The sequence below is a fragment of the Girardinichthys multiradiatus genome, chromosome 4 (assembly GCF_021462225.1).
Source record: "Girardinichthys multiradiatus isolate DD_20200921_A chromosome 4, DD_fGirMul_XY1, whole genome shotgun sequence".
Classification (NCBI taxonomy): Eukaryota; Metazoa; Chordata; class Actinopteri; order Cyprinodontiformes; family Goodeidae; genus Girardinichthys; species Girardinichthys multiradiatus.
This window is the reverse complement of record NC_061797.1, coordinates 23475119-23758998: the sequence shown is the minus strand read 5'-3', so window position 1 is coordinate 23758998 and position 283880 is coordinate 23475119. Positions and strand designations below refer to the sequence as shown.

The 283880-nt window shown below is 39.7% G+C and overlaps 7 protein-coding genes across 11 annotated transcripts; 2 read left to right on the top strand and 5 right to left on the bottom strand.

Annotated features, from left to right (window-relative positions):
* Nucleotides 1-3079: 3079 nt before the first annotated feature.
* On the bottom strand, nt 3080-27341 carry LOC124867449 (adenosine receptor A3-like). Its single transcript, XM_047363904.1, has 4 exons — nt 27159-27341; nt 24969-25034; nt 4888-5250; nt 3080-4633 (listed from the first exon to the last, which is right to left on the bottom strand). The coding sequence occupies exons 3-4, from the start codon at nt 5168-5170 to the stop codon at nt 3765-3767; spliced, it is 1152 nt and encodes a 383-aa protein (XP_047219860.1). The 5' UTR covers nt 5171-5250; nt 24969-25034; nt 27159-27341; the 3' UTR covers nt 3080-3764.
* Nucleotides 27342-47315: 19974 nt separating this feature from the next.
* Nucleotides 47316-55356, bottom strand: sult5a1 (sulfotransferase family 5A, member 1). 4 transcript variants are annotated; one of them, XM_047363739.1, is made up of 7 exons: nt 54845-54974; nt 52314-52540; nt 51024-51235; nt 49004-49130; nt 48826-48920; nt 48330-48510; nt 47316-47982 (listed from the first exon to the last, which is right to left on the bottom strand). In XM_047363739.1, exons 2-7 carry the CDS (start codon nt 52450-52452, stop codon nt 47837-47839), a joined length of 900 nt encoding a protein of 299 aa, XP_047219695.1. In that variant the 5' UTR covers nt 52453-52540; nt 54845-54974; the 3' UTR covers nt 47316-47836. The 4 variants fall into 4 exon arrangements, with proteins under 4 accessions (XP_047219695.1, XP_047219698.1, XP_047219696.1 ...); XM_047363742.1 differs by lacking the exons at nt 52314-52540; nt 54845-54974 and adding an exon at nt 54975-55356; XM_047363740.1 differs by lacking the exon at nt 52314-52540 and having other exon boundaries at nt 54845-55352.
* Nucleotides 55357-59675: 4319 nt separating this feature from the next.
* dpep1 (dipeptidase 1) lies at nt 59676-78382 on the top strand. Its single transcript, XM_047363302.1, has 10 exons — nt 59676-59960; nt 60177-60303; nt 61013-61145; nt 61223-61373; nt 63252-63321; nt 64045-64221; nt 71741-71825; nt 71924-71999; nt 72264-72399; nt 76740-78382. The coding sequence occupies exons 1-10, from the start codon at nt 59830-59832 to the stop codon at nt 76914-76916; spliced, it is 1263 nt and encodes a 420-aa protein (XP_047219258.1). The 5' UTR covers nt 59676-59829; the 3' UTR covers nt 76917-78382.
* Nucleotides 78383-78714: 332 nt separating this feature from the next.
* slc22a31 (solute carrier family 22 member 31) lies at nt 78715-92182 on the bottom strand. The gene is made up of 9 exons (XM_047363301.1): nt 90512-92182; nt 88505-88608; nt 88270-88424; nt 83151-83319; nt 82443-82588; nt 81268-81376; nt 80455-80669; nt 80066-80177; nt 78715-79904 (listed from the first exon to the last, which is right to left on the bottom strand). The coding sequence occupies exons 1-9, from the start codon at nt 90896-90898 to the stop codon at nt 79460-79462; spliced, it is 1842 nt and encodes a 613-aa protein (XP_047219257.1). The 5' UTR covers nt 90899-92182; the 3' UTR covers nt 78715-79459.
* Nucleotides 92183-99384: 7202 nt separating this feature from the next.
* ankrd11 (ankyrin repeat domain 11) lies at nt 99385-214949 on the bottom strand. Its single transcript, XM_047363147.1, is given in 14 exon segments — nt 99385-99570; nt 102389-102481; nt 102581-102724; nt 103324-103422; nt 103818-106467; nt 106568-110975; nt 111080-111227; nt 111830-111972; nt 112098-112298; nt 113327-113497; nt 125027-125159; nt 129467-129612; nt 180759-180843; nt 214534-214949. Coding segments are annotated over 12 exon segments (8463 nt in total). The 5' UTR covers nt 129554-129612; nt 180759-180843; nt 214534-214949.
* Nucleotides 214950-215097: 148 nt separating this feature from the next.
* On the top strand, nt 215098-224671 carry spg7 (SPG7 matrix AAA peptidase subunit, paraplegin). Of its 2 annotated transcripts, XM_047363146.1 has the most exons (19): nt 215098-215228; nt 217523-217787; nt 217878-217959; nt 218978-219080; nt 219183-219272; nt 219379-219620; nt 219716-219855; nt 220034-220136; nt 220231-220356; nt 220517-220679; nt 221050-221223; nt 221306-221430; nt 221764-221866; nt 222141-222251; nt 222347-222462; nt 223628-223784; nt 223934-224097; nt 224195-224272; nt 224371-224671. In XM_047363146.1, exons 2-19 carry the CDS (start codon nt 217735-217737, stop codon nt 224575-224577), a joined length of 2337 nt encoding a protein of 778 aa, XP_047219102.1. In that variant the 5' UTR covers nt 215098-215228; nt 217523-217734; the 3' UTR covers nt 224578-224671. The 2 variants fall into 2 exon arrangements, with proteins under 2 accessions (XP_047219102.1, XP_047219101.1); XM_047363145.1 differs by having other exon boundaries at nt 217523-217959.
* A 2008-nt stretch (nt 224672-226679) lies between these two features.
* Nucleotides 226680-255765, bottom strand: cdh15 (cadherin 15, type 1, M-cadherin (myotubule)). Its single transcript, XM_047362361.1, has 14 exons — nt 255522-255765; nt 239382-239549; nt 236720-236875; nt 236213-236357; nt 234687-234868; nt 233290-233418; nt 232999-233181; nt 231958-232202; nt 231738-231874; nt 230384-230614; nt 230041-230280; nt 229066-229214; nt 228732-228926; nt 226680-227267 (listed from the first exon to the last, which is right to left on the bottom strand). The coding sequence occupies exons 1-14, from the start codon at nt 255570-255572 to the stop codon at nt 227067-227069; spliced, it is 2412 nt and encodes an 803-aa protein (XP_047218317.1). The 5' UTR covers nt 255573-255765; the 3' UTR covers nt 226680-227066.
* Nucleotides 255766-283880: the final 28115 nt, after the last annotated feature.

Sequence of the window (283880 nt, the reverse complement as noted above, 5' to 3'; positions counted from 1 at the left end):
CACTCTAAGTTGGTTTCAAAGAAAGAAAATAAAGCCGCCCTGTCAATCACCAGACTTGAATCTATTTGAAAATACATAATATGTCAAAAAAGTTCTTTTGATTTCTTTGTATGTGATGACTCATGTTGATACTAATACTTGGTCTATTTTATGTTAATATACCCATTAGAAAATTTATTTACTAAGTGAAGATGTTCACATGTTCAATACTTATTTCCCCTGCTGTAGTAATGAAAAAAGTGTTTACAGTCCAAAACTGAAATTCATATGGCTGGCCTGTTGTGTTAATTGGGCGTCTCTTTACGGTTACTTTTACATAAAATGTCTTTATAACATGACAGGACATGAAATGCAAATGCTTTATTGTGGTGAAATAGGACAATTTTATTCTTCAAAATGTTCATTACTCTCATTTATATCTTTTGTCCTGTGGTCAGATTGTGCAGTACAACAACACACGACTCATACACATTGCTTTATGTTACAGATACATTATATGCTGAAGAAACAGAGTGCACAGTCCAAGGGTATGCTCTGATTATAATCTCTCACGCTGCACTTCAGTGGCTGGTTTCCATTCATTTAGTCATAAATGTACAAATCATTTTTATTATGCTGACGAAAACAATGACTGATGTCTACTCATGTCTCAATGCAAATTGCTGACATAGGTACTAATAAATCTGCTTCTCATACTTGAGGCAGAATATTGTAAAAGTAAATAAAATCATAGTTAAAATCAATAAATGTTAATAAACAATCAAAGGAATGTTTCTAAACATGAAGTTGCTAATGAAGAGGCAGTTCACAATCAAGCAAAAAAAAATTGGTCAATTTCTGAAATCAGTGAAAGATCTGTAGTTTAAAGATTTAAATAAAAACAACAAGAACCAAGAGCATGTGTTTTGCAGCGGTAGAGCTGCTGTAAATACATGTATTTTATTCAGGAGATGGGCCTTTTTCTTTGTTATCTACACTATTTGTGTTTCGCATAAACCTTTTAGCTGTTTACTTATGCTTAAAATGAACTGGTCAAATATACATAAATTGATTTTGCTGTGCATTTTAGTTTCTGAAAAACTTTAGAAAATAGCATTTTGCAGAGGGTTTGATGGGATGTATAAAACATGTTTTGACTGTAAACATGAATGTAAACCTAGGAAATGGTTCGTTAAACATGAAGATAGACAATAGGTGGAAACAGATTTTCATTTAGTTGTCCATTTTTGCAGCATAGTGTCAGTTTGCCCCTTTGCCATTTGGTACACCCATTTCATACACTTAATCATATATCATCCATCCATCCATCCATCCATCCGTCCATCCATCCGTCCCTCCGTCCGTCCGTCCGTCCGTCCGTCCGTCCATTCATTCATTCATTCATTCATTCATTCATTCTCTATACAACGCTAATCTGTCACAGGAAGGCTGCTGTTTGTCCCCAGCGACCAGTGGGTGTGGTTCACTCAAAGTCGTAGAAAGAGCCAGATTGACTTCACAAATTTGTCATTGAGCTATCATGATTACAATTTAAAGGTTGACAGTCTTGGAACCTTTTCAAATTATTGGAAATCATTCAGCAGTTACAGCAAGCAGTTGTCCCTCTGATTATTATTTAACAGATCACATTAAGTTTTAGATTAATTGAAATATTTAAGGTGTACTATAACTAACCCCAGTCAAGTTGTTTTCACTAAAGAGCTTGGGTACAGTCCTTGGATAAGTATGTATTCCAGCCTGAACCCTTTCACAATTTTTTATGTTAAAACTACAAATTTTGATGCTTTAAATTTGGTTTGTTGGTGATGGATCAAAACAAAGTAGGACAAATAAAAATCTGAAAAGTGTGAGATGCATTTGTATTTAGTCCCCCTGAGTCAATGCTGTGTCGAACAACTGTTTACTTACTGTGAGTTGTTTGGGATATGTCTCTTCCAGCTTTGCACATCTAAAAAAACGCAAAATTTTTGCATATTCTTCTTTGTAAAACACATTATGCTTAATCAAATTGACAAATTATGCCTGTGAACCAAGGTTTTCACAGATTCTTAATTGAATTTACCTTTGAACTTTAACTGAGTAATTCTAACTCATAATTTGCTGTGATCTAATCCATTTCATTGTAGCTCTGGCTGTTTGTGAAGAGTTCATATCCTGCTGGACAATGGACCTTGAACCCATTCTAAGGTCTTTTGCAGGCTCTGGGTTTTCTTCCAGGACTTCCCTGCACTTAACGTTATCTTTTTTCTTATCAACTATCCCCTGACCCTGCTGAAGAAATACTTCCCCACAGCATGATAATGCCATCACCTTGTATCATGGTGGAGATGATGTATTCAGGTGGATGTGCAGGGGAACTCTATTTACTGATTAGGTAACTTTTCAACTAGTTTTCAGTTTTGGTTGTACTGGATCTTACTTAAGAGTTTCATAATAAAGAGCACGAAATATAAGTGCACACCACACCATTTACATTTTTATTTGTCAGAAAATGTTGACAAGCCCTTAAGAAATATGTGCAACCTTGTACTGGTCTATCTCATAAAACGTTGTGGGTGTACAGTGACAAAACATAAAAAACTTTAAGGTGTTTTAATACCTTTTGGGACTCAAAAGCAAGTGTCAACAAATGCCCCTTCTGCTTTTAAAGCTGACATCAAGTGGTCATTCAGTAAGCTGCAGTTATTTAGATCACTCAGGAATTCACGCTTAATTTTGAATGGACTTAGATCACAATCAGAGCAACATGTACATCAGCTCTTCTGACTTTGGAAATTTTTTTATTTAATAATAATAATAATAATAATTTCCAATGATACATTTTGCCAAGGGGTGCACGGTGACGCAGTTGGTAGCACTTCTTGCAGCAAAAGGTCCTGGGTTCGATTCCCGGCCGGGGGTCTTTCTGAATGGAGTTTGCATATTCTCCTCATTCATGCGTGTGTTCTCACCAGGTACTCCGGCTTCCTCCCACAGTCCAAACACATGCCTGTTAGGTTAATTGATCTCTCTAAATTGCCCTTAGGTGTATGAATGCATGTGTGCATGGTTGTTTGTGTGTTGCCCTGCGATGGACTGGCAACATGTCCAGGGTGTACCCCGCCTCTCACCAATAGACTGCTGGAGATAGGCACCTGCTTCCCGCAACCCACTATGGAAGAAGCAGTATAGAAAAGGACTGACTGACTGACTTATTTAATTTTGCCAATGTACTCAAATGAAAAACCAACATTGTCTCCATATGACAAAACTAGGAACGCCATTCTTACACTGTTTAAATGTATATGAAAGTTAAAGTCATGGCATCTTCTAATCTGACTTGTAACCAAAAATCATTCTTTCTCTTTAGATTCTGTGTTTTACTTAACTACATTCTCCAAATGTTTTTTTCTTAAAGAATGATAATGGTTGATTAGGTGTTAATCCAGCTTGACACATTCATGCAAGTCTGAAAACTTTGCCCTGTGTTCTTAGATGTTTATTCACTATGTGTCCTGCGTTTGTTCACAACTGTACTTGAAACTGTCTCTTTGTAGTTTAACTCCCAACTACATGATAGCACAACATTTGAACAGGACCTTTAATAGATCTGGAGAAAGCATTGATTTTTTCTACATTTCGTCCCCTTCTGCAAGGCGTTGACACTGTGCAAACATGAGTAGGGCATTGATCCTCATTTGAATAAAATAATTGCAAGCAATATATATTTTGGACCATAATCACAAAACACGAGCTTGTTACAGCAAATGAAATTATCATGGCCCTCAGGTTTTCTCACCATGGGGGGGGGGTTGCTCTCTTTGAAAAAGAAGGGTCACACCCTTCCTGAAGCGGTGGTCCCTCACACTGTAGATAATGACATTACAGCAGCTGTTTCCTGTCAGAATCCAGAACGCCAGAAAAGAAAAGTTGCACCACGTGTATCCCACCACGTTTCCAAGCACAAACACTGCAATGGGAGAGAAGGATGCTGTGAAGGCAAATGTCAGTATGCCGATTGTCTTTGCAGCCTTAATGTCTGAAAAGGATGGTCTGTGGGAGCATCCTCCCCCACCTTCACTCAGACTCCCTCCTGAGAGCAGTTTGCGTTTTCGGGTGTACCGGCGAATGCTTGTGAAGGACACAATATTAATTGCTAATGTCCCCCCAAGAAGTGTGAAGTCAAATGCTGGGAACAGCAGCAAAATGTTGGCATCAGGTGGTAGCTGACCTCCAAACAACAGTGGGGTGTAGTTACACATACGACTGCACTCATTGTACTCCAAATTAAAGTTGCTGCTGAAGATGAGAGGGGCAACAGCCAGCAAGAAGCTGGCTGCCCAGGACAGCAAGATGAGGAGCAGCGTTCGTCTTCTGGTCACCAATGCGTCCTTGTGGAGCGGCCACAGAATGGCCACACTGCGCTCCAGGGTCATCAGGAAGATGGTGCTGATGGAGACAAAGGTGCATCCTGCAAACACGGGACCAATCAGCATGCAGGGCTGCCAGGGGCTCCCCAGGTCACTGAAGAATGAAGATGTACCACCCTGATACCACATGGGAAGAGGGCTGGTCACCATGAGAGACATTTCGGTGTAGACAGAGAAAGGAACCACGACAACACCCACCATCATGTCTGCTATGGCCAGAGACACTGTGGAAAAGATTTAAAAAGAAAAGAGGCAGTCACTCTTTATATATTTGTTTATGGATCTGTTATTTTGTAAAATGTACCAATGAATGTAAAGCAACATTATTTTATTCAAGGGAAATAATATTTGTTATATTTAGATTTGTATTTATTGCTTTTAGCAAAAAGTATTTCAGAACATAGAAAATGGTTGACAATCAGGTTTTAATCTGGTCAATCTTAACTAGTAGAAAAAAAGAAGAGCCCAATAAATTTACCTTTCAAGTACCCTTGCGGTGTTCTCGACTGCCTAGTTTGCACAAAGACTGTTAGAGTGACCACATTTCCAACCACAACAGCAAATGCCAGGCTGACCATAAACGCCACAGCCAGGGTGCGGTTGAGCACCCCGCAGCAGCAGGGGGTGCAGAGCGGTGGAAGTGACTGGTCTGAGCCATGTCCCGCTTGCACAGCCGCAGTCAGGTTAAACAGACAGTCAGAGGTCACCAGCAGAGCTTCTGTGCTCTCGGGAATGCTGGTGTTGGGAAGCAGCGAAGTCATGGCCCAGAATGGTAAGGATCTTTGTGATGTGTTGGCAGTAAAGCTGCTCAGGAAACCATGATCTGACGTGGTAGGCCCTCCTAGTAAAAACAGCAAAAACAAACAAACAAAAAGGAATTTTTAGTCACACATTTTTGTTTAGCTTTTGATCATATGGCGAATAGGAGCTTCATATCATTTGTTTTTTCCAGATCCAGAAAATTTTCATTCATTCATTCATCTTCTATACCGCTTATTCAATAGTGGGTGACGGGGGAGCTGGTGCCTTTCTCCAGCAGTCTACAGGTAAGAGGTACGGTATATCCTGGACAGGTCACCAGTCCATCGCAGGGAAACACAGAGACATACAGGACAAATAACCATGCACACACTCATTCACATCCAAGGGTAATTTAGAGAGACCAATTAACCTAACAATGATGTTTTGGGCAGAAAGCCAGAGTACCCGGTGAGAACCCATACATGCACAGGGAGAACATGCACACTCCATGCAGAAAGACCCCCGGCTGAGAGCCGAACCCAGGACCTTCTTGCTGCAAGGCAACAGTGCAACCAACAGCGCCACCATGCAGCCCAGAAATTTGTCATAATTTGCTAAATGTATTTTTGCAAAACCTAATCTGGCTGAACTAATCTCCCACAAGTCTCTTCTTCAAAACTAAAGTTGTGATGCAGAAAATTCACACTTATTATGAAGTATACAGAGTCTTCTGTCCCCTCTTTTTCCAACACTGTACCTTGTCTTTTGCAATATGTTTACACATACAGTATGTAATTTATATTTATACATTTTAGATGACAAAGTACTGTCAACCTCTCAAAAAGCTTTGAGGGCAAAAACTGAAACTATTCAGGCTAGAATTTTATTTGAAGGTAATGTTTTAATAAGTTTCCTATTTGTTTTATTCATTAAAGCATTAGTGTATTAAATCATTTGTTGTGGTTGACAGATTAACTAAATAGAAGCCTCACACAAGCAGGAGCAGCAAAAATAAGAGGATGACAAAATGTTAGAGCAAAAGAAAGGAATAATAAGAAACAGCATTTGTTTTCCTGTTCACATAAAAAGCTAGTTTTAGACTGCAGCACATCTAGCTGCTACAGAAAGTTAGAAAAGCAGCAGATAAGAACAACAGTCTTTATGTCAAAAGTAAGCAAATAATCATGATTGTGCTCCTTACGTTTGGCTCTTCAACATGTTCCTTTTGTAAATTTAATGATAGCACATTCACATCAAGGCAGGTAAACATTTATTCTCTATGTTATGTCTGGTCATAGACCTGTCTCAAATTGAAAGCTGCTGTTACAGCTTCCAATCTGGCTATGGTGTATGGAAAACATCTGTTACAAGGATCTGAATGAGAGAAAATGAAGGGAATTTTGGCAAATATCATGTCCTGTCACATCTTTAACGTAGCTGGCTTCTTTTGAAGGTGTCTTCTGCTAATGCACACATGCACGGAGTGCATAAGCAAGTTTATTGAGATCAGTTGTTTGGGATTCAAAGTGTTCGGCTGCTTGAGCACTGCTGCCATGAAGTTTCCTGCCAGGAAGTTTCAATGCTCTGTGAATTTATATATTTTCAGCAACAAGGCACTCAAGGCACTGTACATAAGGAAAAACATTACAATGATACAGAAAATCAAACAATAGAGGTAATTAAAAAAAAAGAAAATAGAATGATGGATAAGAAAGAAAACTAGAAAATTTCGGAAGAAATTTAGACGGGGCCTGCCTCTTGGTGCGTTTTGCTCCGACCAGAGCTTGCTATTTTTATTGAAATTCATTGTCTATGCTATTTTCTATGCTATTATCAGCTTAAAATATTACTAGTAACTCTGGAGGACTCAGGCTTTTATTTTGAAATTTTCAATAAGCCTTATTTTAAATGGGCAACACTTGGTGAGCTCCAACATTAGTGTGAAGCCCAGTCCTGAAATGATCTATTGTTTAAAATGTAAAGGCTTTTATTTTGTAGAGCATGTTTTGACTTATTCTGAAAGTCCAGTATAGTTGTCCTTTCAGGTCTGGGTTAGTTCCATTAGTTAAATAGAACCCGCTTGCTATTTAAAAATCATTTTCTATGCACTTGTCAGCTCACAAAATCCATAGTAACTATGGAAGGTGTGGGCTTTTATTTTGGAAGTTTCAATAAGCCTGTTTCAAAGGACCAGCATAGTCCCATTCCCATCACTGGGGGGGAGCTCCAACAGTAGTGTGAAGCCCACTCCTGCAATCATCTATTGTTTAAAGGCTTTTATTTTGCAGAGCATTTTTGTCTTATTTTGAAAGTCCAGTATAGTTGTCCTTTCAGGTCTGGGTTATTTCTATTAGTTATATAGAACATGCTTGCTATTCTAAAACCATTGTGTATGTTATTATAAGCTTTAAATAATCATTAGTAAGCATGGAGGGGTGATGAAAGAAATTGCCCTTTAGGGTCAATCACTGTTGTCTGGGTGTTGGAACAGCAGTACATGCTGTTTAAGTACCCCACACAACATGGCCGCCATGTAGTTGCCTCCTATGAAGATGGTCAAAGGGTTAGAGGTCGGGTCAGGTTTAAGCCATAGAAATGAATGAATATCAATCAAAGTCAATGCAAAGTCCTCAGAAAGATAGTAATCCATGCATGTGTGTGTCGGTGTGTGTGTGGGTGGGTGGGTGTGTGTCCCAGTGTGAGACACAGAGAGGCAGAAAGAAAGACAGAATCACATCCAGACATATACAGTAGGAGATACACAGAGCTATAAATAGAACAGTGAGGAATGAATCAGCCAATCAGCAAAGAGCGTCAGTGTAACTTGACACCTGCTGTTTCTCACTCACGCAGCACCTCACTCTGTCTCCCCTGGTCTAGGCATTATAACATGGAGGCGCATGCTCCCGAACTACTGGCCATAACTCGGAAACTGTAGGGGCGATCGATGTCATTCTTGGACCGTTTTTATCAGAACGGACAGGGGATCGAGAATATTAACACATTTTTGTTGAAAATATAATAATAAAGGCACAACAGAAGGTGAAAAGAGTAGGAAAATGGAGAAAAAGACAAAAATGCCTGAACATGCTCCCGAACAAAGTCTAATATCTGGGAATCTGTACATGGTATTTGAAATTTTTTTAAACTGTGGGCGACAGCTATACCTCGTCCCCAATCATGGAGATTTTCATAGCTCTATGTCATTCACAGTATAAAATAGGATTATGGAAATAAATGGTGTCACTCATGGATTACAGGTCAAGCTCTCATTGAAAATACATGGGAGAAGGCCTACAGAAATCTACTGAGTCTTGGCGATCGAGGGTGTTTTGACAGAAAACTATGAGACTTGGAACAATTTTGAAGTTATTGTGTGAAAGCAGAGGCCCGGCCCTACAAACTGACGGAAAATTGTGACTTTAGAGCGAAATCTGTGGCCGTGAGTGCCAGTTAAAACTCATTTTTCCTTAAAAAATCCCCTCTTTCTACGCTGTAGTAACTGCCATCTCCACTGTTAGAGTGTGATTTTCTCGCAAACTTTGTGTCGCTTGGAGTCTAATTTTAGAGAAACCGTAGGAGTTATCAACAAACCGTTTTCACTTCTGAAGAGCCGGCGGATTTTTCTACAAACTGAAAGTCAAACTGTGTTTCTAGGTGAAAGTATGGCAATACAGCAGAGCCTCAAAAACAGTTAATTTTGAGGATTCCTCCGCCCCTGACTCCATTCATTCCTATGGGGGATTTTGGGGGGTGGTTTTTCGTGAGGAAGCTGTGTGCTAACTTTTAAATGCTCTTCCTTTGGTCCAAAGATTATTGCTTCAGTTTTGTTTTGATTCAGCTGAAGAAACTTTTGGCAGATCCATGCATTGATTTCTTCTAAGCATTTACCCAGCGCTTGAATGGGTTCACAGTCACCTGGTGACATCGTAACGTATAGCTGTGTGTCATCTGCATAGTTATGATAACTTACGTTGTCGTTTATTAAAATCTGAGTTAGGGGGAGCATGTAGACATTGAATAGGAGGGGGCCTAAGATGGATCCTTGGGGAACGGCACATGTGATTTTTGTGGTCTCTGATGTAAAGTTACCTACTGACACAAAAAAGTCCTTGTCCTTCAAGTAGGATTTAAACCAACTGAGTGCTGTACCAGAAAGTTTTCCAGGCGCTCTAATAAAATGGAGTGATCAACAGTGTCGAATGCTGCACTAAGGTCCAATAATATCAGCACTGGGGTCTGCATTTATACGGATGTCATTGAACACCTTGACAAGAGCGGTCTCTGTTCTGTGGTGAGCAGGAAGCCTGACTGGAAGACATCGAAGCGGTTGGTTGTTGTTAGGAAGTTGTTTAACTGTTGAAACACAGCTTTTTCAATAATCTTACTGATGAAGGGGAGGTTTGATATAGGCCTGTAGTTCTGTAGTAGCAGCTTGTCCAAGTTGCACTTTTTCAATAGAGGTTTGATATTTGCTGTTTTCAGGGCCTGGGGGAAAACACCTGACAAAAGGGACGTGTTTATTATTTGTGTTAAATCAGATGTTATTATGGGCAAAGCTGTGGGTAAAACATCGAGACAGCAGGAAGAAGAGCTTAGGTTTTGTCGTTTATTTGGTGAAATTGGAAAATTTTGTCAAAATCAGTTCTAGTTGGAGACAACTTTGGTACTGGAGTTGATGTGGATGTGCGGACTGCCCGTTTGATCTTTTGGGTTTTTTCAGTGAAGAAGTTACCAAATTCATTGCCAGCCCTGGTAGAGTGGAGTTCAGATGCTACAGTAACAGGAGGGTTTGTTAACCTGTCGACTGTTGTAAATAATACACGAGCATTGTTAATGTTTTTGCTGATGATCTCAGAAAAGAAAGATTCCCATGCATTTTTCAGTTGTAGGTTATAACTGTATAGTCTCTCTTTATAGATAATATAGTGAACCTGGAGTTCAGTCTTTTGCCACCTGCGTTCAGCTTTTCGACGCTCCTTTTTTTCACTTCTGACTGGTGGAGCACTTCTCTACGGAGCAATTTTCTTCCCAGAAACGACTTTCACTTTAATTGGAGCAATTGAATCAATGATGTCCGAGATTTTAGAATGAAAGTTATCTACCAGCTCATCTACAGTGTTACAGGGCAAAGTGGAGGTAGAAGAGTAAATCTGGTTAAAGGTTTCTGCAGCACCGTCCTTAAAGATGCGTTTTCTTATAATGTCTCTTTGGCAAACTGAGTCATTGCAGATGATGCTTTAAAAAATAACAGAAAAGTGGTCACATAGAGCAACATCAGTTACAGACACCTTGGAAATGTTTAGACCCTTAGTGATGATCAAGTCCAAAATATGTCTCTGTTTGTGCGTTTGCTGTTTAACACGTTGAGTCAAACCAAAATTTCTGAGAGTGTCACGTAGATCTATTGTACTTCTGTCTTCAGGATTGTCCATGTGAATGTTGAAGTCTCCCACAATTATTACAATCACAATCAATACATATCACAGATAAAAGCTCATTAAAATCACTGAAAAAGTTTGTTTTGGACTTAGGAGGCCTGTAAATATTCAAGAACATGGTTCGGACTGGGCTCTGCACCTGGAGAGCCAAATATTCAAAAGAGTCAAATTTGCCTAGAAATACATTTTTACACTTTAGTAAATATTTAAACAAAGTGGCCACCCCTCCACCTTTTCTTTGCTGTCTGCTCTCACAAAGAAAATTGTAGTTCGGAAGCATCGACTCTATCAGAATGGGAGATTCATTAAATTCATGTAACCATGTTTCTGTTAAAAACATAACATCAAGATCGTGGTCAGTAATGAAGTCATTGATAAAAAAAAATTTCCCTGACAGAGATCTAATGTTCAATAAAGCCAGTTTATATGACTTAGTTGCTGATACTACCTCTGTGTCTGGTTGTACCTGACTGTTTATGGCTTTTTTTGAATGTTTATTACTGTCTCTTGTCCTTTTGGCTTTGTTCTTTCTGTCATGTATAAGCACAGAGATTTTACAACTATCTCCTATTAGGGGCCCAAGTTTTTCCTGAACATGCTCATTTCTGATAGAGTTACCACTGGGGCCCAGACTGTATCACAGAGAAATGATTTGAAGGTCCTGATTAGGAGGAGATAGATTAGGAGGTGGTGGGGCTCTGCGGCATTTGGAAGATGTTGGTTTGGTAACAGGGCCTCGGCCACGGGAGGTGTTGAATGGAGAAGATGTCAGAGCCATTTGGGTCCCGATCTTAAGAGCTCCTTTCACGTTATCAGAATCCAGTAAAGCAAAAAGCGGACTCAGTGGGGAGATGGGAGAGTTCTGTGCGGTCTGGGTCGGGGTCTGGGGTGAGGGGGGTTTAACGGGGGGGTCGGTCTGGGTCTGGGTTTGGGGGGTATAACGGGGGGGTCCACTTCTCCTGTGAATTTCGGCGGGGAGACCTTTTGTGATGACCTCTCTTTCTCAGCCAACTGGCCGATTGTTTCTACTGGAGCTGTTGGAGGCAGCGTTATCATGGTTATTGATACTCAATGTTCTCTGCTGAAGGTCGAAGCTGCTGGCGGATTTTTTACTGAATAGAAGAGATTCGATGTGAGACGTCTGGCTCCCGGCTTGTTCAAACAGAAACCATCTTGCTTGAAGAGTTGTCTTTTTTCCCAAGAAATATTAAAGTTGTCGACACATGTTTTTTTCAACCACTTATTAATCATCAGAAGTCTGGAAAAAATCTCATCTCCACAGAAAATTGGTGCAAAGGGTCCGCTGAGAAACACCTTGATATTGAGACCTCCAACAATATTCAGAAGACAAGAGAAATCCTCCTTCAATCCTTCTGATTTTTTCTTAACCACGTCATCCATGGCTCCACAGTGTATAATAAGGTTTTCTAGAGACGGCCGCCTTTCTGTGATTGCAAGAATATTCTCTGAGATATCAGACACCACGTTACTGGTACCAATCATAACTTCTGTGTTTTCGTTGCTGCAGAAGTTTTTAATCCCATCCACAGCTGTGTTGCCAACTATTAGGGTTCTTGGTCTAGTGGGGCGCTTTTTCTCTGGCAATTTAGGAGAAGACTGTTTAGAATGAAAGTTGTTCTCAAACCTTTTATTGTTCTCAGAAGATGGATCATTTTCCTGGTTTTCATTCTGTAGTGGGACAAATCTGTTTTGGAGGAGAATTCCATTATTTCCAGCTGTCTCACTCCTATCAGTTGTTGTGACAGCAGCTCGCTGCCAAAGTCTCCTTTTCCCAGGGGAAACAGGGGCATTTCTCTGTAATTCTGGCCATTCTAATTTATTTAATTGCTGAGATCTTCCAGTGAATCGTCCACCTTGATTTTTTGGGCACACGCCTAAAACATCCCAGGGGTGTCTGCCGGTAGGTTTATCCTCAGTGTTCTGATAGCCGGCTGAGTCGTTGAGCTGGCTGTCACTGTTTGGGATCACAGGCAGAGTTGAATCATCGCTGTACCCCACATTCACCTCCACATTCACTTCTAGTCCATGGGTTTTCATCTCCAAAACAGCAAATATCTGTAAAAGTTTGTCGAAGTCCTCTGTGGTGAAGGGAGGTATTTTGTGCTGATTAGCTGCCGTCAACTTGTCCTTCTTTCGAGTTCGATTATAAAAACATCAAAATCCTTTAGAAAAAAAGAATGATAATAATAATCCTCGGGAGTCGCTGGTAAGGAGTAGTTTTAGTCCAATATTTCCGTAATTTTGGCTAAGAGATAAAAAGTTAGAGTAAAAGAATCCAAGCAAGCAGGGAGCTTAGGAGAAAAGCATCTGAGCAGGCAGAGAGGCCGAAGTAGTGTCAGGGCTGGAGTTTTTTGTGTGTGTACTGTTTGTGTTTGTCTCCTAGTAGGCACTAGTGTTTTCGACTGTGGTTAGACAGGTGTTTCCCATCCCCGGTGATTGAGCCTGGAGTACTTAAGCAGGAGGCAGCCAGTATCTCATCGCTAGTATTAGCCTCAGTGGTAGCTACTCAGCCAACCTACGTACCAAGCTAAGTACACTTTGTCTTTGACCTCGTTTAACCACTCTTTGCTCTTTCTAGTGAACTGAACTACCTGGAGGATACCCAGGCTGGCCCCGGTGGCTTAACCTTTATGCTGCCTTCGTTCCTAACATCACCCAAGGACAGATCTTCAACAAATCAACCAGTATTAACAGAAACCTGAAATCCATTCCGGCTGGCTGCTCCTGGACCTCAAACTTTGTCATGCTCTCTCATCCACTCTTGTCCACCCTCCACCGTTCCACTAACGCAGCGCCTACCTACCAAGTACAAAACCCTGGAACTAAGTGAACTTTTGGACTTACCGTCTTTGTTTTCCATTGTTGTTGCTCCAGTCCGTATACCTCTCCTCCTGGCGGATAACCACTTCCCTCCTAGTAAGAAACATTGCACAATTATTATCCATCTTCGTTTACCTTGTCACTTACCTATTTCCCTTCCTACAGTTGTTCCTGCACTCCGTTCCATTCTAGTCACTTTAATAAACTTTTCAAACTGGTACCTGTTTCCCTGGAGCGTCATTCCTCATGTGGGTCAGGATCCTTGCGCAAAACTACGACAGAATACTCGAGCCAACCCGACCCAGCAGAGGCGCTCAAGGGAATTTTTTCCGACCATACTTACCTTATTCAGTCTCATGATACCACCTTACGCTCCCTAGCCGAACAGCAACGCCAACCAAATCTACAACTCGAAAAGGTAAACGCCATGTTGCAGCTTTCCTTGAACAAGACCCCTACTCCACCGATAGAGGCTGCTTTAGCCAATCCAGAGCCTCAGCGTCTTCCTTTTGTCCGTCACGTCATTTCTCCCTGTCCTGAAAAATATTCTGGTGAATCCTCTGATTGTAAAGGTTTTTTGTTACAATGTGCCTTGGTGTTTATCTGTTCTCCCCATTCTTTCCCACACAATGATTCCAAGATATCTTATATTATAGGCATTTTGTCTGGTAAAGCATTAAGATGGGCTGAGTCCCGTTTTCTTAGTTGTGCCCAGTTTGGTTGCACGTTTCCTGATTTTGAAAAGGAGTTTAGACGTTATTTTTCTTTTGACACTGATTTTGTGGCTTCTGGTAGAAAATTATGGACTGTTAAGCAGCAGGGTAGACCACTTACTGAGTTTGCTGTTGATTTTTGTATCCTAGCAACAGCGTCTGGCTGGGGCAGCCGGGCTCTAAAGTCAGTGTTTTTTTATGCTCTAGATGATGCGTTAAAAGATTAACTTGTTTTAGTGGATGACCCAGACTCTCTAGAGGAGTTTATTGCTTGGTTAAGGGAGAGGAGGAGGCTCAGGTATGGGCGCAGCTATGTCCAAGTCCCACTTCCGGTTTCCGCTACTTATAATTCTAAGTCTCCCTCTCCAGAACCAGCTGGTGAGACAGAACCCATGCAGGTGGGTAGGGCACACTTCTCCAGCGAGGAGAGGCAGAAGTGTTGGCAGGCCAGGCGATGTTTTTACTGTGGTTCTCTAGAACATTTAATAGCAGACTGCCCTACCTGTCTGCCTCGGCCAAAAGGCCAGGTCCATCGGTAGTTAGGGATGTACCGGCGGACCAGACTAGTTCACCCCAATCCCTTAGGTTTTGTTTAACTGCCACGTTACTATTTAGCCAACAGGTCCCCAATCTTTCTGCACTGGTGGATTCTGGAAGTGAACAAAATCTCATTGATTCTAGGTTAGTGAAGGCCGCCCGCATTGAAACAGTGCCTTTAGCTTCTCCACGACTTGTCACTGCCCTCAACGGGCGGGAACGTTTTCGCACAACTCATCAGACTAAGCCTATTATGCTCCGGTTATCTGGCAACCATCGTGAGTTAATTTCTTTTTTGTTTTTCCTGTAGCTTCGCATGCTTTGGTGCTGGATTTCCCTTGGCTCAGCAGGCACAATCCTTACCTGGATTGGGTCAAGGGTAGGGTAGAGTCCTGGTCCACCAGTTGCCACACTACAGGTCCTTCTCAAAAAATTAGCATATTGTGATAAAGTTCATTATTTTCTATAATGTCATGAAGAAAATTTAACATTCATATATTTTAGATTCATTGCACACTAACTGAAATATTTCAGGTCTTTTATTGTCTTAATACGGATGATTTTGGCATACAGCTCATGAAAACCCAAAATTCCTATCTCACAAAATTAGCATATTTCATCCGACCAATGAAAGAAAAGTGTTTTTAATACAAAAAACGTCAACCTTCAAATAATCATGTACAGTTATGCACTCAATACTTGGTCGGGAATCCTTTGGCAGAAATGACTGCTTCAATGCGGCGTGGCATGGAGGCAATCAGCCTGTGGCACTGCTGAGGTCTTATGGAGGCCCAGGATGCTTCGATAGCGGCCTTTAGCTCATCCAGAGTGTTGGGTCTTGAGTCTCTCAACGTTCTCTTCACAATATCCCACAGATTCTCTATGGGGTTCAGGTCAGGAGAGTTGGCAGGCCAATTGAGCACAGTGATACCATGGTCTGTAAACCATTTACCAGTGGTTTTGGCACTGTGAGCAGGCGCCGGGTCGTGCTGAAAAATGAAATCTTCATCTCCATAAAGCTTTTCAGCAGATGGAAGCATGAAGTGCTCCAAAATCTCCTGATAGCTAGCTGCATTGACCCTGCCCTTGATAAAACACAGTGGACCAACACCAGCAGCTGACACGGCACCCCAGACCATCACTGACTGTGGGTACTTGACACTGGACTTCTGGCATTTTCGCATTTCCTTCTCCCCAGTCTTCCTCCAGACTCTGGCACCTTGATTTCCGAATGACATGCAGAATTTGCTTTCATCCGAAAAAAGTACTTTGGACCACTGAGCAACAGTCCAGTGCTGCTTCTCTGTAGCCCAGGTCTGGGGAATGCGGCACCTGTAGCCCATTTCCTGCACACGCCTGTGCACGGTGGCTCTGGATGTTTCTACTCCAGACTCAGTCCACTGCTTCCGCAGGTCCCCCAAGGTCTGGAATCGGCCCTTCTCCACAATCTTCCTCAGGATCCGGTCACCTCTTCTCGTTGTGCAGCGTTTTCTGCCACACTTTTTCCTTCCCACAGACTTCCCACTGAGGTGACTTGATACAGCACTCTGAGAACAGCCTATTCGTTCAGAAATTTCTTTCTGTGTCTTACCCTCTTGCTTGAGGGTGTCAATAGTGGCCTTCTGGACAGCAGTCAGGTCGGCAGTCTTACCCATGATTGGGGTTTTGAGTGATGAACCAGGCTGGGAGTTTTAAAGGCCTCAGGAGTCTTTTGCAGGTGTTTAGAGTTAACTCGTTGATTCAGATGATTAGGTTCACAGCTCATTCAGAGACCCTTTTAATGATATGCTAATTTTGTGAGATAGGAATTTGGGGTTTTCATGAGCTGTATGCCAAAATCATCCGTATTAAGACAATAAAAGACCTGAAATATTTCAGTTAGTGTGCAATGAATCTAAAATATATGAATGTTAAATTTTCATCATGACATTATGGAAAATAATGAACTTTATCACAATATGCTAATTTTTTGAGAAGGACCTGTACCTGTCTGCAATCTGCAGTCATTCCTACTCCTGTTGTTCCAGCAGTAGAAGAGTGTGAGTTTCTTGATCTGTCCCGGGTCCCTCAGCTTTACCACAACCTAAAACAGGTGTTCAGCAAGGCTAAGGCGCTTTCGTCACCTCCTCACCGGCCCTATGATTGTGCTATAGATTTACTTCCAGGAGTCACCTTGCCCACTCGTGGATTGTACCCTATTTCTAGACATGAGCAGCAGACTATGGAGAAGTACATTAATGAGTCCTTAGCTACAGGTCTAATTCGTCCCTCTTCTTCTCCCCTCGGTGCGGGTTTATTTTTTGTTAGCAAGAAGGATGGCTCTTTAAGGCCCTTCCCTTGCTCTCTTCAGCCTTTGAACCGGTGCATGAAGCTAAAGTGTTCACCAAGCTAGACCTCAGAAATGCCTACCACCTAGTTAGGATCCGCCAGGGGGATGAGTGGAAGACGGCTTTTAAGACTCCGCTTGGGCATTTTGAGTATTTAGTCATGCCTTTTGGCCTCTGCAATGCCCCCGCTGTGTTCCAGGCACTTGTGAATGACATTCTCCGAGATTTTTTTAACATTTTTGTGTTTGTTTACCTGGATAATATTTTGATTTATTCTAAGGACTTGAAGGATCACCAGCAACACGTCCGCCTGGTTTTACAGCGATTATTGCAGAACAGACTGTGAAAGCGGAGAAATGTGAATTTCATCAGACTACTGTAACCTTCTTAGGTTTTATTCTAGAGGGTGGACAAGTCCGTGCTGACCAGGAGAAGGTGAGGGCAGTGTTGGAATGGCCCGTTCCTGACTCAAGGAAACAGCTACAGAGGTTCCTCGGCTTCGCAAATTTCTACCATCGTTTCATCTGGAACTATAGCCAGACTGGTGCTCCTCTGACGGCACTGACGTCCACCAAGGTCACCTTCCACTGGAACCCCGCTGCAGGTGTGCTCCAGCAGCCAGAATCCACACTTAGGTGTGTGACCTCTTCTGCCCCATTAGATTGGTCCGAGCATCTCCCTTGGGTAGAATACGCAATCAACTCACAGGTCTCATCTGCTATGGGAGTTTCTCCTTTTGAAGCCTCGTTGGGCTACCAGCCGCCCCTGTTCACTGCTGACGAGGTTGACGTAGCCGTTACCTCTGTCCATCATCACATTCACCGCTGCGAGCTGATATGGAGGCAGACAGTACAAGTGCTCCATCGTACGGCAGCTCAAAATAAACGCATCGCTGACCGTAAGAGACGGCCAGATCCAGTTTACCGACCTGGTCAAAGGGTCTGGTTATCCTCTCGGGACACCCCACTCAAGGCCATGTCCAAGTAGTTGTCTCCTAGGTTTATTGGACCTTACGTCATAGAGTCCCTTGTTGGTCCCTCAGCCGTTCGCCTCGGGTTGCCTTCCTCCTTATGAGTCCACCCCACTTCCCATGTGTCTCAGGTCAAGCCAGTGGCAGACTGTGGTTCTTGTACAGGATGTAGCATATTGGGACCCCTGAGACGTGACGCTATTTCCCTTTCTAGTCATGCACAGTGTCACTTGTAATATTAGGCATTTTGGAACAGAATCACTTTGATTTCTCCACAGACTCAGACCATAAAAAGACTTCATGGTCTTCGATGTTTTAATCTGTAATTTGGGATGCTTTATTTAATATGATTTTGAACTGAAAGATTATTTTCAAATCCTCACGCCATAATGTTTCTTTACCATGAAGATTTTCATATTTGAATGTAATATTTTTAATGTTAAAAGGCTTCAGAGGATTTTTCCCTTAAATCTTTGTGAGACACATCTTCAATTTTGATAAGGTTAAATGAGGTGGGTTGGGAACTCCAACCCATTATGACACCATCCAGTACAATATGTGTTGGCTGCAGATTTTCTCCTGTTGCTGACGTGATATGGAATCCCGGGACAGAGGTTTTCCTGGTTGGCAAGGCGATGGTACGTCAGAAAGAGAAGGGAAGAAGAAGCAAATTGTCCGTGTCCCTTCCTTTGACATTTGTGGAATCGATTGATCACCTGTTCCTAAGATTGAGAGGAGAAAACAATGTTTCGGTGAAATATATTAAAGTGTTGTTTCTTTTTTTATTTTTTACCATGTCCTGTCCGGCAGAGAAGCACTCCGAATTGTTGTCTGAGTGCCAGGAAAAAGCCCAACAGATTTACTTTCACAAGTGGAGCATTACAGCTAATGCTTTAAATCTCTGCTTGATATTTATAAAAAGAAACTTTATTAGAAACTGTTTTGGGATTATTTCAGTTGTTACAGACACGGAGAAGGAAATGGAAAGGAGAAAAAAAAGAAGCACGAAAGAGAGAAAGGGGGGCAAAAAGGAAAAGGGGAGAGAAGGAGAATAGAATGGAAGAAAGATAGATGGATGAAGAGAATACAAGATAACACCCTGCTTGCTTTTACACCTGCAGAAACATTCATGTTAACAAATCTTTTTTACCGAAACGTGCACGGTACTTATGAATGCAAGATGTATTTAGTGGTAAATGCGGCTCAATATAGAACATTTATGTATCTGTTAAGACCTGAATCTAAACACGTGTGGGTCTGAGTGTGAGCGTGCTTGTGCATACATGGTCTCTCCATAAAAATATGCAATAGTGAGTGTGAGGAGCTACAGACCCGCCCCCTGGACCCGGGACAGATACGGAGGAGATCCAAGCCACAGACATCCAAAAGCCCCCCAGAGCACAGGAACCCCAGGAGAACCACCGCCGTGACTACCGCAACCCCCCCAGAGAGGAGCAGGGGAGAATCCCAGGGGAACCACCCAGCAGCCACAGTGCAGAAGCCCCAGGGAGCTGCAGTGACGAGCCCACAGGCGCCGCTGGAAGCCGTCTAAAGTGTTGTTTCTATTATATTTAATTTTGCACTGACTCAAACACCAAGTGACTTGAAGAAGAAAAATCTTTTAAACATTTTACATTAGAAAAATATGTTCTCAGCAACAACAAACCAGGAACGTCCATTATTCAAAGCCACTGGATTTAACTTGACTGTAGATGACCTAGATGGCTAGCTAGCATCAATAAGGAAATAAAAGTAATATTCTGCCAAATGGTCAATTTTATAGTGAATTTTGGTTTTGTTGGTAATAATATTACATTATTATTGATTCTGTTTTATTTTTAAATGTTGATTCTCTGGTATTTTACTCTGTGCATCTTTGGTTCAACATCAAAAAACGTATAAATATTGAAATAAATATGTTTAATTTAGGAAAAAAATTGTTAATATGAAGAATTTCAGGCAAAAGGTATAGTATCATATTTTAATTTAGAGGTGACCGTTGGTTCTATTGTTTGTGTGTTGTGGTTACTTGCTATTTCTTTACTCTAACAATATTTGAGACATCGATGTTGTCAGTGCCCAAACTCCAAGTTAAGGACCAAATGTCTTTCGCAGCTGACAACTAAATACACGAGTCCCTCCATCATCGGTGCTGTTCAGTGGACTGGAGAGCAGGAGGGTACACATCCAAGAAAACACAGAGTAACTGGGCTGGACATATTCAGACCAAGGCAAAAACAAACAAAACATTCGTGGATTGGCTTTGGGTGCAGAAGGAACTATCACAGACTCAAATAGTTATAGAATTAGAGTTCAAACAATCTCAGCAGAATGTGCTTGTTTGTGTACTCATGACAAAAATATTGTTCTGTATCAAATAACAATCAGAGGTACAGTTAATTCTTTATTAACTTCCATCAAAGGCTGTGTCTGGTCTCAATCTATATAAAAAGTTCTTCTGATTTTCAAATGAATAAAAACAAAGAATGGTTTAGAAATAAGAACAATTTGCATTATATTTCTATCATGTTTACATGGATTTGTAATAAAATGTGGCTATATATGAAGCATAGTGTACATACTTTTTCTCTGTCTCCCGCACCCCCTCCCATATCTGCCCTGCTTCAGCTCTGTGTCTTGTCTTCTTTTTGGAGCCTCTTCTTGCATATCTTCCAAATTCTTAGTTATGGATTTGGTCAGCTGGTCTCTCAATGCAATTGATCAAATTTTCTCGAGGAGAAGACAGGGTGAAGGAGAGCCCAAGTTGTCCGGACGGGACGTTTTTCTCTGGATACACAATAGACTCCTGGCAGAAGTGGAGGATTGTGTGTTTGTCGATAATGTCAGTCGAGGATGTGGAAGATGTGTATATAATTGGATGTTTGATATCAGGATTTCTGCTTTTTGGAGTCAGCGGTTACCTGGCATATCGAGAAATTCGGAGAATGTCAGCAGCTGTTCTGGCCATTGTGAGGCTGCCTGGCATGTGTGATGGGATCTTCAGAGCGATCAACACTCAGACTGAGATGTTACGTGAGCTGAATCGCAGACTGGATGTGATCCTTAGGATCGCAGGCAGGTTGTGGTTCCTGGACTCAGAGGTGAAATGGGAGAAATCTTGGAGAAAGTTGTTCGCTCGGATATGGCGAAAGACCAGAAATTTGGCTGTTTGGATTCGCCTTTGAGAAGCACCAGCGAGACTCTCAAGGCTGACGGAAAATTAAGAATCAGCCTAACCCAAATAATTATTGTTTTTCTGAATCTGGCTCCCCTGCCTTGCCTTGATGGCTGGCTATCTTCAACTTCTCCTGGAAGTTATGTAAACATGATGCTCTGCTCCCTCTGCCCCCTCCCTTCCCTGAGGACATCTGTGGACCTGCTCAGAACTTTGTGGCCGGTTGATGAACATTCCAACATACCATCAAGGACAATGGCCTCTGTGACAGTGCTTCATGGACTTACTTGCACACACTCACTTGCACACACACACATGCTCAAGATAAACATATGCACCCCTCACACCACCTTCACCGTTCCCGGCATGATGTTGTTTTGTAAACTTGTTGCTTCTTTGTGCTGAGGTTTTTTGCAACCTCAAACGGTATCCTGCTAAGGATAAAGTGTGAAATATGATTTTTTCCCACTAATGTGGCCTCTTTTCTCATCTAGCAAGGGCAGCGCCTGTGAGTGGGCTGCAAAGCCTCGGTGACCCGTCCCCCCTTGTCTTGTGTCATTATGTCTGTTTGGATGGGTTCTACTGGAATTCTAATTTCCCCTCGGGGATCAATAAAGTATCTTTGAATTGAATTGAATTGAATACGAAACATATTCACCCCACAGCCTTTTTTTGAACAAATAATCTCAATCTGAAGAAGTTAATTCTCACAACACATCAAATATCAAATTTTGCCAGATTGCTGTGCCTGATGACAAAAAGGAAATTAACCTTTTCCATAGCTTAAATGCAACAGTGTAAATATCACCGGTATAGTAATTAAATGGAAGATTTCACATTTCATCACTTTAAGATAAAAAAGACTCGATAAATAGCAATAATTTGTCATATTATTGTATTATCATTGTACTTTGAAGTTTTTTAGTTCTCAGTTGGAAATCCAGCAAAAACACTTCCTGAACTCAGAATTTTTTGGCAAGTTGGATAAACGCTGGTTATCTCTTTTGCAACAAGATGACACTCAATTCAAATGTGATGCCATTCCCAGATCCAAGGTCCGACTTCTGAGACAAATCAATAGCAATATTCCATCATTGAGACAGTTACAAGGCAGTTATGTTACGTTCTTAGAAGTCTGAGCTCAAATCCGGGAACAACACTGCACCTGAGTTGTATGCTATCTAGTATCTAGCCAGAAAACCTGTCTTATTTGTTAAATGCTGTAGTGCATCAGCAGTAGAAGTCCCTATGTTATGTATGAAAACAGAATAGGAACATGTTCACAGAAAGAGGTCATACAGATGTTTGCCTTTGGTGTCAGATGTTTAAATAAGTAGTTGATATTCGAAGCATTCACTGGATTTATTTTCAAGGCAGCCATTATGGATGCTGAACTCAGGGCTACCAGTAGACATCCAACTTTTCCTGTCAGATTTCCAGCTTCTAGGGTTTTTCTTATATTTCTGACTGGGAACTCAATTCGCCTCCGAGTGCAAAAGAATTATCTAGAGGGCATAATGCACTTATTAAAGTTTTTGTTTTAATATCTGATAGACCTTAAATCTGAGCTTTCTGTTCTTTATATGCCTCATTGATCCACTTTATGAGTGATTTAACTGAGCTTGAATTTTGTATGATTTTTTAAAACAGATTCAACAGTTTTGTTACTGACATTAATATGAGTGGCTTTGAATAGACCTGATAATTCCTAACCTTTAACCTTATTTGCAGTTCAGTCCACATAGTCTGGAGTTTTGATCTAAGGTTTTTAAAATTTTAACACATTGCTTCTCGTATCATCATTTTTTATTTAAAATAATTTTTTTAAGCATGTTGTGTAGCTGTGACATATACAAGCATTCACAATTTAGTTTAGTTTTAGTTATCTTTATTGTATTTAATTAGTTAATTGGTCAGTGTGTCAGTTAGCTAAGTAGTTGTTCCTTTTATTTAATGGAATAATGTATTTATAAAGTTAATAGTCTCTCTTTGGTGCCTTAAAGTTTAAAGGTAAATTAAAGATGCTGTCAGTGTCTGCAGCTTCAGGCAGGTTCAACAAAGATATCACCACAGGCATTTTTTAGTATTTGTATTTTTAGACTCATTAGATATTAATGTTTTTAAGCTCTAATTATCATGTCAGTTCCTATCAGTGTTGCAGACAGGAAAAAAAGATAAGCAGTTTGCTGGATACAGATGTTTGTTTCATCAGATGTTTGTTTCTTCTTTCACAATCTTGTAGTTCTACTTTTAGAAAGTCAATTCTCATTAAGGTCTGAAAATGTGCACATAACTCCTAGTGGGCTGTGCAACTGCCTCAGGTGAGATTACATAGTCCATATGAAATCACTCACTGATTGCCCGATTGACTGATCCTATTTCCCATAGCCTTTAGGATGTTGGTTTGATTTATTTCTCATCACTGTAGCATTCAGTAAAGACAGCATGAATTTCCTCAGCTTTCTGAAAAGACTCCTTCACTTGGTCCCCTGAAGGAGAAATCCATATGTTGAGCATTTTGTGAATATGCATCTCATGCATGCTTATATACAGCACATGCACAGCTGAGACTAAATAGAAGAAGTCTTCAGATTCCATTACGTTTTCCTACTTCACGGTTATTGCCAACTCAGGTAAAGATGTGCACAAAACCTTTAAAATAAATTAGGCTTTTATTCTGGTAGCCTAATCACACAATAAAACTTCTGTGAGGTTTGGAGATTTTTATAATTAGTTTTTTAGCTGATCTATGATTTAATTAGATTAGCAAACATCTGTTTTATTTTAATGGCATGTTCTCCACTCTTGCTAAAAAAAAATAGGCTTCTGTGTCATGTCATAACCCAGAGGAGTATGGGGTTTAAAGTCATGGATTGCCAATAAAAAAAACTTCTACACACTGTGATCAGCTTAAAAATGCCTCTGTTACATTTATTTTACAGCTATTTTTAGGAGAACCAAATTTAAAATCAGGGACTTGGTAAAATAACCTTTTTTTCCCTAATGTGGGTTTATTTTAGGTCTTTTAAAACATTTTGCCAAGGAAGAGAGTACTTGTGAAGGGTGTTTTAATTGTTTTTACCGACGTGCATTCTGAAAAGAGATTTTTATTAGCCACTGTGTTGTTTTATTTTACAGGCATACTTATGTTTTTTTGCATTTTGTACCACTTTGTAATAGTGCATAATTAAATAAACAAGTAAATAAAGTCAACAATTTGTAAAAGTGCTTTAAGGCTTTCCTTATACAGTTCAGACGAAGAATATTGATGTTTTCCGGAAATATATTGTGTTATGTTGCAGCAAAACAGATGATGAGGAAATCAAGCAGTTTCTTTTATTCTCAATAAATTGAGTTTCCCAGCCATGACACTGAGCAAACACTGACAGGCAGCAACAATGAATTCATCAAGGCCAAGCCTTACAAGAGCTGGTTTTAAATACCCACACAGTGAAAAAAGAAACTCATGAACTCATGAAATGGTTAGAGTGGGTGGGAGGGGGAGGACTTGCAGTTTGACGTCAAATCTGTTTGAATTTGTGACCCTGACTCATCTTTTCAATAAAGGAGTTATATCATTTATGAACCATGTTACGTAAAAGAAAGTGTCAAATGAAAATTGTTGGCATACTTTGGGTTCAAATCTCTTCTACTTTGAGAATACTTTCAGCAGCCTTTAGCTGTTTTTTCTTCTTTCTGTACAAGCAATTTGTTTACTTAAACCCATTTTAGTGCGTTTAAATGGAGACACATAAAAGATAATTGTTTGAGAGAGGATAGACAATGAGCCTCATTTGGAGGTTTCTGTTGTTACCTTGATTGAAGACGACAAGTGGAATTCATCCCTGCAGCCGCACCTCAGGCGTGGTAACACAAGGAGCTAACAGCAGAGGCAGAGCAACACACACACACAGCACAAGACATGCATCTGTTAGAAAGATAAAGTCTTCGCAACCAATGGAAAAAGAGAGATTAAACTGTGGATGTGCTGAAAAGCAAACGCAACATTTATTACACCTTATGGTGACACAATGTAGTGAAAATATATAATATGTGACATCTGTAGAGAGAATAGGATTGTATGTGTTCATCTGCAGTTTGGCTGCACAACATTGCTTTTATGAATTTGTATTTTCTGGAACAAGTTATGGAACTATTCCAAATTATCTCAAAGAAATTTACCAAACCCCAGACCAAACACAATAATGCATTTAATATCTGAATCAGTTTTCATGAATCCGTTTTCAGTGTTGCACCTGAAGGATGTATTTTCTTGTTCTTTGAAAAACTTTGTGCTTCAATATCTGTGACTGAGATTTCACAGGGTTGTGTTTGTGACAGGGTGTTTACAGGAGGACCGCTGGGGCCCGGTCAGAACTCTCCGGCCAAGTCATCCACAAACGCGCAGAGGTCATGAGCAGTAATAAGTGCACTGGACAGGGCCTGAACTGCTTGAGGCTTCTTCTGCTGCAGCATACAAGCAGAATTTAGACTTTGTCTTCACATCTTTGCCTGTCATTCTGTCTGTGCCGGTTCCTGGTGTGTTTGTCTGACAAGTGCATACAGAGTAGCTTTCATGTTATTGTTTTGTCTGACATCATATTATGGTCTTGCTTACACCTTTCACTTCATTTCTTTTCTCAATTTTTGTATAGACTATATTGACTCTAAAATCCACATGCATGCAATAGTTGATATCTTTCTTTATTGCAATAATTCCTTTATTAAAGCATGTAGCTTATATATTGTATATGTTAACATTTGAAAAGAATTGGTTTAAAAATACAAAGAGGCACAAGACAACACCTTATTTCAAATCAGGTAAAATTACTGTAGACTTGCATTTGAAATTTCCTTTTTTAATTATCTATTACCTTCAATGAACAAACAAATCAGATATAAATAGAAATAATCTACAGATTTCATCTGATAGAGTAAAACGCTGATATTTATAAACAGAAAGCATCCTGATATTTTATTCCCCAGAGGCAACAATTCAATATTAATGTAAGAAGAATTTATCTTGTTAAATAAATTAGTGCATGTCTATCAATATTTTTTAAATTTAGCAGAATTAAACATCCCATAAAGTTGGAATAAAATAGTTTTTTACCCTTGTTTATGAAATGATTGTGATAGCGTGGTTTTTTTCTTGACAGATTAAGTTTATATCTTCTCAAAATGTTACATATACATTAAAGTAAAAATTAAACCACAATAATAAGTGAATGCATCAAAATGATTTAATTTCTATGGTAAGCAGTATATTTATGGAAAATACCAAAAATATAAGATTCAGTTTGATCATCTTTCTCTCTAATGTTGCCTCTGAATTATGGAAATATTGACCAAGTAACCAAAAAAATACAATAGTACTCTTTGTGTGTATACGTGCGTACAATGCAAACTGTTGCTGCTTCATTCGCCCAGCATCTCCTGATGATTATTGAGCATTGGTAAAACTGATGCAGGTTGTAAATATGCAAGCATTGACTTGCAGTCTGCGATTAAACTCAGCCGATTACCGCTTGAGTTGACAGCTAATATGATATGAATGAACATGTTTTCACTCTGGACACGTGTGCTTTCTCCTTCCTGTCAATGTCAATAAAAAAGGAGGAAAACTGAATTGAAGAAATACATTTTAAAAATGTTGCTCTTCACGGTTTAAAAAACGTAAACAATTTAACTATTATATTTAAACCTAATTTTAACTCCTTAGACCCGTCAAACACACAGATCGTTGTAAAAAAAAATTCAATTTAAAACCAACTGTAATACCCAGCCTGTCAGCCACATGCCAGTAATGCCAATTCCTACATTATCCTACAATATTTAAGTAATTTAGTATTCAAATAAGCACCGGTGATGAGTATGATTTTTGGACACAAATAATATTTGAAATGGCTCTTATAAACATGAAAAATGTAAACAAACCAGATTTTTTATAACATATCACATGATGCAACAAAACAAAAAAATAAATCAAACTGGATAATCTTACCAGCATTCCCACTGCAAACGACCGTGGAGCATTTGTGCAGAAAAAGGTGCATAAAAGGAAACACTATCCAGGTTTAAATGTTGACTTGGTGGAAGTTAAATCCGGTTAAAACCTTTTCAGTTGCAGGAGAAAGTGGAGCTGTAGTCCTAGCGGTTCATTCTCCAGAGGAGCACAAAGCCTCACAAACACTCTAGTTCTCTGCTTCTGTAATTCAGCCTCTCCCATCTCCCATCCCCTCCTCCACCCCTCTCTCCTGGTTCGGAAACCTCTAGCCAATGCTTCCCTCTCTCCTCCTGACCAACCTCTTCATCACACACAGAAACACCCACACACACTTCCCTAGAGCTTCAAGGTAAAGCCCATGGTTGCATTTTGCTATCCTGTCTTTCCTCTTACATTCGCCTTCTGATATGCATCCCTCCACTTTCACCTCCACCACTTCAAAACATCTGTCATGTTTAGTGTCTGAGGCTTCAACCCTACTTTTACTGTCAGCGCACGCTTCATTATAAATATCTGACTCTTCCTTCAGCTGACACGCTGTTTGTCCTTAAGCTTGTTTAAGGAAAGATTTGACTTCTTTGCTTCAAACTTTTCTTTTATCCATCTGTCCAAATTGTGTAAAATGAATAACAGAAACAGTAAATTATTCTACTAATGAGAGTTGGTTGTTTTAATAATGCATCCACCCTCTCTTGGGGCATTTGTCCAGCTTCTTTGGCCTTTGCCAGTGTCTACAACATCCACGTCCATCCTCTGTGTTGTTACATCCAAGCAGAAGTAAATGTACTTCAATCCTTTTAACATTCCAGTGCCATACAGCAGCAAAATGTTGAAGTTGAAGCAGAGATGTTTGAATGCTGAATAAATGATTGTGGCCAGAGCGAAGCAACATACAGCAATACCCATGCAGAGCCATGTTATGTAACCTGAATCCTCAAGGGTTTTTGTAAACCTGCCAAATAAATAACCCTAGGACATGTCACCTTGCTGTAGAATAAGGGTCATACTGTATTTCGGATTCTGCTTTCCAACAAGATATGATCTGGCATCTTATTTAAAACATATAGAAGGCCAGAAGGCTTGTGACCGTATGTCATGGTTGGTGGTACATTTCGGGGGCCTGCTGCAAAAACAGCACAGCACAAGTTCTGTTAAAAGTCAGACTAGGAATAATTTAATACAAAACAGGGTACATGCAGCTGAATAAATTGTGTCTGAAGCTCTGGTGGCCCAAGGGTCTATAATGGTTGTGAGTCTGGTCAAATTAAACTGAAATTTCATTGCAAACCCAAATATAGACCTATTTTGATGCAAGCACCAAAAACATAGGATGAAAAATGTTCAGACTATTCATTCTGGAGTTTGAGGATGTCCTTTTGAAAAAGATAGCCAGAATTTCCTGATTCCTTGTGAAAACTGTATATAGGATAACTCAGATATAATTTCTGTGTGGAAAAAAATGTGAGCTTACTAAAAAGGCAAAACTGTAAATCTAAGTGTCTGATCTTAAAGATTCTCATTACCGGTCATGGACCAAGGCTGAAAACTGAAAAAAAACTTCTTCACATTCAAAATAAACAACAATACATTTTCTCTCTCAGTTAAAACTCAAATTTTCTTTCAGTCACACTCCTCACATGTGAGTCAAATTGACTTGACTGTACAGAAGAAAAACCTTTGACCTCTGTACATGATCTGACTGTATTATGTTAGAACTGGTAAAATATACATTCTGCACAAGGTTAAATTCATTATACTGTATACGAGGCCAAGTGCATAGTGTAGCTTATCTTCTGATTTCCCAATTTTTGAAAGCACTAAATAATTTTCAATGATATTTTGTCAGCACAATTCTCGTCTAAAGATGAAAAACTAGAGTAAAACTCCTCTGTGATTTAATTGCTGTATTACAATCTTTATTCTGTACTTTTTACATTTTAAATTAGACTTAATTATCTCCTATTAATCATAACATTTTTAGGCCGCTCCGTGACCTTTTGTAAATATGATGCAGAGCAGGGCTGCTGAACTTTCTACTTCGCAGCACTGGCCTGTCAGGCTGGCATATTTAAACACTGCCAGGAAAATCAAGATACACTAAGTTGTTGCTTTTGAAGGAAGGACTAATTAGGCAATACTTGCCTTGTCTTCAGTAAATACAAAGTGAAAAGTACAGTTAGTTGTAACTTGTCACTTTGATGACATTAGTTAGTCAGTGGTACTCTCTTCAAGTAAACTGGGATGCAAAACCATGATTTAAATGGCATATATAATTTTGAGTACATTTAACATGAGCGGAAAGGAGGTGTACTAACTGCATAAAATAAAACTGGAGTGCTGAAGCCCTGTGAGAATATTTTATTGTTTGATTTTTAGCACCCCTTTTTTAAGTACTAAGTAATCTGTAAGTAATCTTTGCTATTTTTTTTTTATTTTACAAGAGAAATGTGTGCTGCAGATGCATAAGACTTTAAATAAATATTCTACTTTTTTTTATTCAGATGTTTTGGAGACTATTGGACAGAACAAACAACCTGTTGCAAGATTTTGCAATAGCTCATTTCGAAATACTGGGAATCCTGTTTGTACGTGCCAAGCAGAAGTTTCCAGATCAGAGCCTTTTATTTTTCAGTAGATATAAATATCTCAGCAGCATAAATGCACAACACACTGAAGAAGAGAGGATACATCATTGGAGAACATGATTGCTGTCAACAAGGAGTACGATAAAGTATTAATTGCTTTGCATCAGCGAGGAAATCAGAATGCATTTATTTTTTTCTACATCAAAAAGCTTTTCAATTTAGGATAAAAGCATTCATAGAATAGTCTCAGTTAAGTTATTCAGTGCATAATCTTAGCAGTTAAAGGTGTACAATAGTGTTTACAAAGCAATATTTAAATTCCCAATAATAATCCAGTTATCTTTGTCTAAACAGGTTAAAATGATATTAGTAATAATAAAATTGATTTTGAAGTACTTTATTTGTCAATACTTCCTCTATGGCATGTCCAGATTTTTTGTCTCAGCTAATTTGGAGGAATAAATCCAGTAAATGTTCCCTTCTTGGTTGTATCTGTTGTTTGTAGGTTTCGTCTTGCTGTGGTCATCCTGGCCGCGTTGACCTTCCTGGTAGATGGGAGGACGAAAGACTCTGTGTCAGGTAACACAAACACTTTCTCCCAGAATCCTCTAAATTGGACAGTTCAGCTTTGATAAAGACCACAAACAATATTTATTTCCAAATGGACATTTATTGCTTCATTATTTTTGTATTTGTTTGTTTGGCAACAGTATTTGCAGGTACCATATAGTTTCATTTCTGAATGCACAGTTTAGTGTTTACTTATAGTTTGTGTTTTCTTTAAAGGGCTGCTTATGAAGATCTCACACATATAAGCAGCAAAGTTTAACGCCACCTTGGTACAAAACAAGCTATCTGATCAAATTATCCTCTTTAGCGTTCTCTCCACTGCTACTCAGATTTATGTCTCTTGCAGAGACATAAATGCAGAGACATGATAAATTGTTTCAAATATAATTTATTAACAATAGTCTGAAAGGAAAACATTCAGATTGATTCATTTCTTTAGGAATATTCATTCAAATGCAACAAAAACAATCAAAAAATCAAGAAATTTTCAAAACATCCTGGAAACGTATTAAAAAAGATTGTGTTGCTCAGGAAAGACTCGTTATCTTCTATGAGGATTATGTGAGACACGAGCTTATTTTAAAATCATGTTATGTATCAAGCTAATAAACTGATTAATTTGTTTAACTGCTTGTAGAACGATATCTGCTGCTTCGATTACATTAACTGGGGAAGACACTGGAAATCCTTTGGTGTGGAACAAACACAGATTTAATAATCCGCAGAAAATATGTAAGATATGCAATCACTTTGAAGAGACAATCACGTGAAACTTGTTTATCCTAGTCGCACAAAAAGAGAGGAGGATCAAACGTGCAGAGATAGGCTTTGTTTCCTCTTTTCTGTTTAGTAAAAAAAAAATTACAAAAACATCATAAAGCTTTTTCTCTAAAGGTTCAAACAATGTAATTCAATTAGAGATCCATGTGATAAATGATAAGAGACCTTGCATCAGTAAGGATCACAACAGATAAAGCTTCACATGAATCTTACATTTATTAACTTTTTTTTGTAGCCTCTCATCCTTTAGGTCACAACAAATTTAAATCAGCATCTTAATTCAATAATTTACAAATATTCTAGATTCTGGTTGGCTTTAAAGACATACAATGGAGTCATCAGCGTAGACTGACTGAACTAATGTTTATTAGTCATGCACAAAATCATATTTTAAAGAAAAACAAAGCTGCTGTGGTTTTTGCTATTTTACTTCTTTTTGCATTCTTTACATAATTTTCAATATTTTATGTTTTTGTAGCATATTTCTTTCTGTTTTATAGTTATTTCATTAGGTTGTAAGTCACTTTTATTGTGATGTTCTGAGTCCCACGATGGTTCCTTTCCATTCTATTTGGACCTTTTTTTAGTCATGTTTTTTGCATGCAACAATGTTATGTTAATGTGGCTTTTTTTTGCATCACTTGGTTACCTTTTCTGGAATTAAGCAGGAACACCCTAGAGCCATTGGGCTTTTGAGCCTGTGCTTTATGGGGTGCTTTAGCAATCTGCATCTCTTAAACGAGATACATAATCTCATTTTATCTTGTTAGTCATTACATTTTCAGCTGAAAAACAAAATAAAATTATAAAAGTAAATTATGTTAACTTGGTTTTATAATTTTCCTTCAAATTAGCTTCCCTTCGTTCAAAGCGAATGGTTGGCGGGACTCTGGCTCCTATCGTCCCCTGGCAAGCTATGATCTACCTCTCTGACAATGTGCTGGACGGCGGTTATGCGGGTGGCGCTCTCATCTCTGACCGCTGGGTGTTGACGGCTGGAAGAAACCTCTTTATTAGAAAGAGTCGGCAGGACATTCAGGGAAAAGATCCCGTGATCCCCAAAGTATTTTTAGGAATCTCACAAAAGGGTGAAGCCAATCCCTCCAAAGAAGTTGCAGTAGACAAGGTGAGGAACGGCCTTCTTGATAACTAAATGCTTGGAATACTAATAAAGAGAAATTTATTAAAAGACATTTTTGTTATATGATTGCAAACGTAAAATAAAATGCAATGTACAGATAATAATTTTCTTCTTTTTTTATTACTTTTCCCTGGTAATATATTATTATTATAAATCATTAAAAAATTTTAGGAGCAGAAATAAAATTACTTTGCAAAACGTTTTTATAAAAGCTGAAATTAGTGTTATCTGACTTGATCAAAAGTTGTTCACCCTGGGAAAGTATTCAGAGTGAGACATTGCTTTAGGGAATGAAGCACTGTTTGTTTAGATAGCTTTGGAATATGAGATTAAAAGACTTTTTATCAAATTTTTTATAAAAGATAGGAAAAGATTAAATATTTTGATATTTACATTCTTCTCCTGCAGGTTTTTCTTCATCCTGGCTTCCAGAATCAATCTGACTGGGACAATGATCTAGCTCTGATTAAACTTAAATAATCTGTGGTCATGAGTGATAAGGTCACTCCAATCCCCCTCCCAGAGAGAGGCCAGGACACGGACAGTGTTGTGGGGGATCAGGGGTCATCGCTGGCTGGGGATGGGGGATCCTCCTCACCCCTGCTACATCTCTCAAATACCTTGTTCTTCCTCTGGCCAATCACTCTGCCTGTAAAGCAGAATACGTACATACCACATCCACGCCAAGGGTGGACGACAACATGTTCTGCACCAGACAAACAGACTATGAGGAAAATATTTGTTTTGGTGATGCAGGAGGTGCTCTGGCTGTCAGAGACACTCAAACTGGGGACGTGTACGCTGCAGGGATCCTTTCCTATGACAAATCCTGCAACCGGTACAACAATGCCGTCTACATAAAGATTTCTTCATATTTGCCTTGGATCCACAGCGTCATTAGAGGAGATACAGAGCAATCATCGGCTCTGCGCTCTGATGCAATGTCTAAAATGTACCCATGGCAGCCAAAGAGCCTGGGGCTCTCTTGTTTTGATAGATGTTTCGAGAGAGAAATAATTGCAATGTATTTTGTCAGTAAATGGCTGTTATTCAGCAGCTGCCAAGTCTGTGTAGATTTAAGATTGGATTTGATTTACAGTCTTGTCACAAACTCACAGAATGGTAAATAAGCCACACTAACAGTGCCTTCTAGATGTATTTCTAAGTAAAGTGTATTCATTTGACACATTTTTCAAATAAATGTCAGAAAGTGGTTTAAATTTTTGAAAATATGTAAATATATATGAATGCTGCAGAAATGACAAATAAACATAATTCCATCAACTGTATACTACTTGTCTGAATGTGTTTTTAACCACAGTAAGAAACCTTGAAAGGAGCAGTGCTAAGCATGTCATTTATATTTAGGTAAGAGCTTCTATTAATCTTTGGTTAAATGACCCAAGGGTTCAAAATTAAATGTACATTTTTAAACAAGCTATTCTGAATTTGTTAGTGGAGGAGGCTTCTGAAACTAACCAGTAACTGGTGTAGAGACGAGTTATGAGCTCATCTACAGTTGAAACTAAATATTTATATAGCCTGTATAGTCTGATTTAATGTCACTGTGTGACATTAAATCAGACTAAACTTTTCCTGTAACTTCCCACAAACATCTCAAAGCCTGATCTGTCTTCGTAGGCTGGCTGGAATCTGTCTCAGAGACAAGGGGAGGATCTCCATCATCTGGGACGAAATAGAAGCAGGGCTGCTGCTCCTTTATATCAGAAGTAGCTGAGGTGGTTTAGCTTATCTGATCATGCTGCTTCCTGGACACTTTCCTTCGGAGGACACTGGAACAAGTGGCAAACCTAAAACTAGCTACATGGAGGGACTGTATACCCTTGCTAGCCTTGAAAGGATTTAAGATCCCCCAGAATCGACTGGAGAGTGTCACTGTTATTTGGGATGTCTAGATCTCCGTTCTTTATCATGTCTAGAAGGACCTAAAAGCAGACGAGATGGTGAGAGGATTTCATGACAATGGAAAAGGGCAACAAAGAAAATCAGAACACGGAAGCAGAGCGAGAGCAACAGAAAAATCCAGCAATGAGCCAAGAAACCAGGGAGCTTAAACACTGCAGAAATGTGAATAATTTAACCACGTGGGTACAATTAACAGAATGAACAGTAGCTGAGTGGGTCAAAAGGCTAAAGAGCTGATGGCTAAAAATCACAGTGTGAACACAGGAGAAACTAAACCAAAACATACAATGATTCACCAACCAAAGGAAAAGGACATGAATTAGTACATTAGACAAAAATATAAGAGTCAAAACTTAAAAACACACAGCAGAACACAGGAAGGAAATTAGTAAGTCAACACAAAGAAATGGACCGATACAGAAAGACCTAGACGAAAAAAACAACCCAAAGTGATCCAAACACAAGTGAGAAAAAAACAACACAAAATGCTGTGGGTCCTGACATCCTGGATCTGCTATCTTCACATCTTAAGGACGGACGGTCGGATGCCTTTGGAATAAAAAATGCTGATCTCAACAATCCCAGTTTTCTATATACTCAGTTATGCTTTGACTGGGAATGTAACATTCCTAAATCGTGCTTAATTCTCCCCCTTTAGTCTAAATTAAAAAAAAAAAATCTTTGTAAAGGACAAGAAATATTATGTTCTCAATAAAAATGTGACATGCGTCTGGTGCGAGATCTAAAGAGTAAACTGTGTCCACATGACACGTTTCTCCATTACACACCTAACTCTGAATGCTCCAACATTAAGACAAGGTTACATCATGTGCTGTCCAAAACTTGAAAGCAAAAGTTAACAATGAATTAAGAGGGGCTGACACCACTCAGAACATGGTGGTTTCAACTGTTGCCTCCAGGAGCACAACTTCAAAGGTATTTCTGTCAGGCAGGTGTGTTCACTCTGCCATAAATTATGAACTGCCTCAACAACAAACACCCAGAAAGGTGTTGTGATGACAGCTGCCTGTCCACTTGATACAATATGATTGGAGAAGATAAGAGGCAGGGGAAAAAAATCAAAGTGAGGACTGGTTCCCTGCCTCTGGGTGATTTCAGTGTTATGTAAAGACAGACGAGCTTGGGGCAAAAAGAGGCAGATGGTCTGTAGTGTTGTGAGTTTTTTAATCTGTTAATTGTACCCCTGAATATTGTGACAACACTTTCCATTGAGGAAAATGCTGCCGGCTCAAATTTCTGAAACTATGAATGATCACAATTACTTGCAGGAAATCAGACTGTAGTGTTTTACATTTATTCTGTGTTAAAAAGGGTTTTCTTTATTTACATAAACCGTTAAAGGCAACTCTAATATGATGCATTCATGTTACGATTCATGTTATGATTTGTTTAACTTGGTGTCCTAAACTGTTTGTTTGAACTGTAAAATATGTTAACACATTTACATAAACCTTAAAATCCAGAGTAAAAATGTGTTAAATGTTTTAAAAAGAATATTCAAATGGGGTCACCGTATTAAGTCTTTTATTGCCTTAGTCAAACCAAAGTCTGGATAATCCCGAGGACCATGTGGTCAGTTTTGGCACATATCGGAGCCTGGAAGTCTTTCAATTCTTGTTTGAGAATTTTACTCAGTCATGCTGCAAAATGCTCCTGGCTTTGTGAAACTTGTAAACTGACTTAAGTTGTTACAAAATTCTCTTATTGACAAAATTTTATAAAAACTCCAGATGAAACTTTTAGTAGGATTTTTCTATTTTTATTTATGAGGAGTCACTGTTGCAGAGCTAAAGTACAAAAACGTGCAAATATATGCTCCATGATTTTTCTGTCTGATTTTACTGTATCTGGAGATAATAACCACCTCTAGGGATTTATTTCTGTTATTTATTTCCTACGGCTTTGCTATATGTCAAAGGGTCGATCTGCTCAATTAAAACCAGACTCACATTGCTGTGTTAATCATATATGACATTTTCCAAATTAATGATAATAATGATCATTCATTCAATAGCAACAAAACAAGCTGCTTTAGTGGAGCTGCCATTGTCTTATCAGGCATTGCACACACAATCACTTCTACTTCAACATTCCCAGAAACAAGGTGGATTAAAAACAGTAGAACTAAATACGCAGCATTTGAACATACCTGAAAAAAATGTGAGACTGCGATTTGAATGTTCTCATGTTCTGATTGCTTCTTTTATTTGTCTGACATGCTCAAAATGTGGGACAAGAAGGGAACAGAAAGTAGCTCTCAGATGGCCTCTTCAGATGCTTGCATTTATTTTGTTACCTTTTTTTAGACAAAGTTAAAACTGAGTAAGGTTTTTTTTTTTAGCATATCTGCAGCGCGGCACCGGAGGTTCTCCTCTATTGCTTCTAAAATATGAATGCCCATGTCAAACCCCATTACTCCTTACCAGTCTCAGTGTACTCTCTGTGATTCCATCACTGCTTTAAAGCACTGAGGTCACAACACATGCAGTGTTGTTCTGCAATAGGAACCAGAACTTAGATTTTTTTTCTTCTAGTCTTTTTGTACTCCTTACCAGGTAGTCAAACTATACTCTGAACATCTTGACATGACCTGTCAGATTGTTATTGTTGGTTTAACAAAACTAACTTAAAGCATAGAAGCCATGTTTCAAAAAATGATAATCTTTACATTTCAGAGGTTTGTCCAGTTGTTGGATTTTTATGATTTACTGTGTGTTGACAAAATTCCAGGGAAGAAAGGCACCAGGAATGTTACATATTTCTGACAATCAGTCTTGAAAGGCTAAAGGCCATTAAAAAAAACAAAACATTTGATTTAACCTTGCAAAAAGCGTTTTTTTCACATGAGTGAAAACCTTTGTGACGCTGCACATCCTTTCCAGAAGCAAATCAGCAGTTTAGATAAAGATTAATTTGTGTGATGTTTAAATACTTCCTGAAAGATCTCATGAGCTTCAACTCAGACTCTTCGGCCTTTAGTTAGTGTTACGTGTTACAGAAAAAACACAGTCTGGACAAATATGTATGACATGGAAAAAACATTTGTCTCTACAAAACAAACATGACAGGGAAACTAACAATTTATATACATTTACATATATATATATATATATATATATAAATTGTTAGTCTACCCCGCCTCGCGCCCATAGATCTCAGTCCATGAATGTTTTTAATGTTTACTCTGCCAAGTCAGTAAATTGTCACCAGTCCATCAGAGGACCAACATACAGCACACAACACAAAAATTGACAGACAGACTCACTCATAAAGGGAAATTTCTCATATCAATCACTTCACCAGGAAGCACTGTTGGAAGAAACTGGTGCAACCAAAGAAATCAAAAGAGGCTGGTGGGGACAATGCAAGCCTCATACAGAAAGGCTCTAGTTGAAACTCAGACCTTCTTCCTGTGAGACAACAACTATTCCACCACCTAAAGATGTCAACTTCGTTTGTTTTATAATAGCCTGGGGTTATTGTGGTACAATAACTTGAAGTAATTATTATTTACATGGTACCTACAGGCTACATATGAGGTACTTGGAGGGTATCTAGCTACGAGGTGTCATTTTGTTCTCTTTATTTCCTGTACTTACATATTGTCGGGGTTAGGATCCATTTGGATGTGTTTTGACTTTATAATTACTTTACAATTTTTACTTTACAGTTATTTTTTTCATTCACTCAGTCATTGTCTCGAAATCCTTGCATAGTCCTATCCACTGTGGGAGGAAGCCAGACTAGTTGGACAAAGTTAAGGTTTTAAAAAATAATAACAATCACGGTTTAAATGTTAACCATTTCAGAGTTGTACTATTAGCTAGAATATATTTTAATTTTAGTTATTTTTAACATGTGATGCTCCAGTTTATTTCAGGTCAGTAAAGTTTATCTATATAGCACCATGACATGAGTGTAATCTCAGGCACTATATGAGACAACCAGGTCCATTCATAAAGCATCCAATTTGTTCTAACACAGTCTAATCATATAATTAGATTCAGATCTAATGACAACACAATACAGTCACAACCAGTCAATCATATAATATCATTATCATTTAGCGATCTCTCTACGGAAGCCTGCCTCTTAAGATTGTGTCGCTGACTTTGTAGCAATCCCTCCTCCTGAGCAAGGATCCTATAAACAAGAATAAACCTCCAGTAGAACCAGGCTCAGCATGATCTTCCATCTGCCATGACAAGCTGGATTTTTATTGGGGACATCACTGACTTAGCTAACAAAAGCTAAGAATGACTTGTTTTGCAGGGGGGGAACCTTAATTTCTAGGACATAGCAAGTTATTCTGTTTTGCTATGAGGACATAGATAATCCAGCTTTATCAGCCAAACAGGCACATGTTTGTGTTTCACAGCCACGTGTCTGTTAAAAATACTGAAAAGCAGTTAAAGGTTATGTACAGATTTTCAGGTGTTTTTAATCACATATATTTGAGGAAAAAAAAATACCCATATCACTGTGAGAAAAGCAATTTGCTGCTCATGTCCTCATGTACATGAATCCCTTTGAAATTTAGAGGTTACCAGTGGTAAGATGACTCACCTGGATCAGTTAGTTTCTGACTCCATAGAGAAGAACGATGGGGCTGATGGGCTTTAAATGTAGTGCAAATGCCAAGACTGTCACACCCTGTTCTTTCCAGACCAAAACCACCTGCTAAGACTGTTCAGAGCTCCTGGTCTCATTACCAGCTGCTACACAGGGGGCAGCAACACTTTTGACTCAGTCGTTTTACACGTTTAACAAAAAAGGTTGAATGAAAAAATAACACATTGCATAAAATAAAAAAATATATAAACAAATTGACAACCAGCTAAAAATATTCATAAACTTATATTGATGATGTTAGAAAGTATTTATTTGCACTTTAAACATCAACATTTTATTTGGTTGCAGCAAGGATGTGGCTTCAAACAGCATTTTGTTTCCCAGTACAATTTTTTGCAAAAAAGTCTTTAGAAGGCCTTCCATTGCACACAGTCTTCCTCTGCAGTATCTGGTCGTAAGTTGTCATGCTGCCAGATAACATCAAGAAGGAAAAGGTCAGTCTGCTTTCAGTAGTGCTGCAGAGATGCAGCCCTCTTTTGATTCCCACCACCATGGCTACAACAAAAAATGAAAGAAGTTTACCATCCCCTGAGGTTATTTCTTACATTCACCCAAAAGTGATTTGTTTCAAACAGTCCCCCCGTTGTGTCAGACATCAGCCACATCATGTTTTAGGTGTGTTTTTGAAATCAATCAGTCAGTATGTCAGTAGACTATTTTATTTTACTTTTTTACAAGCTGTGACTGGCCTACTGGTTAAAGTGCGATTATTGTTTTATCAAACTCAAATATTTGACCAGATTCTTAGAAGTCTGGATGGTATTACTTAAATCTCTGCCAAGATTGAAATCAACAAGACTGAAAAAATCCGGGGGACCAAATATAATGATATTGACATATCACTAATCTTTTAGAAATTCACAATCTTTCAGAATTTCTTTTCTGAAATGTAGAACCCTGTGCCCTACATTTCTGAATGTAAGGCACATACTTTCACCTGTGATTATTATGGGCATGCTGAGCTGAGTGTTATCAGCACAGAAATGGTCATTTATGCCGTAAGGAAACGTGTAAATTAAAAATTAAATAGGGCCAAAGATTGATACCTGAGGCACACCCCAACTTAACTGAGCATTTGAGAGTGAACACTTGTTATTTATGATCACAAATATTAGGCATAATGAGCATAATAAATTCAGAGATAAGTTCGTGATCACAAATCTAGACAATGCAAGAGAATGCTATAACCTCCAGTACAAAAGGTCTGCACTTTGATTACGACTGTGAGGCAATTCCAATATCTACAAACTCCCAATTATATAAATGTGTAAGGAACCTGTGCTCATGTAACAATGGATGATATTTATATCAAATATTGATGATAAACCCATGTTACACTGTATAATGTAAGAGTTACTAGATGCCGTACAATGTTTCGCAGCACCAGAACTGTTTTTGGAAATCTGATGGAGATTTGGCGAGTGCTTTCAAATCAGGCTCAGAACAAAAGAGCAATAAAAAGACCTTTGTAGTCTGTACCAGCAGCAGTCACGCAATTTTCACAATACAATTTTCCAAAAATTTTAGAACACTGCTTTGTTCTTTCGTTATCTTTCCTGTTGGTTAGTCTGTTACCCTAATCAACCACAAATTGACAATTCAACCTCATGGAAAGATTTCCCTAGGATTCTTTCTGGCAACGGTTGTCAAAAGTCAGGGTATCTCTTGTCTTGTATTACTAAAATTGTCTCCTAAATTAGCACTCAATAGGTCATCAGTCTCTTGAAAACCTTCACTTGTATAGAGACAACAATATCTTAAACTTCAACTCTGGAAGGGTTCTATCTGGACAAAACCACCAGACTTAAGGACCAATCCTTTGGACAGATGAGACCAATGGGGAGATGTTTGCTCGTAATCCACAGATGCCCTTTAACCTCCTTCCCCAAAGCTAAGTCTGAGAGGTCTGAAGAAGTGTGAAGGCCTTTCTCACACGACTAAGATGTGTGAGTGAATATTAAAAGCTTGGAAGCAGATCATGAATGGTTGTTTGTTGGAGGTTGATGAGACAGCACATCAGAGGCCTTGTCAGGTTGATTAATCAACACACATTAAACAATACTCAAACTAATTAGAAAGGGCTCCACGTGTTGGGATTTGTTTTGATTTGTTTTAAGGCTACATCATAATTAGACTTTTTCTTCTTAGAAAGCAATTAAGATGTCAACTTAGCCAAATAAAAAAAATGTACATTATTAGATAAGTGTCTTAACTGATATTTTTTAGCCCTGACCTGATGCATTACTTGCATTTTTATTTAATTATTTTCTAAAAGGTTTATTTTTTATACAGAAAATAACTGCAAACAACTCAATATAAGCACAGTGTCATTGTAGGCCACAGTGTTCTTCATATATTACAAATGACTATTTCAATGCATAAATACCACTGTGCTGCATATGCGCATGTAAAGATAGGATAGATTTCAATTGCGGTATTCATTTCTCCTGTAGGACTTTACAACTTTAACAAAGCTTTATTACCACTCAAATTAAGTCTAAAATGAGGAAAAAACGTTGCTGAAACAAATTCCAAACAGAGCTGCAAGTTTAAGCATTGTGTAAAAAATATTTTAACACACTAACAATGCTCCATAAAACTTTTCTTTTACCAGTCATGCAATTCTATATATTTCAAAACAAAGAAAATTGAAAATGACAACTTATCTTAAACATGATGCATACCATATGCTGCACGTTTATATGTATTGAAATAGCAGTTTGAGTATTTAATTTTTGATTATAGATATACATAATTTAAACTGGTAGAGAAATCCCACAGATCTCATCCATCAACAAATCTAAACTCCAAATATCTCTACGAACCACTGAGGTGGCCCTTTCCTCAGAACTTTGTAGCAGCAACATTATTTTAGACCATCATAAAGTCACTAATGTATACAAATGTTTAGTAGGCTCATATGGAGAGGCCTCCTACATGTCACGTAACAGGAAAGCAAGACTTTTTTTCTTTGTGAGTGAAGTGACAGAATAGCAAAGCTCAGCCCTGTGGAATCAAAAACCTTTAACCTATTCTCCCCCCTCCATTCATTGTTGTAGTGTTGACATAGCTGTCAGGTACTATGCATCTTGTGACTCACTTTACAGAAAACCGAAGTCCAAGCTGGGAAGAGCAAAAGCAGGAAATGATTTAGGACAACAGATACAGTGAATCAGTACAAGATTTGTCTCATCTCTTACTCACCAAACATTGACAGAATCATTTCATGTGTCACATTTAAAGATCCATTCATGAAAACAATATTATTCATGCTTCAAAGGTGTTGTAGAAAAATTTGATTTTCTAAAGAAAGAGAACGATGAGTATAACAATGACCATCAGTGGGACCCTTTGTGAGGTTCCTTGAGACGACATTGTTGTAAATAAGCGCCGTTTAACTAAATAATCTGAACTGAAACTATGTGTGTAGTTATGCTGCTATAGGCTTAGGCTGCTGGAGGACATAACAACCACTTTCACCCTCTTCGCTACATTCTCACATTACTCTCCAATTTTGCATTATTTGCTGTTATTTCAGCTTTTAACTTTGTTCTCTCTTTTCTCTTCCTAGAAGCTACACCTGGCCTGGCTCTGTGTCTACCTGTGACACCTTTCTGGAGAGGGGAATCGTCCAAGCTTCTGCTGGCAACAACTTAATGCTCACCCTCTACCGATGATCCACATAGTCTTTTAGTGTTTAACCCTTTCTCTCTCCTAGACACGGAAATTGACTGAGCTTTTACTGTAACTAATTATATGTGCTCTCTTTCAGACTCTAACCTTGAAAACTGGCTCAGAGTTTATCTGTTTTTTCTTTCTAGGTGAAACAACTAAAGGAGCTACATCCATTAACATTTACTTTTCCTTGCCATAGAAAGTACTCCTGGATCAGTGCTTCTTTGTTCTTTTTGTGTCTCTGCTCTGTTCTCTCAAACCCCCAGTCGGTTGTGGCAGATGGCCGCTCACACTGAGCCTGGTTCTGCTGGAGGTTTCTTCCTGTTAAAAGGGAGTTTTTCCTCTCCACTGTTGCTACATGCATGCTCAGTATGAGGGATTGCTGCAAAGTCAACGCCAGTAACTGTCCACTGTCTCTACATGTTCATCCAGGAGGAGTGAATGCTGCAAGTCACTGACTGGATGCAATCTGCTGGGTTTCCTTAGACAGAAAAACTTTTTATCCAATTTGAATAAAAAGCTAACTCAGACTGCAATGTTCAATGGTTAGGATTAATAGGAATGTATGTACCTGACTGTTGTGAAGTCCCTTGAGACAACATGTGTTGTGAATTGGCGCTATATAAATAAAACTGAATTGAATTGAATTGAATCCAAATTCACTGATGCTGAAACCTTTTGCCAATTGTTTATACTGTAACTCTGTAATAATAATAGCTACAATCTTGAGAGTTATTGTTATAATTCTCTTTTTGTTTGGCTCAATTTGATCGCAGCTGTAGTCAAGAATTTCTCTGCTCAGGTTAAATGCAAAGAAGTATTTTAAGCCGGCGTTGACATTTTTATGGTATACCCAAACAAAACAAAATTGCAGTGTTAAACGTAACCAGAAATTAAGCTAAGAAGCTTGACTCCAAACTGGACTTTGTTCCAACATAGTGTTTCAAAAGGAGAACAGACATGATTTTCTTTAATTTGGGCTATTTAAATTTTGAGAGTTGGGGAGAAACTTGTTACTAGAACCCCTCTTTTATAATCTAAATGTTGATAAATGTTCCAGTATTTTATTTCTTAGTAATCTGAAATTACCTTGTGTACCTTTGTACTCCTAGGTATTCTTTTAATCTTTAAACCCTAAGAAATCAAACAAAGAGATTGTAGTTTGAGCCCACCATCCTCTTTATTATTAAGAGGGCCTTTATTTCTTTTTTATTCTCTAAAATAAAGGATTTTACTTGTCTTTATTCTGTTATAAAGAATCTTAACTCTGGCTCCAAAACAAAACTCTTCAGCCCCAATCTGTTTTCCCCAGAGTAGAAATTTTGAGTATAATGCATTTCAAAGCCATCAAAATGACTGGAACTCATCATTGGCTTAGATGTGTTTTTTAATAGGTAATCGGTCGACCATTAATTAAGTATTGTAAATTTACGGACCCAAAATCTATGGCTCACGGGCTTCAGGAGTCCAGGAACCTGAGGTTGAGGACCGCTGCATTGAACAACGATGCTACCTTTCTGCAGAGATTGAAGGATTAGCTAAATATCTCCAGATCTAAGAGTTTATTTTTTCTGGTTTGGACAATAGTCAGATTTAAAAAATTGCAATCACTAGTTCACAGCTCCTATTTTGCCTCACATCATATTTGTTCCAAACCCAGTTCATAAGACGTTTCTGACAAACTTTAAGCTAAAAAGCCAAAAACAAAACAAAAACACAGATCTGTTTTAAAATAAAGAAAAAGCATGCTTAAAGTATTTGATACTGTGGTGGGAAATAATTCCACAGTTCTGGACAAAGGCCTTTTCTATGCAGTGTTTTAGGGAACATGAGATTAGTTTAATTTTGTGTAGTACCACTGTCCAATCAGATTCTTTTTCACACTCTGACACAAAATAACCAACATCTATCCAGTCCTGCAATACAGGTTTTGCCAAAGCGATGTGTGGGACAGAGTCTCCCGTTTTGAAAAACTGCAGCTGGTGTGAGTTCAGACAAACAGCGAACGCAGCTGTATTAGCATTCCAATACAGCATAGAAATGGTTAGTTTTTCACAATAAATATGTAACCAAGCTTTCTCATATTCTTTGTCAGGACCCAAAGACACATGAGCAATACAGTTTAAATCAACAGATTGCATAAAATCAGAGGAGGGATTAACAGCTGATCTAACCTCCTCCAGCAACTGCTGTGAAAACAATGAATTTTGAACTTTCCATACATAAGCATAATGTAATGCTTGTATAGAAGACTGTATTGCAGTAAACACTGTTTCAGACTGAGTAGAGACCTTTAGTCCTTCTGGAGTAGAGATTAATGTTACTCCAAGCTTGCACATGATGTTTCTCCCCATCAGATTAATGGGACACAGTTCTGAGAACAGAAAACAATGTTTTAAGGAAAACCCATCAGGTGTTACGTATGCGATGGGTTTTGTAACATGTTCCTTTGTAGTCTGCCCTGATGCTGACATAGAGAAAACATAGTTTCCACTGAGTTTAGGGGGTGTTGGAAACTCATCCACCTTAACAACAGAGGAAGTTGCTCCTGAGTCTACCATGAATGATATTTTCTTCCCTGAGACCATAAGATCAAACATTGGAAAAGCTTTATATGCCTCTGAGGTAAACTGAGCATAGGTTGGAGTGTAATTCTCAAACTTCTGTTCCAAAACTGAAAGGGGATGTTGTAATTCAGTCAAGTCATGATTAGTCATTGCAAAGCAGATTTTCATTGCGAGAAACAGGAAAAGAAGGGGAGGTAGTTCGGATTTGTGTGTGGGTATATGTGTGTGTATGCAGGTGGGAAATGGGAGGAGTAGAGAGAGTGTGTGGAGCAGATGTGTGTGTGTCAGAGAGGTGTGGTGTGGTACTGCTTTGACAAGACGGCTGTCGCTGTGGTGGCCCAGCTTCCCCTGCTCTGACTAGTCAATCAGCCTTGTAAGGTGGAGCAGTGGTTGGATGGGGACAGTCATCTTGCCAGTGCCCCTTCTGGCCACAATTGTAACAAGCCCAAGGGTCTCTGCCACGTCCACCACGTCCCTGTCCTTTCCATTTTCTTCGTCTTCCTTGATCTCTCACTTGTCCTCTCTTTGTGGCGTGCTGGTACATTGTAATTGCAGCAAGATGCAGTTCTTTTTCAAATTTGTCCTTTTTAATTTTCTTCTGTTCGTCGGCCATGAGTTGAGCATGCCTGGCATATCTGCGAACATCAGAGAGGCGAGGTTGTTCTGCCCAGCCCACATATGTAGCTTTGAAAGGCTGTGCCACATGTGAAAGCAGTCCTTCTATGACAACATCACAGACCAGAGTCTCCCATAACCCGGATTCTTGGCCCACATCAGTGGGCTTTTGTACACCACTGTACTTTGTCACAACTTCAGTTACTCTTTCAATGAAAGCATCTATAGTTTCATCAGCTTTCTGCTTGCAAGTGTAGATGGTAGTCATGTTGATCTTCTTAGGAAATTCTTTCTTCATGGCATCTGTTAGATCAATAACAGCATTCTTATAAGTGTCATTTGCAATGTTGTCCCAAGCTTCATGTCTCAGACGTACGTTTACATCAGGGAGCTTGTCATGGATCTTGGCAGTGTCAGAAGCAGCCATTTTACGTGCCAAGATTCTGCGAATTTCAGCACCAGTGGGGTGGTATTCCCTGCAAAAGGCTGTGAATTCAGTGGAGAACACTTCACCTGACTGAGCTATGTCAGGGAGAAGTTTGGCGAACTCATCAATGTCCTGGGAAGTGCATGATCGGAAAACCAGGTGAGGTCCATCAGACGCCACTCAGCTTCCTCTTTCAAACATTGTAAGCATACCTTATGTTTTTTCAAAGTCTGCAAATCTTTTTGATAAACTCTCTTTTGTCCTTCTAATTTTATCTCTCTCTTGTTTATAGCCTCGTCAATTTTTTGTGGAATAGAAAGATTGAACGAACCATCTGCAGGAAAATAAAAATTTTTAACCCATTCATTAATGCACTCTGTGCTTTTTGGTCCATATTATTTTACTATGTAGTCAAACATTTCTCCCTGAAGAGGAGGTGTCTCCTTAGAACTCGTCAGACCCATTACACACCGGTTAACAGGGGAATATTCCTTAAAACCTGTAGATGTCTCCACAGGAGTTCAAGGCTTTCTGGCAGCCTGATAGCCTTCCTTCCAGCCAAGTAGTCAGGAGAGCCTTATTCAATCACCTAAGGTCTCCTAATCAATTGGCCAGAAGAGCCTCACTCAACCACACAAAGGGAGGGGACTCTGCCAGCGAGCTACTGATCAGTTCACAGTCATAACCACCAAAGGAGAGGACATGGACCGAACCGTTGCTCAACCGCACACAGCTACGTCCTTTAAGCTGTATGTTCTAAGGTGGAACAATCCTATAACACTCACACCCTCGTCCTCAGTAGAAAAGTTTTATAAATTTAAGCTTTCAATTTAATTTGTAGGACATTTTCAATTTGGTAGAAATTTTAAATGTTGAACCTGGATATTTTGTTCTAATTTGTTTTTAGGTTTAAACCCCAGCTTGGTAAAACAAATGATAGTAATTATTAAATTATGCTGATTCAGGATCTCACGGTCTCTTAAAAAGAAAATCAATCAGGTTTTTTCCGGATTCCAGTGCTGAGTCTCCAAGAACCTCGACGCAGAAGTCCTCCTTCCCTGTAACAATAAATCGGGGTATGAGACAAGGAAACTCTTCCAAGGCTGGCCTGGCCCTTCTCCGTCGATGTCCTCAGAGGAAGTCAGTCAAGGAATCCTGTCAGCAACGCCAAACTGTTGTAGAAAAATTGTATTTTCTAAAGAAAGAGAACGATGATAACCATTCAGTCAGCTTTATTAATTTAGCCTTAAGGGTGACAGGTCTTACAGCATCAGACGTGTTACAGAGCAGAGCCGAGACCAAAATCCGAATGAGACAAAGGCTGACCCCTCCTTATATAAGTTTGGAAAAACCCCATGTGACCTGGCACCCCCTTCTAGGAAAAAGCAGAGGTGAGAGTCAACCTGACTTTCATGCAGACATCTCGGCTCCTCTGCAACAAATTGTTTGTTGGACCAGCAGGGTTTCCAGGGACAGGAAGAGAGTAGGATGGGGCAGACACAAAGGTGGAAGCCATTGTCATTTCAAACTTGGTCATCAACTCAGAAGCACAAAAGCAATTACATTTTTTACATTACAAAGGGTATCATAAAGATTATCCCTGAATATAACCTTTAAAAATTCCTGGATTTAATGAACGCTAGAAAGATTTACAAATCGGGTGTCAAGATCCACCTCAGACATGATGACACCATCTGTCATACAGTTTTTACAAATCTTTTTTTTTTCCTGGATATTCATTCTTTCAACACTTTCAACTCTTCTTTTTCTGTTTTTTCCCACACAAACTTCAAAGTGCAGTCCTGCATCCAGGATTTGAACACGCTGTCAAAGTATTGATTCTGCTCCTCTGTGAACATGGTTTTCCAGTCTCCAATCTCACCTGGATGGTAGGAAAAAAATAAGACACTGTCAAGATAAAGATAAGACCTTTATTGAAAACCAAACAGGGAAGTTTAAGAAAAAAAATTATCCCTAGAAATGTAAAGCATAAAATTATTTTGTCTGTACCAGTAAGATGATAAACTAAAGGTCAAATTTGTGCATCAAATAATATTTAAAAAGTTGCTTCTTCAATATGAAAAATGTGCCAAATTGGAGAAGTTTAAAGCAGATTGTTTCATGTAAAAGATTTTTCTTTGAAAAACATTAAATCAAAACCTTGTGACATCCGTTTTCATTGAACTTGGATCCCATGTTGTGAGACAAATGAAAATTATCAGCACTCACCTTTCCTCATGAAGCAACCTTTGCTGTGATCCAGTATCTCATCAGGTATAAGGGTGTAGTTGATCATCTTGTTGTCCTTCATGCAGCTGAAGCTGCAGTGTTTTACACAGTCATTGAGCTCATGCTCCAAGAGAGGGCGCTGCAGGAAAGAGCTGACCCTGTTTATGGCCCCATGCAGGTTCTAACAACACGGCAAAGTGGTAAAATTGCATAAAATACCCAAAAAAATATTTTTCAAACAATTAATCAAGGATTCAATCAGTTCACCCAATGTTTTAGCGTGTATTTAGAAAGTCTTAAAAACAGGCAAAGGAAAATCTAATTATTAGGACACTATTTGTGGTTTATCCCTTCATTAAATACATCTTGCATTACATTGCTTTTGGATTCTTTCTTGTGGTAGTGTTATGTTCACTTATTTGTGTTAGAAAGCTGCTTCAGCTTGAGGATATTGTGAAGTTCCTGCAACATGAGGAATGAAGAAGTTTTTCTTTACCATTGACATCTCTTCATAGCTGACATGAAGCAGACTGAGAGCTGCAGCCTGATTGGTCCAGCCCCTAACATGGTCAAACCAGGAACCAAAGTGCACTGAACAGAATAAGGGTAAAAAAAATTTCTATTTGGGCAACGCAAAGAAAAATAATTATAGAAGTACTAAAATGTCAGCCTACATGTTCCCTGCAGAAACTGGTTTAAAAACTCTGGAAAGGAGCCAGCATCAGGGAGGAAGTTTGCCATCTTGTGGAAGTGATAAAAGGACACCAGAACATCTTTAGGGTTTCTGCTCACATAAATGATCTGTTAGAAGACAAACAGCAAAACTGCCAACATATTGAAGCTGCTATTGCAAAAAACAGACAAATACAGATATTCTGAAGCTGAAAAAATACAATACAAAGCTCACCAGTGTGCTAAAAAGGATTAAAGCTCAGTAACACGATAATGTATGAATATTATAACACCATCCCTGCATCAGCTTTTTGAAATGTATGAGGCTTTTTAGCAGTTATATTCTTTAAGTGTTTAGGTGTTGGTTTCCTTTTGTGTCTCTGTTGTTCATTATGTTCTAAAGGGTCTTCCTACTTATTTCTTGTGTTCTGTTCCCTGGGTATTCTAGTTTATTCCATTTGGTCAGTATTAGTCTTTTCCCCTTGTTTAGTCATTTCTTTGTATCGTAGTTCTACCCCTTCTATGTTAATAATAGCCCTGCCTCAGTCTCTCTGCTTCCATTCTGCCTCAGCTGCTCCACATTATACTCAGATTCATTCACCTGCATCCAATGTCATTCTGCATTCTTCCTTCAGTATTTCAGCTCTTTGATTTTTATTGGATCTTCCTTTTAATATCCATTTGCTGCCCTGTTCTGTTCTGCCCCATTACTCTTCCTGTTTCTCTGCCAGTGCTCAATCTCCTGTTCCCCTCGTGCCTTGCTATAGGTTTGTCTTTTGTTATTAGAAAAATCCTTCATTCAATATGCTGCTCCTGAGATCCTGTCTGCACTTTGATCCAGCTCCTAACCCACAAAACATGACACCCTTTCACGGTCTGCTTAACTTTCACAGTTAGTCTTTCTTCGTTTAACTTCCTGAAAAATGTTCCTTTGTAATCTTTAGTCAGTCCCCTTAATCCCCTCTAATTTGGTCCCGAAGAAAACATTTTCTCTTATCCTGATTAACATCAGCACATATTAAACTGCTACAATTCTGACTAAACTCATGGAATACGCGCATCTCAGTGTTTTATGTTTTGGCTTTGATGGCAGTGTGAAGATTTTCTGTTCTCTTTGGAAAATGGCGTTATACGAGTTGCACTAATAATCACTCTTTTTATTGAAAACAAAACAAAAATACAGCTTACAATTGATGTTTAGGCAACTATGTTTGTTTGTCATGGGTATGAAGATTATAGTAATTTTAACTTTTAGTTCTTTTTCCACAATAAAATTGTGATACGACGCACATAGTTTAGTTTAATTACTCAAAGACTGATTTGTTTTCAAGCCTTTATTTCTGTTAACTGTGATGATTTTTCACTTACAGCTAATGAAAACATGTCATTTAAGATTACAATTTTACATCAGACCTATCAAAAAAAAACATTCTTAAGACAGAAATGTGGACTTAATGAAAAGTATGTTTAAAGCATGCCCAAAGGCTGTTTTTTCTAAAAAGTACTTTTAATCTGACAAACGAGCATCATTGGAACTCACTGACTGTATTTACATTCCCACTTATATCTGGTTAGAGAAAGATTGAACTTAGTATTTCTGAAGAGGTGTGGTCATATATGTAGACAGAATTGGCTACAAACAACAAGCAGCAGAGGTGCGACTTACCAGTGGACATTAAAACAATTTGTTAGTGGAGGGTGTATGAATAGATTTGACTTTCCATGTATAATCTTTACCTTGTGTGAATTAAAGAAAATCTATAATACATTAAAATTTATAAATTGAGTTGTAGTTTTTAAAGAACTTTATGATGTGTTCACATCATCATGCTATACTGAAATACAAAAATAAAAGCCCAAAAATAGCATAAAGCAGGCAGATATTAGGTGTTTCTTTTAGTGCATCACTTTAGTGATTTGCAAGGATAGTTTTAGGGAAAGGTTTTCCCCTCCCTTTATTTTAGTTTTGATGATAGTCTAACATTAAAGACAGATGAATGTGCTGAAAAATATTAATCTCACCCTGGCTTTGGTGCCCTGGAGGGCGCGGCCCAGCAGGTGATGGGGCAGATGTGTGGTAAGAACTCGAGGTGTTGAGGTTGAGGTCTTCAACAAATCTGCACAGTAATATTGCTCCAACCAGGGAGCTCGGGTCCAGTTTGGAATAGTCTGGGATAGATGTGGGTCACCTCTGCTGGATATAAGGGTCACAATTTCTTGCATCCACGTGGTGCCTGTCGAGACAAATGTGAGAGACATGTAAACTGAGTATTATTGTTGTCATTGATCAGTATCAAATAATACTTTATTTGCCTACAGCTGTGCAAGCTCGTTTGGGTATAAGTACCGACCTTGAACAGTTTTTCAAAAATATTGAGGTTCCCAGCGTACAAAATTACACTTACAGACACTATTCTAACTGTGGAAAGTACTGGGATATTGGATTAAATTTTAATTTTACTGTAAGGTAAATGGTAAAATCTGTGTGTCTTGATAAAAAAAAGTTTATTGATTTTTTTTAGCTCTTTCCTGGAAAATGCAGACCTTTGATTTTACGTGTTTCAGTAATAAGAAAGAAGAAACAGGGTGTTTTGAGGAGCAGCTATAAAACCCTGTACAGTGTTTTCCATCTGATTGTAGAGGCCTCCTTTATTCCAGATTAGGACCACTGTTGACCTCCACAACCTGCTTGATTGTTTTGAAATAAAATTTTGAAAACCTTTTAAATGTGAAAGCATTAACGATGCTGCCTTAAGTAGTCCTCAAATAGGCCTTTCCCCAGTTTTTATAAGGACCAGAGACACTGTCCTGAATGCTCACCAGGTCGCTGTCACAATGATGTTAACACTATCTGCTATATGGATATGCTGCTAGCACTCTACTCAATGGCATATCCAGGACCATGATACACTGCCACTTTAAAAATAAACCACAAAGACCCACCTGCTGAAGGCCATGCTTAAACAGTTGAAGAACTTTCACACTGCATATTGGAAAATGGGGAACGTTCTGTCGCCAAGAAGACCTGGCAAAGACCAATTTCTTTCCACTATTAACTTATTGAAAATTCTTGAAATTCTAAATTTTATTTTACAATTCAAAAAGGCTGAAGATAATTTCAGTTGTACAAGGTTTGCAAAATAAACCCCCAAACAAAAAGATCACCCAACCAACTGTTTCAGGTTTTCTTTGGCATTTTTTACAAAACCTACCAACTTCCCACAATTTTAAAAAAGATCTTTTGGTTATTTGGAATAAAAAGACATCGGTTAAGTCCAGCTCACCCTAACAATTAAAGTAGTCTCCTCTTACCTGACTTTGGATAGGACACGATGAGGACATCCGTGTCTTGAAACAGAAATTTGAGAGCGAGTTGTAAGGAATCCTGGGTGTGCAGGTGTCCCGGAAACAAAATGCCGTGAAAAATCTCTGTGACATCCAACCTGGCCATGTCCTCTCTTAATATATTTATGAATGTGATGCACAGGATCTCTTTACTGCAGCTCTTCTCTGGCCTTTCTGTCTCAGTGAGTCTGTCTCTGTGAGAAATGATGAGCATGTCAGGTTTGCATGAATTGAAATAAGGACGTTCAGGTGGATCCTCCTCAAAATGGGCGTCTGCCAGTGGAATACTTTCCAAAAAACGGACATCATGTCTTCATGCAAGAAATAATATTCTGTATTTTATAAATGATCTTCTGCAAAGACACATCATGTGTTGCAGAAGATTCATGAGAGGAAGCAGAAGTAATCAAGAACACATACTTATTTGACTTTTGTCAGGTACCACGTAGGGCTAGGGTGTTCCCAGATGGGATAAAAAGGGGTTTCTGCCTCAACCCTCCTGTGGCGTCTTTCATATCAACAGTTTCTGCACTCATGGCGGCATCCCCACACCGTTGCCAACATCCTTCTGCTTACTCGGGTTTGTGAGACCAGCCACGCTACCGCCATGAGAGCTTCTTTTAGCACACACACTGTGCTACAAGACTTTCACCACACCCTACCTTACTGATTCCCTTCGCCACACATACCTACAGCACACCAAACAGTTACACTGACAACATACAGATTGATAATTCTTTATTCTAAATAAATGCCTTTAAAAAGGCTCAAAACTATTTTGGTTTTGAGGGAGGAGAAGTTATTTTAAAGTATAAAAATGGTGAAAAGACAACTGATTTCCTCTCAAAGCCAAAGTGGGAGACCTTTTACTCAGAACACATCTCTGAAAACATCTTCATAATACAAAATCCCAAAGAATCCCAAATCCCTGACATGAGTCAGGGTGTATATATACAAAAGTCATATCATTGTTGTGTATGTCAAACTCTTGACTAATTCAATTTACCATTTCCATTTACACACATGTTCTGGCAAACACAACAATGAATTCTCAGCCGCATTTACCGGAATGCAAGAAACTGATCACAGCTGCAGTAACAATCTCATTACTCTCATCACTCCCTTCATTCCAAGACTGGACAGCAGTTTCCCCTTTGGCCAAACAAGGTTCAAAACAGGCCCCTTTCCAGTGACATGCTTTCTCAGGACACAAACACACATTAACCAAATAAATTGCTTCTACAGTGTTGTGTCTGCCCTTTTCTTTGTTACTGCTTTTAAGCCAGGTTGCAAACAAATGGGCTTCATTCATGAGTTTGGTTCTGTGCACATGTTGGGATTATTATTATGAATATATTATTTAATATTTAATATTAATATTTTAATATTTAATTAAATAATAATTCGGTCCATTTAGTGTTGTCTGGTGAATACCAGCCAAATAAGGCTGTGGTATTAGGACAATAATCAAAGGGGTGAGTCAAGCTCTGACATTACTGAACAGCATAAACTCTACACACACATGTAATAAATTCACACAATTTCTTAAAATACAAGAATTTATTAACATAAAGAAGTCAACTCAAAGTTAAACGTATTTCAATCAACAAACTCTTTACCATGCAAAAACAATCCAACTAAACTACCAAGCAGAATGAAAGAATAACTATATACAATATGAACAAGTGAATCAAAGATGGTTGAAAAGCATGACCAACAAAGTGATGCAACATTACCATGCAATGTTATTTATGTTTGAGAACCAAGGATTATCTTGAAGAATCTGGAGATGAAGTTAAGTTAGTCTTGGAACTAACTTAGATAATAATTCGTATACTTTCAAACAACCATTCACAATGCAAGATAAAACATTATTTCTAATAAAATATTGTTTTTAAAAATGATTTGCTGAATAAATCCAGCCTTCTGGATTTATAATTGTCATTAGTGTTTAATTAGCTGCCTTTATTTAGTACAATAATATTTAAGGACATTTTATTAAGGAATATAATAAAGGGAAAAGGAAACATGATTTTGAATAAAACCAAACCTTTCTGGATAAATGAGTCTTAATGGTGTTTAATTAGCTACCATTTTTAGTAAAATAATACTTAGGGAAATATTATTTTCCTAGATTGGAAACTAACAACCTTTCTGGATAAATTCTTAATAGACACGTTAAGTCACATGTTACCTTAACCATTAGCGGTTTAAGCTAAGAAAAGAAAGCCTATAGCTCTTTAACGTCGAACAAATATCTTTAAATTATCATCAATAAACGGATCAAAATGCATAAGCGTTGACGGCGCGTTATGGCCGATCTGTGATTAAAAAAACCACCCTTTCAATAAAGTTTGCACAGAACACATCATTAGCTGAGCAGCTAGTCTGATAGCACTTAGCTGAGTTTTTTTCAACACAAACAAAAACAAACATCATTAAGCGAACATTATTTAGATTATTTAACTCTAAACTAATCTTCTCTGCTCAAACGCTACCTCTTACGTGAACCGTGATGAGGAAAATGTTTCCGGGCGACGAGATGAGGGAGGTCCGGTCATCCACATGTGGACTGAAAATGACTAGCATTCCAGTTAATCTAAGAAGCTGTAAGGAGTTGGCTTCTACCTGGCCCGGCCGATCTGTACGACAAAAGGCATGTTCGGCTCCTTGAGCGGTTGGGGTGCGGCTGGGTAGCTCTTGCTACTTGCTACCTGTCCCGTCCTTCTTTTCCAGGCCGTGGGGGGAAATCCGCTTCAATTAGGGCTGCCTCTGGAGGCCTCCGAAATAAAGTCAAGCCACACTTGTCTTATTACTACACCCATTTTCTGAATGAATGCTGGGTACACGAACAGTAAATCGTTGCTTAACTTTGTTGCATGCGAAGGAAGAAGCACCAACAAGAGTTTGAGTTTGGAAGTTTGGAAATAGAAGCAGATATGAGTCGGTGCGCGTTTCTTGCCTTTGTCTTATTTTTCCGTGTCCCTGTCTTGTAGTGAACTGCCAGTAACAAGCTGACCTGTCTTTAAAGGGCCTTTTTGATCAGGCGTATCCACTGAGTGAAGCTTTGGATTGTGTGTGTGGGTACTTCGTTCAGGATTCACTGTTGGTGAGAAAATGTTTGCCACATGCTGACGTTGATGATCCTGAGTTTCAAATTGTTGTGCTCAGTAAACTTCGCACTGCTCTGTTAAAGGTTGCACATGTTGAGTCTGGGCACCATGGTGTGGATAAGGTATACGATTGGGTCCTTTGACATTTTCTTCTGGCTGCAGGACATTTCATCAAACATTAAGACGTGTCATGTTTGTAAGCTCACTGCCAAGCCAAACCAAGTTTTGAAGCCATCTCCATTGAGTCCAATTGTGTCAGCTTCTGAGCCATTTGAACACTTAATAATTGGCTATGTGGGCCCATTACCTCATTCAGGGGCTGGGTTCTATCTGCTTACAGTGATGTGTCAAGTTACACGATATCCAGCTGCCTATACCTTACGCACAATAACTGCTAGGGCGGTGGTGTGCGCACTTACCCAGTTTATTTCGTGTTTGGCATTCCTAAAGTGATACAGTAGGACCGAGGTACCAATTTCTTCATCACATTTGTTCAGTCAGGTCCTGAAACAACTCAGAGTACGGCACAGTAAAGCAACAGCAATTGATCCAGAGAGTCTCTCCTGAACACTTACTGTACAAAGATGGGGGATGACTGGGAGGAAGGTTTGCCTTAGCTGATGTTGGTGACCCGGGAGGTCATTCAGGAAAGCACAGGGTTTAGCTTAAATGAATAGATTTTTGGATGCACAGTGAGGGCCTTGGTGGCAGACATTTTGAAAGAGTCTGCTCCACAGAAAAACTTGGTGGACTATGTGAATGGGTTTAGAAGGCGTTTGTATCTGGCGAGGGAGTTGGTTAAAGAGAGAATGACTGCGGCGCAGGAAAAAATGAAAGCACTATTTTAGCGGCACTCTGAGGTGCGCTCGTTTTTGCCTTGTGATCAAGTGTTGGTCCTGGGTCTGATCATGTCCTCTTCCTTTCAAGCCAAGTTCACTGGTCCACATGCAGTTATTAAATTAACTTCTGATAAAACCTATTTAATCTCGATGCCGGAGTGAATGAAAAAGACCCGATCAAGTCCATGAACTTGTTAAATGTGTACTATGCTCAAGAAGTTGATTTACTGCAGTCGGATTGTGAGACGTCATCGGTAAACAGGCTTACTGGGTTGGCCGAGAGTTTCAGCACCATGAACGGCGCACTGTCGCCTATTGTTGGAGATGACAGTGGTACCTTGGATAGTGCTTTTACACATGGGCGCCTTAAAAATTCAGAAGCATTGGGTAAATTGTAGACTTTGTTTTCTCACTTGCCAGAAAGTCGTACTACACAGTTGTACAGAGGTGATACATCGATTTCCTTGTTTATTTTCGGACATGCTAGGGCCCACATATTTGATTGAGCAAGATGTGGATGTGGGAGACTGATAAAACAATATTTCTGCAGAGTGAAGTATTTGGACGCAGAAGTCAAGTACATGCTTGATAATGGGATCGCAGAGCCAAGTGTTAACACTCCACGTTTCTGCTTAGATTTCCAAAAGCTTAATGCCGTTACAAAATCAGATTGTTTTCCGTTGCCAACAATGGATGATTGCATTGACCAAGAGGGTTCTGCTAAAGTTGTCAGTAAATTTGACCTTCTGAACGGTTTTTTGCAGGTTCTGTTGACCAAGTGCTCGCGTGTGGTGTCTTGATTTATATCTCCAACAGGCTTGTACTCTTATGGTGAAGCCGTTTGAGCTTAGAAATACACCAGCGACATTACAGTAACTAATGAACAGAGTGGTTGGTGATATGACTGGCTGTGCGGTTTACTTGGATGACGTGGTCGTGTATTCTGACACTAGAGTGCATCAGGGAGCTTCTCACTCATATGGCAGGGGCAAGGTTGACAGTCAATCTCACAAAGTGTGAGTTTGTGAGGGCAACTGTTACCTATTTTGGTCTTGTGGTTGGCCAGGTTAAGGTTTGCCCTGTTGCAGCAAAGGTTCAGGCTGTTGAGCAGTTTCCTGTTTCAGTTACTAAGAAGGAGCTCATGTGTTTTCTTAGGCTCACTGGGTAATTTACAAAAATGTTTTGTCAACATTTCTCTTCTGTCGTGGTGCTTTTTAGTAGTTTGCTGTGTAGAGATGTTAATTTGTATGGTCTCCCCTCTGTAAGTGGGCATTTGAGCAGGTGAAAAGGTTCCTCTGTGCTCCTCCTATGTTGGCTGCGCTGCGTCTTCAGCACCCTTTCCAGCTCAATGTGGACGTATAAGCCACGTGCGTTCTGGAGCTGTTCTTACAGGGGGATACTTTTTCAGAGTTTTTTTTTCATTGCACTGGTAACATAAAGCATTTTTAAAAAGTGTTGGAAAACATTTGTACAGATTGGCATAATAGCTTAATTTTCTCAGAGAGAGGGTTTTTGTTGGTTAGGAAAAGGTAATTTTTCAGCCAGTGCATCTATAGATTTAATAAACTCATATGTGGTATCTGTGTGTTACCTCTGTCATGCATATGAGACATTAATACATGGGGGAGTTCTTCATCAGACTATTAAATTCAGTTCATCAGACAAGTCAAGAAGATATTTTAAATTAGTTTTGTTCTGTCATTACTTGCATGATGACTATTTCATCATTAAATACTTAATTTGTCATCATAGTTATTTCTGATTGTTGCTCTGATCACAATTATGTCTGTGTTATAAAAAGGATTCGATGGGACCATGTGAACTTCTAAACTTTACTGCAAACTAAAGATCATTATAGTCTATACTGAGCAGATAAAACATCAGGCCAGACTGGGTCAACCACTGTGGGCTGATTCATTTGTGCTGCTTGGTGTTTAAGAAGAGCAGTCAGTTTCACTCCGAGGCTACTGCTGCTGTGATGTACGGTTGTGGCCAAAATGCTGAATGTTTATTTTTTACATTTTTCAATAGAGTATTGAAGAAGAATGAAAACATTTCTCACAAGTTTTATTTTCATTGGTGAATAAACCAAATTTATTTGAACCCTTAATATATGTTGATTCGTCTTCTAGATCATTTCTGTAATTTATCAACATCTGTGTCAAATAGTTTTTGAAGTTGTTAAATGTTGACTTCTGTACATCCACCAGCTTTTTAGGATTTACCACAGGGTTCCATCATAATCTAGACCTGGAGAGTTTTTTTCTGGCCACTGGCTGGTTAAAATTTGAATTTTCAGATTTTTAAGTCACAAAGTCAATTTCTCCTTGAGTGTGCTGCTGGGAAACTCACATATCATCCCAAAATTGTTGGAAGAAGTTGCTCTTGGACGATGCCTTGTTCCCACTCTTAAGCAGCTCAGTCTGTCCTTGATGCTTGTCTTTGACAGAAATGACTTCTTTCATATCCATGCTGCCTCAGCGCTACTATCCAAACTTCATACTGCCTCATTGGAGGTGCAAAGGCATTCACACCCACCTTCTGTCAATGTTGGGCAAGCTCTGCACTGGTAGTGATTCACTTTAATCTCAAGCCTGAGTAGGCCTGTTCTTACGTTATTACTCTACCATGGAGAGCTTAATGGTAATGGAGAACATGGTGTTGGTGACCTGGGTCCTTCTTATTTAGTGTATAATTATGCTTTGAGTTCTTTTGTTTTAGTTCTTTGTCTACAGCTAAGTCCTTAAGTCATCAGTGTCCAAACCTGTTGCATCATGGGCTGAAATCATCAATCCGTGAAAGCACTTAAGAGGCCACAATTTATATTTTTCCAATTAAAAACATAAAATAATTTGTTAGTGAATTATTCTGCTCAGCAATAAATTAAATAACAATATTTTAATGAAACAAAGCAGATAAGAAATTCTTGTAGGTTGGATAAAGGGTATCAGAGGTTTGCCTTAACAAAAGAAAGATGTATGGTTTCCCACCGTTTTGTGTGGAAAACATTTTGGGTGGAATGTTTTCTATTTTGTTTGACTATAAAAGGTTTTTAGTCTATTCTCAGCAACAAAAATCCGAACATTCTTAAAAAACCTTCGCTGTATTTAGCCAAGTGTACTGAATGGGTTTTTAGAAAAGGTATACTTGGTTTACAATAAAAGTCTGGGAAATATTTACAAAAAACCCATTTAAGGCCAATAGAATGTCAAAATAATACTGCTCTGTCCAAGATAACAATTAACATTGTAACATACAGTATATAAAGCATGTTATACATTAACGAGCATAAACTGACAAGTCACGGCACAGACTGTAATAATGGTTAAGCTACTTTTTGCACTCAGTACCTTAATGACAAAAAGAGCAACGACAGAGGAGGGGCGATGAACTGACATTCAAACGCATTAGCACATGGAAAGGGATAGAAATCTGCATAGATTCAAACATAGGGGTTGCAGACTGCTAACTGGAGGAAAAGTTTATTTTTGAAACAAATATTAGAACCTGAGATATTCCACATTTGAAGAAATGTCACCCAGATTGATCTTTATCCCATGTCTGGCATTGTGGATCAGCTGCTGTGCCATCACCTTGGCCGAGGAAGATCCATACTTGACAAGAGCTCAAAGTCTGATGACTGTGACACCGCTCATCGACGGGCAAGTTCAAATGACTTTTGTACTGATCCTGGCTGTGCATATTCTGTTGTTTGCTCTTGTAGCCACAAAAGTAATTTAACATTTTAAATTAGCCTGCACTGTCTATAAGTTTACAAATTGGGCTGCTAAATACGTCCTGATTGCATATAAATGATGTAAAATTATACTATGAAGGTCTTTTAGATTGTTAACTTTATTATTTTTTTAATTAACTAGTCACAACGACCTGCCTTGGCAGCTTCGAAAGAATTTTAACAATCAACTCAACAAGGTGAACCTTACCACTCTGAATACAACACACACCAGCATCCCAAAGATCAAGAAAGGAAAGATCGGTGCACAGGTACATCCAAAACAGGACCTACTTAAAAACTGTTTTAAAGTGTCTTTAGATTCCTTCACTGCTGCCAACTATTTAAAAAGGCCACAAAAAAAAAAAAAACTGTACATTTTTTATTTTTTGAAGATGGATGGATGGATGGATGGATGGATGGATGGATGGATGGATGGATGGATGGATGGATGGATGGATGGATTGTCACCTAACACAACATAGAGAAAGAACAATATTTTAGGTTTTTATGAACTGAACGTACACTATTATATTGGTAGATGCTGTAACACTCGGGATTTATCATCTGTTTAAGAAATATAGTGCTTTTATCATTTAACTGATGAGTAATAAGGTTGCAATAATCTACATTTACTACGCCAGTAAAAAAGGAATGACTGGTCAAAGTCTTGGCCAGTCATTATTGGCACAGTAGCTAGACAAAAAATCATTACAGGCCATAATCTGCCAAGAGGAAATGTGATAATTATGAGAAATAAGTTTGTCAAAATCTTGTTCTCAGATTATCCAAATATGGTTCTTTATTCTAACCAAGGAGAACACCAGGCTCAGAGCCTCACCCAATTAACTCCAACCTTCTCCAAACAACGTTTATGGCAGCATTATTGTTTTCCCTAAACACATAGAAAATTGAGAAAAGTTGAAAGGATTTCCACCTGCTCCATGTGCTTTGACACATTGTCTTCTGCTGCTCTCTCAGTTCTGGTCGGCCTATGTGCCCTGTGACACGCAGTACAAAGATGCTGTCAGACAAACCCTGGAGCAGATAGATGTGATCCACAGGATGTGTGGGACATACCCAGACACTTTCCAATTTGCCACCAGCAGCGCAGGTGAGACATTCATCTACACAACTTGTATCCCACATTTAAACAGCTGTGTCATAGAGTATTGTCTATTACCTGCACAGAAATCGAAAATGCCTTCAGATCGAAGAAGGTCGCCAGTCTGATCGGGGTGGAGGGCGGTCACTCCATCGACAGCAGCTTGGCGACTCTGCGCATTATGTACTATATGGGTGCCCGGTACTTGACACTCACACACTCCTGCAACACACCCTGGTGAGTGCAAGCAACACATTGGGTTAAAGGCATTGTGCACAAAACCAAACATACACATCATTTTTATGTCACTTAAAAAAAATGAGTCACATTTTACTGTAAAATTACTCTAGAAGATTAACAGTCCCTACATTTTTTATAAAGCTCTGATTTATTCTATTGTTCAACATCCTTTGGACTAATTGTAATACCATAAAACCTCCATAAAACTCAAGCAGAAATGTGATGAATGTCAGGTTTATAGTGAAGGAAAAATACTTTATGAGCACAACTGCTTAATGAATCAATGTTTCTTATAAAAAAAAAAAAAGCCAAAAACGGTCCATTAATCTTAGTGTAGGTTTCACTGAGGAGAGTTTGGGGGATTCCAGCAGGCCTGTTCCACCAACGTATCAGAACAGAGATGTTCTGCTTAATTAACCAGCTAACTTCTGTCAGAAGTGACTGTATTATCCCTTAAATAACACTTTGAACCACTTTTCATTAATACTTGCAGCCGTGTGTTGATTGATAAGCGTTGCAAGGACTTTTTTAACAAAACTTAGGGTGACACATAAATGCAGATCAGCTCTAAAGATGTGTTTGTTAATGTAAAAATCTTCTTTCTAAATGTGGCCTCAGTCGCACTGAAGTTAGCTTAAAATCGGTTCAAATCAAACCTGTAACAAATCACTATGAGTACTATTATTAGTACTATTATTTTTTTCAGATTTTTTCAGAGTTAATGTTCATCTTCTACCTTCATTGTACAATTTTACCCATGCAAACATTTCCGTATTTTTTTACTTAAGATACAAAAGACAAACAAAAAATGTTGGCTTTAGAAAATTCAAAGTGTAAAATATGGATAAAATATTCATGGTGGAGAAGAAGCTGTTGAAAGCTGTTGTTGAAAGGTCTATGGTTGCATTTTGGATTTCATGAATAACGCAAACCAAAAGGCATTCAGACATAATGAAAATTATATTGAACATGTTATAGCTTGGTTTTGGTACTCATAACTGACTGGGAATCTGTATTTTAATGTTAGAAAGTACTTATATTGTTGCTCTGATGTTGTGGTAATAGATTTGCTGTAGAATGTCTACAAGTTGACTCAGTAGAATGGTAGCTTAGGTGGATGAAGGACAGACGGTGAGTACTCAATAGTAACTTTATGCAAGCAGCAGCAAACGACCTTATATTTCTCATAATCAGAAATGGGAATACGTTTTTGGATAGAACTATTATAAAGGAGGAGAAAAAAAAATTAAAACATGATGTTGAAAAAGATGTTGATCATGCACAAGGTAGCAAGCTGCCACAGGTGTTCTGGAGTTTAAATACTGCCATAGTTCAGAAAAGCCTTTAATTAGCTGTCATAAATGGCCACCATAATAAAAGTTCCTCTGGTAATTGGTGATATTCTGTCAGCAGACCTGCGTGAAGTTAATACCACCTTTTCATTATAATAAGAAGCATAAACAGTGATTTCTGCTGCTGTTTACATTGCAAAATATCAGAGCTGACTCTGCCTACAAACCTACATGGAAAAGTTACTATTTTTCTACACATTGATGTGTTAACAACTGGGCTTGGAATACAGTTGATAGACATCTTGCTGCTCACACATGCAAAATCTAATCCAAAAAAGTCAACCTAAAAAGCTAAAAAGTTTATTTTGGGAAATTTAAAATCCCAAATTCGAATGGATTCTGTTTGAATCAACTGATACACAAATCATGTCGGTTAAAATTAGTTTGCAAATTATTGTATATCATCAAAAGAATCACAAACATATGGATAAAAGATTGAATGAATACATGTAGTTTGCAGGATGCAAGATGCACCATGGTTATTACTCAGTTTATCTAAAAGTTCACTGTTTCTTCTTGTCAGGGCGGACAACTGGCTTGTCGACACCGGATCAGAGCCATCCGAGCATAATGGCCTGTCCGCTTTTGGCAAGGTAAGATAAAGTTATAGGGTGGATGGGCTAATTTGACTTCTTTAAGAGATTAGTCCCCTTGAACTAATACATTTCTGTAAGTTTACCACTACTGTGAGGTATTTACATGACTTGTTTAAAAATACCTCCAGTGATTACAAAGCTCCATGGCACTTAACACACTGACAGCATGCATTCATCACTACTAAATTCATATGAACTGCTTTGGTCATCATGTTTCATTTACTGTCAACAAAGATTGATTTTATTGAAGTTATTTATTAGTAAATAACAACAGAAATGAGGTCATCAACATCTGTTGTACAGGATAAAATATGCATAGATACATGTTAAACATGATAAGACATCTTTGGACAGGACTTTGAGTGGACATGGTTGCACAACAATTAGCATTAGATAATCATTGAAGTCATAAAAGAAAACATCAAGATAGGGCTTATCTGCAGATATGTAGACAGCCTAATCACTCCATCCATTCAGATCTTTGTAACTATTACGGTATTGATCATGTCAAACAGAAAACAACTGACAAAGTGTAATATATCCGGAAGAGTCAGCTACTGGAAGTAGGACTAAACATGAAAAAAAATATTTGCAGAGTGTCATAATTGTGAATGCAACAATTTTCTTTAGGTAATTTGAGCTTTGCTGCAGATTTTCATTTTAATGTTGCTAAAAAAATATTCAAATTGTTGTTTTTTTTCTGTTTGGTTTACTTAACAGCAACTTATAGCGGAAATGAACCGTCTGGGGATGCTCATCGACTTGGCTCATGTACCTGTCAAAGTGATGAATGAGGTGTTGGAGATGTCCAAAGCTCCAGTTATCTTCAGCCATTCCTCTGCATACACCATCTGCCCACACAAGAGGAACGTGCCTGATGACATCCTTGCTAAAGTGGTGAGTCTGTCTGTCTTAACTGTGGATTGCTGCACTAAACAGAAAAGTACTTAGATGACCTTTAAAGATATTTATTTACCTTATATCCAACTAGCACTGGATAGTTTAGGAAACATCAGTTCCATAGAAAAGAAACATAAACAGCAAATTTAAAAAGTTGTAGTTTCACAGTTTTGGACAATCAGGATTTCCTATGGCTAAACCAATGATACAAATCCAGTCACTTTGCTTTCACTCTATAACAATTTATTATCACTAAAAATGGGTGTTTACGCTTCCGGTTGGAACATCATGGCGACGGCTGCGTGGTGAGAGAGCTCCCGAAAGAACCCGAAGAATTACATGTGAATCCCCCCCAAAAAATGGAACAAATGACTTAAGCTGTAAAATACAAAGAAGGGGGGGGGACGTAGGTTGGGATATCCGTGTGGTTTTGCCGTGGGGGGTCGGGACGGGAAGGAACTGTCGTGAAAATAAAGCTAAAACTAACGGCTAGCAGGGGAGCTAAGATCAAGGGAGCGGTAACAATGGCCGATCTGGAATTGATCCTGGAAGAGCTGAAAGGATTTCGAAAAGAAAACAGAGAACAACTGGGAATGATAAAAGAAGAAATCGCCAAGGTAAACAATAGACTGGGTGAGGCAGAAGAACGAATTGGAAAGTTAGAGGACAGAACTTTGAACACAGAAGAGGTTTTGACCGACATGCTAAAGCTAAACATACAGCTAGAAGATAAGCTAATGGAGTTAGAGAGTCAATCGAGGCGGGAAAACATAAGGATCTACGGTGTTCCGGAGGGAACCGAGAATGAGGGCGATACGGTGGCGATATTCATAGAAAGCCTCCTACGCGAAGGGCTGAAGCTAACCGGTGATATGACAGACCTCCACATTGAATGAGCGCATCGTTCACTGGGTCCTCGCCCACCCGAAAACGCACCACCTCGCTCCATTATAGTAAAGTTTTTGAGTTTTAAAACAAAGGAAGCGATCCTCCGCAAGGCTTGGCAGAACAAAGGATTTAGATGGAACGAAAACCTAATCAAGATAGACCATGACTACCCTCACCTGATCATTCAGAGGAGGAGAGAATATGCAGAGGTTCGAAAGGTGTTGAAAGAGAATAAAATCCCATTCCACATGCTCTATCCAGCCAGACTAAGAGTGTCATACAAAAACGAGACAAAAATCTATGAATCCATCGAAGAAGCCACAGAAGACATGGCGACCAGAGGCTACGAGGTAAGTATCGTTAGGACCCCAGAGACACTGGCGGAGCAGATCCGACGGCTAACATGGAGGAAAGCGGATAGACGCACAAAGAAGAAAACAACCACCTCCAGTCGAGACGACAGCTATAAAGAGAGGTTGAGAGCTTTCAGACGACCATCATCGGCTTCATCCGCCCCATCTACAAACCAGTAGGTGGGGAGCTGTAGATGAGCAATACATCTCGTCTGCTGCTGTTACACTTTGTGGGTTCTGATCCGCCCCCCCGCGGATGGGCGATGGCCACAGTCGAGAGGTGAATTTTGCTCTGTGGCACGGGTGTCCCACAGAAGTACAGATCTACTGAGCAGTCAGGTTTGGGTTCACCTTCATCACGCACCCAAAAAGGGCCCCTTTACACCAAAGACAGGAAGAGGGATCTTCCCTTAGAGCATCTTCTTGAATGCTCAATAGGGTCTAGTCTACAGACCCCTACATTCGAAGTTGAACTGAACACGTTATGTTCGAAGTTGTTTTGTGTGTCATTTGTTCTTTTTTTGCCAATCCATTTGTCAAATTTCTTTTCTTTTTTCTTTAGCAAGAGGCTTACTCGAATCAGGGGTGAAATGGTGGATGGGTTTACATAGATGAACACAAGGATTAAAGTGGCTTCCTTTAACATTAATGGGGTACTTAACCCAATTAAGAGAGAAAAAATACTAACAAAATTAAAAAGAGACCAAACTCAAATAGCTTTCCTGCAAGAAACACACCTAGATGATGCCGAGCATCCAAAACTAAATAAATCAGGATTTAAATATGTTTACTTTTCCTCACATGGCTCTGGGAGGCGAAGGGGGGTGGTGATTCTTATTTCTAGAGCAATAAACTTTGAATATATTTTTAAACATAGGGACAAAGAGGGTACATTCGTTTTGGTTAACGGTAAAATTGATAATATTGAAGTCAATTTACTAAATGTATATGTCCCTCCGGGTAGCAACTGGAATTTTTATAGATTCATCTGTGATCTGATGATGGCAAAATGTCATGGGTTTCTAATATGTGGTGGTGATTTCAATATCAGACTGAACCCCAAAAATGACTCATCCAATGGTAAACCTGATACGAGCAACAATAGCAAAAAAATTAAAACTATACTGAAAGAAGCGGGAATAGTAGATGTATGGAGGGAGTTAAATTCAAATACACAGGGCTTCACTCACTATTCATCAAGCCACAATGTGTACTCCTGGATCGACTACTTCTTCATCTTTGGAAAAGACTTACATAGATTAGTCAAGTGTGAAGTAGGTTCTGGTACATTATCAGACCACTTTCCATTGATTCTGACAGTTAACTTAGAAAGCAACAGGAAATCCACCTCCTGGAAGATGAACTCAAATATTTTAAACAACGGTATAACCAGAGAAAAACTGCAATCTGAAATTAGATCCTACTTGGATTTCAATGATAACGGGGCAGTAACACCACCAATACTGTGGGACGCGTTAAAAGCTGTGATAAGGGGCAAGATAATATCAATTTGTTCCTACGAGAAAAAATCTAGACAGAAGAGGTTCAGAGAATTGGAAGAAGAATTGAAAAAATTACAAAACGAACACTCATTAACCTTAAAAAACGAGATTAAAACAAAAATTTTAGACGTAAAAAGAAAATTAGATGAAATAAATAATGTTGAAATACAGAAAAAGCTTATCTTGACTAAACAAAGCTACTACGAGACAGGTGGGAAATCACTAAGGTTCCTAGCATACAAACAAAGAAAACAACAGGCAGACAGAAATATTCATAAAACACGAAACCCCACAACAAAACAGTTAGAAACAAGCCCTGTAAGAATTAAACAATGTTTCCAAGAGTTCTATGAACATCTTTACACTCAACCCCAGGCAGCAGAAGATCGACAAGTTGATAAGTTTTTAGATTCAATACATCTGCCTAAGGTTACAGATACCCAGAACAGTCATCTAACAGGTAAGATAACTTATGAGGAGGTAAAAAAAGCAATCAAGAAACTAAAAGGGAGAAAATCTCCAGGACCAGATGGCTTCACCCCTGAGTGGTATAAATCATTGCAAGACCTCCTAATCCCAACTCTGGTCAGGGTGTTCAATTGGGTGATGGAGAAGAACGAAATTCCCTCCTCATGGAAAGAGGCAATAACTTCTGTCATTCCTAAAGAGGGAAAAGATAAACTAGAATGTGGAAACTATAGACCGGTAAGTGTTCTAAACATTGACTACAAATTATTCACATCTATTCTATCAAAGAGACTAGAATACATACTACCGAAGTTAATACAAAACGATCAAACAGGTTTTATTAAACAAAGACAAACCCAGGACAATATTAGGAAAACAATGCTTATCATGAAAGAGATAAAAACAAAAAAAAACAGCTCTTTGATAATCAGCTTAGACGCAGAAAAAGCGTTTGACTCAGTGAGATGGTTATTCCTGTATAAAGTTCTCAAAAAATGTAACTTCCACAATACCATTATTAATACGCTAGAAGCACTATACGTCAAACCAGAAGCCCCTATTAAAATCAATGGGGACTTGACAGACTCCTTTCGTCTGCATAGGGTAACAAGACAGGGATGCTGCGCCTCGCCACTCCTCTTCGCCCTATTCATAGAACCCTTGGACCAACGGATTCGACAGAGACCCGACATAAAGGGAATAATGACCTTAAATGGAGAACAAAAAGTAGCCCTGTTTGCAGATGATATCCTGATAGCCTTATCACAACCTGCTCAAACACTCCCAAAACTAATGAACATGCTGGAAGAATATGGTCAGAACTCTGGGTATAAGATTAATATAAACAAAACTCAGGTGCTAACATTTAACTTTAACCCAACAAAAGAACTGAAAAATGAATACAAATGGAAGTGGAGTAGTGACTATATTAAATATTTAGGAATTAAAATACACAAAGATAACTCAGATGTTTGAAGTAAATTATCGCCCACTAATGGCAAACATAAAATCTGACATCCAAAGGTGGAGTATAATTCCCTTTCTTAACCTGAGCTCCAAAATAGAATCAATTCGAATGAATGTTCTCCCACGCGTGCTCTACCACTTTCAATGCATTCCACTAAGATTACCGCCCAAAACATTCCAAGAATGGGATAAGCTAATTTCCAGGTATTTATGGCAAGGGAAAAGAGCTAGGATCAAAAACAAAACACTACAGTTGAGGAAAGAAAAGGGGGGAATGGGACTCCCATGTCTACGGGATTATTATTACGCCGCCCAGATGAGGCCACTAGTTTGTATTGGTTCAGCATCATACACATCAGGTTGGAAGGAGGTGGAGGGTAGCACTGTGGGGTTTATTCCAATAATGGCCCTCTTGACAGACAATAAACTCCAGAGCGAACTGGGGGTTTCAGAAGACCCCCTACTGGATGGTCTATTTTACCCCCTAAGAAACGTAATTAAGATATGTAAACTAGAATTCGCATCCAGAATGTTACGATGGTGCGGATATGATTCTGATTTTGAACCTAATAAAAGTGACGACGGATTCAGGAGGTGGTCTTTGAGGGGCCTCACATGCTACAACTCATTTCTCCACAAAGGGTCATTTAAAAGCTTTGAAACTCTACAATTAGAATATGGTTTAGAAAGGGCCGACTTCTATAGATACCTTCAGGTCAGACACTATTTTGACCAAAGTCTGAAAAAATCTCCGAGTGATAGCAATGTTGGATTTCTGGAAGTCCTTCGATCATTAATGAAGCAGAGACTGTGCAATAAAGGGATTTCCGGATTGTACAATGGAATTCAGGGTTCAAAACAAGGGAATACGGACTACATCAAGAAGAAGTGGGAGGCCGAGATAAAGGAACCGATCTCAACCGACACTTGGGAAAACATATGCCAACTTCAGTGGACCTTCACGACATCAAATGTGTGGCGGGAGTTTTGCTGGAAGAACATTATGAGGTTTTTCATCACACCAATCCAGAAAAGATATCTGGGCAATGGAGATTCATGTTGGAGACTGTGTGGGACAGGGGGAGCCACACATGAACATCTGTTTTGGGGCTGCCAGATTATCAGACAATTTTGGACGGAGATACACTGTCATATAGAACATGTTTTTGGAGTTAAGATTCCTTTAAAATGTACAACTATGTATATGGGTGATATACAACAAAAATTGGATAGAGCACACAAAAAATTATTTGGTTTACTTATTGCAGCCAGTAAAAAGGCTATCACACGAAGATGGCTGAAAAAGGAACCACCTACCATTGAGGAATGGATTGCCATTGTGCAAGAAATCTATATAATGGAGAAGATTACATTCTCTCTCAGGATACAGAGAGATACATTTTATAGGATTTGGTCGAAATGGTCGGAGTATGTGAAGCCAGTAAGGTCGGATTTCATGTAGGGCCGCCCCCCGCCCGTATTGTAAAACGAGGTGAGGGGTGCGCACCAAGGTATCTGGTAGTAAACAAGTTATCTCGAATGCTTTGGTTTTTTTCACCTTTTTGTTTTTTTTGCTGCCAGGCCTTTCCGTTTGTCTAGATGGGCCATTTGCTTTGGCATGTTGTACTGTTGACAAAATAAATAAAAAGAAAAAATGGGTGTTTACATTAAGTCAAAAACATACACTCCTCTGTTATAGATACAAAAACATGATGCTTTTGTTTGTATGAAGTCATAGGAACTCTCTAGTTGCTGAAAACAGATTATGGATTTCATAAAATGCTTTGGCTGCACTTTCCTGCATTGCCAAAATAAATTACAATGATTTTACATTTTATGTGTGTTTGAAATCACAACAGCCTTAAATAAAAATTTAAATACATCTAATAGGCAACTATAGAGGAAAAACTGCAGCAGGGGCAGCAAGCTCCTAGAGTCCATAGAGTTACTTTGCTCCAAAGGAAGCACCATACAATGTTACGTTTGCTCACAGGCTAAAATGTAAATTAAAATATACACACCAGAGCTAAAACCCCTTTTCTACTTCCTGTGTGCATAAAGGTTGGTGTTAGCAATACATCCCAGCTGGCTGCTACAGGAAGTTAGAAAAGTAGCAGTGTAAGACATTGGGAGTCATTCAACCTATTATAGTTGTAGCAGTTTTGTTTAGTCGCTTTCAGCATTATTGTTGCTGAAAGTGTTTGATGTAGGTGATTATGAATCATGAGAAGTTTGCCCAGCAATGGAACAATATGATGCCAATGAGGTTCACCTTTATATAAAATGACGGCGGCACAAACAAACTTTGTTTTATAGCACATACCACTGAAACCATTTTTGTGTGATTTGGGTAATGAGAGGGTAGCTGTTTGACCATTGATGACCTACCTTTAAACTTTTATTAATGTCTGAGAACGGCAGAAATGAAAAGATTTGCTGCAGAAACCAGCATTAACCAAGCACTGCTTTAGTGGTTGATCCCACTGTTACATTTGAAGAAAGTGGGGGACCAACTTCATTTAGGGGCTATGTGTTCTCCAGAGGTACGTGTGCAGGGATATTTTACTCTCACATTTAGAGTGCACATCATTAAAAATTTAAATAATTTTCATGTTTAACTGTCGTGCACTATATAAAATCTGGTGGATCTTTATTACATGAAAATGAAATTGATCAAATAATTTTACATGTTCTTCTGAAGTTTTACCCCAAAGTCTTCTTCAAGTGGTCAAAAATGCATTTGAACCATTTAATTGCTGAGTATAGTGAATATAATAATAACCTTAATGAGCTAAATATTTCCTGGTACAAAAGAACCAGCAGGCAAAAAAATAATTTTACAAGAACCCAGTATTTCAATACTGGGCTACTTATATTCATGTTTTTTTGTGGTTGCTTTTGTGATTTACGTATGAACATGCATTATTGCCTGACAGCTATAAAAGGACCACTTTGAAAAATGCTTCTGGCAGCTTTTCTTGCTGCAGATAACAAACTTTTAAATGCCTTTTATGATGCCATCAGATCCCACGGGAAACCTTGTAAAAGGTTCAGCTCATGTGATGCATGCTAAACGGCCATTATCAAACTGAGGCCAATAAAATGAGAAAGTGCATTTAAAGCTAAATTGTAAAATATTAAACAGATTTATAATAGATGAGACAGCAGAGTTTTAAACCTTTGGCTTGTTTGAAGTCTGGATGCCTTTCCAGGTTTGGATCTTTGTACCTTGTCCCTCACTGCAGAGCTTCCAGTCTAACTAAGCAGAAATGACAAATCTCTGTCCATCCTGTGGACATTATAGTTTCTGTTTGTCATGTAACATTTTTCTGTCTCCAGCATCAAAAAGGAGGAATTGTGATGGTGAACTTCTACAATGACTACGTGACATGCAGCAATACAGCTAACCTGTCAGATGTTGCTGGTAAATAAGCATTGTGCTCATAACAGCTGCTCTTAGTTTAAAAAGAAAAATGAAACTGTCCTTTGGCATGATATTAAAAATTATTGCTGCCATTGCAGATCACTTTGATCATATAAAAAAGGTGGGCGGCGTAGATATCGTTGGTTTTGGTGGTGATTACGATGGAGTCACCAGGTGAGTGCCAGTACAAACGTCAGAGCAAGATAAGGAGATTTATATCCGCTGGACTTTTTCTATTACCTGCATCGTCTTATACAAACACAGTGAAACAAAACTGCAATGATAATAATGATAGATAATGTTAGGCTGATTTCCATCCCCCAAATGTTGATCAATAAATGACATTTTGATTTTACACTAAGCTTTTTATGGCTAAGCAATTTCTGTTTCAAAAGGGTAAAATATGCAATATATTTTCCTCGAATGCTATCTTATCAGGGTTCCTGAGGGTTTGGAGGACGTGTCCAAATATCCCTATCTGGTGGCTGAACTTCTGAGGAGAGGGTGGACTGATGAGGATGTGAAGGCTGCTCTTGGAGAAAACCTCCTCCGGGTCATGAAGAAGGTTGAGGAGGTGAGAAATTTAGACATTGTTATTACTGTAATGACTGTGAAGATGAGAGCTTACGTCAGTCGAAATGAATTGTAGGGGACAGAGTTTCCCATAGAAAGTACTCCTGGATCAGTGCTTCTTTGTTCTCTTTGTGTCTCTGCTCTGTTCTCTCAAACCCCCAGTCGGTCGTGGCAGATGGCCGCTCACACTGAGCCTGGTTCTGGTTCTGCTGGAGGTTTCTTCCTGTTAAAAGGAAGTTTTCCTTTCCACTGTCACTACGTGCTCACCCAGGAGGAGTAATTGCTGCAAGTCACTGACTTGATGCAATCTCCTGGGTTTCCTTGGGTAGAAAAACTTTTTAACCAATTTGAATAATAAATTGAAATTGGCTGCACAGTTTGATAATAAGGATCAATTGGAATCTATGTACCCGACTTGAAATCTGTATGATTAGACTGAATTAACTTTGTAAAGTGCCTTGAGACGACATGTGTCGTGAATTGGCACTATATAAATAAACTGAATTGAATTGAATAGAATAGAAAAGCACATTAGAAACATGCCAGTTGAGTAATTATAGAAATGAGGGTTTTGATGAATAGTGATGTTGGATGAGAATCCCTGGCTTGCAGCCACGACTCTAATAAATCCTAAAGCTCTTCTATTGGGTTGTGGTCAGGACTCTGTTCAGACCCTTCTGGAGCACTGCAGCAGTCATGTGAGAACGGGAAGGAGCCAATCCAAAACTATTCCCTCAAAGTTTGACCCAATCCCAACCGAATTACTTAAGGAAGTGTTCCCTTTGATTACTGCACCCATTTCAGATATGATTAATCCGTCCTTGGTAAACAGATAAGTACCACAGGCTTTTAAGGTAGCTTTAATTAAACCTTTACTTAAGAAACCTGCACTCGATCAAGATGACTTAAGAAATTAAAGACCTATATCTGATCTTCCTTTCTTTTCAACAATTCTCGTAAAATAGTTGCTAATCAAGTTTGTAAGCATTCAGCAGTAATAATCTGTTTAAGGAGTTTCAATCTGTATGATTCAATTGAATTGATTTTTTTTTTTGTAAAGTGCCTTGAGTCAATATGTGTGTGGAAGGGCACAATATAAATAAAATGAACCAAATTCATGTGCCCAACTTTCAACCGAATTGAAAGTTGGATGCATAAAAATAACTATAATGTCTTGATATGCTGAAGCATTAAGAGTTCCTTGTAACTGAGAAGCAGAGCCAATCTCCTGAAAACTTTGTTACAATACTGTTTGACTGTGGAGTGTTTTGTAGCTAGGGCATTTCACGGCTGGACTTATTGCACAGCTAATATCCTATCAGTGCCACACCATATTTCACTGAGCTCCTCTGGGCGACCCATTCTTTCCCAAAGGTTTGTGGAAGCAGGCACAGGTTTTGAATTCATAGGCCTGTGGCCGTAGAAATCAATGATATTGAGTTTTGGTGACCCAGTACTACTGGCAATATAGTGTGGGTAGTAAAAAAAAGGCCTGAGTTTGGCTTATGTAACTCATGTGCATTCTTGATTTGGGAAACTTTTATGTCTGTGTTATTTAGTTATTGATTTGCTTTGCTTATAATAAAGCTTCAAAGCTAATACAGGTCCTTCTCAAAATATTAGCATATTGTGATAAAGTTCATTATTTTCCATAATGTCATGATGAAAATTTAACATTCATATATTTTAGATTCATTGCACACTAACTGAAATATTTCAGGTCTTTTATTGTCTTAATACGGATGATTTTGGCATACAGCTCATGAAAACCCAAAATTCCTATCTCACAAAATTAGCATATAATTAAAAGGGTCTCTAAACGAGCTATGAACCTAATCATCTGAATCAACGAGTTAACTCTAAACACCTGCAAAAGATTCCTGAGGCTTTTAAAACTCTCAGCCTGGTTCATCACTCAAAACCCCAATCATGGGTAAGACTGCCGACCTGACTGCTGTCCAGAAGGCCACTATTGACACCCTCAAGCAAGAAGGTAAGACACAGAAAGAAATTTCTGAACGAATAGGCTGTTCCCAGAGTGCTGTATCAAGGCACCTCAGTGGGAAGTCCGTGGGAAGGAAAAAGTGTGGCAGAAAACGCTGCACAACGAGAAGAGGTGACCGGACCCTGAGGAAGATTGTGGAGAAGGACCGATTCCAGACCTTGGGGGACCTGCGGAAGCAGTGGACTGAGTCTGGAGTAGAAACATCCAGAGCCACCGTGCACAGGCGTGTGCAGGAAATGGGCTACAGGTGCCGCATTCCCCAGGTCAAGCCACTTTTGAACCAGAAACAGAGGCAGAAGCGCCTGACCTGGGCTACAGAGAAGCAGCACTGGACTGTTGCTCAGTGGTCCAAACTACTTTTTTCGGATGAAAGCAAATTCTGCATGTCATTCGGAAATCAAGGTGCCAGAGTCTGGAGGAAGACTGGGGAGAAGGAAATACCAAAATGCCAGAAGTCCAGTGTCAAGTACCCACAGTCAGTGATGGTCTGGGTGCCGTGTCAGCTGCTGGTGTTGGTCCACTGTGTTTTATCAAGGGCAGGGTCAATGCAGCTAACTATCAGGAGATTTTGGAGCACGTCATGCTTCCATCTGCTGAAAAGCTTTATGGAGATGAAGATTTCATTTTTCAGCACGACCTGGCACCTGCTCACAGTGCCAAAACCACTGGTAAATGGTTTACTGACCATGGTATCACTGTGCTCAATTGGCCTGCCAACTCTCCTGACCTGAACCCCATAGAGAATCTGTGGGATATTGTGAAGAGAACGTTGAGAGACTCAAGACCCAACACTCTGGATGAGCTAAAGGCCGCTATCGAAGCATCCTGGGCCTCCATAAGACCTCAGCAGTGCCACAGGCTGATTGCCTCCATGCCACGCCGCATTGAAGCAGTCATTTCTGCCAAAGGATTCCCGACCAAGTATTGAGTGCATAACTGTACATGATTATTTGAAGGTTGACGTTTTTTGTATTAAAAACACTTTTTTTTTATTGGTCGGATGAAATATGCTAATTTTGTGAGATAGGAATTTTGGGTTTTCATGAGCTGTATGCCACAATCATCCGTATTAAGACAATAAAAGACCTGAAATATTTCAGTTAGTTTGCAATGAATCTAAAATATATGAATGTTAAATTTTCATCATTACATTATAGAAAATAATGAACTTTATCACAATATGCTAATATTTTGAGAAGGACCTGTACAATGCCTGAATGACCTTTAGCAACATTGGCAGCTGGACTGAGCTCAATTTGGAAAAAGCTAGGGTAGATATTTGCTTTATACCAATCTTACACCGTTGAGTCTCCAGCTTCATGTATTGATTATGATTTTTTTAACAAAACTGTGTCAGTATGACGATTTCAACATCAAATAGGGTCGGCACCTTTTAGGGACGTTGCATTGCAAAAGTTTCCATACAGCTTCAACTTTTTCACATTTTGTCTTATTACACTTTTAAACTCGACCGGAAAAGGGTGGCTTGTTCTCTTCAGGTTGGAGGGGAGTTCCTGCCTCAAGTGGAGGAGTTTAAGTATCTCGGGGTCTTGTTCACGAGTGAGGGAAGAATGGAGCGGGAGATCGACAGACGGATCGGTGCAGCTGCCACAGTAATGGGGGCGCTGTGCCGGTCCATTGTGGTGAAGAGAGAGCTGAGCCGAAAAGCAAAGCTCTCAATTTACTGGTCGGTCTACGTTCCTACCCTCACCTATGGCCATGAACATTGGGTCATGACCGAAAGAACGAGATCACGGATACAAGCGGCTGAAATGAGCTTCCTCCGTAGGGTGGCCGGGCACTCCCTTAGAGATAGGGTGAGGAGCTCGGCCATCCGGGAGGGGCTCGGAGTAGAGCCGCTGCTCCTCCACATCGAGAGGAGCCAGTTGAGGTGGCTCGGGCATCTATACCGGATGCCTCCTGGACGCCTTCCTCGGGAGGTGTTCCAGGCACGTCCCACCGGGAGGAGGCCCAGGGGACGGCCCAGGACACGCTGGAGGGACTATGTCTCTCGGCTGGCCTGGGAACGCCTTGGGCTCCCCCTGGAGGAGCTGGAGGAGGTGTCTGTACAGTTAACTAATGTATGTTATGCCCCAGATTCAAGTCTTTGCAGTTTCTGAAAGATTTTCTTCCAGGATTGTTCTATATTTAGCTCCATACATTTCCCCACGAGCTGCAAAGTGGCACAGTTGGTAACACTGTTGCCTTGCAGCAAGAAGGTCCTATCCACTTTTCCATAAAGGACAGATTTGAGAAAGACGAATAGTTGGACCACTAAGTGTTGATTCCTGTGAAGTTAGAATTAAAAAAAAATGTGCTGTTGTTGCTCGTTTCAGATCCGTGACAGTATGGCCAGCTCCTTACCGGATGACGTTCCTATTCCATATGATGATGTGAACAACCCCTGCAGGACGAGCTATGGTTACCTCGACTCCGGAGCTGTCCATTCACTCAGCATACTGACTCTTCTGCTCGCACTGGCTTCCCAGGCTGTTATGACATCAGCAGTTTAATAACCTCAGCATTGCTGCTTAATTTAAGGATTGTAAAATCTGAAAATGTTAATCTTGTTTTTTGGTCCACCTTCAACTATTCTATCACGTTTCTGAAATATGCAGGTTCTCTAACAGCAACTTTTATTTAAAAAAAAAACATGTTTAAAATTAAGTGTTTCAATCCATCATAAAACTGTCAAAGGATGCATGAGTGGAAAAATCTTGGATTCTGAGTCTGCTTGTTGTAGGTCAGTGGGCTTTTTTTCCTCAGGGATTTAACAATTTTGAAAAAGATGATTTGTATCCACTGAATGAAGGGGTTCGCATGTTAGGGAATGGCGCCGTCTAGTGGTCTCAGTTAGCAACTACAAGATAATTTATCAAAACTTGGCAGTAGGGTTGGACCAAAAAACTAAATGCATCGATCTTTGTTTAGTTTTCAGCGGGTAATAAAACACAGAAATAATCTGTTATCAGCTACTGGACATTTACTTTACAGAGGCACCACTGATAAATCAATTACATGTCTTGTTCAGTGATTGAACAGTAGAACATTTTATGAAATTTTATGTTTTCATTTTAAACTAAACACATGAGGAAAGATTACAAAAAACAACAGATAAGATTCATTCAGGAGTCTAAAATACATCTTTACCTCTCAGCATTTAACACATACTCTTAATTAACCTTTTTCTCCTAATTAAATGCCCTATAGTGAACGTTGGTTCTCACAAACCCCAACGCATTCAAGCATCAGTGTTGCCACAATTCGATAGTTTATTTTTTTTTCTGTCAACCACACAGTGGTTAAAACAAATTTTAAATTTATATGATGCTTTCATGAATTTGGGAGAAGAATCAAGGAAAAAGAAGAAAAAGATGCATTTTTGAACAGATGAAATTCATTCACCATCTCTTTGCTTTCTTCTCTAATTTTCAACACACATTACATTTAAACACTTAATATATTTACACAAATAACGCAAAAACAAAATCTTGGAGGAACATCATTTGCAACATCATTAAGCAATTCAGTGAAAACTGCAGCATCTGGGGCCCTCTTGTGTGCTTCACAAGAACAGATTATACCAGCTTTTGTGTCCTGAGGCTCTCATCTGCAAAGGGAGAAAAAACTTCCCAGGACAAGCATTGCCAATATCAGGACCAATGCTCTGTATAAAGCATTAATGTGTATTGGTTGATTCTAGAGAACTATTATTGCCTTTTCACAAACCTATGGAAATTGGCAGCATTGGCAAAAACTGAGAAAACAGTCCCCAAGCTTTTTTAACTAGTGGGTTATTTAAAACAGCTACTTTTCTAACTTCCTGTATCAGCAAGCAGCACTACGGTGCTTAATGAAACTTGCCTGTAAACCTTATCAAGAGGTTGAGCTTCAGAATCACCTTTAAAATGTGTTGCTGTAATCCTTTATAATAAGATTCTTTTTCTGAGCTGCTCTTTTATTAAAAAAATACATTTGCTGCTTGTGTACTGTTGAAATATCCTTTTAAGACTACAAGAGGGGGCTGCAGCTCCCACCTCCTGCACTAAAGTGTTTCCCAGGAAAACAGACTGACTGGAGCCCAAATTGCCAACAACAAGTAAGACAATTTAGAGGATTAGTTTTATTTGAATTGGGTTTAAATTGTCACTATCTTACCTGCAGCTCAGAGCAACCAGATTCCCGTTTGAAGAATAGGTGAGAAATTCTCATCGGAGACTGAAGCATTAGAGAAAGGCCAATTGATGTTACCAATGTTGACATTTTAAATTCAACTCTCTGTTTCATAGCCGCTGGAGAAAATGGCAAGTATTTTTACACCTCATCACTTTATTAATATTTTTTATATATGTTTTTATTTTCTTAAAACACTAGAGTTGCTACAACAGTGCAGTGCAGCTGCCAAAAACTGCAAATTGATCTATTATAAACAAAAAAAAAAACAACTTCAGTCAGTAAAATGTGTTTTTTTTCCGGTGACATGAAAATATCTGTATAAATCAGAATATACAAAGGAAGAAGATTCAGGTAGGATATTTTAACAGTAACGGCAGCGACAGCTGAAAAAAAATGAACAACTGTTATGTGCAAATGTGACTGGGTGTAAAAGTACTTACTATAAATTTAGCTAAAATAATTTTGAATTACACAATGTGGAAACTTGCTCTTGAATATGTCCAGATTAGATTACGTAGCTATTTGCATGACTGACTCACATACTGACACCGATATCCTGGCTGCTCACTACTACTGACTACTCAACTCAACCCTGTTTTAAAATAAATCCTTTGAAAGTAGCGTACTACATCATCTCAGACAGAACTGCTGATTTTTACAGTCCAGTGAGAACTTAAAATACATACTGACAGCTGGATGAAAAAAGGCTTCAGCTAAAGGTACAAGACCTGAATCAAAGAGAGGAAGTGTCTACACCTTATGTAACAAGAGACAGAAATAAGGTGCACTGCGGTCAACATTTATGGTGACAAGTTTTCTTTCTGAGGTATCTTTGGAATATAAGTCTGTAAAGGTCTATGGGACGAGGCTGATTACAGGTTTATGATACAACCTCCCTCTGTGTCTCATTCTCTCGCTCCTGCGTGTTGCTGTCCGACAGCTGGGGAGGAACAGCTGGCCCAGCAATCCTGTAAGGCAAATTATCTTTGGCCAACATCTTCCTGGTAGCAGAAACCAAGCGAGTATAATTATCAGGATTGTACTCGGACACTGGAGGCCGCGTGCACAGCAAAGGCAGATTGTCTCTGTCCGGTCGGGTCAGGAAGAGAGGCGGCCGTCGCTGGCTCTCGCCCTCCTTCAGGGAGTCTGGGAGCGACTTCCGTTTGCTTTCAGGCAAGAGCATAATGCAGAGCACGGACAGGACGGCGAAGGAGGCAAAGATGACATGGTGCAAGAAGTAGCCGCCATTATTCTGAAGATCCAACAGGGAGGAGGCAGCCATGCCAACACAGCCCGCCGCCAACACCAGACCAAAACAGCCGCCTCTAATAGAGTGATGGAGAAATTAAAACAGCACGGTGCAAGGACAAATAAAACCTTACTCACAGATCCTTAACCTAAGATTAACAACTAAGTAACTGGAAATACTGTCAGACCAACATGAACTGGCAGCTGTATTGCTTTAATCTATAACAAAGACACTCACCGAACTACAGTTGGCATGACCTCACAGGCGAAGAAGGCACTGAGCATTGCAAGTGCCTGAGAGAACAACAAACCCACCACAGAGAGGACCAACACCAGACCGCCTTGGAGATCTGAAAACAAGCAGCAACAGGTTTACTGAATTATCACCTTCCTTGAGTAAGAAATAATTTTTCTGTCCATGTTAGGAGGAAATATTTCACATGTCTGTGTTCAACTGTGATAAAAAGGAAAAAAAAAATAAGTCTTTAAAAAAACACCAAAGAAGAAATTACTTAGTTACTGTCTGATTAATGAAACACGGCTAAACTCTTTCTGCTTTCACTTTAGTGAACAGATCCCATCATTTCTGAGCCAAACAGCTTGGTAAATGTGAGACGGTGGACATACACTGAGTGAGGGCCAGCAGCAGCAGCGAGGACAACCCGGTGATGATGGCGGACAGCAGGAGCATTCCACGCCGACCGAAGTGATTGACGGACATACAGATGAAGACACAAGCCAGGGCCCCTGTTATCACACGCAGGAAGTACGTGAAGTAGAAGTTGTTGGAGTAAATGTGCAGGTTTCTGGTGAAACAGTACTGAATGCCTGTTCCAATAAACCTGGAGGGAAGAGAAGATTAAAATGCATATTTTTATTTCAAAAAGAAAGTATGACTAGCAGTTTCTGCAGCTTTAAAATGCTTTATTCTATTCTTATTACCTAAAATATTCTTTTTTACTTAATCTTTTTATCCAGACCCATTTTAAGTTTACCATGTTTAATATCTTTCAATGTTGCACCGATTCCTGTTTTCAAAGCTGCTGATTAAATTTTTTTCCCCAAGGATTATAACAATTAAAAAGTGGAAATATATGCTACAGGGCTTTGATAGAGCAAAACTAATTATAAAATTTTCCACGTGTTTGTGTCAAAAGCTATAATGTTTGTTATCTTATTTTTATAAAAGTCAAAAAAGTGCATCAACGTACATCCCATTGGTTGATGCATTTAAAGAATCAAAAGTGTGGGAGTTCCTAGTTTTGATCCATTTAATGACTATAGAGAAAAATTATGTGATTTCTTTAGTATTCAACCGAGCCTATAAAAAGAAATATTGGCCAATTCTGATCTCTGGTCATAAATCAAATCTCAGTAGAAAACTCAGAGAGAAAAAAACAGATTTTAAAAAAGAAGAGTTTGTGAAAAACAAAAACTCACAGAGTGAAGCTGAGAATGAGGCAGTTCTTCCAGATGACGCGAGTCCGACGGAGCTCCAGGACCGAATAGTACCTCGGCTGGAGGTCTTCTCTATATCCAGAGTCTATTTCTTAAAAAACAAAAACATGTCAAAATAGTTTGAAAGCAGGTTCTTAAGCTTTAATTGAAGAGAATCAATGCTAAAAGTGTAAAAAACGCCTCACAGTTTAATGTAGTGTCTCGTTAATTATTATTATTATATCTTTTATCTGTGTAAGATGTCTCACTGAGATGAAAATCTCTTTCAAGAGGAACCTGATCACAAAGGCAGCACAACTTACAACAAATAAATTATATATGTACATTTGTCGAAAAAATATGAAACCTAAATATAAAACAAATGTACCTATCAAATATCTTCGTCTTTATGTTTAGTTAATAATACTACCAGACCTTGTCATAATAACCAATATGCATCTATAACTTACACTGAGAGCATCATGCTGGATGAATTAAACCAGAGCTCCAGTGACTGGACCGTTAGAACAAAAACAACATAAAACAGATGAAAAAAAAGGTGATAGAAAATTTGAGTTCTGCGTTTGGAGTTGTCCTCTGGTGGCCATAGGAGAAAATCCAGTTTTGAACATAACTTTAGGTTTGCATAGCTTCTAAAAACCCAGAGACAGTACATGGCTTTGTGAATATTGTAAAACAAGTGGCTTCAAACGTTCAGGCACAAACTCCATGAAGGACATGTTGTACAATTTTATTACCTTTTTCATAGAGTTTTGAGCTATAAATAAAACAAGCTGTAGATGAACATATCAAAAAGGTCAACAAATCAGAAAAAGGAGAGAAAACCACTAAATATGTTTTTATTTATTTGTTTCTGTTATTAACTGAAAAGGTTCAAACTATGGGCTTGCATTATTAAAATAATCCTTTAATATTACCTTAAACATTTAAACACCTTCACTCAGATCTGATTTTTTTTTTTTAACTGTATTTTGATTGGTTCTATATATTTGGGACTGATTTGCTAAAATATTTAGACTTTTAGAAAATTTGCAGCTGAAAGTGGAGGACCTGAATTGTTTTCCAACATGTGAGAATATCCTGTGAGAAACTATTTCATAACCAAACATTTGCATTACCTACAAAAACAAGCTGAGGTGCACAGATAGATGTGATACCTGACAGCAGGGCTTCGCCAGGGTACATCTCTTCTCGGAAACAAACCCCATTCCTGGTGGTAAACTCCTGCAGGCTCCTCTTGGCCTGGAGAATGTGATCTGTGGCCAGCAGCCAGCGAGGAGATTCAGGAAACACTGACGCACAGCTGAGGAAAACAACTGTGTTATCATTTCCCCAGGGAGACAACGTTCAAACACATACCCAAAATAAGAGGCAGAAACAGTAAGTCAATGCAAAAATAAATTTACAAATTGCTAAACAGTCCTCAAGGAGCTTCTTATGAAGAGTCAGTCCATGCTGCTTTAAAGGGCTTGGTTGTCTCTATTTTCTACTGTATGTTTAAAATTCATCATGCAGTTCATCTTTATTAGAAACTGCTTTGGGATTACTTCAATTGTTACGGACACGGAGACCCTACATGAGTGGTAGTGTGATGGATTGGACAGAGGGAGGTGTCTGGGGAGGGAAGGACTGGGGGGCATAAAGCTCTCCCAGGGAGCCATCATGCAGTTTCTCCTAAAAGCATCTTCAGTCACATAAAGGCTAGAATTTATGAGGGGTTTATCCTAAAGGATTCTGTTGATTTAATTGTGAGGGTGTAGGCGCATCTGTTAAAAATGCTCCAACCTTCATAGGCATCAGATTGTTTTGGTGGCTGATGCACAGAACAGTCACGAAATAAAAGCACCCACTTTGATCCGACTCACCACCAATAGGAGAGCAGCAGAAGCAGAGGCAAAGTTGCCACGGCCTGGAGAATGGGCCAATCGCGGCTCAGAACAGCGAAGCCCGGCAACAGCAGCTCCGCGGAGACACCGAAGAAACCGCCAGTCATGGCAACCATGAGGCGATGGGAAGGGTCGGATAGCTCCAACCCTGAGATAGAGATGGTAAACAGAGAGAGGATGTATGAGATCCAACCAAAGCTGCAGTAGAACAAACATATTTGTGTAGAGCAAATCTATCACCAGTCAGGAAAAGCATTTCCCCTCATACACATAAAAATTCCTGTCCTATTTAATAATAAACTGCTCCCAGTGTGACAAGATCAGTCCAACTTTTTTTTTGGCAGTCTTCTGCTTTCTGAGAATTACAAACCTGTCAAGAACAACCAAAAGTCACTGAAAGATAAGAATAAAAGAGTTTATATTTATTGTGATCATCGGTTAAACAAAGCAGGAAAACCGCTTTTAAGCTATTCACATGTTAGAACATGTAGAGGTAGAGCTTCCTCTACCTTGCAGCTCAAAGACCTGCAGCTCTCTGAGGTTAAGTTCAGTAAACCTACAAATGTTAGGTTCAACAGGTTCAAAGGAAGGTAATAGAGAGCTCTGTATATCTCTGCTTAACTTTAAAGTCCTTGGTTCACAGCTCTGACTTTTCATGGGTGGGATAATGCGGATATTACTTCCAGTTCCCATCCCAGCCTTCAGCCTGTCCTGTTATTGTTTTCTGCCCTTTGTGAGGAAGCTGCTTAGGAAGAACATCATTGAGGAAACTTTCCCCTCTGCGCTCCTCAGTGCGCCCTGCCAAACACCAACCTGATGTCAAGTAAAACAAATTAAACTCATCTGGAAACAGCCAAGCCCTGACCTTGCTGGAATGTGGGAGCATGCCAAAAGCCGATATAAAACAGTCGGCTCAACGGTTTTCCACTGTACCACTGCAACATTTCACTATAAAGCATTATGTCCTTCTCCCCAGTGATGTGTTGAGTCTTTTATGTCATTTTTAACCCATGAAGGCATACATGTTTAGAAGATCTGTGGTTTGTCAGTGTGAAACAGATGGACCACATGTCTCTGTTTAGAAACAGGACCTCGGATGACTAAAGAACTTGGGATTTATGTGATTATCACTTGTTACAAACCAAAAATGATGAATGCAAACATATTGCACCAACTTAGAAAGCTGAAGATAAAAAAAAAGACGATGACTTCTACAACAGATTCCAGCTCTAAACATGCCCCAGGAACCACGGCAAATGTGAAAACTGAAAGCTAATCGCTTTTATAGCCTCATGCAGACACCTAGAGACATCATACAGTAAAGCTTGCTTGCATACATCTTTTCAGCTCTGCCCACAAATTTTTGAGTTGAGAGCTTTGTGATGGCCACTCCAAAACACCGACTTGGTTGTTCTCGAGCCACTATGGAAATAATTAGGTCATTGAGGGTCATTGTCTTTTCAAAAGACACATTTGAGCCCATGTTTAACTTCAGCATTTCTACACCTTGTCCTTTCCTCATGATGCCATCGTGGTGAATTTTGCCAAGTTCACCTGTACCTCCTGAAGCAAAAAACTCCCACAACATGATACTGCCACTCCCATACTTCACAATATGGACAGATTTCTCTGGCTTGCATGTTCAATCCTTTTCCTTCAAATATATATAATATATTGCTTCTGAAGAAATTAAGAACCTAAACTAACAAAAAAGATACAGAGGTCTGGATATTATATATTAGCCTATATGTTTTTTACACTCTAGAGCGGTACCATGGTTTCTTGTCTTGTGTTCCTTTGTCTATAAGCTTTCTGACATTTTCTGCCCAACCTGTTGCTGCGCACTGCCTGTCAGCTGGCTGAAGGAAGGATACTTTACTTTTTTCCTGGCTTACAAACAGACAAATTTGGCTTTTTGAAAATATATCCAGCCTCAAAGAAACACAGACAGTCATGGTGTGAAAACTAAATGAGTACCCTCCATTAGTGTTAGGGTAAAACTGCTGTTGCTGAGACAGGAGCTGCAGACTGAAGACTGGATACAGGAGCAGGAAGTTCAACAAATTAAACAGCTAATATCAGCTTGTTATATTTCTGTAAATCTATAAAGAGAAAAACAGCAGAAAGGTTTCATGTTATGCACAACAAGCACTTGAAAACTACAACTAAATGTAGAATTTGTTCTATATTTTTGCTTACTACCTCATAAATATCCTTGAAACAAAAGAAACTTGTATTTCACTAATTTGACAAGAAATGATTTCTCAAAATGCATCAGAATCAAACAATAACACAATCAAAAAAATAAACATGAAAAGACTGACATTATAACTGCTCAATTTACTATGTTAATAGATTATTTAGGGAGTAATGTTTGCACACATCATGATACAGTCTAACTGGGGTTTTTACACAACCTTTTGATGGCATGAGATTCTTATTCTAGCTCCTGCTTAGCCCTGGTATTAAAAAAAGTATGGACCACCCCTTTTTAAATAGTAGGGTTGTATGTATGGATTTATTTTAGGTGAACTTGTTTTGTTTTTTTTCATTTTTGGCTTAAAGATAATGACATGGTAGAATATGTAGTTGTGATTTTTGTACACTTGAAGTTGAATTTAAATAGTTTTATAATCTGATAAGACCAGATTAATTATTAGTGAAAATTTAGTATACAAAGAGGGGTGCACTTTCTTTTTACCATGTCACAGGATGTGTCACGTAATTAGAACACTTAAAGGTACAGTTAAGCCAGAAAGTATTCATACACCTTGCAGAATTAGATTTAAAATTATTTACATTCAACCTAACAATATAAACCTAACAACGTGTAAAACAAAAGGGGCATCAGTTTCAAAAAATTAATAAATCTTAAACATCATGTCTTTACGAAATGAAGTAATGTTTCACAATTCATTTTGTATGAATCTACATAAAAAAGTTTCAGTCAAAATAAAAGCTATTGATTCACTTCAGGCTTTCTGAACTCTCTGAATGGAAACAGCAGAAATGCTGCAACTGTTTTAAACAGGGTTCACTCTTTATTCATCAGTTAAGCTAATTGTCTAAATGACTGCAAATAACTGATTAACAGAGAGGTTTTACGTGTTGTCACGCATTAGGAAAAATCCCCAGGTCATGCGTGAATATGTTAACTGTACGATTTCAGAGTCCTAATTTAATTACCTGTCTATTGGTTATACGAGTGGATATAATCTGACACAAGAAATTGAATTATTATGTTTATTAGTGATGCAAGCAATAAGATCTTTGGTATAAGGTCAAGGGGGACGAGAAGAGGAAGACGGGGGAGAACGAGGGAACGTTTACAGATCTACTGTTCTATTTCTGGGGCTCTGCTTTAATATAAAGTTTATTAAATGAGTTGAGCTGCAGAGACACTGATGGAATATCCAGCTGCAGTTCTTGTATATTTCACATAAAGTGTAAATATGAATGTAATCAGCAATAGTAGCATTTTTTTATTCAAAATTGACTCTTTACTGTCTGACACAAGCACTAAAAAGTACGTTGTGTTATTTTTCCTGTTTGTGCCTCCTGACATGAACATAAGATAACACAGTTAGGATGGATTTGTAATTTTTTAACACTATTTTCTCTTATCTCGCACTGATAAGGCAGGACAGTGGACATGGGTTTGGGGTTGGCTTATTTTTTAGTATTTACCTTAAATCATTGACTTTATGTTGTTTACTTGCTTAGTTTCTTTGTAAAATATTGAAGCATCCAAATATTCTCATTTATCACACTAACGTTACGCAACCTTTATGTTACATTGAATTGTTTGAAAGATCCGAGTTACAAATGATCGGTCTGGGTGCTGAAGCTGGCTGCAGAGCCATGGACAATGTTTGACAACAAGCTGATCCTTACTGGGAGCACGTGGACTTGGAGGAAATAAATTAAACAGCAATTTCGCCTCAATAAACAGAAAAGATCATGTGTCATATTTTTTATGTCAGATGGTTTCTTATTTACAACTCTGGTCAGACGTTTATACAAGCTCATCAGGGGCAGGGATGTCGTATCAATTTAGAGCTTTTAATGATTAATTTGAGTCGTTCTGTAACCAGGGTGCAATTAAACAACGACTGCAATTAATTTTAAGTTTGAATTTGTTGTGAATTTTCTCCAATGCAGACAAGTTGTATATTTGAGTGCTCAAATGTATGTATAAACCCCTCCTAATATTTTCTTAAGTTGCATCTTGACCACATCCATTTTGTTTCCGTTAACAAGCTTCTGTCATAATGTCTGACCACCGTTCTTGGCAGAAAAAGGTAGAGTTCCGTTAAATTGGTTGGTTTCATGGCACAAACCTGGCTTTTAAGCACTTTCCATAATTTTTCAACAGGGTTTAAATCTGGGCTTTAGGATGCACATTCCAGAGCCCTGATTTATCCATTCCTGAACCAATTTTGATTTGGTTTGGAACAATTTTCAAGTTGGAACGCCAAGTTGTGTCCAAGTTTCGACTAACTGGCTCAAACTGCCAACCTCAGATGACAGAAATAACTGGAAAATCAGTCCGACCAATAAACAAGGACCTGCTCCAAAACTGACACCTTAAACTTGACTGAAACTTGCAGCTGACCACATGTACAACCCAAATGCCTTCTAGAAAACAGTGTTGTGATGAAACGAGACAAACAATCATGACGATGGAGGAGTTAAGGTGAGGCTTCCAAACCTAAGAACACTATGCCAACTGTCTAGCATGGTGGAGTCCTTTGTTGCCGGTAGTAGAGATGTATTGTTGGAAGGGAAAATAAAGAATGAGGACCAGATTTTTGAAGTTCAACCCCAAATCAACAACTAGACAGCTGGAAATCCTGGTGAAACCGCTGTATTGAGATGGAGGACTTCTAAACTCAAATTAGCCAAGTGAACGGTACAAGTATAAAACTTATCAAACTACACTTGAAAATCTTATTCTTTACGACATCCTTTTAGCTGAAACTCTGCAGTGATTGACAGGATTGGTGCCTTCATTGTGTAAGTGAAACACAACACAACAAAATGTTCAATTATGGAATTCGCTGCAGCAAAGTTCACAGAATAAGTCAGCGATACTTACTGAGAATGTAGGACGACACAAACACGCCAGCGAGAAAGGCGCCTTGACAGAGACGCAGCAGCAGAAACACCACAGCGCTGCTGGACAGACACACAGCCACCCCAAAGAGACTAGACAGGGTGATGGAGAGGAGGAAACCCCGGCGACGACCCAACCTGAAACAAGATCACGATGCCACTCAAAATACAGTATTTGAATAATTTTAATTTTATCCATTATTGGGATTATTACCTACCAGTCACATAATGAACCCAGAAAGACATATCCCACAATCCATCCCATCATGAAGCAGATACGGTGCAGGGGGATCTTCCAGTAGTCGTCACAAACCAGATTCCACTGCAGAGGCAGAAAGGAAGTTAACATTTAAATACACCTTTACATAGAGATAAAATGGGCCATAAATGTTTGACTGTTGTGGGTTTTCCAGGCTTGGGACATTTATGTGGAGAACAGATAAGCTTAATGGTTGACATGTTTTTGTAAGATATTTAGAAACTAAAACAAGTATCAGCAGTTTGGATACCTTGAAAATTTCGCCGGAATCCTTCCCATTGCTAACAGTACAAAGTAAAGATATTTCCTGTTTGGTACCATCAAATTTAATTTAATAAGATGAAAAATAGGCAAAAAAAATGTCACCACTTCTAATTTAATCCACTTTTATTTGTATGCTGTCTACTGTTCATAACCAAAGTCATGTTGAGGTACTTTACTGGAATAGTTCAATTTGCCCACAATTAATCCCTACCCGCTTCAACTCCTGGAAAACAAGGACAAGAAGGGGAGAAATCATAAAAAGGTGAATGAAATTCTTTTAGTTGAACATATGTGTTTAATTTGAGCATGTACTCATCTGACATTCCTTACATAAAATGGCAGAGAACAGCAGGGAAGCTGTGACAGGAATCTCTGTGAGGAAGCAAGAATGCAGATCGTGTTTGTTATTGGGTTAAGATGCCTGCTGACGGGGTTATTAAATTATAAATAGGTTGTGCTTAAAGTTGCACCTGACTGGTACCAGCCAATGCCTGTACAAAGTTCCTCTCCACAAATTCCCAGCCGTCTCCTCCTCTATGTGTTTAAAAGTGTGGAAAGAAGATGTAGAACCAGCAAATATTGCATAAAAATGGCCCCTAAATTACAATGACATATACAGAAAGACAAGAATGATGAAAATTTGAATTTATGTGCAGGATTTACTACCATCAAGTGGTCAAGTTGCAGGTTGCATCTAACTAAACTGGTTTTTTTTCCCCAGGAGTATAAAAGATAATGAAGTGAACAAACAAAATACAAACCGATGAACAATTGTTCTTTATGGGCTACTGTAGGTACATAATAGGAGGCTGGCTTCTGTTGTTTTTGTGGGATGCCTGTTTAAAACACTGCTGTGCTGTATGCAGCTTTTTCCGTTGTTCAAGATTTCCTTTGGACCTTGCAAATGACATAATAGGCACAGGAAGCAGAAAGCTGAAAGGAGGTGTTCAGGGTCTCCGGAAGGAACGAGAAGGCTTCAAACTTCCCAGCACCATACATCGACAAAGAGAGACAATCAGACAATGATCTGAGAAACAAGCCAGCGGGGAAATGACTCCTAATGACCTTGTTGTGCTTGTTAGGCTGTAACCGCTGATATAACGGAGGTTCAAGAGTGTTTTTTTGCTAAAAAGACATTAATATAGTTTGCAGGAGGTTTTTTAAAGTGCTTCTCGCCAGTCTTTGCAGTCTAGGGTGGATGATCGAGTAGAAAAACAAAAAAAGAAGATAAACACTCCTGGTTGTTTATACAAGTTGCATGCAAGATACCGCATGTAAACACCATGATCTCTTTCCTTCTCTTTCATACTCCACTCAGATTCAATACTGTACAGACTTTAATGCAAATTAAACTAGATTCAAAAAGACTCATGGGAAGTTGAGTCTCACACATAAGGGATTCTGGGCAAAAATAAAGTTTTTACAGTTAATCTAAACCTGAGTAAATATTGACTCAAGGCTGAGAGCTGACTTCTGGACACATCTGATAAACTGGAGCACTTCTGTTGAAGCAAGACTGAATAATTTAATCACCTAATCTGTTAGTTCACATAACCTGAGGGTATAAATTGAGCATTTTATCAGCAAAACCGATAAGAAATCACATAACTTGCAGGTTAAATGGACTCATGGCTTTTTTTTTTTTTTTTTATGCAAGTCTCACAAACAAACAGCATTAAGTTAAATGATAACAGCCTCCTACCTCCGTGACAAAGTTGCTCTGGAGTCCCACCACAGTGGAGTACTCCCACCCGGTGGTGCAGGATGCGGTCTTCTGCGGCACCTCTCCGGACAAGTCCGAGATGCTTGCGTTGTACCACAGCTCACAGGGGCTGAGGCCCGAGCCGTTCGCCCAGGAGAGGGTGAGGTTCAGGTAGTCCTGCTTGGAGTAGTTACTGAGCAAGAAAGAGGAAGGCAGCTGCTCCGGGTCCGGCTTGCATCGATACATGCTCGGGATCAGGGTGTAAAAAACGTCGCTGAAGAGGTTTAACATCACCGCGAAGGTGGGGAACCAGCTGAAGACGACCACGACCCGGTTGTAGCGCCCGTAACCCCCGGATTGGGGGAAAATCTTCGCCTCGTAATCCATTTGGAGGCGGCAGCTGGCGGAGACAGACACTCCCGAAGCCCTTCCCGCATCGAGTGCGCTCCGTCCGCAGCTGCGCGGCGCAGACGGCAGGTAGAAGCCGGGGAGGGGGCGGGATCTGCGGGTCACACAGCAACACGAGGTCCGGGAAGCGACCTCTGACACCTGCTGGGATGATTCAGAAGAGATCTAGACATCATCATCAGCATCTCCTCCTCTCTGCGTCTATGTGGGAGCTGTAAAAAAACGATGCTTTTATTTGTGAAATCAACATAATAGAAGAACCTGCTTTAATTGGTCTTAAAGGAACAGGCCACACGTTTACTTCAGCTGATCATCTACATTGGGTTCCTGTTAATTATTCTCTTCATACATGCAAAGCTCTGAATAATCAAGCTCCATCTGTAGCCAACACAGCAGAAACTTATCAACGGTTCTGCAGACTAAAACAAATTGTTTTTTTTTTTGTTTGTTTTTTTACATCTAGCTCAAAGCAAACATGGCATTTCATAAAAAGAACATACCTACAGTCAAACATGCTGGGTGGTAGTGTGATGATCTAGGTCTGCTTTGCTGCTTTAAGACCTGGATAACTTGCCTTTATTAATGGAACCACGAGCTCTGCTCTTTAGCGGTTAATCGTGAAGGAGAATCCAGCCACCCTTTTGTTGCTTTAATCTGACGCTCACTTCGGTAATGCTGCAGGTCAATGATCCAGAGCACACTGGAAATTTAAATGGTTCCAAAACAAAACAAGCAAAATAAAAGGTTTTGGAATGGTCTAGTCAAAGTCCTGTCTTAAACCCCAGTTGGCCTTTGACAAGCCATACCTGCTTAATAGCCATCCAGTGCGGCTGAATTAAAACACTTCTGCAAAGATGAACAAAATTCTTATGCAGTAATATAAAATTGAATCATTGGCAGGTATCAAATGTCTGATGGCAACTGTTGTCACCAAGGATGGCAATTACTTTTTCCACATAGATCTAAGCTTGAATTGTTCTTTTTTTCCTTAACAAATAAAATGATTATGATTTTCTTTGCCTGATATTAACATTTGTTTGATGACGCTCTGCATTTTTTCTCAGTTTTTTCCATTCCATTCCACCTGGGGGTTTCAGTGTCTTTGTTTCATTTAAACCTTTAAGTTTAAATTGCAATGATACATCAAATACGATTAAATCAAAAATGATTTAATCGTATAACAGAACCTTTTTAAAGATTATTATAACAGCACAGGGTCATGTACATGTACAAAATTAAAAGTAATTTGACCTCAAAAGTGCATTTTCATGTAGCGAGGCTCAATTGAGTAAAAACATTTATCATGTTCAAAGACCTGGAATTGTTTTGTTAAAAAATAACATACTGAAAAACAAATAAAGTATAATTCAAACAGAAAGCGTTATTTACAATGTGAGTGACCGCTATATGTCTGTTGCAGCTGTTGTTGAGTTCTGCTGGGATCTGTAAGCTATGTTTAGAAATGGTTCACACTTATACATTTTCTTTCAGCAGATGACTCATGTTAGCTTCATGTGACTCGGAGACAGGGAGCATCAGATTACTGTATCATAGAACAGGGAAGGCGCTGGGAAGCTATAACAGCATCTAAAACAGGTTTTTCATAAAGGGGTTTTACCTAAAATCAGTCACAGAACTCCTTTGGCCATTACAAAGATAAAGTTTATTGACATGCCAGTTTCAGTTGGAGAAACTCAAGATATTTGAGTAAACTCTTACTGAAGAAACACACAACATGGGAGAGATGGAAGCCAGGAGAGGCAAGGAATTTTCTTCAGAAACTGAAACATTAAGATTTTACACCAAACTTTGTGAAACAGAAGGACGTCTCTTGGACAACCAGTTATCTCTCTCATGATTTGGCTAATCCTTATTTTACTTTTTTAAGTGTACTGTTGACCAAAAGGTTTGAGGCTGGCAAAAAAATCTTTTCCACAACTTTCAATGTTTCAGTGTCAATAAATTTTTGTCAGCTAATTTAGTCTTTGCTGAAGTTAAATATTAAACATTGCAGAAGACATTTAAGAAATTCTTTATTGGCTTTTACTTAGAAATACACTGCTCCAAACAAAATAGGGAACACATCCCAGATCTGAATGAATGAAATATTCTCATTGAATACTTTGTTCTGTACAAAGTTGAATGTGCTGACAACAAAATCACACAAAAATCATCAATGGAAATCAAATTTATTAACCAATGGAGGCCTGGATTTGGAGTCAAACACAAAATTAAAGTGGAAAAAAACACTACAGGCTGATCCAACTTTGATGTTATGTCCTTAAAACAAGTCAAAATGAGGCTCAGTATTGTGAGTGGCCTCCACGTTCCTGTATGACCTCCCTACAACGCCTGGGCATGCTCCTGATGAGACGGCTGATGGTCTCCTGAGGGATCTCCTCCCAGACCTGGACTAAAGCATCTGCCAACTCCTGGACAGTCTGTGGTGCAACGTGACGTTGGTGGATGGAGCGAGACATGATGTCCCAGATGTGCTCAATCAGATTCAGGTCTGGAGAACGGGCGGGCCAGTCCATAGCTTCAGTGTCTTCATCTTGCAGGAACTGCTGAGACACTCCAGTCACATGAGGTCTAGCATTGTCCTGCATTAGGAGGAACCCAGGGCCAACCGCACCAGCATATGGTCTCACAAGGGGTCTGAGGATCTCATCTCGGTACCTAATGGAGGGCCGTGCAGCCCTCCAAAGAAATGCCACCACACACCATTACTGACCCACTGCCAAACCGGTCATGCTGAAGGATGTTGCAGGCAGCAGATCGCTCTCCACGGTGTCTCCAGACTCTGTCCCCTCTGTCACATGTGCTCAGTGTGAACCTGCTTTCATCTATGAAGAGCACAGGGCGCCAGTGGCAAATTTGCCAATCCTGGTGTTCTCTGGCAAATGCGAAGCGTCCTGCACGGTGTTGGGCTGTGAGCACAACCCCCATTTGTGGACGTTGGGCCCTCATACCATCCTCATGGAGTCGGTTTCTAACCGTTTGTGCAGACACATGCACATTTGTGGCCTGCTGGAGGTCATTTTGCAGGGCTCTGGCAGTGCTCCTCCTGTTCCTCCTTGCATAAAGGCGGAGGTAGCGGTCCTGCTGCTGGGTTGTTGCCCTCCTACAGCCTCCTCCACGTCTCCTGGTGTACTGGCCTGTCTCCTGGTAGCGCCTCCAGACTCTGGACACTACGCTGACAGACACAGCAAACCTTCTTGCCACGGCTCGCATTGATGTGCCATCCTGGATGAGCTGCACTACCTGAGCCACTTGTGTGGGTTGTAGAGTCCGTCTCATGCTACCACAAGTGTGAAAGCACCACCAACATTCAAAAGTGACCAAAACATCAGCCAGAAAGCATAGGTACTGAGAAGTGGTCTGTGGTCCCCACCTGCAGAACCACTCCTTTACTGAGTGAGTCTTGCTAATCACCAAATATTTCCCCCTGTTGTCTGTTTCATTTGAACAACAGCTGTGAAATTAATTGTCAATCAGTGTTTCTTCCTAAGTGGACAGTTTGATTTCACAGAAGTTTGATTTACTTGGAGTTATAATGTGTTGTTTAAGTGTTCCCTTTATTTTTTTGAGCAGTGTATATCATCCTATGTATAGATATTTATCTTCCTCTGTCATGACTTCTGCAAGCTGCCTGGGTAAAACGGGTAGCTTCTGGACTAATTCTTAGAGATGGTGACACATTACCAAACTGCATTGTTTTGGAGGGACATTTTGAAACCCTTCTTTATTCATGGCTCTGTTTTTAGGCACAACTTTGAATGTCATTGATGTTTTCATTGAAGTAGCTTGTTCGCTGCCCTCTTTGACATCAGGCCAAAGACCCTAACACCCGACCGCTGCCGATTCTGAGTAAGCTCTGCACTGGTGGCTATCCGATCCCCTAGTTTAATCCTGCTTAGAAGATTTTACTGGCATTTTCATGGGCAGAGCAGTAGAAACCCACTTGAGGATTTGATAAATGGTCGTTTTGGGTGCAATCTTACTAACAGCTATAGCCTTGGCTTTGAAGAGCTTTTGAAGCAAACTGATGGCAGACATCTTGTAGGCCGAGGTTGACAAGAAACCACGCAATTTTATAGAAACCATTATGCTCTTCTAATTCAGACAGAATAGTGTGACATTAGCTGGCCTGTCCTTGTTTACGCTACCAGCGAGTTATAGATGAGCTCATTGAAATGACGATAGATAACTTTGCAGCAAATTGTATTTTATCTTGATGATAACCTACACCCTATGGAAATGTGTTTTTTGGAAAAAAAAAGGTTTAATCATTCTCAAAAAACCTTTTTGCCACTACTGTATTTTTGAATATGAGAGGACATGGTTCATTGTAAGAGACGATTAGAATAACAGCAGAAGCAAGAACCAGAGAACATCTGGTAATATATCAAAGTTTTATTAACGAACATAATCTCTGAGGAACAACAGCAGTTCTCGCGCTCTCTGTACATGCAACGGTAAAAAATAACAATTTAGAATTTTTACCTTTCAGTTTTAACCCACCCACCCCATCCTACACGCATGTTCAATTTCTCTCCTTTTCATTTTTTTTGCCTTTTTTTTCTTCAACATTTTTTGCAAGAAATCGACAACAGCTGGAGGTGAAAGTACTGAAAGTTCTGTTACAGCACTGACGATAGCATCAACAACCCCCTCGTAGACCACCCTCAAAAACCCCTTTAGCTGCTCCAACAATATGTACACAAATAAACTACATTGTACAAATAAAAAAACTAGTTACATTGTTACATCATAATCACCTGCAGCGAGCGCACGCAGCTCGCTGCTGTTAGAACCCCACATTCTACGCAATTTTTCAGACTAGTACAAAGAGGAGGGTGCAAAACGTCCTGGGAGGTTTTATTTACAGAGCTATGTACAGTATGTCTCTTTCACGCATTACAAGGAGGAAAATTTACACAGCGGAGACCAACTTCAACTTACAAAAAATACCACAGGTGTCAGAAAAAAATAGAAACAAACAAACAAAAAAAAAACCATAATAAATAGTTTAATTCTCACCATTTTAAGAGTAGTTCTCCATGCATTTTATTAGTCCTTTTCCATTCTTAAAAAAGGAACAAACAGCTACAGTCTGGGATTTAATTAATAAAAAAAAAGAAAACAAAGAAAGGCTTGAAATTGTGATTTTTATACATTGAAAAAAATAGCTTTTATGTCTACGTTTGTCCAGTAAGAAATAATCAAACCTAAAATAAACATGAGTGAATGTGAGGAGAGTAGAGGTAATATGTTGCTGACTGAGGCTAGGATCTGTAATCACAACGGCCAAGTGCTCTACTGTGCATCTGAAGACCGAGTCTTGAATTTTTGTCCCCTTGGCAGCTGAATGTTCACACCGGAGAATCGACGTGTGCGGGTGCGTTTAGTCTATTGCTGTGTGCCGCGGGCTTCGCCTGTCTGACAGGTCAGCCATCACCATTTCAAGCCTTTGTGATTCTAAGAAATGACTGAGCACACAAGCACAACGAAAGGCGGGGCTGAAACTGTTTCTAGGACACACCGGGGTTAAACCGAAACACTCTTTGATGTCTTGTAAACAATAGTGAGGTTTTGGGGATGGGTTCGGTCAGCGTGTCGTTTTTTTGGGGAGGGGTTTACATTCTGCTCAATAAGCAATGCGATTGACATGCTGGAAACAAAAAAAACAAAAAAAACAAGATAAACAACATTAAAACCCACAAACACTTTTCTAAAAAGAAAGAAAAACCACACATATACAAAGACTCTAAACGAATGAACTTTCTTCCCCAAAACTAAAGAACCTGGACAAGAAAATAAAAACAAACACATTTAAAGAACAAAGCATCCGGCTTTGTCTGCAAACATGTTTGTAAACCAACCAGGATGTGTGTGAGCCATACATGTAGCCACCTTGTCTGCACAGTGTAACAGCAACAACCATTGCACTTGACTAGACATACCAATACACAGCTGTGTTCAATGTGCCTGTGTGGTTGAAAATATTAGTTTCAGATAATATTGCCATCTGGATACAGAAGCAGCTCTCACGCACAAACAGGCAGGCAACCTATGTGTTGGGTCAGGAAAGCTTTTCAAAACCACTAAAAGTAGGGATCAACATTTCAATGTGAGTTTTAACAATAAAAAAAAAAAAAGAAATCAGTCTGATTTGCTTCATGCTGTTTCTTTCCCCCTCCACCGAGTCTGTTAATATGTGACTTTTTTTGGTTTACTCTAACATTTAAGTCTCATAAGTGTCTGCTTGGGCTTGGCAGGAAATGGCAAAACGCCTCCACACAAATGAACAATATGAGGAAGTAAGCTAACAATTAAAATCCCTGACAATCCCCATGTTGATTCCACACTGGAAAAACAAACAAAAAAAAAATCTGACTTTAATGGAGCTAAATATCTAATTAACCCATTATCGCTTCATAAACTAACAAACCGTCTCAATGAAGTCCTATGAGGGAACTTAATCTTCCTATGGGTTGTGATAAAATTCAAATTTATTTAAAAACACCACCTTCAGTGAACGGTTACAAGGCTCGTGCGAAGCCAGATAAGGTTAGATATTCTGGCGCCACCTGGTGAGTATGGCTGGTGGAGCACCAACATGAAAGAAAGGGGCAGACGGCCTTGACAGATATGTTTGGAGTCCTTTCAGTGGCTGAGGCAACTCTTCAGGCTGGGAAGGTTAGATGGGAAGCGAAGAGCTGAAAGACCCGTGTTTTTATGCTTTATGATGGTTTAAAAACAACCCAAAAAAGACAGATCCCCAAATCTAGAAATTAAAAACAATCAAACAAAAAAAGAAAAGACAACACCTTTAATTGTTTTACCTGTAAATGACATCTCTCTTTCAACCATATATAACTATGTGGCTTTGCCCAACAAGTTTTTTTTTTTCCACTGAAAAAGGCATTTTCTTGGTTAAAAAATTTTCTGTTATAATTGTGTAGTAAAGCAATGAATAATAATCTTCTGTTTACTCTTTAAATAAATCCTTAATATGTATTCTGCTACATCTGAGGGGCTGTGTGATGGCGGGCCTGCGGCAGGCCCGTTATAATCCAGAATTGTTCTCCGTCAGCTACAGGAACCTACAGGTGAGTCTTTCAAATACTGACAGAACTGTGTACACATTTTGGCCCATTGGATATGAGAGGGGGAAAGTGCTGCCCATAAGTGAACTGTACATAAAAAGATAATTTTTTCTTTCTTTTCGTTTTTTTTCTTTCTTTACATGTAACTGAGTGATATTACAGTACATAGGTTATTTACAACTGTGCAGTAATGTGTGGCAAAATAAATTATCTAGAAGGCAGCAAGAATACATTGGTTAACGAATATAAAAACTGTACATAATTTACGGAATACAACTTTTTTTGTTTTCTTTTGCTTTTTTTCCATTAAACTAATATTGGCTCTGTAGTGTTTCAAGTCACTTCCTCAGAAACAATGAAATGCCCAAGTAAAGAAATAGACAAAAACAAACAATATTTTTCTTCTCCTGCCAGACCACAATTTCTCAACAGTCTCTTTGAGTATCAACATTCGTTAGGTTTGTTTGTTCTGGTTGTCCTGTGGTGTTTTTGCAGTCCATGGCGGTTTGTTGTGTTCGTTTCGGAGCAAGCAGAACCTCAGAGGAACACTCCGGGCTGTTCTCAGGGGTCCGTGCTCTACTGTTCTGTTTAGCCAGGCTGAGAGGCTGCAGGGTCAGTCTTCCTATCAGACACTGGGCCCTGGCGTGCTCGCACATCTTTACGGTGTTCCAGCTCACCGCAGGCTTAGTTATTCTACCGCTCAACCATTCTGCAGAGTGGGCGCCTAGTGGGAAAAACCACCGGTGGCTGGCTGTAGCTTCCTGAAGCCATTTAAGATCCATGTGAAGGACTGGGGCTCCTTTTACCCCCTCTGGGTCAGTGCTGACCTCAGTCTGGATCTCCTGGCCCCCCGAGAGCCATGCATCAACAGGGGAAGGTCCTCCTCAGGCTTCCCTCTGGACAGGCACCAGACTGCTGAGAGAGCTCTTCTCTGATACATCCTCCCAGTGGTGATGGGTATTGAATCAGGGGGCAAAAACGAAACAGAAAATAAATCTCTGCTCCCCCCATCTCACCATAACTGAGCACTAAGGAACTGTGTCCCAATGTCAGAGCTTCAACGCAAAAACTGTTTCTGCTTCTCAGACTCTGATCAAACTAAAGCGTAAAAACTTTGAGGATGAAAGTGCAAGTTGTGTATTTTCTTTTCCTCCAGTAAAAAGTTTCCTTCTTCACGGAAGGGAATCAGAAGCAAGTTTCTCAACTTTAATCCTTTTCTAAAGAATACAGTTTTTCCTGTAGAAACTCCTCTTTCTAACTTGATAGCCCTTTCCATTCGTTCGCTTTAACGAAGTCTCTTAGAGAAGAAGTGACTCAGACGGAGTTTTATCTCAATCCGGGAGTACTTGTGTGTCATGCGGGCAGCAGGACAAAGTCGTCGTTGACGTCGACCATTGGCACGTAGAAGGACGGCACCTCGTTGACACAGAGGGATTTGTGCCCGGCAGGATCCAGTTCCTGAACCTTTAACTGCCACTCCATCCTTTGCACCGCGTTGAGGGCTGCTGCCTCGTGCTGTTGTCGCATCAACAAACATGTCTAAGGGTGGAAAAGCAGACCAAAAACTTTATTATGTGTACACATTAGAGAAGCAGTGCATTTGCATAAAAATCATAATATCAAAGTAAATTTTCAGTTCAAAAAGTGAAACTCATTTATTATATACAATTACTACACAGAGTGATTCATTTCAAGTGTTTATTTTTAAGCAATTTTGAAGATGGTAGCTACAGCTGATGAAACTGTAAAATTCTACTTTGCAGAAAAGTTGTGAAAGTATTGGGTTAAATATGTTGACATGTCATGTACTGATTGGAGGTGACAGGTCGGAGATCTATTTGCATCATATACTGCATCAGTGCAGCATGGCATGGAGCTGATCATCCTGTGGCTGAGGTGCTGAACTACGAGCCTTCAACTCGTCTGCATTGTTGGTTCTGGTGTCCTTCACCTTCCTCTTGACAACAATCAATGTCTGTGTTAATCTCTGTGTGGTTAGGTGAGTTTGCTGGCCAATCAGTTCCAGTGATATCATGATCTTTAAACCAGGTATTTGTGTTTTTGGCACTGTGGGCAGGTGCCAAGTCCTGCTGGAAATCAGCATTTCCCACAAAGCTTCTCAAAGCAGCCATTAATCAGAAAATATCCTGTTTGATGAAACACAGTCGACCTGTGACTGTAGAAATGATCATTCTCTCTTACATATATATGATCTCTTTTATAAGTTCCTCCTTCATATATCCCTTTTCTACATTTCCATTAAGCTTCCAAAGTTTTGCTTTTGCTTCCCTTGACAGCTCCAGAGTTATACTTACTTGACTATGATCTGATAGAACCTCTCTACCAATATCACATTTTTCCACTCTGTATCCATCCTTATTATATTAAAAGAAATTGTCAAGCCTTGAATATACTGAGTGAGGTGGTGAGAAGTAAGTGTAGTCTTTGCCTAAGGGATTTAGATTCCTCCATATGTCCATTATTTCCAACTATGCCATTAGTTCTCCAAATCTTTGACCAATTATAGAGTTCTGCATCCCTCTGACTGAACAATCCTGTTGAGGGTTTAGTCAGAGGTTTATATTCCCTCCATGTATCAGAATATCTTCTCTCCACTCCTCTCCTATTGCCTGTTCTATATGATGAATAAAATATTTGGTCTGACCCGTTTTTCTTAGGCGTTTTCTTCTCCATCAGATTGGTCTCCTGAAACAAAGCCTCTCCCACCTGTTGCCTTCTCAACCTCCCTAGTACTTAAGACCTTGTAATTGGGTAGGGTATCCCATTACCATTATATGAGGCTAGCTTTTATACCCTTTTCTATGTTGTCAAATTTTGGTCTGTATTTTTCACTAACCAGTCCCTGAAAACCCCTTCTGCTACAGATACACAAAGCTATAATGAACATAAAAAATTTCAATTCCAAAACCTTCACTGATGAACTTCCTTGTGTGGGGTCTGCGTTCTGACTCTAAGCTTTGATGACAAGTCTGCTCAAAGGCATGATAAATGGTAAAAAAGCCACACTTGTAGAGCGCTTTATCAAGTTCGAGGACTTGAAAATCAAAACAGAGGTGCCCCAACCCTTATAAAATACATCAGGAAAATTACCTGAACTGACCCAAGTGAAATTCACTTCCAGTGCTAAACGGGTGCTAAGCTAGTGTCTGCACAACACATGCTCTTTCTGGTTCTGCTAGCGCAAGCTGTGGCCCCAAAATACTGTTTCTTTCTGGGCACCAACCCTAACAGTGGCCAGAAGAAAGAAGAGCTTTCTTCAGGACCTAGGATCATGAAGACCAGTTAAAATGTAGTGATCATGTTAGTGTCATTTTTGCATCTGGTTTTGTGAGAACAAGAGCAGTGAAAAGCAGGCTTAGCATCATAAATACACGAGTTCCTATATTCCTATATTCCCACTGTTTTTTATTTTATTTTATTTATGACGGAGTCAAAGAAGGTCAATGCCTTCAGCTGCATTCCCAGCCGATATTTTCCATTAAATACATAAACGTCTTCACCAACTCAGTCACAGTCTATTATTTACCATTACCAGGTGGTGGTATTAAGCCATTTTGTCAAAGATTCTTACCCCCGTTTTCCAACACTGTTGATGAGAGATCAGCTGACTAGGATATTGTCAAACAAACACAAACATGAAAAACATGTTAACAAATTAAGGTGGTGATCTCTTTGCAAGGGAGATAAATAATACTGTCTCCATCCACTACAATCCTCCACAAAAACTCAAAATAAAACAGGGCAGAGGAAACATTTACTTGATGAGACATTTATAGTGGTGCAAAGATCTGAGGTGGCCCTCAGGTTGTCTAAGCCCAAACTAATAACTTGCTCTAGCGATAGCCAGCATTAAGCACCAGAACTGCCTTGATGAAAAAACCCAGTTTGTGGTGGCTTTTGAACCCCTGACTACAGTTGCAGTTCACACCTTGCGAATCTCTCCAAAACTCCTGAGTGTGTTTTAAATTTCAAGGCTGCGGTTATCCATGTTGCTCGTTCATCTTTTTCTACATGTTTTCCTTCCACTCAACTATCCAACGGCACATGGTGTATATACCAGTTCGCTGGAAAACTGTCAAGTAAACAGTGTTCCCCATGATTGTGAAGGCCGCAACGTAACATGTAACATCACAACATTTCTGTAATAAATACATATTATATTTAAAATATTTTTATTTTCAGAGAAACTGAGCTTTCATTAGCTGTAAGCCTACCATTGCAATCAGAAATATTACTCTATGCGTAATTAAAAGAATGTCTGAGTTTCATTTTTTTAAACTGAATTCATTTTTCAATGGCATTCCAATTTATTGAGAAGCACTTCATTCAAATTTACCTTCATGCGGTCGTATTTATCGTCCACATCCTGAATCCAGGAAATAAACTGACGTGCGTTGAAGCGATCTCTCACAGATTTGTTCTCGTCACCCTGAAAAAGAAGGACATGTTACAGCTTGAACTCAGCAATGGATTAGGTAATAGATGACTGCTGACCTCAAGATAAAGTATGCAGTTACATATCACCTACCTGATTTTCAGATGGCATATTGTACACTTCAGAGTCCAACAGCATTGTACAGGCACTGAATGGCACAGCTTGATTGGCTATTGTCCTTGCTGCTCTGCAGTGGACCCTTAAAACCTCCTGTTCACATGAAACTATCAGTTTCTCCTACAAACAGAAAAAACGACAGGCAGAAAAAGAAATTCAGGGAACCAACCAAGAACAATGTCAGGATGACAGCATGTTCTTCAAACTGGTAGATAACAGTCTTGATCTACAAAGTTGCAAAGCATGTTTCACATAAACGGCTGCAACCTCAGTGCGTTGGATGTAGTTATGCTACTATAGGCTTGTGACTATTATATTTACCACTACCCTCATAGTGATGGTTTTTATTACATTTTTTGTGCCTTTATTGTTTTATCTTAATGTATAATTGTGCACTTCTGTAAAGCACCTTGTGACATTTAATGTCTGTGAAAGGCACTATATAAATAAACTTTTACTTACTTTACTTACTTACTTACTTCATTAGAGACAGAGATAAAAAGGATTCAGTTCTACGATTCACTCTGGCCTAAGAGCAGGGACTATTGCAGATTTCACTTGCATTTTGATTTTGAAAAAGAGGCTTTGATCTTTCAAAGGAGTGCTAATGGCATTCACTGAATAAGTGAGGCTGAATGTGTAAGAAGGGTCAATTCAGGAGAAATGATATTCCAGGAGAGTAGACGAGGCACGCAATGTCCAGATGATATATTTCTTACCCGCTCTATGCTGTGCTGCAACCTGAGCTTTCCTCTTACTGCCTCCTGCTGCCTGAAGAGCTCCTTCAAGGGTTCTGACAGCGATGGAGGTGGGGCAATCTGATAAGCAAAACAGAACTAACTTTAAACACATTTGTAGAGCTTTTCACCCTTATATACCATATTTACACCCATTGATAAACACATTCCTTATACATGTATGTAAAAGAGACTGATCCATAACATGCTGTATTTGCTGTGGATCTAAACTATTGTAAAGAGGTGAAATCCTGTATTTTAAAGAAACAGGAAAAGCTCCCTTGATTCCATTTTTATTTTAGTCCTCATTCGTAAAAGGATGCACTTTTCTTTTCCACAGTTTGACATATATCTGGCATCCAATCCTACACCTGTAAAAACTACCAATTTCTGGGAATGTTTCCTGCAACTGGTCCCATATTAAGTCTATTAAGATGCTCTCAACATACTGTCCTGCTCTAAGCAGCATTACTTACCACCGGGATGTGAAGCTTGCTGAGGGGTTTCCCGTCCAGCAGGTAGGAGCCAGTGTAGGTCACATACTCAGCGTAACACTGCGGGGCCTGAGGGGTGATGTAGCACAGAATCTTCCTCTTCTCCTCAATCTTCTTCCTGATCTGCAGGTACTCGAAGTAAGGGTTGGACCGGTCACTGTGGTAGGGCTCGATCTCGTCCAGCTTGATAGCATTAACTACGACAGCTAAGGTCTGCTGGATCATCTCTCTTGTCTGCTGCATGGCTGTGTTTACAAGCTGGACCTGGACTTGCTGCCCGGCCGAGCGAGGGAATTTTCTTTTCCGCGGGTGCTGGGTCTGGGAGTCCTCTTCATCCATGGCAACTGGACGGCCTTTTGTCGTTTTACCGAGACCCACTGATGGAGAATTTGCGACGGTCAATGTAGCGGTTGAATGAGATGCAGCAGTGGAAACGCTGAGCCCAGAATCTTTCTTCTGAGCCGGTGAGGAAGACACTGAATTGGGTGTTGGCGTTCTAGTTGGGACTGGGTTGATGCTCACCTCTAGACTGGTGGTCACAGTGGTGGCAGTGGCTGATGAGGTTGGTGTGCTGGAGGTAGGAGGGGCAGCGGTGGCGTTGTTCTTGGCGCGATAGCGGGTAACTCTTTGAGGGATTTCCTCCACCTTCTTGGTGATATCTACAGGGATGGGTACAGGTGTGGGGGGAACTGGTGTTAGCTTGGATGGGGGTTCCTGAGTGTCTGAAGGCTCCACTGTGCTGGAAAGCGTAACTGCCACTGAGAGATGAGCATGAGGACTGCATGACAGAGATTCTGCTACAGTGTCACACATATCCTCATGCCTCTCCTCTGGCTTTGCGGAGGACTCTGACTCCAGCGGTAACTGCAACGACTCAGTGAGGGAGTGGATTGGTACATGATGGTTTTGACTGGGATCTGAATTTGGGGGTGAATACAACCTTATGGAATCTGACTCCTCATGAACGCCATACTGGCTTTCTAAAACACTGGCATGTGTGTGGTTAAGAGACAAAGAGCTGTTGGTAGGCACACTTTGAGGCTCTTGGTCCATCTCTTGTTGGAAGGTGGTGTGTAGAGATGGCACCACAAAGTCTTGTCCAGCAGATTCCCCTAAAACAAGGTCTTCAGAAGGGCACGGAGTCTTTAACAGACTTGGTAGGCCTACCTCCATTATGTCTGGTTCTTCTCTGTCTGGAATATTGTGTCTGATGTGAGCTGACACTGTCTTGCTGTGGTCAGCCAGTTCATGGTCTCGAGGCTCTGTTTCCTCTGATTTGTCCGGTAACGGCAGGTCAGGTAAAGAAAACGGGCCCAGATCATCCAGTTCGTCTGCATCAGCCGAAAATGGATCGGCCCATCGCACCACAGGCTCTGTTCCCACAGGTGGGGTGATGTGATCTTCAGGGGTAGCACTGAAACTGTGTGTGCTTTGTCTGCTGTCTGGGTCTACACATACGGTCTCTGTATCTAATTGGTGCCCATTTTCTATAATCGGCTTGTTGCAGTCCTGGAAGAAAGACTCTAGCCTGTTTGAGGACGATGAGGTGTTTAAATAGTTGGGTTCTACATCCATAGCTGTGTCGGGCCGCTCTGGAGAGGGGATCTCAGCAACAGCCTCCTTCTGCTCATCCAAATCCACTACGTCCTCTTTATGCCACCTATTCCAGGTCTCATAGGTGACAGAGGTGTGTCCAGAAAGGGGCTGCAAGTCGTTGTCAGAGTGGGAGTAGGGGCTAGTTATTTTCGAGACGGCAGCTTCGATCTCCCCATGGGCAGATTTGAGGTCCATCTCAGAGTTCCAACCCATGCTGTGATCGAAGCAGCTTTCTCCATTGTTCAGCACAGAGTGCACTGGGGACAGCTGCTGGACCTCAGGTTCCTGTCGGTCTGGTGACTCTGCATGCCAGCTCTCCGTCAGATGGTCATCACCTCGAGGGGAGAAAGTACATGGATCCCTTGTTGGTTCTTGCTCTTCCATCACAGAGTGGACTCCATCATTCCTGTCAACCATATCAGCTTCTTCCTATTCTTCCTCCTCTTCTTCCTCTTCCACGTCTTGTGCCCGATGTTCTTCCGTGACACAGGGCAGGTCTGAGTGGATCAGATTAGGTTCACTGTGGTGAGGCTCCGAGTTATCATCAATATCCAAGGGAGGTAAAGCAGCAGGAGCAGGTGTTGGTGGTGCAGCAATGTCAAAGCATGGCTCCTGGGGATCTGGTCTGTGGACAGGTGTGGAAGGTTTGGGCAGGAAACTGTTGTAGACACTCTCAGGAAGGTGTTCATGGTCCTCTGAGAGAGTAAGAGTTGCTGAAACCCTGTCTGGTGTCGGATGGCCCGACTCCCGGCGAGGGGACAACATCCTCATAGGAGAGAAATAGGATGACGTCAAGCATTCCAATCTATTCACAGTTACTGGTTTGTCCTCAAGAGGTTGAGAAGCAGAGGTTTGATCGTATTCAGCAGCAGGATCACTCTGCTGCCGAAGAAACTTGTCGGACTCGGATTTGAACTCGTTTTCTAGAGGCCTGCGGAGATCGGATGATGCAGAGCGGCTGACAAGTGGTAGCTGGAGGTTCTTTGCAGGAGTAGGACAAGTTCCCTCCTGGAAACTCTGGGAGTTAGAGTACCTGCTGGGTGGACAACAGAAAAACCTATTAAACAATATTCAACATTGAACAGAGTACACACATCTGTAACCTTATTTTATGATTATATGTTTAGATACTTTACCTTTCAAAGAATGTTGGGGAACAGGCATTCATTGACATTGTCATGGCTGATGAGTTCTGGCAGTCCAGCCCATCAAGCATAATGTCAGGATAATCCTCTGGACTGCAAGAGGGGGTACGTGGAGTCTGCATCACTTCCTCAAAGCTGGGACAAGAGATGACAGATGTTGGCGTGGGAACACCGGTTGGCCTGTTTTGATCTGGCCTTGGAGAAGCAGGGAGGTTCTCCTTCATTTGGTGCCCGGTCATCCAGTCCTTTGAGCTCTGACTGTCGGTAGGCTGGAACTTCCTCCCTGGAGACATAATCTGAGCAGGAAGGCCCACATCCTTGAGCTTTTTCTCTTTCAGACCCGACTCCAGGCTATTCAATTTCTTTGTAGATAGCTCACTGCGATTTTTCTTTACTTCCTCGGTGGACTTGGCTTTGTCTTTGAGCTTAGGATCCCCTGTCTTGGGTCTCAGCCTCTCCATCTGTTTCATTTTTTCCTTTTGCTTCTTGATGCAGGCTCTAACCTCCTGATCTTTAAGACTCAACATTTGACCAAAACTCGTCATCTGATGATCATCGTCCACCAGCAGTTTTTCACGTGGGCGAATGTCTTTCCGCACCTGGTCTTTGGACTGCGGGAGCTTTTCATTTTCATCCTTAGCTTTAGATTTACTGTGATCCATTCTGTTATCCTTGTCCAACATGTCCCGCGTTCTGTCTTTTTTCAGATCAAATTTAGGACTTTGCTCTTTCGACCTGTCTTTCAGGACAGTGACCTGGGGGCTTTCTTTCAACCCAGACTTCACATCCTCTCTGTGCTTAAATGACCCAAAGCCATCCATGTATTTATTCTTCTCCTCCTTAACTTTATCTTTATGTTTCTCCTTTTTCTTCTTGTCCTTCATCCTGTCTCCAATGATACCAGTGGATTTCTCTTTGTCCTTTTTAGACATCTCTTTTTCGAATTCCAAAGTTTTATCAAAGTCGTCATCGCCGTCTCCCTTGCCTCCGAACGGGAATGTGTAAGGATCAGCCTCCAGAGGCATGGGTTCCTTCTCAAAAGGTAGACTCTCTCTGCGGCTGTAGGACTCTCGGTTCTCCCCAGTTTTGTCACGTTTATCTCCTTTGTCCTTCTTGACTTTTTCTTTCTCCTTGTCATGGCTCTTCTTGGATGATGAAGAGGAGGAATGTCGGTGTCTCTCTTTGTCTCTGAACCGATCCTGTGGTGTGGCTATGGACAAAGAATCTCTCCTGTCCTCAGAGATATCAGTCAGGTTCAAAGAGTCGTAGTAACTGCTGAGGACTGGCTCGTGGCCTCGATCAGTAAAACTATCTGAGGAGATGTCACTGTTCTTGTCGTTGGAGTCATCCTTGTAGTCATTCATAGCCTCCTCCTCTAGTTTTTCTAACAGGGACTTTTCATTTTCACCACTACCCTTAGAGGGCTTTCTTTCCTTCAAATGGTCCTGCTTGTCTTTATATTTGCTCTTTGTCTTTTCCTCACTCGCGTCCCTTTTGTCCAACAGCTTTTGCTTGTTTTTCTTGTCTTGGTTTGAGTCCACTGATATTCTATCTTTCCTTTCCTTATATTTTCCGTCTACTGAATCCTTTTTGTCTTTGTTGTGTTTTTCTAGGGAGCCTTTCCTCTCTTTCCCAGAGTCAAATGAGGCCTTATCTTTCTTCTTTTCTTTGTGGTCTTTGTCTTTTGCCTTTTCTGTGTTGTGTTTAGTGTCTGCAGAAGATTTTCTCATTTTTTCTGAGTGGAAGTGATCCAGCTCATCCTGATCGGGTGTCGAGTCTTTTCTGATGGAGCCCGACCCAACAATAACAGTGCTTTTGTAACTGTCCTCATCATCGTCACTTTCATCCGTAAAGATGTCAGCAATCTTGTACCAAGTTTTTTCTCTGATTTTCTCGGGTTTTCTCTCTTCTTTTTTGACTTCCATCAAATCCTTCTCCCTGTCAGCATGTTTGTCTTGAGAGGACTTCTCTTTCTTGTCTTTTGTCTGTTCTGAAGACATCTTTCGATCTTTGTCTTTGCCATGAGAGTCTTTGTGTCTGTCTTTGGATCCCTCCTTCTTGTCTTTGGTGCCCCGGTCTTCGTCTTTTTCCTTGACAGTTTTCTCAGCGGAGCTCCGTTCAGTCTTCTCCTTCTCATGGTCAACTCCTCTGTCCTTTGTTTTGTCTTTGTGCTTGTCGGTTTTTGCCTTTTCCCGCTTCTCTGTTGCCTCTCCTTTCTTTTCTTTCTCCTTTCCAGAGTGGTTTCTGTCCCTGACAGCATCCATGTCTTTAAAAAATGTATCGTTGCCGTATTCATCTCCTATTGATTCCTGCTTGATTTTCTGATCTTTTCTTTCTTTTACACTGTCATATGAGTCTTTACGGTCGCGACTGCTGTCTAAAGAATCCTTGTCTTTTTTGTCTTTAACTGTTTCTGTGGACTCCTTCCTCTTTTTGTCTTTTTCAAGCGAGTGGCTGGAGTTAAGTTTTTGTTTTTCTGACCACTCTTTTTTCTTCTCGTTTGTCTTTTCTGACAAGTCTTTTTCTTTTTTCTTTGATGTTGCTTCCTTCTCTGATCTTTTGTCACTGTGCTCTGACTTCTTGTCCTTTACTTTGTTTTCTTTTCTTCTCGTCTCTTCTTTAACAGTCTCAACAATTAGCTTGACGGTGTTGTTGGACTTATATTCCTTGACTTCTTTAATGGGAACGTCCCAACTGTCATCTCCATAGAGGGAGGAATCTGAGGACATCTCAGAACCCCATCGGTCATGATGGTCATCTGATGCACTAAGCTTTGTGTCATCCAGGTTGAGGAAGCAGTTATTAATGTCATAGCCTTCATGATCAGACTCTTCTTTCAGTATTTTATCTTTTTTACATTTCTCTCTCTCCTCTTTGATGTTTTTCTCCTTGTCCACCTTTAGATGTTTCTCCTCTTTCTGCTCACTTTTCCTTTCCGCCTTGGAGGACGACTTCTCCTTGGACTTTTTCTTTTTCTCCTCTTTGTGGGGCTTCTGTTTATCCTCCTTGGGTTTCTCCTTTTCTTTGAAATTTCTTTCCTTGTCAGATTTTGCAGGCTTCTCCCTCTCCTCCTTGTTTGCCTTATCTTTTGTGGTTTCTTTAGCTTTTCTGCTTTTCTCCTCCTTTGCTGTTCTATGTAGGTCTTTTCCAGATGACCAATCTTTATCATCAGACTTGTTTTTTGTAAGCCTGTCCTCCTTTTTTGAATGGTCTTTGTCGTGCTTGGATAATTTCACCTTGTTCTCGGATGCTGATTCGGACTCAACAATTAAGGATTTCTGCCTTGAATCATCAAAGTCAAAAGAGTAGCTCTTTACAAATTTCTCATTCATATCCTGATTGAGCACAACACTTGGAGCTTTGTCCTTTTCCTTGTTTTTATGTTTGTGCTTCACTTTATGTTTTTTAATCACTTTTCCATCCACATCAGTTTTGGAGGCTGCGCTCTCTGAAGTGGAGTTTTTATAGAGATCAGAGTTTTTCTTCTCAATAATGTTACTGTGCACATGGTTGTTCTTCTTTTTGTTCTCCTGCGCTTTCCTCTTAACTTGCTTTACTGACTCCACACTCGAATCAGAGTACTCTGACTCACTGACTGGATCTGAAAGAGAACTGACGTCCGACCACGTAGGTGACGACACTGTCTTCCAGCCATCTGTCCTCCACTGCTTTGGATGCTGCTCCGCTAACGAGGGTGCCTGTTTCTGAGAGTTTAGGTTTCCATGTGAGGAGGAAGAGGCATTAAAGCCAGGGGACTCTTTAAGGTTAATTGTAGCAGAGTCCTTTATGCTGTTTGAGCCCTTGTCGTCTTCGCTTTCCAAATCTCCACAATCAGAGTCAGATGTGCAGAACTTATCGTTGACTTTCCCAAACCTGACCTCTTTGCTGACATTATTTTTGCTCTCCTTCTTTCGCTTCTTTTTGACTTTGTTTTTGTCTTTTTGTTGCTTGGAGCCAGAGTCTCTGGTCTTGGTATTTGTTTGCTGGGCTTGTTGTCGAGGTGTGGGCGCTGGTGTGAAACACAACGTCCTATCATCCTCATCTGAACTGTTACTGTCAGAGATGATCCGCCTGACTGTTTTCTTTGGTGTGAGCGAGTTGCTTTTGGAATAGGTTTTCACCTCTGTCTTGGGTATAGCGATGAAGCTGTTGGTCTTGCTAACGGAGTCCTTTCTGAAATCTTTCTTTAAGAGATGTTTATCGTCTACGGGAGGGACGCGCTCCTCCTCATCGTCCTCGTCGAATTCGTATTCGTCTTTGACGGGCGTCACAGCAGATTTAGGCGGATCTGTGGCTTTACCTTTTAGCTTCAGGCCCTTCTCAAACTCTGAGTCGGTGTTATTGCCATCTACAGAGCTTGAAGGGGCAAACGAAGGCGCATCTTCCTCCTCTGAAGATTCTGTCAGACATAGGCATAATCAATACTCAGCTTCACAGTCAAATACAGCAACATCTCATCTACTTAAACAAAATAGGAGGTTCAAAACAAAAAAATAGACAAACCTGATGAACTCTCTTCACTCGAGGTGTAAGTGCCCTTCCCTAGTAACAGATTCAGCATAGTTGGAGAGCTGGCAACCTTCAGTGGTGTTTCACCTCTCCTGTTGCTTTGACGTGGATCTGCTCCGTAGCGTAAAAGTAGTTTCACGACCTGAGGAGTCAATTCAGTCTGGGTGAAAATCTCCCATCTTCCGTCTCAACTTTCTTATTTTTGCTATGCTGATTTTCTTCACCTTCTTATTGCATTCTCATGTTGCTGTGTCTCTACCTCTCTGCATGCTGTCTTCTCAGCCAACACCGTTTCTACCAATCGTAGTAATCAGTCGCTAGTACTGTTAAGGCTAAATGCCATAAATGCAAGAAAAAATAGATTCCACAAGTAATCTAAATCTAATAAATGACCTGTATCCAACACTTCATTTGGGTCCAGATCTAGACTTTCAGGATGGTTTGGAGACCTCTGCTTTAAATATTAAAGTAATGTAAACCTATTGAGCTAAAATAAGACTTTTACACTGAATAAAAAACACGTAATGAGACTGCCTGAAGACCTGCCGTTATCTCTGGCCTCAGCCAATGTAACACGTTGATCATACCTGTTGCACCTGGCTTTTCATTTGCCACAGCTATTTTCATAGCACAATGATAAGTTTTATTGCTTTGAATTCTTCAAGACATTTTTCTCTTCTCTGCATATCTTACAATGCTGATTGAATTTGAAAAATTCACTTTGCTTTATTATTTTCCTTTTACCTTGAAATGCCCATTGTTGGAGGCATCATGCAGGGGAGTGTCATCATCCAGACCCTTGGTGTTGACTTCAGCTCCGGCTGCCAGCAGCTGTTTGGCCACATCATAATACCCCCTGTTGCAGGCTTCATGCAATGCAGTCCAGCCTAAAGATAAAAAACAATGGCTGAGTCAAAAGTGTGCTGTAGTTTAGTAGTTCTGTAGTTTAGTGGTTCTGTATCTGAGGGGAAACATGCATCTGCGTTTGTAAGGTGCATGAGAAACTTCTCACCTGCAAAGTCTTTTACATTCACATCAGCTCCCTCACTGATGAGCTCCTTGATGCGGCGCACCTCTCCACGGATAGCTGCTCGGTGCAGTCGAGTCTCTCCTCTCTCATTTCTTTTATTCACTTTGTCTTTGGTTTTAGATGCAGAGTTTGGCGTTCCCTTCTGACCCACACAGGACTGTGACTGATGCTTTGGTGTTGTGTCTGCACACAGAAGATAAATGACTCAATTAAATCCTAGAATAGTCTCCTAATTTCTAATAGTTTCCAAAAATGTACAAGGACCATTTAGGTTTTTTTCTGCAAATGCCGTGAAGTAATAGGCGTTTGAAAATCTTACAGCCACAAGGGGGCAATCACGCTCCACGAAACCACAGCACATTAATTGAAACCACTTTACTTGAGCCTTTTTTCACATTTGTAACATTAAACTCAAGCCTATATCCCATTTACATTATTGACTTTGTACAGCTATTGTCCAAAATAACATTTGAAATAAAATCATTTAATCTATGTCAATCCCTCTGGGCATGCAAGGAAGGAATTAACATAAATAAAAGTGTCTTTGCACAGATCTAAAATGTCAACACCAAGAGAAAAAAAACATAAGGTTGCAACAATGATCCAAATATTGGCATCTAATATGTTTCCAGACAAATTACTCCAACTACTAAAAATCTGAGTAAACATTATTAATTTCAATGAATGATCTTAAAGCTCACATGACACTGATGATCAGGTACACAACTAAATTCTTGTCTGCTTTTTGCATTTTCCTGTCTGTTGCCATTTGGCTCAAATCATGAGATCACACAATCAGTCCCAGAGTAACACGGTAGCTAAAGCTAGTTTTGTTTCCGTATTGTATTTGGAAAACTACATGTACTGCACCAGTCTGCTAATGTCACTGTTTGTCAAAATATCATCCATCACTGACAGCATGTGTTTAAATTGTTACTCTATTTATGTGTTATTTACGCTAGGATATCTAAAACTGATTGTATCCAGAGGCAGGCTAGAGATGAGGCAAAAATCAGCAGGGAAAATGCTTAAGATTTCCAAAATAAACAAAAACAAAAACCTGTGACTCATCCCCCATCTGGCTCACTTTTACCCCGCCTACGCATACTGCTCTCCCACACACACCGTCTACATATAAAGATCCATCCAATCGCCGTTTTCTTTTCCGCCACCGGTCCACAGAAGACGTGGCCTAAATGATAAGCACGCACCTGGGCTGTTGACGGTCTTCGCAGCTGTCATTTGCATGAGCAAGGCCACCTGCTGCCGCTCAGACACAGGGTACCCGGCCCGGATCCCAGGCATCCCCATTCCGAACGGCAAGCTCTTCCTGGTGTTAGTGGGCTCCTTTTTAATGCGCTTCCTCTCTGGACCTGGTTTCTCTGTGAAATAAGCAAAAGGAGAAAAGAAAATTAAGACATTTTATTTGCCTCTGTAGATGTACATGTAAACAAATGTACAACTACTTTCTAACACGATTCTTACTGATGTGAATTTATATTTCTGAAAAAAGTAAATAAAAAAGCATATGCATATACACTCACCGGTCACTTTATTAGGTACACTTGTCCGACTGCTCGTTAAATGCAAATTTCTAATCAGCCAATCACGTGGCTGCAACTCAATGCATTTAGGCATGTAGAGATGGTCAAGACAATCTCCTGCAGTTCAAACTGAGCATCAGAACGGGGAAGAAAGGTGATTTAAGTGACTTTGAATGTGGCACAGTTATTGGTGCCAGACGGGCTGGTCTGAGTATTTCAGAAACTGCTGATCTACTGGGATTTTCACTCACTACCATCTCTAGGGTTTACAGAGAATGGTCCGAAAAAGAGAAAATATCCAGTGAGCGGCAGTTCTGTGGGTGCAAAGGCCTTGTTGATGTCAGAGGTCAGAGGAGAATGGCCAGACTGGTTCAAGCTGATAGAAAGGCAACAGTAACTCAAATAACCACTTGTTACAATCAAGGCATGAAGAAGAGCATCTCTGAACGTACAACACGTCGAACCTTGAGGCGGATAGACTACAGCAGTAGAAGACCACACAGGGTGCCACTCCTGTCAGCTAAGAACAGGAAACTGAGTCTACAATTCGCACAGGCTCACCAAAATTGGACAATAGAAGATTGGAAAAACATTGCCTGGTCTGATGAGTCTCGATTTCTGCTGCAACATTCGGATGGTAGGGTCAGAATTTGGCGTCAACAACATGAAAGCATGAATCCATCCTGCCTTGTATCAACGGTTCAGGCTGGTGGTGTAAGGGTGGGGGGGATATTTTCTTGGCACACTTTGGGCCCCTTAGTACCAACTGAGCATCGTGTCAACGCCACAGCCTACCTGAGTATTGTTGCTGACCATGTCCATCCCTTTCTGACCACAGTGTACCCATCTTCTGATGGTTACTTCCAGCAGGATAACGCGCCATGTCATAAAGCATGAATCCTCTCAGACTGGTTTCTTGAACATGACAATGAGTTCATTGGACTCAAATGGCCTCCACAGTCACCAGATCTCAATCCAACAGAGCACCTTTGGGATGTGGTGGAACGGGAGATTCGCATCATGGATGTGCAGCCGACAAATCTGCAGCATCTGTGTGATGCGATCATGTCAATATGGACCAAACTCTCTGAGGAATGTTTCCAGTACCTTGTTGAATCGATGCCATGAAGGATTAAGGCAGTTCTGAAGGCAAAACACTACTCATATTTTGCAACCTTAATACAGAGTAAACAGTTTATGAATAAAAAAACCCACTTCCTGCCAATTTCGTCTACACACAATTGACTGGAACCTTCAATCTCTGATACCAACATTAAGTTAATATGTTATGAGCCAAATTATCAACAAGTCATATCCAAAAATAAAGTAAACATGCTAATGTTAGCCTAGAATGTCAGGAAGGTGCTGCAGATAAAAACACTGACGGCAAGGGCAAAGATGAACTAATAAACATATAAGGATCATTTGTAAGGACAATATTTCTGCTGCTATCAAGAAACACATTTAAGAGAGACTGCAGCATCTGTGAGTTAAGAGCTATACAATCCCAATAGTAATGTAGTGATAGTGATGAAATTTAATGTTATTTTACTGCAAATGCTGTTGAAACCAGATATCTACCAACACTGTAAATAAGACATTTTTTCTCACTGTTGGATATTAATATCTGTCAGACACCAACATTATTTATTTTTGCTAAATGTCAGAATGATGGAGGAGATCATTTTATATAGAATCATAAGTTTACATACAAAAAGACCACCATGCCTTTATATAATTTGGGAAAAACTATATGATGATGGCAACTTAGAGCTGGGCGATAAAACGATAGACATATATATCTCGATATAATTTTTCCTCAATAGACCTATGAGAAAGGGTCGATGCAGACCTTCGATATACAGACAAGATGAATAGCCAATGATAATAGGAGTTGCAGCCAGACATGCTAACGGCTAATGTTTGAGGCGCTGTTTTTCACTGGAAAAGCAGAACAAATTTTGTTCCCCAAAGAATAAAAGACGTAAGACCCAGCGAACGACATCGCTGACAAGCAGGGTCCAAATAGAGGAGGTATTTTTTAATCTGTACACTGCAAATTACGTCGCGCGCATGCTTCGACAAAGTTGGGGATTACCTACAATCTGTTTTACCACCTTAACCAGTGCCACACACTGGAACACGAAGAATGTTGTTGAGTGGCCTTCCAACATGAGGGGGAAAGGCCACTCAACTTGGAAGAAGCCATCACTCCAAAAGTAACATAAAAAGCCAATTTACAGTTTGCAAATGCACTGAGGGACAAAGCTCAGATCTCAGTCCCATAAAAAATTTGTGAGCAGAGGTGAGGAGATTTGTGTGAGCATGGTGGCCTCCAAACCTGACTGAGTTAGAAAATCCTTTCTGTTATTTTTCCATTCAGCAAATAGAAACAGTTGTGGTAATCCTAAGAAAATAAAGTATTGTCTTATTTGTTGTCAGACGGTGAGAAACAAAAGGTAATGTGTCATCAAACATGGTGTATGTAAAAAATAAGTATTTTAAGCTGTCTTTTCACTTTTTGAAAAGACTGCACCAAATCGTGTTTTACGACGAGCTCTAAAAGTAACATTTTAATTGAATTCAGAGGCTTTGGAAATATTCCTCGTGTCAAAACTCATGGCAGGATCTGTACAGCATGGTGGCCTAGTGGTTAGAGCAGGAGGTTTGTGTTCCAGAGGGGACACAAGGGGCCAGGTTCGTATCCCACAGATTACCACTCTGGGTCCCTGAGCAAGACCCTTAGCCCCAGAAAGCTAAAACCGGTTTCTTAAACCAGTTTTAAAAGCCAACAATGGAGAAATAAAAATGATTAGATTGTGCTCAATACTATGTTTACATGTTATTTTTAACCCCCATTCCCCCATGTCCGACAGCAAATCTGCCAGTCTCTTCTCCTCATATCAAATTTAGCAGTTTTATTATCACTGTACGTCTCAAAACTCATGTTTTCAAATCTAGTGACTCTCCATAAATAACATAGTACAGTGCATGTAAACTATAACTCCCCAACAGATACACCATTACAATAAAAAACAGAAGGTATGAGCAGGTCTTTCTAAAACATAAAAAAAAAAACAGTTCTGTTCAGCAGTTTTAATCAGAAACATTTTATTCACTTTTTCTAGACTCTGATCTGATTACAAAACACAAAGTATGATAATAAACAGATTTGTCTGCATTCAAGTTGCAATGAAATACAGTATAAGAAAGTACTAAAAGAGGAAATAAGCTAACAGATGGTAATGGCTTAGAGTGGCTTAGAATAGGCAACAGTATAGTCCTATGGTTTAGTGTCTCGAAAAAGCACACTGTTTTCTTTTTTCTAGGATGTCCTTTGCAGACTAGTGTGGAAAAAAAACCTGAACACCATAATTTCTAATTTTCTGCATGTGCAACTCAGTGTCCAGGGAGTTTGTGGGTAGAAGTAAGTGACTGGTGTCATTAACCAGCGGCCCCTGAGGAAAGGAAGGGCCAACAGGCCGTATTTATGTCCGTCTGTGTCCAAGCCAATCAGGCAAAATTGTGAAAAGAGGGAAAAAGGGTGTGACTTGGCAAAACCGTAGTTATTATGAAATAGCTGGTGTGCATTTCAACTCAACATGGCCTTGCCAAGGTCACCGCTGCCTGCCAGGATTACTGGAGACACAGAGCTACTGGACAAAAGCAGCTGCTCCACAAAGACACATCCCACAATTATTTTTAGTGGCAACATACCATCTGATGACCCACAGAGTGTACAGCTACACGTGAGTGTAGCACTTCATCACCGAGGGGGGGAAGCTCCCTGTGCCAACAGGAAATTCTCCCAGCATTTGCAGACTCCAAACACAAAGGCTGAAACTTAAACAGCATATCTGGATGTATGGAGGCACATTACAGCAAAGCATATGTCTGCCCCTGATCTCTGTGGAGCTTCTTTTAGTCCAAGACTGAATGCAAAGCTTGAGGCAACAAACACACAAGTAAATAGGCCAAGAAGGAATGAAGCTCGTGCTTCCGGTGTCAAAAGGCCTTCCAGGAAAATATTTTCCCAGTCACATGTACAGAGCAGATAAACTTTCACTAACATCTGTGAACACTTACAGCTAATGTGTCCTGCAGCAGTCTTTGATACACTCTCACGTTCTCCAAAGCAATCGCCATTTACAGACATTCCTTCTGTAAAGACAGCAGGGACCGCAGAAGCAGTCCAAACATGTTTTTCTTTTCCTGCAGCAGAACAGTGAAACTGCTAAGCTAGTTTTTCCATGCTATGTTTAAAGACGGGGAAGCATGAAGGCAGTCATACCCTAAATGCACCCATATAGAGCAATGCTGCTAGACAATGTACAAGTCTAAGCCCACACAATACCAGGGCCTGCTCATGTCTCGTTTGTGGATCAGACTGATCAAACAGAACAACTCAGGCTAGATGGACATAAGATTATAGAAAAACACACACACACACACACACACACACACACACACACACACACACTCTCTTGTTTTGCTATATGTAGTGAGGACCATGTGTTGACTCCCATTGATTTTCAGGCATTTTCAACCCTTTCTATGCCCTAACCCTGACAATAACCCTAAACCTAACCATTACCAGTGCATGCCTAACCCTAACCTTAACCTAAACTCAATTCACATCTTAGTCCTAAACCTAACCGTTAGCAAAATAGGTCGTGAGGACCAGCAAAATGTCCTCACTTTGGTACAAACGGTCCTCAATTTGATGGTGAAATAGGGAAAATGGTTCTCACTGTGATGCCAAGACAGGAACACACACACACACAAAATAATGCAACTGTGTGTGAATTACTCGTACTTTGTACTAACAATCGGCTGACCTTATTCACAAGTTAATGAGTTTAAGATCTCTCACTTCACCTGTAACTAAAGCTAAATCTTTCCTAGCGATTTGAGGTTTTTCTGCTACATCTTAGTAGCGCTCTCGTCTGGTGCACCAAACATGCTAGCTGTCGCGCATCAGAAAATGCGCAGACACTGTGACAATGTGGGAGTTGTTTCAGTGAAATATCTTTGAGGTGGGATGTTATCTCCAAAGAAAGCTCCACAGCACAAAATCCCAGATTCTAAACAACTCTCGAAGGTCATAGATCCTTTGAGGTAACAGTTGTAATGAACTTCGTAATTAGTTTCGCCTTCTCCGAAGTAGGGGGTAGCTCGATGGTCTTCTGGTTTACAGCGGCAGGTTAGACCAGCTGTTTTGCTTCCGTCACCATGTAAGACGTGTTTTTAAATGTTTCCTTTTAGTTCAACACAGAGTTAAAATTGTGTGGCTTCAGGATGCAGTGTATAGACTGTAAGACTTTAGGTGTTCACCGTAAACTGTCCTGGTGCCACACGTATGCACTTCTGAGTTCCGTTTTGCAGTTCCTCAAAATTAGGCCATCAATTAACATTACGATAATCAAGTTTCGAATTTGTTAATTTAGTTAGAATAGTCTATGTGCAGATCTTGATGCATCAAAAAATAGATTTTTTTTATCTGCCATCTATGTGTGTGTGTGTGTGTGTGTGTTTAAAATAGTTTGAAGAAAAGTGACACGTTATTTGCAAGCCATTAATTATTCAGTTTAACGTAAATTAATAGTGCCCATCACGCTTAGATTTCTGTAACAAAGACAGACAGACACACACACACACACACACCCTAAAACACCCAACCTCCTACACACACACACCCTAAAACACCCATCCCACCCTACACACATACCCTAAAACACCCATCCCCCCCACACACATACCCTAAAACACCCATCCCCCCTACACACACACATACCCTAAAACACCCATCCCCCCTACACACACACACCCTAAAACACCCGTCCCCCCCACACACATACCCTAAAACACCCATCCCCCCCACACACACACCCTAAAACACCCATCCCCCCATAAAACACCCATCCCCCCCTACACACACACACACACACACCATGCTTCAACTATTTGTTTGATGTCCATTTAGGGGACAGTGCTTTATTGTGTCTCAGTAAAATGATATGACTCAGCTTTAAGACGGGTGAAACCTTACTCTCCTTCCTCCTGGAAACTTGACTAAGAGGATAAGAGAATAGATAAGAAAAGCAAGTGAGCTAGGGACTGTCACCCCATGAATAGACCGCCTACCTGAGCCAGGGGAAGAAATACACATCAAACATAAATGGCACGTTTTAATAAAGGTAGATTTTCAAATGGCAGGCATATAATACTAAAGTGTGAGGTAACAACAAAATAAAAACACTTTCTGCTTCCAACAGACGCCATGACAAGGCTAACCACTCTAACCAGCCAGACCAGGTATGTTCGTAGAAGCTTAGAGTATAACACATTGTGTTTGGGGAGTTGTAAATGTTACCCAAAGAGGAAGTTAAGGGACAACTGGCAGGAAATAGCCAACAGGATGTTTTCTCAATGTTCAATACAGAGCAAGAGAGAATGAAACGTACAGTGTGAACACAGGGACATGCAATGTGCTCGCAGTCCAATATGAACATGTCCGTCAGTACAAACACAAGCTGCACGCTGAGAGTATTTTATGTGAAAAGCTTCTATCTGATCATCTGGGAGACTGGAGAACAGGAAGGCAAACTCCATAGCTGAAAGAAGTAGTAACTGCAGATCTGGCAAGAGACAAACAGCGCAACACCAATACTGTGACACCAAATTATGTAACTGGTAGGTATGGCAGAAGTTACAACATGTTTGTTAAACACCACACAGCAAGTCTCTCTTAGTTCATAAAGCTAGGTTACAAATCTGACAAGAAGACCCAAAACTAATGTTATCAAACAGCAAACCAGATGAGTTCAAGCCTTCTGAACATGGGTTAGTCACAACATTGTGACTACAGACGGGTAAAGTGAAGATCAAAGCTCATATTCTGAACAGGCTCTGCTGGGAAAGCCTGAGTCCTGGTATTCACAGTAATGCTACTTTGACAAGTACCTTCGTGTAGCTACCTAAAAAATCCAACCCCCACAATACAGTAACACCCCTTTACCCCTCCCCCCAACGGGACAGCAGTGGGTCTGGCTAATAACAGCTTAGGAACAGCTTAATGCAAACAACGAAAGCTGTTTTCAAACATGGACCAAAGTCCTGAAATGTCCCAGTGTGGAGGCATGTCAGAATTGACTTATTTGCTGCATTAACTAGCAGATTCAACTTATTTCTATCTCACCTAAAGCCTCAATCACATTTTTGGAGAATCTGTGTGAGATAACATCTCAACATGGCAACAAATCTTACCTTAAGGTGAGTGGGTGCGTTACTTTCTACAGTTGTCAATAATTTCCGATAATTGTTGTGATGAAATTCTCATCAAGGAGAATAAAATAAAAAAAGAACGTATTGATAATAATGGTAGTGTGATCAGATCTATCTTCTCACAGCATTTAGGCCTGTAAGTGACCCTAAATTGACCTTAAAGTGTTTACAGCTGTGATTCTTGTTCTCTTGTGTTGCTAACTCGACCGTGTGGACTGCGACTTTGTGCTGGGTCAACCCAGACTCTTGTCTAACAGACTGGATGTCAACACTTATTTTTTACCATTACTTATTATATAAGACAGCTTTTTAGCATTATATGATTAATGATTAATTTTGAAAGAAAGTTCAGTTTATTGCACATTAAACAGAAGGTTTAATAACTCTTAAATTGACTTGAACTTCAGAGTACCAAAGATGAAACTGCCTTTCAAGATGTCATGGGTAACAAACAAACTAGAAAATAAAAACAGGAGTGGAGTAGTAAAACCATCTGAGGTGGCTCCCTCATAGGCTGAACTCTGCTGTGCTTAAACAGGGAAGAAGTGGAAGTGAGATGATCTCAAGAGAGAGGAATGCTGCTGTTTAGCACTCCTCAGGACGTGGTCATGGCATTGCTTGGAGATCCTAAAAACTGATGAATGCCAAATAAAGCTCAGAGTTTCTGACAACACAAGGAATTTTTAAACCTGCTTTTTCACACATTTTTGGCTCACTTCACTACATTCTAATTCATTAAATACTAAATATTCCCATTTTAATTAGAGGCTGAAACAGACTTTACATGCAGCCGAATCCATTCTGAAAAGCTTTATATCTGGAGTAGTGATTGCTGTTTTCATGAAACTAAAAAACTATTTCCCTAGCTCACACATGTCTTGCATGTAGTTTACAAGAAGCCAGTAAAATGAGGATTATTATGTGTAGATTTCCACTGCTGATTGGTGAAAATTGGCTTAATCTGCAAAGGGAACAACCAAAAAGTAATTCAACAATAAAGAAGCGTGAAATACGATAAGGAACAAAGGCACAAGGCCAATGACATTGGATCAACCACATCACGATCCTCCTCGCCAGCTGGCAACAAACATCTGCTATATTCTGTTATTTCATTAGTCTTAGTTACTTAATGACTTGCTCCGGCTTTTGTTACGAGTCACAGTTATCTTTAACCATATGTTATATTCTATATTATATATTTATATAGTCAAACTATGGTTTGACTCTTTATCTATAACAATTTTATGCTCTATTTCACTGAGCAATGCTATGGTTGCCAAAATAATAAAAGTTTCGAAAAAACAAAAAACAAATATTTCGATAGGATTGATATAGAAAAAAAAGAATTATTCAGAGATACTTATTTGCATCAAAATCCCTATAAACTGACCCAATTGAATTTGCTGCAATAACACATGCTCAGCATCTCCCCTTCCTGCAGCCCAACCTGACCAAAACAATGAGCTGCTGCTGGAGGTTTTCAACTCTGCTCGCATGTTGAGTACACCAAGAAAAAAAAAAACAAACACCTTTTTAGCCATCATGGCAAGCACAAAGCGTTGTTCTGAGGTATTTTCTTAATGAGGCAGACTGACAGGAAAAAAAACAAAATGCTAGGGATGCAACATTCCAGCTATGCTAACGCTACAAGCTAACACCACCACACTGACATCTGACAGCAAATTAAAAAGGTGAGTAAAGCTCCTGTATCTGCAGCAGTGAAGTAGTAAACCTACCAGAAGACACAACTAACGCTACTTGTTTTAATATTAGCTTCATGGACATATTAACAGCATGGACTACTCATTATAGGGGGTCTATATTTGCTATGAACCCAAAGCATAAAGACATTACCAAAATTAATTTATTTATCACAACTCATATTGTTATCCCAGCTTTCACCAATATTACTGCACATCGGATGTTTTCCTAATATTGTGCAGCCCTACTCCAGTGTCTACCTCTGGTAAAACACGAATCAGTCTCATGCAGCCTCTGTGTTCCAATCCTTACAAGATGTGTTGAGTTTATATTTCTCAATCATCTCATTCTGTGCCTGTCACCTAATGGAAACTAGTTATTTTGAAACTGAGATGGTAGCTGCAGAGAGTGAGATCATTAATGATCATGAAACCGAAATATTCAGCTATTGTCACATATGCCTGTTTCAGCTAGCTGTTCGTTACAAACAATCAACCACTAACCCCTCCACTGAGGATCGTTTTGTCATTCATGAATAACAAGGGAGCTGCAGTTGCCAGCACTGTTGCCTTGCAGCAAGAAGGTCATTGGCTCCATGACTGTCAAGCTGATTGGTCTCTCTGTGCATGTGTGTGTCTCTGCGCTGGCTATCCAAATTTATTCCATGCTACAAAATACAACCGACGCTGTTTTGCATTATCCCAAGCATGTTTATATCTGCATCAGATTCTACTGATTAATGTAAGAGGCTCAAGGTAGGGTTAAAGTTAGAACTGCTCTGTTTGTGCACCCAGACTGTGCTGCTTCTAGAGATGGGCAAATCAAGCCAACTATTAAGGAAAACGTGTGCATTTTTTCTCAGTCATTTGCAACAAAACTTTGCTTTGGTATTCAACAGTCTGTAGCCAATGGACTTGAGCTAAACAATGCCTCTCCTTCTGCTTTGGCTCAGGTTAGGGAACGCTGCCACTACTGCCTGACTGCTACACATGTGACTGGTTCAAACATATCAAAATTCAAGAAAAAGCTACAGAACTAGACAAGGATAGAGGATGGCATTTTTTGCCTCCATCACAGCATAATGAGTGAAAATGGTAGAAAGTTCAGATTTTTGTTTCAGCTCAATGCAGCTCCTTTAGCCAAGAGTCATTTCCCACAATGTATCCACTAAGCTTTTTGTAGAGCTGCTGCCCGTCATCATTCCTCAAAGTTTTAACATTTTCTAGCAGACTCAAAGCAAAAACGTATTCATGTTGCAGAAGCTGCTGTGACCACCCTTTCAGGAAAGCTAATTTCCCTTTGCTAAATTTAAAACTATACCAATCAACAGAGGCATAGGTAGGTGTGGATGGAGGGATAAATTGTCAGAGATGTGAGACACTGACCTAGTTGAGTCAGAACATAAAAAACCAAGCCAGTAGCCAAAAATGAAAGATAAAGCTTGCATGCAAAATATATTTTCAAAAGCTCACTTTACTTCCTCACACCGGCAAAACAAACAGGGAAAATAATCTTTAACAGTTACTAAACTATTAAGAATGGCTAATTGTTTTCATTCATTTATTTTTCTAATTTTATTTATTTATTGTTCCAAGCAACAATAATTATATTATTATTATTATTATTATACACAACTTCTGAAGAAAGAGAGGAATAACTATTCTTCCCACATTAATATAAGCATTTCAAAAGGCTTGCATAAAATGACACACCGCAAGTATTTAAGAGTCACAATCAAAGGAGCGATGAGGGCTCAAGATATTCTAGGGATTCATAAGTTCTTTGAAGCGCACAGGACCCAAATACAAATCCACATATCTACAAAAAGTATATTTCTACTTTGATCAAACATAAACCCAAGCCATTACAGTCATGTGTTGCAATACTGCTTGATTTCTTTCCCTATCTGGAGCACATAGCTCAGTGTGGTCACTGTGCTTAACATGATGTAGCAACTCAGCCAGTGTCGCAAATGAAAACTGCAATCTCAGCCTCTGATTTGCTGCAGTATCAACAAACTAAATCTCGGGTCCTTTAAACCCAAAGTCAAACAAGCACGAGTTGTAATGCCTTGTTCCCTAATCAAAGTAAATATTAAACCAGGAATGTACATGTTACCGTTTCACAGTTAACTGGTGGTCTCTCCCTCCTTTCAGACAGCAGGTAAAACTCCTTGGCTCTCCCAGATATACAGCTACCTTAAAACTAGAGCTAGAGGCACTTTAACTCGACAAAGTCCAACCTCCTTTGTGAAAGCACAGTAACTTCCCATCAACCTTGAAGGATGTGATGAAATGCAGACCCCTGCCTCTTTGATTTGCACTTGAAAGTCAACATGAGAATGCAGATCAGATCCTCAGACACATTACAACTTTCTCCTACCTGAGTCGGAATCTTTCTGGTCTCCATTTGCTCCAGCAGTGAAGGGCAGTTTCCTTTTAGGGGCCTTTTCTTTCATCTCTTTGACCCCATCGCTGCGATCCAATTTGGGAGTCTTATTTGTCAACACTTTATCCTGCAAAAGAGACAAAAGTAATCACTGATACTATTTTAAAACAGCACAACGCACACGTGTACAGATGAGGTGACGGAAATGTGATTTCAATTTCTACATATCTGTTAAGAGTAAAACTTAAAATAGACCACAGCCATTTGTGGTTTCTGCAGTCCACAGGACTTCAGTGTCTTTTTCTGCGCTGACTTTTCCAACCTCTGCGGGGTTTTTAAACCGTTTTTCCATAAAGTTCTTTCCTAGATTACCTCGCCACAGTTATAGAAAAAACACGAGGATAAGAGGCCAAGCTGACGCCTGCTCCGTTCAGTGGCCTAAGGCTGCTGGAAACAATCAGACGACCAAACTTATCTGTCATCAACAGAAGTAGATACTTGTGTGTTCGTCCAACCCGTGTCATTGCTGTGTTGTTATTAAAGGTTTATCCTGACAAGGATTTGAACCATTTGGATAAAAGAAAAATGGAGGATTAGGGAATTTTTGGTTATCTGTCTCTTCTTACATAATGACTAATTACATTTCAGTTAAACAGTCATAATAAAGCAGCTATAACTTGATTAATATAAAATGTTATAGAACGTCTGTTACTGGCTGCTTCCTGGTGAAGTGAAAAAGGACGTATCTAACAAGAACAAATACACTAAATTAAATCCTAACTTACAACTTCTCATTTTCTTGCCAACTCAAATGCCAACTCTGCATATTTTCTCTAAGCAGTAACTTGCATTAAGTGTAGCTATGTGTTAGATAAATTACAGTCCTATAAGGACGACACGTACGGCCTGCTGCACCTTTGCTGGGTGTCGAAATCATGTGCCAAAACAGAGGCAGAACAAGGCTGGGGTATGATCTCTTTCTGACAGCGCTTCGACTCTGACGCAAAGCTGGCCACAAAGTTGAATCAGCTTGTATGAATAAAGAGGAAGGCAACACATGCAGCACACAACTCACACCAGAGCTGTTTTCTGTCACCTACCCGCTTCCACGACACCATCTAGTTATGTGAAAGCACAGCCTTCTGCGTGCTGAACAGCTTCTGTTTCGTCTGCTTTTAGAGTTATCAAAGGCAAACTGTGGCAGCTGATTGAGGATTGGTTTTTCTTTTAGGCATAAAGGGGTTATGGCTGCCTTCTGTTTAATGCCACAAGATTAACTACAGTACTGGCATTTGTCAATTATTGTACAATGTTAATGGGTTGCATTTCACTTACTATTTAAAAGCTCTGTTGTCTGATAAAGTATGACTGCTTCACAAGGAATTTATCTTTAATAAAATGCTTTTTTTCAATTTTGGGACAGGACAGCTGCTGAGAGGTAAAAAAAACCCCTACTACAAAAGTTTATATTTTAATTTGGTATAACATGTTTCACTGAGAATACAAAACTAAAAGACATAAATTTCTAGATATCAGTAAAAAATAAATAAAATCTAATTGTAATTTTTTCTTGATGGTATAGTTTTTACTTTTCTTGAGAGCTGAGCTGCATAATATATTGAATCACTCTTGCAGTTTCAGTGTTTAGAACATCACAGTCCTAAAGGACTACTTGAATTTAACATTCGATTAGACATCATGCTTCAAGTGCAATTGCATGCCAAGAATATATTGGTTCAGTTGGATGGTCTCTAACAGCACATGATAAAAAACCATGAATATATTTTTAGTGGCCGAGATGCTACAGCTCAGAAAGTGGTAATGATGAAAATGAAAAGAGTCAAGAAAATGTGGGATATTTTTATGATGATACAATATTTATCAACAGATTCATAATTACATGTTTTCCTGATGTTTTCCTACATGAGAGCCACAAAATAACTGCTCCTGCACCGGTTGAAATCTTTAAATGTGGTCCTAACACTAAAGTTTGAGGTTCCCGATTGCTCCGGCAGGCTGAATGAGCTGAGCTGACCCATCAGAACATACGGTACTGAACTATTTCAGAGGGGCGTAGCCTCTGTAGCTGCTGTTTTAAAAGGAATAAAAACAAATGTGTGAAAACACTTAGCACTTTCCAGCCTGTGTCCTAGGAAGTTAAATGCAGATGCAGTTTAATCACAGAGACGTATTAAATGTACCCTTTGCTGCCAAGTGTGTGAAAAACAGAACCTGCAAGAGCACCCTGAAAACAAACACGTTCATGTGAGAAAATGTGTTGAATCCACTATTTCTGGAAAAATTATGAAACATCTTCTAAAATCAAATTGTCAGTTTTTTTTTTTTTTTTTATTCTTTATAAAATAATCACATTATCAGAAACAAGCATTTATAGAAATAAACTCTTTAGGAAATAAAAATCAGATAAGCCATTTAGAGAAAAGGATATAATAATTCATCTTTATGCCAGGCTGGATTTTCTATTATTTGTCAACTCTTCAAACACCTCCCACTGCCCTGCCCTGGCCCAGTCATAAGACCATGACGTCATGGTACAGTAGACACAAACACTGTCTGCTACAGTGAACTAATCTCAGTCTACACTCCATTATACAAAGGCTTCTGCAGCAGAACACATAATATAAGCAAAAGCATGATAGAGACATCTGAGCTACATGCCATTTAGAAGAGGACATCAACAGACTATGCAAACACTTCTTGAAAGGAGAGAAAAACACATTTAATGAAAATATATTTTTGTTATATTAAATCTTAAAGCTTTGACAAGATGACTTTTCTTAGATCTTTGTTCACATTACAGCCTATTTGGTGGTCTCTTAGCAGTGACAATATTTCTACCCACCCCCTTGCACCTTTCCCCTCCCTCCCTCCCATCCCTCCCTCCCTGCGTGGCAGAGCCTGATGCAATCTTTTGCAGAGGGCTGTAAATCTACGCCTGCATAGGCAATGTCTTTCTTTGCCAGTCAGTGCTGGCAGGTTGACTGTTGATGTAAACCATGACCATCATCGTGCAGTGCAAAACATTTTAATAATCAGGAAGGTATAGCTCCACCCACGTTCAATTAAAGAGGATGCTATCCCCCTTCTAGTCTAAAGCAAACAGTAAAGATGTCGGATGTAGTAGAAATCAAATTGCACATCTGAAATCTGCCTGGAGGGCACAAATTAAAACGTTCCAGGATGAAAGGACATTGCATAAGTGTGTTAATTTAGATGTGGTTACGTTAAGAATAAAGTAGCAGTGCATAGCTAAAACGTTATCATCATTACAGATTTTTTATACGATTTCTTAGAAGCATTTTTTTATGCATCACCTGACAGATTAAAATGCGGATGAAGGCAAATAAAGTGTAAAACACATCTAACAGATGAGATGGAGTTTACGGGCGGATTACGAGTAAACAGAGACAGTCCACCCTGACGTGCAGATTTAGATTTTATTTCAAGCTGCTCTGTGTGCAAATCCATTTTTAGATCTCTATTTCCACTCTATTACTATATTCAACATGAAATGTTGGTTTTACAGTCCATTCTAATAACTACCTGTGATTTCAATGTTTCTAAACAATAACTGATTGTGGTTAAATGTTCCTTGATACCAACTGAAAAAACCTAGGCGACTCAACTCAGGTGAAAGAATACAAATGTAAGAAATAAATATTTGGTCCAATCTCTCACTTTAACCAATTCTGTAAAACCCCATTCTCATGTGGTGGGTTCTGCTTTCTTGGACAACAAGCCACAGTTATTTTTGGATTAGGCTGTCTCTGTGCTTTCTGTCCTATTATGTAATATCCCGTGCAGACTTTTTAACAGACGTCTCAAAAACAAACTGATTGGCAGATCCAGCACAAAATTGCATGTCAACTCAGTAAAGTTCACGATTTGAAAAGCAACCAGCAAAACATCCTGTCTCTACTGTTAGTTAACAGTCTAACCAAGGACACATTTGTATTAAGACTCAAACAGGGAAGGGAATTAAAACAGAGTAGATTCATTTAAATTTGCTCCACCGAAGTCAACGGCCATCTCATCCCTTTGCTGGTTAGACATTGGACCCATGCTGCATGTGTTTGCTGACCTGACATTTTCACAAGTTGAATAAATCTGGCGACGTGGTCATTTATATGGGACTTAATAGATTAAAAACGTGCATGGGGATAGCAAAACAGGGAAAGAATGCAGACAGTGTGGTGAAACTGTAATGGTAATCACTGTAATCACTGGATGTAATTCAGGGTAATTCCCGGGTTATTTTGTGATATTCCCCAAGGGTCTGTATGTAGTCAAGTGATATTCAAGATGGGGTTTAAAGAACAAATATCTCACTTAAGGTTTCTGGTGACCAATCCAAAACGAATAAAAACTTTTCATTTATGTCTGGGGACGTAACGCTTCAAAGGTTCTCCATACCTTTTTCCCACCCTGCTTTTCCACCATGTCGGGGTTGAGTGGGAAGTGGTCCAGCTGGGGGGTTTTAGAACCCCCACCTTTGGGCATCGTTCAGGTCTCCCCACGCCAAGCTTCATTCACGCTGCCATTGCATCGTCGTCGACCGTCTGAAACAAAGAAATTGTACAGGAGGTTAGCAGCTGGCTGCGACATGACTTTTAACTTGCTCACACATTGCCAGATATTGAAGCCATCAGTATGATTCAGAGGGCGGGGGCATTTAGGAAAGGAGAAGATAAACTAAGCAAGGAAAAGCTACAGAAGATCTTCAGGTGAGATTGAAACTGAGTTTCTGCATAATTCAGGAACTTAAATCTATGACGTTTTGAAGACCTTTGTAGAACCCTGATGATTTACATTTATAAGCCACATGGATTAGATAAATACCTCAAGAGTTACTTTGATAATCCATTTATTGAAACATTTAGTTAAACATATTTTTTATGCTCAATTTGGCATGCTTCTCCAGTGCCCTTACATCTGGGTGACCTAACTTTGCTCCCTCAACGATTTTCACCCTTAGCAGTTCTTGACAACACATTTAAGCCAACTATTAAAACCCTTTTTTCAAAGGCAAACCACGTTAAATACAAACTCTGTCCTGAAGCCGATTGAGCTGATAGTGGATAACATAACAAGAATATTTGGATTATAATTCACCAAACAAACAACAATAAACCCGTCTCAGGAGCAGAACTTCCAGGTTCACAGGGAAAGGTGAATATCCGGGCCTTGAAGTTTTATCGCAGTATATAAAACCTGATTTCCTCAGCAAGGAGCACATTTCTCAAAACAAAACAAAACAACAGGTAAGAAAACAACACAAAAACAAAAAAGATAGAATACAAAAACTAATCAGTGGTAAAGACAATGCATGCAAGAGTTACCTTTTAGGAACCTGCAAAATTAAATCGCACACAGTTTGCCATATTTTGAGGCAGCATACTCTGAACAAGACACAAAAAATTAAAGGATAAATAAATCGACCGGTATTATGACAACTGGGTAGGTCATGTGACATGTAGTGTAACCCCATGTTTTTGCATAGAAAGCAAAGTCAAGACAGCTAAAGAATGTCTTGAGAAACATGACAGGCACGTCTAAACAAAAACCCAAACAGCCACTTACAGCCACAGCAAGCATATCTTTGTAAATGGGAGCTTTACAACATACCTACCATTTCCACAGAAAAGTTAAACCACTTCAACGACACACTTAATTCTACCTGCTATGGCCAGTTGTTTATAGAGATTTATGGAGGCAGTTTTAATATTTCTCTGTTATTAGCATCTTCTTTGTTTGGTGCAGTAGTGCAAAACAAGGAAACGGTGCATTTCTGTGTGCCTCCTTCCTGCATGTACCTCTGCTTCACAGGGCCATGAATTACTCAAACATTTGCTCTCTAAATTTAATTCTCCATTATGCGTTTTCTTCTCTGCGTCAATGTACGATCATCTCTGTGACTGACTAGCCAGATGAGACCATGGTAGCATTATTTTTCCTCTACTCTGAGACACCCCCACTATCATCCCTGGCGCCACTTCCCTATCCCTCCCTTCCCCCCACCCTGCTTTATCCTATTGAGGGAAAGCTATTTATATCCTTTCAGTCAAATCAGTCACTTCAAGAGAGCCAGCAAGCCAACCAGATCAGCTCAGCTAAAGTGGACGACAGATTCGGCCCATTTACTGTTGTGTGAAAAGAGAGCCACAGCAAACCCCTGGCCCCCTTCCTCTCTTCTGTGCTTCATTGTTACTCCCACTGTGTTACTGGTAGGCAATCAACTTTACGTCCTCTGACCTCCCACATCTCACCACAACAAACAAAGTGGCAGGAAGGTCGTCTACTCTGAGAAATAAACAAACCTTGCAGCGACACAGACACACACCTCAAACTAGGTCAGCTGGGCTTCTAGAACAATAATGCGCACTATTTTGAGACTACTATGATTGATGGTTATAGCAGCAGAGCGTTTCGTTGATTTGCGAAACACGAGAAAATGATGTGTGCAAGCAAGCAGTCACACGATGGCACACACTGAGAAAAACCCAGTTCAAAACTGCAGTCATCGTTTCCTTTGTAATTTTATCCCAGTCAAGACTCACAAAATATCCGCTGACACCATGTTTCTCTGTGTACGCTGTATGTACTGAAGCCGATTTCCTCCTCACGTGTAATTCTGTGTACGGAAGTGCGGCGGACATTTGAGAAATTTCCCTCCATAATAGGTAATAAAAAAAAAAAAGCCAGACTTTTGTGCTGCTGAAGTTTGTAATTTCTCAAGCTGTTTTTTTGTTTGTTAGCTCTTTAACAATTACAAGACAGACGTAAAAAGAGCAAACGTCATAAATGTGCTTGCCACGTTTTATTGTCTTGTGATGTGAGTTTCTGCGTTTGCAGACCAAGTAGGATAATGCCGACACCAAACTGTTTGAATCTTACAGTAATTTCCCTTCAAAACTGGAACATAAAAGCTTTTGCTCTGTTTCTTGTTATTAGCTGTAATTGTAACCTTAATGCGAGTAATGAATGCAACATTTATCTTGTAAAGAACTACAAACACTGCTTCCAGAAAAAACCAAAAATAAATAATTTTATAGAGACAACAAAATAAGGTAAAAACTATGGAAACAAATAAAGGAGCAGTGACAAATCCAGAGTAGAAAATTAAACACTTTAGACAAGACATTTCAATAATAAAGAGTAAAGAGTAAATAAATATTTATTTACTGCTGCATGCCTAAAACTCATTCAATGTCGACAGAATAAGGCTTCCTGCAGGACATTGGCCAAATCAGGGTTGCTACCAAGCAGAACAGAGTAAAGCAAGATGAGCTAGATAGCAAACAAGGGCCTCTTACAAACAAGAGCAGGACCAGCCAGTACTGCTTCAAATCTCTTTGCTCATTTATGTATCCTACTCCTTTCTCTCTACACCTTCTCTATCCTCAGTGCCACTCCCTCTGCGGTCAGAGAGAGGCCAACGCTTCAGCATATTGCAGCATACTCTGTGTACTCTCACAGATGCACTGGCACACACCACAAGCTTACGTACGCTGGCATTATAGTTCACTGCAAGGGTGTCAACGTGGAGTACTGAATTTACTGAAAGAGCCATTCAAAAGGAAAACTATCCATCTCAATACCAGGACATAGGTTTTTTTTTTTTTCTTTCCAGTATGTCTATTGCTGACCAGGCAAAAAAATCAGGCACATTCTCCACACGTCCACTTCTTTGATGGTCAGCGTCATGAAAATGATGTCAGGGTACAGAACGGTCCATCATTTTGGATTCATTAAATCCCCACCATGCAGCTGACCACAACTACAGCTTTAACACAGATATAGCTATTTTTGTAGTCATTCATTGCTGCTTTACACCTTACCGAGCACCCTTGGATTAACTTCTTTGCTTGTGTTGGCCTTTTTATGAAACTATTGTGAAGTTATTTGCAATTTTTCCTCAGCAACAGGGAACTCCTGCTGAATCTTTTAATCCCTCTTGAACACCTTGTTACTGCTTGCTTGCCCAGTAACACAAGCTGCCACTGGCTGCTAGACTTGATCAGCAGCCTAGCTTTTGTTAGTTCTTAAAAAATATAAAAGCAGAGACATCATGGTTAGAAAGTACAGCCTCTCAATGTTGATCTTGTGAGAGGCAAAAGGCACATAGTCTATAAATACGATGCAAAGTCTTCAGTAACTTTAGAAAAGTCTACAGGAAATCAATTATACTGTCTTTATTTGTCTTATTTTCAGACTCTGATACAAGAGGATAAACTATGGAATATAAATAATATATTAGGTACAAGCCCCAATCAGCAACCACATTGTCCTAACAAAATCAAAGACTTAAAAATAGTAACAAAAACAAATTGTTGCCTTAAATATGATCTAAAAGGCTCTTGTCCAAATAAGTATACCTTAAACCCATACTGCTTTCACTAAAATATACAATTTAACCGTTTCAGACTTCGATGTCACTAAAAATGGGGAAATGCCCCAGTCTCACAGTTGAAAAGATGTGGCCCAATTTTAACAGAAGGAATCATGATTTTGCAAAAAATTCAGCTGTGACACACTGCTGATTAATGATGAGGAAGGCAAAGAGGGAAGGGAACAAAAGCACACGCGCGCACACACACACACACACACACACACACACACACACACACACACGTACACACACACACACACAGAGACTAAGTGCCAAGAAGAAGAGAAGGTACAGGTGCAGAGATGAAAATCTCTTGTTTGCCCCATCCCAAAGCCACTCCTAGTCCATGACACTCGCTCATTGTACACACAAAAACACAACTCAAATGTTCCACACTGACAGCTGAACAACACAGCAGCTGCAAAAAGGGAAGGGCATGCTTCTCTGTCGGCCCCGGCTCATGTTTTTGTATGTGTACCAGCCGACCCTAATGCATATTGCACAATCAGATATGAATCAGCAGGTTATGCAGGTCAGATGTCATATTTAACACTACTTTAATTTTGCAGCATCAAACCACTGAGTATTACAATTTAAAGGAACAAACAACACTTATGACCTTTTTTCCAAAAAAAATAAATAAATAAATAAAAATATTAAGCTGTATGAGCTGATGTTTCCCCAAGATATTGAATACATACCATCTTTGGGTTAGCGTGGTATTTAAATAGTACATTATCATTAAGCCTCAAGTTTGGGGTTATGTCTGTTGACATACTATGTAGGAGAACAGTGTATAGCAGGAGAGCGGCACCAGCTAGCTCTCCTGTTTAGTGTGCAAATAAAGCCAGCCTGGCTCAGCCGTTGTATCCTGGCAACCACAGCCCAGCTTGGCTGCTCAGACCTTGACCTGGACCCATTCACGTTATTATAAACCTGCGTAAAGATGAAGAGGCTGACACATCAATGCACACACACAAACATGTACTCAGCAGAGAAGCATTAGTGACAAAGTATAACATGAACTGAGAAAGGAGCTGAATTACGTGGTGCAATGGGAGCAAGAATAAACATCAATGATAATCTACAAATTGAGGTTATGTTTCTACAAAGTCTTTATATATATTCACACTTCGTAGGTATTTTATGGAAGTTTAAACATGCAATAAACTATAACTTATTAAAATGGATATTCCTCCATATACGCTGCCACTAAATAAAGGCTGAGATATTTATACAGGCATAGTTGTTGCACATGGGTATCTCAATGTGAAATATATTTACCATGTGAGTGAGTGGGAGTGGTCCTATTATCTGTTAGACTCTTGGAGTGGAGAGAGCCCAAGAGCAACCGAGGAGTGAGATGTGGGGAGGAATTCAATCACTTGTTCTGATTTTCTATTCTAAGCACGTCCACTTTTCCTTACACCTCTCTCCTCCATCCAATAACAGCTCAGGGTTTGCTGCCTGCCTGCCAGTCCGGTAAATCATGCCGTCTTTGCCAGTGACCTCGCTAAGATAGTGGCAGGTCTGTATATATATGCAGCTCGGCTGCAGGAAAGGCCAGAAACAATCTAGTGCTTGTTGCCGCTTTCCTCTCCAATCCCTCAGCTTCATCAGCGCTCTGACTCATTCTCATTTCTCGGAGTACTTCTTTCTCATCTGCCTTTCCCTCTATTTTCAACATCTCTCTCTCCTCTCTCACAGGCAAAAGCCTGACATTGCCACAGCAACGTGTGAGGACACACACATGCACATACAAAGAAAGCCTGTTGCCTAGCAACAAAAGGATGAGACAGATGCAGGCCTATATGAGAAGCTGGCGAGAAAACTGTGTACAGAGAGAGAGCGAGCCTATTGACCTATTAACAAACATCTCCAAGACTGTAAAGAGGCCTGCAGGAAGTTGTTTCTTTACATGTATGTTGGTGCTATGCAGAACAGTTAGGAGTCGAGAGGATGTGCACTTTAATGACGTCTATGACAAAAAGCCACAAAACAGTTTGATCATTGGATGCGCTGTATGCTCCGTTTCTCTGACCTTCCTTTTATGAGTGGAAAACGGTTATTATTTTTACAATAAAGTCACAATAAAGTCAACCACTAAATGCACCTCCTAATGGGTTGATGAAATCACAGCATGAAGGCTCTGTAGGGGGATTTAGAAGCAGTTATTGGCATGAAAAACAATGTTTGCATGCAAATACATACAACTAAATGTTTATGCACTTCTAGCATTGTCCTTTATGCCTGGTTTTACAAGCAAGATTTTCAATCTGTCGGTTGATTTTTTAAAACCTGAGAGACCCCAAACATGACGATTAAATATCGTAGATGTAACAGGTTCAACAGGCTGCGTGCTCGTTTATCCTAGGGGAACACACCACACGATAGAATATTGGGACAAGTAAATCCAACATGTTTAATATCCCTGATTTGAGGACGAAGTGGTCCCGATGTCCTGTGGGGACAGTGAACCTCCACAGCACCTGATTCTCTGGATACAATACTGCCATGCTTTTGAGGACATCCTACACAAGATTACGGACACTAAAGCCCTGATGTACCAAGGCCAGCAGATATAAATTTTCTGGGACTTTCCTCCTGCTGTAGTTAAACGGCAGGCTGCTTTTACTCCAGCCAGGACCCTAGTTTGATACAAACTCTGGGTTAAGTCTGAAATTTTATACCTGGCTAAGTTGACAGTGACGCATAATGGGAAGGAGGCCATATTCACGGATGCAGAAGAGGCACGTCTGTTTGCAGAACATCTTTTTGGCCAGGGACACAAGTGAGATGCATAGTGTTACTTTCATGGCCATGAGCACAGAGCAAACCCATTTTGCATGAATTACTGTAATTGCTAATGTACTTGGGCAAAACTCAAGTTGGAGGATTTTTTTTTTCTCTTTTGATTCTTACCCTGAGCTCAGATATACTAAATATTTACCTCAAGGTAACTGCCTCTTTTTTAATTTTCTTAGCCACTTACCTTAATGTAGGCATAACTTGATAATAATCTTTCTTCTTTTTTTTTTTATGAATTTGGTTTACTCTTTTTATTTTACACAATGGCTCAACACAATAGTTATTAAGCCACTGGAGTTGTGGAAGATAAGTTAAGGATCTTGAGTTAAATATTTAGCTTACCTCTTTTTTCCTTTTGTTTCCATGTTTTTGAGCCAACAGGCCTACTAAAACTGGAGTTACATATTGTTTTAACAGTCACCAGAGACAAGGCACTCCCTTAAGTTTGGGATTACAATAGGTTTGGTTATAGACTCTTTAAATACAGAGCTACTAGGATCAAGAATCGAATCGCCACTGGCTACTGGTTGGACTGGATTGTGTTCAGTGGGAAATACTTTTGTATGCCTTTTAGCTGCCCAAATATTGCATGTTGGTTCATAGAAGGAGTGAAACTTGAATGGTATTAATGAACCCAATAACCCTACTGAATATTTATGGACCAAATAACAATGGCCCTGAATTTTTAGAAAGGTCCTAAACGTAGAGCCAGACTAGTACTAATCTAATCATTGGTGGTGATTTTATCTTCGTTCTGGACACTTACTTAGCTAGATCCTCTACGTTGAGAGCAGAACCTTCCAAAGCATGCAACCTAGTAAAATCATACACTGAGAACAAAAACCTATTTGATATTTGGCAGATTTCTTCCAATTCCTCTGGTAGGGAGAACTCCTTTCATTCCAAAGTACACAAAGTTTACTCTAGAATAGATTTAGTCTTAGTTGATGGGAAACCGTTGCCATTTTCTTACAATGCTAACTACCACAACATGTCATATCTGGTCATAGTCCTGTGTCATTTATGCTTAAGCTTTCTAATCAGAGATGTTGGAGATTTAATCCTCAAGTTCCTACAGAGACCAAGTTCTGTGAATATTTAGAAACACACATAAAGCTCTTCTTTTAAAGCAGTGATGTAGATGATACCTCTCTCATGATGCCATGGGAAGCCTTAAAGGCCTATTTAAGAGGCTGTATTATATTTTATCAGTCATCCCTCAAGAAATCCAACAGCAAAGCAAGTAGAACTAGAAGAGCAGATCAACAACCTTCCATGGAAACATCCGCTGAAATTGCAGCACTCAAATACAAGATTGATAAAATTTTGTCTGACAGACTCTGTAGAGCATGCTTTTATGGACCAAAAAATACTAGCAAAAATCATTACCCAGGAGACTTAGCACGGTCTTGAATAATTTAATACACTCTGATCAAACTGGGTTCATCCTCAATAGGAATTCTTACCACAACATCTTTATAACATTATGCATTATTCCAGGCCACCTATACAAGACCTTGTTATCTTTAATTTGGATAGCCTAACCCTATCATTTATGACACGACAAGGAAATGGAAACAATAGGAAAAACACTTCAATTTTAAAACGCTGCCCTTTTTACTGCCGATAGCAGCAAACCCCTCCACCACAAATGGGACATTTAACATCTGGAAGGAAATTGGGCTATGTAATATTGGCAATCTATACATCAGAGGGACTTTTTCCTCATTTCAACAATTCCAGCAGAAATATAATCTACCCAACAATCATTTCTTTAGATATCTGCAGGTTAGGAACAATGTTAAAACAAACCTTGTTAACTTAAAAGGGATGAACCAGACATGCTAGAAAGCCATATTAGAACTTAGAAATAATGATTATAATTGTCTTGCTTATCAGGCGCCCCTAACTGCCACTCACTTGTAAATTTGCACTGGTTTTGGACCATTCTCTGTCAACCTGAGAGATAGCTGTGCATGATAATCCCAGCAGATCAGCAGCAGCAACCCTGCCACATTCAAAGTCACTTCAAACTGCTTTCTTCTCCATTTTGATGCTTGTTTTAAGCTTTAACAAGTAATCTTTACCAAGTCTAGATGCCTTCACTGTATTAACACAGAAATTATACAGGTGTAATTAAAAAAAAGTGTCTGATAGGTGTGTCTTAGTGTCTACAATATTAATATTGCAACATACTGTTTGAGATGGAACTGGCTGTTGCATTTCAAATGTCTGGAGTTCATGATTTTCATATTAGTATTAATAATTATTTATCACAACTGATAACTGTCCTACATTGTTACCAGATATTATCATTAATAATAATAATATCTCCATTGCATAATTCTCTAATAATATACAGTAGGTAATGTGTGAAGAGGCATTATAAATAGATTATCTAAGTATTTTATCCATTGATCTATTTAAACATTAGATCATTTATTCCAGCTGTGAGCACGAGGTCACTGCACAGGTTTCATTCATGAAATTATATTTACATGTTAAATACATTTGCAGAGATGATGAGAAGATCAAATCTTAAAAAGTATGCTGTCTCCTATTCTGAGCATTATACTCTTAAATATTAAATGGGAATATACATGGCTGAATTCCGACTGTCTGGATGGATGTGTTAAACTGTTATGCGTGTATGGTAGTAAAATGTGAGGCACTGTGGCTGGATCCTCCATTAATTAAGGATTACGTGAGGAGGTAAAAATAAATGCAGAGCAGAGGGAGCAAGTCTGGATAGATAATGAACAGTGTGAGGGAGAGGCGCAGAGGGTGGAGATGACCTTTCCACAGATGAGCATCATTATGTCTCAGAAACACACACACACAATCAGACAGAAGTAAAAAACTGCCAATATACAAAAAATGTCCAATGTTAAAGCACACTGTACATCACACATAAGTCTGGTAACATTTTATTCAAAAACCACAGCAGTGTAGAAAAATAAAGACCCAAAAATCCATACATTTTTTTCAAATTTATTTGTATTGCACTTCGCTATAACAGCATCTTCACACAAGTCCTCTCTCTGTCAACAAGACATGATGTGTTCATGTACAGGTCCTTCTCAAAATATTAGCATATTGTGATAAAGTTAATTATTTTCCATAATGTAATGATGAAAATTTAACATTTATATATTTTAGATTCATTGCACACTAACTGAAATATTTCAGGTCTTTTATTGTCTTAATACGGATGATTTTGGCATACAGCTCATAAAAACCCAAAATTCCTATCTCACAAAATTAGCATATTTCATCCGACCAATAAAAGAAAAGTGTTTTTAATACAAAAAATGTCAACCTTCAAATAATCATGTACAGTTATGCACTCAATACTTGGTCGGGAATCCTTTTGCAGAAATGACTGCTTCAATGCAGCGTGGCATGGAGGCAATCAGCCTGTGGCACTGCTGAGGTCTTATGGAGGCCCAGGATGCTTCGATAGCGGCCTTTAGCTCATCCAGAGTGTTGGGTCTTGAGTCTCTCAACGTTCTCTTCACAATATCGCACAGATTCTCTATGGGGTTCAGGTCAGGAGAGTTGGCAGGCCAATTGAGCACAGTGATACCATGGTCAGTAAACCATTTACCAGTGGTTTTGGCACTATGAGCAGGTGCCAGGTCGTGCTAAGAAATGAAATCTTCATCTCCATAAAGCTTTTCAGCAGATGGAAGCATGAAGTGCTCCAAAATCTCCTGATAGCTAGCTGCATTGACCCTGCCCTTGATAAAACACAGTGGACCAACACCAGCAGCTGACACGGCACCCCAGACCATCGCTGACTGTGGGTACTTGACACTGGACTTCTGGCATTTTGGCATTTCCTTCTCCCCAGTCTTCCTCCAGACTCTGGCACCTTGATTTCCGAATGACATGCAGAATTTGCTTTCATCCGAAAAAAGTACTTTGGACCACTGAGCAACAGTCCAGTGCTGCTTCTCTGTAGCCCAGGTCAGGCGCTTCTGCCGCTGTTTCTGGTTCAAAAGTGGCTTGACCTGGGGAATGCGGCACCTGTAGCCCATTTCCTGCACACTCCTGTGCACGGTGGCTCTGGATGTTTCTACTCCAGACTCAGTCCACTGCTTCCTCAGGTCCCCCAAGGTCTGGAATCGGCCCTTCTCCACAATTTTCCTCAGGGTCCGGTCACCTCTTCTCGTTGTGCAGCGTTTTCTGCCACACTTTTTCCTTCCCACAGACTTCCCACTGAGGTGCCTTGATACAGCACTCTGGGAACAGCCTATTCGTTCAGAAATTTCTTTCTGTGTCTTACCCTCTTGCTTGAGGGTGTCAATAGTGGCCTTCTGGACAGCAGTCAGGTCGGCAGTCTTACCCATGATTGGGGTTTTGAGTGATGAACCAGGCTGGGAGTTTTAAAGGCCTCAGGAATCTTTTGCAGGTGTTTAGAGTTAACTCGTTGATTCAGATGATGAGGTTCATAGCTCGTTTAGAGACCCTTTTAATGATATGCTAATTTTGTCAGATAGGAATTTTGGGTTTTCATGAGCTGTATGCCAAAATCATCCATATTAAGACAATAATTAAGACCTGAAATATTTCAGTTAGTGTGCAATGAATCTAAAATATATGAATGTTAAATTTTCATCATGACATTATGGAAAATAATGAACTTTATCACAATATGCCAATATTTTGAGAAGGACCTGTACATTTTGATTAAAGGATTTCTTTTTAAAAGGCAAGGATAATACTCTTCAGGTGTGCATAAGAACTTGTTTTTGGTTGACATCTGCACTTACTCTGTCCTGCAGACAAACACTTGAGTCCTCATTTATAACATCCTGCTCTATGTAGCTTGAATCTGACACATTTTTAGCTTTTTTAGACAAAAAGTTCTTTCAAAACATTATGTCTAAAGCGGTATAGATGGAGAGGTAGTAGCAATGGGAAGAAGAGGCTGTTCTGCAGCATGAAGTCTTCTGTAAAAACAACACAGACTTAGTGCATAGCGCTGCAGTAAAACTACAAACCAAGTGACGTAAACAGTAGCATGGGACAAGGAAGACATTTCACTGCAGACAACATAATGTGCCAATATTAAAGATCTCACCAAAACCCTGAAGCTGTAATCAGTATAAACTTTTCAAACATTTGTTTAATCCTAAAGACAAAACAGATACCTCAGCGCTCACCTATACTCTAGTAAGGAAAAGTTTAGCTCTGAGTCATAGCAGAAAAACAACTGATGAAATCAACTAAGTAAACAAGCCAGCAAGGATGTTCCATAAACTGTTGCTTTACTAAAGAAAACGAACAAAAAAACAAAAAAAACAAGGAAACTGTAGTGAATCAGCCATTGCCTAATAATAGGGTATAGTGTAGATAAAAGGAATAAGCTACGAAAGTAGTATTCATTAAAAAGAATATAATAGTTTTCATAAATTCAAGATATGAAGGGTCTTTACCCAGTGGGAATTCATGTTACATGTTAGAAAGGAACTTTAAGAGATGGTCAGAACTCCTTGATTGGTAAATGTTTCCAGCTCTTATACATTTTTCTATACTTCCGTTTGTCAGAAATTAGTAGGTGGCGCTGGCAGCGGATCTGGCAAATATTAAATTGAGGAAAAGCTAAGACCTCAAGCAGACAAGCACACATATTACCATCATGACCTAGACACAAACAACTGATCTAAAAGACATTCAATGTAAAACCCAACAATCTGTCTTGAGGCCCACTACACAGACGTGGGTGAAGCATAGCTGGGACCGAGCAGAATGTTAATGGTGTCCTGGTGCAGTGGGGTGGAGGGAGGCAGGATCCCAGATGAATTATAAATCACTGGGCAGGGCCGGATGAAGGGATGGAAGGATGAAAGGCTTGTTACTGCTGTGCTCTGCAGACAGCTAAGGTGTGGGGCGGTGCCTGCTTAAAGAGGGGGCAGGGAACCAATGCCACTGGAACACCTATGACAGCATGATGACCTTCTTTATAAGAGTATACCAACACTCATGGCTTCTGAACATGGCTTGACATACATATGGAGAGTTTTGAGCAGTTGGGTTATAGAATTGCATATAAGCACAGAAATAAAAAGTGTGTATGCTGTTCATTCAAGATCAAAAATTATTGTAGATGCAGAACAGAATCCACCTTGCATACACATTACATTTATGCTAGACAAGGCTGTTTATTGTCATATAGACTGTACAGTAAATCCAAAACAAAATCTAAAAATAGTATAAAAACATTTCCTGTACAACCATCATTTAGATCTAAAGGCAAATATTATCAAATACAGACATGTAGGTTTATCTGCACACTTTTTACATCCCAGGGGGTAGCTTAGATATATTGGCGTTCGTAGAAATACCAGCTAAGAGGAAAATCATTTGCAACAAAAACAAAATTTCACAATCAAAACATTTTTCTACAGCCGAGAGCTGCAGACAGCAGCAGTACAAGAAGTCGATTCAATCGATTCCATATATTTACTGGACATGCCTGTAGCTATAATAAAGTAAGAAGAACCTTATCATTGTGTTCCCTTATATTACAATAGTCAAAAAACAAAAGGTTATACATTACCTTTTGCTTTTTCAAAATGTGCACCATGTTCCGTTTTACACAAAAAACAACGAAAACCACACCGTCAACATCAGCATTTTCATTCAACAAATTAAAAATACATTTTTAACAAATAAATGACAAAGAAAGCAAATGTAACTTTGAACTTAATTGCAATTACACTGAGGCCCTGTTTACACAACAATCCATTAAAACAGGATTTCTTTTTCCTATTCTGTTAACACGTTTACATGACGTTTTAATTACAATCTCTGTTCACATGGTAACAGTAGAGACGTAAAGATGGTGCAATTACCCTGCCACGCCACTAGCAGGCAGTAATTTCTTTGAAACTCTAATGCAGGCCCAATCTCCGTCCTGCTTACAAAACCGGAGAGAAAATGAGCCTTTTGTTGGAGAACCATCATTAAATTCAAGTGTCAGCAGTACAAGTAAGTACTCTACAATCCGCCATTGTTATTGTTGACATCTTCATCTTCGGTTGTGAAACTGGTCTGCATCCCCAATGTTGTGCATGCTTGCATCAATTTCTACTGATTTCAGTCATACTGCGCATAAAACAGTGCTTCCCTATAAGAATTATTAAATTTTTCCCGTCTACACGACAACAGAGACCTGAACGTTGTCAAACCATAACACTCTGGAAGCTGTTCTTACATTGTGCGATTTTCAGAGAAAATCTGCGCCGTTGTCATGTAAACAAACAGAAACGCAACTAAACTTTTCTGCTTTCACTAGAAATGTTGTGTAAACAGGGCCTGAGAGTAACAATTCAGAAGAAATTTTATTTATTCAAACCAAAAAATTATTACATTGAAGTGTGATTTTAAAACTGGGGAATGTGGCAAAGCATGATATTCCTGCAACATCACACCCCTAATTAGTACATCTATAACAACAAATTCCAAATTTTCCTGATTGATATAAATACAGGTCTTTTCAGACCTCACCATTTTTGACACACATTAGGTGTGATTCAGTTACAAGTGGACAGCTTTGAGCATGAGTGTTCAGACCTGGCATTAACATTTTGTTTGACTGTTAACACATAGAGATGTCAAATAGTCAGTTAAACAACAAGAAGATCAGTGGCAGGTCCACGCTTTTGTAAAACTGCAAAGAAAACAAAAACATTTCTGCCACCTGCTGAAATATATTATTTAGACATGAACACAGTTCGTGTTCATATTCATAGCCATGTCCATTTTCTGTGGACTTGTGTCAAGGCATGATATTAACTCCTAAAACGTCTCAGCAGTAAAACACCCAGTGGCTCAATACCAGCCATCAGCTGACTTCTACGCATATTTACAGTGAATATGAGTAAGCATGTCAATATGTAACCTAGGACAGAAAAGCTCAGATTGTTCTCATGTGATTGACAACACATTTTATGATAGCATGACCACAGTGCAACAAACATTAAACAAGGAAAACTCACTCAGCCGTAAAACACCCTGTAATCCACTTCTCAATACTCTCCAAACCAAACAGTCTTTTTCATAGCCAAGGGTTTTAACAAGGAGGTTTTTTGTGTGTCTGAGCACAGCTGTTTTACTAGTTTGAAAATGACAGATTCTGTAATCCTAGAGAGTTACACTTCTATTATTCATACTAAGAAATAGTGTGTGTGTTATCAATTACATTTTGAATGTAGCCGCAGTGGTAAAGGAATAGCTTTGGCAATATGTCCACTTTGATATGCTAATTAGCCATGCTGTAAATGTGGTAATTACCATAAATCTGGCAGTGTTGTTGAGGTTAGTGTATTCTTGGTGAAAAACATCTAAACTGCAGGTTGATCAAAACCTGCCTTAAACAGAATCCTAATCTGATCATCTGACATCACATCCTTAAAATAACCTGCAGTGGATCTTTGCATAGAAGTTAGAGTTAGCCAGAGGTTAATCAGAAGAGATATTACATTGCTCCTACCTCTCAGTGGATACACATTAGATCAATACACAATCACTCAGGACAAGACTGCTCTTTGTGTTAAACGTTTGTCATCACATTCAGTAACTTTCAAAGTTTTCTTCAAGCAATCGCTAGCAAATCATGTACCATTATAAAAGAGACACCTACATCCTGTGTGAGACAGCCTTTATCAGTGCACTATTATAACAAACATGTTTTATGATCATTAAGGCAATGCTTAGTGTAGCTTATCACTCCTAGGTCTTAGCAGTAAGACACTGCTACCCCTCTCTTGTATGTTTGCCTGAGTGTGCATCAAATCTTAACACGAACCACAGAGAGGTGAATACAGAAGATAAGCAGGCAAAACAAATTAAAAATACATATGGTTTTGTGGCAACACAACCTCACATCATGAGACAATCAATACGATCATTAGATTGGAAAGGTTTTAATTAGTGGCTGGGAAAGTGGTTACAACGTCTGCTAAATTAGAACATGACAGTGAGCATTCGGTCACTTTAAATGTAACAGTAAAGCCACACACTATACTGAATCGCAATCGTCATGGTAATGTCAATGTATGCATTATTGCATTTGCAAGGAGCTGCTTAGACGCAATATTTGGTGGACTACCATAATTCAAACAGCATGCATTAATGCTCTGCATGCCAGTAATATATCTGGCAGCTGGGTGTTCTTGAACGGTTTTTGATGCCCACTTCTGATGAAAATTTTAGTAACTGGGATGGTATGGATCAGAGAGTTTTACGGCTATCGTAATGATAGTGGAAAGGAAGAGCAGTATAAAAGAAAAATGTGTTACAATCTCAACTGAAATTGTCATCATAGTATCATGCAGTCTTCGGTAACGGTGAGTGAAAACCCATCTTATGCAAATAGCACACAACAACTACAGATACAGCCTTCGACCCACTATCAATCAACCAATGAAAACACGGGCTAAGGGATCTACAGATCTGAGCGGACAAATCTTAAGGCTGTTCACACCTGCCAAGAAATTCCAGTTGAAGTGATCTGATCACAGTTTTACCCACTATGTGGACTGAATCCTGTAGAGATATCACACAATGAGCATGTTTTGATAGATTCTGTTAAATCAAGTTTCCATGTACAGCATTCAGATATTTACGTTGACATTTTCTTCACATGTAGTTTGTGGAGATTTGCTACAAAACTCATAATCAACTTCATTATGCAGCTTAGCAGAGGCGGTATGGTAGAAGTAACTGAGGATAAATGATGTATAAATCCACAAAGTTGTGTCAGTGCAAAGACACTAAAAGGCCTAACGTCCTAATTTCCACAGATTAATATAATCTTCATTTATGGAGAAATGTCTCTTTAATTTAGGAACTTCTTACAACTTTTAACACTCTAAAAATCCTATTTACAATAATACCTCCAATACCTGTACAATCATTTTAACAGGCAGCAATATCTAATATATATATAATATCTAAATAATATCTAATGATGCTGTTTAAAGAATGCACTTTTTTAACATTGAGAGATCCAGGTAATAAGTATGCTGAGGAGTCACAACAGCTAAACTTTCCCAGACCATTTCTGAAGGTGGTCTAGGAAAAAAAAACATCCTGAAATCATTTTGAGTGTGTTCACACCTGTATTTAGTGCTGCCTGGGTGTGATATGATCATCCAGGATGGATCTGAGTCCCAGGTCTGAACAGGGCCTCCGTTGATCTGCTGTTGATACACCTCCGAATATGCAATGGAGGAAGCCACAAAGGCAAATATGAAAGGCTTGTGTGCATTGTGAGTTGCCTCTTGTACAGCGCTGTTCTATTATTTTTTCTCTTTTAAAAATCTGGAAATGCCTCACCTTTCTAAATAACTAGCAGGAGAGTGTAAATGTTAGTCTACAGTGTTGGCAGTGCAGTGCTTCTCGTCAAGAAAACAAACACAAGTTGCTTCAGTTGCCGACATGGGAACTGACATGTCTGTGATTAGCACACAACACTGCCTCACTTTTCCTCTCTGACATGCATTTGTGAGTGAAAGTAAGCCAACCAAACATTGAACAACTTGCTTTACAAGTCCTTTTACAACTTTCAGGCCACAGGCAAATCAAACTCCAACACGAGTATTTTCTATTTGAACAAATACAATAAAGTCTTCAAAACCCCAGGTCAGCAATTTCATAACCACACTATCATGAAACTTCTTTATCTCCCATGTACAAAAGGACCTTACTTTGCAGCACAACAGTTTGAATTTAGAGTCAGTTTTTCCTCCTGCGAGGCTGTGTTTTTAGGTGCAAGAATGTGTGCTGTGTGTATTAGCTCTTAATAGTCAGGACGTATGGTGGGAACTACTAAGAAGCCCTACCCTGAGGGATTTGCTCTTCCAGTGTTTATTAGACATCCCTTATTAGAACTTGAGCTGCCACAAAAAACATATACACAGACAAGCGCCAACATATGTATGCAATTTGGCCAATTAAAGCTTTAATCTGTAGTCCACTGGAGCCCTACCATAGCAGTAACACCAAAACAACAGCTTATGAAAAGAACCTCTAAATAAAGGTTCTGAATGACAGTAAACATTAGAAAGCAGCAGGGTCATTGCAATTTTGAATTTGTGTATACAGATTACACATCCTGATAAAGTTCAATCTTTTAATGTTAACATACAGGACAAAATGCGGGATATTAAAATCTTAAAGCGTTTTGTTGTGAGAAAACATTTCCAACATGGTATTTTACACATTAGCGACTACTGTCTGTTTTTACTTCTGAAAAACCTAGTCTGTGTTGGATGCATTTACTTAAAATAAAGTCACTAGCTGCTGTTGTTGAGGTTTTGAAAACATTTTGTCGTAATCAAATCGAAAGTTAACATTTCAGTTTAAAAAAGCATCGTTAAAACTGAAAAATAACTACATAAATTTGTTCAGCTAAAATGCTATGGCATTTAAATGTTCTTTAAATCTTTCTGCTTCCAGTGCTTGTTCTCAGCCAGCTCAGAGGTTTAGCAGTACATGCATGAAAACCCTTTGATGTGAACCTTGTGTACTGAACAAATGAACTATTGGTCTTAAAGTAGAAACGCTGAACATCTAGGTGTGAAATTCATGTGCGACACTCCTTTTCCTCCTGCGATTATTAAAACAAAACAGATACAGCAACACCAAAACAAAACAGCATAAAAAGCAAAAACAACCCAGAGCTGGTATACCCTTCATCCTCTATAAAGCCAGCAGTAACTACAGCGTTTTAGTGTGTAAGTTGAATTGGTCAAAAATGATGAGGAATGTAGTCGGCTTTATGTTGAATCTGAATGCAACTATAACTGGAACAAAGGAAAAGCAAACAAACTATCAGAGCCAGCTCCTTGTGGCATACAAACAGCCCCACAGTGATAATTCAGACCAGGCCAAAACCATACCAATACTGCGCTGTCAAAAACACTGGATTCCAAGCACAAACACAGGTTAATAAAACCACATTGCTGCGTTTTCTATCATCGGCATTCTAGCTTGCAAATTAGGTCAGCTTTATATTAGCTGGAATCTTCCTGCGAGCAGTCAGTGTTGCAGAAATCAAACCACAAGCTGTCAAGGTGAACTAAAAAACAGTTTTTATATTATTGTATGTTTTTTTATGTATATGCAGCACTGTAAGAGAGCTTTGGGCTCTTCGTTTGGTGTCTTAATCTGAAGAAAAGAACCGCACTGGTCTGGTGAAGTTAATAGTCTAAATGTGCACTTTATTGCCTATGGTTTTACTTCATTTACTTCAAACAAATATTTTTTAGAGACAAAATAATGAAATCATTATGTTTCATCCTTTGTTTCTCTTTAAACCCTGCTGGACTATGACTTCAAAACTGAGGTACCAAGCTGTGGTTGTTTCATACTGCTGCAACCCTACAGCTCAGACGTATCAGAAAGTCTTAGCGAAGCCGAACGAACATTGTAACAAACGGCGTAATGTATCTCACTAGTGCTGCTGCAGAGCTGACACTGACTTTTATCTTTAGGGACATGAAGAGTCTTACACAAGTCAGGCATTGTCACAAGATATCTAAGCAATATCTTGTGGCTGAGAAGAAATGTCACAGATTGCCTGGGCCGACAGAGCTGTAATAGTAATACTGATGTAACCTGGTGAGTTGGTTTGTCCCAGAAGCCGATGACATCATAATGAAGAGGTTATAAATTAAAACGGGTGCTTGGGTCACTCATTTTTTATGCTAATTTGATGTAAAACAAATTCAGACAATTTCACTCAGCTTTCTTGTTAGCGATAGCTTTAAGAAATTGTCATTTACAGCATAAGATACACTGTGGGCATACATAGCATCTCAACCAAGCAAATGGTAACAATTCAATACATTTAGGCAGCTAGATGTGGTGACGAGGGCTTGTTGGTGCCAAACTAGTTGGTCTGGATTTTTCAGAAACTGCTGTTCCTCTCTGATTTTCACACAACTATCAGGTTTACAGAGAATGGTGTGAAAAAGAAAAAAAATATCTACTTGTGTGGATGAAAATGCCTTCTTGAAGTCAGATGCCAGGGGAGAATGGGTATACTTTGACAGAAAGCCAACAACTATGAGGGGTCAAACTAACAAAAATTAATTGAAGGTGTGAAATACTGAACATGGTAAAATTGAGTGCTATAAAACCCAAAATGTGATTAATATCGCCTCTGTGAAAATTAGAATCGGTGAATTTGGAGGTCATTAAAATGATAACATAGTAAATATTGATGTTATAAATTTTAAGGTTATCAAATTTAACGTTGCCCACTTTCATTCACTGCCTTGATTTTAGCACCTCCATTTTTACCAGTTCAGTTTTATCATTCATCGCATTCTCGTTACTTTGACCCTTTATAAACAACAGCTCAAGTCACCACACATAATAAATAAGGTATGCGGTATACCATCTGTGAATGCACAACATGTTAAACCTTAAAGCAGTTGAAGCACAGCAGCCGGGAAACATTGGAAAACATTGCCTGGTCAGATGAATCTTTAATCCAGCTCTAACATGGTCAGACCTCTGGATAAACAGCATGAAAGCAAATATCCATCCCACCATGTACCACCATTGTGGTGGTGATGGTAGCATAATAGTGTATGGTATATTTTCTTGCCACAATTAAGGCCCATCTGTCTATCCATTTATAAACAGTCTTCCCATCTTCTGATGCCTACTTCCTGCAGGGTAATGCACTATGCCAAAACACTTAAATCCTCAACAAATATTTTTTGGTCATGACAATCAGTTCACTGTACTTCAGTGGCCTCTATAATCACCAGATCTACAGGGGTTGGACAATGAAACAGAAACACCTGGTTTTAGACCACAATAATTTATTAGTACGGTGTAGGGCCTCCTTTTGCGGCCAATACAGCGTCAATTCGTCTTGGGAATGACATATACAAGTCCTGCACAGTGGTCAGAGGGATTTTAAGTCATTCTTCTTGCAGGATAGTGGCCAGGTCACTACGTGATACTGGTAGAGGAAAACGTTTCCTGACTCGCTCCTCCAAAACACCCCAAAGTGGCTCAATAATATTTAGATCTGGTGACTGTGCAGGCCATGGGAAATGTTCAACTTCACTTTCATGTTCATCAAACCAATCTTTCACCAGTCTTGCTTTGTGTATTGGTGCATTGTCATCCTGATACACGGCACCGCCTTCAGGATACAATGTTTGAACCATTGTATGCACATGGTCCTCAAGAATGGTTCGGTAGTCCTTGGCAGTGACGCGCCCATCTAGCACAAGTATTGGGCCAAGGGAATGCCATGATATGGCAGCCCAAACCATCACTGATCCACCCCCATGCTTCACTATGGGCATGCAACAGTCTGGGTGGTACGCTTCTTTGGGGCTTTTCCACACCGTAACTCTCCCGGATGTGGGGAAAACAGTAAAGGTGGACTCATCAGAGAACAATACATGTTTCACATTGTCCACAGCCCAAGATTTGCACTTCTTGCACCATTAAAACCGACGTTTGGCATTGGCATGAGTGACCAAAGGTTTGGCTATAGCAGCCCGGCCGTGTATATTGACCCTGTAGAGCTCCCGACGGACAGTTCTGGTGGAAACAGAAGAGTTGAGGTGCACATTTAATTCTGCCGTGATTTGGGCAGCCGTGGTTTTATGTTTTTTGGATACAATCCGGGTTAGCACCCGAACATCCCTTTCAGACAGCTTCCTCTTGCGTCCACAGTTAATCCTGTTGGATGTGGTTCGTCCTTCTTGGTGGTATGCTGACATTACCCTGAATACCGTGGCTCTTGATACATCACAAAGACTTGCTGTCTTGGTCACATATGCGCCAGCAAGACGTGCACCAACAATTTGTCCTCTTTTGAACTCTGGTATGTCACCCATAATGTTGTGTGCATTTCAATATTTTGAGCAAAACTGTGCTCTTACCCTGCTAATTCAACCTTCACACTCTGCCCTTACTGGTGCAATGTGCAATCAATGAAGACTGGCTACCAGGATGGTCCAATTTAGCCATGAAACCTCGCACACTAAAATGACAGGTGTTTCAGTTTCATTGTCCAACCCCTGTACATCCAACAGAGCACCTTTGTGATGTGGTGGAATGGGAGATTGGCAGCTGACAAATCTGGAGGAACTGTTTAATGCTATCACATCAATATGGATGAATGTCTCAGAGAAATACTTCCAACACCTTGCTGAATCTATCCCACCAAGACTTAAGACAGTCTAACCAGGTACTAGCAAGGTTTACCTACTGCCAAAAAGCTGTTGGCCTCTATAATCAAGTACAAGTTGGGTCTTTTAAACACAGCTCGTACTCGTCGTCTTCCGCTTGATCCGGGACCGGGTCGCGGGGGGCAGCAGACTCAGCAGAGACGCCCAGACGTCTCTCTCCCCAGACACCTCCTCCAGCTCCTTCGGGAGGAGCCCAAAGTGTTCCCAGGCCAGCTGAGAGACATAGTCCCTCCAGCGTGTCCTGGGCCATCCCCTGGGCCTCCTACCGGTGGGCGTGCCTGGAACACCTCCCGAGGAAGGCGTCCAGGAGGCATCCGGTATAGATTCCCGAGCCACCTCAACTGGCTCCTCTCGATGTGGAGGAGCAGCGGCTCTATTCCGAGCCCCTCCCGGATGGCCGAGCTCCTCACCCTATCTCTAATGGAGTGCCCGGCCACCCTACAGAGGAAGCTCATTTCAGCTGCTTGTATCCAGGATCTCGTTCTTTTGGTCATGACCCAAAGTTCATGCCCATAGGTGAGGGTAGGAACGTAGACCGACCGGTAAATCGAGATTCGCTTTTCGGCTCAGCTCTCTCTTCACCACAACGGATCGGCACAGCGCCCCCATTTCAGCGGCAGCCGCACCGATCCATCTGTCGATCTCCCGCTCCATTCTTCCCCCACTCGTGAACAAGACCCCGAGATACTTAAACTCCTCCACTAGAGGCAGGAACTCCCCTCCAACCTGAAGAGGACAAGCCACCCTTTTCCGGTCAAGAACCATGGCCTCTGACTTGGAGGAGCTGATCCTCATCCCAGCCGCTTCACACTCGGCTGCGAACAGCCCCAGCGCATATATCAGAACTTTTAAACACCGCATGGAGCTAATTTCACAGAACATAAAAGCAGACATATTAATAGCATTACTGTATGTTTATTGGTTTAAAATCAAACAGTTTAACTAGGTTGATAAGACTGTCTGAAAAACGGGAACATTTATTTAGCAACAGCTTTGTTGAAGAGATTTAGCATGCGAGCATGTTCTCTAAAAACACAACATGCTAAAATCAGGGAAGTCAGATAAAGGGATAATTTTAGCATAAAAAAAAGACATGAAAGTGAATGGAGAAATAAAAACAAGGAAAATATTTTTAGATGTTGCCAATTTGACTGTTCTGAAAAAGCTCTCATATCGACCAGTCAGAGACCTTTGGATGCTCTCATGAAGCTGATCTTCCTCACTCGGCTCTGAACCATCCCCTACCCCCACACTCCCAGGCTGGAATTTCCTGTCGATGGCCCAGTGCAAACACCCACTCACTTTCGGAAAACTTACTTTGAAGATGAGAATAGGACACAGAAAAATAAACATCAGAATGAATATATATTTATGGCAAAAAGTGGAAAGTTTACAATGATGGTACAATTTGACATTTATCATGAAGGAGAAATAATACTCAATGCAGCATAACACCTTATTGGTTAAACTTAGATTCAGGTTCATTACGTAGCACTAAAAACATTTGACCAGCACCTCACTGCTGGCCACATTCATAATCATACAGTGTATCTTTTATAATCAACCCTTCAGAAATCTCTTTTCTGTGTCACGTTTTCTATCCAGTGGTGGAGAATCTGTCTAACCTGGTGGTTTACACTGACAAAGCCCTGGTCACTAAAAAAAAACAAATTTCTTCTATAAAACTGAGCCCACACAGCGATGACACAATCCAATCATGCTGAACAACATCATCAGTAATTACAGAGATGGGAAGTTTCGAACAATATGATTTGAAATTTTACAGTGACACCTATGTTTAACATAAAACAAAAACTGCCATTAGTGTCAGAAACTAGAATCGCTTTCAGTGCTGATATAAATGAGGGGCTGCACTGAGGGAAGAGGGAAAAGAGGGAAGAAAGAGAGGGCACAGGGGTTTAGCTGCACAGCCCCAAAACCCAACTAACTTCGGTTTCCTCCACAAAGCTTCCATTTTACCATGGCACACCCAACCCCCCTCCTCATGTTGCAAACAGATGCACATCCCGGCCTCAGCTTCTTGCCCTATTGTGCTCGCCTGGCATTCACATTCTGCCTTAGAAATCTCCTTTTATGGAATGGCATAATGCAGTGATAGTCAGTTTATTACCATTACAACGTCACTGACCTTAGCAATCGGTATAGCTTGTATATGATGTAATGGTATAGTCTTTTCATGCAGAATTATAGGTGGAGTGGGTTGCAAAGCATTGTTTTGATTTCCCTCACCCCCTCCTTCTGTTTTGTTCGGTTGAGTGACTCATCAAAAAAGCCCCTGTGAACTCTTTTCTCCCCATCCAAGGTCTGGCCAGTATAAAAGAAGCCCTGAAAAGACGAGCACAAAGGACATACATGTGACATTCTAAGGACTTTTGAGAACTAGGTCAGGAGTGCGAGCTGAACCTCAAAGGCTACCTCTCACTGCTTATCGGCTTTGACAGAGTGCGGCCTGTGGCGATTTGCTATACCTGTTAAATTAATTTGCACTCACAAGCTAAAGTTGTTTATACAGGTAACATGGCTAATGATAATACGTCAACTCTGCAAACACAATCTCCAAAAACACTTTGTCATGAGGAGTTGCAAAGCGTCTAACCTGGGAAGCAAACAAAATAGCTACAAAATCCCTGAGAACAAGACATGTGAGCTCACAGAAGCTATTCACAGGTCTGGGGCAAGAAGACAAGTAAAGGCAGGAACCAACATCTGACCCAGGTCCTGGTCACGGAATAGTTCCCAGATCAAAACCCATAGCTCAGGGATGTTCAAAGTGCGGCAAAACAAGATTTATTTGACCCACCAGCACAGGTTGTTGATCCAGATGGAGACTATTTATTTACAAACAAGTTAAACTTTTTTTAAGGTGGAAATTTGTCTGTAATAACATTCATAAATATTGAAAATCTTCTTAGAATTGAAAATGTTAAATACAACACAAAGTATTCGTACTTTAATAACTACTCTTTTTACATTCACTTTAACTTCATAGCAAAGTCATTGGATAGACTATGACTATAAGTCAAAGTCTATCCAATGACTTTGACTCAAAAACAGACTGTGGTGCACCAAAATCTGCTTTCAAATATTAAAATTGGCTAAAATCAGCAGCGTTTTCGAAGACGGACCGACCCAAATCCAGTTGTTATTGCTCTGGATGGACAAATTGCCCTTTTTCAATTTTGCTACTCCAATCATTTAACATCCATTCCCTACAGAATAACTGACTACTTTGTTTAAGTAAACGATTGCATGCTAATATTTTGTGGAGCAGGTTGAAAATAAAAATATTTGTATGTTTTTTTTATTTTTGGCCCCCGAGTACCTCTGACTTGACCATTTCGGTCCATGTGACAAAAAGTTTGGTCACCCCTGCTTTAGGTGAATGAAATTTTAATCTAGATTAATTTATGTTAAAAGGCCACAGATCTTTTAATTAGCAATAAAAACATCAAATATACAAAGAAAGTCAAGAAAAGACTAAGCTAAACTGCAACAAACACCCAACTAAAATCTGGATCTAGGCCTAAGCACTTTCTTTCTGACGCAATACAAAATCTGCTTGCCACAGCTGTTGGATTCAGCATCTAGGTCAGAGTGAATGCTGCGTACCGGCAAGAGGAGAAGCAAGTAGGACTGGAGGTTTTTGACATTTTTCCTATGAGCAACAGCATACTAACAAGTACCCTGACAGAGAAACGGGAGAAATGCGGGAAAAAAATAAACACTTGTGACATTGTAATTTAAAAACAAAAAAAACCTGGCATAAAAAGACTATTTTTAAAGGGCGGTCATCTGCAGCTCCCTTGGCAGCACACATAATGACATTTCTGTTACACAATGCTGAACGTGAGAGGGCTAAAGACAGAGCAATGGAGCAGGGTTCCAGCTTTTGAAGCATAAAGGAGTGAGTCATGATGACCTACATAGGCTGTGATGGGGGGGGGGGGGAGAGATTCCTTCCGCATATCAAAGTGTTTACTTGGTTCTGCATGCACCGTCGCTCAGGGAGGGAGGCAAGGAAAAAAGCAAAGCACAGTGTTTTGAGGTGTGTGTGGGGGGGGATAAAGCAAAGAAGGAAAAGAAAACAAGAAAACCGGAAAGAGGGAGTAAAATAAAACAATGTCTGTCACTGATTTATCTCCCTACATCTGCACTTCATGAACTACAGCAAGAGAAGCCGAAAGTCCACACAAAAACCAATTTGAAACAAGATGCACCAGATCTACGATCAACAAGGAAACAAGTTCATGCCAGGACATCGTTCTACATTTCTGTGGTCTGAACAGACAGTGAAAATACGAATGCTCAGCAACCATGTGGGCTCTGTGTTTGAGGCACTGTCTTATGAGAAACAAGAGCTGATTGGATTGAAGGAAAGCAATTTCCATGATACTTCAGCTAAAATTCACTAAAGGTAATAAGGAGACCAGCAACATTCCTGGCTGATCAATAAGCACTGCAGAGAGATCCAGTTCCCTTTGAAGCCGAGCCATGGATCTGGTTTCCTAATCACCCCCACCACGGCACCCTGTACCTCCTCCTCTTTAGTCCCTCCCACAGGTTTTCCAATACAATGGAGCAGTTTTCACACTGCAAGTGGGCTTGAGCAGGGTCAGCCTGCTCGGGAGAAGAAAGGGGGAGCAGTCGCTTCATTGGGAAGCGATGAAGGAAAGCAAAGGAGAACAAGGAAAAGCGGTAACAAAGAGGCTAAAGCAACAATCCCAGAAATGGGACCATTTTAAAGCAGGATCCTGAAGCTAAATGCAGAATTGTTTGCAGCTACAAATAATCAGTTAATATGCTGACTTACCTAGAAGATAAACTTATTATTATTGAGACAATGGCAGGTGAGCAGGTTTGACCTGAAACCTAAAGCTGTCACATTTTTCTTAAACTTATTTACACCAGACCATAAACATGATTAGCACGATTGGCTGTAAATATACGCACACCAGCGATTCAAAGACCTTAATTCAAAGACACTAAAAGCTAAACAACCAATGACTGAAAACCAGAATACTGTAGATAGGAGAAAGGTGACTCTTCGTCCCCATCCTATTCCTTCCTCTGTTTTGTGCAGCATCATTGCCATTAAAAGCAGCCATGGGAGCTCTGCCAAAGAGCTGTAAGTCAGCCATCCTCTCAAAACAACCAACTACGTCGTCTCACTGTCCACTGGCTCTCATAGATGAACACAACCCTTCATGTGGGGATTTGTATTAAAATGCTGAACCAAATGGATAGCAACAAAAATTACATGCATATCTGCAACATCAGAAACTAAAGAGTGCATAATGGGGGTAACACAATACAGCGATGGCAAATTTGATGGAGTTCAGCGAATACTGACAAGCTTGATGTGTTCATGAAGAGAGTACGTGTCCAGGAGGTAAGCAGGGTTAGATTAGAACAGAGTGAGGACAGAGGTGGTAGATGGGGGAGGGGATGTAAAGAGGTCAGGAGACGCACTAAAAGGACTCTTGAATTATTGATGAGCCAGGATGGCCCTTAGTCCTAACACACACACACACGAGAGATGTTGCACACATGCATTTCCAGAGAGCATGGATACTGTTACACATTACATCAGCTGTGCCTCCTTCCATCAGCTCTTCATCTTCCAGCTACCACCTACAACTCCAACCTCAGTCTTCTATCACACCATTTCCACTGCAGCCATCCTGTTTCCCCTCAAACACAATCTAAACTAAATACTGTTTGATAGTAATAACCTTATCCTGACACAAAAAAACCGCCCTTTCAGTCACCCACATGCAGACTATACTCTCGCTGAGAGCTAAGATGCTCACTTTGGAATGTGTGAACCACAAGATCCGAGTTCATGTAGAGGCTAAGAGCCATGCAGTCACCACCACAACAAATCTGTGTGCACACCATGCACACACAACACAATGCTGGTGGACAAGCTCATTCCCCACAAACACAAAGGGGGGACTGAACCAATACGAGAGTCACTCCTACTTGCTTGGTGAGTAGGTGTGTGTTTGAATAAACATGTGTGTCACCAAGCCAGCAGAAAATGTAATGTCTTAGACAAGGGAGCTATGCAAGGAATAAAGCTAATTTATACAAGTACCGAGAATAGTGAAAAATGAACAGAGCAACTGAATATGATCTAATATGGGGCAGGCTCTTTTGAAAGAATAACAGCAGCATATGGTTGTAATATTAAGCCCGATCCCATAAGGTTCTTAGCAATCAGCTCAGTGTTTCATGAGATCTCCGTCTCATCCAGGGAGGTAAAAACCCAAACTTTGTGCACCTTATCATACCAGAAAATGCACACGTTACAGATAAACCTATTGAGCTGATGTGTGTACTTGGAAACTTCAGATATAGTTAAAATAGGTGTGTATCCCAACTATTTGGGAATAAAAACAGTGTATAAACAATGATACAATTCCATACAGAAATGTATTTTTCTTAATTATATTTTAGGAAGATTTCTTGATATTCTAGGTTTAACTTATAAGTATTTTAATTCTAAGAGTTACAATGTTATTTTCATATGAAAAAAATATGTGTGATGTTTGAGATGGCCTTTCTATCTGTACATCTTTGCAGATAATATTGCTGCACATGCCTGTGTTCTGTGGTTAAAAATATGTGTATGCAAGTAGAGCAGAGCATGCTCATCTGAGAAGAGCAAAGCTGGATTGCATACAGAGCTGCCAGGCTCTGCTTTGGTGTTGTTGTTGCCTGTAGAGCTTCGGTCCGCCCTTCCCCCACTCTCCTGTCTCTCTGCTCTTTCTTTCCCCTCCCCCTTGACTGCGGCAGGCAGGCAGGCAGGGCAGATGGTATCCTAGCAAGCAGAATGACCCCGGTGTTCCTGCCCCTTGTTTTGATCCTGCAGCCTTGATTGTCCAACCCTAATCCAACACCAGCCAGACCTGCTGGGCTGCTGCCAGCACTCTATTAAGCCCATAACAGCTTTTCATTTTAGCTGAGCTGCTAGCTAGCTCATCAACCTACACACAGTACCTCTGTGCTGTCACACAGCTCTTCTCAAACCTTACTCTCTTTCACTCGCACACCACTGAGCTCTGTACTAGCCAGCTTCTAGCCTGTTTTCATAACTACAGTTTTTGATGCTGCTGCAAAACAGTCCCCTGCACAATCATTGCACTGCCTGTCCAGTTTGCTTTTATGCAATCTAGATAAGCATGTGGAAAGACAATTCATCTGTGGAAAATAAAGATTTGTAACGAGTATTAGTTTAATATTAAAGTATGACAGATAATGCAGTTTAGCTCTGGGAAGGTAAAAGCATCTGAAAGGTTTGGTGTGACAGCACCCTAAATGGTTGAATCAATGGCCTCCACTCATTCCTAGCACGAAACTTCATAAACCTTAACAAATAGTGATACAACGAGACTACATTTCATCAGTATTATCATTAGTGATGATCTGGATGAGACAGTCTCTCCAGTTTTTCCTTTTCTTAACAGTGACATCAGTTTTGACTGTCTTGACAATGTGTCGCTTAAAACATTTTTCATTTGTTTTAAAATGCATATCTGACTCTAAAAATATAGCTAGAACCTTAAAATAAAATAATTTCTTACTCCTGCTGTTACATGCTGAGCGCTAGGCTAACATTCCTAGTTTTTGAAATCACTTGTTTATCACATATTTCAAAGCGGTTCCAGTTGATCTTCCCTAGACAGAAGTCTAGAAAGTTGTTAAGCTGAGTCAGTAACTTAAATCTTTGTTTTGAATGTTATTGAAAATAATAACTATTGTTACAGAAGTGAGCAGAGCTCTGCAGCTCTCTCCTCAACTGAAAGCGGTTTGTGTTTATCTGAGAAGCAGTGGGCAGAGCAGGTCATATGATACTGACAGGAAGTCTCTGCAGCCCCTCTCTCACTGGGAATGTCAAAGGGTTAAAAACATTTAGATTTTAAGCAGAAATTTCAAGTTAGATCCACAGCACCATGTTTTTATAACAACTTTGCAGGCTGTGGATGAGGAAATAGGCTCCAATTGTTATTAAGTAGCCATGCAAACGTCGCTTGTGCAACTCGCAGGGTGTGCAGACAACTTACAGCCAGATTAGATAAACAGAACAACATGTCCACAAGGAAAAAAACAGGTCATGATGGGTAAAAACTGTGCGAAAAAACCAGCTGCATGCCTTGCTGGCGATGTGACTGACGCAATCCCAGACAGCAGACGGACAACATCGAAATAGGAGCAGAGTTTTGTCAGGGAATCCTCTATACCGATTATTTCAAACGTTTTGATCAGGACACAGACTCATTACCTGGGACAGGTTTGGGACATCCATGTGTAAAGTCCAAGAAGATTATAATTTATTGCCGATGTCTTTCTGTAAAAACACATCTCAGTTTGGGTTGTCAACACCTCATTGTCACATAAACAGCCCTACTTTCAGACCCACTTTTTGTATAGTTGGCTACTATGATTCTGAAACCTTTTGTTTTTCTGTTTTTACATTTCCCAAGATGTTACATTACGTGCGGGTGGATGGTTACAAAGTGAATCAAATCCTAAGACAGGAGGCAGTTAAGGAATCAAATTCTTTAAAAAAAATATTCGCTTTGCTTGCTGAAAACACTCATTCTTGCTTCCTCTTCGCTTCACTCTCAATCTCGTCGGAAAAATCAAAGACTATGACTGAGACTTTTTCTGTGTGTTGCCTAGAAACCTCGACAAGAAAGACACTACTTTATAACACATGAGGGACGTGTAAAAGAGAAAAGCACAAATAAAGAAGATGCATCTTCACTTGATCACAGTATTTTCTATCTTACTGAGATATTAAGAAGTATTAAACTATAGGTCAAGATTGAAAATACAAATCTTGTTCTAAAAATGGCTCCTTCCAGTGTCACTCTGTACTTCTCTAAAAAAAAATAAATACATTTTATTTCGCCTATAAAGCTGTTGCTAGGTGAAAGTCAACAGAGAGAAATAGTGAAAGGAACAGAATGGCTATATTGTGAGGCAGACACTCCTTAGTTTAAAGATAGGTTTTAAAGAGGGTTCGCTGTACAGTTTCCATGTTTACTGATAAAGGTTCTGTGCAGAGTCCAGTTTTGTGGGGTCAATTTGAAGAAATGTCATTTACTTAGAAATATTTACAACTTAAACTGTGCTGCTTGTTCACAAAATGTATCTTCTAGCTGTATAGCTTCTGTGCTGCAATACTTTCCATTCAGGTTTCTGGAAACGCAGACAGCTTATCAGCATGAGCAGGGTGAGTCAATGCAGATGAAACAAGACAGCTCCAACCAGGCAAGCCAGCCTTCTGTACTTAAGAATCCATCAGGCTTAAGGATCAATAGAAATAGGCCCCAGCTTTGTGTTGCAGCTGCCGCATTGCAATAAAAGCCTTGCTGGCCCTGACCCTGCAAAGCTAATACAGATAAAAATGCTGTGCTGGATAACCAGTGCTGTTTTTACACATGATCACCGGAGATGACTGGGAGACTGTACCCACAGTATCATCAAGACTTAAATAGGGTTATTGTTCAAATAACCTTTTTGTACTTTGTACAGACCTTAATGCACATGTGTCAAGAGCCACTCTGCCCTTTACTCTTTCCACTACTGATCAGTCTCTCAAATAAAAATGTCAGTCAGATGCTTCTTCCTGGAAAAGACATGCCTCTGAAGTGGCTATCGTGCTGTGCTATAATACCTACACAGCAAAAGAAATGGGGTGGATACAGAATAACTAAATCCCTTCGAGATGCTTCATAAACTCAGTGTTCACCATATCGTCTTACTGCAACCTCAGACAGAAGCTTTTACATGTCCACAGAGATCTATTGCTAGAAACTTCAAGATTGAATATTATTGCTGGACAGAAAGGTAGCCTCTCCAATAAAATGGATTTAGTGTGTGAGCCAAGAAGCTTCCGCAGTGTGGCTGCTCTCACAAATTCAGACTGACTGAATGTATGCCTCAATACCTTTGATTTGTGCAGTAATTGTAAAAAAAAAAAAAAGAATAATCATCAAAATAAATACTATGCCTGTCAACATTAAACATGCCCCATTATTCCACATTACCAGGTTAAATCCCACCACTCCAGGTGTACCACATGGAAGTTCACACACTTACTAAAACTTCAAACATAAATGAACGGCATTAAATGCAGTGCAATAATAGACATTTGATATTGAGGGTTTAACATAGTTTATAAAACTACCTAAAAGTAAACATGACATATGTAGCTCAGACCACTGCTAAATATGAGATATGATTATTCTAGTAAATTCATACAAGTCAGTGAGGCCTCTAAACCCTCTAGTTTTTTCTCTTGTTTGCCTCTTGCTGCTTCCATGGCCCGTGACATCATCACAGCGCCAAAGAGCCACTCTATATTTAGCTTCCCACACCCCTGCTGTGCCTCACTACTCTGTCAATGCCTCGGCCGTGCTCAATCTTCCTCCCTGTGCGCCTCGAATGGCTCATCTCGCCCTGTTGGCTAGGGCGGTGGGCAGGTTGGGTAACTTTTAAAAAGGAAATAAGGGGGACAAGAACAGGGCTGCAGACTAGAAAGGAACTGAGGGGAGATGAAAAGGGAAGATGCTCATTGAGAGAGACAGAGGGGCTGGTTCCAGGGAACAAGCAGGATGGTGTGAATAGCCATGTTGTAAATCAGACTGTGAAGTCTTCGGGAGAGAAGAGCTTACTTTTTGCCTCGTTAGACTATGCTGATACAATGAATGCTGGCAACCACAAACGCTAAACAAAAAACAAATACTGTAGCACCCAGCAACAGTAGATTGCTCTGGTCCATGGCTGCTCAAGGATATATTGTAAAAGACAGTGTAGGAGAGATGATGGGGGAGGGGGCAGGGTGCCCGTGACTGGCATTTCAAACATCCTCCCTGCACAAAATAACATCCTGGGAAGATAATCTGTGAGCGTGTGACAATTTATTCAGGCTCATGTTTCTGCAGAGTGCGAAAGCCACTGAGCTGCAGAGAGGAAGTGCAGGAGACCAATGAGAGTGTGCGGGTTACTTCAGGCAAGAGACGACAACAACAAAGCAAGAAAAGGACATGCCACTCCATCTAAAATTGCTCCTTGGCATTCATCACCTCACTTAATAGCCTCGACACTTTGTCATTTATTGCTTTACACTTTTGTTGTGTGGTAGTCACGTCAGGACCCACCCTTCAACATACCCCCCAGTTAATGCTCAGCCAAACCGCTAACATGCTTTCTTAATGACAGCAAAGACTTAGAATTTCTTCCTATATGTTTGTGCTTGAAGTGAAAATATATTAATAAACTGCTCAACAAATTGGGACAGTAAGATAAGAATCGTGATTATTGATTAATCACTCTTGGTTTTATACATCCAATGTTTTTGAACACGGTGATATGATGGTACTTTGTAGCAAACGTTTCCTTTTTTAGGTCATTAATTAAGTAAAGTACAAAACAGTCATGACCAAATAAAATTGTGACTGATTTACAAATTAGCTCAGCTCTGCGGTAGTTTCTTAAAGGTATTTTACTGAGCTAAGTTGTGATAATCAGTTCAGTCAAGAAAGGGTTCGGCTACACAGAAAATACTGACATTCACACTGACATGGCAGGAAAGCAGCTGGTCAGCAACTCAACAGCTGTCAGCTATCGTTTCTAGCTACCAGGATGATTAATTTATTCAACTGCTGGGGGTGTTAAAGACCATGCCAACAGCCATGAGGCCTGCTGCTTAGAGAAGTCTGTTTCAGAGTAATAACAGAGGCTGTTTAAGTGTTAGTAAGTGCAGAGCAGCTCAAAGGACTTGTTTGTGCAGCTACTCAGCACAGTTGCAAAGCAAACCCCTAGAAAACCCGCCCCTGCTCAACTCAGCTAAGCTCGACACTGTAGCTACCAAATTACACTTCTTCCTACCCCCAGCTCAACCCACACCTAGAAGCAAGATTGTGGCAAAGCAGACTAAGCAGCATTTTTTTTTAAACAGTTAAATGGCTTTATATTTCTACAAGCACAGTCGCAGCCCCTTCTACACACAACTACACACCTTTCCCTCGTCAGTAATATGGTAGTGATTGAAGTGGGAGCTAGGGGCTGTACTAACAGGTGGGCACACATGCTGCTGAGGAGATTCATCAGATTATAACCACCAACAGTCAGGGCAGGGTAGCCTTCATACGCTGTGTGTATGTTTGAATGTGTGTGTCTGTGTAACACCTTTCTACAGGACAGGTGAGGAGCAGATCTGTCTCATCTCATTCCTGATCACGTACAGATCTGGCTCCATTAGGATATGCGACCCATGGGTCCTCTATCCTCCCACTCACTCACTGACAAACATGTCTCTTCTACCATCTTTGTGAGGACAGTTGCTGACATAATGCATTCCCAAGGTCCTCATGCTAACCTTTACCACCACAACTAAAAGCCTAATTGTTCTACAAACACCATACAACTCTATTCCTAACCATCTCATATTTCAGAGATGAGAGGAGGAGAATGTCCCAACAAAGATACATGAACAAGTAAAAAAAAATCCTTCTCAGGCTATGATGTTCAACAAAAAACAACACAGTTGCTATCCACTGTATGTTTCCAAGCAACAAGAACCGCTCCAGTGATTTCTCTCCTCTCAAATTGCATATTTTAAAGCTTGTTTCGCCAATTTTATCCTACATCTGCCTGGGAATATTCATCTGCACTTTGCCAAACATGCTACAGTTGTTAATGTAAATATCATATAGGAGCCCAATATATTAAATTACAATATTAATGCAAAATCCTGTTTGGGTGCAACATTTAGGAGGGTATAATACTCCAGGTGCCATGCACCCAAACTCTGCCTGCTAATGACATATTTGGCCAGCTGGATGGACTATTGCTGCTCTAGATGTAAATGCCTGATAAAGATTTTAGTAACCAAGATGCTAAAGGCAAACTAAAGGCATGGGAAGATCACAGAGATGGAATAGAGCGAAAAGAGAGAAGTAAATGTGCATAAACTGCAACTGATTTTATTGTAGTATTCAACATTATTATTACACTGCAATGTTTTCTTTATATCCTGCAATTGTGAAATGTTACCAATGATTTTAAAATGGTTTAGAATTGGATGAAACAAAACATGTACAAATGAAGGAACAAAATAGGATACAAGTCAAATTCTTACATTGGTAATCGTTTTTTCGTTACAAATGTATGTTGCTTCCAGCGGGTCAATGCTAGTGAAACTGTTGCTACACATAAACACGTTTCTTCTACTTAAAATAATCCTATGTAGATTTAATCCCCTCCAAAATGTAGCTACCTTTTCGGACAATTATGGTGATGTCTTTATGGAGTCCCTGCTCTTCAGTCTATCTGTTTGAGAAGAGTTGTTTCCTTTTGCCTTGAAACTAATAGACCTCCAGTTAATATCACACAAACCTATACAGTCACATCTCACTGTTCAAACAACGGTAAATGGTAATTAACCAATTAGCATGAAAATGCAGTAACATGTTTAGAAATGAAAGTGGCACTGCTGCCTAAAAATAACTGGGGCAGCTTTAAGTGTCTCACTGAGAGCAACTTTAAGATGATTGTTTTGTTTACAGACCTGATGATGGTGGAATATTAATAATTTACTGTTCTGTGCCTGATAACCTACGTACACAGCAAGCAACTGAGGAGCAATAAAACGGTGCAGGGTGAGGACATTTCAAATTGAGACAAGGCAATACATTGTGTGACTCTACTGGCCAAGCAATGAAGTCACAGATGACAGACTCAAAGAAAGAAGCACACACACACACACACACACACACACAGTATTACTATCATTACCCTGTCTGTCCACCTGAGTTTCTGGTGACAAGCATTGTGCTTTCTTTTCACACTGCTACCTAAGACCTAATTTCTCTGCAGCTTCAGTGTTGGCTGGGTGAGGCACTGCATGGGAAAACACAATGCAACTAGGGAACAGGTGAAGCTAGCTAGCACCAGGTCATGAACGTTTCAGAAATGGACAGCTTTTGAAAGGGAAGCGTGACTGGTGTTAAAGCCAAGCCATGAACACTTACTTTACTCTGCTGTAACTCTGAGGCAGTTGCAACTTAGCTGAAAACCATAAACTCAGCTGTGTTAAAGGAAATACAAAGATTAGGCTGTCCCGCTACAAGATTCTCCTTATCATAGGTGTGTGAGACACTTGGATAATGGTAAGGGAAATGCTGCAATAAAATCAATACATTTAAGCCTGACAGTGTCCACACAGTCAGTAAATTCAGGAATTAGACTAAAAAGGCCTTGTCCTCCTGAGGTTTTAGCCTTGTACAAGGAACCTAAACAAGACAAGTTTTGTCTTGTTTATCTGGGACAGTGTAGACATTTGTATTACCAAAACTTACCTCCCAAGCAGCTCTGAGATGGACTAAACGTGTACATGATTATTTTTTTGATTAACTTGCATTTTTAATCACCATTTTTACAGTCTTGTCTATGCTACTCATGAAGAAGTTCCAAGTAAATGGTAAATGGACTGAACTTATATAGCGCTTTTCCAGTCATACAGACCGCTCAAAGCGCTTTATACTAGAGCCACATTCACCCAATTGCACTCACTAACGCTCACACATTCATACACCGATACGCAGATTGGTAGGCAACTTGAGGTTAAGTGCCTTGCCCAGGGGCACATCGACATATGGCAGGAGGAAGCTGGAATCGAACCCACAACCTTCTGATTGCAAGACAACTACTCTTCCCACTGAGCCACAGTTGCCTCAAGTCTGACTTCAAACCTCACCAGAGGACAGTTTCAGCTGCATTTTATAGCTCCTTAGTTTGACGGTAAACACACAAACGTACCTTTCCTTTTATCATCATTTCTGTACCTCACATCATAAAAGTCGATCATGGGAATGTCTGCTTTCAATATGTACAGCTGGGATCACAGAACAGGATAACTCAGCGGCATTCACATGGACATTTCCCCCATAACAACGTTCTGTGGCTCATATGGAAAATGTATGTCAGCCAGGAGCAGGGTATACTGTGTTTGAACAGACATTTAATGGAGGGAGGGGAAACTCCTTGCAAGAATAGGGTGCTTATCTCTGTGAAGCATATGGCAGATGCTCGGGACAGTCAGGTGAAATGTTACACGCATTGCCTAGACAGCCCAACGGCCACACAGAGCTCCATCAGCACTTCAAACAGCAATAAAAATGTCTGCAACACAGTGAGCCAGTACAGACCCAAAATAGTGTACTGGTGCAAAATCTGCACAGCCAAGGTTTTCAGTCCATTTGCCAGCAACAGAAACTATAACATTTAAATACGAGTGGGAAAAAGGAAGCACATGATTAATGCAGAGAGCCAAAAGTCAGGACACACCTACCATTAGTGTGAGACGAGTAGTTATGGCCACTGTTTTGACTGCTTGCGCGCTTCACTTATCTCATAGACAAGCTAAATAAACACTGACTTAACTTTTAATGCAGCCCGCTGTTTTAGGAGATTAAATTTTTTTGTAATCATTTATATTAACAAAGGAGTTGCACAGCCACATGTCTTTATCCATTTGGCCTTCACTGTTTAACACTGGAGTTTAGGATTATGACTCATGATATTATTCACACAAAAGCATTATATCCAAGTAAGCTTGTTCAGTGGGCGAGTTTGAAGCTTTGAGATGTGAATCGGAGCAGCAGAATAAGATGGAGGGTATAAAATAGACAGTAAACACACCTCCGACGTCTTATCTGAACACATCACTGTCACAAAAACAAGCCACCAGCTCCTAACAAGCATATAAACTCTCTAAATGGGAGGGTGGGTGAGTGTGAGTCACTCTCCCTTTCTGGATATGGATGGAGAAAAAAAACAACAAAAAAACAATACCTGTTATCTGTAATCTAAATATGCAGTGAGGATATGAACCCACTGTATACTGACTGTCCAAGGTAGAAGATGACGTGTTATTTGAAATCATTGGCCCACAAAGAACCAAAAAGAAAGACGACGTTTCAGAAATATATAGTTAAATCAGCTAGATATAGCTAATAACTTATGCCGGAACATTTTGTCATGCAACACTAAAAATAAAAAACCAGTTGCCCAAGCTTTACACCCACAGCATAGTTCCATTGGCTTAGAAGGAAAGCAATAACATATTTACATAAGAGCACGCTTGTAAAGTTCATGCAGTGGGACATAGCTGAAAGAAGGGTGCTAAATTAATGTGTAACTCAATTATTCTAAAATAAAAGAAAAATAACATGTTTTGAGTTGTTTCACAATTTTCTTTTTGCTCTATAAATCTATATAGTTTTGCTTAATAGTTTTTGGTGTCTTCTCTACGTATTTACAATGGAGAAAGCAACAAAGTATATATGTATATAATAGACACTTTGAAGGTGAATACAGACCAAAGACCCATGAACAGGAGTGATTAAACATGTAGGGCATATTGTCTATAATGTTTTTTAGAAACCAATGCACTACAAGTTTTTTAAATCAGCGGAATAAGCCTTTAAATACCATTGCTACCCATGGAGTGTTGCTTTACCCAACAACGCTTCTAAAAATAACCCTCACAACTGGAGCAAATGTTGAATAATGAGATGGAAAAAAAGAATACATTGCTAGAAACTTTAGGCAACCAAAACTAAACTTAATAATTCCCCTTTTTTCTTGCAGTGGTCAAAGAAAACTACAAGGAAACTAATATTCTTGCAATTTATATTTTTTCATTTACACAGCTTTACATTTCTGAAACTGCCAGACTTCAAAGCTCAACACCGAATTATGCTATTATCAATACCGTTTTTACAATTACGAGATAAATTTTAAAATTCACTAAGGCAGAGTGGTTTATCAAAACATTTAACTTACAAAATTATAAAGCTTTCAACTTTTTGTTACATACAGATAAATATATTTGTATTATAAATCCCTTTTTGGAATTTTTATGAATAGGATGTTGCATGATGATTTGGGGGGGGGGGTCTCTAAGTGCCAATATACATGAGTGTGAATGTGGATTTAGGCCTAATGTGTGGTGTGTTTCTGTGTGTGTAGGTATGCATGTGTGCAGTTACATGTACATATGTGGAGGTACATGTTTGTCTGTATGTGTTACGTATGTATATGTGTATATATGTATATGTATATGTGTATATGTGTATGTATATATATATATATATATATATATATATATATATATATGTATATATATAAATAAATATATATACACAATTATATATATATATATATAATTGTGTATATATATATATATAATTGTATATGTATATATATATATATATATATATATATATAATTGTGTATATATATTTATTTATTATTTTTTGGTTTGTGAATTCTGGATGAAAAACATAGATGTTAATTAGGAAGGTTACTTAATTAAGTTTAAGTTAAATTTAAGTTAAGTTAATTTAAGTGCAATTAGAGGGAGAAGGGGTATGAAAAATAAGTTTTACTTCTTCATACCCCTTTTCAGACAATTTATATTAATTAATAATCAATGTCAGACCTCAGGTTAAATATACTGACAAGTTTACTTATTGGAAAATGTTTATTCTACTAGTTTCTATTTATGTTTAAGTTAATTTAATTTATTTGGAACTGGAAATTTAATTTATTTTAATTTAATGTTTACCAAACACTTCTTCGTATGGTATTTGGATATTTGTTTGTTTGTTTTAAGCATTTCTGAAATTGATTTATTGATTTACTGTTGTTTGTCATTGTCTGAAATCATTGTCTGAAATAAATAAATAAAGCTAAAAGTATTTGGAGGTCATGTAGGATATAGATTATGTTGCATTCAGTCTGTTGATGTTTAGGTTATGTTACATTTTCAATCATTAAGCATCCACTACAGCACAATGAAAAGGAACTTGGATCAATTGGTGCACAGCGGACAGACGAATCATAGCAGTCACGTATAACGGTATTTATTTTTACAGCCCACATGTGAAGAGTTAAAAATATTTGCTCGTTCAGCAACAAGAAACAATGACAGCTTTGTTGTAGGTTTTAAAACATCTTGATAAAAGCCTGACATTAAGGGTGTGGAGCTCGTGAGATCGCTACAGCAGCGCAATTAGATATTAGCCAAAGGTCACAAAAGAGGCCAGCTCTGCTCTAAACTAGGTGAGGAGCAACAGAGGAAACAAATGCAGAAAACTGATGAACTCAATGAAAAAAACAATTTATAATTAAATAAATATATTTATAATAACATTTACTGTGTGACATTTGTGACAAACAAGTTAGTTCTTCTCAGATTCGTGTCCTGACCATATTCTTCTATCTTCTTAACAGAAAACCTGTAGAAAAGGTGGCTCTAAATCTCCCTTTTTCTGCTCTTTTGTGCCTTAATTGCTGCCTGTCTTTTATAATCATTTACCTCTCTGAACACAAGACCAAGACAGTGAAGGTGAAGCCTGTCACAGTTAAACGTGCAATCAGTTTTCTCAAAAGATGACTATTTCTGCATATTCTTCATATGCCTGCTCATTTATGAAACTAGAGGGGAACTCAGTCCTGATTTTACAGAGCAGACTGTTTGACTACTGAAGTTCATGCCCTCTGAGGTCATCCCTTTGCTCACCACTCTGCTTCCTCTTTTACAGAGGAAGCAGAGCACATTCCCATCAAAAGTTTGTGGTTTAACAACCTTAAAAGCAAAATTACACTTTGTTTAAAACATCCCCCTGTGCATGTTCAAATAAAATCTAGTACATTCTTTTTAAGCATTTGTTAAATTAATAACTTATGATTAGTGTGACATAAATCCCACAAATCATACAGTTGCTTTTTTGAATTAGTTACACGAGTGATAATTTAACACTCGTGATAACTAGTGAAAGTCACGGAGGGCTGGGGAAAACCACACGTCTCTGTCCTGCTAACCCTGATTCCATATTTTGTTCTCATGTTTTATAGGTCGACAAAAGCAGGACTCAGTGTGGTGGAAATGGTAAGGCAACTGGTGGGAGGGGAATACATTTAAATAGTGGTTGCTTCATTAAGCATTCTAATAGTAGAGAGGAAGCACTAAAATATACTGAAAAGGTAATCAAACTAGCAGGCAAAGATGAGGACTTGAGTCTGTGACTCAGACTCGAGTCAGACTTAGGTCAGAAAAACAAATACTTCCGACTGGACCCGGACTGGAGTGCAATGAATAATCTTTTATCTCTTATGTAATCATGGCCACAACATAAAACTCCTAAGTAAAGATCATTACAGTGAATGACACAATCACAACAAAACTGCTTCATCTGCTTTAAACTAAACGTGTCCAAGATAAACGGTTCTTCTCCCATTTTTACTAGTATTCTTTGAAGGTAAAGGCCTTCTATTTCAACTTGCTAAATGTAATACCTCTTTAATATTTTTTACAGGTTGAGCTGAATCAGGGCTGAAACGACTCCTCGAATGATTTGAGTAAATCGAATATTACAAATTAATTGAGGCAAATTATCAGTCATCGAGATTTCCTCAAATTCTGTGTAACTATTCAGCGTCCTGTGTCCCGGCCGGGTGGTTTTTTTGTGTTGTACAACGCTCTCACTTCCGCTAATGATAGCCTACGTTGTTGTTGCCAAGGGCGGTTATCAGCCATGGAGGGAGATGGTAAAAAGAAGCGCAAACAAAAAGACCAAGTGTCAAAAATGTGGCACAACTTTCAACTTAACAGGAAACATAGCGCAGTGCATGTACTGAAAGACTGAATTAACAATCCATAATAGCACGTCCTCCATGTTGCAACACCTAAGCAGGAAACAACCTGATTAGGAAACAGCTCTGGATGGAGCATATTTACAGACACAGGTGTTTCATCTTCAATGCAAAGTGTATACATTTTTTGTAAACTTTTGGCCTAATTACTGCATTGAGTTAACAATTATTCAATTACTAAATTAGTTGAGGATTATTTCAATAATCATATAATTAATTGTTTCAGCCCTAATGGAATATTATTATTGAAACTTTGCAATGTGAATATCTCTGGGAGTAGGTCCACTAGAGAGAAAATCCTATAATTACTCCTCCTATGATGGTACAATATTTTGCTGATACCCCACCAACACCAAGTTATCTCACATATGGTGCAGATTTTATTGGAAAATCAAGTATTACTACTTGTTCTATGACAGGCAAACGCATACAGTTATTAATAAAGGATGCCAGAAAGAGCATATGAGTTTTTACAAAAGTTAGTTTCAAACTAATTGACAAAACAACACAATTAGTGGTAAATGCTAAGCTATGGCACAGAGGTTTTTATACAACAATGAAACACTCAAATGCAGCAAAGAATTTCATTGGCAGAGTAGTTAAAACACTATCAGGAAGCCATCGGATCTTACAAGCTGCAATAACCCCACAGTACAGTATATACCAGAAAAGGTAAGAAAAAAAACAAAAAAAAACAAAGTGGTAGTTTGGCTGAGAGATCAGACAGCAGAGTGCACCAGAGGGAGAACGAGTTGGAGAGAGAAAGCAGAGTGTATCCTGACACGCCAGCACAGAGGCAGAAACACGGCCTGTAAGCAAAATTCTGCTTAGACAAGACTTCTTTCACTGTCCTGGGTTTTATGTCCGTGTTTTTTACACACACACACACACCCGTCTGCTCCCTTTGATGTCATTTGCAAACAGGCATGCAGGTGGAAAGAGACTGGGAGAATATGGTGGCATGGGAATGGTTAAGCTCAAACAGGTCCATCTGCTTTATCTGCCTAGCTGCTGGCCCTGGCCTAGCTTTTACACAAAGTGGAGCCTGTTACAAAGCACAAAAACAGACATGGATACAACTGGGCTGTACATAACAAACCTAAAATGTCAACATGTTTGATTTTAGAAAAGTCGTTTGTTATTAAAACCAGGGAAGATTTCCAGATGATTATACAAACCCTAGTACACCCGGTACTAAGAGCAGCTGCACAACAAGATCCATCCAGAGACACGTTACGCACATTTACACGCATGTAGCATTGTCCATTTAACGAGAAGACGCTCATCTGAAAGACCAAATCAACTATTCCTACATAAACAGAACAAATCCAACACCAAACAACTGAATGAAAAAGCAACAAAAAGAAGCTAAAGATGCAGATTTGAAAAAGCTGACTGTAGTGATTGTGCAACTCCATGCTTACCAAACATAATGACATGTCTGAATGTTCTGGCTCCAAGGATCATACATCATCTCATAGTGCAAATATCCACTAGGGCAATCCATTGTCCCTGTGTCACATTGACATAATTCCTGATTCTTTTGGAAGTATGGAATTGGTACAGTCCTCTTCACATTCACTGTGTTTGCTTCACTTTGATTGGTGCGGATGATGCTTTAAGTTATTTCCACGATAACCTCTTTCAAAAGAGTTGTCCATCATCCAAATGGACCAATGGAGGAGTATGCTTCAATGTGTGTGTGTATATATATATATATATATATACACACACATTGAAGCATACTCCTCAAACATCTTGAGTAAAATATACAATGACTAGGAGCATCAGAAAATATCAAGTGAAAAGGCAATGTAATGAAGAACTCTTATTGGCATGTTATTCACAAAAGCTCATGTGCATTTATTCTAACAAGTTGGATAGGATGCAAGATTTCATAGGATATTATATTTCAAATGGGATGCCTTCATGCTCTGCATGCTAATAAATATGTCCAGTTAAATTGACTCAAACTGCCCTTAACTCTGCCCAACTGATGTATATTTTCAGTGTGTGAGACGTTCAGGCCCACGCAGTGTTGAAGATGTTGTGATGATGGAACTGGAGTAATGGTTATTGCAATACTCAGCAATAGTCTCACCTTTTTCTGCTATTGTATGCGATTAAAAAAGAAAAGTTATTCTTTCACTCTTAGATAGATGATAAGGAATGATTCTACAATATGTTCACACACACACACACACTGTACTACAAGAGATAGTTCTGGTTCAGTTAGCAGATTGTGTTTAGTTGTTAATTTTTTTTAAACAATTCAAACAAATGCTTTATGTGGGATAAAATTTTCTCTTTGGATTTAAAAAGTCCACAAAGTACCAAGAGGATCTAGTGTTGGATAAAAGGTTGAAGAAAAGGAACAAAATACATTTGAACGGGTTCTGATTGGCCCGTTTGCCCACTCATCTTCAAGGGTTTTGCAACAGGAAGCAAACCAATGTTTGTACAAACCCTTTTATCCTTGAGGCAATCAAATAAAACCCAATACATTTCCTTTCTAGCCCACCTCTCCTGTATAACTTTAGATACATAAAGCTGCATGTGAGAAAAGAAACATCCACCAGGGAAAAAAGCTTTCGTTACATCACCTTGCAGGAAACACCACTGGAGGGGAAGAGAAGTAAAGTATTGCAAGCTACAAACACATTAATAAGGGGTTAAATATTATTTTGGGTTCATTTTAATCATATTGGAAATACATACATTAAATGAAAATATATATCAAATTATTTCATTGTTTGAATACTTGATAAAAATACATCATAATTATTTGCAGTATTTGTGTATTTTTGTAGTCCAGTGCTGCTGCATATTGTAGATTTATTTTGTTGTATTTGGCGGAGTCATTTGGCAGGGCTAACAATGTTACTGGCAAGGTGAAACTGTGGTTTAACGTTTTGAAACATAAAAGTTTTAAAACGTGGAGCTCTGTGAAGGATGTTAAATGCTTGCTTCAGGTTTGCAGTTTACGGTCACCAGCGTTGGTTTATTTAAACTACGCTGTTGCAGAGAGATATATAACCATTATAACAGAGGGGGAACACTATGATAATTATTTCAGTTATAAGGCTTGAACAAAATGGATATGCAGGTCTCAACCCATCTATTCACTGCATGCAGACGTACAGCTGCAGGAAATAAAAGACAAGGACAGAAAGAGTGTGTGTGGGGGGACACAATAATGTGCACTGCTGCACATCCTCATAAACATGCTGTTGCTGAAAGGACAGGTTGTCTGAAGAAGAAACACCTGGTTAGGCAGAGGCCCTAATCTGCTGAACTTCCAGTTTAAACACAAAGTTGGAGATATTTGCTCACTCACAGGACAGTTCTGCGAAACCGAAACACTTAAACTTAGGCAGAATGACTTGTTACAGCCAACTGATGAGCCAGTGAGTGAATAAAAGGCTAAGAGACACACAGAGGGGCGTGCAGACTTACAGTGCGTTAGACAACAAGGTCAACCCATCCCCAGAGAGGTGTTGGCTTTCTAACAGAGTATAGCTACTTGAAACCAAGGTCACTGCTCTGTGGCAGAGAGAGGGACCGGGGAGAAAGGCCTGACTGGGACAGCTCTGCCACATGTGCTTTTCAAGCTCATTGAGTATATATAACCAAGTATTATAATAGTTTTTAATATGTGTGTCGGTACATGCCCTAATATTGGTCCCTGCGAGGAAGTCTTTTTATTGGTGATTGTAGACTGATTTCTTCAGTCTGGTCTTGGGTCACATTACAGCTACAAACTTACAAAGCCATGCTTTAAACCTGGAAAAACACATCTCAGTTTGATCAGGGCTACATACAGTAGCGCTTTATTTAGCAGAAACCAAAAGAAAAAGAACCACAGCACTCGTTCAAACATGAAACTAACATGTTGACATGGCATGTACAGGGGTTGGACAATGAAACTTAAACACCTGGTTTTAGACCACGATAATTTATCAGTATGGTGTAGGGCCTCCTTTTGCGGCCAATACAGCGTCAATTCGTCTTGGGAATGACATATACAAGTCCTGCACAGTGGTCAGAGGGATTTGGTGGAGGAAAACGTTTCCTGACTCGCTCCTCCAAAACACCCCAAAGTGGCTCAATAATATTTAGATCTGGTGACTGTGCAGGCCATGGGAGATGTTCAACTTCACTTTCATGTTCATCAAACCTCCAAAACACCCCACCGCCTTCCGGATACAATGTTTGAACCATTGGATGCACATGGTCCTCAAGAATGGTTCTGTAGTCCTTGGCAGTGATGCGCCCATCTAGCACAAGTATTGGGCCAAGGGAATGCCATGATATGGCAGCCCAAACCATCACTGATCCACCCCCATGCTTCACTCTGGGCATGCAACAGTCTGGGTGGTACGCTTCTTTGGGGATTCTCCACGCCGTAACTCTCCCGGATGTGGGGAAAACAGTAAAGGTGGACTCATCAGAGAACAATACATGTTTCACATTGTCCACAGCCCAAGATTTGCGCTTCTTGCACCATTGAAACCGACGTTTGGCATTGGCATGAGTGACCAAAGGTTTGGCTATAGCAGCCCGGCCGTGTATATTGACCCTGTGGAGCTCCAGACGGACAGTTCTGGTGGAAACAGAAGAGTTGAGGTGCACATTTAATTCTGCCGTGATTTGGGCAGCTGTGGTCTTATGTTTTTTGGATACAATCCGGGTTAGCACCCGAACATCCCTTTCAGACAGCTTCCTCTTGCGTCCACATTTAATCCTGTTGGATGTGGTTCGTCCTTCTTGGTGGTATGCTGACATTACCCTGAATACCGTGGCTCTTGATACATCACAAAGACTTGCTGTCTTGGTCACAGATGCGCCAGCAAGACGTGCACCAACAATTTGTCCTCTTTTGAACTCTGGTATGTCATGCATAATGTTGTGTGCATTTAAATATTTTGAGCAAAACTGTGCTCTTACCCTGCTAATTGAACATTCACACTCTGCTCTTACTGGTGCAATGTGCAATCAATGAAGACTGGCTACCAGGCTGGTCCAATTTAGCCATGAAACCTCCCACACTAAAATGACAGGTGTTTCAGTTTCTTTGTCCAACCCCTGTATTACTGCCAAAAGCTTACACCAACATTATGTCATACATGCAGTCATCAAATTCTCAGTGGGCTCTGAAACTCAGTGGCAGGTGAAAGCATGGAAAGGATTTTTCTTGTAAACATACAAACATCTGTTTGCTTACTTCATCCACAGGGGGCTGAAGGAGAACTATTGGGTGTACAAACAAAGCCCAACTGTGCAGGGAGGGAGGGCTACTTCAATGTTATCTTATCCTCCACCACCTTGGACAAGGGCCTAGCAGCTCTAAAATTAGCCATCACATCTAAACACAGTCTTTGGTGTAGCAGCTACTCTTTGGGAACTTGGCTCACGACTGATGCACTGAAAGAACACCCAATCCCATTTCCAAATGCAGAGATGTAGCCAAGATTGTATACAAATGCAAGCCACAGACACAGAGTCCTTGACAATCTTGGTTTTCACATTTTAGAGGGGAGTGGTGATTAACCGATTCGCATATTTACTGTGAACCGCCATACTGAACAGTGTTACTCTTTTTCCATTTCAAGATGTAAAAACGGTAACCAAGGTAATGAAATCATATTGACAAGGCTTAAAAGAAATAAGAATCAGGCTGCATCAAATTCAGATGTACTGCTTCAGATTAGGCATACAGTGATACACCATGGAAGCTAATATGACTGAATTATCACGTTAGAGCCATTTTTCCAAACACAAGCCTCTAGCTAATGATAGAGTGAGTAGATAATTGAAGGCAAGGGGATTCAAAGACCACCAACAATTCAAGCAGTTATACCAAGCCTTAGTCTCTTCAGTTATGCAAGTAGTTGCAAAACATACAAGAGAAAAATGCCTCATGAATATTAAAAACTTATTCAATATGTCTGATGTTTAGTTAGAAACATGTGTAATTGTTTGTTAGGTTTATTCAGCAATCCGTTACCTTGTTAACTGAATGTCACCAATGGAACAGTGTTAACAATTTAAACAACCTTTTATCTACTGATCTGTGGCAACTTTTCAAGGATCTTCAGCTTTATTTGTTGAGTGCGAACTCTGATGCGTACGTACTTGGAGCAGCAATGAACGCTTTCATGCCAAGCACTGCAACATAAATATGAAACATAATCAAATTCTAAGGCAAGTTAAGATTCAAGCTTCAATGGGACCCTCTTGGACCAGTGCCAAACAGTCAGGTAGAAAGAGCTGTTTCTATGAGAATGAGGACACTGAGATAAAAAGAAAGAGGAGAATCAGCAGACAACAGGGGAATTCTTTCTCACACTGTCTTATAGCCTGTCAACCTTGAGAAATTCAACACAGAATGAACTTGTACCCTCTGTGCAATCACTGGATATACTGAAATCCAAAGCCTTGGCAGGCAATATAAAGCCAAGTACTGCATCTCCTTGCTTCCCATTTCACTGAAATTGTATGACCGACAGTAGACCTAAAATTCCCCTGCCTAAGATGTAAGCTCCGTGCCATTCAACTGGCTATTAGAGTATTCCTCCACACTACGAACCACAGAGGCTCGCCTGTTCCCTGCAAACAGACTCCTTCTATGCAACATCAGTATGCAGTCTGCCTCTGAGGGAGTGGGAGGAGCAGCAAAAGGGAAGGAAAAAGGGAAGGTGGGGAAACAAAGCCTCTATGGTCGCCTCTCTAGCCAGGCCAGGCCGAGCCGCAGTAGCGGGGGCGAGTTATGTAATGTGACTGGCAGGCCCCACTTCCCAGTTCAGATCTGCAGCTCACACTAATCCCTCCTGAGGAACAAGCCCTGCTTTGGAAGAAGAGAAGGAGATAGAAGTGGAGCTGTGAGGAAGAGCAGTGGAGTTGTGAGATTACAAGAATTTTAGCCTTTCATCTGCACCAAATCTAACTCCCTGACATCTACCCTCTGAGCTTCTCTGCTGAAAGGGAACTATAGTTGAAATAAGAGCAATGCCACAAATGACTGGCTACAGCACAGAGTTACTAGTTCTGTGCAATCAGCCTACATGTAAAATATTTAAAACAATATATATTCACACTATATGAAACAGGTACAAAATGATACTTTCTCACATTACTGCTTCCCAATACTATTATGCTGACATGTGCATTTAGATAGATATTTACACGATTTAATTAGCCAAGCACAGCTTTGTGACCAGCTCTTTAGAGGAACCTAGAAATCACTTCACAAAATGGTTCTTATGATTAAATGATAAAAGCATGTTTTAAAAAGATTATAAGGTCCTAAACCAATTTATGGGAAATATTAACCCGTTTTTGACACCATGTATTCGGACGTAGGTGTAGTTGTAACACACAAGCCTGTCACAAATATACGACTGCCCCAGTGTTAGCACCTTTAGTGCCTCCTTTCAAACTATGGTTTCATAATCTTGCCAAACAGACAGGCTGCCCTTGGTCACAGGCACATGAACCAATAAAGAAGCTTAGGTTCTTTAACTTTGTCTGTTAACACATGAAGCAGGACACAAACAGCAGACCCCGAGCAGCACACGCTACCACACACTGCACACATACTTGCAAATTCGGCTCCTTTGCTAATTAAGAAGCACTAAAGCAGAGGATCACTTCAAGCTCCCCATTCTACCTCCTAAAATCAACACGAGAACAAGGCATCTCAGACCTAGCCAGAAAATATGTGAGCACAATCTGTGCTCGGTTAAATATAGGTCCTTTTTTAGAGATCAACAATGAAGAGTTTTTCATCCTTCTATTATATAATGTGCCATTTAAGATTTTTCTTATCATGAAACACCATGAAAAATCTAAATGATAATGGGGGTATCAGTTACTACGGCAACACTCCAACCTTTCAACACACAAAAAATGTCAGTCCTACATTAAAATGTACTACAGGTTAGAAAGCGTTCGTCACGAAACTCAGGTATGCAGCATGAGGAGAGAATTGGCAGTGACTGGGAGAATCCAAGCAAAGACTAAAAAACAAACGTGATCACCGGTCACCTCAGTCGGTTTCAGCAAACCATGAGTCCAGGTTGAGGATTTAAAGAAGTTAAAAATAAAACTCTGATTCTGATTTACTGAGCTGCTTGCCTGGAAAACATGTGACTGGTATCACATGAGGTACGGGGGGAGGAGGAGAGTGGCAGAGGGTTTTGTGTGTGTGTGTGTGTGTGTGTGTGTGTGTGTGAGGGGTGCACGCGCGAGCGTGATTATCCAGCCCCTGAATGCACATCCATACACACAGCATATAACTGCTGGCACTACAATAAGCTTTGTGATTAGTTTGCTTGGTTTCCACTGACAGAAAGAAGATATAGGCAGCTCTGAGAGGTAAACCGAAACAGTTCTTGCTGCTGGTGCTCAGCCACACGCAAGACAGCATACGAGGGCCGGATAGATGGAGACTAATAGATTGAGGGGCAATGAGAAGAAAGGTTAGTTTATACAAAGGTGAGAAAAAGGGTAAAGCACCAGCTGTTGGTGTAAGGAGCATAGAAAAGACCAAATAGAGATTTCTCTGAAACAAATAATAAAATGATTCGATTGTTTTTAATTTTCACATTTGTACCTAGAAGGCTTCTCTTAATGTCATTTGGCTGTTTCTTACTGCACTGTTTTTCTTTTTCCAGTGTCTCCTTAAATGTGCATTTTGAGCAAGACATCTCTGAAGAGCATACAATCCACATTGTACCTGCCTTCTAATCTGCGATCTGTGATTTGTTTACTTATAGCTGAACAACTACATTAGTCGCGATGATACATGGTTTTGGACCCAAAACAATAGCTATATACAGGATTTCAGCAACAGTCATATAACCATCAGAAAGCCATATTTGTGCATGTGCAATGTATGTGTGAGTGAGGCAGACTGGGGGATTTGGAGGACTTTTGTTGGACACATGCTAGTTCTGCACTACAGAGGCTGTGACCTACTTTTTGTAGTCTCTAAAAGAGACAAGCACACACACAGCCTCTGACAAAGGGACAGGAAAGCAGAGGTTAGGCATGCACTAAACCCCATTCTTAATACAGGCATTCCAGTGGATCGAGCTCAGTACTACTGTGCTTTCAGCCTGCCTGCTGGTACAGGCATCTCGTGCAATTACAAACTCTTGCACGTCTAATAAGAGGGTAAAGGCAGCTACTCCTTTGTGAAACCAAACTGGCTCTTAATGTCTCTTTCTGTACTTGTAACAGTGAAAACATAGACTATGCTTGAGCAATAAAAACATATTTTACCCGAATAATGTTCACTTATCATAGATATATATATTAGCAAATAAAGACAAAATAATAATGAATGCCCATAGACGCATGCTACATGATGCACCACAACCCATGATCTGAAGGAAACAAAAAAGCCAGAAACGACAAGCTTAAAGAATAGGTCCTTACTAAAGAGCCTCAACAGAAATAGCCTTAAAGGAGCATGGTTGACATGAAATTCTCTAAAAGATATTTCTGAACCTACCGATTCCATGTCTGTGGGAGAAGGTCAGTGGGCTAAAATCCAACTAGAAAAAAAAGACACCTGCTGCTGTAGCGTCCACAGAATCCTGAAAAACAAGATAAAAAAACACAGCATTAATTCCAGAAACAACACAAACATTATCACACTCGTTGCCATAGATGTTTCTGTGTGGATGCACAGGGCCATGTTTCTCCTCCCAGGATCAGCACTCCCACAATTTTCTGGCACACTGAAAATGGCCAAAAACATAAACATGCAGCTGGGACCTCTGAAGCTATATAGTTCTGCAGAAACACATCTCAATCGTGTCTTTCTCTAAATCATAAAGACTGAGCAACGATCTGCTCCACCCAAGCAAAGTGAATTGGGTACACGCAGGTTAACTATCCAATGTTGTCGAATTTTAAGGTTTACCTCGTTTGTGGCCTTTTGTGACCAATTATGATTAAATTACAAAGGACGTAAAAAAAAAAAATTATGCAGATTCAGAAGAAATGCAAAATTAAAAAGGACAACAATGTTGGGAGTTTAGTTTTTAAAACATTGTCCACAGGTAACCAGGCTGCTGCAGGTGAAAAACCTCGAAGTTATGGTGGAAACATTCAGGGTTTTAAAACCAATAAAATCTTCTGTCATATCTGTCATATCTATGGTTTAAAGTCTTTTAAATAAGTTGCCATAAAAAGAGCTGTAGTGGTCGGAGGTTTCTCCCGCTGTCTGGAGCATAAATCAATACGGTCCTGATCCTCCCACCACCTGTTGCTACACACTGCTGCTCAACTGTCTGAAAGAAGGCTACTACACGTTGAAAATACTTTCGGTTGCACAAAACATCAGTCATCATCAATCACTCTTAAAATTGCAATTGGGAAAACTGCAAGTAGCATGCCCGTTAACCAACCGTATGCAGGGTCAACTTGAGACATAACAAAATAGGACAAATTGACATCGTATAGAATAATTTCTTTGTCCCTCAGTGGCAGAAAAAAGAAATTCTTAGAGTATCAGTAGCAGATACAGACAAAACATGTAAAAAAACACTCTGAAGTACAAAAAAAAAAAAACAAGACAGAAAACTATAGTGGTATAGAGTTTTGAATAAATATGAAATATAAAGCCTATGTCACTAAAATAAAGCTTAAAAATATGAACACTCTCCAGATGTGTTTAAACATATTCCATAAATATGTCGATCCAAACAGCTACAATAATAAAAGGTAAAAGATATATGTGTATCGCAATGAAAAAAAATGAGACTGAAGTAGAATTTAACTAGATAAATATGAGGCCAGCTCCACATTGTTTTACCCATTCATCCTTGTCACAGGTGCAAGGAGTAAAAAGGATTTTCTGACTTCAGTAAAGCAGGTGGTACATGCAATTTAATCCTATCATTTTAAGGAACCAGATAAGGGCCCCAAGGCAATACAGCAAGGTTCGATTGCAGAATGATAAGCAACATCTACGAGCTGAGCAGATGCAACTGTACAGGCTTTATTTTCATCAGCTAGGTTTACACAATTGCTCCAGTCTCCCTTAAATTCAACACAATGTAGAAAATATACCAATCTATCACAAACAGAAGCTGCCTTAATAAGGCATCTACAGACAGAAAAACACAAGTTATTCTGACAAATGAAACCAAACGTTTGTCTTAAAATGATCAGCGATCCAGTATCTTTGTGAACCAACAGTTACGGCAGTCTTGGAGGAGAGGTCAAGAAAGCCACACAGTATTTTAGGTTGGATGAAAATGATCTTCTTAATTTTGTCTGCATCAAGATCCTGTTTATGAACCTCTGAATCAGCAAAGTGCTGCTGTAGGAATTCAACAATTAAAAGTAAATCAACTAAACTTCATCAAATAATGAAGCAACGCACGAATGGATTTACCAGTTTTTCGAACATGTAAGTATCTTTAGCTAAACCTAAGTGCTCCTCCTGTAAAGTTAACCGCTTCAATCACAACAGTTTGTCTCTGAATCCAAAAGGAAAGTAATCAAAAGTTCAGTTTAGGGTTACACTATCGTCCGTCTGTCCTCGCACTACCAAGTGAGCATGTGAAATAACAACAATTACAGAAGGGCAGGATGTTTTAGGATTTTTATAAATGTAATCATTTAAACATCAAAGACAGAAGCTGCTGATAAATGACAAGCAGCTTCGTTTGCACATCGACATGAGCGGCGAGTTGAAAATGATGCAGGAAGGGAATATTTGGCTGAGGGAAGAAACATAATCTACAGAGGTTAGTTTACTTATTAATGTATTAACAGCTGGGCTGTTTGTTGGAGTCTACAGGAGTGTTTTCAATATGCAAGCATGAACGTTTTCCCCCAAGAACTTCATTTCCCAGAACCTTCTCTCTTACCCTGAGAACCCTTTACTGTGTGCATTTGCAACATGGGTTACTAACACAGTGCTGCTGAATGTAAATCCACTGACTCTGACAGGCAACTCCTCCTGACAGTGTGTTAAAAACTGGCTGAGGTCTTGTTTATCCACCAAATATTTAAAAGAGAGACAATGTCCAGCGCAAAAATAAAAACCCTTAATTGTTACAAAAATAATACAACTAATAATTCTGACATAGCACTTTAAACTTCTATACAGTCCCTCTAAACTCCATGGAAAGGCAAAACTGCAAAGATTTCAGCAACAGAGTTCCTGTTTTCCCACCTTTGAGGGAGAGCAGAGAAAAGGAGACTGCACTCAGGTCTGGATTATAATGTTACATATGTTATATACAGGGGTTGGACAATGAAACTGAAACACCTGTCATTTTAGTGTGGGAGGTTTCATGGCTAAATTGGACCAGCCTGGTAGCCAGTCTTCATTGATTGCACATTGCACCAGTAAGAGCAGAGTGTGAAGGTTCAATTAGCAGGGTAAGAGCACAGTTTTGCTCAAAATATTGAAATGCACACAACATTATGCATGACATACCAGAGTTCAAAAGAGGACAAATTGTTGGTGCACGTCTTGCTGGCGCATCGGTGACCAAGACAGCAAGTCTTTGTGATGTATCAAGAGCCACGGTATTCAGGGTAATGTCAGCATACCACCAAGAAGGACGAACCACATCCAACAGGATTAACTGTGGATGCAAGAGGAAGCTGTCTGAAAGGGATGTTCGGGTGCTAACCCGGATTGTATCCAAAAAACATAAAACCACGGCTGCCCAAATCACGGCAGAATTAAATGTGCAACTCAACTCTCCTGTTTCCACCAGAACTGTCCGTCAGGAGCTTCACAGGGTCAATATACACGGCCGGGCTGCTATAGCCAAACCTTTGGTCACTCATGCCAATGCCAAACGTCGGTTTCAATGGTGCAAGGAGTGCAAATCTTGGGCTGTGGACAATGTGAAACATGTATTGTTCTCTGATGAGTCCACCTTTACTGTTTTCCCCACATATGGGAGAGTTACGGTGTGGAGAAGTCCCAAAGAAGCGTACCACCCAGACTGTTGCATGCCCAGAGTGAAGCGTGGGGGTGGATCAGTGATGGTTTGGGCTGCCATATCATGGCATTCCCATGGCCCAATACTTGTGCTAGATGGGCGCGTCACTGCCAAGGACTACTGAACCATTCTTGAGGACCATGTGCATCCAATGGTTCAAACATTGTATCCTAAAGGCGGTGCCGTGTATCAGGATGACAATGCACCAATACACACAGCAAGACTGGTGAAAGATTGGTTTGATGAACATGAAAGTGAAGTTGAACATCTCCCATGGCCTGCACAGTCACCAGATCTAAATATTATTGAGCCACTTTGGGGTGTTTTGGAGGAGCGAGTCAGGAAACGTTTTCCTCCACCAGTATCACGTAGTGACCTGGCCACTATCCTGCAAGAAGAATGGCTTAAAATCCCTCTGACCACTGTGCAGGACTTGTATATGTCATTCCCAAGACGAATTGATGCTGTATTGGCCGCAAAAGGAGGCCCTACACCATACTAATAAATTATTGTGGTCTAAAACCAGGTGTTTCAGTTTCATTGTCCAACCCCTGTATATATGTTCTAGAGCCATAAAATCTATGAAACAGAATTAAAATCACTTATAAATCAGAGGACGTTTTTAGCATCCATAGATGTTTGGTTCCTATGTGCTGCAAAGGAACCACAGACTAGACTGCACAAAACAATGAACTGCAGTAGTCATCAATGTGTTTACTATCAGAACCACTAAAGGACTGCCTGGACATAATATTTGGAAGGTCATAGAGTTCCAGGTGCCATGCAGTAAAACCCAACATGCCAGTAATATACTGGGCCACCTGGATGGACGTCTACTGTCCTTTATACTCACAGCGGATACAGATCTGTGGAACCACGAGCAGAATACTCTGGGTGTTTGGAGAGGAAACTGTGATGAAAAAGAAAGTAGTGATGAAAATATGGGTCTATTGTAAAGGATATTATCACTGCAGTAATTAACAGTAATATCTCAATGTCATGTTTTCCTAATATTATATAGGGTACATTCAGAAAGCACTATCCACTATCACATGGGCACTTTTTCACTCTAGTAATCTGATTAGCCCTGGTTACTGCAGTGAAAATGAAGGGCAAAAAAAGAAAGGCCCCAGAAATTTACTCTGGCTCTTAAAAAAGTTCCCACAGTTGAAAGGCACCTCAATTTTTTTTTTTTTTAGAGGAAGAGAACCAATCTGCCCACATCATCATATGAACTGGTTTCCTTTATTTAACTGTAGAGCATGAAAATGCTACACCTACATTAACCTAATTTTAACACCATTCCACTCTGCTATAAAATGACTCTACAGGAAGGAAAACAATATTTGACATAAATTACATTTATTTATTCTGCTTAATATTTATTAGAAAAATTAAAACTTCATAGGTTTATTTTTCCTGTATTAAGTATAACAGCACTTTTTATATTCAAAATTCATAGTGTTAAATACTTACATACATACGTAGAAGTAACATTTTAAAGTTGAAACTGCTTATATGATTATAAGTAAATATATGTCAGTACATCTCAGCTAAAGGTTTAATTAAATTAAGCTGTTACAATAAATCTGACATTAAAAGACGGTTATTGCTGTTATTATTAATATTACAGACACACTACATTAGTCACTTTAGATGATCAGTCACAACAATATAAAAAGAAATCCTGAACTCAATGTAATATTGTGGCCCCTCCCCCCCAACGCCCTCCTTAAGTATACAATGAGAACAAGGCTTTAATCAGGATTTAGGCAGAAGGACATGTGAGGATATTTAACAGAGGCCCAATGTTGGGCTGACATTCCAGTAATAACGGATAACACCCCTTCCACCCTAGTCTGAACCCACATTAGCTTCATCTATCTGGTTTGAGGCGCCACAGTGGGCTTTAAGACCACTAGCAAGTAGCATCTAGTTGTCAGCTTTAGCACAGGAGGGGTGGTAGGTGGGACCACAGCAGGATTAAGGCTAGACCTCCTTGGGATAGCTTTGACTAGTAATGAGGATGATTGTAAGATGTGTGTTTGTACTGAAGTGAATCCTGGGGGTGGGGGGGTGAGTCCCTTGGTGGGAAGGACAGGACTAATGGATTGAAATAATCCACATACAGACAACAAGACTACCTTTCAAACAGAGTTTGGGCCAGAGAATAGGTACAATTGCTCATGACTGCAAGAAGCAAACACAATAGAATATTAAAACCTAGCAAAGCAAACCTGAAGAGAAAACTGCGATGAAAAATGCAGCAGAAAAAGTTCCCCTCATCCACAAACTTTCAGTGGCCATATTATGGTGTAGGTTTTCCAAACAAAGTATATACTTTTAAAGAAAGGAGAGAAATTGCAGTGGCAGTATCATAACAATATAAATATACTATATATACTATATAAAAAACCCAACAAATCAGTGAGGGGTAAGATGTTACACATAAAAAGGCTGCAATAATATAGTTGCAAAAGATTAAAGCAACCTTTAAACAACCTTCAACAAATACAGCGGAACCTGTAAATACAAACTCATCTGAACCCAGAAACGAGCGGCGCCTGCCTGAACCCGATTACAAATTTTCCCTCAAAAATTAACACATAGGATGCGGTTGGCAGGCGTGCGATCCGGAGCACGATCCAGTCAAGTGCACGCCCCAGAGTAGAACAGCTAACAGAAGGGCTACTCACCTCCAGAGCCATCAGAGCGGTGTACACGATGCTCAAAAAAGTGCAGAGCACCTCTGAGCAGCATCAACCAAACAAAGCTGTTTCATAACTCCATACAATAGTAATGTAGCAGCCCTTTGCCCAACATTAAGGAGCACAAGCAGAAGCAAGTGCCTATGAACTAATTTCTTCTTAATTTCAAGCCCAGAGACAGTCACATGACTTCTGCTAGCCTACATGGTTAGTTAATATGGGATGCCTGTAATGTGGTGGTGGTGGTGGTGGTAGAGTTTTGGGTCCAGTTCACACAGCTCTGGTAGGGAGAACACACAATGGCATCTCACCTATGGTTAGTCCCTTAATATCATGGAAAATGTTTGTCCTTCCCTCCCAAAAAACTAAAACTAAAAATCCACTTCTCAGTCGTCTCAATCATTTTAAACAGCTGATTCTTCCCCAAGAGAAACCATGTCTTTAGTTTTTATTGTTTCATCATTATTTCAACATGTAATGGTCCCAGAAATGTTCAAATACAAGATAAACGACTATTGGGATGAAAATGATTTTAAGTGCTGTGCACGTTTTGGGAGGGGTGGTGGATTGCAGCTAATTATTTTAATTTAAGTAACTTTGAACAGCCACCTTTTGATTGAATGTCAGCATTCAGTCTTCTTTGGTACACATCTGCCAACTAAAATCTGATACATGTCAGCTGGATTTGCTTATTAGGATCATTTAGTTAAAGCCACAGTTTGCAGAGGTTACAAAAAACCAAAATTATTTCAGTGCACAATATATACCATGGCACCAAATACATCAGCTATGATAATACTGGTGAAACCTTTCATGCAACAGAAAAGTGGCGAAACGTGTTCAGGAAACAAGAGAAGTCCAGCTGCCTTCTACCAAAGCACTTGGTAAAACGCGACAGAACCAGAGGACTCAGTAACATCTCATACCAGCAGACCGACCGTAAAGCAGAATCTGCGGCTCATTTCAACCCTGGTATTGACGTATGCTTACACACCACAGATCTGAATACAGTCACTTGTCCGGGTCTGGGTCTGAGTCTGTTCACGGTGGAGCCAATGGATGTTAGTGCAGAGTTAGCCTCCAAAAGCTACTTTAATTATACCCAAGACCTTTTACACAGGAGAACAGGCAATCAACGAAGCAAAGTATCCTAAAAAATGCACAAGAAACCAGTTAACTCAAAATCACATTTAAAACCCAACAAAATAAAACAAGGTGATGATGGAGTGCGAGGAGAAAAATGAAGCAGCAAAGCGTGCAGTCCAGTGGCTAATATTGTAAATGAATACTCAATGACGAAGTTATGGGAAACAATAATAATATTTTATATTATTTGGTCAGGATGTTCATGCCTATATCCAGACAATGTTTATATTTTGACAAGTTTGCCTGTATTTTTTACTTTTTATGAGCATATTATATTTGTTTGGTTAATTTTATCTGACAGTTGGCTCCTCAAGAGTTACAAGTTTAAATTTCTTCAGGACTGAAATCATTTCTATTAGGTAACTCATGTCATGGGAAAGGGAACATTCTAGATATTTACACCTAACCTCAACTGGACAAAAACATACCACAGTTTCTACCAGGTCTTTTTTTTTTATTAAAGTTGGAAAAAATGTGAAACCTCATAACCCTTAATATACACCAAATACACAATATTGTTGAATTTTAAGGGGGTATACATTCTTTTCAGCATGAACGTATCCTTTTGCTGAGGATGCAATCAATGCTGCCAGTAGCATTTATTCATTTTTCATTACATTTAAATTACTAAATAATCCTCCCTTAACCTTCTGCTGTATCTTTATGAATATTGTGAGATTATTTTGAAGCCACATCACCATGGCTCAGGGAAGAGAGTTATTCATATTTGGAGAAAATACAGAACAGCAGTGACATTACTGCAACTGGATGGTTCATGACAATGGATCAAAAGACAAAGACGCTGATTACGGAGGTTACTAAGAGCCTGACAGCAACACTGAAAGAGCTGCAGGAATTTCTGGTCAGTACAGATTGTGTTGTGCATCAGACAACAGTCATTCCTACTCTTGCATGTCTGGAGTAAAGTTTACAGACAGAAACATTTTCTTCCAAAGAAAAAACCCATGCCAGTCTAAAACCTCCCAAAACGTTCTGCAAAAGTGTGTTAGGTCTGAGGAAACCAAACCTGAACCTTTGACCACAATTTCAAAAAGGTAAATTATGCAGAAAAACATAGTATAATCACAGGAAGAACACCATCTCTACAGTAAACTATGGTGGTGGCAGCATCATGCTCTGGCATTGCTGTTCTACAGGATGTTTAGTCAATGTGGATAAAATCAAACGGTTCCGAATACAAGCCAGTTTTTATCCAAAATCTTCAGGTTTCTGCTAGAAAGTTTAAGATGGAAAGGGATTTTATCCTAAGCATCAATAAAAGCATGGCTTCACAGGAAGAATATTAAAGTTTCAGATTGGCCTAGCCAGAGTTCGAAACTAAACCTAATAGCAAACCTGTGGAGTTTCCTGCAGCTTTTTTAAAAACATTTTTCCCTCTAACGAATAAGCTTATTTTTCAGTTAAATAATTAAAGATATAACATAAAAAATGGAAAAGGTTTTTAAATGACTTATTACAATTGCTTTTATACGAAGAAGTTTCTAGACTTCATATTTCCACTTTACATACACTTACTTGTAAAACAGTAAAGCAGAGTCATTTTCCATGTCTCTCTGTGAAGCTGATTGAGATGTTTTCTTTGCATTTGTAAGATTAAATTCCAAAACTTACTTTAATTCATAAAAAAATCTTTTTCTTCATTTCACTTCACAAAACATTAGAGTACACAGGCAGACATACAGAATTGAGAAAACATTCCCTGTCATGTGAACAGGAAAAGGACATACAGGACACATCCTGCTGCCGACAGGAACCGAGATGTTATGGATAACATAGACGAACAGCCAAGATCCAAAAATAACCATCTGGGGCCAGTGGCAAAACCTTTTTGCAAAAAACATGTATTAGCTTCCCAAACAAAGATGTCTGCCTATATCTGTACAATTAAGCACTAACGTATTCATAACCACTGGCAGATTCAGTTGTAAGAAGGTTTTCATTCAAATAAAAAGTGTATTTCTGGCAGGAATTTGGACCGATGTTACTCAAGATAAAACATTGTAAAAGAAGAATACATTTTAACGAAAATAACTTCTGTTTGTTGTTATATTTTCTAAAAAGAAAATGGAATGTCAATAATTATTGATACCCCTCACAATAACTAATGCGAAAAAAAGTCTTTATTAGCATTACAGCAATGAAAACATTCTTATGATTGCTAATCGTCCTTCATATAGTCTCCATAATCTTTAGCTCCCTCCACAGACTCGTGAAGGGCCGCTCCATAACATTAACAGTAGTTCCAATCAGAAAAAGCATGTTGGTAAAATTAAAAGATTACTCTAAACCAAAATCTATCTTTGGCATGAACAATTTTGGGCCTAAATGTATCTTCACATTTACATAATGCCAAGCTGAGTGGAGGTGAACATGCCTTCAATGAGTTTTATTTCTTTTTTGCAGGTTACAACTAACTAGATTCCAGATTTAACTGTTTATTTAAATGCTAATAAGAACTGAATTCAGGAACATCACACCAACGCAAATGGTGAATGAAGAAATCATCTATGACCGACAAAAATAAAGCCAAGAAGACAAATTATGAAAATAAGACAGTCCTGGCTGCCCAAGATATCCAGATGTCTGAAAAAAAAAAAAAAAAAAAAAAAAAGGTGATGAGAGCAGAAATATTAACTAAATACATCAAATATACACGCAGACTTCACTGCATATATCACCACTTATTATATGACACGTGCAGTCTATTCATATCTACATTTTTCATCTTGGATATAAAAACACTAAGATGAATAATATCAGGTCAGTGCTCAGCTATTGTTAAATCATAAAATATTGACTATTCCAGGTTAAAGCATTTGTTGCAATGCGGCAGTGATCCCAAGGTTTTCCTTGACTAATAAACTCCAACCCCAGGTATCTGCAGGGAATGCAGTCGAGGCGCAACACTCTAGGAAGAGCAATTGCCTCACATTTTATACCTGGTCCTTGGGACCACGACTAGATTTTGGTTTGAGGAAATGAGGGCTCTAGATGAAGCCTGTGGCTTGAACACTTTAGTAACATAGGAAGGAGCTTGAACGCCCATGGCCCTGAAAGTTAACAGGTAACTAGTGCCAACACATTAAACAGGAATGACGTGAGCTCTGCTTGTTCCAGTTAAGAGTGTTGAGGCTGAGTTTTGGATGAACTGAAGCCAATCAAAGGCATTTTTGTGTATGCTTGTTAAAAGAGCGTTACAATAGTCTGGAGTCCAGACAAAAGTAAATATACGCATTAATAACCATCTCCAGTTCCTGTTTTGACACTAACCTTCTTAGTTTGGAAATATTTCTTAAATGATAATATGTTTTAGACAGGTTCTTTTGAGTGACCTTCAGGAGACACCAATTGGTTGGAAAGAACACCTAAATTTCTTCAGTTTGGCTTGACACCAGTCAATCTGCTGCAATGATCTTCTCAGAGTTCTGTTGAAGAGAGCTATTTTTTAATCAGTTTGTATTTTCTTTCATACTCTCAAGTAAATCAAAAAGTTTACAGAACTCTAAACTTTTGAAGTAGCTGTAAAGCCGAATGTCATCTGCATAAAAGTGATATGAGGCATGGAATTTATTAATGATCTGCCAACGTTGTGTATGTAATATAGCAAAAACATGTGGGCTCAAAACAGAGCCTTGGTGTACCTCACATTTTAGATCAGTGGAATAAGACACGATGTGGTTATAGACACTGAAGATTCTCGTTCAAAGGTAAGATTTAAATCACTCAGAGTTCCAGAGATTCTCAAAACACTATAAAGCCTATTAAATAAGATAGCATGATCAACAAGACATGTTTTTTTTCGTAGTCTGGTTTAAACATTAATCAAATCAGAGTTACATTGAGATGTATGGGGGTAATTAAAGTCCAAAGGATGAACTGACATGTTTTTACTGCATGCAACCATTAAATCAAGTAGGCCTGGGCGATAAACCAAAAATATACCAACACCGAATTTTACGACAATGACCGAAACCATTTTGTTATATTTCTGATGTTTTAAAAAACTGAAAAGAAAAGTACTTTTTTCTTTTTTAGCTGTGCATAGGTAGGCTATGTTCATGTCCCTTTAAGATACTGCACTACGTGTACAGTCTGTAGTCACATGACTTCATCCTATCCAGTCTGTAAGAAGATTTAAAAAAGATGGTGAGGTTGAGAAAAATCGCGGAAATTTCAAATATTAAAGCAGCGGAAGAATTGGTCGAGGAGGAAGAGAAGCAGCTCGTTCGCAAAACAAAATGGTATAGGCAGATGGTATAATTTGTGTGTGTGGGTGGGTGTTAGGGTTTAGTCCATGTTATCGAGGTGACTCTGCAAACAGCGTTTGTTTAACGTCAACCTCTTCACTGTATGACTAGTATGTGTACGTGCTGTCTTCAGAAACCAAAATACTCCCATTTTGTAAACAAATGTTATCTGAACATCAGTTTCAATGAATATAGGGACTGTGGCTGATATGGAAGCAGTAATGCTGTAGTGCAGGTGAGAATGAATGGACAACTGCTGTGTGTTTTTTCCAACAAATATGTTTGGAAATTTAGAGGCCTGAGTGCCATTGGACCCATTAAAGAACTGGCAAAAACCACAACAAGTGTGAACAAGTATCCTTATATATGTAGTAGTTGTAAAATACAACATGCCATAGCTACATAGACCTGAAAACTAAAAAGAAAGGTCTGCATCAACTAAGCTATCCAAAACACGTGTAACACACATTTAGCTTAAAGACAAATCCTGCGGACCTGCCATAACTAGAAAAAAGATCAATTGCATCATTAATAAAATGACCTGCTACAAATATAAATGATCAATACACAAATAACAAAGTTCATATTTCACATACCCTAACCCCCTAACCCCAGCTTGAAAGGGTCTAATTCAAATCACACTTCTATTAGAAATAACTGCCTACATCCTTGATAAAACAGAGAAACCCATTGCATCATTAGGAAACATGCATGTGTGTCTTCCTGGTCCACATGTTCACAGTTCCTTATTTCAGGTGAAACAACCTGGGTAGATTTAGTCACAACACTGCAGGTATTGTCATACACTGGCACTGATAAATGTCCACTGTCCAATAAGCTTTCCCCAGTACCGCTGGAAGAGAAACTGAGCTGATGACACCAGCCCTGCCTGTAACAGTGACCTTCAGCAAGAATCTGGGAGTGTCTTTGATCCTTACAGACCAGGACTGCAGATAAGGATGAATCTTTTCACCTAAAACCCAGAAAATAACTCTGCGGCATGGCGACAGAAAGGGAGCGCTGAACCTGGTACAAAATAACTTCACTTAAATTGTTGGAACACAACATCTGTTTTCTAGTTTTAAGTGAATCTTCAAGCATCTTTTGCTGTATCAAATACACAGCTGATGGTTAGAGGCCCTGGTGACTTTGATTAAACATACTGAATGCCAGACATGCACAACATTTGATGATAAGAGCTTAAAATACAGACCAACTAAAAACATAAAATGATTTTAAGCATTTTAACATTGTTTTAATGTGTGATAGTGCAGACGTATGTGATTTGAAACCAAGCACTGTTTTAAGCTACAGCTAGGAATAAGACAATGGGCCATTTGTTTTCAAATAACAGCAATATGTCATGTAACGCACTCAGGTCATTTTAACAAGGCAAATCATGAAGTGCAATGGGCAAAACATGCAACGCTAAAGGTGGCATTGCTTCATTTAAATCATGTGAAAATGCAGGAGTAAAACAGATTAGCGAATGGTCTGAGGTTATGTAAACCACTTTAAGCTTATACACAGAATAAAACATTTTGAATGGTGTTGCTCTCAAGGTTTCCAGCTTAAAGTATCAATAATAACAATAAGAATCCCACTAAACATCTAGTCATGTTTTATAGCTCCTTGAATGATTGGACAAACTGTAGAATAATTTTCACATATGATCTATAGCAGGTCATGTCATGTTTTGCAGTCTTTCTTATTGCTGAAAGTAGTCTTAGAAAGCACTGATGTTCAATTACATTTCAAAACAAAAAAATTTCGGGAACTGCAAATATGTTCCACATTCTGGATTCCTTAAATGGTAAAACTCTCAGTACAACACTTAGTTATGAAGCTATAAAGAAATAAAGTTTAGGCATAACAATAGATAAAGTCAATATAACAGTCCCCTTTCAGTGGCCAGAATTTCCCTGGTCAACTTCCAGCTGAAGCTTTACACAGAAGCGAAAGACATAGAGCACCTGTATGAGTGAGCATTTATCGTACTGTTTACCATCAATTATCGCAACGATGATAAATTCCGATTATTGATGTTTGAAAACTTCAAAACTGGCTGTATTGTTGGGACTGTTATTTTTACTTTTTTTCCTCCAGTGTTTGTTCCATGAAATCATCAATACATATCAATAAATTACAAGATATGATTAAACGAAGTTACTGTGTGCAGTTTAGTGATAAAAATCACACTTCTTTATGTAGCTGGATTACTAAAGAAACCATTTATCAAACCATTTTGTGTTTGTGGCACTATGATTGCCATGACATCCAGTCACAGTTACCTAAAAACACTGAAAATAAGTTATAAATAGTTTTCAATCATCACTTTTATCGTTATCACATTAGTATCGTGATAAGGTTTTATGTCCATATCGCCAACCCCTAAGCACATCCATATGCAAATTTAGTGAACAAGCTACAGACCTGATGCACCTTCAGAAATCAGAGCAATTGGTGCATCTCTAGATCAAGCAAGCGCAGGAATGATCAGCAGACCAACAAATCCTCCACATCTACTGTTTATAAGGTTAATGCAACAATCCAGGATGGTACAAATATATATATAACACTCTATAGAGGTATAATGGGGACATTTGTGCATTAGACATACACTGCTAAGGATCCAAAAAACAAAAATGGTGTTCAAATTAAGATCTCTCAACTAGAGCTGAGCGGGTCGAATGAGGGCAAAACAGATAAGTGAAAGTTTATCCAAGTGCTAGATATATTTTTAGAGAGTCTGAATGTATGGAACATAAATATTACTTATTGCATCTAAGTAGTCCTTTTTGTTAGCAATATTCCACACACTGATATTGCAGTGACAACTGTGATGTGATATATTGTGCAGCTCTAGTCATAACGCATTTATGTTTGATGATTAAGTCATATTTATACTCCAGTCCAGTGTTAGGCAGCAATGAGCCTGTGAGATGCTTTGTCAACCTCTATTAAGATTCAGAAGATCCAGAACAATTAAGTATTTACATGTTACCCATCAAGTGTAAAATGGAGCCTGTGCAAATTCCAGCAACACATCCAGATCCACTGAAGATCCAACAGGGTTAGAACACCAAGTCAGTGTTTGGAAGCTACTGGTATAACATGTAGCCATGAGACTACAAACAGGCACAACTATCACCGGTAACCCCAAAACACAAAGAGGCAAGGAAAGACGCAAGAAAAAGTGAGATAACTACAAGTGCAATCTAAAGGTAAACAACTCGCTAAACCAACCATAGGACCAGCCACCACTGGGCTAACTTGAATGATAGGAAGATTGAGCAGCTTATGGCAGATAAATTCTTAGATAAGTAGATTTTATTTTTAAGCAAGATTTCCATGAAATAATCAACAACTGCATTTGATTGACAATGCCTCTGGTATTGCAGCATAACAGTAGGGAGTCAGGGTCCTTGTAACAACTCACACTGTTCTCATGCTAATTAGGACAAATATATTAAAAGATGTGAAATGTCTCTGTTTGCTCAACTAAAATGCTGCTATCTGCAAGCTGCAACCACCAAAAAAAAAACAAACAACAATATTACAATATTGTTGACAATATTTAAGACACCGATATGCTCAACGTGCTCAACAATATCTGGAAATATTTTCCCTAACAAATTAAAATAAACTCGTAACTAAAACCCAAACTATATGAGTCATACAAAATCAGGGAAAAAGGTCTCCAGTTGATTAAAATAAGTATTACAACTACATCTACATCATAAACGTTTGACCCTTTATGATAAAAGTAGTAGGCAAAAATATGATGCATTGGACAGAGTTCTATGTTTCCTATTTGGAGGATGACTATCATAAGACAGCTCCATGCTGGGCTTAGTGATGTCAGCGATGAACCCCACCCTGCATTAGGACTGAACACAAAACCAAACAAACAAAAAGAAGCCACAGAGGCCCAATAATAGCAGCCAGGTTTCGGGCAGCAATATGTCAAAGCATCAGGTATCAGGCCTTATTGTAATAGCTACACTAATTAGATTCAGTCATCTGCTCCTCTATGTACAAACACTAAAGGGGAAACCTTACACTGGAGGGTGTGGAGGCAGAGATTGGGGAGCAGTGGGACGGGCTGGGGGAGGAGAGAAATAAAGAGATGCACATCACACTGCTGCTCTTCAAAAACATCTACATTATTGATTACTCCGTTTCTGTAGGGAGGGATGAGAGAAAACCATTCTTCCATATCTCTAGCATGAGAAGCCAACACTGACAAATAAAATTCATCTACATGCGTTTATCTCTAATAAACACACTTCTAAGATTAAGCTTTAAAACTGAAGATGGTAAAGTACTGGCAGTAAAAAAAAAAAAAAAAAAAAAAACAGAGGATGAGTGAAAGAGCCATAAAAAGGGGAACATAAAGTTATAAAAAAGAAGGAGAGAAAAAGGTATAGCTAGGAGACGGGTAAAATGGGAGTGTGTCACATGAAAACCGAAACAGCTAAATAAAAGCCCGGTATCAGAAGAAAGCAAGATGAAAGAGGGAAGTAGGAGATGGGAGGGAATAGGATCTGCAATGAGAGGGCAGCAGCAGCACTCGTGACACAGTTAGCGACAACGCTTGTTTATTTGGCACAGCCATGCCGTGGTAGGCTCGGCTCACACGCTCACCCTCCTGTGCTACGAATCTTCTGCTGTTGTCAAGGTAACAAGCTCTCTGGTCTGGGGGGAAAAAAAATCTCACATTCAAAAGATGTTTTTTTCAAATACTGGAATCGAGCTGAAACTTGCATGTGTGTTTGAAGGTGCATCTCTTTCGTCCACAAACCACTTTTTTAGTACATCACGTGCCGTCTTCTTAGAAAAGGCTTGAATTAAATTTGGGTAGTGTTAAACATTATTGCAATTTACATTTTCTGCACAAATAGCAATTGTGTTGACCCTAGACGTTATCAGTTTGCCAAAATCCACAAAACCTTTTACACCTAATTATATAAGGAAAAAACAATACCTTGAACTGACTATAGGTAAATCAAACAAGTATTCACAAGCATGCATGGCATCGTCATTTCACTTTGATAATACAACTTTAAAAATGTAACCAACAAAGAGTCTTGCTGGGTTTTGCCAAAGTCAAATGTAAAAGTGCAATACATAAACACTGATTAAAAAAAAGCAGCAACACCCATTTAGAAAGGGAAAATCTGCAGTAGTATGTATTTTCTTACAAAGAGAGCACAATTGTGTTTATTGTTATTCAGGCTCATTAGATTTATGTTGGTGAAATTAGTCTGAGTACATGTAGTCAATAAGAGTCTCTGAAGTGCATAAACAGAGCACAAAAATAATAAAACCATGCAATAATAACAGTAGCCCAATCAACTTTTGTAGTTGACAGTAAAAAGCCCAACATGGAAATACCAGCAGGGAAAACCTTTCCTTATGAGAATAATGACAAAAACAAATTCCCATTAAAATTGTTTTAATGATTCATACGTCTCTAATGCTGCACATGAAGTATGCACAAATTTGGTTGGATGGAGTCTCTCTGTGTAGTGAGACTCCATCCAACCACTGCTTGCAAAAGTCATCGCAATCACAAAGGACTGCTTGGATGCAATATTTAATTGCATCCAAGCAGTCCTTGGATGCAATTGAACATCCTTTTTCAAGTGCCATACATTCACACTTTCTATCCGATTGGCCAAGTAAATTACTGGGATGCACTACAAATGCCCTTGATGCACACTATATGTATATTTTAGTGGATGGGATGCACAGAAAACTGTGGTGAAATGGCGATGATGGAAAGAAAATAAGGTTAATATGGGTTAATCAATATTTTCACTGCAACCGTCAGCAATGGTATGTTTCCCTGATATCGTGCACCCCAACATGTAACAGAGTAAGTATGACAACTGAGCAGAAGTTGGACCCAACGTCAAGGATGGTTTTCATTAAGCTGGGGTGTAATCTTTAAATTTACAGCTGTTGCAGGAATGATCTAATTATGTTCCCTGTATCCTATTACTTTTAACGTATTGTTTGTGACTCATAAATAATAAATGCCAGTAAATCCAAGTTTACCCACTAATTTATTGACCATCACAACTTGTTATGACAATGTCATCAGCTGCTTTCATTCCTGACAAGTAAAAAGGTCAATGGAAAGTAATTCTATTGTAGTTTTACTGCTTATATAATAAGGCAAGACAACATACACTTAAAAAGCTCATTTTAACACCGAAAACCAAACCATGTCAACAAGGTTTTGCCCAACTTGACTATCGGCCCTGTCACTGGCCTACTGTCCAGCACAGGTACCAGTTGAACCACCATATGAAAACACAGCTTTCAATTTCCTGCTCAATACTTGGGTTGCAGAAACAGTCAACTGAGATGGTATTGTTTGTGATTAATATATATCTGTTGCAACTAATCAATATTACCTTCATTTTCTGTTATCATAATTAGGGCTGCATGATATTAGAAAAATCACATGATGGCAATATTTTTCAGAAATATTGCAGAGACTAGATCAGATGCAAAAGGATACATTTTCCTCACTCTATTTCTCATCCGTCAGACTCCGTCCAACACTTTCCATGTATTGTTAGCATGGATAGCATGGCGGAGTCTAGCCTTACACTATAATAAATAATAAGGTGCCAAATCCCAATCAGTTCTAGCTTGGTGTTAATTGAAATTCAATTACTTTTTTTAAAATCATCAACACGTTTAGGTTTTAGGTCTCCATTTCTAAATATAATTGTACACTGGACAGACCGCAATTTCACACACAAAAGCTATTTGCATTGTTGCCAAAGACCAAACCTGCAATGTGGCCTCAAAATAATTATACCTTGAATGGGAGAAGCTTACATATGAACAGAAATGTAATCATTTTGCTGTAGGCCAGGTGGGTGTTTTCAATAACAACACCATACACAAGTGAGGGCCAGCCAGGCTATTCAACAGCACTGCACTTATATACTTTTTGAATTCTATATATTTTTAATTCAAGTGAGCTTGTTTAGCTTTGCAGCCTCTCCTAGAAAATGAGACACTTTTTTTCCACACTTCTGCCATTTGTCCTCTTCTGTTGCTATGGTTGCAGTGAAAAGATGGAACTCTATGAATGTTGGAAATGGAGGAGTAGCAGCACATGGTACATAAACACCCGCACCATGCTCTAACACCATGGCACAAGTTGCCTGTGTTGGTTCTGAATGCCTGCAGCCATCCACTCACCCACACAGATTTCAGCCGGTTAAAAACCACGCATTTAATAAATACCTCAGGCTGACACACTTTGTCTACACACAAATACTAAATCACGTGTCCATCTACAAAGACAGTTCCACATTTCTGTCAAAAATGTTTTCGAATCGTTAAAATTTCACGATATTTTACACGACGTGCATCCTTATCAGACAGCCTGTAGGACTGGTGGTAAAACCAACCAAAAACAGCTTCTACCTTAGTTTTGTAAAGCTGAAATTACAACAGGAATTTTGTCATGTTTTAAAGTAGTGTAAGCTACTGGAAAGCACACAATGAAAAATGGTAGAGATCAGTGAATATGCAGGATTTGTTACTGAATGAAGCAGGACCAACAACAAAAGTCCCAATAAACAGATTATGCACAAGATTCTCTAACCAAAGCACTGCCAACAAAGACAAAAACACCATGAAAACAAAAAACACCAGCCAGTTGTATTTGTTTTCTCTTACTTCAAAGAGACAAATCACAAGTTGGCCTGCTGCAGTCGGCTTTGATCATGCAGCTAGAAACCCAAAGTTTCCGCTCGTTAATGTGCAGCCACTACAGCAGAAAAAAAAAATATATATATATATATTTTTACAGTGGTCATTTAATACCCATAGGAGATATACTTTTTTACTCTTCTCAGGCCCAATTTTTAATGCAGTAGCACTCTTATAGACCAACTTAAATATATTACAAAACACAGTTGATTCAAAGAGGCTGATTTGCTTCAGAACCTCTAACCACAAATATATCTTTTAACATTTTCTATACAGCTTTCTTTACACACATTTTTGTTGATCTTACAGAGAAATAGAGTAAATAACACAAGGGAAAAAAAGACCCCTTCAGATTCTACATAGCTGTCCTGTAAACAAAAAAGCCAATAACTATGAGCAATAACAATCTGCTTGGATGGTTGTATTCCAGACCTTAGAAAAGGAATGTTAAAATACAGCTCATCAACAGATCAAATATTAACAAATACAAGCACAAAACTAGCAAACTTTTCAGTGAGTTTAGATAATTTAATGACTCTTCTGGAAGGAGGAAACAAGCCAAACAGTTAGGCCCAACGCCCCTAGCTTCCTGCACAGCGTTTCCTGAGGAACTATGGCTACTGCGTAGAGGTAGTGATCGGGGAGGAGACTGCCAAAGAGTCTGAGTTGAGATGAGCATGAGAGGATGCAGTATGCATGTCAATTATCAAGATCTGAAATGCAAAGATGAGAAGGCAGTGATGGCAGAATAAAGTGGCAAGAGAAGAGGAGAGAACAGAGAGTAGGGGGTGTGGAAAGAGAAAGGGCGAGAGAGAGAGAGAGAGAGGACATTGGGAGCGATGAGCCAAGTGTGTGAAAGAGTAACATAACAGAACACTACAGAGCTGAGTTCACCAGCCAGTATCATCTAACCAAAAAAAGACAGTGGTTGTTATGATAAAGGTAACCCACACTAGGGATTTACCTCACATATGTCATGTTTAAAGCATGGGAAAATTTGGCCACAAGTGTTAATTAAAAACTAATTATGTTTAAACTTCAACACACATTATACTGCAATCCCTGCACATTTTGAAAAACTCTAAGAGGGGGAAAAACACCCAACATTTATCCTAAAATCTCATTGGCGAGAGGCTAAGCCGAGGGGCCCATACGGTCTCGGTTTGTTGAGGTTACCAAAACAGAACTCTGCTGTTCAACAGTTCTTCGACAGAGAAAGCAAAAACAATTTCTCCAAAATACAGGTTTTTCATTGTGTTAATTCCTGTCTTTATTTCCCTATGTAGATGACACATGATAGAAAAAAATATAAATCTAAACTTTGCTTTATTCTAAACATCCTTCTGCCAGCTGCTCAGATCAATGTGTGAAGCTTGTAAAGCATGAGACAACCATCCTAATTTTCTGTTCTGAACTCTAAAACTAGGGGCATTAAAATGCATCCAGCTCGAGAGATGAGATGATACACAATTTTGGGTTCATGAGAATGAGGCATGACGAGATTTTAGCAACATTTCAGACACAACAAAATGGGTTTTTAAGAGCCTGCAATTACTGTAGGAGAGAGATGGACATTATACTGAATTACAATCGCCACTACAGTTTCTGTGTACAATATTGCAATTGCAAAGGTCTACTTCAATGTAATATTTGGTAGATGAATTATATCTCAGGCTATTACACTCTGAATATTGATGTATATTGATGATATACTAGGTCAGGTAGATAAACTAACTGTCCCCAAACCTGATATATATCTAGTAGCTGGGATGCTAAAATACATGGAGAGTGATGGGATCAAGGTTTAATGGGAAAAAAGGAAAAGAGCCAGGAAAATATTTTTAATCAGAATCAATATCGTCACCATTTGCAGCAACAGTATCGCAATTAAATATTTATCTGATATCACTGAGTCCTAGAGTAGAGCAATCCAGTCCAAGTTTAACTTGTCCATATATTGCTGATTTTATGCTTCTTTAAATCTAAGGTAGTCGAATGCCACCTTTTATACTACCACATTTATACTAGGGCTGCATTATAAGAAAATCATACAACAGCGATATTATTGGTAAATATTGCAGTGATGATACAGAGTGCAGTAAATGCCTATTTGTACTCCTGTTTTTTTTTTCATGTGTACTTCCAGCACTCTGTGTGACCTTTAGCATTTTGGATTCTGCGTGAGGAGTGGACATCTTCTGCAGAGAAAGTGCATCCAGAAGACTATATATTACATTGCTGTGCAAAGTGTGAGTTCATGGTGCTTAGGATAGGCAGGAATTGAATAATTCCTGGCCAACCAGACCTTTGAAACATGAATATTGCACCAAAACAGCCTAGCTTTCACAAATAAAATAAAAAAATAGGGATGCATGACATATCAGTATAATATTGGTATCGGCCCGATAAGTAAAACTGGGCCAATATTAATGACCAATGTTTATTCCCATCTTATTGCATTTTGTGCATGTGTTTCAGGAGGAGGAGAGGGGCCATGTTTGGCCATGTGGTATTTTGAACTGGAGGAGACCAAATGTAGTAAATAAATAAGTGAAACAGCCTGTTAGTGCTGATAGAAAAGTGGGAAACAGAGAATTAAGCAGTCAGAATTAGAAAGGGATAGGACGTCTTCAAAGCTTTGCTAAATGAGCAGAGGGATAATGATATATTTGGTTTACAACAGCAGATGATATTGAGTCCATATGAGACAGCATTTTAATCAAAGCATTGCTGAAAAGTAAATATGCTCATTTTTTGTTTTCATAAATACAGCGGAGTTTTAACATTCCTAAACCATGTTGTGTTAATTTCACACCAGGATAGTACTTGGAACACAGTCTGATTGGATGGGAAAGACCAAATAATTTCCTAGCTCTGTTTTTGGTTTGGTTCAGTTTCACCGCCTAGTCAATATGAAGCAATCACAACAGCTGTTTGTTAGGGGCGCTAATACAAGGTGTCTAGTATGAGCAGCAGGGCAGGGAACAACGTAATGAGCATGTTGCTCAGTATACGAGAGACGAAAGCAGAAGCACAGAGAAACACTGCAGAGTGGGAAGAGACTTCAATGTGATGCTGTGGTTACACAGATGCAGAGCAAGGTATTACAGAAAGATTTTTAGATTACATCTATGTCTGAAAATCAAACGTCACTTCCTTTCTTCGGTGAATTTCCATTCCCACTGTAAGCGAATCATACCAGAGTTCACTTAGAAGGACTAAGGTGCTGTCTTTGCTTTGTATTATATCACTGCGTCATACCCTGTCAGCAATCCCATCTTGCCCTTACAGCTCATGTTCGTTAAGAGCTTGCAACTACCTCACATGACTGATTAGCAGTGTAATATTGGGGAGTCCACTTCTCAACTCCCATTCGATGTCTGGACCTTTGAGCTGGTCTCGAACAAATGTAGATCACAGACTGGAAGGATGATCTGGAAGGAGATAGAGTCACGCTCGCAGAATTCACTTTGACTAGAAATACTATGTCATCTCAGTATAGAGAAATCTCATCCCTGAAGATCTTGTCCCACCCCAAATCAAGAACCCTATCCTTCTAAATTGTAGCTGGAGTTTGCTAAATCATTCATCTAGAAGATACGTTTTTAATATAAGAATTTCCTTTCCTCACATTTAAAAAAATTTTTTGTTAAAGGATCACCTCTTGGCTAGAAAACCCCTTCTCTAGCCAAATGTGTGCGAGAACATTATTTTTTTTTTTACTATGAGCTAAAGGTTGAACTATTTTTGAACATTGTACTTTAAAATCAAAAACTTAGAAAGCATTAATATAGAAACCCACTTGTTCCTTATGGATAAGAGCAGTAGACAGAAACTGTTTTGCACTTGTTAAAAACTTAAAGAATTAGCCCTGTCTTTTAACTCTTCATCTATTTTGGAGAAAACTGTAAACTCCAAAAAGGTTGTGCAGTGACAGCGGGTGAGAGCTGGCTTTGCATAAGTAATGAGCCGGAATAAAAGGCTGTCCTATATCCACACCAGAGATTACACTGCTGGCTGCTGTTTCTATAAAAAGACTCATGGCAGGCAGTATGACCGAGGCACGCATACACATACACACACACACACACACTCTTGTTTTGCTATATGTAGTGAGGACCATGTGTTGACTCCCATTGACTTCCATTGATTTTCAGTCATTTTCAACCCTTTCTATGCCCTAACCCTGACAATAACCCTAAACCTAACCATTACCAGTGCATGTCTAACCCTAACCTTAACCTAAAGTCAATTCACACCTTAGTCCTAAACCTAACCGTTAGCAAAATAGGTCGTGAAGACCAGCAAAATGTCCTCACTTTGGTACAAACGGTCCTCAATTAGATGGTGAAATCAGGAAAATGGTTCTCACTGTGATGCCAAGACAGGAACACACACACACACACACACAAGCACAAGATGGGCACAAAAACAGGGCAGCATATTTATAGCGAATATGGCTCTAGAACAAAAACAACTTTAAAGATCTGTTGCTGGTGAACTCCTGCAACTTAATTAAGGATCTGTCCATTTCCAAGCAAAATTGAGTGCTGAAAGGATTAATGGTGTCTCCAATCCAATGTAAATTCACTACATGCCAATTTTCCTTACAAATTCAATTTGAATCTTTCTAAAAGCAAAATAAATAAATAAAAAAATCACTAAAGTATCTTGACATTATGTAACAAGGTAATTACGCACGGCTGATCTGAAACACTGTCATGTAGGTGTACAACCAGTTCTGTGCTGCCACATATTCAGGAGGGAAAGTCCCTGGGCAAGCTGACTGGAGATTATGTGACTTTCCACTCCTTCCTGCACTCTTAAACACACTGGCCACTTGATACAACCTAAAGTGCTTTAGAAATCAGCTGACACATTTACATGCTCCCCTTACATTATTAATCCAATTTCTACAAACATCCCTAACCCAGTGCTGTAATTACACAGTAATATGCAATTGTATTTAAAGCAACATTAAACTGTGTACATGTCATAAGAGCACAGGCATTCATTTTATTTTCTACTATTTTATTTAGGAAGCGCAGTGAAGTAACCGCCAGTTAACAACAGTGGAAAAATAACATCGCTTCTCCAGCAAGCCAGAAAGACACCTTTGTGAATGATTTTTAAAACTTTTAGTCTCCATTTATGTCCTTCATCCATAAAAAGCTGGTGGGAGGGATGATGTGGGGGTACACGCTGGACTGTGGGAGGAAGCCAGTGTATGTTATGAAAAAGCACCACAAGCTAACAAACACGCCACCCAAGACACTGGGCTGCCATCCAATTCCTGAAAGGCAGTGCCTAAATGTTACTAGCATTAACTTATTGAGATAGCTATTATCTTTACGGTGCAATAAAAAGAAATTCATTCAGCGATGACGTCACATACTCTTTGGTTCTTCATGTGGTAGTGCTCAGGTCTTCAGCTTGTTGCCTACATGAATGTGAGAAAGTGCCGTGTTGTGTGCTGTAGTAGTAAGTCTTGAATCAACATAAAGATGTTTTCTTTCCATTTTCTTAACACTGCAACACAGCTGAGATGCAAGTAGAGCTTTCTGACAGGTGTGACTGTATCACCAAGCCTTTGTCTAAATTTAAGAGCTGCTTTCAACAGTTCCTGAGTACATGATCATTGTGACTACACAGTTAAAAAAATTGAGTAGCCTTTAGGAAACCAGTCAGACGTTACAGATGTCTGTCCGCACACAGTGTTTATTAAAGCAGGTTTTTAATACAAAAGGCACGTCAATCAATGCAAGCATCAGCCGAACTGGATTTCAATTTTGGTGGGATATTATGTTTTAAGTGCAAGTTCTACATGCAAGCCACATTTAGGACTAACTGGGTGGAGTTTCACTGTCCCGGATGGCAATGTTTGATGTATATTTTTAGTGACTGAGAAGTAAAGCCTCACAAAAAACAGAAAGAAAACCGTTCATACCCTCATCGATAACTGCATCACAATATTCATCAATGAATGATATCCCTAACAACATAAAAAGCAGCCTAATAATGTGTTACCTGTTGAGACGTGAGCCCTCTGCACAAAACACTGCAAGGTGGGACTAACGATGCTTTTTTTGCCCACTCATAGCTGCGCAAGATATTGCCAATCTACTTGTGATGTCTGAGTGGTCAGAGGAAGCTCAGAGAGTCTCCGTGGGTTTGTGACAGAAATGTTTTCTGAAAAAGGTTTACAGACTCCGCTGGAGTCATGAAGGTGCAGTGTGATATCTGAAACCAAGATGTTAGCAGCAGACGCTTTAAGCCCTGTAAATTGGCAGGGTCTCCATGGATCGGACTTGTTTGTCCTGCACTTACTACAGATGCTCAGTTGGACTGAGATATGGCAAATCTGCAGATTAAGTCAACACCACAAAGTCTGCAACTCAAACCATTTTTGCGTTGCGGCAGGGTGCATTATGAGGCAGAAAGAGGCCATCACCATCAGGAATGTGATGGTCACTTGCTGTCTAATATATCAGACCCACCAACAGGTGCAGTGAACATCCCAAATCCTGTCTCACAAACTATTTTAAGGGATACAGGCTTCTTCAAAGCCTATGTAGCCGAGTGTTGCAGGTGTGTCTGAGATCCAGCTTTAATTTGCTGACTTCGTCAACACAACAGTGTAACAACGCAAATATCATGTCCTCGCTTACTTCAGAATACGAGTCTCAAACGTAGATTCAGTACGTCAAGCTTCAGCTGCTAGTGGTGTTAATATTATGCCGGGTTGATGTGCATCTCTGGAGGAAATGACATGAATACTTTAATGTAACAAAAATTATTTTCTCAAAAAGTTCACGTTAACAGTAAGCATGACCTGACACTAGCACCAAGCCAGCACACGCTCCTGGTTCAAGTAGATCAAAAGAATCCAGCAGTGATCTCACCGTAAACATTTACAAGCTAGGCAACATTTTGATATTCACCTCAGGAAAAGCTAAATCTGAACTGAACCTAACCTTGTAATTATAGCAGCCATCAGTTCACTTAAGACAACAATCTTATTATTAGCTGCTAGTCTTACTTGGGTTACAAAAATCAACCTGAGGTTTTATCTGACTTGGGTCTGCAGCAGTGCTTTGTACACACAGGGCGATGTCATAGTGTCTGGAGGTCTCAGTTTGTTGTTGGTTGTGGAGTTTATCTTTGCAATGGAAAAACCTGAAGTCATGATGGGAAATAATAGTGTTAGAATAATGGTATTTAGGCACGAGAGATATTTTAAAAGTCTCATCTCATGTTTTTTTTTTTGTCCAAATCTTTGTTTTATGCTTTGCCTTAAATTAGATTTTTGTCTTTGGCTGATGATAAACGGCAAATTAGCAGACAGCAAAATGTATAGTCATCTCAAAAAGTGACATTCTGATAGGAGAGGACTTCACCCAATACTCTGGGTGAAGTCAAAACAGCTAGATTTGTGACCACAACCTGATTACCATGTCATAACAGCGTTTTCACAGCTATTTGCAACACACACAGCTGCTTTATGACACATGCCCCACTGTGAGCACAGAATAGAGGGCTGTGGAGGGGAAAAAACAGGCATCTTTGAGCCTCAAATTGTATTTATGAGGTTTAGTATTACAATTGGACAACTACAGTGCTCTCAGTGAATGCAAAATGTTAATAAACCTCAAAGCTGAGTATTTACGAAAGTAAAATGAGGTTTTTGCTCTCTTAGGAAAATATTTGTGCATGCATAATTATTGAGAATCAATCAGAATTATTATCTAACTAAATTAAAATAGTCTCATCTCACTTGCCTTTTAAATATATTAAAGTAAAACAATAAACAAACTCAAAATTTACAAATAAACAAGAGCAGATGTTTAAGGTTCATACAGATTTCAACCATACGAGTCTTGAAATTAACCTCACATGTAAAAAATTGATTTGAGATACATTTAACACCACACACAGTGCAGGAAATGTATATAAAAAGTATCAGCAACAAGAGGTTTTGCATGAGCCTTTCAGAGCCATTCAAACAACAGTGGAATCAGAGCCTCTTTACAGCCACCAGCCCGGCTGTAAAGACACGAAAACAGCTGAGTGGTGAAAATGCATGTACTGGTCAAAAAGGGTGCTTAGATCCTTTGTGTGAACTATACTGCCCTACAGCATGCTGGGGGAAAACAAAGTATGGCTGCTCATATTGGTTAGCAGCATCAGAGGCCCCCCTGACAGGCAGACCCCCTCTCTTTGGTATTTAGGGATGCTTTTGCTTTCCATTCACATCCCATCCGCAAAAGCTCACAGGCCCATCTCAGCACAGTCGTCTCCTCCCCCTTTCTGCTGCTGCATTTCAATGTAAATGGCTGAATGAATGACTGCAGCTGGCCCATCAAAAGGCCAGCCTTGGTGAAGGGCCTTGGTGATTGAGATTCAGCCAGGCCACTCCACCTCTACCCTCCCCCAACATACACTTTGTCCTAACACCCTTACAGCCGTTTAGGCTTTGCTGATTCCCAACATGAAGTGGATGACGCTGCCCACATGAGCTTTAACAAAACTCTTATAGTAGTTTGCCTCTTAGCATATCAGTAAACAGTGGAGCAAAACAAATGCAAATTTAGGAACATGTATTTTATTTCTTAAGTTTGCTATGGAAGAAAAAAATAATAATTGTGTAACAGAAAGAGAAACCTGATTTTGTTTACCATCAGTTTGGTATTCCCCTTCTAAGATGAAGAATAGAGGAAGCAGAAAACAATTCCACTTTTGGAAATGAAGGCTGTAGCGTGATTTTTCACAACTATATTTCTACAAAGATTCCAGCTGGGAACATAAGGCTATAGCGAGTCAACAATGACAGAAAATTAACAAATAAATAAATAATCATCTTATCTTTTAGCAGACACAAAATTACTTTATAATGGAGGGAAAGCAGAAAAGGCCAGAATGCAAGGAAGAAACGTTTGCCTTGCCGTTTGTCTGAAGAAAGCTGAACAGACTAGGCCAGTTCTGCCCACAGGGACAGGACACATGGTCCGGATTGGCCAAGACTTGGCCAACTGACCTCAGAACATTTTTGATCTCATTTATGGATCAGCCAGGGAAGCTTATTGTTCAGCTGAACAACCACGACTCAACGCCTGACAGACGTCTATGCAACATGGTAACAGAAAGTGAAAGGTAGGGTCTGTCAGCTACTGAAGAAAACAAACTACATTGACCACTGCTCACCTCTACTTGTTGACTTGATCAGGCCAAACATTTGTAAACGGAAAACATGCGTACAAGAGAAAGGAATTTTTGTTTCTGTATGTATTTTTAATATTTATGAAATGACAGACTACTTGTTAAAATGAATTTGTTGCTGCTGAACCAATCTGAACACTTCTGACTGAACAGTGTGGAAAGCAGAACCTTGAGGTTAGAAAGATAATGAATTAACCTGCAGGTCAGTACATGTTATAGTGTATTCATATTAAGTAAGAAAAAAATATATACATCTTCTGGACCTAATAGAAGAACCTTTGGAATGCTAGACATAATCAAGAATATCAGGTAGTTTCGTATAGAAAAGCAAGAAGGCCACGCAGCAGGGTTCAGATAAAAATTTCAAAAGCTAAATTTGTAAAATGCACTTTTCAGAAGAAGCAGCAGTATGCCACAGTGGAGAAGTTTCCCTTTGATGTCCAAGAGACTTAGGGAAGAGAAAATATTATCAAGAATGGAGCAGAGGAAAAGCTTGCAGATCCGAACACAAGTTTAAGACATCAACAATCATTAAGACCTCCTAAATCCGGGAATGAGGCTCTATAGTCCCTGAGGGAAACAACGGGATTGGGCCCGCCATTTTGTTCCATTTCTCGTGGAGGATAGAGGAGAGGGCAAAGGACTAGGCTGAATTTCAAAAGGTATCAGATTCCATTTGAGAATTCACTGAGATTGTGCTGCTAGAACAGCAGCTATAAAAGATTTACACAACTTGAACATAAAGGACAAGAGAAACCCAGACACATTAAAGGTATAGACAGACAGAGTACAGCAAGAAATAGGAGTAGCCATGCTTGTTTACCTAAAAGGGCCACACTCTAAGTACTTGAGGGGGAGGGGAGAGCATGCATAGACAGAAAGCAGCCAGAGTGGGTCCTGGACTAGAAACCAGAACATTTTCTCCCACCAAACAAGAACTACAAGTTTATCCTTCTGTTTGAAACACCCCAAATGTTGCATTTTTATAAGTGGGAAATTGCAAAATGTAGTGTGTGTGTGTGTGTCAACTATAAGTTTGTTATTACAAAACATCCATTTTAAGACGGCATAAAGGCCAGAATCTATGTAAGAGGTGCTTTGGAAACTAATGTACTACAGAATTTTGTGTCAGTGTATCTATTTACTCATCATTAGACAAAAAAAAAAGGCTGGGTATTGCATCCAAATGAAAGTAAGTATTTTAATGTCTTCAAATATACATCGACAAGACTGAATTTCTCAGATTAATCCCCCATTGACTATGTGGTTGGTCTTCCACCATGTAAAGGAAGACTGGAATAACTGGACAACCTGCTGTTATCATATTTCTAGCCATTCTGGGTAAGACAATCACCTCTATATACAGATTATAGAAAATTACCAAAAACTCATCATCTGACAAGGTAGGAACAAAACGTCTCCACACCAGACATGGATTGCTGTATGGTTATTATGAAGACTCCCTTCGTAACTGGCTGTTTTTGACCCAGTATGAGGCGACCAAAACTACAAAAGGACAAAAAAGGTATGCAAACCAGTATATTATTTAGCTAGCCTGACAGCAGCACCTCACACTGGACACAAATTACATTACCCAAAAGGCTAAAGTGTAGGAAGCACAATGAGAATGAGAGAAAAGAAAAAATTTTTTTTTTACCATGATCATCGCTATCCCAAGATTTTCTAACATCGTGCAGCCCTAGTTTTAAGTATTAAACAGTGATCCTAATCCTTAATCAAAGAGATTTTAGTACTTTAAAAACTTGAGAATTACCAAAAGCCTACCAATTCATTTAACAACCAATTACATACCAAGTTCACATACCAGCGATTTAATTCATTTCAGGTATTAGTTACCAGGTACATTAATGACCAGTATTTGTAGAATTTCATTTTTTTTATAGTATAACGCAGTAAAACAGTTTGAATTAAACTAAATAATTAGAAGATGGTTAGGTTTAGAGCTCTCCATATCAATACACAATAATCCTTGACACTTCAGTGATCCAAACAGCCTGCAATTGGCTTTGGCTATACTAGTTATGAAGATGTGCATACGGCAACAATCCTGCATACACCAAATAAAAGAAGACAGACAGGTTTGCTTTTGTTAAGCTGCTGCAACAATACGTTGCTTTGTGCTTTTGTGATGACAAAAATATTTCAAGGGGTCTTGAGATTAGCTATGAGAAATGATGTCATATTTACAGGCAGACCTGCACAATAAATATGTTATATTGTAATAGTAAACTCATTAAAAGTGTGCACAATCTCCACTTCACAAAGTATTTTCCCAGATGAGATATTTGCTGCAGCATTGTGTTGTTCTGCAGTGTGTGTTGCCGCATTTGAGCCAATGTACTGTATGTAAATAATTGTCTGTCATTGTGATGATATACACCAAAACTGATACAACAGAGAACATGAAAAAAAAAAAAAAAAAAAACGTCTCAAAAGACCATAGATCTCTAAAAGGCAGAGGTTGCATATTTTCCGTTTCTGTTTTTAGGTCAACAGACCAATTCTGTTTAGAAAAATTAATGAAGCTCTTTTTACCACCGAGCTGGTAGTTACTGAAGCAAACAAGCAAATTTTTCTGGGAACAACAATGCCGTTTTACAAATTTCTCTGTAACATATTCTACGAAAACAGCAACTCTCGACTTTGTTTACATTACTGAATACAACCAGTGTGCAAATAATAAAACATAAACCACATGCAAGTACTCTGATGTAGGAGGTGAATGGTCAGACCGGTTCAAGGTAAAAGAAAGGCAGCAATTGCTTGAATACTTGCCAACCAACTCAATATGTGGAATACTTTGATCTACAACTCGTCAAACTTTAAAGAAGACAGGGTACAGCAGCAGAAAGCTACACCAATAGACACTCCTGTCAGCTAAGAACATGAAACTGATGCAACAATTCAGATATCATAGCCTGTGGTCAGATGTGTCTCAATTTCCCCCGCGACACTCGGAGTTCGGAATTTGGAGTGAACAACATGAAAGCATGGATCCATCCCACCTTGTATGAACGGTTCATGCAGGTGGGGATGGTGTAATCATATTGTGGTTATTTTCTTGTCACACTTTGGTCTACTTGGCTCCAACTGAGCATTGTTAATATGCCACAGCCTAACGTTGCATTGTTCCTGGTCATGCCCACCCCTTTATGATCACAGTGTACCCTGTCTTCTGATTGAAAAAGACTCTTTGGGGTGTGCTGGAACAGGAGATTTATGTCATGGATGTACAACTGACAAATCTGCAGCAACTGTGTTATGCCATCATGTCAATATTGACCACAATTTCTAAGGAATCATTTTGATAACTTGTTGAATCTATGCAATGAAATACTAAAAGCAGTTCTGAGGCCATAGTGGGGTCCAACAAGGTAGTAGTAAGGTATAACTAATAAAAAAGCAAGTGAGTCTAGTGAGCAGGAATTTAAGGCAAACAACTATAAATCCTTTTTCCAAAGAAATGGAAAAACAACTTGAAATCAGAGATGTCACCCCATTAACTGTCCCAACATTTCATAATTACCTCCAGTTTTAATAATGAAGTGCTAAATGTCATTGCATTACATATCACTACATCACAAGCACATGCATTCCTAATACTGTGCAATCTTCTTTACAGGACAGGTTAGCACCACATACAAGGAAAAATAAAAAAGCAATCTGTCGAGTTTATGGACTTTTGAGCTAATGACCTTTTTAACCCCAGCAGAGCTCCATTTCCTGTTGCAGACAGAGGGTATACCATGATTGTCTGGTATCACTTATGGGAACAGGAGAAATGTCTTAGCAGCACTAATGGGAACCGGATGACACAAGCAGATTTGGGGGAGTTCAGTGCCTCTGCAATTATCAGCCCTTATAAAAACGATATCAGACTATCTAACTGACAGCACTGTTGACATAGTAATACTGACTACACTATTTTTATGAGACTGCATAAAAAAGCCAGCAGACATGGCAATATAAACTGGGGAAAAAAACTGTTTGAATCAATCACAGTGGTCCTAACATTGCAGATCCAGAAAATATTAAAATAGAGGCCAAGTTCAACTGAAACAGTAATATGCATCAATGCATCTCCAGTGTAGCAGACCCAAGCTACTAAAAGCTCCAACACATTCAGTGTCTCAGTGAAAAATACCACCAGCAGCACTGCAGTGTTATTCTGACTACGGGTACTGCACCAAAGCAATAGGCTTTGCCTCTATATTTCAGTTCTATTAAAGCCATTGAGTTATATTTCATTCTACCGGGAACACACATGCACACTGCTGAACTTGCTCAGATGCAATCAAACATGTTACAGTCCAACGTTAAGCTTGTAAATAAATACACCTGATAGCAACTGATCATTTCTGGTAGCACACAAATGATTCAAAACATTCTCCTTAACAGCTCCGCAAGGCTTTAGGACTTTCTTCTCCAGAGATCTAAAGCATTGCTCGTGTAAAACACATTTATTTAGCTGCAGTTCTGGAACAGTCGAGCAAATGCCCAACACTTGGCGCTTGGCGCTTGAAACTCATGACACTGTGCAGAGCTAATGGAAAAGCAGACAGACTGGTAGTGTGTTAGATCAACTGCCAAATGAGCACCACCAGCGAGCCGTTTAAAATGGGGCCACATTTGGATGTTATTAAGTGCATTCTCCTGAGATCTGTAATCTTAATTATTGTCTGGGAAAAGGGGGAGTATCCCTTGAAATGTAAGCAAAATACAACCCTAAAACTTAACGTGGATAAGGAATATACTGTTTCTACTCAAGACAAGATATGCAAAATATCTTATTGTCAAAAGCCAACATACTAACTATGCCAATCTCATCACACACTAGTTATGATTCATCAAAAATGTTTATTAAATCTGCAAGCCAAACGTATAACAAAATAATGAAGTCGTTTCTGTTTATCCCTAATGAATCACTGCTTTCTTCAAATCATCAACACATCCACAACTTAGCTTACCAGAGTAAAATAAAATAAAAATCTACATAAAAACAAGCACATAAAGCTAGTATTACACAATGAAACAGCACATTCACTTTTTATTATTGTAAATGCTTAATAAAAGCTACGAGTAAATAAAGATACTGCAAATTGACCTTTTGTCGCAACATGCTTCAACCAGAGTGAAACCATATGAGCCGCAGGAGTCAGTTTGTTGTTGTTAACATATTAGCATTGCAGGGTTGGTAACACGACACTTACCTCCGTCTGAAGTCGAATTTAAATAATCATGTGAAAGTTTAGCATTTAGTCTATGCCGCAGTGTTTTCGACTGTTGCTGGATGCTCCCATTTGTCGCGGTCGGTTCAACATAAATTCCGGAGACATTCGCATATGGTGGTGAGGACCATTGCAGCTAAACCCAGCTCACCAGAGTCGCTGCTGCTAGCGCTAGCTTCTTAAAACAGTGTAGACCAACAAACAGACGTCCAAAGAAACGATGGCTAAAATATCCAGGAAAACATGTTTGCGGCGCAGCTATTTCTTCTTCACCACGACCTAAAAGCCTTTAAGGGTCCTTTTGTAAAACGGCAGACGTGCTTGGGTAAACGTAAAGCGTCAAAAGAGCATATTTCTGTTTGGCTTTAATCCTCTACGCCAACCCCTTCGAGCGGTTTTCAAGCGGCCTTTGACTTCAGTGTGTAGACGGTCGAGACGGAAACTCATCCCGGATGAAAAGAGCTCTCTCATAGGCTCTGGCAATGTAGGCGGATACCTCTCCTGCAAGAGGAAACAGACTCCATTTTGGATCCGTGAAGGGAGCAAACCTCCGTTAAAAGACGAGTGGAACTAGGTTCCAACGTGGCTGAATATACCTCACAGTTTCAAACGTGAGACACCACACTCCATTATGCAGTTGGGAGGACCGAGCAAAGGAAATGGAGTTCAGGCTTTGGGTAGGCTTGTTTCCTATATTGGTAAAAACCGTAAAAGGGTGTATATATATATATTTAAAAAAAAAAATAAATGTAGACATTGCGGTGAATACAGAAAGACATTAAATATTTGTAAGTATTCCAAAAGCTACTAAGCACCATATTATAAAATATGTAAAGAAAACACGCTACGTATATGTATGGTTTCACATATAACTTCAGCCTGACCAAAACGTGGGAAGCATCGAAAGTTAGGCTGTTATCAAGTGTTAAATTTATGTTCAAAATAAACATCGGAACAGCCTCCTGCGGGGGTATTGGTTCGAAGCTAAACGTTGAGCTAATACAGGTAGTGTCGTTTAGATTGAAGCGGGACGTATGGGTGTTGAATTCAAACGCCCGCCGGATCAAAATAAAACACGAAGCAATGATACGGGGGTTCTCATTGGTATAAGGAGAAACTTTCCTACCCCTATTGCATACTCAAAGTGACTCAAAGTGACTTGTGCACGTATTATATTGTAAATACGTTAATTATTTACCAAAACCGAAGGCGGGGACATGACAGACAGCGCTTTGCATGTTTTCTCATCCAATAGAAAACTACGGACTAATTTAATAATTGGTTAAAAGACAAAGGGAATTCTTTTGAAACATAGTTTTTATATAATTATTTGAAATAAACGTTATGTATAAAGGAGCAGACTTGGACCACGTTCTAACAGAACGTGCTATTTATGTTTACAACTTCACTGGAGCTTAATTTGAGAGCGTCATCCTCTCACCTTAAACAATAGTGCCCTCTGCTGGAGCACGGGCGCACTGCAACCTAAAGATTACAGGATCATTTATTCCTGTAAATTTTTCTCTGGTTGCAGAGAAAAATATTTTGGAGGTCAAATTTTTATTTGTTTATTTATTTTTATATATTTTGTTTCAAAAATAAGTTTTTCTTGAGTTTATTGATCCAGACATTTAATCAAAAATGGTACCAATTTTTTTTTTTTAAATGGGAAATCTTGATTAACAGATGCCACTAGCTTTTAAACACAGTTTTAAACAGTCAGTATTTTATAAAAATTTCTAAGGTATTTATCAACTGCTGAAATGCCATCACTGCTTTTACCACACTATCTCAATGGAATTCAAGCACTTTATCACAGTACAAAAACCTCTAAATTCTTATCAAATTACTTAAGGGCATAAAATCCTCCCTTCCCTGAGGACATCTGTGGACCTGCTCAGAACTTGGCTGGTTGATGTACATTCCAACGTACCATCAAGGACAATGGCCTCTGTGACAGTGCTTCATGGACTTACTTGCACACACACACACATGCTCAAGATAAACATATGCACCCCCTCACATCGCCTTCACCGTTCCCGGCTTGATGCTGTTTTGTAAACTTGTTGCTTCTTTGTGCTGAGGTTTTTTGCAATCTCAAACTGTATCCTGCTAAGGATAAAGTGTGAAATATGATTTTTTCTCCTCTACTTACCTAATGTGGCCTCTTTTCTCATCTAGCAAGGGCAGCGCCTGTGAGTGGGCAGCAAAGCCTTGGTGACCCGTCCCCCCCCTTGTCTTGTGTCATGATGTATGTTTGGATGTGTTGTACTGGAATTCTAATTTCCCCTCGGGGATCAATAAAGTATCTTTGAATTGAATTGAAATTAAAATGTTGTTTCTGGAGTGATGGGTTGGTTGTTACTAGGACTAGGTTTACCACCACACAGAATCCAAAATAAATTGCCACAGCTGTTTGATCACACATATCTCTATAAATGTATGCCTCAGTAATCCATAATAAATTATTGTTAGGTGATTATTATTTCTGTTGCACTGTTACTGTTCCTTTAAGTTAGGATGTTTTTTTTGGTTGTACTGCAAAGAATTGGACCGCCTGCTGAAGCGAGGTTGTTGTTGACTGTGGATTGAGAAAGTGTTGGCAGGGTTATCCAGCGTGAGCTGCCCTATTATTGTTCAACCTCAATAAACTGGTGGTGAGAGCAAAACCTCTGATGCTTGGGTGTTCTAACTGAACGTTACAATACATTTATGATTGGATTGCTACTTTTGTGTTCAAATAAAACATTGTTATTTCCCTGGCATAATGCTTTACACAATGAAGCAGCCAAGGTCACTGAGAGGTTTACATACTTGTATTACTTTTATAGGTTTTATTCTCTCGCATAGTTAATAGATGAATCAATGAAGATATAGGCATAAATGTGATGAACTAGAAAAAATGACTCCGTTTTATTTGTGGGATAACACGCCGTGAGTGAGCCGTACTGATACTGTTAATGTCCCACAGGTGGCAGTGTCGCTGTGGGAGCCACTTCGTAACCTTCACTGAGCTTCAAAGAAGAAGAAGAGTTGTTTCGGTTGGATAACATAGCATCATGCTAGCTCCAGACTGAGGTTTGGGTAAAAACAAATGTGTCTAAAACCGGATCTTCGTGGAAGACTTACTCCATGGCTCTGTTTTTGTTAAGTTAATATCCACATTCACCGGTAATAGACGCCATGTCAGCTCTTTTGTTGCCGAACAGTGCTGGAATCTGTAGAAAATACAGCAGGTGTGTGTTATGGACCCTCTCAAGGCGAAACTGTCATGTTTTAACAAACAAAGTGATATCCGGTGAATGTGCTGGGAATGCGCTGTCCAGGTGTGCTAATGTCAGGAAGACACTTCATCTTTTAAGATCGGAGCGGACACTAACAGGTCAGCCACAGAAGAAACTCATCCAGGTAAGCCAGAGCCTGAAAGACAGAAGCACATTTCACAATAAATCTCCACAGTTCACCAGCTTTTCTTTCTAGTTAGTCGTGAAAATTGTTAATGGTGTAAGGTTTGGCCAATTTGACCTAGCCACAGAGATTTTTATCTGCAGTTCGACAGTCCAACATTAATAAACCTGGCTAAAACCACTAACTGTGCCAGATTTAGCCATCAGGGAAATGTCTGTCCTTAGTTCTGGGCAGGTTAATGAAAGAAAAAAAAACATATATATATATTATCTAATCTTGTTCTCTATCTTTATATAATATATTATATATATATATAAACATATAAAACACCAAAAGATAGGGATCCACACAATAAAGTGATTTCTCCTTATTTTTAGAGCTTCTTCTTTTCTGTAAATTTAGGAATTTTTCTTTTCTTTCATCTTTGTCTTTTTTTGTTTTTGTTTCATTTAAAAGTGGCAATGCACTTTAATCAAGGCACGTGCTTGAATCCTATGTGCAAATGTGCCAAATTTAGTGGCGGATGCTTTAAAACCAAAAATAATAATGCACAATATTAGTTAAATTAGTTGATTATGGATAGAAACAAATTACATAAGAGACAAAACCATAAAAAGCCTTTGCTCGGTATGCAGCCGTGACTAGTCCAAAAATGAGAATATGCAAGAATTTGCAGTTAAGAACCATTGTTTTATGGATAGGAAGATGTAATAGTCCTTGCTTCTGCAGGTTCCTGCCTTATAAGAGAAAGCAGACACTTTTTCTGTGTGGGATCTTGTCTGGTTACAGCATACCTGGTAAAGTTCTGATTTTGAATATTGAAATTATTTAGTGGGGCAGACCCAACCCTGCTGTTAGATTAAATGATGAGTACTGGGAAATCTTTTTTCTATTGTTATTTTTCAGAGATTATTCATATTAAATTGTGTTTTCTTGTCATTTTCTTTTCAGATGTACTTGTAATATATTATCAACCTGTCATGTTAAGACTTCTGTTCCCTCTGATTTATGATTTCAGAGTCTTCTCCACAAACCTTTGGGTCCTGGCATGGTTGGACTCAGCAAAGAGTTAATTAGAAGCAACCTGCTGAGGAACCCTGTTGGTTTAGTTAATTTATTAGGTACACAATAAACTTACCTATTTTATAAATGTCTCTTTATATGATGCCTGTTTTTAAATGCTGACACTTTGTGAAAATAAATATATATATATTTACTTTCAGGGGCAATTAACTTTTTCAGTGCGTCTCGAGCTAAAAAACAGAAAAATAACAGTTCTGGGCCAAAAGGAAAAAATCCCGAAGAAGATGAAGGTATGTGATAAACTGCTTTAGCTGCCATCAGACTGACAAGTAAAGAACTGCAACACATTTTTCTTTTATCACAAAGTCTTCTTCAGGTCTCTGCTTCACATTTCAGAGGAGAAGAAACGGCGCGAGCAGGAGGATCAGATGTACCGCGAGCGCCTGCGGACGCTGTTCATTATAGCACTCATTATGAGCCTGCTGAACTCCATCAATACCAGCGGCGGCAACATCTCCTGGAATGACTTTGTCAACGAGATGCTGGCCAAGGGAGAGGTGTCCCGTGTGCAGGTGGTCCCTGAGAGTGACATTGTAGAAATCTACCTTCATCCCGGGGCTGTCATCTTTGGAAGGCCTGTAGGTTGTTTGGGGTTGGTTAGCACCTGAAGCTAAGCAGCAGGTGAGATGTTCAAGCTAATATCTCTTTTCCTTTCATATTAATTGCTTTGCAGAGGCTGGCACTCATGTACAGAATGCAGGTTGCAAACATTGACAAATTTGAGGAAAAGCTGCGAGCAGCAGAGGAGGAACTAAACGTCGACACTAAGGACAGGATACCAGTGTCGTACAAACGCACTGGATTCTTTGGAAAGTAAGAATCTATATTTTTAACAGAACAGGGTTGAAGTCCCAATATCTTGTGCTTAAACACTAATAGTTTGTCAAAGAAACCTTGGCTTGTTTGAGGTAGGGTTTATACATTTAAACAGACAGGGCAATATTTTCCTCAAACATATTAACTTCTGAAACTTATTGTCATGTTTTTGCAGTGCAGTCTATGCTCTGGGAATGGCGGCTATAGGTGTGGCTATTCTCTGGTATATCTTCCGACTTGCAGGCATGGGCGGCAGAGAAGGGGGCTTCAGTGCTTTTGTGAGTTGCATAAACACCATTACCTGCCTGTTTTGCTCTGGTGGTTTTAGACTCTAACATGCTAACTCTGTTTCCCTAAACAAAAACTCAACAGAATCAGCTGAAGATGGCCAAGTTCACCATTGTTGATGGTAAATCCGGTAAAGGTGTGAGTTTTAAAGATGTAGCCGGCATGCACGAGGCTAAGATGGAGGTAAAGGAATTTGTTGACTACCTCAAGGTAAGAAACCACACTCTTGTATTGATTTCATCTCTGAAAAATCACATGTTAAGTTTCTAAATAAAGATCAATGAGTTGAAGAAAGAGATCATTTCAATCTTAGTGATTTTCCTGAATTAAGTTTAATGATAGTTACTTTATTATTGGTATTCATTGTTAGAGTCCAGAACGATACCTGCAGCTGGGAGCCAAGGTTCCTAAAGGAGCATTGCTACTCGGGCCCCCAGGATGTGGGAAGACCCTGCTGGCCAAGGCTGTAGCAACAGAGGCTCAGGTGCCATTTCTGGCTATGGCTGGCTCTGAGTTTGTGGAGGTCATTGGAGGTAAGCACAAAAAAATAGAAGAAATAATCCAAAAATCAACAGGTCAAAGTAGAAAAACACATGAAGATTCAGTGTTTTACTCCAGATATAACTGATATAAAGGGAGATGTTATTGGTTTGAAAAATATTCATTATATTTATTTAATTTTGGAATGTTTGCTTGTGTTGTATACTTCTGTTTCAATATTAGAAGTTTATTTCAAATGGTTTAAAAAGGAAATTAATGCATTCAAAACTGTGGCCCTTTAAGAGTTTTCCTAAAGATGACCAACTCTGGCTAATGAATTGCTTTTCAAAAGAATGCCTTTAACAAAATAAGCGCTTTATAACATACTCCCCAGGTCATGACTTGCACTGTGATTGTGTGCAGGTCTTGGTGCTGCCAGGGTCAGGAGTCTGTTTAAAGAGGCCCGTGCTCGAGCACCTTGCATCGTCTACATCGATGAGATCGATGCTGTGGGAAAGAAGCGCTCCACCAATATGTCAGGTTTCTCCAACACTGAGGAGGAGCAGACTCTCAACCAGCTCCTGGTGGAGATGGATGGTGAGTGAAATACAATGTTTCACTCTGGTTTGGTGGCTTGTTGAGTGGCTTAATAACAGTTTGAGATCATTTTCCTTGGCAGGAATGGGAACAACAGACCACGTCATTGTCCTTGCCTCCACTAACAGAGCAGACATATTGGATAATGCTCTTATGAGGCCAGGCAGGCTTGACAGACACATCTTCATAGATCTTCCCACTCTGCAGGTAATTTAAAGCAATCCTGATGAACCTTGATTCATTTGCAGTACGGTAGTTAATTGTGTTTAATAGGCCTCACATTTTAATTGGTTCACAGGTTACCAGAGTTTTACCAATCATAAATCAAGGCCTTCTGCATCATATTTGTAAAGTTGTTCATTTCCAGCAACTGCTACTTTTCTAGTTTTTTTCATAAACATAATTTTAGGAACAGTTTGGTCCAACGTCTTACGGAGCGGCGCAGTCAGATAAACATTCTCAGCAGCATATCATTAAGCCTTAACAGCTGGTTTAGTGGCTTAAATCTGGTTGGTCTTATTCTAATTCTTTTCCTTTCAGGAGAGGAAGGAGATCTTTGAGCAACATCTGAAGATCTTGAAGCTGACTCAACCAGCTCATTTCTATTCTCTGCGTCTGGCTGAGCTCACCCCTGGGTTCAGCGGTACATGCATATTCTCCACTTTATTCTATCCATAACAAAAACTAATAGATGTTTTCTGTCAATTTGCCTTTAAATGACTTACCTGTTAGAAATGTACATAAATGTGTCATTCATATGTAGTCATTTTTTTTATTTAAACATGACAAAGAATATTGTTTTTATTTTTCAACATTACTTTTTTTGTGTGTTTTGGGACAGTAAAAATGTGATACTCTGACTCATATTTGTCCTGAAAGTACGATAAAGTTCACAAGAGCCCGCTTTCCTCCTGCAGGCGCAGACATTGCAAACATTTGTAACGAAGCTGCACTGCACGCCGCCAGAGAGGGTTTCAAGTCCATTGATACTTTCAACTTTGAGTACGCTGTGGAAAGAGTGATAGCGGGTACAGTAATGCAGACGCTTTGAGGACAAAACGTTTCACCTGTCATGATGTGCTACTCTGACAACCGCTGGACTGATGTGGGTGTGTTTGTTCAGGGAGCGTGAAGAAAAGCAAAATCCTGTCTAAAGAAGAGCAGAGGGTGGTTGCCTTCCACGAGTCGGGACACGCCTTGGTAGGATGGCTGCTCGAGCACACAGAGGCAGTGATGAAGGTAGCACGCTTCTTTATGTAGCTTTTAACATTTGTTGTATGTCTACCATAAGTGGATCTTTGTGTAAATGAATTGAGACATAACCTTTCCTTTTGATATTTTCTTTGTAACAGAGAAAACCAGTTAACAGTTTTAAACCAGACAGAACCTCGACATTAAAATAGAAGTTTTAATGCATCATTTTGGATCGTTTAGAGGCTCTTCGTGGAGTTTTTGATGCATCTAGAAAATCTGAAACGAATACTAGACAATCAGGCCTATATACAGGAAATGCGTGGCTTAGTTTGTCTGGCTGCCCCTGAATCTGATGACGCAACGATGAAATAAATAAGGATAGACGTATTTTATGCAGTTAAAGAACATATCCTGGCTCTGAAGCTTGCTTCAAACTCAGCACCGAACAGATATGTGTGTGGTCAGTGACAGAACTGCTCTTTCACACAAGTTCATACTGTTAATGCATATCTTCTTGTCTGCTTACTACATGTCTACGAAAAGCTTTAAACTATGTTAGTGGCCAGAAAGCATGAGCTAGATGACGAACTTGTGGATTTCATAGTGAAAGACTCCTTCACTGTGGTGCCTGACCTAGTTCTTGTGCACTGGTGGCTAAACTGGATCCTAGATACGTTATATTATAACAATAATAATTACATTCCCAGCCTCATTGACCATTGTTAATACGTTCTCTGTCCAGTGTGTAATTTGGAATATAAGCGAATTCTTAGGGGGGAGAAATATTCCTTTGGCTGTAAAACCTTTATTTCAGATGCTTTATAAGGCAAGAAACGCAAATAACAGATGCACATAGAGTGATGTTAGATTTCAGTGTAATTTAAGTAATTTATTTGGAATCTAACAAAACTCAAAGCAGGTGTCACCCTGGGATACAACAAATGAAGCTTCGAGTAGTGAACCATTTTTCAATACAATACTTCAAACAAGGGTTAATAGCTTCATAAAGGCTGGAATGACCATCACTAGGTTCTGACACTATTACTCAAGGCCATGGTAGCAGCACCAGAACCTTCTTGTTTTTCACAGAAAGCTTTACGTTTTAAGGTAGATTAATAAGTAAGACCCCACCTACAACCCTTAACTAGTTTCTGAAAGTCAAAGAAATCTTTCCAAACATAACAGGCCGTTTCTGTAATGTGTTACTAAGGTCTCCATTGCTCCACGGACGAATGCAGCCCTGGGTTTTGCTCAGATCTTACCCCGCGACCAGTACCTGTTCACCAAGGAGCAGCTGTTTCAGCGCATGTGTATGGCTCTGGGAGGAAGAGCGTCAGAGGCCATCACTTTTAACAAGGTCACCACAGGTGAACCTCTCATTCTTTAATGTAGCCACTGAAATCACAGCATGTAACCTCTTGCTTCTCCTGGTTTTGCATACTTACCACATGCTTTGCTGAATGTTCCAGTATGGCTTAAGAACACAGGGTGAATCCTCCACCATTTGTCTCTCCAGGAGCTCAGGATGACTTGCGGAAGGTGACACGTGTGGCTTACTCTATGGTAAAGCAGTACGGCATGTGCGACAGCGTGGGACAGGTCTCGTTCCCTGAGACGGAGGAGCAAGGTGCCATTGGCCGGCGTCCTTTCAGCCAAGGCCTGCAGCAACAGATGGATCATGTGGGTTCTCTGGTCTTGATTTAGTTTACTGTAAATGTTGATGCAATTCATTTTTGTCATTGTTTATTACGATCTTGCTACGTCTGCTTTTTTTTAGGAGGCTAAGATGTTAATAGCTCGTGCATACAGACACACAGAGAAGCTGCTACTGGACAACAGGGACAAGCTGATTCTGGTGTGTTTCTCCTTTTTCTTTTGACATTTTCTGCTCTCCATTTAATTGTAAGAATTCCCTCATTGAGCATTTCTAATCCACTGTGTCTGTATTTATAGTTGGCCAATGCTCTGTTGGAGCGTGAGGTGGTGAACTACGACGACATCGAAGCCTTGCTGGGCCCGTCGCCGTTTGGGCCGAAGAAAATCATCCTCCCACAGAGCTGGGTGGAGGCAGAGAGGGACAAGCAAGACGTAGAAGAGGATGAACCACCGCCACCTTCCAGTAAACGCAGAGACGAGGACGTCGATCAACAATTAGTCTGATGTTTGCACTGTGTCTAAAAGCTCATTATAAGCTGCTGCTTTTTGTTGCTCCATCAGGAGCTGATGGGAAGTTAATAAAAGCAGGGAATCCTCACATCATATAAATGTTTATTTCCACCACTGTCAGGTTTTAGCTGAATCATTTTCCAGATGTGATGGATTTCTCTGCCACTTTAAGAATTTTGCAGGAAAACTATTGTTATTCTCACAATGCTTGCTGCCAAGCCATATCACACAGTGGTTTCTTTGAAAGCAAACTTATTCGATCAGGATGCTGTTAATTTGCATAAATGCAGTGTAGAAATGGCTTTCTCTTGCATACTGTTTGAAAATGTCCGTTCATGCAAATGTACTGTAGAAGATTCAGGAATTTCTTGCATTTCTTAAGGGAACTGATGGCACTTCACATTTGCTTTCAAACGGTAGATGTGCAAAAAGGCAAGACTTTTTAACCTTTAAAGGTTTTGAAAGCGATTACAATGTAAATGCCGATGTGCAGGACCTTTGCTCTGAACTGTCCAAATGGTTCTGTCAACCTTTCTGCTAACCCACTTTCTTGGGTTGCAAAAGAACATTTATACAGTGGAAATACAGGGGTCGGACAATGAAACTGAAACACCTGGTTTTAGACCACAATAATTTATTAGTATACTGTAGGGCCTCCTTTTGCGGCCAATACAACGTCAATTCGTCTTGTGAATGACATATACAAGTCCTGCACAGTGGTCAGAGGGATTTTAAGCCATTCTTCTTGCAGGATAGTGGCCAGGTCACTACGTGATACTGGTGGAGGAAAACGTTTCCTGACTCGCTCCTCCAAAACACCCCAAAGAGGCTCAATAATATTTAGATCTGGTGACTGTGCAGGCCATGGGAGATGTTCAACTTCACTTTCATGTTCATCAAACCAATCTTTCACCAGTCTTGCTGTGTGTATTGGTGCATTGTCATCCTGATACACGGCACCGCCTTCAGGATACAATGTTTGAACCATTGGATGCACATGGTCCTCAAGAGTGGTTCTGTAGTCCTTGGCAGTGACGCGCCCATCTAGCACAAGTATTGGGCCAAGGGAATGCCATGATATGGCAGCCCAAACCATCACTGATCCACCCCCATGCTTCACTCTGGGCATGCAACAGTCTGGGTGGTACGCTTCTTTGGGGCTTCTCCACACCGTAACTCTCTCGGATGTGGGGAAAACAGTAAAGGTGGACTCATCAGAGAACAATACATGTTTCACATTGTCCACAGCCCAAGATTTGCACTCCTAGCACCATTGAAACCAACGTTTGGCATTGGCATGAGTGACCAAAGGTTTGGCTATAGCAGCCCGGCCGTGTATATTGACCCTGTGGAGCTCCTGACGGACAGTTCTGGTGGAAACAGGAGAGTTGAGGTGCACATTTAATTCTGCCGTGATTTGGGCAGCCGTGGTTTTATGCTTTTTGGATACAATCCGGGTTAGCACCCAAACATCCCTTTCAGACAGCTTCCTCTTGCATCCACAGTTAATCCTGTTGGATGTGGTTCGTCCTTCTTGGTGGTATGCTGACATTACCCTGGATACCGTGGCTCTTCATACATCACAAAGACTTGCTGTCTTGGTCACATATGCACCAGCAAGACGTGCACCAACAATTTGTCCTCTTTTGAACTCTGGTATGTCACCCATAATGTTGTGTGCATTTCAATATTTTGAGCAAAACTGTGCTCTTACCCTGCTAATTGAACCTTCACACTCTGCTCTTACTGGTGCAATGTGCAATCAATGAAGACTGGCTACCAGGCTGGTCCAATTTAGCCATGAAACCTCCCACACTAAAATGACAGGTGTTTCAGTTTCATTGTCCAACCCCTGTAGGTGGAACCCGTTAGAAGGTTGTTTTCTTTTCCGAAGATCTTTGTCTAAGGGATTGTAAGCTGATCTTCAGAAAATATGTTGCAAAATATTTCAATATTTAAAAACTGTCACTTTTCAGGCAGTATTTATTCTTGGTCTGAACAGATGATGTACCGTATAAATACACAGGTGCACATTAGTAAATAAAGCCAGTTTTATAAGAAATAAACATATTTTAAAGACACCAGTAACACCAGGAAACGGGTATAAAAAGGCAGTTTAATCCCCTTATCTGAATATTGCATGGTACCGTTTGCAGAGACACCTCCCTTAAAGATTAACAAATGTTGGAATGGAGGGTTCGTTGATGAACACAAAAGCAAAATATTGAAGATTCATTTTATAAAATTAAGTGTGTAAAAAAAGAAATACATAAAAAAAAGTCAAATGTTATGCCTTCTATGTGCATCATTAGTGATTCTGCGTAGCGACATCTACAGCTTCTTTCCTAAAAGCTGCAACAAACTAATGAATGCTGCATCAAATCACCTTGTAGGTTGTGTCCAAATAACTTGTGCTGGACTGAAACAACTTTCAAATCTGTCCAGACGTGTAGCCTTAACTCCACAGTGGCGTTCTGTTGGCTTTAACGTGGGTCATACATATTGGCTAGTTTCTGAAACCGTGGTCCCCAGTCGTTGAGATAGTCGTAGTCCTGATCTCCTTCCGAGCTGCTCGAAGCAATGGAGCTGAGGCTGCCAGCCACTGAGCCCTCTCCCTCATAGTCGTAGATCAGGGCTGTGTCATATGGGGGTACGTTGGGATCGTTGTCAGCAGCCTCCAAGCCCTGAGAAGTCAAATTAAAGTTGTTTCTTAAGTGGTAAGAACACCTACTGGAACTGCATGTCACCATTATAAACAGACATCATTAAAACAGTTCACAAGTCAAACTAAGCTTTGATTTTTCTGGGTTACTGTACAAAACTGACCAGTTATAATCAATGAGGTTTTTCCAAATTATTACGTCAGTTTAAACACAAATTATGTGTTCTGAAAACTACCAATAGCAACCAGTGAATTAAGATGTTGCGTGCACTGCAGGCTATCAGCGCATATACACAAAACCTGGTTTCTCTATGGTTTAATAAAGGCGTCAGATTTGGTAACTGTTCCAGGTAAAAGCCCAACAATACCAAAATATCCATAAGGCATCTGAACTGCTACAATTATTGAGGGGTGTAAAAAGTGATAGGTGTTAGCAGAGATCAGGAGCATCCTGAAAAAACTGGAAGTTGACCTAACTAAAGACACTTTCATCTGGACCTTCTACAACTAGTTTTATTTACCCTTTGTGGTTTAGTGGTCCGTCTTAGTACCTGAAAGTGGATTATAATGTTTGAATTTGCCATCCTCTTAAAGAGAGACTGAATTGTTTTTGAATAAGTTGACCACCTCCATGGCCAATCAGTGAAGGGCGGTCAGTTCATGATACATTTCAGTTCTGCTCAGCCCCAAAGGGACCTGCGTCTGAGCAGGTACCGAAAAAGCCAGTACCGGGCCAGAAAAGCCAGTAATGAACAGGGTCGCAAAATGTAAAAGGGGCTTTGGAATCAGGGAGAAGTAGAGCTAACGGCAAAGTCAGAGTGTATATTTATCTTCATTTGTTTACATTTTATTAAAATCAGGCATGTGTAAAATTATTTCTACACTTCTCAATAATCAGTGAAAAAATATTTCTTGACAATCAAACCTTTCTTAAAGTTGGTGACCAGCTATTTGCATACATCCACTGGTGATTTGACAATTATCCTTTGGTGATATGCTCCATGTTTTCAGGTTGGAAAACCTTCCTATCACCCTAGCTTCATTTACAGGACTCTGTGCAGGTCACACATTACTTCCAGTCAGGGTAAACTTATTTATATATGATTTCTGGCCCGATGGGAAAGTGATATCAATGTTAATGTTAAATTATTCATAAATTGCTATAGAATGTTTGAGGCTGAGTTGTTTTAGGATAGCCCCTCTCTGCTTTGCCATTATCTCAACTCTCCAATTAGAAATTCTTTCTGTTTCTCCACACAAATAGAACTCTGAATTTTATTCATTGCAGGTAAGATACTGACTGCTGGTAACAACTCTACAAGACCTCACTTGCAAAAACTTAAACTATCTCTTCACATTTATGATAGAAGCACTTAGTGAAGAATAAAATCTGTTCATCTGGGAAACCCTGATATGAGAAAGCATCTTAGTTTAACTATAGATGCTTTTTGCTATAGAAAGCCATGTATTCGCTGGAGCTTCTCACTTCATTGATGTAGTCCTCGATGTCAGTGGGATCTGCAGGAGGTCGCCGGGGGTAGGTGGGGGAGGGCAGGTTATGGGGGGCGTCCTTCCTGAGGGGCTGCTTGCTTTGAGGAAGGCCAGTACCCGGGTAGAAGGACCACGGGGAGGTGGGAGGAGCATCACGGGGGTTCCACAGCAGGTCAATGTTAAAGGCATTCTGTCAAGGTGATACAAGGAAGCGCATACTTTGATGTGCACTGATAATACACAGGCAAGAAAAGCAAACTTCAGACACAGGTCTGCAGCCTCGACCTTAGAAGGTCAACATTACATCTCCCAGAATATGTGAACCTTACCTCATCCTCCTCACCCCCTCCCTGCTCGTTGTAGTTGAGGACGTTATCGCGTACGTCGTCCTCCGATTCCCCAACAAGCAGACCTGATCCTTTCCTTATGTGGTGACGTTTTCCACAGGCGTTTATAGCCACAGCCAGGAACAGCAACACTGCAAACAAGATTCACTTAGTTTATATCTGATCATATTTCAAAAGATCAAGGTATTTGTTGTCATTTTTTTAACATATCAGTTTTATTTTAATGTTTAACAAGATCTTGACCACTTTTGGTTCATCAGTTATGACATCTGGAATAGATTTCTATCTATTTGATCAATTGTGGGGAAATAACAACAGTTGCTGGATATAATGTACTGATAAGAGTGGAAATATATTGTAATCTGTTGCATATTCCATATTTATTTGCACCCACATGTAAAAAAATGTAAGCTTTGGATTTTTTCTAAGGTGGCAAAAAAGAAAAATGGTTTGTCATAGTTCCAGTTTTGTTTTTTTCTTTTTAACTGTTGATCTGACTGTGGATATGACCAAGGTTAGGCAAATAGTTTATTTTTTATTTGTAGCCATTTCCTGATTTTTGAAAAAAGTGCACATGCCATTCAAAGATTGTTTTCCTCCACCAGTATCACGTAGTGACCTGGCCACTATCCTGCAAGAAGAATGGCTTAAAATCCCTCTGACCACTGTGCAGGACTTGTATATGTCATTCCCAAGATGAATTGACGCTGTATTGGCCGCAAAAGGAGGCCGTACACCATACTAATAAATTATTGTGGTCTGAACCCAGGTGTTTCAGTTTCATTCTCCAACCCCTGTATATATACTTTAAGACATTTGAAACCTATGAGCATTGCTAGCAATGCTGGAGAGTTCCATACACTGTATTATGGTTCATTTTCTTGAGTAAACAGAAAAAATATTAGTTGTATTGCTTTTTCGGAGTTTAAAAAGGAATTTATTCAGCATGACACTTACCCAGTAGAAGAGCACCACATGCAATGATAATAATGAGAGCGATGAAGCTGATTCCCACACTGGAGGCTAAGAAAGCCCCCGACTCAGATCTACAGTCACCATAGGAGTCACAGTGACATAAGGTCACATTGACTTGAGTTAAAGCACTCTGAGATGGGCTGCCAGAGTCTGTGACCCACACCGTGACTGCATACTCTCCAGCTTCTAGATCTACAGTGGGGCTGAGGACTGTATGAGTATCTAAAGCAGGAAACATGGAGAAAGAAAGGACATGAGGACAGGGTTCTGTCCTGAGGATCACAAGAACATCCATCATGTATCTTCACCTCCCACACTTTCTTACCATTGACTTTATTGACAGTCCAGTTTAATGACAAAGAGTCAGTGATGAGAAAACTGAAGGGAGCGGCATGTGGAGGACGATCTTCATCCACAGCAGTCATTAAAAGACCAGAAGTCGCTCTGCTGTCACCTGTGCATAAGAAGCTGCTCAAAGGGCGGACCTGGGGAGGGAAGTCATTGGTTTCCTCCAGGATGATATTCACTGTTGCAGAGGCTGATACACCACCTGCATCTGCATGTGCGAGCATCAACACAAAACATCACAAAACAACACAGCCTCCTCATCTTTAATGTTAACAAAAAATATACAACACAGATCTTAATTATGACTTTAAATATTTCAGATATTTAAAACCGAACCACAGAGAGAACTACATCACACAAATTATCCACAGATATTATACAGTCATGGAAATAAGTAATTATTCCCATTGTCAATTCTCTAATTTCAGCATATTAATGATCCGGTCTTCATCAGGTTGCAAATTTATTTAGATCTAATTTTTACATTTTATAACCCGATCTAAAATTAAAGTATCTTGTCCAGCAGATTATAAACCATGTAGAAATTGTTAATTTAAAAATAGTACATGGCCTACAAAACATATAAATGTATGTATTTAACTATTTAATTTGCAAAATGTGCCTTTTTGGTCAAGCAGAAAGACAAACACTCTGTGTCCATGTTATTGCATGAAACATTTTAGGACAGATGATCCACATGTTTTGGGCCTGCTGAGTCCAGTTCTGGCTTTGGAAATACTGTACAAAGACTTAAAAAAATAAATCCTGACTTAAAGTTTATGTGGTACTAGTTGTGTTTATTCATTAGTAGCTTGACAGGAAGAAGGGCAGAGAGAGAAAAGGAAGACATGCAGCACTCCTGCATTAAGGACTGCAGCCTCTGTATATGGTGAGCCTACTCTACCACTGAGCCATGTGGCGAATGGCTGATAGTTATAAACAAATGTGTTATACCTTGAACAGTAAGCAGAAAGGTTTATATACTTTTCCTTCCTGTTAATAGAAATATATAGATGATTTTCTTCAGTGAGAAAAGAACCAGGCCTAAAGTTTTGGTCAATATGTTGAATTGTTTCTTCTGTGGCTGCCTATATTGTAAAAATTTGAGAGGTGTTGATATCAGTCTGATATCAGGGCCAGATGTCCCTGCATGAACTACTGTGGCATGAAGAAAATGTGCCAGTAGAATCTGTTGCTTTGTTAGATATAGATGTGAATTTTCATAAACAAAAATCTGAAGTCAATCTCTAAGATGTTTAAACTGTCAGATATTTTAGCATTAGAATATTGACCTTAAAGGTGCTAATAAACAGAATAAGGGGTGATCTGACCTGTAACCATGATGACTGCACTATAGATGTTGTTTTTGACATGTGGAGATTTCATGTTCAAGGATCTTCTGAGGAAAATGTTTCCTGTATCTCTATCGATGTCCAGCCACCCCTCAGGGTCTTTGCTAATTTGAAATCTAAACCACAAACAAAAAGGGAAAATCAGTCAAAAATTTCTGTGTGGAGAAAAGTCTCCTCTCAGGTACTTTATAGGTCATACCTCAGTTCAGAATGATCAGGGTCCGAGGCAATGTTGCTTTTCAGCAGCTTCCCAGGTATCTCATTCTCAGGGACCTCGATCCGTATGGGGTTCTCCTTAAAATATGGAGCCTCATTCTCATTTACCACAGTGACCAACACTGCAGCAGAACTCAGTGGTAAGTTTGGGGCCTTGCTGCTCAGAGGATTGACATTTTCTACTGTCAGTATGAAATTGTGCTCCCTTTTGACTTCATAATCCAGGGGCTGCAATACGGCACAGAAAAGAAAATTTGCACAACTCTGCTGCTGGACAGTAGAACTTAATGACACACATTTACCCACTTTATGTTATGTCAAATTCAATTCAAAGCATAATGCAAAACATGAAAACCTCATCAAGCAACCTTTCTTTACATATGAACCAGTAGATGGTGGCATATAGCTGTGTCTAACAGGCTCGACTCTCTAGAAAAGAAAAATCTTTCCTGTGCTGCACAGATTGTCTGTTACTGTTTGAAAATAGCTTTTTTTTTTTTTTTTTTAGATATTTTGAATTAAAAGACCACACATGGGTTGTTTAAATTGACTAAATTAAGAGTGCTTTCTAAAAAATCTTGTGCTGTGCAAAAACTGTTCTTACTCTGCTAAGTCACAAACCATTTCTCATTTTCAAATTTTTTCTTAGAACCCTTTCTGACAAAGCTCCTGTCAGTTATTTAGGAGTTTAATTTCTACCAATTCTGGATGTAAACAAGAGAGAGCAAAAATACGTAAAATCTTTTATCAGAAATCACATAAAGTCAAGAAAATAGGATGGTAGATTATTTGTTTTCAATCATTCCAACTCATCTGAGGCGCAACACATCTAAAGCTTTTCCCCCCACAAACCGTTACTTAATATTATGGATCTCAAACACAAAGCACAAAAAAGATGTGATATTTTATACTGACATAAAACTAATTTAAGGGAATGAAAAGCATTGTTTGGTTCTTCAATCACTTCAAGGTACAAATCCCACAAATCCTAACCTCTCCCTTGTATTTTATCCTAGTTCTGTACCTTCACCACAGTCATGATTCCCTGGTTGGTGACTGGATCCGTCTGTATGGCAAAGTTTCCATATGGGTCGTTGTAAATTGTGTATTTGGCCTCCCAGTTTCCTGTTCCAGGGTCGTCTCTGTCCGTCACACTCACTCGGCCAATCTCAATGTTGTAACTGTTCTCCAGTGCTTTAATGCTGTACTAAAGGTACCACCAAAAACACAGCCCACAAATTTAACTACTGTCATTGCTTATACAGGAATAAGCTGAAAGCAACATTGTATCATAAGTCATTCACTAAAAGCTCACCGAGGCAGCGCGGAATTGTGGTGCATGGTTGTTGATATCAGATACACTGATGATGGCCACAGCATCACTGTGTAATCCGTCGCCCCACATATCAGCAACTCGTAGCTTTAACTTGAACTCCTTCACCACCTGGAACACATTACAACATGTTCAGAGTAAACAATCAAGCTGTGATCACAATTATTTAGTGTAGCAAAAATTATTAGATATGAAGTCATGAGAATAAGTAAGATTGCACATCCATAAAAAGCATTTCATTTCTGCCATATTTACAGTATTTGTCTGCTTAATTGGAAGCAGAGTCGGTATTGAGAAAAGTTACAACAATTATTAATTATGCTCTGGTTAGAATTAAGCAACTTTTTTATGCTGGGACACCTTATGTCCTGGGTTAGTGTTGTCTTTCATGTTGTGTTTTTTGCTCTTTTTAATCATTAAATATTTCCTGTGTTTCCTTTTTTTACAGTATGCTGGAGAGCTGTGGTGCAGCTGGAATCCATCATGCCACTTGTCAGAAGGCTTTTCATTGTGCATTTATAGAAGCTGCTCAGCAACTTGTAAGGCTGGTTAGGTCTCCTTGACTTCATTAAAAAGTAGAGGTGATGCTGTGCTTTGCCTATAACTAGGCCTCTGTTTTGATGGTTACTGGACTGTTATTAGGTTTTTTTTGTGGCGCCAAAACTCAAAGTAATTTCCTCGTTCGTTTAAAATCAGGTTGTTGGTGTCCCATCATGCTTCCAGATACTGAAACTCTTCTTAATATGCAGTTTTATTTATATTTCAAATGAGTCCAATGGCTGATGTATCAACCTTATTTGATCCATGTTTGGATGTACTTTAATTGGTGAGAAGGGTGCAGAGGAGGGAACTCAGCACACCACCCCGTGGTACTCCCATATTGAGGATGTTTAGACCATTTAACCTGTCAGTCTGGGGGCATTTAGTAAAAATACAAAACAAAAGCTAATTGCAGATGGAGGGGTGGGGTTTATTAATTAGCTTTTTATTAAATCTTATAAAGTGCCAGGCTTTCCAGGTGTTAGAGATCTTGAATAATCCTTTCTTCATTTTTTTATCTTGGCAATAAATAACAAAACATAGCAGCTGATGTGAAAACAATTTAGATCAAAATGGTCTAAAGAACCCCAGCACCCTTTTCAAGAATGCTCCATATACAGTTTTAGTACTTTCCAAACTGATCAATAGAACCAACTTAAAGACTAATGGAGGAGAATAATGATACCTGGGTAATTAACTGTCTGTATGGAACCACTCTTAATAGCACGTTCAAGAAGAATATGGCACTACTCATCCCCAACACAACCCTCAGAGTACAATGTACAAACTCAGTGTTTCCTATCCATTTCCATCCATCTGTATCTCTGCATCTTATTTACCTCTCGGTCCAGGCCCACATCTCTGGTGTATATGGCTCCTGTCTGGTTGTTGATGCCAAACATAGTCTTGTTTACAGCATTGGGAGGGATGCTGTCCTGACCAATGATGGAGAAGCCCAGAGCTGCATTTTCTGTCATCGGGTCATCTGCGTCCGTGGCTAAGACTGACATCACCAATGTTCCTGCCAAGGAGAATTAAAAGTTTCAATCAGAGAATGAATTACTTTGTTATGAGTTCAAGGAAAAGATGACAAATTTCCTGCATGGGAAACATTAACCATTGGTGATAAACATTTAATAGCACTGTCTTAACTAATACAGTTTTCAACAGACTGATTTATTTATCTATATCTAGTTTATCTATTCAAATTAATATTGGCAACATTATATTTCAATTAGACGTTGTACATTCCTGCCCACAAAACAGTTAATAAACCTTGATCACTTTTGATGTTTAACATAACAGGGTGAACAACTTGTTAATGTAAAGTGTTGATGTTAATCCATCAATGCTGCTATGCAGGATTAAGGTAAAAGTTGAGTAGAGTAGAGTAATACAAATCTCAGAATTTTCATGTGAAATGCTCTACTTGAACTTGAAAAGCTATTGTAATCTACTTTATTCTCTTTTAGAAAACAGATCTCCACAGACACTTCACACAAGTGGCCAGAAAAATTGGCTTTGCAGCACCACTAGCTGCAGCGGGAAGTTGGAGCTGTGGCAGTTTAAGATACTACTGAATCTTTGCTACAAAAATAGCAAGATTGTTTACCTGATTTTCTTCCATATAGCAGCCATGTTTGCTGATAGTTATTACAATGAGAGTGATGTGCATTGTTCCTGTGATATGTTTCAACATTGGCACCCTATAGCCACCATGATAAATGTTCTCATGTGTCATATGCTGCAACTGTCTGTATAACAGAGACAAATCTGACAAGGAAAGGCATTGTTGTTTTGTTGTTAGAAAGCGCACAGGAAATTTCCCTGCTGTTATTTGATTTAAAGATTATAGGAACAGGTTTTGCATACAGTCCTTCAGCGAATCATAGTCTATTTCATGCCTGCCTATCAACTATCCAGAAGATTTTTTGGTTTAGTATGTGCACCAGATGTTTACAGGTGATTCATATGTATGTCTATTTATCTGATCTCATTTGTGTAGTAATTTGGGATTTAGCAAATCTAACCAACACCATGACAATAATAATAATGAGCCAAAGCGGTAACTTTGGGGTAAAAGGATCTGAATTGAATGGTAATTTTACCACAACTCCTGACACATCTCTTTCACATTCTTATTTTTGACCTGCCATTTATGTAAAACTATGACAATGGAAAACATGCCACACTTTAGGGTATACTTTGTTTTAAATGATATGGACCAATTATTTTCAAATAAAGGTGAATATATGCTGTTTAAAATGTGTATTAAGAAAGAAACCTAAGATGGCTTTTTAAAGAACAATATAAATCAAAAAGACAAGATACAGTATGTCACACTTTGATTCTTTTATTGCTCTACCTGGGACAGAGAACTCTGAGACCGATCCAAAAAACTGCTTATGAGTGAAAACAGGCTTGTTGTCGTTCTGGTCCAGCACCACAATCTCGATGGTTGTGGGGTTCTCCAGTCTTTCTCCGCTGGGGGACAGTGCAAAGGCCTTCAGCTATATACAGAGACACAGCAAGAAAAGTTTTTTAGTTACATGTTTGATTTATGAAGCTGTTTCTTACGTTTTCCGCAATGGACAGATGAAGCAGTAGATAACGTTTATTTTTAGCTATATGGGAGAATGTATAAGAAATATCCTTGCAGAATAATAAAGAATGTACATTCATGAAACACTCCGGCATCTCTCCCAAGATGCCAATAACGGCCCTGGAAATCTGACCTCTAACCATTTGTACTAGTGTTCGACACAATGATATGTGATCTTACACAGAAACAGGAACTCATGCAAACTCTTACAGCACGCTTTATGGCGTGCAGTAACTACCTCTGGCTGATGGTTCTTTAATGAGGCCTTACCGTAAAGCTGCTGTACTGCTCTCTGTCCAGCGGCCTCTTGCTCCTGATTACTCCCGTTTTATCATCAATCTCAAACAGGTTCTTGGGCTCCTGGTCCACCCCTGGGCCCTCTAACTTGTAGATCACCTCTCCTGAGAAGATTTTGTCTGACTTGATCTGTGCAGAAAAACAAGAAAAGGTTGCTGATCATTAAAACCTCATAGGAAACCAGGGAGCGAGACAGTATATGTTCCAAACACCAGATGTGAACATAGGGGAGGTTAAGCCTGGAATGTTTAAACTCAGAAAGTCCTTTGAGATTTCAAACTACTAATAGCAAGGAGTCATTTTCCAGATTTTGTTTCCATTTCCTCTGACTTGTATATGTTAGATGTCACGTTTTAATAGTAACTCAATGGCTCTCCTTGAACTGAAAGATTTGCACAATTACTAACAGTCTACCTATTAAACACCACTGTCATTCCAACGGAGAAACATTCATCAATCAGTTTGATAAAGCCTTTAGATAATTCAAGTAAAACAATGTAAAATAAACACAGAACAAAATGGATTCACTTTCCGAATCTGAATCAACATTTATTACACCACACACGTGTTATCTACACAGATGATGTCATCAACGAACTATACGGTTTTACCTCTGAAAACATGTAAAATATTAAATATGTCAATAATTTTAGCCCAAATTATCTCAGTTAAATTAAAAAGGTTCCTTATTAACATTAGAGCTAAAGATTAAAGATTGCTTAATACTTGATAGATTTTGCTCAATTCTTCTGAAAATCAGACGTGCCTACCACTAAAAGTTTAGTTTGAGAACTTAAACCATACAAAGGACAAAGATAACCAGAGTAAATATATAATAAATTTGTCTCCCTCACATATTAACTGTGATTTGGTGCTTTGCTGCTTCAGGACCAGGATGAATGAACCAGGATTTCTGTAATGGTGGAACCTTGAACTCTACTCTCCACCAGAAAATCCTGCAGGAGAAATTCTGGCCATCAGTTTGTGACGTTCAGCTCGAAATCACTGGGGTGATGTAGCAGAACAATGATCTAAAGCAGGTATCTAAATGGCTACAACAAATAATAAAATAAAAAATAAATAAAATAAAAACTTTGAAGTCTCGACTTTGATCCACTTAAAATATTGTAACAAAACTTTATAAAATGTGGCTGAATTAAAACAATTCTGCAAAGAAGAGTGGGTCAAAAATCTTCCACAGTGCTGTAAAAGACTCATTGTCAGTTGTCAGTAACTATCTGTATATATTTCTGTATATAAATTGGATCTTCTCATTTTGTAAAGCGCCTCGATGGTCGTTGTTTCTGCTAAAGATGGCCCTCCCAGTTATTAGGTTTAGGTATTAGGTTTTTACATGGTGGGAGGTACTTTTGATATAACGCACCTTGCTATAAATGAAACCTTTATCTGAAAACAGCGTTTTTTCAGTTTAATTTTTGTCTGAACCTGCATCCTGAATCCGTAAAATTGGAGTGTGAAAAAAAACAAAACAAAAAAAAAAACGATTTAAGAAGACATTTGTAAGGGGGCACATACCTTTTCACTGTAACCAAACTCTAAAGCATAATATTCTACTTCTGTCCAGTAATGGCATCTTTTAATAATTTCATTGTCTTACCTCTTATTTATAATAAAAGTTTAACAAGCTCTGCAGAATCCCACAGCAGCGTAAATCCTTATTAGCTGAAAAAATTATGCTAAATGGTTAAATGATAAATGAGAAAATGTTATTGCTCTTGGATAAGAATAATCTCATCTTGGTCAACATAGAGTAAGGACAGTTCATGACTCATAATGAAAGTAAACTTGGAATAGATGAAATATTGTAAATCCTTTTTTTCTTATTTGATAATAGAATTACCTTCAGATAATGTTTACCTGCTGCCTGACAAATGTTGTTGTATCCTTCTTTTTATTCTTCTTGTTTAATAAACACACACTGTGGTCAGGTACAAGGACTGTTGTAGAAATAATCAAAAAAGGAGCCATAGTCCAAAGAAAAACCTATCGACTATAGATCAAGACCACTTTTAAAGATTGCATGAAAATCAGACTCTTTGGCAGCAAACTATGAAGAAAATAGAGATGATTTAATACCATTGTCCTGTAATGCACACACAATGCAACAGGAAACAACACTCAACAATTATTTGCCAATTATTTTGACCTCTGCCTTCCTCCCTCCCTGTTGTAAGGGGGAGTCAGGTTTAGCCTAAACCGGCTCAGTTATGGTTGAGGTGCAAACACACCCTCCACTTCTGCTACCTGTGCGACCCCTTCTCTTTTCCAATGGTTATAATCAGTCTGACAGAGAGAGGTACCCGCATTCCTTGTGGTTTTTAGTATAACAATAGTCACCAGTGTATAAAATAATAAACTTTATCAGTTTATTATTTTACTTGGTACCCCGTTCTAAAATGGCCGAACTCTAACACTCAGTAGTTTATTCTAACCTTCCCAACAACCCTGCACTATTCCAAACCCTTTGTGAAGTGGCTTGAGACGACATGTGTTGTGAATTGGCACTATATAAATAAAACTGAACTGAACTGAATTGAATTGAATTAATGTTCAGGTAAAAATGATTGCAGTGGTGAAAACTGCTTATATAAATGCTTTGATGTGACATTTTTACCTGGACCAGATCTTCAGGAACATATCTGCTGTTCTCTGACACTCTGATGGGGGGGATGATCCAGTCTCTCTTGACTCTCATCATCCCTTTTCCTTGATTTCTCCAGAGGTAAAGGGTCCGATGGTCTTGCTCTGCCTCATTGTGGTGATGCTCTGCAGAGCTGCAGACCTGGAGGAAATATGGTTGACAGTAAGTCAGATCAAAGTTGAAGCTAAAATTACATTTTTTGCTAATTTAAGATAAACATTGTACAGTTACACATATTTGCAGCTGTTTAATGTCCTACTGTGCTTTGTTATTCCCGATAGCCTGACAGAATGGATGTAATACTGAGTATAACAGCAATGTGGTATCTATAGGAGAGTTCTTCAGGTTTCACCAACTAAAACCAGTTTTTGTCACTTCCCTTTGATCCGGGTGAATAATTATTTCAGGACAAGGAAACATTAACACTCATGCTCTTTTTACAAGCTCTCCATCATCACATTGCTGTCAGAACTGTATTTTCACACACACAAACACACACATGAGAAACACACTCACACAACAGCTGTCGACAATGGATTTAGATCCCCTGCTTTCCCACCCGCATTCCTACTCGCACTCACAAATTCCCCTTTATACTCAAGCCCTGCACCTGACTGGGAGTTAGGGATCACCTTACAGATTTGCTCCACCATAGGAATTCCACAGTTACACTCAATCATTCGCTTTCTCACACTGTGGGATCACATGTACACTATATGCATGATCATCGACTAAACACCCACACCCACGCATAAGATCATGTACACATTTCCTTTGGTCGCTTCCTGCTTGTCTCTGGGATTTCACTGGAGTCAGCTTTACTTCTCAGATGTTTAACAGCTCAAAGACGTAATCCTCAGAACAAGAAAAACATTTTCATTTCTGTGTTTTCAATCATATGTAACTGTATACAGATAATTAACTTGTCCCAATGCATGTGCACCCTAAACATAATTAAATCTGCAGGATATGGCATTTATGCTGCAAATGGGCTGAGATCACAGCCGGTCTCTTGGGTGTGCAATCTGCTGCACAGATCATCTGTCATGCTGCTGCACACTGCAGAGAAAAACGGCAACCATGACTGGCATCTGCAGGCCGAGTCAAAGGAGAGGCTAATCTTAGACCATTTTATATCCCTGACCTCCACCTATTTAACCCAGTCTACCCATCAACATCCACCCATTATACCATGTTTACACCCACATTCCAGCAGTGCGTGTCATCCTCACAAGTCCATTCTGATTGAAATATATTTCCATATGAAACACTGAACTTTCACTGGTATAAAACATGCTCTGGATTGTAACTCAGTCTCAAAGTCAATAACAGTTGATTCTCAGTTGTATTTGTAATGGTAAAAGACTTATGCTCCTTTGCAACAGGTTGTTCAGTGTGTTTATGATTGGAGAATAAACCTTAATACCTGAGGATAATAGGAATACTAATAGTTTTACATAAATCGTTTAATGATCATGTTAATCATGTTAGTCAAGTCTGAAATTCAGTTTAATTCAAAAATACTTTATTGTAACTCATATTATGTAGGTTTCTTCAAAGAGCCGTTGTAGATGCCGATGGCTGTGGGCAGGAAGGATCTCCTGTAGCGCTCCGTCTTACAGCAGATCTGAAGAAGCCTCTGACTGAAGGCACTCTGTTGTTGTAGGACAGTCTCATGAAGAGGATGCTCAGAGTTCTCCATAATGTTCTTTATTTTGTGAAGAATCCTTCTTTGCACAATGATCTCCAGATGTTCCAGAGGAGTCCCCAGAACAGAGCCAGCCTTTTTTATCAGCTTGTTGAGCTTTTTTTAAGTCCCTGACTCTGATGCTGCTTCCCCAGCAGATGATGGCAGAAGAGATCACACTCTCTACAACAGACTTCAAGAAGATACGCGGCGTCTTGCTGCAAACACCGAAAGTCATAAGCTTCCTCAAGAAGTACAGTCTGCTCTGTCTCTTCTTGTAGACGGCTTCACAGTTGCATCTACGCTCTAGTCTGTTGTCCAGGTGAACACCGAGGTATTTATACTCCTCCACCAATTCCACTTCTTCTTCCATGATGAAAATAGTGTTTGACCTGTTTCCTGTTTCTCTTAAAATCCACAATCATCTCCTTTGTTTTATTCATGGTCAAGATGAGATGATTGTTTCCACACCATGCCATAAAGCGGTCCACCACCTTCCTGTTACTCAGCTTCTGATCCATCTCTGATCCACCCCACAACTGTAAAATCATCTAAGTATTTCTGCAGATGACAGGAGTCTGTCTTGTACCGGAAGTCTGAGAATAGTTAAAGGATGATTCAGATTTTTGGGGGTTCAGTGGAAAGCTTCGTAGCAATCAGTATCTAATGTTGTTGGGACCATACAGCCATGGATTTCAACTAAAACTCTGGTACGGACATTCCTGGAACTTTTCAAAATAAAGTGCATTAACCTTCTTCCGGCACAGCCAGAAAAGGGGATAACTGCGGACTTCCTGTGGCGCCATTACCCAAATAAAAGCACAACTCCGAAGGGGGAAGGGGGGTAGCAGAGGACGTCCCAGTGATGCCACTGCCCGTATAAGACCCCCACCCTTCCCACATATCGCTCTCTTCCATGCGGCCTTGCAGAGAGACCGGATAGGAGAGGAAAGTGCGCTGATGTCTTTTGCTGGCAAAAAGACATAAATTCAACTGGATCCAAAGCCATACGATCACCGATCATATGCAAAGTTAAGTAGAATGAAATACTGTCTGTGCATCCGGTATTTTCATTCATGAACGGGGAAATTAAGGTGTAAGAGTTGCTTACATTTTCTCTTCGAGGCCCCACAGAAGCAAACCTGTGTCAAGGAGAGACCCCGGTGGAGAAGCTGTTTCTACAAGCCCAGTCTGAAGGAAGTTACTACGGCCTGCACAACCGTGTTACGGTAACGAACAGCTGGGCAGCGGACAGGCCGAGCCGCCAGCTCTCCGGAGCTAACTCTTTTGTTCACAGAGCGAACGCAGAGGTTAGCTACCGAGCCAACCGCCTGTTGACTGGATACCTTCTTCAAACTTCGCCCTTGGACAACATTCCCTCAACATGGTCATAGGTTAGGTTTGGGAAGATTAACAGATAGATTTAGGATGAAATGATCTAAACATTTTCATGTTTTGAAGTTTTGTTTTGTGGAACCTGGCTATCTTTAGTGCTAGTAGGCTAGCTACGGCACGCGCCGGTTCTGTGTTCTTTGTATGTTGTAAAGTTAAGATAAGCTTTATTTAAAGGGTGATTTTAAACAGAAGATCGCTTATAACGCGCCGTCCGCGCTTATGCATTTTAACCCTTTTATTAACCCTGGTATTTTAAAGGTATGTGTTGATTCTGGTGCTAAGCTATCCACTTGTTGCTAGCTTAACTGCTAACGGTAAGAACACGTGTGTGCTAGCATTAAGGCTAGTCAACAGAAAGGTTGTTGGTTTTCAAGCTAGTGAATAATAGTCCCTGAACATCATTTACTAGAGTTGATAACTAAGTAAACACCATTAAGCCCCATTTCTCCAGAAAGATTTGGCTCTTTTCCAAAATACTCCTCTTATAATATTTCTTCAAATATTATTTCAATAAATAAAGGCAGTTAATTAGACACCATTGAGAATTAGTCATCCAGGAGGTTGGTTTTATTCGGCAGATTATTATTTAAAACATTATTTTATTAAAATAATATTTTACCTGATCTTGCATTGTGAAGGGTTGTCTAAACGTTTGCTGATTATTTCCTAAGTTAGTTCCAAGACTAACTTAACTTCACTTCCAGATTCTTCAAGATAATCCTTGGTTCTCAAACATAAACATTGCATGGGAATGTTGCATCACTCTTTTGGTCATAATTTCTAATCATCTTTAATCAACTTGTTTATATTGTACATAGCCCATTAGTCTTGATTATTCTTTAATTCTGCTTGGTAGTTTAGTTGAATTGTTTTAGCACAGTAAAGAGTTTGTTGATTGAAATATGTTTGACTTCGAGTTGACTTATTTTTGTTAATAAATTCTTGTATTTTAAGAAATTGTGTGAATTCATTCCAGATATGTGCAGAGTTTATGCTGTTCAATAATGCCAGAGCTCGTCTCACACCTTTCTATTCTCTCCTAATACCATCGCCTTCATGGGGCTGGTATTCACAGGACAATCTTTAACAGACCAAAATATTATTTGATAAAATATTAAAATATTAATATTAAATATTAAATAATATTCTCAGATTCATATTTACAACAATGTGAAGTAAATATCCGGCTGGATGAATAAAAGAGATTAGTTTTTCTAAAGGCTCAAGTTAAGCAAAAGAGTACAGACTACATTTAATGCAAAAGTAACAATAGCCCCCTCCTTGAATCACCACCTTAACGTGGTGGAGGGGTTTGAGTGCTCGAATGATCCTAGAGGCTATGTTGTCTGGGCTTAATTGCCCCTGGGAGACCCCCATGGCAAACAGGCTCTAGGTGACGGGTCAGACAAAGAGCGGTTCAAGAACCCCTCACGACTACTAAATAGAAGCATGTGACGTCGCCCGGTACGGCAGAGCCGGGGTCCCACCCTGGAGCCAGGCCTGGGGTCGGGACTCGTTGGAGAGCACCTGGTGGTCGGGTTGCTCCTCGCGGGACCCGGCCGGGCCAAGCCCGAATGAGAGACGCGAGGCCATGCCCCAGTGGGCCCTCCACCTGCAGGTGGAACCATGAGGGACCGGTGCAAAGAGGATTAGGCGGCGGCCAAAGGTGAAGACCTCGGCGGCCCGATCCCCGGATGCTTCGGCTGGCTCTAGGGATGTGGAATATCATCTCGCTGGGGGGAAGGAGCCCAAGCTTGTGCAGGAGGTCAAGAGATATCGACTGGAAATAGTCGGGCTCGCCTCCACGCACAGCATGGGCTCTGGAACCCATCTCCTCGAGAGGGGCTGGACTCTCTTCTATTCTGGAGTGGCCCACGGGCAGAGGCGGCGGGCTGGGGTGGGTTTGCTTGTTGCCCCCCAGCTCAGCCGTCTAGTGTTGGGGTTTACCCCAGTGGATGAGAGGGTCGCATCGGGTTGGGGACAGGTCTCTGACCGTCTGATGTCGGAAACATAGTGTCGGAGTGGACCATGTTCTCCGCATCTATTGTCGATGCTGCTGCCCGTAGCTGCGGCCGTAAGGTCTGCGGTGCCTGTCGCGGCGGCAATCCTCGAACCCGGTGCTGGACACCGGCAGTAAGGGACAGCCCAGGACACGCTGGAGGGACTATGTCTCTCGGCTGGCCTGGGAACGCCTTGGGCTCCCCCGGAGGAGGTGTCTGGGGAGAGGGACGTCTGGGCATCTCTGCTGATTCTGCTGCCCCGGCGACCCGGTCCCAGATAAAGCGGAAGACGACGAGTACGAGTACGAGTAACAATAGCCTCTTTTCCACCAAAAGCCCCAGGATTTAAAGTCCCAGTATTTGTTTTACCCAGGTAATACAAATACCAGGGAATCTAGTACTTTCTTTTTCCATTGCTATGGACCATTCATTTAAATCAGTCTAATGGTGTATGGGGAAGTTGTGAAGAAAACTGCAATACATCTACATTCCAGCAGATGGCATTACTCATTTACAACTGCATAATTCATTTAAAATAACTATTAAACACTAATGAACTCACTTATTTTTATTTTATTATCATCAGGGGAACTCATATTAGCTAACTACAGGACATCTTTTTAGTAAAAATGTATTTATTAGAATACAAAAACTGATAATCATTCCAGAATTACAAGGAATTGATACCTTGACTGTCTAATCGTAAGCAAATATATATATTCTGGGAGACTGCATCCAAACCTGGAACTGTTGTCTCCCTTTCTGCATAGCCGTCTGCATAAAACTACTGAAAATTAAAAATATTAAAGAGTTCATACTCCACTAAGTTAGGTTTACATGAAAAGACAGTCTTAGGGAATTGTTTTTTTTATGTACATGGAAAATTTAAAGTGCTCTGATCATCAGCCCCTTTAAAACATCTGTCTTACAGAAATGTGGCAAATTGTTAATAATAAATGCCAACAATAACTTAAAATGTCACAAATTTCAAGTGAAAAATATTCCATTTATATTCTGGTACTTGCGGTTATTCACCACATGCCTACATAACACTGTATATTCACTTTCAGCCGCCACAAAGAGATAACAGATAGCGGGAAATCCCAGAGTGCTGGGCAGAGATTAGGTAGCGGTTAGTGGGGAAGTCTCAGTCCAGCCGCCCGACTAGCTTAGTTTAGCTTAACAGCTAGACCAACCTGTAAGAGGAGCTCCGGTGCTCCAAAAACTCTAAAAAAACATTTCAAAGTAGGCTCATTCTTGATTAACTGAAAGCACAGATGACATTTTGAGCTCTACTTTCTTGCTTAAAAACATCTTAAAACTACTTTTTGTAACATATTAATGTTATAAAAACTATTAAGTTGAAGTAACCTGCGCCATTACTAAAGCTGCTGGTGCCAAGCCTCGCAGCGCACAACCCCACCCCTTTAACAAAAAGCTTAAAAGACGTACTCCAGAGTAGGGTTTTTTTACCCGTCAAAGTAAATCCCTGGGAGAGTGAAATTATTTGGACTGAAACACGACCTGGACTTTACAAAGCCTGGGGCTCTCTACAGGCAATGGAAAAGGGGCTAATGGTTCAAATGCCTCTAAAATAGTATTTGCATGGATCACTGTCACATGCCTGGCTCAACAGCCATGGCAAAGTATAGAGAGATGCAGGTTAAGGTTAAGAAAATCATTTTTCTTTATATTAAAAAAAAAAAACCATGAGTAATGATGGTGGTTATGCATGGGTGCGTAAAAAATACAGCATACTGACCCAACTTATTATTCTATACTATATGGATTGGACTTTTGTTTCTTGGAAAGTGCTTTGGCATTTGTTGAGATTTGAGGCTACGTAAACAATCTAAACTAAATAAAAATTTTAAGATGGCAGAAGTCCAATTTGGACACATTCTGGCCAGTAGCAAGTAAGATCCTGTCTCTGCAAACAACTCCACAGAACCCAACTTCAAGAAATCTGAACTGTCCCATTAAGAGTTCGCCCAAATAAGCTCCAATGAGTTAACATTTGTGTATTTACGTTTTCTTTCAACTTGATTACTAAATAGCAGAAGTTTTAGAAGTAATGATAAATGTCATTTTGTTGACACGTATCTGCAAAATGTATACCAGTAACCTGCATCGTTTGCTCACTTAAAATGTGTAATTCAATATTCTTTTCTAATTACGGATCCTAATGCAATTAAATAAATTTTGTTGCCAATCTTTGATCTATTTTAGACTCTGAACACCGGCAAAGCCTCTCCCCACTATTTATTACTGAAAATATTTTTATTTTTTGTCCTTTGTTTGCAATAAATATTGAAAAGTTCAACTAAACTTGGTTTTAAATTGTTAAACTCCTGAAATAGATTGAATTTTTAGAGCCAAACTAAAGATGCCAAAGATATTTATCAAAAAGCAGAAAACATATGGATGTATGATTCCATTTTAGTTTTTTTGTTGCCTGTACATTTTTGCCAAATTTGAGGAGGGCACAAGGGTTAAAGAAAGAACAAAATCAGACTGATTGACCTTATTACTGACATTTTGCAAGCATAAACAGATTAAATTTAATCATTTCATGTGGAAGAACTCTACTGGGAGAAAATGAAGAACATGGAAACTATATTTAGATCAGTTTGCCAAAAGCAACCCTTAAAACTACAGTGAAGTTATTCTGCAGATGCCCTAACAGTTGTGATCCTTTAACAAAAAAATGAACAATGAAGGAAACAAACCTCGTACAGTTAAAAATTGCTTTAGACATCACAGTGTTTGGAGAAAAAGCATTTTGGAGTAGAGTTACGATATTCCATCTTTCCAAGTTTAATGGACTAAGGTTTTCCATTATGGACAACTGCTACATCATGTTCCAGCTTTTCCGGTGCTTGAAGCATAGAGGTGAACAGAAACCCTTATAAGCACCAAAGTGTACAGAGCAGGCAGCTTGTAAATTTCCAAACTTCCTTTCAGAGCTCTCTACATTAGAAAACATGACGCTGTGTTGTGGACAGTGGCTCCTCTGAGTATCTGCACACTGGATAATGTTTTCACCAGACAAGGATGCAGTAATAGCAAAGTGTCACATTACCAATTAGATCAGAGAGGGCCTTTTTCTGACAGGCTTGGTGATGACACCATGTTCAGGTTAACTGTTTCAGAGCCTTCTTCCAGACACTTTTACAGATCTGCCTCTCAGATGTGTCAACAGCTTGTTTGGGGATGATTTGGTCTCACAGCAACAAAAGAAGAGGGTTATTTTGGCATCATACTCAAGAATGGTTACACTTTTTCAATGTTGCTATTGAAAGGAATATTAAGAGATTAAGCTAAAAGATCTCTTTCTGTTAAGGAGAAAACATGAGCTTTCTGCTCACTTAGTAGCATCAGCAGAGGGAACCTGGGGAACTGAGATTGGTATGCTAAAGGTAATTTCTTGTAATTTTATATGAAGTAGGGATAAGCATTTTGTACTTGCTGAGTAAAGAAATTCTTGTTACGTTGTAACAAACTTCATTATAACTTTAATTAACCATACGTATTTACTGCCACATGCTTAAGAAAGCAAACAGCATGGGATGAAATGGACGAGTTGCTGTCACAACAGTGGCATCCAAATGCTATATGAAGAGGCTAAGAATGATTATTATCTTTAGTCGTTTATTAGCTGAATGATAAGACTGAATGAATGTAAATAACCTATTAGACCACATAGCCATTAGTAAGGTGCAGCTTAGAGCACAGAAAAACTGCAACACTGACGTTTTCTGCTAATGCTGCTGTATGTCAACTTCCCCATTACTAATCCTTGTTCCGAGGTTAACAGGACAGCTTGTTTACACTTGCAAGTATGGTCATATCGAAGAGGTGCTGCCTTGGCTTTAGGAGATGGGAAACATACTGCTTGGTTCACGTATACTCACAACCTCCTTTTGGTGGGGCCAAAAAATTAGCCAGGAACAGTTTATATTTCCAAAAATAAAAAAGCAAACAAACAAAAAACACAGTTTTGGTTGGTGCTAAAAACAGAAAAATCACAACCCCTCCACTCATTACCTCTCACTGACATGATTTACCATCTGGCTCAAAATGCAACTAAAAATGGCATACATATCTTTGTCCAATGTCATCTGAAATATTTGTTTCTGTTTATTTACATTTGAGCGGCCTTCTTGGCGTCCCTGTCGGGGGTGCTGGATAGTGCCCCTCCAGGGGATTCCATTATTCTGCTGGGGGACTTCAACGCCCACGTGGGGAACAACAGTGACACCTGGAGAGGCATGATTGGGAGGAATGGTCTCCCCGATCTGAATCCAAGCGGTGTTTTGTTATTGGACTTCTGCGCTAGTCACGAATTGTCCATAATGAACACCATGTTCAAACATAAGGGTGTCCATCAGTGCACTTGGCACCAGGATACCCTAGGTAGGAGGTCAATGATCGACTTTGTTGTCGTATCATCAGACATTCGGCCGCATGTTTTGGACACTCTGGTGAAGAGAGGGGCTGTGCTGTCCACTGATCACCACCTGGTGGTGAGTTGGATCCGCTGGAGGAGGAGAAAGCCGGACAGACTTGGCAGGCCCAAGCGCATAGTGAGGGTCTGCTGGGAACGTCTGGCGGACCCTTTGGCCAGGGATGTATTCAACTCTCACCTCTGGGAGAGCTTTGACCAGATTCCGAGGGATGTTGGAGACATAGAGTTGGAGTGGACAATGTTCTCCGCATCTACTGTCGATGCTGCCGCCCGTAGCTGCGGCTGTAAGGTCTGCGGTGCCTGTCGCGGCGGCAATCCCCGAACCCGGTGGTGGACACCGGCAGTAAGGGACGCTGTCAAGCTGAAGAAGGAGTCCTATCGGCTGTGGTTGGCTTGTGAGACTCCTGAGGCGGCTGACGGATACCGTGGGGCCAAGCGTGCCGTGGCCCGGGCGGTGGCAGAGGCAAAAACTTGGACCTGGGAGGAGTTTGGTGACGCCATGGAGAAGGACTACCGGTTGGCCCCGAAGCGATTCTGGCAAACCGTCCGGCGCCTCAGGAGGGGGAAGCAGTGCTTCGCCAACACTGTTTATACTGGGGATGTGGAGCTGCTGACCTCGACTGGGGACATTATCGGCGGTGGAAGGAGTACTTCGAGGATCTCCTCAATCCTGCCATCACGCATTCCGTAGTGGAAACAGGGGCTGGGGACTCAGGGTTGGACTCTTTCATCACCCCGGCTGAAGTCACCGAGGTGGTTAAAAAGCTCCACGGTGGCAGGGCTTCGGGGGTGGATGAGATCCGCCCTGAGTACCTCAAGTCTCTGGATGTTGTAGGGCTGTCATGGTTGACACGCCTCTTCAACATTGCGTGGCGGACGAGGACAGTGCCTCTGGACTGGCAGACAGGGGTGGTGGTCCCCCTTCATAAGAAGGGTGACCGGAGGGTGTGTTCCAACTACAGGGGGATCACACTCCTCAGCCTCCCTGGTAAGGCCTACGCCAGGGTATTGGAGAGGAGAGTCAGGCCTATAGTCGAACCCCGGCTTCAGGAGGAGCAGTGTGGTTTTCGTCCCGGCCGAGGAACACCGGACCAGCTCTATACCCTCTACAGGGTACTCGAGGGTTCATGGGAGTTTGCCCAACCGGTCCACATGTGTTTTGTGGACCTGGAGAAAGCATTCGACTGTGTCCCTCGTGATGCCCTGTGAGGGGTGCTCCAGGAGTATGGAATCGGGGGCCCTTTATTAGGGGCCATCCGGTCTACGAGCGGAGCAGGAGTTTGGTTCGCATTGCCGGCACTGAGTCGGACCTGTTCCCGGTGCATGTTGGACTCCGGCAGGGCTGCTCTTTGTCACCGGTCCTGTTCATAACTTTTATGGACAGGATTTCTAGGCGCAGCCAAGGGCCGGAGGGGGTCTGGTTTGGGGACCAGAGGATTTTGTCTCTTCTTTTTGCAGATGATGTGGTCCTGCTGGCCCCCTCTAGCCAAGACCTACAGCATGCGCTGTGGCAGTTCGCAGCCGAGTGTGAAGCGGCAGGGATGAAAATCAGCTCCTCCAAGTCCGAGGCCATAGTTCTCGACCGGAAAAGGGTGGCTTGTCCTCTTCAGGTTGGAGGGGAGTTCCTGCCTCAAGTGGAGGAGTTTAAGTATCTCGGGGTCTTGTTCACGAGTGGGGGAAGAATGGAGCGACAGATCGACAGACGGATCGGTGTGGCTGCCACAGTAATGGGGGCGCTGTGCCGGTCCGTTGTGGTGAAGAGAGAGCTGAGCCGAAAAGCGAATCTCTTGATTTACCGGTCGGTCTACGTTCCTACCCTCACCTATGGCCATGAACTTTGGGTCATGACCGAAAGAACGAGATCCCGGATACAAGCGGCTGAAATGAGCTTCCTCCGTAGGGTGGCCGGGCACTCCCTTAGAGATAGGGTGAGGAGCTCGGCCATCCGGGAGGGGCTCGGAGTAGAGCCGCTGCTTCTCCACATCGAGAGGAGCCAGTTGAGGTGGCTCGGGCATCTATACCGGATGCCTCCTGGACGCCTTCCTCGGGAAGGTGTTCCAGGCACGTCCCACCGGGAGGAAGACCAGGGGACATCCCAGGACACACTGGAGGGACTGTGTCTCTCAGCTGGCCTGGGAACGCCTTGGGCTCCCCCCGGAGGAGACCCGGTCCCGGATAAGCGGAAGACGACGAGTACAAGTATTTACATTTGTGTATTTGTCAAAAATAGGCATGAGGACCCATTTAAACTGGCCCGGTTGTCAATTCTTGTGTTTTATTAAGAAACTAATGCAAATGCATGTCCATTGAGTCTTTGTCTCTTGTTTGGAAATGCAACAGTCATGCAGCTCACTCAAGAACTTGAGTGAGTTGCATGACTAAGCAACTCCAGACTGGCTCCTTGACCAAAGGCCGAAGGTCCAGCAGGTGCAGAAGCTAGTCCCTACTGCTCCTCAGGCACACAGGTTAAACCAGTATGTTATTTTCTGTAGGGTCCCACAGACACATACTCTTTGCTAAGTTATGTTAGCTTGGCAAGAACTGAGCATTCTATTTATGGTCCCCCTACAAGTGTGTCCCCTCATTATGGAGCAAATGTCTGAGCTTCATGAATGCAGAGCAAGGTCATGGCATTAAGCTAAAAGCAGGACTTAACAAGCACATAGATACACAGTTACCTGACAATGTAAGTGGAGGATTAGATGCTCTTTATTGATTCAGTACAAAAATCAACTATTGCAAAAAATCACAGATTGAAACAAGGAGCTGAATGTTGAACATCTGTTATGTATTAAGATAAAACACATGTTCAGGAAAACCAGGATGTTAGCTAGGAGACACAACATTTAACAAGCAACAAACTCAAGAAGGGTCTTTACAAAGTTATTAAAAGTATTTTGATCACATATGAACATGAAACAGCACAAATGGAAACCCCATCATGGCATTGCAGCTGGCTTACTGTGGTGCAGGACCTTCAAATCAACTGCTTCAACCAGCTGGTCTTCCATATCTCGGTCTGTAAAAAATAATGAGGCAACACGGACCAAAGGAAATGAACTTTTCTGTTCATGTAACTTATTTTATGAAGTGGATGTCGTCTCTGTACCCTTTGCTCTCTCTGAAAACTAGACAGTTATAAACAGCCTGCAGGTACCAGGCAGGGCCATAGATTCAGACTCTAAAGCCCCTGACTGATAGTTTCCGATGAGTGAGACCTCAGCGCCAGCTGGCCGCTGCTGCACACTCTGGATTTGTACCTGATTTCATGGTCCAGGAGCAACCCACTACTCTTTCCACAGGGAATGGAGAGTTACAGAGCGGCACAAATGGCATCACGCATGCATCTGGGAACAGCTGTGGTGCTGCCCACTCATCACCACAACACACACCCAACAGGCCGGAGCCCTTCGGTTCAAACACTACTTTAAGATATCAAGTGACACAGATGAATGTCAGCTTGACTGACAGGTGTTAATGGCTTCATGGGTTTCATTATGATTGTTTGTTTATTAGAGCAATTATTGTCGGGTTTTGCTTCTGAGCCACATTTAGAAATGAAGCAGAAGAGAAAATGTTTTTGTCCAACATCATCACCTATGAGCCATTGTGAGAGAAAGTAAGAGCAGGTTTTGTTGCTAAATGTTTTGAATAATTTGCTTACCAAAGGGGGCTTTATTTTTTGGTCTTTAGCATAACAATTATAAAGTTTTATTTGAACTTTGCTTTTTTATTTATTATCAGTCCAGTATTTTTAAAGATTTTCTTTTGTTTGCTGAGACATTTAACTCTAATGTGTGAATAATGTGGGAATAAAAAGGCACCAGAACTCAAGGGATGTCATAGTGTTATGTCTGCACATTAGCCTGTCTCAAAGATGGAACTGACCAAAGACATCTTGACAACTAGAAACTAGTACGTCAACACCAAAAAGTGATTTCCAAACAGGTGTTAGTAGAAAACAGGCTGCACCGTGGCGCAGTTGGTAGTACTATTGCCTTGCAGCAAGAAGGTCCTGAGTTCAACTCCTGGCCAGGGGTCTTTCTGCATGGCATTTGCATGTTCTCACCAGGTACTCTGGCTTCCTCCTACAGTCCAAAGACATGCCTGTTAGGTTAATTGGTCTCTCCAAATTGCCATTTGTGTGTGGCCTGCAATGGACTAGCGACCTGTCCAGGCTCCCACCCATAGATTGCTGGAGATAGGCACCAGCTTCCCCGTGACCCACTTTGGAAGAAGTGGTATAGAAAATGACTAACTGTTAGTAGAAACTTACACATGGAAAATGATCAGCTAAAGGATTATCTGTCTTAGTGGCTTCTGCTTTTTAAAAATTTTCTAAATTTTAAACTCAAACACCAAAACACATGCCTAGAAAGGCAAAAGAATATTTAATCAAGAACACTTTCACAAAACGGTTCACACTGCCTTTGACTGCCTGAAAGTAAATTATAAAGACATTAGGGGAGGTTTTAAAGCTTTACGATCAGACTGTGGAAAAACATTAGTGCACAATTGGTATTTTGCAGATATAAGGTGGGAATACATAGATTTATTTTTTGCAGTACTAAACAAGCACAAATAGCAACCACCACTCGAAATCAAGCAATTTCTCCTAAACAGGACAGATATCAGGTTTTGGAAAAGGCAGAATATGTCATGATAAGAAAGCAACATGGTTTCTCAGGAAACACAGTGTGGCTACGTAAAAGGGAAAATAGTAGAGTAATTAAAATAGGTATTAGATAAAAGCAGCAGCCACAGTAGGTGGTCAGTAAAAATTCACAGAAGAGGGCTAAAGTGGGAAGTGGACATGTTATCGGAGTTCCTACAAGATTTCCATTTGAAATTTCTATGTTTTTCCAGACTCAGTTTTGCATATTTTTTCTTCAAGTTTTATGACATTCTGGACATTTGAGAACAAAACAATCCCAAAGTTGGGTTTTATTTTTTTTTCCCAGATGAAGTGACACAGACTGAAGATGCTTTCTATTTAGCAGCATGGTGAAGGGCCATTTCACGTTTTTTTGGCATTTGGGTAAACTTACATCAGTTAAAATCTACAATACTAAAAAATGCGGACTGGATAATTTTGGATTAGATCCTTTAAATCACACTTTGTGATCCTAATATCTACATTTTACACAATTCCAAAAAATAGGACTGTAATGCTTCATTTGAGCTCACTTTAAAAACCCAGAGGTAAAATGATCTAGAGACTGAAACAGTTCTGAAATGTCCTTTTTGATTTTTGAATGAGTATATGTTTTATCTGTGAGCAACCTTTTAAGGATGTGTAGGGAACCTGTGTTATGTATGTTATGCAGGCAAGCTTGATTTTGCAAAGCTTAATTTTAGTCTAGGTATTTTTTTCCAAACTTATCCTACTGTAAGCAAAGTACTTTCCTGTAAATTATTTGTTATCTGAAGTTGTCTGATATCTATATATGATATATATATATATATATTAAAATCATTGTTTTAGGACTGAAACGTTTATGTTTATATGAAAGGCTAGTAAGATAAGGATTCGACTAATATGTAATGAGTGTGACTTCACTTCAATAAACATTTTCTTCCTAGTCAGTTATCTGTTACAACTTACTATTTGTAAAATAGTTTTTTTCTCCAGAATCAGTTCAAACTGTGGGACATGACAACAAAAGCATCATTGCTTCTCAGTGACCTTTCAACCACTAGAGAAAGCTGCAGAAACAATTAGCAGGCAGGAGAAACTTCAGTAACTGAGAGCATGTGAGTTAGTCATTTGCACCGGCACTTCAACATGCATGGATCATAGCACTCCCCTTCAAGAACTGCTGGAGGCAAATTCACTCATCTGCTCAACCTGAACAGAGCGAAAGACCTATGGTATTTGGAAGTGTTGTTGGCAATAAGTCAGTTTACTTTTTCATCCATTTTAAATGCCACAGTGACGTCTGCAGACACAGAATGCCCTGAGCCCTCTGTGAACACATCTGGGGTCTCGTCTTCTTCAGATCATTTCATCATCCCCTCTCTGGCCCGGATGAAATGTTTAGTTCAGCTGCAAGCTCTGATTGCAGAGCCAGAGTCTTGCCTCTATTGATGAAAATACGTAGATGTTCAATTGAGAACATCACTCAGGTATAAAACATAAATTGTATATCTGGAGAGCGGGGCAGCAAGAGGCTGTTCTCTAAACAAGATCATCCTTTGAAGGAGAAGGAAGCTGAAAGACCCAAATCAGGAGGAGGGGAAGGAGAGGGAAGCTGCTTCAAATGTTACAAGTCAAGTGCAAATGGATTATCTTCAAAGCAGACAGAGTAATGCAGACTGCTGTGTTCTGAGACTAGTTTCTGACATTTCATTGCAATTAGAAAGAAGGTAAATGCCTTACTTTTAGTTTAGACTGCTGAGGTTTAAGGTCAACAAAACTATTTAAAAAACTAAAAAAGTCAAAGTTTAAAATGTTTTATCCTGTGAACTTTTACACAAAGAATCACACTGAAACCTAAATTAATCATCACATTTTGCTCATTTTTATTTACAGCAGGTTCATACGAGGTAATGATTTTTCTTACCTGACAAACCAGCAGACCCAGCACGGAGCTCATCAACATCCACATAGCCATCCTTCAAACCAGGACTCAGAAACGTACTCTGACCACAGCCGGATCTAAGCCTCCTCTGTGGCTTTAGCACAGAAAAGGCCAAAACACATTAACTTCCAAACCTTTCTATGTCTTTCCTTCTCTCTGTCCTTCCACTGTGAACGTCTGTCCTTCCTTTCCTCTCCCAGCATCTGTCTTCCACAGCTCCACCCTGACCATAGCTGGGGTATGTCTCACTGCCGTGGGGCAAAAGGGGTTAGAGTTTCAGCAGCAGGCCTCCAATGAACCCCAGCACATGTGCTGTCACTCACAGGCCTGATGGAAGAGAGAGAGAGGCATGAAGAGAGAAGTAGAGCAGCTGCTGGCGATGAACACAGGAAACAGTAAGTGAGGATGTTAACGTTTTCAAGACAACGAGACAAGAATGCAAAGGGAGAGAATAAAAATAGGTCAACGGAATGATGTGAGTTCTTTCAAGAAGCAAGTCCTTTTTCTTTTCTACTATTTACAAATACACCAAACTAGGTAAAATTATTACTTTTCATTACTGGTAAAATCAATTTATTGTCCAGAATTGGATGGAGGGATTAATAACAGAGATTAATAACCAAATGATATTTGGTCAATAGAGGGCTATAGACAGCAGCATGTGGGGAGCTCAACTTTGAGTTGGAACAGGGAAACAGATGGTCTGGATCTGTCCTGAAGTCTAAAAATATTCAGCACCTCTGAAGCTAAAAAAAAACACGACATTGTTTTTGTTCGTAAGTTAAGTGCTCGGGTCACTTTTCAAAAACTGACAACAAAAACTACATAAGGCAGATAAATCTCTTCAAAACTTTGATTCCTCAATAGTTGTGAACCGATTTAAAACAGATAAAATAAATAATTAATCCCAATTCACAAACATTTATATACTGATAAAATAAAATAAAACAAATAAATCTATTGGATATCACAACTGCTATTTTTAAAACTCATGATCATGTTGGAATTACAGCCAGCAGCACCGGCTAGAAAATGATGGTAATGTTATTTTCAAACACACATTCAAAAAACACAAGAACATTTTTGTTAGGATAAATTGATTACAGATTAGTCTGGAGATGTAGCGTCCCACCCACAGGAAGAACATTTCTCTAGAGGAAAAATTCAGAAAGCAAATTTAGAGCTACAGCTGATTGAAACACATCAGGAAGTTAGTGTTTACTGCTAGAGGAACGTTTGTTCTGGTGTCAATTAATCACTAACCAAAAACCAAACAAACCTAATTCTACAAATAATAACACACTTACTGCTCTGCTCAAACATTTGCCACGATCAACACCTATCACTTGTAAGGCCCATGTGAGCACCTTTTCATATTTCCTGCAGCAACTATCTGTGCTGCAGTGCTAACACAGGCCTGTACGTTACCAGAATTCAGTGGAGGTTTAGTTTTCCCTGTGTTATTTTAACCTCTGTTCTCCTCTATAACAGTGTTTGTACAAAATAAAAAAAAATTTTAGTAGCGATGTTTACAAAAATAAGTTACATTCAAAAAACCAAGTCAGAATAACACCATGCTGTTCCGTCGACAAATAGATGTAAAACTCTACTGTGTGATAACAAAAAACAAACACTGGAGATCAAGAAATGCAGCCAAAGCTGAAGTTCGTTCAGGATGGATTGAGATGGAGTGAAAACTGCAGCATGTTTTGCCAGAAAAATAAAGACGTTCTACTGAAACTGTGTACACTACATCTCCCAAGCAAAAGATAAGAAGTGCAATTTATAAGTTTAGCACACAGTTTAAAAACAAACATCATCCATGGCTGGCATGACCAGACTGGGTACCTGCACATCTCTGAACACAACATCCTTCTGAGCAAACTATACAGATTTAAGACCAATATAAAACCGGCATGCCTTTTTAAATAAGTTAGCTGCAACATTTTGTTCTATTTTCAATAAAGTAATGTATTTATAAAAAAGTAAAATCCCTGACATCAAATATCCTCCTGTTCACAGAACAGTAAAGTAGTTGCCCCTATGTTTTATTTGGTCTCAAGCATCCATTCATCAGATATTACTCCTCTCCCTCCTTCTCTCACTTACCTTCCCTTATGCCGCCTTACTAGTGCACACCACGACTATGAGTGAGAAGTAAGGTAGAGAGAAAGAGAGGGAAACCAAGCCTGGACCCTATTAAGTAATAAAATAATATGATTTAATGGAGGTGAAAGGGGAGGCAGAGCATGTAAGGATTTAACATGTAGCTGTGCTGAAATGAGGCGCTTGTATACTTTTATGTGATGTTTTACTGGAAGTGGTTTCGGTGTGCTCCTATCACTAGAATTTTATATATTATACAATACCAACCACATGTCTCCAAACTACACTCTTAAATTTAAGTTTTCAGAGACCTGTGTATTTGCTTTGCAGCTCTACTGAAAAGCATGGTTTTAGCTGCAACAGAAAACAGTTTAGAATAATTAATCTTTAGTTCATCATGAGGGGTTTGGCCACTGGACGGACATTTTTGGTCTTCTGTTCCTTTGCAGTTTTGAAATATGAGTGGAGGAATTTAAAGACATTCAGAGAGTGCAGAGAGTCTGCCCCCTGTACCCTCTCCATTTAGCGTGTTGTGCCCATGCTCACTCACAACATTCAACCAGAACCGTTTGATCTTATGCTATTTTAAACCATGTTGTCAAAGCAGAAGATGAAGATCTATGGTGCTCCACAGGAGAGCACGTCAAAGACGAGACTGCTATTTCAACAATGTCTAAAAACTGACAGAAGGGTGACCATGATGGATGAAGTCCAAGTGTGTTCAGGAAACCAGTTCTCCTGTACAAATGGGCTGTTGTTGTCCAAACTAGGCACGAATCAGAAGATATGGTATACGCATTACAAGAAAGATGGATGCAAAGGGTGCAGTCCTGATTTGTTTCACTAGATCTCCTCTGCAAGATTTTCTGCAGGCTAAGGTCTATACTGATCTTTAGAATCACAGAGAGCTCTAATAGTACAAACTCAGCTTTATGTAGACATTAAATAGTCTGAATTAGAAAAGCACAGTCAGAGTTACATACACTGTTGGTGCAGTGCTAAAAATCAGAGCAGTGAAGTTACTTTCCAATGTTTACATGTTGGAATGATGCATGCACGCTGAGTCAGTATACTTAGATGACTGTGTGAGAGAGTTTTGGTACAAAAGCTTGATTTTACAGCACCTGTCTCTATCAGTTAGAGGCATGGCAGTTGGCAGCAGGAGCCGCCCTGATTTTTCATGTCTTTGCAGCTGGCTCTCACATGACTGCACACATTCATTTCGCTTAGAGGAACAGCACAGAGAGCCGTTCTACTTCAGAGCAGGTTAAAGTTTGTTTCTCACGAGCAATGTTCGGCCCTATATTAGTAGTTGAGCCAATTTCAATCTGGCTCCAATTTCAGCCTGAGAAACAGCGCAGTGCTGCCCACTGCTGGCAGAAATGAATTTAACTCAGGCATCAGAAATCAGACATAACCTTCAATGTTGTTACACGAAAGTATAACAACTGGATTTTGGTTGAAAATGTGAAAAATCCACAATCCCAAATGAGGGATTCCTCCAACTCATTTGACCTTTTTCCTAATAAGATTACCACCAGCTTAATAAAAATATCTGCTAAGCCAAACTATGTAGTTTAAACACTTAAGAAGACTAAGAAGACAAATCAAAGACAATATGAGTTTTTTAAATCTTTTGTTCTTTTCCAAACAAGACAACAAGCAATGGCAGTGTTCGATACAGGCAGCATGGCTCATCACCCAGGGCAGCACGACAGGGGTGTGCCAAAAAGTCATCAGTTAGTTTTACTTTCCACAAATTTTCCAATGTGTAGAAACGATTGTAGGGGGTAACCCAAACACAGGGTGGTACCCACTTCAGTAAGGAGAGGGCAACCCCCTGTGTTGCGCACAGTACTGTAATATTATACTGCTGTACACTGCAGCTAGCTCTTAAGCTGAATGTGATAGCTGATTTACTGCTTCAGATTTGGTACTACATATGTTTATTTTTTTTTAAATCATCCTTATCATCTTTTGCAAAACCTCAGCAGAATTATCCTGCACTGAATAGAGACATATTATTGATTCCTATATCTGCAAAGTAGTAAAAATTAAAGTGGAAAGTAAACTGAGGTGGGGGTGACTTATTTAAAATACTAATGTGATCTATCTGTGTGAAATAAATATTCCCCCTACACTTCCATCCCAACCCTCCCCAAAAAATACTGTTAGCTTTAACTTTAAATCAAGGTAATTAAATCCAGAAAAATTAGTTACATAATAAAAGACTTTTTTTGTAGAGGTGGTCAGGCAGTGGAGTTGGGCAGGCTGCAGATGGAGGGGCTTGTCCAGGGAAGCGTTCATGCAAGAACCACCACTGATGGTAAGAACCTAAACAACACAAAACTCAAGCTGTAAAAAGTAATTTGTTGAATGAAATTGTCTCTCTTTAATGGAATATTCAGAAATCCACAATGCTTCTCTAGAAGAGAAAGTAATGTTCAAAATCAAGAAATAAACATGTAAACAACAACAGCAGATTGTAGATCAAACTTTTTGACGGCTTCACCACTTACACTGTGTTGGATTTGAATCATTTGCTGAAGTACTCTTACTGTATTCTTGTGGTTACAGTGCAGATTGTTGGGTTTTCTGACAGTAGTTTTCTTTGATTTGCAAAACTAGCAACAAGATTCAAAGAAAGTGTCTCAGTGTAAGAATGTAGTATTCCTTTCTTGCAGCAATGGTTGAATTGATTTTTTTTTTTTAGAAAAATAAGGAAAATATGTAGAAATAGCCTGTGTGAAGTGCCCAGCTTTCTCATCTTTGAATTACAGAAGAACACAGTCCAAGCAGGATCCGATGAAACGGCATTCTGAATTTCAAAAGCTTGTTCGTGCACAGCCCCACTGAGGCGATAATAAGGAAGCAGCCCTGCAGTGTTTCAGAAGCTCAAATCAGGTCATGATACAATGTTGCTCTGAACACATAGGTGGCTTGGAACCCCACTGATCGGGAAATAAGAAACCGACCTGGTAGCTGTCAGGCTCACCAGGCAGACGGTAACACTATTAATGATGAATGGTTGGAAGGGGGAAGAAGAAACCTGTACCTGGTTTTCACGCTAGCTCACAGCAGTCAGTGACAGGTGCAGTGGTGAAACATCTAGGAAAACATGTTTACCATTATAAAGCATTTTCAGTAAATAACAGAAAATGTATTGTTTATATTAAATTTTTTCAGTCAAACATGTGTTTCATTTAACCATTATTTCTTCTTTGAGCCCCCATTTGTACCTGATAACAAATGCACTATTATATTAAAAATCTGGTAAAATGTGGACACTCTCTGGAGGGACTTAGAGGGGTCTTCTGGTGCATAGCAAAAGCATGAGAGTATGAAACCTGGGAGTTTTGAATTGCACAAAAAATCTATAGGGAGGTTACAGTGGTTTAATATTGTGAGGGCATACAAAGTTGTGAGGCACAGGGGGGCAGTGGAAGCTGACATGCATCTGTATGAATTGGCCAGAGAGAGAATTTTGAGGCTGCAGCACCATGCTCCTTCCACAAAGAAATTGGTATGCACATGGGCTCTCCACTGTAGTAAGGTACATCTCAAAATTTCGCCCATGCTCAGCTGTGCTTGTTGCTGGGAGACAAAAGCTCACCTTTGAGTTTCTCAGGCTGTAATTTTAATATAAATTAAGAAAGAAAAAGGCAGGAAAAATATATTTTTTATCTCTAAAAAGAAATTTTCAAGGTTTGAAGGTTGGCATATTCATTGCTCTTATTAAATATTTAGCAAATCAATCCCATAAAAGTATTTAAAATATAGTGCTTCTAATCAACTGTAGCCCTGCTTTACTCTACTTTGTGGCACCTTAAAATCACCTTTCTACATATTTTCTTAGGAAGCATGACAAAATGAAACCTTGCAGTCTTGAAGATAAATCATCAGTGCATGCTATTTTGTTAATTTATTCAGATAACACACGAACTGGACAACGATAGCTGCAAGTAAGCCAAGACTTTAGGATCATAATTCAGTTGACAGAAAGTCCATATCAACATGGGCAATCCATAACAGCATCTTTATTAGGCTCCCAATTATAAGCCAAAACACCTAAAGTGCATCACAAAGCACTAATACAAGTTTTTCATGAATAATATAAAGACAAATCCTTAGTGTTAGTTAGTGTTAAATTAATCTCCTCTCAGTGTGTATCTTTAAAATGTTTAAAAAAACACCAACAACAATCTGCAAAAAAGTAGCTTTTGCAATGTCTTCTTAAAACTTGGATCATCGTTGTCAACAAAACTTCAGGGCAAAAAAGGTTAATAAAAATGTGCTTCACATAGTTGTTTAAGACAATTAAGCCCATATCGTACCCTGGATAAACTCTTGACTAAAAATTCTTAAACATAAAGTATCTTTTAAATTATTTGCTTAAGAGCTTCGTCTTTTGATTATAAATGTGTTATTATTGCTAATTTCCCTGAGCACCACTTAATCTGAGAATAAGTGATCACAAAATCCCAACAAATGTTTTTTCAAATCATATTTGACTTTATACATTAATCATTATGTTGTATAAGTCTTAACAGACAATGAGTTGCTTTTTCTGTTAAGACTGACTGTTATAAAAATTAAATGTACTTTAAAGGTATAAAACACTCTATTATCATGATTTTAATTAAAATTGTTATTTACAACTATTTAATTTGTTAAAAAAAGGTGAGTAATGTCTTAAAGAAGCACGATACAGTAGAAAATTGCTTTATTGCTTCTAATGTGAACTTAAAACCATTCTTATAGTTTTATGTGATGACACAGTCCAGAGAATCATTATTAAAGATGGCAAAAGAAACATAAAAAAAGTGTTTTAAAGGTTTCAGAGTTAACTAACTAATTTCAACATTTAAATTAAAATAATTATTTACAAGGTGTAAATATTTCATGCATGTGGGAAAAACATTGCACAACTAAGAAATACCAAATTTCAAAACTGTTCGTTGAAGACTTTTTTCAAAATGTCCGCATTGTGGATGAGAAAAAGTAAATCTGGTACAAGATATAACTGGTGAAATATGAAAACATTGTATGCTTCATGTAATGAATGACTTTTAAGACCTGCAACTGCGCAGACTGTATTCTGACTAAATTTACCTCTTTGTGCTGCAAACCTTTTCAATTTGTGCTCCTGCAGAGGGCAGTAGTAGGCTGTACAAGCACTGAGCTGGAGAGAGAAAAGCTACCCGAAGAACTAAACAAAAATAATGACCCAAAGGTCAGAGAGCTAGATAATAAAGGTTAAAATAAACAACAGTGGATTTAAATGACACAATTACAGACACAAAACCTATTATCACAAGCTGCAACAACAAGGTAGTTTCTCCTGTAAAGTCACTTGGTCTCCCAGTCTGCTGTCATCTTTTAAAAATATATTAGAATTCCACTTGTTTACATGAATTTCATATCTTTATTAATGTGGGGAAAATAGTATCTTAAAAAACATGAACCTTACAATGTAACATTTCTTGAAGGTGAGGGGTGTTTGGATCACTGCAGCTCTGCCTTCACCCCAGCTCAGCCCCCACCAGGAGCGGTTGCCAATTAGAGCCTGCACATATGACACACTTGACTCCCCCGCTTGAACCATGGGTGGAGATAATAGGCCTCTTCCTGCAGCCAGATCGATGGCTCACTGTCCCAGGGTGGATGTCTGCCCCACTGTACGTACAGATCCTGTCAACACACATGCGCACACTTTCTCTCTCCCTATATGTCAGAGAGTAAAATGTCAGCATTCAGTTTCTCAGACAAAAATATACGGTGGAAATATAAGCACCATGGTCACATTGTTTTCTCATACTTTCAAATAAAAAGTGATAAAAATGGTGAGACAGGGATATCCTACAAAAAACCTTCCATGAAAAGTGGAGTTATGTACACAATATTTAAAGAGATAATGCATTTAAGTATATTTATTGTTTGATTAAACTCCATATGAAGCATCAGGCTTCTGTGGGACACTGACTCTTGGATATTTGTTGAGTACATAAGATGACAGTTTTAATTAATTTGCTCTCAGCAGCCAGGTTACTGCTCTTTAAGACGTCTAGAAGCAAAAACATCAGCATAAAGTAACAAAACTCTGAATCTAAGTCATTTTTTCTACTCACACAATTGTGAGAGTGAGGGCTTCTCTTTCTGGCAGAAGCAGGAAAGTTTTTGAGAAGGTAAATAGGAGAGACAGTGGCAGAAGCTGCAGGTGAAGGGTAGAGAAGAGTTGATGAAGGCTTCTCCATGCCTTTTTGGATGGGGTGAGGTAGAAAAGTGTGAGTGTGAGCCTAGACCGCCTCTGTCAGCTGTCAGCATTTTGGATGTCAGGCCTACCCGAGGCTCCTGGTCCTCCCTTTCCATCCCTCTCTTCACTGGCAATGTCATGTTGTCAGCCCACATATGCTTGTCTGCAGAGCAGAGAGGAGGAAGGGGGTTGGGTGGAGGAGACGCGGGCAGCCTCCGTCTTTTTCCTGTCGCTGTTGACACTCGTCTTCTTGCCTGACGTTGTTCCCTTTTAACCCCTTCAGCTCCCCCCTCAGTCCTCCGCCTCTGCTGTTCTCATGTCTCTGAGCTTTAATAACATCAATTACAATCGCCCAACTTTTACTTCCAGTGTGACTGTCCTGTCATTTTCTGCTCATTACACATCACATACATACATGAGTAGTCTCTCTGCAGGTATTGACAAACTGATGCTCTTCTGTAACAATCTCAATCAACCGAAATATGGAGCATTGCTAATGACTTTAATGACCTTAAAATGTTTTCTCTTTAAATTACAGAATTAAAACTCTCAAATAAAGCACTTTGCCACCATCTAGTGGTTGGAATTATGACAAATTCTGACAAACATTGCAAATCTGCATAAAAATGTCAAAATGTATATCTATTGTATGTGCTCCCTGTGATGAACTGGCTGTTCCCTGCCTCTCTCACCGGCTGGAGATAGGTACCACCTGCCCTTGCGACCCTACATGGAAAATTACCCGTCTAAATTTAGAATCTGCTTGACAGTGAAAACACAAATAAATTGTTTTATATAATTGTGACTAGATTAAGGAAGAACAGGGTTAAAAACTGCCTCTTTATAAACCCCAACCAAGGAGTTCTAATTCAAATGGTTACTAAGGCTTGTGTTGCCAAAACCAACGAACCAACCAAAATAAAACTAACTCAGGCTGCAAGATTCACATTCACCCAACTTTATTTTCATCATTTTTTCAAAAACTATTAATTGTAAATTCTGCTTCAAATTTTAACACAATACACTGAAGTCTTCTTTATTACGAATAGACATCCTGATTCATGAGCTGTTACTGACTATGTTAAACTGATGTGGATGTTTTTATTTCTGAGTTGGAGGAAACTTCAGCTTACCGTCTTTCACGGTGTCTTTATTTCATTTATTTCAATGTACAAACCTTAAACATCTATCTTAAACATCCAGCAGATAAATTACTTTAATTCCCTGTTCCTGTGTTTTTTTCTAGATGAGAAATCACTGAGGTTGGTTAGTAAAGACTCAGTTGTATCAAAACAGCAGCCAGTCGCTTATATCTGTATGGGTAACAGCACTCTCGCCCCAGTGACCTGCCCCTGGCACCTGCCACAGGGGGTTTACAGACAACCCATCAATCAAGCTCAGAGCCCTGGGCACCATAACTCTGACTCCCCCAACACAGAGGATATGTACCCCATGGGCCACATCATTGTCTCAGTATGCCTGTCACATGGTAACTATAATTTCTATGTATTGTGTATCTGCTCTAATGGATTATGGTTCTCATGCAAAGTCAACCATTTAACATCTAAATCTGGCAAAATAAAATGTTTATTTTTTTAACTGCAGAGTAAAAAAATTAAAAAAAAGATTATTTGTGTAATGGCTGCCTGTATGCAAACCGACTCGCATTACTGGTGAGATTTGATGTAAGAAAGAGGTCTGTTGGTGCCAAATAATCTATTAGGATTTTACACACAACCATTTCTCAGGTTAACAGAGAAAAGTCCAAGAGGGAGAGCACACTACTGCCATCTTTTGTGGAAGTTGTGTGCATACAAATGCCTTGTTAATGTCACAGTTCAGAGGAGGATGGGCAGTGTTCAAGATGAAGGAAAGGCAACAGTAGCTCAAATGACCACTACATTTCACACAGTCAAAATTATACAATAACAGATGCTCAGAACGCCTGGTGTGACAACTCTTAATTTTAGCTGCATTATTCAGATGGTAGGGCCATGAATGCATTTAGCCCCCCTGCCTTGTTTCAGGGGATCATTCTGGTGGTGGTGGTGGTAGTATAATGGTGCATGTGAGTAACTTTCTTGGCCCCATTAAAATGCAGTATTGTTTAAATGCTGCAGTATTGCTGCTGACCACATGCATTCCTTTATGACCACCCTGCACACATGTTCTGATGGTTATCTGCTGATGAATAATGCACAACATCACAAAGCTTAAATTACCTCAAATTGGTTTCACAGTAGCCAGATCTAAATCCAATAGAGCACATCTGGAATGTGGTGGAACATTAGATTTGCATCCTGAATACGCAGCTGACAAAACTCCTTTCATGTCAATATAATTTCTGATTAATATTTCTTACACCTTGTGGGATCTATGCCAGGAAGAGTTAAGGCAATACTGAAGGTAATCAGGAACCGAACCTAGTACTAGCAAGACACACCTAAACAAGTAGCAGGTGAGTGTATATTACAGTAAAGTCCTAAAACACTCCACCTTTCCTATTATTTGCTTCCAAGGAGTCAGGCTTTCTTGAAGATTTTAAATATATATTATTTTTACTGAATTTATGCCACTTAGTCCTAACCTATGAAAAATTCATGTATGAAATGGGTAAACAGTAAATCAGTGTTGTGTCTGTCTAGACAAAACGCACATTACAGATAATTATTAATTTCAAAATGGAAAATAAGGTTTAACACAGTTGGACAGCCTAGAAATAAAATATTTTAGCACCAAACAGAAAATTCACCATAGAACTATTTAATGCAGAATACAGTACAGACAGTGATCCGTTGCAGAATGATGTAACTATGAAGTTCTGTGTCAGATCTTTGCTTGTAGATAGTTTTCATCTGTTGTAGAATTTTATCAGACAGAAAATGAATGGAAAAACAGCCAAAGTCTAAAGGAAAACATCAAGGACCTTCAAAAACCCTGAATAACTATTGATCAAGACTAATTTAAAGGATGACTAGAAAGTCTGCATAGATATAAGAAAAGTCTAAAGAATTTGCACAAAACCTTTGCACAGTACAAAGAAAATATTATCGTACACATAATCACACCGCCCATCTCTTGTGTTATTTATGCTGTTTACTTAGTTGTGGTCCCAAAACCAAGAAAATATATATTTTCATGTAGAATTTAGAAAATTCATTAAACACCTGCACATGGGCACAGAAAGCACAAACGGACGGAACAAGAACTTGTTCTGTCAATACTGATACAAACACAGGTATCTGCTTACACTCGCCTCCTGGCTATGAGTACCCTTGCCGTGAGTGCTCCCTTGCTGCAGTCTCCACAGCAAGCAGGGAGGCTGTCTGAGTGCTTTATGTTTGCTGTAACACAGAGTCATGGCCAGCAGAGCCATTGATCTGTCAACAACATAGTGATACACTGTGGATGGATAATGGCCCATCTTGTACAGTCGCTGCATTTTTCTGGACAACCCAGACACATCTGTTGTTATGTTGTGCTTTCTGTCTTTCCTTCCTCTTCCTTCTCCTCCTCTTCTCAGTCCTCCCTCCCTCCACTCACCCACATCCTCGCAGTTGGAAAACAATACTAGAAAAGCAATGTGTCTTGTTCAGCTACTAAATAGCTGTCTGGTTTGTGTCTCCTGAGGTGTTCGCACATCAGTGGCTGGCCCATCTATCAGGCCCATGCACGGGCCCTCAAACCTGCAGGTATAAAGATGATAGATATAGCACACTCTAAAAAGGGCAGGGAAAAAGATGAATGGATACAGAGAGAGACAGTCACAGATACCAGAATGGAGTGACTGAGGGAGAAAAAGTAATGGAGTTAAAGAGGAAAAAAATGCTGAAAATTTAGAGCTGAAAGAGACTGAGGTGCAGATCGAAAACCTTCACAACAGTAAGAAGTTGCACCGGCTGTTCATCAATAACAACTAGATAAAATTGATTCTACAGCTAGTGGAAATGATCTGGATCTTAAATAACTGGCATCAAAAGGAACCTTTAATTGAAAATAGGATACAAAAAGCACATTTGTAACTAATAACTCTAAGAAGTAGTATTAGTTATAACAGAATAAATCCATTTAATAAGCTAATAACAAATAAAACAATGTGATCGCATTAAAGATAACTGTTAATAATTTCTTGATTTTATTTTGGTTATACTGTACCCTCCACACGAATTGATGCTCCTGGTAAAGATGTATAAAAAACCTTTCGCAAAAGCTAGTATTAAAGATTCTTCAATTAACTAAAAGTAATAATTGGATTTTCAGATTTTTCTGTGAGATTTTAAATGCAATTAGTCTTTTTTTATTTCTATCTTTTTAATTACTTTTAACGGAGTTGTCAATAAATGTTTAGGTGCTTCAAAAAAATAGAAGAACACTAGCACACATGCATAGATAATGCCCATAACTGGAAATGTATTTGTGATTTTATTTTTGCTTTTTTGTAAAACAAGTTTTAACCTTAATCAGACTTGGATATTTAAAATGGGATATTTAATGATTAATTGCAGTTGTACTTCTTTTTGTACAGGGAAGTTAAACCCTTTTTAAATTGCTTGTACTCCTGTGCTGCATGACGCCGGCCTTCAATGTCTCCTTTGACGAAAACATTTATACTATACACAATACTGGTACAATATTTGATACTCATATATTAAGTGTAAACTGCATGTATTAGTCTATGTCTGGTACAAATACAGTGCAATGAAAAAGTATTTGCCCCTTTTTTGCATTTTTGCTCTTTGGTCTTAAATGTTTCAGATCATTAAACAAACTTTATTATCAGACAAATATAACCTGAGTAAATACAAAATGCAAATTTTAGAATAATAATTTAATTTATTAAGGTGGAAAATAAAGTTATCCACACCAACCTGGGCCTGTGTAAAAATATAACTTCCTCCCCTTGTTAAATCTTGAATGAACTGTGTTTAACCATGGTTTTTGGTTTGGTTTCCCAGCCACACCTAGGCCAGGTCAGTTTGGGTAGTTTTTTTCATTGATAAATTAAATCATTTGAAAACTGTATTTTGTATTTTCTCTGGTATTCTTTGTCTGATATGAAACTGTTTTAAAGATCACAAACATTTAAGTGCAATGGAAACATAAAACATAAGTAAGGATACAAATGCTTTTTCATGGCACTCTAGATACCTGCACATATAAACCAAACAGTTTACATTTACAGAAGACTGACTTGGTGCATATTTACTTAAAATGGTTATATTTACTGTAGAACTTGTGATGTAGCAGTGACTTATTGTTGACACGAATTATTGTTTCTGACTGTACAGATAAATACACTGCTCAAAATAAAGGGAACACTTAAACCACACATTATAACTCCAAGTAAATCAAACTTCTGTGAAATCAAACTGTTCACTTAGGAAGCAACACTGATTGACAATCAATTTCACATGATGTTGTTCAAACTGAATAGACAACAGGGGGAAATCTTTGGCGATTAGCAAGACTCACTCAATAAAGGAGTGGTTCTGCAGGTGGGGACCACAGACCACTTCTCAGTACCAATGCTTTCTGGCTGATGTTTTGGTCACTTTTGAATGTTGGTGGTGCTTTCACACTCGTGGTAGCATGAGACGGACTCTACAACCCACACAATTGGCTCAGGTAGTGCAGCTCATCCAAGATGGCACATCAATGCGAGCCGTGGCAAGAAGGTTTGCTGTGTCTGTCAGCGTAATGTCCAGAGCCTGGAGGCGCTACCAGGAGACAGGCCAGTACACCAGGAGACGTGGAGGAGGCCGTAGGAGGGGAACAACCCAGCACCAGAACCGCTGCCTCCGCCTTTGTGCAAGGAGGAACAGGAGGAGCTCTGCCAGAGCCCTGCAAAATGACCTCCAGCAGGCCACAAATGTGCATGTGTCTGCACAAACGGTTAGAAACCGACTCCATGAGGATGGTATGAGGGCCCGACGTCCACAAATGGGGGTTGCGCTCACAGCCCAACACCGTGCAGGACGCTTGGCATTTGCCAAAGAACACCAGGATTGACAAATTCACCACTGGTGCCCTGTGCTCTTCATAGATGAAAGCAGGTTCACACTGAGCACATGTGACAGACGTGAAAGAGTCTGGAGACACCGTGGAGAGAGATCTGCTGCCTGCAACATCCTTCAGCATGACCAGTTTGGCAGTGGGTCAGTAATGGTGTGGGGTGGCATTTCTTTGGAGGGCTGCACGGCCCTCCATGTGCTCGCCAGAGGTAGCCTGACTGCCATTAGGTACCAAGATGAGATCCTCAGACCCCTTGTGAAACCATATGCTGGTGCGGTTGGCCCTGGGTTCCTCCTAATGCAGGACAATGCTAGACCTCATGTGACTGGAGTGTGTCAGCAGTTCCTGCAAGATGAAGACACTGAAGCTATGGACTGGCCCACCCGTTCCCCAGACCTGAATCCGATTGAACACATCTGGGACATCATGTCTCGCTCCATCCACCAATGTCACGTTGCACCACAGACTGTCCAGGAGTTGGCGGATGCTTTAGTCCAGGTCTGGGAGGAGATCCCTCAGGAGACCATTCGCCGTCTCATCAGGAGCATGCCCAGACGTTGTAGGGAGGTCATACAGGAACGTGGAGGCCACTCACAATACTGAGCCTCATTTTGACTTGTTTTAAGGACATTACATCAAAGTTGGATCAGCCTGTAGTGTGTTTTTCCACTTTAATGTTGTGTGTGACACCAAATCCAGGCCTCCATTGGTTAATACATTTGATTTCCATTGATCATTGTTGTGTGATTTTGTTGTCAGCACATTCAACTTTGTATAGAACAAAGTATTCAATGAGAATATTTCATTCATCCAGATCTAGGATGTGTTATTTGAGTGTTCCCTATATTTTTTTGAGCAGTGTATAAAGACAGTGGAAATTAAAGTGGATTCCAGTCAAGCAAATCACTGGCTTGTAGTTCTCCAGAGAGAATTTAAGAAGGTCTTTGCAAATACAAATGAAGGGACATATTCATAAAGAGGTGATACAAGTTATTCCAGGCTCCCTGTGCACATTCCCCATTCCCTTCACTGTTTTATTAAACAGCATCTACCCCCCCTCCCATTCCCTTATCTGAGCTGTCGCTGCATGAAGGAGCTATCTGCTGTGTGAGTGGCAGACGGCAGCCTGCTGCCTCTGATAGTGCTCCACTTTGGTTAGGTAAATAGAAACTTAACTGAACTGAAACAATTTAAACAGTCTAAATGTAAGGGGATTAAAACTGGTCAAACAGTTGCTGAGCACAGGGATGGCTCCTAGCTGGTCACACATTACTGCAAGGATAAGCAATGCACGTGTAGGTCTGCCCAGTGCATATGTTTTTACAAAATAAACAGAAAGGCTGGGATGGCACAGACAGTGCCAAAAAGACAGAAGGAAGAGAGAGAACACATCTAGTTTTTGATGCCTTAGTGCTCTCTGACCTACAAAATCCTCCACTACGCCGGCAAAATGTTGCATGCAAACATATAAATGGCAAGAGGCAGAAAAGGCAGGATAGACCCAGGGACAAGTTTCCGGCTGGACGCCCTCACATTGCAGCAAGTCTTGCCCTGCTCTGCCCACAAGCCGTTCCAGACTGGGCAGTGGAGTGAGCGACCCCGTCTGACACTAACGCTGTGTGGCAGGGGGACCTCGAGACAGATGCTCTCTGCCACTGGCATGGTGTTGAAGAGGAGATGGTATTCAGTCTGCGGCAGACAGCATATATGAAAATGCAGGGGAAGGAAAACAGAGAGAGAAACTGAATGCTTGAATGGCAAGTTTGGGGGGGATGAAGGAGGAATCATGGTGGCAGGGTGGTGAAGGTGGTGTTGGTGGGGGGTGTGGCTGTAAAAGGAGAAATAAATCAAGTCAAAGCAATTTGTGGCAATGGCTGCTGCAGTGTCATTAGGAATCCCGTCACGCAGCAGCTCCTCTGAGGAGTCAGCAGGCGCAGGTTGACAGCAGGCCAAAGAGGAATTTTAATTTTTACTCCCTGTCTCACAACTACCACCTCACATACATTTCCTAACCGTTGGCTGCCAATAGTGGCCTTCAAACTCATCCACCACCAGCAGCCTGTCCTCCAATAAACCTCTTTGATATATTTTACTCGAAAATCAAACCTAACATATCTCCCCCACAGCTTCTGGATCAATAATTGTCAAACATTGACAGGCAGTGTAATGTATTTCAAGCATCGATGAATTATAAAACAACAGACCCCTGAGCAGTGACATGAAAAAGCACACCCCCTTTGGAGAGGACAAAAGAACCAAACGCAAAACAAAACAATCAAAAACACCCATAGAAATCAATCCAGTTCTGGTCAGGTCTCAGCTGTCAGATTGCTTCACATATTCTGTATTTGGTTTTTGCACATCTAAATAATTTTAGTCACAGTTTACATCTTTTTTGATTGATTTCTAGTTCAAACCCTTTTTAATATTTTGTGGTCATTTTGTCATTGCCTTTGCAGAAACTCACAGAAATAACCTACCTCAGCCAAAGTCAATTAGAGTCGTTCGCTGCTCATCGATAAATTTCATTGTTCATTTCTGTGACAAACCCTGCCACACCCAACACCGTCACTTCATTGGTCGACACCATGAAATCCTTATTTCATGCCTGGAGCGATGGGCAGGAATCAGAGGTCCAGTTCTCCACTGGATAAAGTCCTACCTCCCTGATTGAAGTTTTTGTGAGGATTGGCGACTCTACTTTATGACCTGCCATAAGGGGCACCACCAGGCTGTATTCTTGGGCCACATATTTTTTCCCAGTACCTTCTGCCATAGGGTTCTATTGGGCTGAAATATAGCATCTTGTTCCAATTATGTGCGGATGGCTGTCAAATCCATTTTCCCCTTAGCAGTGTGATGCTCACGCTATACAACCCCTTCTTGACTCTCTCAGAGACATCACTTCCTGGTTAACTTTTTTTTATTTTTATTTTAATAAATGTAAAACCAAAGTGATTTTATTCATATTCCACCAGTTCCCTCTATGCCAGTCTTTCTACCCTGTCCCCTCACTTGAAGTCCGTTGTCACCAATTTAGGTGTAAAAAAAGATGTTGCCCTTAGTTTTGATGACCACAGTAATGCTGTGGTAAAATCATCATTTTTTTTTTTATCTTAGACATCTCTCTAAGATTGAACATCTCCTTTCTAGGCGTTACTTGGAATCAGTAATCCGTGCTTTGATAACCTCCTGGTTGGATTATTGCAACTCTCTTTTAAGAGGTCACTCTGTCACACCTTCAACTAGTCCAAAATGAGGCAGCCCCGTTTTTAACAGGTACAAAGAAACAAGAGCTCATCACTCTGGTGTTAGCCTTGTTGCACTGGCTGCTTATTTATTTCAGGATCAATTTTAAAGTTCTTTTATTTGTTTTTAGGTGTCTTAATGGCCTTGTGACAGCATATCTGTCCAACCTGCTGCACCCCTATGTTCTTGTGTTCCCTCAAGTTAGATGCAGCTGGTGGTTCCTAAATCAGAGAAGAAATTAAGAGGTGATTGAGCATTTTCTGTTGTGGCCCCAAAGCTGTGGAACGAGCTGCCTCTGCACATAAGACCCATAGTTGATGTTTTTAAATCTAATTTGAAAACACACTTTTACTGTTCGGCTTACAACGCATTGTGAGTCTGACATTGAGTTTACTGACATTGTACATGTAAGTAAACATGGTATGGATTTCTTTCTTTCTTTCTTTCTTTCTTTCTTTCTTTCTGAAGGAAGGAAGGAAGGAAGGAAGGTAAAAATGGATGGATAGATGGATGGATGGATGGATGGATGGATGGATGGCCTGTGGTACTGACCTGTTTTTTTTTACCTTCTTAACAAAATTAACTTTACATAATTCAAAGAAAGGTTAATTATACATCAATTTGTGGTGGCAAAGCTAAAAGTACATAACACAAGGAAAGGTTTAAAATGGATATTATATAGTAAATTGTAAAATATATTGTAGCCTATATTGTAAATTACAGGGCTGATGCCATATCTTAAAAATAGATAGCGGTATATAAGTGGTAAATACAAAAAAAAAACCAAAAAAAAAAACAACAGACCAGATAAACTGAAACATTACTCATTAGAAAATAAACTCATACAGCATTACACGGGGAGATGCTGCACAAACACACACAGATAAGTAATGTGTTTCCAGCGTTGCCAGCAGAAGACAAAGTGGTAATAATGCTGCCGGAGCAAAGCGGGCAGAGTAATGCTGCACATTTCTCCTCTCAGCTGCCACTTCAATAAGCAGGCAAAATGGCCACTGCTGAATAATTAATATGTGGCTCCATTAACATCATATTAGAATGCATTCTATCTCTAATTGATTTTTTTTTCTCCTGTCTGTTTATTTATTTATTTATTCCGGTTGAAAACTTTTACTCCATCAGTAGACCACTTCGCGTCCACAGCGCGGTGGGTGAAATATGGCTGCTACTGTTTAAATGTCAGCTTTGTAATTACACATGAAGCCACGAGCTGGGGCAACCCTGCGGCCTGAGGGCCTCTGATTTATGGTCAGGCACTGATCACACATCACTGCACAGACACATGCAGACAAAATGAATCCAAACCCTTTCCACTCACACTTCCAGACAACATACCCAACTCATTTATTTAACAGGCCTTCTTATCTCACGAACAGAGTTGGCAAGGTTTGACCTTTGGGTGTGTGTTGCAACCAAACTAAATTAAGAGTACAAGAACTCTACAAAAACAAAAGTTTTTTTTTCTCTGATAGGTAGGTTTCTCAGAAATTATCCTGTTATGCACAAAATAAATAAAAAAGTATTACATGCTAGAAATGTGGGAAAATGTGTGCTAGAGCTTTTAGATTGAGAACCTAAATCATTTTATGACTTTTTGAGTCACAGTAGAATTAAAACTATAAAAGAGAAGAATGTGAGTTTAATGCTGTTTGGATTTTAAAAGTATTTTAAAAGTAAAACAACTATACCAAGGCTCCAGATCAATTTGGCCCTTCACCAGTTCATACCCCCATTTCGTACCCACCATTGTTTTCTTTCCTGCTTCCATTCGTAACAAACCATCTACTTCTGAAATCATTGCGTATCACTTTATTTCTCTCTGTAGTTTAATGTTTTCATATAAAATCCAATCAAATTAGATCAAGCTAAATTGTCAGCCTGCTGGGCATTGAACTGTGGTGCTGCAAAATGAAAAAGGATTTCTCTAAGGTCAACATAGGAAATGTAAAACTCATAACAAATTTAAAGATGTTTTAAAGTGTATAAAGACACATTCATGTCCTGTAGCCCCTCGCCATAAATAAACATTCATACATTCCAAACGCATCAGTAAATAATCTCAAATTAGCTTGTGTGGAAATGAATAATAAAAACTAGACTAAAACCGTGCAAGAGACACTTTGGTGTATAGTACCAGCTATTCAGTAGTTCTGCATTCTATTAGCTAGTGGGAGGAAGCTGTTGATAAGTCTGGAGGTTCTACCTTTTATACCACGGTACCGTTTGGTGGATGGCAGCATTTGCAAGAATTTATGGAGCAGATGTGAGATGAAGTTCATTGCCCTGCTCCTGCAGTGATTTTGGGAGATATCTTGGTTTGAGGGGGGGGGGGAAAACTCCAATGATCTCCATTCTAACCATGCTCTGCAGGGCCCCTTTTGTCTGACATACTGCAACTGGAATACCACACTGGTGTTAGAACACTTTCAAACATGCTTCTGTGGAAAATTCTGAGGCTGCTGATGGGGAGATAGGCTTGTTTCAACCTCCTCAGGAAATGCAATCTTTGCTGGCCCAAATTTTGATTGCTGAAATGTTCTTTTGCCTGCTTAGATCCTGTGAGATTTGCACACCCAGGAACCTGATGTCCTCCGCTTTATTCTCTGGGTGGCCACTGATGCTGAGAGGAGCATGCTTACTCTGTGTCCTCCAGAAATCAATGATCATTTCATTTGTTTTGGCTATGTTTAGCACATTTATTATGGTTTTGATCCCCATTTGGACCAGTTAAGTACTATAAAACTTGACAGATCAAACCAAAGTGACTAAAACCACCCTCTGCTGATTTATATTTAGCTGCATCACATTTTCTAACAGTAAACTATATGCAGAAAAATGATTTTGTTCAGGTGGGTAAAAAGTCCCTCTGTTGGGTATGACTTGATGCATGGTTGGTGGTTCCATGACAGACATGTCCATATCTAAAGAAAGTCTGGTATGAAACAACCAAAACTGACTGGAGAAAAGGGTTGACATACCATTAGACAAGCAATATACCCTTTAAATTGCCTTTTGACAAAAGATCTCAGTGGTTTTGACAGTATGTTTTAAATGATCTGATTTTGAGTTAAAGGGAAAAAAATTTGTAAAGATAATACACATAGTATACACTGATGCTGTTGTTTTAGTTGGGCCCCTTACATTTTGCTGTTATATTAAAAAAAGTTTTAGCCTTCTTCTGTTTACACCACAGGTTGGAAGGGTAGAAAGTACCTTCTAAATCCCCAAACAAACTATCTCAATAATCTTCCTTCATTATCGTATTTTACTTTTAAGAAACGGTTGCATAGCTCTTTGCTTTTTATTCTTTATATTTTTTCACAAATAAAAATCTGAAACATACAGGTCCTTCTCAAAATATTAGCATATTGTGATAAAGTTAATTATTTTCCATAATGTCATGATGAAAATTTAACGTTCATATATTTTAGATTCATTGCACACTAACTGAAATATTTCAGGTCTTTTATTATCTTAATACGGATGATTTTGGCATACAGCTCATGAAAACCCAAAATTCCTATCTCACAAAATTATCATATTTAATCCGACCAATAAAAGAAAATTGTTTTTAATACAAAAAACGTCAACCTTCAAATAATCATGTACAGTTATGCGCTCAATACTTGGTCGGGAATCCTTTTGCAGAAATGACTGCTTCAATGCGGCGTGGCATGGAGGCAATCAGCCTGTGGCACTGCTGAGGTCTTATGGAGGCCCAGGATGCTTCGATAGCGGCCTTTAGCTCATCCAGAGTGTTGGGTCTTGAGTCTCTCAACGTTCTCTTCCCACAGATTCTCTATGGGGTTCAGGTTAGGAGAGTTGGCAGGCCAATTGAACACAGTGATACCATGGTCAGTAAACCATTTACCAGTGGTTTTGACACTGTGAGCAGGTGCCAGGTCGTGCTGAAAAATGAAATCTTCATCTCCATAAAGCTTTTCAGCAGATGGAAGCATGAAGTGCTCCAAAATCTCCTGATAGCTAGCTGCATTGACCCTGCCCTTGATAAAACACAGTGGACCAACACCAGCAGCTGACACGGCACCCCAGACCATCACTGACTGTGGGTACTTGACACTGGACTTCTGGCATTTTGGCATTTCCTTCTCCCCAGTCTTCCTCCAGACTCTGGCACCTTGATTTCCGAATGACATGCAGAATTTGCTTTCATCCGAAAAAAGTACTTTGGACCACTGAGCAACAGTCCAGTGCTGCTTCTCTGTAGCCCAGGTCAGGCACTTCTGCCGCTGTTTCTGGTTCAAAAGTGGCTTGACCTGGGGAATGCGGCACCTGTAGCCCATTTCCTGCACACGCCTGTGCACGGTGGCTCTGGATGTTTCTACTCCAGACTCAGTCCACTGCTTCCGCAGGTCCCCCAAGGTCTGGAATCGGCCCTTCTCCACAATCTTCCTCAGGGTCCGGTCACCTCTTCTCGTTGTGCAGCGTTTTCTGCCACACTTTTTCCTTCCCACAGACTTCCCACTGAGGTGCCTTGATACAGCACTCTGGGAACAGCCTATTCGTTCAGAAATGTCTTTCTGTGTCTTACCCTCTTGCTTGAGGGTGTCAATAGTGGCCTTCTGGACAGCAGTCAGGTCGGCAGTCTTACCCATGATTGGGGTTTTGAGTGATGAACCAGGCTGGGAGTTTTAAAGGCCTCAGGAATCTTTTGCAGGTGTTTAGAGTTAACTCGTTGATTCAGATGATTAGGTTCATAGCTCGTTTAGAGACCCTTTTAATGATATGCTAATTTTGTGAGATAGGAATTTTGGGTTTTCATGAGCTGTATGACAAAATCATCCGTATTAAGACAATAAAAGACATGAAATATTTCAGTTAGTGTGCAATGACTCTAAAATATATGAATGTTAAATTTTCATCATGACATTATGGAAAATAATTAACTTTATCACAATATGCTAATATTTTGAGAAGGACCTGTATGTGGGCCCTTTGTATTCAGCCCACTTGAGTCAATAACTAGTTGAGAGCTGAGAGTCTTTTGCCTTTTATCAACTTTACACATCTAGGGATCGACATTTTTGCCCATTCTTTGCAAAGCAGCTCATGATCAAGCAGATTGGATAAATTCTGTCGTGAGAATGAATTTTCAGGTTTTGCCACAAATTCTCAGGTGTACTGAGGTCTAACCTTTGACTAGGCCATTCTAATACAATAATATGGTTTTATCTATATCATTCTATAGTAGCTCTGGCTGTATGTGTAGGGTTGTTGTCCTTCTGGAAGGTAAACCTCAACTCTCAAGCCTGCACCAGGTTTTCTGGTAATTAGCTCCATATTGACAGATTCTACTCCCTAAATATATAAATCACACTTTTCTGATTTTTCTTAGTAAAATATTTTGAAACCATGTTTCCCTTCATGTTACAGTTGTGCTCTACTTTGTGTTGGACTATCACATAAAGTCCCAACAAAAATATATTGAAGTTTGAGGTTGTTCCAGGTTTAAAGGGCATAAATAGTTTTACAAGGTTCCAGTGTCATTCTCAGGCCTCTATTGTGGGACATGAAACACTAGTGAGGAGTTTTAAAGTGACCTCCAGAACAGGAGCTAAATTTACAAATTATTTTATTTAAATATTATTTCAGTGGTTAAAACGGTATTTATAAATAGATGAAAACAGAATAATCTACATTAATCATCCTGTTTACAATGTCTGTGGACTTTAACCAATCATATTCACAGTTGCACATCTCTTTCGCTGTTATTGTGCAGGTCTAAAACTACAATGGTTCGAAACAAAAGGTCTACGCTGCCAGATTTTAATAGTACGAAGAAGCAGGAGTAATATTTACATATTTTCAGAAAATGTCATTGTGGGGTCATTACTAAAGCTGCGATAGCAAAGTGAGTGCTGCAAAATGAGCCAGAAAACTTTCACACATGTACAAACATTGATGGTGTCCCCAGTGCAGTACAGAACCTGAAAAAGAAATGCAATCCGATCTTCTTTTCTATGACAATACATCTATACTCATCTCTTTAGAGCTGTACTTTTTGCCAAGTGTGGTTATTTATTAATCATTGCTTTAGTTATAACAAAGCTATGCAACATCATTATCAAAAGCAAAAACAGTTTAAATAGTCTAATAATAAAAATGAGCAATAAATCCTTGATCTTTACCATTACATTGGTACAAAACATATAAAAGTGTCCCCATCCCCGGACCGAATGTCTCCTCCATGTTTCTTTTAGTTCAGCGGTCTGAACAAAACACTCCAGTGGCATGAGAGACCCCCCCCCCTCCTCCTTCCCTCCAGTTCAATACAGCCCCCGTTATGCACTCCACCCATCAGTCAGATTATAGGCACAGATACCTGCTGGGAAAACCAATCTATGTCTGGATGAATGGAGGAGGAGAGGCAATGCCAGATCAATGTACAGATATTGATACAAGCAGCCATGCAAGGAGACTCTTCTCCTTCTGAACTCATTCTCCTTCTCTCTGAGAAGATTAAGAATCAAGATGAGCTGCTGAGTAAGGCGTGTGAGTGTATGTGTGTGCCGATGACAAAAGAGACACTGTAGCATGCTGCCCGATACTGTAGATAAAGAGAGAACAGTGGATAGGAGGGAGTGGAGATACATAGAGGAGACACGGACTACCACCACAGAGCTCAGTAATGGTGTGAAAGGAGCATGTCAATAATGAATACCTCCCATCACAGAACGATAGACTGCTGCTGCAGCCTGCGTGGCACAACACCTGCTGACTCCCTGATCTACCTGAAATTACACTGATGCTCTCACACTGAGCTCCTCTGAGTTACAACACACACTCACTGCAGAGAGCAGTCAGTGTGCACTACTATATGCTTGAAATCCTACACTGGGGCTGCAAAACTGAATTCATTTTCCAGTGCAGTAGATAAGTTGAGCATCAGGGTCTGAGTCCCTTTGATGACTCCCCTGTAAGAGGGTGAAGGCTCCCCCCCTTCAAAGGGACGGGGTTTGACATCCAGGTGTTTTATAGTATTTGTGGCTCTGATCATCCATCACGCCAATCGATCACTCTCCCAGCAGCTTTTATTAATGATCTTGTCAGCCGGCCCGCTCTCGGGTGCAGCCGCTTGTCCAGAATGATAGATCATTAGCAAGTCTGCCTGCTATTTATTCTCTCATGACCTTGTCTCTCTCCATTGTTGAGTGGGCCGAGTTATGAGTGCTAGAACATGATAATTTGGTATTGATCCTGTTTTTTTTCTTTTCTCAAAAAGTTTTTAGCATTTTTATTTTAACAAAAAAAAGTGCTGAAATAAAGCTACACAAATAACATAACATCTAGGTTTACAAAAATTCATCTTGGTCAAAAATGTCATTAACATGGAGTTTTTAAATCACCTATTTTAGCTTTTTTTCTACCAGGTTGGAATGATTAGAAAACATAAAGCTTATTGAGTACTGATTAATATTCTGCATGGGTTTCATCACTAGAAGCTTAATACTATGGTGCTTCGCAAAAGTATTTATCCTTCTTGGCATTTTTAATGTTTTGTTGCATCACAAACTGGAATTAAAATGGATTGTTTGAGAGTTTGTACTATTTCATTTATAGAACATGCCTACTTTGAAGATGTACACTGTTTTATTGTCAAGCAAACAACAAACATGATCAAATAACAGAAAACATCGGCCTCTTCACAACCCCCTAAGGTGAGAAATTTGTAGAGTCACCTTTTGCTGTGATTACAGCTTCAAGTGGCTTTGGATAAGTCTCTATGAGTTTGCCACATCTTGCCACTAGAACCTTTGCCCATTCCTGCAGGCGAAAATGCTCCAGCTCCTTCATATTGAATGGTTTTCACTTGTGAACAATGACCATCAAATTCTCAATTGGATTTAGGTCTGGACTTTGACTAGGCCATTCTAACACATTGAAATACTTCCCCTTAAACCAATTGAGTGTTGCTTTAGCAGTATGCCTTGGGTCATTGTCCTGCTGCAAGATTAACCTCTTTCCCAGTCTCAATCACAAGTGAACTGACAGGTTTGCACAAGAATATGCCTGCATTTAGCACCATCAATCTTTACTTTGACTCAGACAACTTTACTAGTCCCTGCTGCTGAAAAACATCCCCACAGCATGATGCTGCCACCACGTTTCACATTGGGATTGTGTTCTTGGGGTAATGGGATGTGTTGGTTTGCAGCAGACATAGCGTTTTGCTTGGTGGCTGAACAGTTCAATTTTAGTCTCTTCTGAGAGCGCCTTCCTCCGTACATTTTGGGAGTGGCCCACATGCCTTTTGGCAAACTCAAAACATGTAATTTGTAACACTATGTGATGTTTTTTTTTTTTTTTTTTTTGCTGGACCCTCTACCATAAAGCCCAGCTGTATGGAGTGTCTGGCTTACTGTGGTCCTGTGGAACTCTGCAGCTCCTTCGGGGTTCTCAGTCCATGGTGGTGTAGAACTTGCTTTACTGTGGATGTTGGTGTTTCTCCAGTAGTTTCCAGATCATGGAAAGCTTGGTGCCATGGTGTTTCCTGGGTTGATTCTGAACCTCACATCAAATTTTAGGATACCAGTTTGCATTTTTATCTGGATCTTGAGTGGTGAAACATCTAAATACCGTACTTACTTACAATTATTTGATCTTGGAATATGTAGCCGTTCAGACTTCGAACTTAAGTGAATTTACAGCTCTCGCTCTTGAAACTTTGGTGAGTTGGTTAAACTTAATCATGGTTCTAAATATATTTATTTCCTCATTCCTTTTTGTCCATTAAAAATATTTTCAGCAACACTTAAAATATTTTGCTGAATGTATGCACTAAAGCAAAGACCTTCTAAAGCTTTAACCATTGTGGAGAGTGTAAAAAGAAAAATGTCTTATGTTACCTGCCCTTCTGCTGACTCTTCTTTCTTGTGCTGACTCTTCTTTCTTGGAAAATTATTGTTACGCCCCCGCCATGTCGCTAGGCTGCCCTTGGGGAACATAACAACGACCTTCTTTAAACTTCAAGCATTTATTCAGTTAACAGTGTTAACACCAACTTCATAAACATTAAAGATAAAGTTAGGGAAAAAATACACTAATGTTTATCCTCTAAAGAATGTCTAAACAAACTTTTGCTGGAGGGAAAAGATCGCCCATCATAGCGACATTTCCAGGCCTCGAGCGATGCTGCTAGTAAGGCTGAAAACATGTTGTGGAACACCTCAATGACACAAAGCTTTGAAGGGCAGGGAAGAAAAACAATAAGAGTGTCACAGAATAGGAAAAGGGGAAAAATGTCAACACAGAAAAGGCCGCGTGAAAACAGAGCGCGATTCAGAGGGAGTTTCACAGGGATGAAGCCCAAGGCTGAGCCAGTGAGGTGTAAGTAGCTTTAAAATAAACATAAGCTCCATACAAACAACCTGCCACTACAAGCATTGGTTAAGCACCCACACAGGCCTGTTGGCTCTCTGGATCCACTCATGTGTGTATGAAAACTTGGGTGTCCCTGGGGGTGATGAGCCTTCAATGTCATCCTCCCATCACTCCGGCTTTCTGCCCACTTACATTCATAAATCCTGTCATGTTGATCAAGTAGCCGCAGGCTCAGGGCCTTTTGTGACTGTCAAAAGTGTGCATGTAAATGTTTGACTGTATAATTATAGCCCTATTTTCTGTTTGTGTCTGGAATGTAAAACAGCACAGCGGCGTATGAACAATTTGCTGCGAATCCAGAAGCTCCTGTGTTTGTTTGTCTCGCTACTTGAGTCTGACCTGTTTATTATGCAGTTTAAAGGGAAGAAGGAGGGACTTTGTTCTCCTCCAGAATCATTCATGATGGAGGCTTTCATGTTTAGAGAAGAGTGAGCCTGAGACGTTTGTGGAGATACAGTGAGGATGCGTGTCAAAATAACATATTGTACACATGTCCGAATCCTCAGAGAGCACCCTACTACGCTGTGGACCTCTCTGCATTGTGAATCAGCTCCTTTGCTTACACTTAATGAAAACCTGAGCATATTTCAAAAATACTAAGCATATATACACTAAAGCCCAAATGTTTGGAAACGACTTTAAGTTCAAAATATCTTTGTAAAAAACCCTCATGAGTTCAGTGAATATTGGGATACATTTACTGTATGATCAGACTTTACTTTCAAGGTTAATTTCCATAAATTAGCGTAAGTTAAATATTACTGTTAGTAGATCAAGGCTCCCTAAATGAGTCATGACTTCAGTGCAGAAGTGAAAAAATAAAATTAAAACATTTTGCATATTTGCACATTGTGTCAGGTGGCACCATTGCTAAGGTCTAGGTCAAAATCTAAAACACTGGATAATTCTTTACTGAAAGTTAGAGATGTATAAAACCTTTCTTCTATTTATGAAATCACAAACAAAATAAAACAAGTTGAAGTCTTTTTTTGGCATAAACATGATGGCAGTCAGTTTGCCTTCAGCCAGGATTAAGCTGAGACATGGTTTGGAGAAGCAGGTACAGAGAACATGTTTAATGAACTGGCATTTGCTCAATCTGTGTGATGTGCTAAATGAAAAACCTTTAGATGCAAAACTCAATCAATTCATAGTTAGCCTCTCATAGCACAGGGTCACTGTTTGGACCTTTAAAAAATCTCCGTGCTGGCAGGGTTGCATAACATGTCAAAGCACAACCACAACAACCTACACTTCCCTTCCGATTCTTTGTAACACCACCAGCTTCTTGAAAAAACCTT

Bases quoted from the DNA above. Each gene is read 5' to 3' on its own strand.
- LOC124867449 (XM_047363904.1), bottom strand. From the start codon at position 5,170: ATGACTTCGCTGCTTCCCAACACCAGCATTCCCGAGAGCACAGAAGCT. The intron at 4,634-4,887 runs GTAAATTTATTG...TCTTTTCCACAG, and splicing joins ACCGCAAGGGTACTTGAAAG to TGTCTCTGGCCATAGCAGAC.
- sult5a1 (XM_047363739.1), bottom strand. From the start codon at position 52,452: ATGGCCAGGTTGGATGTCACAGAGATTTTTCACGGCATTTTGTTTCCG. The intron at 49,131-51,023 runs GTGAGATTAATA...GTCTTCTAACAG, and splicing joins TCCAGGGCACCAAAGCCAGG to ATCATTTATGTGAGCAGAAA. The intron at 48,511-48,825 runs GTAAAGAAAAAC...CCGTGTTGTTAG, and splicing joins GCTATGAAGAGATGTCAATG to AACCTGCATGGGGCCATAAA.
- dpep1 (XM_047363302.1), top strand. From the start codon at position 59,830: ATGTCACCCAGATTGATCTTTATCCCATGTCTGGCATTGTGGATCAGC. The intron at 59,961-60,176 runs GCAAGTTCAAAT...TTAATTAACTAG, and splicing joins GTGACACCGCTCATCGACGG to TCACAACGACCTGCCTTGGC. The intron at 71,826-71,923 runs GTAAATAAGCAT...CTGCCATTGCAG, and splicing joins TAACCTGTCAGATGTTGCTG to ATCACTTTGATCATATAAAA.
- slc22a31 (XM_047363301.1), bottom strand. From the start codon at position 90,898: ATGGATTACGAGGCGAAGATTTTCCCCCAATCCGGGGGTTACGGGCGC. The intron at 83,320-88,269 runs GTAAGTATCGCT...TCTCTATCTCAG, and splicing joins TGTGTCGTCCTACATTCTCA to GGTTGGAGCTATCCGACCCT. The intron at 80,178-80,454 runs GTATGTCCACCG...GCTTGTTTTCAG, and splicing joins GCTGCTGGCCCTCACTCAGT to ATCTCCAAGGCGGTCTGGTG.
- spg7 (XM_047363145.1), top strand. From the start codon at position 217,735: ATGTCAGCTCTTTTGTTGCCGAACAGTGCTGGAATCTGTAGAAAATAC. The intron at 221,224-221,305 runs GTGAGTGAAATA...TTTCCTTGGCAG, and splicing joins GCTCCTGGTGGAGATGGATG to GAATGGGAACAACAGACCAC. The intron at 224,098-224,194 runs GTGGGTTCTCTG...GCTTTTTTTTAG, and splicing joins TGCAGCAACAGATGGATCAT to GAGGCTAAGATGTTAATAGC.
- cdh15 (XM_047362361.1), bottom strand. From the start codon at position 255,572: ATGGCTATGTGGATGTTGATGAGCTCCGTGCTGGGTCTGCTGGTTTGT. The intron at 236,876-239,381 runs GTAAAAATGTCA...TTTTCTGCACAG, and splicing joins TTCCTGAAGATCTGGTCCAG to ATCAAGTCAGACAAAATCTT. The intron at 232,203-232,998 runs GTACAGAACTAG...GCCGTATTGCAG, and splicing joins GAATCATGACTGTGGTGAAG to CCCCTGGATTATGAAGTCAA.